The following is a 237,849-nucleotide window of genomic DNA, read 5'->3' as shown; positions in this document are numbered from 1 at the left end:
CACGGGAACCTCCACAAACAAACCACGATCTGCTTCCCCAGCCCGGGGTTTGTTTCCAACGACCAGCAACTGATGCGCAGACCCTGCGTGGCAATGAGGATGAAAGCAGCGCTCTGCATTCCCACCTGCTGCTAAAAGGAGGAGGAGGTCGGGGTGCCACGCACACGTATGGGAGCCCAAAGAGCCGTCTGCCCTAATGGCAGCTCTGCCTGCACCAGCTGGATCTGAGCAGAGTGTGTGTACCTCGGTTAGAGGGAAGAGTTCTGCTCCTTCATCGCTCTGAAGGCTGCAGCATCCCACCCTATGGCCGAAAAATGTGCTTCCCAATGAGCTGGAGGCGAAACCTCAGCACGCCCCGCAGTCATCGGGGTGCACTAAGAGCAGCCCAACACCCGGCCAGTATCCATGGGTCTGGGAGCTTCCACCCACCCATCCTCGTGGGTTTGCTGTGGATGAGAGCGCTGAGGCTGCGGCAGAGGGCAGCAGTGCTCAGAGCCGTCACAGCTTCAAACTCGCATCTCCCAACTTGCTCCTTCTTTTCGGCTGAAGCTTCCTGTTATTTCTCATTTTAATGCTCTGCCTCTGCAGCAGTGCAGAAAATTGGCACTTAATTCCCTCTGCCAGGCGGTGCGGTGGGAGCTTAATTGACCCTTATTGTGCCCCCTCACCACATCGCGGTCAGTGAGCTCAGCTTTGTGCCGCAGTGATTTCCTCACCACTTTGTTCACGCTGCCCCGTTTCAGCTTGGCTTAATTGCTCAACGCACTGAGCAATTCAGCCTTTTATTGCTGTCTGTCTGCGCCCTCCCAGCTCCGCACCCTCAGCTGCTTTGCAGGTTGCTCCAAAACCCCTCACGTTTCTGAGCTGCACCTTTGATCCCGGCTGTTGCAGAGCGATGCAAATCTCAGCGCCTCCCCAAGCCTTGCAAATCAGTCGGAAACACAACCCTCCAGTTGCAAACCTGATGTTCCCAGTTGTTTTCTAAGAGGCAGCCCCAAGCACGAGTGGGAAGGACCACAGAGTGTCAGTCAAACCCAGAGCAGTAGGACTGAGTGGCACACTGACAGAAAAGCCTGTAATAAAAGCAGATTTATAGCAATCACCAAATATAATCCCTGCTTAGTTCCAGTTCTCCTATTGCATCGCTTGGGGTAAAGATTGCTCCAGGAGTACCTGAAATAATTGGTATTCAGAGCGCAATAAAACTCCACATGTGGTTCACGATCCAGGCAGAGCTGCATTGTGGCAGATGTCTATCAGGGGAATAAGGTTTTCCAGGTGAGCAGAGGAAATGCATGTCATTCCTGCTGCAGAGTACTCTGAGTACTCTACTATGTTTATTGAGCACTGACGTGAGAGCAGGACCAGCACTGCATGCACAGGGACCCACAGGCCAACAGGGTCATGTTGCCATGAGCACAGCCCAGTTGACCAACCTGGCACCCATGGGTGCAAGTTCTCAGGGCAGCATTAGGGGCAGCACCTTCAGCACTGTGCATCCCGGGTGCTCTATTAAGGAGGAGGGCTTCCTTATTATTCAGTATCTCAGCACTCCATTTGTGTCTGGCCATGGAGTTCTTCCAACAATGAATGAGTATCTGCTGCTTCAGGGTTTGTATCCAGGCTGAGCTTGGAGCCAGCTGGGAGCATGTTGGAACCAGACTGGAGTACAAAGCACAATGGAAGGCAGCATCCACTGCCCGGTGACAGCACTGCATCTGGGGCTGCTCAAAGAGCTCTGATTCTCCACCGAGAGAGGATCACAGCTTCCAGACCCTCCTTTCAACTCTGCGTCTCGTCCCCTCTCTCCCCTTCATCGTGCTTTCAGGCTGCAGGCTCTGCGTGCCAAATGATATCCTGGAGAAGGCGCTGCTGCCTGGATGGGCTCCAGATGCATCACTCAGTCAGCTTGTGTAGCCAGCAGCAGGTGTCCTTCTCCATTGGCCACCAGTGAAATCCAATGGCAATGGCCACCAGCAGTGCCCACCAGCTCCAGCATGGTCGAGAGGGGGCAAACAGTGCCCAATAAAGAACCTGAGTGCAACCACAGGGGCTGCAGCAGCCCAGGAGTGTTGGAGCAGAGCTGTGGCCACAGCCCACACTGCTACCAGCCCCATAGTGCCGAGACACAAAGAGCCATTGCTGCCTTCAGCTGCCCTGGGTGTTTTTTTTCCCTCTTGGATGAATCACCTGCTAAAAATATGACAGATCAATGCAGTGCCCGGACCTTTCACTTCTATGGAAGCAAAAACATTTATTTAACTCAGGCCCTGCCTCTGTTTTAGCAGAGCTTTATGATCAATTTCTGAGGAATGTACCATGCTGTATATTCAAATTACAACTCCTTTTGGCTCACAGGGTAAATATAAAATGTCTTGTTTAAGACCCAACTGTTGTGCTGCCAGAAAAGCATGGTTTCAGCTGCTTTCGTTCCCAATTCTGCCCATGGGGAAGTTATTTTCACCCCAGGTGCATTCCTGTTCCCTTGGCCTGAATGCTATCATAGCATCTCTGCTATACAGGGCAGCTCCTGCTGTTGTGGTTCGGCATCACCGATAGCACTGCTATGGAATGGGATGCTTCATGGTTCAACCATGGGCTGCCCAGACTGAGAGCTCAGTCCTGGGGCAGAGCAGAAGCAGAGCAGTGCAGGTTCTGCTCCTGTGCCCACACGCTGCTGTGTAAACCTCTCCCACCCTCCTTTGGCTTTAGGAAGGAAATGAGAGAATTTGCTTTTTCTCGCTTCAGGGCAGAGAGAATAATGGGATCTTTATTCCCTGATAATTAAGTTGGTTTTTTTTGCGTGGGTTTAATTTACGCTTCCTTCTGAGCAGTGACTCCTGTGGGAGCCGGTGCTGGAGCAGAGCTGGGGGTGCTGTGCTCGCTGGGGAAGGTGCAGGGAGCAGCAGAGATGTGCTGTGTGCACTCAGTTGGGATGCTGCAAAGGGCTGCAGGTGATATCCATCACGCAAGCACAAAGGATGCAAAGACCTAGTGCTGTTTCTGCAGCAGCAAGCAAAAAATGGAAGAGTTGGGGTGCACCACTGGAAGTGATTAATCTGCAGCTTGGGAGTCTGTGTGCATTGATAAGGATGCACCCCAGGAACAGAGCAACTGGCTCCAGCTTGAGGAAGACTCAATGCCAAGCAGAACCAGGGCAGCCAAGCACAACCAGCTCCATCTGTCTGCAAAGGGAGCAGATTTACACACAGCTTAAAACACCCACGTGAAATACCCAGCAAGGAGAAAAAAGGGAAAACTTGTTTTGATCACAGCTTTTTAACAACATAAATACGAGCAGCCACAGCCTGTAGGCAGCACTGGGAGGCACCTGGCTGCAGGCACAGTGCTCCATGTGCTGCAAAGGAAGGTGGCAGAGCAAAGATATGGTTGTGCATGGGAAGGTGCTGTCCCAGCACAGCACGGGGACACAGAGCTGCAGCCCAAAGCACAGCCCTACAACCAGAGCTGCAGCCCAAAGCATAGCCCTACAACCAGAGCTGCAGCCCAAAGCACAGCCCTACAACCAGAGCTGCAGCCCAAAGCACAGCCCTACAACCAAAGCTGCAGCTCAAAGCACAGCCCTACAACCAGAGCTGCAGCCCAAAGCACAGCCCTACAACCAAAGCTGCAGCCCAAAGCACAGCCCTACAACCAGAGCTGCAGCCCAAAGCACAGCCCTACAACCAGAGCTGCAGCCCAAAGCACAGCCCTACAACCAGAGCTGCAGCCCAGCATTGCTCCCCTCTGTCTGCACACTCAGTGCAGGTTCAAAAGTCGCGGGCTGTGGCCCTGCACTGCAGAACACGCTCAGGAAGTTCCTGTCCTCAGCTGAAAGCCTTTGGTGTGGGAGAACCTGGAACGTATTACAAATCGCTTAAGTAACTTTGGCTCACTTGATCTAATTAAGTTGGTTTCCCTGGCTATTCCAGAGGCTTGAAACCACCACCGAACTCCCAGGCTCGCTGTGCGAAATTAATTAAAGCAAATGATAGCTTGGCAAGGAGAAGAAAAGAAAGTCTCTGCAGTGGGGAGCAAACCCAGAGCGAGGGGAGTTTGTGGTGCTCTCAGTGCAGGGATGGACCTCAGCTCATGTGGAGCTGTGTTTGGGTTGAAATGCTTTGCCAAATCTGGGCATAAAAATAAACTGGGAAGTTCAGTGCAGAGGCAAAGCGAAGGCAGGGATCTCTCGGTTTCCATAGGAAGCAGAATTAATAGCTTGGCAAAAGGGGTGCGTTTCCATTTTTATACAAGAATTTCCTCCTTCTCCTGCAGAAATACGGACTTGTGAGAAACACGGATTGGGGCAGCACTCCAGAACTTGGCACTGAGCTCTCAGCGAGGCCACGGGGCCGTCGGGACTTCGGCTTTCCAGCAAATCCAATGGCTCTGTGCAGCTCAGCTCTGTTCCTCGACAGCGCCGCATCCCTCCCGGCCACCGGGCGAACGCTGCTCCCAGCCCGGCGGCCACCGCTAACCCAGCCCGCCTCCCCACGACGAGACACAACGGGCTGCACAGCCGCTGGGTTCGTGTTTCCCCCCCCCCTGGCATCCTTCCCTCCCTGCAGGAGGGGGAGATGTGCTGCTCGGCTGTCTCTGCGTGGGATCGAAAGCACAATTGGCAGCAGAAAGGGGAAAGGCAAGCGGGGGGCTGGAGAGCAGGGCAAAGCACGGGGTGGATGTGCTGCAGGCACCGAGCAGAGCTGGGGAGGGCACATGTCCCCTGTTTGCAGCAAGCAGAAAGAGGAGCGTGGTCTGAGTGTGTGGAGCTGCGTGGCTCCCGAGGTGCCGCACGCCCTGTGAGCTGCGGGGTGATTCATTCATGTGCCTTTCATTAAGGCAAAGCCCCAGCAGCAGAGCCGATAGGGTAAGGACAAGCTCAACCTTCTCCCTCCTTTCCCCAGTGCTATCTGAAACCATAACCTCAGCTGGCTGCAGTCCTCATCCATCTGCAAAAGCACATTAAGGAGGGGAGAGAAAGGTTGGCAGCTGACCACAAACCGATTCCCTGGAGTGGCCCTTACCTGACTCCAACCAGATGCTGTTTATCAGCCCAGCACACACTACATGCCCAATGTGACAGAGACAGAAAAAAAACCACACACAAGAAATGCTTGTTACGCTCTGGGCTTAGGGGGGGTTTTCATCCTAGGACCGGATATACAAGTTCCAGGAGAGGAATATGCGTCCCTGGAGTCCCAGGCTGAATCTGGAATTCATATACTCTGTAAATGTACTTTATTTAATACAGGAATCAAGAGAGGGCTTGGAATTATTGCACAGGAGAGCCTGATTGCGTAGCTACAGCCCAGAATCAGGGGATGGCTGCAGATATGTAATGCAACGTGTCAGCCCTGCGCAAAAAGCAGAGCAGGGCGTTTCGGCTGCTGCCTCTAGGGGAGGTGGAGGAGCAGTGGGATGGGACGGGGATGGCAATGGGCACGTCCCATAGACAGGGACAGCCCCGGGGGTGGGCAGCCAGGCCTGAGCCCTGGAGCAATGTGGAGCTGGAAGACGTGAGAGGAGGCGTTGTGAAATCCAGGGCAGGAGGAACGTGGTAACGCTCCAGCCCAAGTGAAGACAGATGTCTTTCCTGCTAAAACGATGATCAGGCAGTCTTTAAACAAAGTGCTGTGCAAATATATATATGCACATGCACACACACACACAAGCACATCTGTATGTTTACATGCATCTACTTTTTAAAGCATTTAGCTAACCAGCTGTGCTAACCTTCCCTGCACACCCAGAGGGGTTCATGGCACCGTGCACTTCCCACTACAGCCCCCCAGCTCCCACTGCTCCATCCTTCACCAGCTCCTGCTCATGCACAGAGCAGCACAATCTCCCTCTGTTCCTCCAGAAGCAGAACACGTTTTTGGGCTGTTCCAGCAGGGCAGGGCTGTGCAGCCTTAATAGGGTCTCTGGGCACTTCATGGTGCTCTGCCTGCAGAAAGCTTGGTTGCTTTTGGAAAGCAGCCCAGACCCTTTGGCTGAAAGCATTTAGGCAGAGACCATTGGAAAAAGTGATGCTCTCTCCACGCATGTGTGCCACCAGCAGCCATGGTGCAGCAGCGTTAATCACCCTGTCAGAGTGCCAGCAGTTACACAGAGCCAGGGGGAACGTCTTGCTGGAGCACCCTGGTTGTAATGGGGCTCTGCCAGCTCCCAGGCCACATCTCCATCTCTCCTCCTCCACCCACTGCTGGGAGCTGGCAGTGCTCTCCAGGCACCATATCTGCCTTGCATGCAGCCATCATCCCAAATACTCTATGGCTGCATTGCCCTGCTGCTCTGATTGCATTAAGTCCTTATGTTCCCTCTGTGTTTTCCCATTTCCCCCAACAGAGCAGAAAGAAGAGAAGAAAAGCTGCACAAAGCAATCCTGAGCCCTCTAGCTGGGCTTCCTCCTTCACCAGGGGCTTTTATAATCTGGAGTTAACTGATTGCTAATTAATTCAGAGTAATTACGGCTAATCTGGTCACTCCCTGAGCATGTGTTCCTGGCTATGGGGCTGGTAGTGGGAATAGAGCTGGTGACAAATGCCATTTATATGTCCTTGCCTCCCAGCACCGTGGTAGGAAATTATGTTAGAGTTAAAAGTGTGCTGGCAAGGCACAAAGCAGCCTCCACTCTCCAGCCACCGCAGGGGCATTAATCATCCTGAGCACTTAAAACAATGCAAAAACCACAATTTATGGGACACATGGCATTGGACGCTTGTGCTGGGAGTGGGGCCAACTGCCCATACCTTGACTCCTCCAGAGATACACTGCTAGAAAATGCTTTATTTCTGGAGGGCTTTTCTTTCATGGCGTGACAACCCAAGGCACCTGCTGCATGGTAATGGTTCCTTCCTTATGGGGTGCTGCCCAGGGCACTGCCAAGGGTGAGCATTGCAGTGCAGGATTGGGTCACATGGAGCCCAGCATCTCAATGGAGAAAAGATGCCCTTCACTGTGCTGTTCCCTCCCCATAAAGCTGTGAACTCCTTTCAAAAGCTCCATCTTCCTAACTTTTGGATGCCATTAAACTCTGTATTAATTTACTCCAAATGTCTTTGCTCATATTCCAGTGCAGCTAACCCCATCAAAAGGATAAGAGCACAGTGCTTAGACAGCACTTCTCCTCTTCAAAGCCTGTTACTGAGATTAATTGCTTCTCTCAAGTCCTCTGTGAAGGAGGTACATGGGGATAATTGTTATTGGTGCTGGGAGCAAGGTATAGAGCAGGGGTCGGGGTGGAAGCAGGGAGCTGTGTTGGAGAAGGGGTTTGCTGAGGGCTGTGGGGATGCATAAGGGTTAGGGTTAAGGATAGGTTTAGGGTTAGGGTAGGATTAGGGTTTGGATGCTCCTGCAGCTGCTCGCAGTGTGGTGCAGGGCAGAGCTGAGTGCTGGGTGTCAGCCCCCAGCCTCCCTGCAGCCCCTTCCCTTTGAAGCACTATTTGGGCTCCTGCTGCTCTTCTCCCACTGCCACCTCCTGCCAAGAGCAGCGCTCCCTCCTCTTTCCTGATATATCCCATGATGTCACCAGTGCCGGTCCTTCCTGACATCACCATCGATGTCAGGGTCTCAGGAGTGGGTCTGTCCTGTATCTGTGCTGCAAAGGGACAGCACAGTGCTGAGGCTGCTTGTTCCCATGCTGTACCCTGCAGCAGCAGCCCCAGCTCTGTGCTACGAGGGGGGGCTCTGCAAACCCTATGCAGGAGGAGCTCCTGGCTGTAGCCATGCCCGCGCATCACAGCCAGATGTGCACGATACCACCACTGACACAGTGCATCTGCTCCGAGTTTTGGTTTCCATCGCAGTGTTTACCACATCCACCCCAGCCGGCTGGGAGAAGAGGAATAACGCATATGGAAGCAATTGCAGCTGTCACGCTTCAAGGAGATGCTTGCACCGCAGAGAAGTGAGCACGGTGCCGTTCCTCAGCAGCTCCACGAAGCCGGCGCTGCTGCCCCATCCCAACCAGATGAGCAGCGCCGGGTCCCGCTGTGCTTTGAGCTCCTCCCCGGATGGCAGCGTGCCCCGGTGTCGCCCATGGACGGCACGGGGAGGGGACACGGGGAAGGGCAGTCCCTCTTCCAAATGGGGGGTGGGATGTGTCCTCACCATCAGTCAGAACGGCCCCAAAAGCTGCACACCCATACAGATGCACACTCCAGAGCCCACAGGTGATGCTCAGTCCTGGCTGCTGGTGGAACAGGGACAGAAGGATGCAGGGGAACCAAATGGAGCACAGGAGCATGCAAACAGCACCCACCGTGCTGGGACTCTGCAGCAATGTGCTGCTGAGCATGTGATGCAAGTCTGGCTCAGCAGCAGCAGCCACCACCCATCGCCTGGCAGTGGGAGTGCTTGGAAGAAGAAGACAAATGGACATGGCACATATAAATAACGAGTGCTCTGGAAACCATGAAGAAATAAAGACCAGATTAAAATAGAAGCTCTATTTTTGGAAGGTCTGGCACAGGACCTGACCCAGATAGTCACCTATGAGCCCAGCCAGCACCACTGCACGTGCTGAGCCCCAGGCAGCTCTGCTCAAGATGTCTGTGCATGGATGGTTGGGGTGCTGGGACCCATTTGGTGCCACCCAGTGTGTCCCAGGGCAGGGCAAGGCACAGTGCCAGACCCACGGCCATGCAGCAGCTTCCCTCCACATCCCAGTCCTGCTCTCCCTTCTCCTGCAGCAGCAGCAATGCTTTTCTCCTAAAACCTTTTCTTTGTCTTGGAAAGTTCTGCAACTGGGAAGTGCTTGGGTTGGGACAGCCAAGTCTCCTTGCAGCTTCTGCACTGCATTTGTTTGGCTCCTCGTGCCAGAGCTCAGCATGGAGCAGCTGCATGACATTGCTCGGCGCTCAGGACAGCACTGCCAGCCCCACTGCCTCTCTCTGGCACCACGTGGGCTTTGGGCTGCTCACATATGGAATGGGTTAAGTTTTTATAACCGTCTTTTTGCAACCCTTTCCTTCTTTCCTTCAGTCCCAATCCTGTTCTGTACCACTCCTCCCTTCTCCTCCAACCTGGAAGCCCACAGAGCGCTGTTCCTCTCCAGGGCAGAGCCCACATCACCCCCTGCAAAGAGGTTCTTTTGCTGATCTATGCAAGTTACTGCATGGAGCAGTGCAAAGAGACCAAGTGCCAACTGCTGGAGCCAGCTGCAGGTCCCTTCCTTGCTTGGATGCACCTTCAGGGCTGTTTGCTGCAAATACAGCCCTCTGCTTTGTTCCTTTGGGCTCAGCACTACAACACCATTGCATTACAACCACATTACATTGCACTACAACCACAGCATTGCAAAGCAGTGCTGGGGCTGAGAGCAGCTTGGTGCAGGTCCCACACAGCAGTGCTGTGGCCTGGAGATGTGGATCTGTGGATGCTGTGAGCTCAGACTGTGCTGCCATAAAAGCAGATAGAGCTTGTGGTGCAGGCAGGGCAAAGGCAGAGTGCGTGTTCTCATTGTAAATAAAATGAAATGATTAATTAAAGTGCAAGCATGCTGCCAGGAGGAAGAATAGGGCTCAGGTGGCTGATTAAACTCAGGCTTCAGCTCTAGCCAGAGAATTCCTGCCCTATGGTCGTGCACACAACATCTGCTCCATTAAGATTGCAAGAGATAAAGGCTGGAGAGTTGTGAGAATTCAGCATTCCAGGAGAGCTACCACCACGGCCGGGGTGCTCAGAGCTCTGCAGGGACCACACTGGGATCGCCTCCTCCCATTGGAAGCAGTGATGCAACCTGGTTCCATGGGCCACTGGGTCACACAGGTGGCACCATGTGGGTCCACAGGAGAGCTGTGACCTCAATGAACTGCTGTGCATGGGGATGGTGCTCCCAGGAGCCCAACCTGTGTTACCCCTGGGCTCATTGGAGCTCCCCAGGAGAGGCTCAACCACTGGAGCCAATTGCACTCAGGTGGTTGTTATTATCAGTAGTTTTCATCATAATTCAGAACTGCTGCCACTTGCCAAGCGCTTTCTGCAGCAGCCCATTATTAATAGCACATTGAAGTACAGCCCTGCGTTGCTTTTCCTGTCAGACAAGTACTTCTGCTGTCAACTGCTCCTTCAGCCCGACATGACTTCGGGGATCTCATGGGGATGGTTGGCAATGGGTGTCCCAGAGTTAAATCCAGGTGGTCAGATCCTGGTGCCCATGTCTTGGAGCCCATATCCTGGTGGCCATATCACCATGGAGGCATCTTGGTGCACTCATGGTTCCTCTTTCACAGAACCCAGGGTGAGGATTTTCACTCCCTGCTTCCACCAGCTTCAATGAAGCTGCAGTTTTCACGCAGAAAGAAAAAAAGAACTTGAAAAAAGCAAACATTTGGCATGTTCTTGAGGCAAAAATCCCCTTTACTCTTGGAAAGCAGGCCAAAGCCAAGCCCATATTTGCTTGGAAATGGGCCTTGTTTGAAAACAGCTCAAATTTTCAATGGAAAATTGGAAAATGGACCCAGATGGGCTCGAAAAGAATGCATGCATTGCAGCAAGACTTTCCATGAAAATGACCTGGTTTTGGAGGTAGCAGGAAAGCATGAGCCCTCGAAAGTGGAATTTGGCTGTGCAACTATAGGGCTGCTGCAGGGCAGGGGGAGGAATGGCACTGAGTGGGGCTGTTGTGTTTCCCAGGTAGGCAGCCCCATAGAAGTTAACTCCCCCTACAACATTTGCTGTGTTAATGGGATTTTGGTATGACACGTTGCCTGATAGGATTTCTATTAAATGTGATCTCCTTCTGCTTATAATTTCATTATCGGAGGCATCTGTGTGATACATCGACCAACAGGTAATATATGGGGAGGGCTGCTGAATTAGGCAGCATGCACGTTTTTTAATGGAGGGTTGCAAATAGACATGAAATAATCAAGACTGGATACAGCTGCCATCATTTACGGGTGTCTGACATGGAGAAATACTTCATCAAAGGGTTATTGCCATTTAACATCTCTCACTTCTCCCATCTCTCCTGAACAAAGTGCCCTCCTGTCCCATCCATCATCACACAGCTCTGTCAGTGCTGTGCTCTGCAGCCTTCCAGCAGCGCTGTAATTCTGATGGATGCTGCAAACATGTGCAGGAAGCACATTGCTCTTATTTATCAGCACTGGAGGTGTTCCATGCGAATCCAGAGGGAGGTACCAGTAGGGAGGAAACAGTCTGGTTCTTCTCCTGCCACATCCATCTCACTCCAGGTTTTCCAAACCTTAAATCCAGTTTTCCTCCCACCTGTGTAGAAAGTGTGGGGTGTGTGGGGAGGGGAGGCAGCTCAGCCCCCTCCCTGCTGCTCTAAACTCATTTGAGGAAAGCTTCAAAATATTCTGCTCCATCCCATCCCATCCCATCCCGTCCCATCCCATCCCATCCCATCCCATCCCATCCCATCCCATCCCATCCCATCCCATCCCATCCCATCCTATCTTATCCTATCCTATCCTATCCTATCCTATCCTATCCTATCCTATCCTATCCTATCCTATCATATCCCTGGATAGGGAGCTAGAAGATATGGTTTAGGGGTTTTTCTGTAGGTATGGTAAAGGGGGAACAGTTGGACTAGATGATCCTATAGGTCCTTTCCATCCTTGTGATCCTATGATCCTATCCTATCCTATCCTATCCTATCCTATCCTATCCTATCCTATCCTATCCTATCCTATCCTATCCTATCCTATCTCTGGATAGGGAGCTAGAAGATATGGTTTAGGGGGTTTTCTGTAGGTATGGTAAAGGGGGAACAGTTGGACTAGATGATCCTATAGGTCCTTTCCAACCTTGTGATCCATTGATCCTATCCTATCCTATCCTATCCTATCCTATCCTATCCTATCCTATCCTATCCTATCCTATCCTACTCTATTCCATTGCATTCCATTCTATCCCATAGCATCCCATCTCGCTCCATCGCACCTCACTCCATCCCATCCCATCCCATCTTGCTCCATCCCATCCCATCCCATCCCATCCCATCTTGCTCCATCCCATCCCATCCCATCTTGCTCCATCCCATCCCATCCCATCCCATCCCATCCCATCCCATCCCATCCCATCCCATCCCATCCCATCCCATCCCATCCCATCCCATCCCATACTATACTATACTATACTATACTATACTATACTATACTATACTATACTATACTATACTATACTATACTATACTATACTATCCTACTCTATTCCATTGCATTCCATTCTACCCCATAGTATTCCACCCCATCCTATCCCATCCCACTCCATTCCACTCAACTCAAAGGCTCTGTTGGATTGCTTCTTCCCTGAGCAAAGCCCTTGGGAGGGAGGAACAAGGCATTTTCTCCCGTGAGCTGTGTGAGTGGGAGATGCCCTGAGAGCAGCACAGCGAGCAGCCCCAGCCCTGGGCCATGTTGGTGTGTCTGAGAGATGCTCACCCGGTGCTGCCACTTAGCATTCGCCCCGCGTCTGCCAAATAAACACCGCATTGTTCTAAGCCCCTCGCTGCAGAAGCAAAAAGCACTTAGGGGCATTCATAAGCTCATCTGCATAATAATGGTGGAGAATTCTTATCTGGAGTGATCTGAGTGTCAAAAACCGCAAGCCAGCCTGAATTACGGGGAGGAAAAGCAGAGAAGAAAATGAGCCGTGCTGCTGTGGAGCTGGGGCTGGGAGGAGGGATGGTGGGAGCTGCTCTCACTCTTCCCCCTTCCACAAAGGTACGGCCCTGCTGGGGAGGGGGTCGGGTTGGGTGAGCCCCCAGCCCCCCAGCTCAGCCCCTCCGCTGGGCTGTGAGCCCGTGGGAACTCGTGCCCCACAACCAGATGGGTGACTGCTGATTTATGGGCCGCATAACCTGCCGGAGCTCGGTGCGGGAGGTGCGTTTGTTCTGCAGAGCTGTGGGGAAGGAGTTGCTGGGAGCCCCACTTTGGCCTTCCTGAGCTTGCAGCCCTTCGGGTGTGAGAGACTGGAGGTGATAACTTATGCAGGCACACATGGCATTACCCAGCCTGCAGAATGCAGCATAAATCGGGAACGCCGGCTTTGCAAGAAAAACAAAACCGGTGAAATGAGGCAGGGCAAATGGAACAAAAGCTCTCTCCTAATTACGATGGTAGCAGAGGGGGAGGCAGCCAGACCCCGGGCAGCGCAGCCTCACTGCTGTGCGGGGCCGTTCTGCAGGAATGTGCTCCAAGCTCCCTTTGGAGTTTGGGTTCTTCTCCTTCTCCAGGCTCGTTTTGGTACCGGTTGCCTTGTGGTTGTGAATGAAGCCCCCCCCCCCGTTTGCTGTAATCCTGTTGTTTTCCCCATTAACTCATGTCTGATCTAACAGCTTCGTGCCACGTTCCCACAGTGCAGATGCATCAGGAGCTTCTCCCAGTGGCACATCCCCCTGCCAAGGGCTGGGCTTGCTCCATGTGCCCACTGATGGCAAGCACCTCAGCCATCCCTGCTCCCAGGTGATGGGTCTCCATCCTGCAGGTCTCTGCTTTACACCCAGGTTGTACACCAGCACCCCGAGCTACTTGCAAGGATGCTCCCCATCCTGTCCTCTACAACTCTCAGACCTACAACAACCAGATCTGTATTGGCCTGAAAGGAAGCTCCTATAAAGCAGAATGGCCTCAGAAAGGTGCACCACTCACCCATGGACTTGGCAGGTGCCCATGGAGCAGGGTATGATGCAGCAGCTGGCAGCACTGCAGTGCAGCTCTCTGAAGCCCAGAGCATCCCCAGCAATGTTCCTGATGTGCTCTGAGCTCTGGCACAGAGCAGACACTGCCAACTTGACATTCCCATTCCCAGGAGGATGCTCAGGGTGCAGCACAATAAAACAAGATCCCATCCCTGCCACATTACATTAGGCTTTACAAGGCATTTCCAAGATGGAAAGCAAACTGGGAGTCCCTGTCAGCATGCATTGCCTGGGGCTGTCACCCTGCAGAGCCACTGCTCAGCCCACAGGGACTGCGATGGTGCAGAGCTGTGAGCAGGCGGGGAATGGAGCACGCAGTCATTGATTTATTCCAGCTGCTTTAACAGATTACTGCAAAGAATTGAGAATGAAATCTGGCATCTCCTGGCTCGACTGGCAGCGCTGCAGCCAAGGCTGGTCCATACCATGTGCACCATGCATGGCACACACACACTGTGTGCACCATTTGCAGCATGTACACAACATGCAACCTATGTACTGTATGTACTTCTGCACCATGGAAGGTGCACATTTGCACCATACACACCCTATGCACTATACACACCGTCTGCACCACTTGCTGTTGCAGCATCCTGAAGGCAGAACACAACCACTTTTTGTTGCCTTCCCCCCCTGCTAAATATTTATCAGCCCAATTTGCATGGCTCCTTTACATAAGCTGTCTCTGCAAAGTGTCTCTCCTCAGGACAATCTGAAGTATTCATCTCCATCATTCTGCAGGCATTCTGACTTCCCAGGGCAGAGCCTTTGTTTTATACCATTGCCAACAAATTCCTGGTCACATGGGTTCATGTTTCCAGCACCAGATTAGTGCACAACAGTCCCCATTGAGAGCAGAGATGGAGAATTTGCCCATTTCCTTCCAACGTGGAGCAGCATGTTGGGAAATCTGGTCCTTGTTTGGGTGTGCAAACAGAACCAGGAGCCAAAAATCCACTCCGTGCAGCAGCGCTCCTGCTGATATCGTTACCAAGCAGGAGACTCCTTTCCTCCTCCTCACAGCTCCATTGAGCAAGAGGAAGTAGGGCTGTTATGCTTTTGATTTCAGACTCTAATTAGGCCTCAGGAAAGGAAATAGTGATGCTTAGGTAATGCTCACTAACAGGTCCCAGCGTTGCTCAGAGCTTTGGCAGTTTTCAGCTGTGCAAAGCCTCCTACCACTGCCCCTATCCCTGTCCCTTCCCTTTTCCTTTCCCCTGCCCCTATCCCTGTCCCTTCCCTTTTCCTTTCCCCTGTCCCTATCCCTGTCCCTTCCCTTTTCCTTTCCCCTGCCCCTATCCCTGTCCCTTCCCTTTTCCTTTCCCCTGCCCCTATCCCTGTCCCTGGATATGAACAAGCCAACATGAAGGTGCCCTGAGTGTTTGCCTGCAACTGCCCCCATCCTGAACAAGGCCATTGATTGAACAATTCTGGAACAGAAACCAAAAATAAAGTACACAGCAACAATCCAATAAGATGTTTCTGCAAATACATCACTGCCCATTAGGGCTCAATGGGCGGCACTGCATGGTAGCTCAGCACGCCAGCTCAGATCGATGCTCCTGCTGTTATAAAGCCACTAATCACCCTGATTTATGGGCAATGTGTCTTGGAAGCACCTGGAGGCCCCCTGCGTTTGTTCCAAAAGAAACCTGGCTGCTTTTTGTGTTTATGGTTGGGAAGAGCTGGTGGCTGCAGGGGGCAGAGAGGTGGGAGTTCAGCATCCCCAAGGGAGATATGGACCCCTGCACCATGCTAGGAGTGGAAGGTGCAAGTGAAAACATGGCTACAGAGAGCAGGAATGTGGCACAGAGCCCCTCCATGGTGCTGGCACAGCCTGATTAGTGCAGCTCCTCCTGCTCCCTGGGAGCTGCAAAGTCTGTGCTAATCAAGGGATCATAAGCACTGCCCTGATTGGGGTGGCTGAGGACCTGCACAGCACATGCTGGGTGCTGGAGAGCTCTTCAATCAGAGCCTGCAGAAGATGGCACAGCAAGAGCCAGGTGTGTACAGAGAGCAGTGATGGCAAGAAGGGGAGCAGGATGCTCTCCAGCTGCTGAATGGCACCAGGGGGGACATGGGGACATGTCCAGCATCATGCCCTGCTATTCTGTGTGCATCCAAAATGCTGGCAGCTGGCACCATCCATTGGAAAAAGCCAGAGCAGAACTTCAGCTTAACAGATCACGTTAACCTCTGCGCTGTTAGCACCTGCTAAAGGCAGCAATTAAACACCTCCACCTCGGTTTATAGGTGGGCTTTGCAGATGCTGGAGCAGCACTGTCCCCGCTGCACTGCAGCCATGCAGGCTGGCTCCCAGTGGCACAATATTGGCTGCTCTGTGGCTCTTGAGGGGCGCTGGGTGGGCTTTTTCCCTCTGATCCCCTTTTCTGTGCCATACCCTTCAAAGTGAGGAGATCTGTGTGGCACTGCCTTACTTGCTTCTCGTAAATAATGCATTCATTTGCACATACAAGGGTCTGAAAACACAGCAAAACTGTTTGTGTTTCTGCCAGGTTTGCTGTTGCTCCCAAAGCGACTCTTCCCAGAGACAGAAGAGCAGCATTCCCCTCCCTTGGGCTCCTTCCTCCCCATGAATTCTGCTTTTTACTCTTAATATCCACTTTCCCATTTAATGAGCCGGTAAATGCCAGGGATGACGCCTCTCTCATAGTGCCCTGTGCATTAGGATGATCCCATTGGGAGCAGCCCAGCTCTGTGTATTATAACTGTGGGTCCTGCAGGAGCCCCCCAGGCAGTGCTGCTCACCCCTTAAGGAACAAACCCCCCCCCAGATCTCTTGCATGGCCCCTGCCCAACACCCACAGTGCAAAACAGCACAGCTTCACCTGGGGAAATGCAGAAGTTCCCAGAACTGTGGGTCACACTCCAGGAAAAACACGGTGGTTTTGGTTTTGCTGCGAGTCAGAAAGCAAGCAGAGAAGGAAAAACAGGTTCTGCTTTTGGAAACGAAGACCTTCCAGCTCATGGAGCTGTACACGTCAGCTCATCAGAGCCCATCTGCCAGAGACACTGCGTGCACCGGAGGTGTTGGAGTGACAGAGAGCGTAATTGCTAAATAATTCATCAGAAGAGGCCAAACAGGAGCAAGGCAGAGAGCAGCTTGATGGAGCAAAAGCATGCAGCCCCCAGAAGGATACAGTGTGGTGTCCTCTGTGCAGTGAGCTGTGCTGGCAAGAGCTGCTCGGAAAACTCTGGGTGGTTCTCTTCCAACAACACACTGCTGGTTTTCCCTCTGTCCCTCCAGTAACTTTTGTGACATCATCTTCCCCTTATTTCTCTCTTTCTCATCCCTATTTTGGACTGTGGTGAGCAGGGGGGGACCCATGGCACAGCTGCACTCTGGGGTCCTTGCATGGTGTAGGGCGCCCATGGAGCCATGAGGGGGCTCTGACCCATCTGCCTGTGTCCCATAGCTCCCATCCAGCCACTGCACAGGGGCACTGCTGGCAGGTTCCTGGCTCCCCTCTCGCAGGTTAAATCTGTCTCAGACCACAAATGAGACGTGTCTGCTGAGATCGTCTGCAATTACAGCACGGAGCAGCCCTTGTAATTAGGAGCTTTGCTCTGGAAGCACAGCCCTGTGATGCTCACCCTGCACATGCTCCTTCCTCCTGGGCATAAACTGGGGCAGGAGGGCCCCATCTTGCCCATGGGCAGCGCAGTGAAGGTTGCAGCCCCATTCTAGCAGCCATAATTCAGTGCAGGATTGCAGCAGACTGATGTGTGCATGGGGCATGTCACTGCCCCACACTGCACCCTCCCCATATGCAGAGGGTTTGCCGGCTCTGTCAGACAGGCACAAGATGCAGCAGGGATTGCCCACACTGTGCCAAGCAGTGCGGGCACATCCCAGCCCCTACAGCCCCTCTCCCTGGCACAGTCCCTCTCCACAGCTGTGCCAGGAATGCACTTGGCTGCCTGTTCCCATATTGCCGGCCCTGCAGCCAAGTGGCTGTTCCCATGTGCCCCAGCAGCAGTAACATCTGCAGAGCTCTGAGCCACGGGAACCTTTGTCCTACAGAGAGAAAACACAGAGCACCCGTGTTTTGTTTGTCCGAAAAACCCTACAGGAGAATGGGAGCTGCTGCCTGCATCCAGCGGGGCACAGCTGTAGGATAGCTAGGGATTCCTGCAGAGAAACACCTGCACAGTCCCCACCTGTGCAATGAGAACCCTGGGGGCTGCACCACTGCTGTCAGCAAACCTGCAGCGAGGAGCCCCGGGATGCTTTCACACGGAGTTGGCCTTTATGTCAAAAACAAAACAGAAGAGAACAAAAATATATCTCTGGATTTTTTTCTTTCTTTCCACTGAAAGCTCCCGTTCTATCCCGCAGATAAAATTTCACTTTCTGTTTTTTTCGTTAAAACCAAAATAACTGAAAAGCATCCCAGCAATGCGTCCCGCAGCCCAACCCCACAAGCCTGAGAGCATCTCCATCATCCCATCAGCACAGCTCTGGATCGCTCCCCCCAACCCCCCAGCACAGCTGTGCTCAGGATGCAATTGTGGTCTCCCATGGCATCATCCCGAGGCACCCGGCCATGGCATTGGGCAGCCGCTTCCTGCCCACCTCGTGTTTCCACAGCATTGCAAATTGAGAGCAAAATTGCTTTTCCCTTCCTGCCCGCGTTGGTTGTGGTGCCGCTTCCAGAGTGTGCCAGCAAAGGATGAGCAGTGCCAATAGTGCAGGAGGGGATGTGTGGGGTCTGTGCATCCCCATAGTTGTGGTGCTATTCCTGGCCTAATTGCAGCTCCCTGATCAGCAATGCACGTACGCTGCAGCTCAGTAATAGCTTTACTGCTGGCGCATGTCACTGGTAATTGCATTAAAGCTCGGCAGCAGCCTTGATCGAGCCTTGACGCTCATGTAGTGCATGGCCCAGGGCAGGGCTGGGCAGGGGGGGCAGCTCCTCCTCCAACCCTTTATTGCATCCCAGCTCCTGTGCAGACCCTTGGGCTGAAGTTCCCCAGTGCAGCACTGTGTGCCCCACTTGGACCAGTGTCCTACAGATCACCCATCACCTCAAAACACCACCTGCAAGGCTGGTAGTTGGTGCATATAAATACCCACACATGTATATAAACACACGCAGCTGACCAGCAGAGCTATTTAAAGCCCAGGCAAGGAGGTGAACCAACGCCAAGCCCCGCTTTTAGGAAATGGGCACGAGTGCACGCCGAGGACACGCACCCATCCTGCTGTCCATGCTGCGGGGTCACGGAGCAGCAAAAATAGGGCTGTAAGTAGGGGTTGGAGCAAGTCTAAATAAACACCGGAGGTGATACCTGCCCTGCAGATGGGCGGCCAGCGTGGCCCCATTGCCCCAGGAGCTCAGTGCCCTGCACAGCCACATGCTGAGCACCTGCTCTGCCCTCACACCTGGGCACAAAGGCGGCACTGTGCCGGGAATCTGACACCGCCAGCTGAGCGCGGCCGCGGGATTTGCGCAATAGAAAGCATTGCCAAAGCCAACAGAGGCTGCTGCCTGCATGGAGAGCAGCACAGAACGGGTGCTTCAAGCCCAAAGCAAACCACCTCCTGCCTGTTCGGATGCAGCGGTTTTGGGGGTTTTTTGCTTCCTCCCCATGGCCGAGTGAGTCAGCCCTTTCCATGGCACAGACAGAGCAAAGCTTCAGCCAGGGGCGCAGCACCAGGGCTCTCCTCAAATCAAAGCAAACCCCATAGAACTGGAGGGACCCAGGCACTTTGCGCCCACAATCCCCACTTCTGGGTCTCCTGTGGTTCTCCTTCCCCAAGACCACCACCCCAGGTGGTGCCAGGTGCCCCCGTGTGACAACACTTTGCATGAGGAGACCTGAAGCCATCCATGCTTCCATCCCTCTGGATGTTCTCTCTGCACAGACAGCCATCACCCCTCCTTGGGGCCAGCCGTCAGGTGACGATGCCGGGGCTTTGTCCCTGCCCTATGATGTTGCCCATGATTTATAGGTCATTTTACAGCAGCTGTAAAGAGGCTGTAAATTATAGGAGGGGCATAAATTAGCCACGGACCCCTTTACTGGCCATAAAGATCTGAGGCCCACCACAGCTGCCTTTGGAGCTGGCACTCGGGAGCATTCCCAAGGACAGCCAGGGGTGCCTTTAGCCAGGCCGTGGGGTTCTTTGGCACGTTGGACATAAATGAGCCCTTTATAGCAGCAGGGCCAGAGGGCTGACTGCGACAGGTGGGGAGGGGCCAGGGGCTCATTCTGAGGCTGGGGCTGCACTGAGACCTCACATCCCCATCCCATAACACCAGCCCCATATCCTTGTGGCCAGTCTCATGCCCAGCTCTGGCTCTGCTGCAACCAGTGCTTTACCTACGTGTGTAGATCACACCAAATTCCTCTGCCATTGGGGCTGCCCCAGCAGCACTTGGTGCCCTCTTGTTCTCCCGTGTGACCCTGCAGCACAAACAGCTTTGCAGCTCCTAGCTGTCCCATTAATTACATTACGCCTAACGAGAAGGATCAGGCGGAAGGGATTAAACTTTGCTTCTGCTTCCGCAGTCCCAGCACACAGGAGAGAAAAGCAGCTTTATCCACTCAAAATGGGAGTCACTTTTCACACTCACTCAAATCCCAGTGCTAATCTCCTTGGTTTCCCCAGCCCTCAGCAGGCAGCTCCTGGGGCTCTTCCCCTCCTCACCCAGGTTGGAGATGGGGACTCTGCAGCCCTTCCCCAGCACTTGGCTGCTGCCCTGGCCCTCCTGCTGGCTTCTCCCCCCTCTGTGCAGCCTCGTGCCTGTCCCAGCCGGACAAAACAGCACATTTGGGGAATTTCTGTGTGTTGCCAGAGGCTCAGCATTTCCTCCCGCCTGGGGCTGCAGCTGCTGACCGCATGGCAGCGAACACTCATTATCTGCCTGGATGCAGCCAGTCCTCAGCTTCGAGCACTTGGTCCACATATGCATGGCACCGTCCTGCAGAGTTGCACGCACAAAAAGGCTCAGGAGCTTTGGTTGCTTTGTTGCACAAGTGGCTGTTTGGGCTGGGAGCTGCTCAGCTCAAAGGTAGGAGCTGTTCTGTCAGTGACACCTGTCAGATGGAGTGCACCCTTCACAGGGCACTTTGCTCCTGGCAAGTGATTTGCATGATGATTCAGCATGAATTTGCCTATATTACAGAGCAGGGCACATCCAGCCGTCACGGTGCTCGGAGAGCTGCAGTGCCACAGAGCTGATGGAGATGGGGTTGGGGAACGCTGCACCGTGGGTCACCACCCGTCTGCCTGCAGGAGGTGCTTTGCATCTTGAGAGGCTGTGATGGAGCCTGCCTCCTTTGCATGCAGCAATCCTCTCACCTCCATTGCCAGCTGCTGGCTCCCAGGGCTGCCCAGATCTGGGAATTCGGCAGGTGTTTCCCAGCAAGGCTGTTGCCCTGGGTTGGGGTCAGGGTTAGGAGCACAGCCCTGCCAGGAGCAAGGGAAGGAGCATCAAGCACCACAGCAAAGCCAAAGGCAGGAGGGATGCTTTGTGCAGGGTGTGAATTGCTCAGCTAGGATAAGGGTCTTGCAGGTCCCCTGGTGGGACAGCAGCCTCTGCAGAGCTGCCCCTGGTAGCTGCAGTGTTGGGGGGCCACGTGCAGCCCCAGCCCCTGGTCTGGGAGCACAGCTGCCGTCCACTGCTCGAGCACGAGACAGCAGCAGTAAATCTGGGCTCATTGCTGGAGACCCCAAGGAGAGCATCTGCAGCTTGTTTTCAGCATGAACTCCTGTAAAAAGGGCACCGTCCCTATAAATCCATCATGGGGAGACTTCCTGCACGCCCAGTCCAGCTCCTGTTCCTCCAATTCCTCATGCACAGACCCTGTTGTCAGGGTGAGCTGGAGGCTCCTGCTCTGAGTGCCTCCCTCCTTGCATCACCCCTAGGCTGCTTAGCAGTGGGGATCAGAGCTGCGAGCTCCCTCCCACCCAGAAACCCCTCCTGGGCCATCTCCGCACCGTGCTGTGCTCTTCTGTCCTTAAGTACTGAGCAGACAGAATGGGCTTAGAGCCTTCTTGGAAATCATCATCCATCAGCCAAGGGAGGGGTAAACACTTTTAAGTCAAGTGTTGGAGTGTGAGCTCACAGAGGATGCTTCCTAGCCCTGTAGATTAAGCCCAGAGGAATTAATCAATAAGAATCTAATTTAAGAAGCTTTTATGCACCTCTGCAGCAATTGCTCTCTCCCATATACCTCAATCACTGCAGGTGCTCTCACCAACTGCTGATAAAGGACTGTGGGGCTCTAGGGGCCACTTTGGCTCTCCCCACCCCTGCAGAGAGCTCTGAGACTCAGAGTCCTCAAGGAACACACTGGCTGCAGGCAGGTGCAGGGCACCCCAGGGCTGGAGCTGTGTCCCAGGGTCTAGAAGCACAGCGTGGCCCTGCAGTCACTGGCTCTGCCCTTCTGCTGTCCCTACCAAGGGGTTAACCTTGCTCCCCTGGGCTTGCATTCCTGTGTCAATGGGAAATGTGAGCTGGGAGCACCGGCCTCATTCTATCTACAGAACCCTGCTGATGACAGCCAGGGCTGCCACCACGCAGTGTTGGTCCTGGTGGTACAGATGGGTCTGGGCAGTGCCAGGTCCCTGCTGTGGCCTGAGAGATGCTCTGCAAGGAGGGATGGAGCTGTTCACTGGGTGCATGCGGGAGCAGGGAAAGGCCAGAGGAGCCCAGTGACCCCACAAGGGAAGGTGAGAGGAGCAGCGTGCAATCTGTTGGGGGTTAGGGAGTTTAGGGTCTGCTTGTGGTTTGCTTGGCCTTCCTCCTCCTCCTCCCCTCTTCCAGCATGTGGGAGGCATCTCCGTTCCAGCCCGGCAGCAGCAGCCTCGTGTGGGTTTGGCACAACAAGCGGGCACAGCTCTGCCCCAGGCTATAAATACAGCAGCTTCCACAGGGCTGTCTAGACAGGAAGGCAGCCTGCGAGCTGGGTTAAAGGGGATGGGGAACACATGGGGAGACACCTCCCAAAAACTCAGATGTGCACAGGGAGCTCCTCTGAAAGGAGCACAGGGAAGCCCCAGGTTTGGTGCTGGGCTGCATGGATGGGGATCCTTCAGGCTGCAAAAATACTCTCCCATTGCCACATCCAGAACAGCAAACACAGCACTTCACCCCAGGTCATGGATCAGGTGCTGGAGGGAGCAGAGGAAGCACCACCACCATGCAGAGGCACCATCCCTTCCTCTCTTCCTGGCTCATCAGAGCCTGGGAAGCAATTCTGCCCAGCCCATAGGGTTGCTCTCCTTCCTTCCAGGCTTGAAAGCTATTTAGATGTTGGAAGCTATATAGATTTATACCTTTGCAGGGGAACATCATCCCATTGTTTGTTGTTGGCTGTGGCTTTTTCCCCACTATAAATATCCGAGTGTTGCTTGAAAGAAAGAAGAAGAAAGAAAAACACCCAACACCAGCACTGTAGGTAGTGGGAGAAAAATCATAGCCCATGGGTAATGACACTTAATTGCAGCCCTTCTCCTGATGAAAGGAGCTGCCACTGGGCTCCTAAATGACAGCGTGCAGCAAACGCTATTATCAGATTATGTGAGCAAAGGAATCTTTGCAGCAACACGAAGGTGAAATGCGGCGCTGCTGGGCTCAGCTCCTGGGACAGCAGTGCTGACACCATCAATGAGAGCAGTGCAGGATGAGCAGAGCATCAGTGCAGCTAATGGAAGTGCTGGCTGCTTCCTGGAACATCTCAGTGAACGTCACAGCCCTGAGCTGTATGACATCCACCCAGCCTGGCTCAGTGTGAAGCAGCGTTAACCAAACATCATTCATTTCCCTCTGCAAATCAATGGGGGACAGAAGTCGCACACACTTTGTGCAGAGGATGCGCAGCACTGAATGCTCCTCTGTGTGCTGCTCAGCTCTGAGCAAACCAAACCTCTGCTGTGGGATGGAGAGGAGCCTGCAGAGCCTTGCAGTGCTTTCTCACCTGCTGAGCATTGGCAAGAGCTGCCCAGGTACAAGACAAGGATGCATGAGACAGACCCAGGTTTCCTGGGCAGACACTTTGGTCCTGCGTGTAGCAGAAGTGTAGCACCAATGAAGCTGCAGCTACACATGCAGAGGGCTTCATGCAGTGCAGAGCCCACAGCACGGGTGGGATGCAGCCCATAGTGCTGCATATAGCCCATATAGCCCATAGAGCGATGGCTCTGGGGAAGCACTGAGAGCTGCCCTGGCTGTAAACACCACCATGCAACAGTCTGCCCCAACTGTTGTCTGCAGGCAGTAAAATAGCATCTGACGTGTTAAATGGGCTCTGTGGAATTTGGCAATTGCAAAGCAGCAGCACATTGCACTGCTGGAGGAGTGCTCCCTGCCTGGGCAGTGCTCACTGGGGATGAGAGGTGCCATGGGGACATGGCCAGCTGGGAACAACATCAGAAGAGGCAGAAAAGCTGTGCTCAGGACCCTTGAATACAAGGCAGGATGGCTTTTGTGTTTTGCTCTCCCTGGCTGTGCTGACTATGGCTCCTGTTCAGCTTCCCAAAGGCCACATCTGTGACCCCCAGAGCCATCCTGTGTGTGCCCTGAGCACCTCTAACCCTCTCCTCTGGCTGGGAGAGCGATGCCTGGGGCCATCTCCCTCCATCACCATCAGACATGCAGCCAAGCGGCGCAGACAGAAGATATTTCAGTGCTGTTAAGATGCAACCAGCAAAGGAAAGAGCTGGTTTAGGTCGATGAAAATAGCAGAGGAACGTCAGAGAGAGGAGAGCACTCTTGCAGTGGCTGAGCTCAGTGCTGCAGCCCTTTAGCCTGGGACAGCAGCATCCTGGAGCCAGCATGGCCAGAGTGGGGCACAGGGAGGTGAAACCCAGCAGTGCTGGCAGCGATGTGGCTGCAGCCAGAGCCTCTAATAACACTTTATTGAGTCAGAGCAGAGAGGGAGAGAGGGGGCTTCCTGTAAAGGCTGTACTCAGCTCCTAAATCATGCCCAGCAGCTAATATTTGTTCCCTGGTGCTGCTGGTTTTCATGAGTCACATTTTCCCTGGGAAACTTGGTGTTCTGCAGGCTGCCAGGTCCACAGTGTCCCTGTGGCTGGTGGCAGGGTGGCCAGGACTGGGTTTGGGGCTGGGTTTCTCCTTCTGATGGTTCACCAGACATAGAGCTGTGCAGCTGGAGAGCCCCAGCCTTGGGAAAGAGTGGCTGAGCTGCTTGTTGTGACTCAGATGTTCCAAGGTTTGCTCAGGTCGGCAGCACACCTGGAAGCTCTTCAGAGCAGTGCGTGGTCCTGCAAAGGCTGCGTGGCAGGAAGAAGCAGAGCAGAGATGATGGGGCTGGTGCAGGCTCCCATTAGAGCATGGTCTGGTTGTCCTGAAGCCCACCCAATGCACACATTGCCCTGGTACAGGTGCATACTCGGTGCACATCCAGCCTCCAGCACACTCATGTATGCGCTGCAAAGAACACAAGTGTGCACACACAGCCCCTCTTGCAGGCAGGCAGACCCACAGCCAGGCAGAACCAGATGTGCTCAGGCCTTTTCAGGGAGGGATGAAGCTGCAGTGTCTTTGTCAGTCGGATCTTTCAGGGAAAGCTCTTTGTTATTCAGCATTTGCTCCTGCCTCCCCCCCCCCTCCAAACCCAAACTGGCTGCATCTGCTTTTGTTTTCTAAATGCAGAAGTAGGGACTGAAAGGAGCCCCTTTGTGGTGGGGAGGAGGGGAGATCTGCGGATCTTTAAGTGGGAAACCGAAGGTCAGGGCAGCCCCTATTCTCCCAGCAGCACCTTCAGTTCTTCCCTTGCTGCCCGAGCACAGCAGCACATGCACACAGATCCTGTGGGCTGTTCTGCCAACGGAGCCTTACGTCCCTTTTATCCTCATGCTGTTCTTGATTAAGAGCAGTTCAACAACAATCCCGGGTTCCTGTGAAATCCCCATCTGCAGCACCTTGAGGCTGCATTGATAACGTGGGACGGAATGGCACATTATGGCCACACATGGAGAACCCCCCCGGGTGGGCAGGGGGCATTGAAGCACCATCCCCAGCCTTGTGCCCACCAATGTCCCAGCAGACTCCATCACTCTCAGTGGCAGAGTTGGGTTTCCTGCTCTTCCAATAGGACCCATTTATGCTCCACTTGTGCCACCAGATGATGATAACTCATGGTCATTCCCACTCTGAGCCCCAGTTTGATGCTGGGGATGTGGATATACCCCTGAGCCTCCTTGGGCAGGGGATGCTTTTCCTATTGTCTGCCAGTTCTTTTGCTCATAAGGGCCCATTTACCAGTGTCTGTTGATGGAATCCAGCAGAAAAACCATCACAAGAGCAAAAGGGACGTGATTCCTCCGCTTGCCTCTGTGCTTCCTGCTCTCAGCAGCCTCAGTTTGCCAAGGGAATAACGCATGGTACCTTCCCCTCCCTCTGTCCACACATCTGTCATCCTGGAAAGAAAGTATTCGTAGGTCTTGGCACAACACTCTGAACAGTTGCCTGAAGCAGCAAGAGGCTGTTCCTGAGATGGATGCCCAGCATTTGGTTCAAATATAGCGATGGTGATTGACAGGGCTAATTCAGCCTGTCCTCTTCCCTGTTATAACTTAATCACTTGCACATTGCCTCGCGCAGATCTTTCCCTGCCAGCCAGGAGATGTCTTCATTCTGGGCTGCCTTGGTGTGAAGCTGACCGGGGGCTGTTGGGCTGAACCCTGGGCCAGCTTTGGGGAGCTCACCCAGAGCTGAGCTCCATCTGTGGGTCAGGCCAGGCTGGGCTTCATGGCACGGCCATACACCTCCATGTCCTCAACTTGAGCATCCAGCACAAATGCTGCCTGTGTATGCAGAGATGTTTTGGGGTGCTGAGCTTTAGAGCAGCACCAGAGCTCAGGGAGAGGTTACCCAAAAGCACAGCACAAACTGCAGTAGTGGTGGTGGCTCCCAGGAAGGTGTTGGGTATGGAAACTCCATACAAACCGGCCCCACGATGTGGGTTAGGGGTAGGGATAAGGGTAGGGTGCCCGGGGTGTCGCAAAGCAGAAGATCTGGGGTACAGGGCTGCCCCACACCTGCTCCCTGTGTGCAGTGTAGGGCACACAATGGGGTGAGTCACAGCCGAGAGCAACGGAGCAACAATCCCGCGATCCCCCCGCTCCACGAGCGGAGTTTTTGGGGACCACCGCCGCCTTCAAACCCCCCCCTGCCCCACTCCCGAGAGTCCGTTCCGGGGCGGCTGCCGGCAGCTCAGCCCCGGGGGCTCCGAGGGGGCGGCCCGGCGGTGACTACAAGCCCCATCAGGCCGCTGAGGAGGAGGAGGAGGAGGAGGGCTGGGAGGAAGGCGGGGGAGGAGCCGGCGGGAGGCGGCGGGGCGCTGCGGGAGCGGCTCAGTCCGGCGGCGGCGACTCGCGGCGGGGACGCGGCGGTGCGGGCAGCGCTGAGCGGCGGCCGTCGGGGCGGACCGCGCCTCCCGGGAGCGCATCCCGCCGCCACCTCGGGGCCGGGGTCCGCCATGGGGCGGCCGCAGTGAACGCGGCGGCGGCGGGGCTGCGCTCTCGCCCCGGCCGGGGCTCCCCTCCATTGTTCCCGGGAGCGGCGGGCACCGCGCCTCCGCCGCCGCCCCGCGGGACTCCGGTGAGTGCGGGGAGAGGGAGCGGGGCCGCGATTTGTGCTTCGTGCGGGGGGGGATCGCTCCGGGATCGCGGCCATCCCCATCCGACCGGGGGGGGCGGCCCGACGGGGCCCCTCTGCGGGCAGCGCGGGGCTGCGGCTTGTGGGTACCGAGGGCGCGGGGCTGCGGTACCGGAGGTTCGGAGGGTTTAGGGACACCGGAGCGGTTCGGTGTGTGTGCGGAGGGGGTTCGGCTCTGAACCCCAGGGCACCCCGGGCAGCCGCCCGGCGGCACTTCGGAGGCGCGGTGGCTCGGTGCCCGGTTCTAGGGTCGGTGCGTTCTGCTCGGTTCGGTGCCGAGCTCCGGGACTCTCCGTGTTGAGGATCCGGTGGGAACCCGGAGCTTCTGCCCGGCCTGCGGCCGCCAAAAGTTACTGGGCGGGAGTCTGGAGGTTTCCAAAAGAAGATGGAGAAGGAGCTGGGATTGTTGCGTTTGGAACTCGAGATGTTGGGGCCTTTTCGGTACAAATCGGCTGCGGAGGCGATGGAAATGAGCCGGGCTGAGATCTTTGTGCGTGTTGGCGTGGGAGGCGAAGGGGATCGGAGCGTCCTTCTTTGCCAGCATCGGGGAACGGCTCCTGCGTGTGCGCAGCGTGGCGGCCGCCTACGCCGCAGCATTGGCGACATCGCGGGGCTGATGCGTGCGGGACCGATGGGCGCGGGGCTCCGCGTGGTGCCGTGGGGTCACAGCGGTTCGGTTCTCGGTTTAAGGCCGGCGGTTGCCGCGGGGAACGAGCGGCGCTGAGTGTCCATTTGAGGCGGATTCCAGCGAGCGGAGCCGAGCGCCGTGTGGATTGTTGGATAACTCGATGGTGCTCCGGGCGTCACGGCTCAACGGCCAGACCTCCAAAGTGCGATTTAGCGAGTGCTTGCGTTAACAAAACTGCGGCTTTGGAGGCTGCTCCCAGGCACAGGGAGATGGAGCTTTGTGCTCGGCCCTGATTTGCGATCATGAGATCCCGGGATGTGCCCGGCCGGGATGCTGCAGGACCCCGCACCTCTCCCTCCGGCCAGCAGCCATTTTCCCCGCACAGGAGCACTTCCTCCCTTAATCTCCACCGTGCCTGGCATGCACCGTTGCCTTCTTGTGTTGCTCAGTGAGGATTAAAACAAATGAGGATCGTCCCTGCCCCGGCAGGAGCAGCGCTGTGCTCTGTGTGCACTGCGCCCACTGGGAAGGAGCCCGAGCTACTTTCAGGTGCAAACGGGATCTCTCTATTTATATACCTGAAAACAAATGAAGTGTATTAGGAGCTGAGGATCTCCAAGCCCCCATTGCTCAGCCGGGCCTGGAGCACAGATGCTTGTCCCAGCAGTTTGACTTATCCCTCATTGGGACCTTCTGCTCCTGGGGATGAAGGCAAATGTGAGCAGCGGGGATACGTCTGCGTGTCCTTCCGCCCGCAGTAGCTTTCCTGGGAGGAGCTGAGTGCAGCAAACCCCATCCCGCTCCCTCCCAGCTGGGTAACTACTCTGCCTCTAACAGGGGGTGGGGGCTGTGTCCCTGTGTCCCATTCTAGAGCAGCTCTGTGCTGGAGCACTCAGCACTACCAGCATGGAGCAGCCTTTGAGGGACCAGCATGCCTGAAAATCAAGCCCCCAGGTGGGCATCCCTTCTTTTAAACCTGATCTGCTTTTACTGAGCCTTGTGCCCCACCAGACCCCCATTCACATCACTGCATGCACGCAGTGTGCTGTAACTCAGTGCTGGAGTCGCTGGTGTGCAACAGGCTGCACCATGTGGCTGCAAAGGGTTAATGCTGAATGCAGCCCGCACAGTTGGATATTTATTTTTCCAAGCATGCGTCTGCTTTAAGCATTACTGATTTTCCCTATAGTTACATCTGCAGTCGTGTTTGCTTTTTATTTCAGCAAATACTTGGTTTTGAGCGGGCGGTTGGGTCAAGGAGTGCAGGGCAAGGAGAAGGTTCCCTGCGCCACCAGGAGCTTTGCCTTTGCTGTGCCCTTCTGCTGCAAGGGCACATGGAGGAGCTTGGAGCCAAATTCATCCTACATCATTGTCAGGGTCTCCCATTTGTGGTCACCATCTCCTGCCCATGGGTGGGAGCATCACCTCAGGGTTCCCATGTGGAGCACACGGAGCCCCTTAGGGATATGTCCTGGTGACCCTCCCAGCCCCATTCCCACCGGGGGTGTCCCGGTGCTGTGGCCCTGCTTGTATCTCCTCACCTTGGACACTTTCCCAGGGATGAGCCATATGCTGGGAAGGGGTTTCCCCACTGTTCTCTGCTCAGCATTGGGCTGTGTATCCTATGTGCAGCTCACTCAGCCCTGACTCACAGCACAGGGCAAAGGTCCGGGGTCGTTTTGAGGACAGCAGGGCTGGCAGGTTGCACCTATGTGGGCAAAGGCTGTGCTGGGGTGGGAGCATGCACAGGTGGGCATAGGGGTGTTCCTGCAGCTCCTAAATAGCCCCGTGGGTGTTGTGGCCATTGTAATTGCAGGTCTCTAAGGGGCCCTTAGCTCTGGTTCCTCGCTTTCTGCTTCCATTTTTAGTCACTTGAATCCACCCCAACCAGCAAATTGCAGCGTGCAGGGACAGTGCTTGCATGGAAGGAGCTGGAAACTCACGCTGGGGCTGGAGCAAGCAGATTCCTTTGGGGACCCATATCTGCACACAGAGCGGAGCTGTGCATTGTGTGCACAGGTTGGAGGGTTCCTGGGCTGCTCTGCCTCGCGTGCATCACCATCCCTGCTGCAATGGAAACTCTCTGCTGTCGGCCCCTGAGTCAGCGCCCGCCCCACTGCAGCTGAGCCCCACTCTGTGCCCTGACTCACTGCTGGGAGCTGCTGTGTGCACCGTGCTGGGGGGGGGGGGGCTGCAGCCACTCCACATTAGGGCATGTTCCGGGGGGTGCTGATAAACAAAACCTCAGAGAGACAGAAAATACTTTCCAGAAATGCCATTGAATTTGTTTCTTTCCATGAAGTGTTCCCACCTCCTCCTTCCAACCGCTGATAAATGGCTCACACTCCATCAGTGTTTTCACCGGCTATAGATAATGCCGGTGTTTGCTGGGTGTTCCTGGCCTTGTGTGAATAGTTTGGGTGCCAAATGCTAAAGAGCTGGTAAGGGAAGAGGCAAAAGCTGCCCCAGGGTTAAATGAGGTCCTTTGGGACAGAGGATGCCCCGTGGTGGGAAAGGGTTCATTGGGAAGCAGGAGCACGATGGCATCCAGGGCTCCAAGAGCACGTGGGGGGATGAGTGGTGGCCCATTACTCACTGCAGTGGTTACTCACCTTGTAGTAATGTGCATTGGAGCCAGATCCCATATGGCAAAGAAGCACTTGTTCACGCGGTGCGATCCACACGGGGCTTTGGGGTGATGTCAGAGCAGCACCAGGTGAGCTCATGTGGCTGCAGCTCCACCTCTGTGCCTTCCCCTTCACACCCTCTGCTCCTGGAGCAGCCATCCATCCCAGGGTTGTGCAAGATGGGGCACGGAGCCCTGTGGGAGCCCAAGGGGGCCATTAGTGACCGCGGGTGTCAGGACCTCGGCTGGAGGCTGATGTGGAGCTGCAGATGTCGCGGAGGGAGGAGTGCAGTGCTTGGATTGCAGCCTAAAGGCTTTGGGGTCTGACCGCTCGAGTCGGGTTTGGCTGCGTTGGAGCACAGAGCAGCACAGCTCAGTGCAGGGAAGGGTGGAAGGCAGAGAGATGTGGAGGGTGAAGGAACATCCTCCTGTTCCAGCTCAGCCAGTGCCACTGTTGCACATACACCAAAGAAGTTACAGCACTGTTCCCACAGCAAAGCAGCTCTGGTACCTCCCATGGGGTCACCCCGACACCCCAAAAGGGCTCCAGGAACCCCCAGCCCAAGTTAACCATATGAGCACCTGCTGCTCTGCCCCCAGGGCCTGTGCTGCTCTCAGTCTGGAGCTGCCTGGGGTGTCTGTAGAGGACGATGTGAAAACAAAGGGGTTCCAGAGCTGAGCAGCAGCACCTCTTCCATCCCACAGAGCCTCAGTCTGGAGCCTTTTCCATTTTGTATCAGAGCAAAGAAAGTTCAAGGAACCCAAAAGCAGCTCCTGCCAAGCCGTGACGATCCAGCTCCTTGCAAACAGTTTGATTTGTATGAGAATTGCCGTTCTCGGTGCCAACTGTGTGAAGGAGGAGGGAAAAGAGGAGAGCAGAAACCTCCTTTCTCTTTAAACAGCAGTTGAGGATTTCTCCCAGCCTTTTGCTGCGCTCGTTTTTGCTTTGCCAGCACTTCTGCTCCCAACACAACAGTGGTTTTGGGGGATGGCTCAGAGCGCAGCCCTCAGCACCACCAGGCAGGGGGGTCCCATAGAGCAAAGCAGCTGTGGGATGCGGGGGGTTCCTATATAGCAAAGGGACACGGGGGCTGCCCTGCACTCTGCCCTGACTTTCTTTCCCCCCTCTGCAGCTCACAGCGGCCGACGGGGCCCCATGGAGGGGCGGTTGAGCGCAGTCGCCGAGCAGTAGCCGCAGCAGTGGGATGTTTACCTGGAGGTGCCTCATCCTTTGGGCTGTGCTGGTCACAGCCACGCTGTCTGCTGCCAGACCGGCCCCCACGCTGCCTGACCAAGGTAAGGCCAGCACAGTTCCTTCTTTGCCTTTTCTCTATGTTGATAAGATAGCCGGGACCTCTCGCCTTGCAGGAGGCAGAGCCTGGGGCCCAGCGTGGGGCGCACTGTGCGTCGTGGTGCAACTCGGCTGCGTTGTCTGCAATGAGCACATTGCACAGGCACACCTCCAGCATTGCCTATGGGTGTCTTAAAGCAGGAGGGAAACTTTGGAAAAGGACATGAGACACCCCTAGTGCATTGCAGGGGGACAGATTGGGATGTGTTCTCCATAGGCAGGCTATGGCACTGCTGAGCTCTGGGCTGGAGACACGCTAAGCTGCCATGCATGGGCCTCCGGGGTCACCGGGCCCCCAGGACAGCTGCACAGAGTGCTGCAGCATTTCAAAGCACGGCCCCTTCCCTTGGTGAGGCAGAGAATAACCAGAGCAGCCAAGGACTGCTGCCGAGCTGCTGCCTTTTGGTTCTAATTACCTGAGAATGTCTGGTCTGAGCTGTACGGTGTTGCTTTTTAAGGCTCACTCCTCCCCTCTTCCTCCCACTGAAAGCCTCATATGCTGGTGAGCCCCACTGGCACCCCATGAAAGCCATGGAGGTACTCAGAGCAAAGGCAGCGTGGGGTCATGGTGAGGTTTTAGAATCCTTAGGGAGCCCTGGAGGGGCTGAGGAGACAGCGGTGATGGTGGAGGGGACAAGGAGAGGTCTGAGCTGGGTGCCCACCAGGCTGGCAGTAACTTCTGGCAATGCCTCCCAGCACTGCTCTCACCAGAACAGCCCAATTAGTGCCACAGCAGGAACCTGGCTGCACAGAGCCTGGCTGCACAGAGCTTGGCTGCACAGATCCCGGCCCTTTGGCTGCTGCTGCTGGGAACAACGCGTCCCCGGCACCAGATGCGCCTTCACACAGGGTGGGACAGAGAATCAGGTCCAGGCCAGGCTGTGGGGGAGGCTCTGGTGCATCAGACCCAGAGCCATGCATCAGTCCCAGAGCCATGTATTGTGTCCTAGAGCCATTTATTGTATCTCAGAGCCATGTATTGTGTCCTAGAGCCATGTATTGTGTCCCAGAGCCATGTATTGTGTCCTAGAGCCATGTATTGTGTCCCAGAGCCATGTATTGTGTCCCAGAGCCATGCATCACATCCCAAGGCTGTGTGTTGTATCCCAGTGCTGGTCCTTTCCGCATCACCCCCATAAGCATCACCCAGGGGCAGCTGCTTTGCTGTCCCTCCTTAGCAAACGCAGCACCAGACTTAGTTCTGGTGTTGGTGGTGTTACACTTTACTGCTGGCATTGAGAAGTGCCTGATCCCCCATATAGGGCAGCCCCACCTCAATGCAGAGGAGGGTTCAGAGCCGCCCCTCCTCGTGGCTGGGGAAGGGGCTGAGGAGCTCAGCCTTTGTCAGGAAACTTATTGAAAGATCTGCTGCAAATAAAATATTAACGGGCACTCGGTGCGTTTTATGGTTCCCTAAATTTGGAGGTGGTTAAAAACAACAACAACAAAAAAAAAAGGAGTTAAGGGGGAAAAGCCAAGAAATTTCCATGAGCAACCTCCCCGTCTCCCAACCTCACAAAGCCTCTCTTTGTCTTCAGGTTAAACAGAAACCTGCAGAAAATTGCGGAGGGGATTTTTTTCCTCCCTCCTTGTCCTCTATTGTCCTCCATGCTGTTCCCACTGCTCTGCCTCTGCCCCATTGCTGCCTGTGGGGGGATGAAACGGCCAGGGGGGCTGCAGCTCTGAGCCCCCTTCCCCTGCTCCATGTCCTGGTGCAGACCCCCATCCCGGTGCTGCAGGGCATGGCCGTGTGCTGTGGGGCACCACGCTGCTCCTTTCCCCTCCCAGCCCGTCTGCAGGCATTGTTTGCCACCTCCCGCCTTTCCACTCGGATGCTGTCACTCCAGCCCTTAATTGAGGAGGAAAAAAAGAAATATGAGGCTTTGGGAGAGGCAGCAGCTCTGTGCTGCAACTGCAGGGCAGCTCTATGGGGCTGCCTGCACAGCTCCCCATGTGCAAACCCATTTTGTACCCCATGTTGGAGAGGAGTAGATCCCCGGGGCACCCTCCTGCTGCAGGGCAAACCCATTGCTTATTGCAGACAGATATGGCCCATGGGTGCTCCTTGCAGTGTGCAGGCCCTGCTGTCCCACACTGCTGCTGTGCACTGAGCTCTGAGCATGGCTGCGTGTCCCAGGGGATGGACGGGTGGTTATCCTGACAGCTTTGCAAACGAGCGACGTGCTGGGTAATTAAATGCTGCTTCATTTCACATGCTGCTCCGAGGAGCAGTGCCTGGGGCAGTGCATCAGTTCCCCCACTCCTGCTGGGACTGCAGGACAGGCAAAGCCCAGCAGAAAGCATTGCATCCTGTGCTTGGCATTGCCCTTCCCTGGGGTTCAGGGCTGTAGGGAGGCAGTGCAGCGTGGTTGCAGTGTGCAGTGGGTGCACTGTAGAAATGCAACAGGATTGCAATGGGATGCGACAGGGTTGTAGTGGAGTGCGACAGGGTTGTAGTGGGGTGCAACAGGGTTGCCGTGGGGTTGCTGTGGGGTAACAAGTGGGTTGCAGTGGGATGCAATGGGATGCAGCAGGGTTGCAGTGGGATGCAATGGGATGCAGCAGGGTTACAGTAGGATGCAATGGGATGCAGCAGCGTTGCAGTGGGATGCAGCAGGGTTTCAGTGGGATGCAATGGGATGCAGCAGGGTTGCAGTGGGATGCAATGGGATGCAGCAGGGTTGCAGTGGGATGCAATGGGATGCAGCAGGGTTACAGTGGGATGCAATGGGATGCAACAGGGTTGCAGTGGGATGCAATGGGATGCAGTGGGGTGCAGCAGGGTTGCAGTGGGATGCAGCAGGGATGCAGTGGGATGCATTGGGGTGCAGCAGGGTTGCAGTGGGATGCAATGGGATGCCGCAGGGTTACAGTGGGATGCAGCAGGGTTGCAGTGGGATGCAGCAGGATTGCTGGGGGCTGCAATGGGATGCAGCAGGGTTGCAGTGGATTGCAGTGGGACACAGCAGGGTTGCAGTGGGGTGCAGCAGTGTCACAGAGGGGGCACTTGGCTGCCTCCCCAGCACTCCCATGGGCAGCTGCGGGGGGGATGGAGCAGGGGGGACAACGGGGAAAGGCACTTTTTAAATAAGAAAGAAGCCAATCCCCACGTCCCGGTAAGCGCTTCCTGTTGGGATTAGCAGAGCTGTGGGGCATGTGTGTGCTTTTTCTTCAGGAAATACCTTCAGTGAGCCCTGGTGGGGTTTCCAGGGCAACCGGCGGCCGGACCCGCTGCTCGCGGCCATTCAGCCCGGGTTGTTGCTGTGCTGCTTTGTTGGCCGCTTTATTGCGCTCGGGCACACACAGCTCGGAGCCGTTTTGTCAGTGCTGAATGCAGAACTGCTCCATTCTGACTGGCAGCTCTGGCATGGGGCCATTTGCATGCAAAGTCCTTTTGGGGGGGAGCGGAGGGAGTGGGGAGAGCAGGGCTGAATGCAGAGGGGGAAAGGTGAAACACTGCTGCTGATATCCCCATCCATTGGGCTCCAGCAGCAGGTACAGGGAGCAGTGGGACTCTCCATCTGCATGGTGCTTTCATTGCAAAACTGGAACTGAGCAATAAAAGCACCGGTGAGTTTTGCCTTCAGACTCACAGCAAAATGGAACAGAATCTCTCCGAGCTGAACGTCTCCATCTCCATCCTTGCTCAGTGCTCCAGGTCCCAAATTCTGCCCTATCCATGCAGTGCTGCCTGCAGGATGGGCTGTGCACTGCTGGGTGCTTGGGGATGCAGCACTCAGCATCTGCTGTGTTAGAGCACCTGCACCGTGCATCTCCCAGACCTCAGCAAGATCAGCACCAACCCCTTGTGCACAACAGTGGGCACAGAGGTCTGGGCATCCCTGTGCCCCACACATTTGGGGCTGGAACAGATGGGCTGCAGACACTTGGCTCCCTGCAGTGCCCCCCCTGCTGCAGGGGAGGAGAGCCAAACGTTTCTCCGGCCCATTGAGCTCCTGCTTGCTCCAGGCACCGTGCTCAGAGCTGCGGCTGCTGTGAGGGGCTGCACCTGCTGGTGTGGGTTAGGTTACAGAAGAGCAGAATAAGTAGAGGAGGCACTCCAGGCTGATGGAGCACAGCGATCCGAGGGGGGGGCCACAATGCATTGGCTGAGCCTCTCCAACCCTGTGTGCACTGTGGTTTTGCAATGGCTGCATTTCCCAGGGCTGTTATGTGGCATTGCCAGCCAGGCCGTCCCGTGGGCTGCTGCTGTCCGGCTGCCAGAGCCGCTGGGAGCCGCATTGTCCCTGCTCTCACCCGGGGGGGGGGGGTAACCTGGACATGCTCATTAGGCTGTGAATTCGTTTTTGGTTCGTTCCCACCATGCCACATTTTCCGCCTTATCCCCGAGTGCCAGAGATGTGCTTTGGGTTACCAAAGGGCAGCATCCTGCCCTGCCCTCTGCCTCCCCGCACTGTGCTGTCCATCACGCTGCTCAGGCTATAAGAGCTGGGTTGGGATATGGGGGAGGTGGTGGGGATGTGGCCTTTGAATGGCACAGAGAGCATCACCATGAGCTGGGATGCCACCCTGGGGCCCAAAGCTGTACCCTTTCCAAAGAGCTTTCATCTCATGGGTACAGACAGAGCTGAGCCCCAGCTGGGAGCTGGAGGGCACCACAACCCTTTGGTTTTGGGTTCTCTCCCTGCTCATCCTGTAGGGGCAGGAGGATGCTGTGGGGCTGTGCCTTGGGTAGGATGTGGCTCCAGCATTGTATGTGCCTGTGACGAATCTTTTTGAAACACAAATGAGAGCTGCAGGGAGCTCTGTCCTGTGTGGCAGCTGGAGAAAAACAAGGGGAAATTGGATGTGCAAAAGATGAGCTCTTCCCCCCCACAACCTGCAGGACTCTGTAACCTCATAGTGGAACTTCCAGCCCTGGTTCTGGCCCTTGTTGCCATCAAGGAGGGTGCTGAGCTCATTGCCACATGCTGTTCTCATGGAGGAGTTCATAGGAACTCACAAGCTGTGGGTGGATGGTGTCCCTCTGAAGATGCTCAGACATGTGAGGGCTGCAGGAGGAGCGAGAAGTGGTAGGGCTACACTTGAGCCTCTGGAGCTGCACACCGGCTCTCCATCACTCCGCTCTGAGCACAGCTGATGGATGTGTGCATGGTTGGGGCTGGAATGCCTTCACTGGATGGTGTGAAGTCCCTTGGAAGCACCGGATTGCAGATGGAAAGGTCCTGGAGGTGACACATGCAGGGAGCTGGCCCTGAGGATTTGCTTTGGGATCTCCACCTGGAAAGTCAACATGATGAGATGGAATGAGCAGAGGAGGCTCAGCCCATGCAGGGCTGCCCTGTGAGGAGCAGGAAGAACACACCCTATGGAGATAGCAGCAGAGGTGTGCGAGCAGAGCTGACACAGGAAGGAGGGCAGACAGTGCACCAGGCTGAGTGTGAGCACTGGGAGGGATTGCTGGGAACCCAGATGGTTGCACCCAGTGCAGGATCCTCATGCAGCACCGTGGGGTGAGGAGAAAACAACACCAATGACCAGGAGAGAACAGTGCTGGGATGGACAGGATCATTGTGCTGATGGAAGGACGTCGCAGGACGGCTACGGGCAGGGAGCACCCGACAGCCCCCAACTGTCTGCAGCCCCCAGGCTGAGCTTCCAGCACTGTCACTGAGCCCTGCTCTCTGCCTGCTGCCCCAGCATAGCCCTGTAACCGCCTGGTGCTGAGCCAGGGGTCCCGGCCTGCTTTGCTGGCTGTCTGCTGCTGGGCAAGGAGACCCTGGGGTCAAGCCATGCAGGGTTTGGTGCTCCTCATCCTGCCCTGCTGCCAGCTCTGCCCAGTGTGCCTCAGGTTGCAAATTCCTCCCCATCTCAACCCCCTTCTGCAGCGCTTGGCAGGAGACTGAAGGCGCTTGCGTAGCTTTGGGCTCCACGGCTGTGCCTTGGGGCTGCTTTGGTTGCTTTCAGTGTGGCTGTGCTCAGGGTCCACCCCTGTCCCTCAGCCAATATCCCGCAGCGCATGTTGCCTGATTAACCCAGCCCTCAGCAGCCTGGTGTCCCGTTGTCTCTATTTCTTTTCTTTTTTTTCTCCTTTTCTTCCTCTCTCCCAAACTCCTCCAGCTCTGCCCAAAGCCAACATCGAGGTGGAATCCCACTCTGCTCACCCTGGCGACCTCCTCCAGCTGCGCTGCCGGCTGCGCGATGACGTGCAGAGCATCAACTGGGTGCGTGATGGAGTTCAGCTGCCCGAGAACAACCGCACGCGCATCACTGGCGAGGAGGTAGAGGTGCGGGATGCAGTGCCCGAGGACTCAGGGCTCTATGCCTGCATGACCAACAGCCCCTCAGGGAGTGAGACCACCTACTTCTCCGTCAACGTCTCAGGTTCGTAGCGGTGCCAGGGGGGCAGCACCGAGGAGCAGAGTGCCTGTGTGCACGCCTTGCATGCTGGCTGCCAAGCTCAGTGGGGTGCAGCCCTGCACGCATGGGATGCGCCACCAACTTTGTGCAATGTGGGGTGGTTGTGCCCTAATGGCTCAGCGTGGGGATGTATCAACACAAAGCACTGCAGCGGGGTCAGCATTGCTGGGTTTTCTGCTCAGAGCTGCACAATTGGTGCCCAGCACCCTCTGCACCCATTGAGTCCATGAGTGTTCTTCCACGGTGGCAATGCATGTGTGGGGACATGTGAGTCTGCATGGAACTGAGCACCGGGTGAGCTGGAGCTGAGGTTTTCTTTGGTGGATCTGAAGCACAGTGGTGAGGAATGAGGGCTGACTGAGGGTCGGGGCTTCCTCTGTTTGCAGGATCCCGGATGGATGGGTGTCCCGATGTGCCTGGCAGCACAGTGTGGGCACTGCTTTCCTGTGCCCAAAGTCAGCCTTGGGGGCAAACTGCTCCCTGGGCTCTGTGCTCCAGCCATGCAGTGTTCTCTCAGGGCCTCATGCCATGTGTCAGCACAGTGCACAGGAGAACAGGAGGGGTCTGTGCACAGTTCTGAGCTGGGGGTCTCTTCTCTTGTAGATGCGCTCCCTTCTGCAGAGGATGATGATGATGAAGACGATTCCTCCTCGGAGGAGAAGGAGGCAGATAACACCAAGCCAAACCGTACGTGTGGGTTGGGTTTGCCTATGGGTGGGGGTGAAGGGAAGCCAGGTGTGCATGTGAGCGGCATCCAGGGGCTGAGAGACAGGAGAGGAGAGGCAGAGTCCTGCTGCAGCCCTGGTAGAGCCTGGTTGGGGTGTGGGGATGTACCAGGGATATGTGCGCCTCACCCCAGTCCTGCCCTATGTTAACCATGAGCAAACATCAGTGCTCCCTGTGGCTGATCCTGCTGCTCTGTGCCCTGCAGAGGCTGTAGCTCCTTATTGGACCTATCCCGAGAAGATGGAGAAGAAGCTGCATGCCGTCCCTGCTGCCAAAACAGTGAAATTCAAGTGCCCATCAGGTGGGACGCCCAACCCCACACTGCGCTGGCTGAAGAATGGCAAGGAGTTCAAACCTGACCACCGCATTGGGGGGTACAAGGTACAGAGTGGTCAATCCATGTGGTCAATGCCTGGGGGTCAATGTGGGAGGAGGGGAAATGAATGGGTTTCAGAGGCCCCGAGCCGCCCATTGGTGCAGCCGCGTGCCTCTGGAAGGGCAGATGGGCCCCCTGACATTCCTGTTGCAAAATAGACCCACGGCAGTGACCTGCTTCTTGGTCATGTTTGCAGCAGCCTTAACCTTTGGGGGAGGGGAGGGGGATGAGCCCAGCCTGGCTGCACTAATCCCAGAGCTGAGCCAGGATGGTTGGGGCAGCCCTGGGAGCACTGCACATCACCCACATCCAGCACTGCACTGTGGGAGAAGGAGAATGAAGGAGTGCTGCTCTGTTTACAGGGCCTTGGTGCAGCCTGGAGCGTTTGGGCTCAATGTGCCCCCCAGGGCAGCAGGGTTTTGGTGCTCCCCATCTGTGTGCAAAACCCTGGTAGAAAATGGGGTGGAAGCTCAAGGCTTTGGGCATTGCCAGCGTGCCATCAGAACATGGATGTGGGTGCTGTTCCCTTTGTGCCACTCAGGGTGGTGCCCCTGGGACAGGTGGGAGCAATTATGGTCCCTCTGTAGGAGAGGGGAAAGGTGACCATGAGAAGATTTATGCTGTGCCAATGGGCTGAGATGCTCTGATGTGCACACATCTCACCCACCATCCCCATCCTCCTGCCCCCAGGTCCGCTATGCCACGTGGAGCATCATCATGGACTCGGTGGTGCCATCAGATAAGGGCAACTACACGTGCATCGTGGAGAACAAATATGGGAGCATCAACCATACCTACCAGCTGGATGTTGTGGGTGAGGATGGTGCTGGGGCTGCTCTGCCTCCCACACAGCAGTGGGTGCTGCGCCCACGAGGTTCACCTCGAACCCTTCTGGGGCTTTTTAATTGTGATGGAAGTAATTTCATAGACCAGACAGAAACTTTTTCTAATCGCCTTATTAGCCATAATTCCCAGCTGGGAAGGCTGGTCTGAGCAGTTCCACATGTGGAGTTGCTCTAAATGCCAGTAAATGAACCATTAAGAATGTGATTTAATTTGATTACACTGAGCAAACTGAAGGGAACAGTCAGCGAGGTGAACAAAGGGGTTTGTTAATGCTGACTCACCACAGTGGCAGCGGCTGGGGCCCTCATTAGGTTTGTTTGACCTCTGGCCCTTGAATAGATAGCAATGTCCCTGTGCTGGGATGTCACCTGGCTCTGTGGGGCTGTGGGATGAGACCCCTTTGGGATGAGACCCCTGTGGGATGAGACCCCTGTGGATGTGGGTTGCTCGTGCTGAGGTCTCCATCCCTCCATCCCTGCAGAGCGCTCCCCGCACCGGCCCATCCTGCAGGCAGGGCTCCCAGCCAACAAAACAGTGGCCCTGGGCAGCAACGTGGAGTTCGTCTGCAAGGTCTACAGTGACCCGCAACCCCACATCCAATGGCTGAAACACATCGAGGTGAACGGCAGCAAGATCGGCCCCGACAACTTGCCCTACGTGCAGATCCTAAAGGTAACGCTGCACACACACCGGGCTGCCTCAGCCCGGGTCTCTATGGGGTCCGTGCTCTCCCTGGGCACAGCTGGGGACATGTAAGGTGGCATCGAGGCATCTGGAGCCCCACCAGCCCTACCTGCTCCGCTCTGGGCTGTCCTGGAGGAGCTGGGTGAGAGGCAGGGGGCAGCAGGCAGCGGTGCACTCGTCCTTTGGATCCCTGAAGGTGTACGCCATGGGCTGGGTGGGTGCTGGGGGCAAACATGGGGCAGGTTGCTCAGTCCAGGCACAAGCAGTGCCCTCAGCCCTTCTGCAAAGCTGGGGTGTGTGAACATCCCCATCCGTAACAAGCTTCCAGGGCACATGGCCATTCCCATCTGTGTCCCCATGCCCAGGGCTCGTGGCCACCCTCAGCCCTAAGGCACACGGCCACCCTCAACCATATGGGGCACATGGCCATCCCCAGCTGTGTCCCCAGGCCCAGGGCTCATGGCCACCCCCAACCATATGGGGTGCATGTCCATCTCCAGCTGTAGCGCACATGGCCATCCACACCCCAAGGTGCACCCACCCCTGATGCACTGTAGCAGGTTTATGGTCCCCTGGCTCACCACAACCCCATGGCCCCCAGCCTTGTGCTGGCACCATCGCTCCGGGCACTGTGGTTTCTGACCCCATCGATGTGACTCCTCTGTTGTTGGTCTGTTCCAGCACTCGGGAATTAATAGCTCTGATGCGGAGGTGCTGACCCTGTATAATGTGACAGAGGCGGAGAGCGGGGAGTATGTTTGTAAGGTTTCCAATTATATTGGCGAGGCCAACCAGTCTGCGTGGCTCACTGTCACCAGACCTCTGGCAAAAGGTAATGGGAAGGACGCCCAGTGGGACGCTTCTGGGACCGCCTTGTCCCCAGTGGTGGAAAACACAACTCTGGGCTCTCTCGTTTCTGCTGTATTTCTGGTGCAAAAAAGCCATGGAAAAATACCCCGTGGGGCCGGCTGGGCTGTGTGTAGTGTCCCCCTATGTGCTGTCCGTGCTGTCCCCTATGTCTCCATCCTTGTGACACCCAGCCGGCCCTTCCCCGAGCTCTATTTTTCCATGTGGCCCATTACCAGCATGCTCCGATGGGCAGGACCGTTGGTGAAGGGTTTATATGGTCTCTTTAGGTCCACCCGGATGAGCGGTCATCCGGAGGGTCTCTGCCAGGGGGTCTCCAAGGTCTCTGTCTGCTCCCATATGAGGCTGCTCCCTCCTCTCTGCCTCTCCCCAGAAGATCTCATGTCGTTTGCTTCTCCCTTTTGCTTCCACTCTCCCCCTCTAGACGGCTGGCGTTAACACGACAGACAAAGAGATGGAAGTCCTTCACTTAAGGAATGTCTCATTTGAGGATGCTGGGGAGTATACATGTTTGGCGGGTAATTCTATTGGGATCTCCCATCACTCTGCATGGTTGACAGTTCTCGAAGGTATATACTCTTCTTCCTGTCCTTATCCTCCCTTGTTTCCACGTGTGTCGGATGCATTGCTGGGGCTGTCGCTTTGCTGTGTGTCGATGTGCTGCTCGGCCATCGATGCTGTGCGGATCCACGCCTGATACAGCAGCCTTGGGGAAGCTTTTGGGGCGCTGCGTGGGCGCCGCTCTGCTGCCAAAAGCTTTGCCCGTAATCAGCCGCTGCTTGGGTGCACTGTGAGGTGGTGCTGCTGGGAACATGAGGTTTCAGCTCTTCCACCTCTCTCTCAGCCTCTGTTCTTTGGGGGGGGGGAGGGTCAGGTTTGGGCTGCTGGGTTTGTGGCTGTGCCATTTATAGCGCTGCCACCCCCCCAGGTCACAAGGTGGGGGCGTGCTGTGGTGCATAAGGATGGGACCCCCCCCACCTCCAGCCCCCATCCTGCAGCACATCACTGCTGCTGCTGTTGCTACAGGTGCTTCTGGCTGCTCAGCTCCACCTCCCAACACCCGTTGGAGCCACACGGCCCCTCCGGGCCACTGTAACCACAGATCCCAATGGCTGTGCAGCTCAGCCCCACAGGGCGGTGGGTGCAGGGGAGCATCCCCACATGGTCCCCATGGTGCCATCCCACATAGAGTGGGAATGGGCACGAACCCCCTGCTTCACAACCTGCAGTTCACCCCTTCCTGCCCCAGGTACCTGGGTGCATCCCAAGGGTATGGGTATGGGTACAATGCTTATCCCAAGGCTGTGGGTGCAGTGCCCACCCCATGGTCTGACCACTCCCTGCTGCATGTGGGAGCATCCCACACCAGCCCTCACCTCTGCTGAGAGGAGCCAGGTTCTGCCCAGCCCCACTCTTGGCTTCCACTGATGCCCTCCCTGTGCCAACCCAGCTATTGAGGACTCACCGGCCATGATGACGTCCCCCCTCTACCTGGAGATCATCATTTACTGCACCGGCGCGTTCCTCATCTCCTGCATGGTGGTGACAGTCATCATCTACAAGATGAAGAGCACCACCAAGAAGACAGACTTCAACAGCCAGCTGGCTGTGCACAAGCTGGCCAAGAGCATCCCACTGCGCAGACAGGTAACAGAAAGTAGAGAGGGGGTTTCTTGGCTCTTACTGCCCCTCCCCAAAGAATTGGCACCATGGCCAACCCTTGTCATGCTTGTGTGCGTGGCCCCATGGCAATGAGGCAGTTAACCGAGTAACTAGGAGGCATTATGGCAATTTAATATTGAGACAAAGAGTGCGTGCTGCACACCAAGGGCCCCCAGGCTGTGTGTTTTGTGGTACCAGCAAGCAACAAATCAATTACAGTTGATACAGTTGTGCTCCAATGGGGAGCAGCAGGGAACCCACAGTGTTCAGGAGTTGGGGGGGTCCCGGTCAGCGTTTCCCCATTGGGAACGGGTGGCCGTGGCCCCAGCACTGCGTGAAGGTAACCCACAGCCCTGCTGCAGGTGTCGGCTGACTCCAGCTCCTCCATGAACTCGGGTGTGATGTTGGTGAGGCCCTCACGGCTCTCCTCCAGTGGAACCCCCATGTTGGCCGGTGTATCTGAGTATGAGCTGCCCGAGGACCCACGCTGGGAGCTGCCAAGGGACAGGTGGGGATGGGATGGAGTGGGGTAGGGTGGGATAAGATGGGATGGGATGGGTTGAGGTGGGGTGTGATGGGATGGGATGGGATGGGTTGAGGTGGGATGGGATGGGATGGGATGAGATGGGTTGAGGTGGGATGGGATGGGATGGGATGGGATGGGCTGGGATGGGGCAAGGTGATGGCACTGAGGTGATGGCACTGAGTGTGGTGGCCGTCCTGCTGTCCCAGCACGGCATTATGTCTGTCTGTCTTCCCACCAGGCTGATCCTGGGCAAGCCATTGGGAGAAGGCTGCTTTGGGCAGGTGGTGCTGGCCGAGGCCATCGGCCTGGACAAGGACAAGCCAAACCGTGTCACCAAAGTGGCTGTAAAGATGCTCAAGTGTAAGAGGGGATGGGATCGGGTCTGTGTGTGTATGGTGTGGGGTTCCAGGCCAGCCTCCCTGACTGCTGCCTTTGCTGCCACAGCCGATGCCACAGAGAAGGACTTGTCTGACCTCATCTCTGAGATGGAGATGATGAAGATGATTGGCAAGCACAAGAACATCATCAACCTGCTGGGGGCCTGCACACAGGACGGTGAGCGGGCGAGGGGGGGCTCCCAGCACTGTGCCCCCCATTGGGGAAGCTGTGGGGTCCCGGCACATGGCTCAACCCCACTATCCCATAGGGCCCCTCTATGTCATCGTGGAGTACGCCAGCAAAGGCAACCTGCGTGAGTACCTGCAGGCACGGCGCCCACCAGGCATGGAGTATTGCTACAACCCCACTCGTGTCCCTGAGGAGCAGCTCTCCTTCAAGGACCTGGTGTCCTGTGCATACCAGGTGGCACGAGGCATGGAGTACCTGGCCTCCAAAAAGGTGTGAACCCCTCACTGTGGGTGTGCAGGGATGGGGATGTGGGGCATCATCTGACAGCCCCATATTCTGCACAGTGCATCCATAGAGACCTGGCAGCCAGGAATGTGCTGGTAACCGAGGACAACGTGATGAAGATCGCTGACTTCGGGCTGGCCCGTGACATCCACCACATCGATTACTACAAGAAGACAACAAATGTGAGTGGTTTGATCCTGTTGTGCCACGCAGCCCCTGGCCGCCCCCGTGGGCAGTGCTGAGCTGATGGGGTTCTCTTGTCACAGGGCCGTTTGCCAGTGAAGTGGATGGCCCCAGAGGCTCTGTTTGACCGAATATACACTCATCAGAGTGATGTGTGAGTACAGGGTGCTGCTCCTGGTGTAGCTGAGCACCCGAGCTCTCTGTGTTGCCCATGGTGGCTCATGCTGTGCCCATATGTCTGCCTGCAGTTGGTCCTTTGGTGTTCTGCTGTGGGAGATCTTCACGCTGGGTGGCTCGCCATACCCCGGTGTGCCCGTGGAGGAGCTTTTTAAGCTGCTGAAGGAGGGACACAGGATGGACAAGCCCAGCAACTGCACCAACGAGCTGTGAGTGCTGGGGGGGCAGTGGGTGATGGCCTATGGTGCCATCCATGCTGAGCTCATGCTCTGTCCTGGGTGCATGAAAGGGGAAGGCAGATGCTCAGAATTACTTTTGCAGCAGTCCCTTTAACTGCAAAACATCAGCTAAATCTATTTGTGATGACCGACATCACATCTCCCTTTGCTGTCGCTCACTCTGGGGGTGAATCCCACAATGACCCCAGGGTTACACCCTCACCCAACAGCCCCACATCCTTCCTTGGGGGGCTGAGCCCCACACGCTGCACACTGCTGAGGGATGCTCTTGGCTCCCCCCACCCCATACAGGTACATGATGATGCGCGACTGCTGGCATGCCGTGCCCTCCCAGCGCCCAACCTTCAAGCAGCTGGTGGAGGACCTGGACAGGATCGTGGCCATGACCTCCAACCAGGTAGGAGAGACCCCCACGCCCCTCTGTGCCCCACAGAGAATCCCCCCCCTTAAGCTTATCCCTTGCAGGAGTACCTGGACCTGTCGGTGCCATTGGATCAGTACTCACCCGGCTTCCCAGCCACACGCAGCTCCACCTGCTCCTCGGGGGAGGACTCAGTGTTCTCCCACGACCCACTGCCCGATGAGCCCTGCCTGCCTCACTGCCCCCCCCACAGCCACGCAGCTCTAAAGCGGCACTGAGGCTCCACACTCAGCTGTGCCCACCCGGCACCTCCGCAGGGAACTCTACCCAAAGGTTTCATTTGCTGTTTGCCTCTTGGTTGGCTCTATTCTTTCTATTATCATCCATTTAAACCTTTCCCATGAGGTCTGTGCTTGGACATCACCACGTGGCGCTGCCCTATGGGGCCTATGCACACTGGGAGCATCGCATCCCAGTGCTGCCCAGCCCCACACATGGAGTGCCCCGTACATCAGTGCTATGCCAGAAGTCCCGTGTACATAGCTAAAATATGTATAAATATGAATATATATTTACATGTCTTTTTAAAAGGGTTGTTACCAGAGCTATACCAGTTTGGTAGGAAGGTACTAGTGGCTGGTAGATATCAGTTGCTATATATTAAAACAAAAAAAAAAAACAAAAAGAAAAAAAGAAAAAAAAAAGAAAAAAAAATCCATATATTTTGCTACATTTGCTGTTTTTATTTTTTTAAATTATGTTCCCGACCCTGTTTCAGTTTTAGATCCCTCGATAAGAATTGCTGCTGCTGCTTCAGTTTTATATGGGGTTGTATTAAACCATAATAATAACGTGTCGATGCCTTTATGGGAGCACGTGGCCACGGTGCCAATGGCCTTTCCCTCCCCCCCCCCCGGGGGGGGCTGCAGTGGGGCAGGGTGCAGCCCCAGCTCCACACCCCGGGGCTGTGCCTTACCCAGACCACCCCATGGGGAGGGGGGGGCCATGGGGTCCGCTGTGTCCTTGCCTTCCCCCCCCCCTCCCCTCCTACCCCTTTCTCCGGTCCCTGGCTCTGGGATCACGGAGTCAGGGCGCTATTACTTGAAAAGTTTATTTTGCCTTTGTATGGAGAAATATTATTTGTTGTAAACTCTTCTGTAATGAATCTGGAATTCTTGTAATTATTAAAGACTTTAACCAAGAGGTGCCTTTTGCCATCCCCATCCATTGTGCTGGGAGATGCTTGGGGTGCTGGGAAGCTGCTGCCCCTTTGCTTCAGGCTTGGGGACGGCTCCTTATAAATACACCCCATCATCCAACAACCAGAAACCCTCAACTTTCACCTCCTGTGCTACCAAAGCAGTCGGTGCACGTGGCTGTGATGCGGGGGTGCTTCCAGATGTGCTGGATGCTGCACACCAATGACCTCGCCAAGGGCTCGGGCTTCCAGCTGGGCTCAGGCTCCAGTGATAGAGATGGGGGATAAGGATCAGGGTTAGGGTCAGGGTTATGTTAACCCTCTCCCTGCTGCTGTACCCCCAAAGGAGCTGAGCCTTGGTCTGGTGGACCCGCAGTGGTTGGGTTCGTCTCTGACCCCTTACCCTAATGGTGCTGTGCCCACATCCGTGGCCATGTGCTGCTTAATGCACCACGGCTCTGGGTCGCAGCTCTGTCTCATCGGCTCTTTTAAAAGCATCTGCTTGTTGCTATTTCCATGTGTAAATTAAATCGATCAGCCGCTCTCCCCCCCAGCCCCCCTCTCCTAAATTAAGTAGGGCTTTTAATCAAGTGATTTATGTCGGATCCGCAGCCCGGGATTAAGCTCACAGCAGCCGCGGGGGGAGCGGGGGGCAGGCCATAAATCAGCGCTCTCTTTGGGAGCGGTTTGGCGGAGGGGAGCTCTGCAGCGCGTGTTTACATCATCAGAAAGTGCTGCTATCACCATCTTCTGCTCATTTCCTGGGGTGAGCAGGAGGGCAATTAAATATGATAATAAGCAGAGCGGCTCCCGCAGCACCGCAAAGCCTTGCAGGGAGATGGGGGGGTCTTGCTGCTTGGCTAAGGGGGCACAAGCAGCCCTGCAGGGGGAGATGCTCTGCTGCCCCTATAGCAAAGACATGGGATGGGTTGCCCCACCTGGCAGCCCCAGCAGCACAGCGCAATGTGCTTTGGGCTCTTGCAGAACCCTTTGTCCTCTCCCTTTCCTCTTTCTCTCCTTTTAAAGCCCTCCGGCTGCACAGGACCCAGCCAACCCCTTGGCCCCTGCCCAGGTTCTGCCTGAGCTCTGCTTTGTATCCCTGCCATGCACTGATGCACCGTGTTTGTAATTCCACCTCCATGCAGCTCCATGCAGGTTGAATGGCTGGCAGTGGGGACCCCCCCAGCCCCAAACCCCCCCCTCCCCTACAGCTGGACCTTGGCCGTGCTCTCAGCTGTACATCACTCCTTGTCAGCCTGCACAGCAGACACTGTCAGACACTTCTGGGCTGTGGTTTGCATCCAAACCAAACGTCACTGCTGCCCCCAGGGCCGGCTGTGATAACTCTGCTCCTGTGTGCAACCCGAGAGCTGCCACCGTGCACAGCGATCCCACAGCCCCACTCCATGGACTGATGATGGGATGTGCCATAATCCCGACCTGTGGGTACATGAAGAACATCCCTGAGTATCCCATAGTCCTCCTGCATCCCAGCGTGAGGATGCACTGAGCTGGGATGGGTCTGGGACAGCCCCAGGACCCCTCTGTCTGCACCCCATAACTCTCCCTTTCCCCTCCCCATGTGGTTTGGCTCTCCAGCCCTTGTTCTACATTATTTTAAGCTGGTGTAAGGCTCGCTCGTCTTTGTTACAAATTTATAACAGAGACAGAAAGCCTGCTAGGAATGTAATGCTCTAATACAGGAGGCTATAAATCTCAGCCTTTGTTGTGCTTGGGCCTCACTAAATCACTGCTTTTCCCTCTGAATATTAATCTGCTCTAAAAGTGCTGAGCGGTGCATCTTTCCCAAATGGTTTTTAGGGGAAGAGGCTGATGTAAGGGCCGTGGCACAGCCCCATAGGATGCGGGGAGAGGGGATTGGTGCTGCAGGGATAGGGGGAGCAAGGCAGGGGGATGAAGGGAGCAGGGATTGGTTATGGGGTGGCTCAGGATGGGGAGCATCACCCAGCAGCACCAGCACGGGGATGCCTGGGGTAGGACAAAAGCCATTAGATGGGTTTCTGGGAGCCAAAGGGAGGACTGAAAGGTGTTTGGCACTGGTGCAGCTGGAAAAGCTCTCCCCAAGCCAAAGCACACACAGCCTTGGAGCTCTGCGCCATTTAATTTGCCCGACGTTGCAGAACAGAATGCAGTTATTTATGGGGCTCTGCTGAGTTTGTTTCCTCCTCACTCTCAGTGCAGCACGGTGCTGCATTTCCCCTGTTTTGCTGCTGCAGCATTGCAGGGCCAGAGCTCCATCCCTCAGTGGGGTCAGAGAGCAGCAGGTCTGGGGTATGATAGAAGGTCTGGGCTCTGCCAAAGGGTTTGTTCTGAGCAATGCAGGGACACAGAGCTGCCCTGGGATCAACCCTGACCAGGACACACCACTCAACAGCACAGAGCAGCACCCACCCAAGGGTGGCAGTGGGTTCAGAGGGCAGGGTGCAGCTGCTCCCATTATCATGTATTAGGTGGGACTGGCTGTTCTCAGCTGTATTTCAAGACTATCAGAGCAGCAGCCTTTCCCAGGAACATCACCCATGTGTGGGAAATTAAGACTATTATCTCAAGTCATTTTCTACCCACTCCTTGTGCTGAAACCCCTGATAATTTGCAGTTCACTTCCTGCACCCTGAAAGCTCTGCTTTGCTTCACCTGTGGGAGCAGCACACCTGGGCAGCATCCCATAGACCCTATGTGTGAGCAGAAGGGCAGCTCTTGTCCTGTGGAGCACTGAGTGCTGCCTGGAGCTGTGCTGGTGAGGAATAACCCATTCTATTTCATCTCATTTTTGCTGTATGGAGCTCTGTCCCAACAGCTCACCTGCTGCTATGGGGTTTCTTTGCACCCATGGGACTCCACTTTGCCTGCAAGAGGTGCAGCATGTGGGTATGTGTGTAGGTCTGTCGGTGCTGCAGGCTCAAGCAGCTTGGATCCCTGCTTTGGGCAGTGCTGTTTGGGCTTTGCAGCTCAGCTGCTGCTGCAGGCAATGGGAAAACAGCATTTAAGGTGTCTGGTTGGTACCGAGAGCACTTCATTATGCTGTTCTAATGAGTAGTTTGTTCTGTGAAGCCACTATGGGCACACTAAGAAGGGGCTTTGCTGGGGGGTGGTGCTGCAGCTTCTAATGCCCCTGGAAATAAAAGCAAGATCCCAACTAAGTTTTGCTATCCTAGAGGCAGCTCCTTGCTGTGTGCAAGAAGTTGGGCTCTCTGTGTGCTGCTCTAGAGCTGCAGACAGAGGGAGTGCATGTCTCCTATGTGTTGCTTTTACATGCAGAGCTGCAGCAGCGCTGGGGGAGCAGGGCAGTGCTTGGTGCTGGGGTGCAGCCAGCACTGCAGCTTTGCAGGGCTGAGCTGTGTGTGCTGGCTGCTGAATGCTGCCTGTATCTGGGGAACTGGAGTCTGGCTTGAAGCAAAAGGGCTGCCTGGATATTTGGAAGCATGAGGTCTTTGCATCTGCTCTTCTGCAGCTTTATGTTTTATGCACAGTGCTGTGGAGCCCATTGGAGCTGCCAGCCCTGCTCTGTGTTGCAGGGTGTAGGAGTTGAATGGTGCTGCAGGCAGGAATAGTGCTGCCCAGGTGCAGCTTGCAATGCAAACACTGCAGCACAAAGACTGCAGTGTGCTGCTGCCTGCTGGCTGGGAGTGGCTGTGCTGCCTCAGAACTGCACCAGCAGATGCTCCGCTGGTTTGTATGGTAGGGAAAATGCTGGCTGAGATTTGTATGTGCATCATGAGCAGTAATTACTGTGTGGCCCTTTCATAGTAGGAAAACACGTCCCCTGATGATAGTAATGTAAACTATTGACTGCTGGCAAAGAGTGGGAGCTGAAGGCAGGGAGCAGAGCTGGAAGGAGTCATCAATAGTAATGGCATTTTTGCATGTATGTGTTATTGTGGGACAGGGATCGATCCCCTCAAATTGCATTACTATCTGCTGAGCTGTTCCTCCTATGGAGGCAGCTCATAGACACAGAGGTCTCTGCTCCCAGCTCTGTGGTTGCAAAGCTGCTCCTGGGAAGTGTATGTGTGTTTTTCTGCCCTCTGAATCAACACAACGAAATACAGACCTTTGGGATTGCACATTGGTTTTATTACCGTGGCAGAGGTGCAGGTACAAAGCTAAGCTTGCAAGGCAGCTATCGTTGTACTGCATTCTGATTCTGTATTGCTAATAAGAGCCCAAAGTCACATGTTTAAAGTGCTGATAATGCCCCGACCTTGAGATGACTGCTTGTTTTCTTTTGTCTGATTGTTCTAAAAGCTGTCTGACCTCTAAAAAAGACATAGCACCAAGTCTAGCTTTAATCTTACAGTCAGTATAAATATCTACAGTCCATAAAATAACTTCTGAATATTTACATCCACCAAAGACTAAAAACTAACAGATGTTAAAAGCAGCAGTTCAATCTCCTCCTGTAGAGTCCACCACAAACCAGCAGCTGACACTGGAGTGTATGAAGAACCACTTATAAAAAGCCTGAGGGTAGTTGCTGTGACGTAGTGCTGAGCTGGATAAGGTTTAACCAAGTCTCAGCTTGTTAAATAGTATGTGGGTCTGCAGGCTGTTACCTCAGGAGACCCAGAGGGATGCTGAATAACGCACAACTCTGTCTCCCATAGCAGTGCCAGGCAGCTGGGCTGCCCTTGCTGCAGCTTTTACTGATGAATGTTGATAGAGTGGAAGCTCCTCTCTTCACTGTTCTGTTCTTGTCCAGCATGTTTTTAAGTAAGTCTTTCAGAAAGACCCAATGCAAGCAATGAGAACACTGTCCTCCTTTCCTCCTTGTCTTCATTTCAACTGCAATATTTAAATGCAGGGTCCACACAGGTCACTTTGTGCATTAGTTGGGGTTAAACCACACTAACTGGATCAGGGCTTGAACCCATCAAGCTGCAGGAGCAGGACAAGATGCGAGTCCTGTATGTGTGGCTGTGCTCCTGCACAGGATTCTAAACTGCAGAACAGGCTGTGCTGGGCTTCCAGACTAGTTCATTCTGCACCCAGACCCATGTGAAAATGAATAGCTGCCTTTCCTAACATTTAGGAGCACAAATAGCTGTTCAGTAAGTAACAGCAGTATAAGTATTAACATATTTACAACATAAGTTAAAATGGTGGGGGTAGGGGTACAGTATAAAGAGAAGCTGGTGCTATCCTGATAGCTGTAGCATTGTCTGCTAGTAAGACTGGGACAAGAGAGGGTCCCTTAGGACTACTGACACCTCTTTGTAAAGCAGCCTGCTGGACAGTCTCTCTTTCCTTTTAAGTAGATGCAGAGATGAAAGCTCTTATCTTCCAGTGTTGGCCATCCTTGCTGGCTTCACACTCCATTGGCACCAGCCTTGCTGCTCTGAGATGCCTCCAGTTTAGTCTGAATGTAAAAGTTGCAGATTTTAGGCAGTAGTAATACAGAGGCTTTTAAAATACAACTGAGATCCAAGTTCTCTGGGGTAAAGAAGCATTTAAAGAAGAATTTTACTGCCAATATAGCTCAACCTGGACACTCAAACTTGCCTGAGGTGGACATCCTACATCTAGATGTAAGCAGCTGTATGGCAATAAATTATTTGCAGAAGGGAAAGAGTAATGGAAAAGGCAAGTTACTGTACATATATATGTATATATGTATACACATACATATATAGATACAGAAAGGCACTTAACACTGCACTGTTTCTGACAGAAGACATGTCTATCCAAGTGTTTTAAAGCAGACTGTTAGGAAAGAGCACAAAGGGAACACTGATAACTCCCTCCAGTTTGCCTGGAGTCTGCCTTGATAACATGGTATGTTGTGTTCAGCAGCCCTCAGTGCAGCTCTGATCCACAATTTCTCCAGTCATGGCTGAGCTTAACATTCAGAACATCTTGTAGCACAGGTTTCCACAGCTGGACTATAAGCTGTGTGATAAACAAGCTCCTTTAGAAAACCTTAACATTCTGAAAAGCTTACCTCTTGTTGGAGTGGCTTAAGTGGGACCTCTGAGGCTGGTAATTTCTCTGTTGGCTGAGGTACAAACTCTTCATTCTTCAAAGAAAAAGATAACTGTAAGTCACAGAACCTTCTTGGAAAGCAAAGCTCTAAATGGACCCCATACAGTCCCATTCCTTGTCAGAACAAGGCTGTTCCCTGCAATGCGTCTTTGTGAAACCTATCCTTTTTCCATCATTTCTCCTAAGCTATTTAGTAAGACTATTGGGAAATAATTCCAGCTGCTGACATTATATCCTCCTTCAGTTTTCTGCTGCTGCTCTTATCAGATGGGACTAATACAAGGAACTCTCCTCAGTGTTGTGTTGAGAGACACAGACTCTGGCTTTGTAACCCTGGATTACCCAGATCTGGAGAACCCAGGCTCTTTTTTGTCCTGGACAGTTCAGCCCATGTTTGCTGGGACAGCTGAAAAGAAGCCATCGTCAACTAAGACAAATGTACCTGGATTGAAGTTCACTTTGTGTTTCTGCTATTTTCTGACCTTTCTTGCCTGTGTGATGGGGGCAGGATCCACCAGGGTCTCCTGATGTTCAGGAATGGATGTCATCACTTCCTCAGTTTCCCCTATCTATGGAAGAATACAGAGCTCAGTACAGGCAGAACTTCAGTTCACTTGAAGGATGGAAAAACAGGATTCATGTTACAGTGCCTCACTTGTATAATGGTTCAACTATTAACCTGAGAGCTTGATTCAAATAACTCACCTTATTCTCTGGAAGAGACTGTGGCTTTACATCTATTAAGTACAAGGCACGTGAGAGCAGGAGCAGAGAAGGTGGAACGTTCTCTTTTAAGTGCAGATCCAGCCACTGTTAGGGACAAGAAAATTGGCTGCAAGTCAGCACACATTTAGCAGTCTTTGTACTTACAAGATCTTAAAGCTATCTTGATTTTAGCATATGAAGTCTTTAAGTTCCCACAATGAGAAGAGAAAGCTCTGAAGACTTCAGAATACCTACAGGATGGACACCAGAGAGAAACTTTCCAGCTACTACTGAGATCAGCATCACTGACATGCAGCCAACAGTGAAAGCTAAGTGTTTTGTACCTACAGCTAATCTGAAACCTGTTTAATGTTTGTAAGAGGCCGGTGTTAGCTCTACTAGAACTTCTGGCTACTTTAAAGCTTAAAACACTTCTTCCCCCTCCATCCCAGTCTTTATTTTGCTTCCAGCCAGCCACCCACAGCTCTTTGCTCTACAAAGTAACATGCATATTTCATGGTTTAGATCTCAGCTATGCTATCCATATTAAAACAAACACTAGTAGGAATTGGAGATACCTCTTTCTATCCTGTATGAGCATTGTGCAGCCTTTTGTCCCAGGAGAAACCTTACTGAATGACTAAAGAGGAGTCGCTCACCTGTCTGAGCTGCTCCTTCAGCTGTTCTTCTGAGAGACCCAATGACCGCATTCCTCTGGCTCTACATGCACTCTGCAGTTCAGCCACACTTAAGCCATTGATTCCTTCCTTGGCAATCATCTGAAATGAAATGTTCCTATCTAGGCATACGGTAAGGCAAAACTTGATAAGCTTGAGGTTAAATAAATGTCTGTTTAGATAAGCGTGCATAAAGTCATAGCAAGGCAGAGACAAGACAGTACTGACATTCTGACTAATGCATTCTGTCCTTGAAAAATGACAGTATCCATCCAGCTACAGAGGATGAGAAACGCTGATCCAGATTCTAAGTACAGTGAATGTCACTTTTCTATGCAATCCTACAGGTGGCCCTGAGATCTGTGAAGACTGCATGCTTTAAAGCTGAACCCACAGTTAGTCAGATACGTGCTTCTGAAGTGGGCATCTCTTCCTAGGAAGAGTCTTTCTACTCCTTCCTCTAAAACCCATATAGTATTAACACCATTCCACATTACAGTTCCTGTACAATCATACGACGTAGGTTAGAATTAGCTTCTGGAGATCCTCAGTCCAACCTCCTATTCAAAGCAGTTAAACTAAATGTTGCTTTACACAGCTTGGATTTTTTCCATCCCTCCAAAGCTGTAATCTGTGCTAATTTCAACTTACTTCATCATCTGTCTTGATAGTCCTGAGCCTCAGCAGAAGCTGAAAGCGGAGCAGATTATTGGTGCCAATGGGCTGCAGCTCAAGCAATTTGCAAAGTGCTACAAGCTGCGGCCGTTCCAAGTGTTCCAGGGTCAGCTCATCCTCAAAGAGCTTGGAGAAGCTCACGATCTCTTGGGTACTGGGTTTGTGGCCAGTGTGACGTATCTTTAATTAAAAAGAAAGAGCCAATTAAAACAGAATCCCACCTTCTGAATCCTTCTGTCCCTCTAAAGAATCCCCTTTTTTACATGCTGGCATTCCGGCCTCTCACTGGAAACAGAATGAATTAAAAGGCACATTTTACCTGGTGCACATAGGAAGAGAACTGTTTTCCTTGTCCTGTATCTGCTTTGTTCCTTTTGGCCATCTCTGCAATGGTCTCTTGCAAGAACTTTGCCAATTCCAGCTTTGCGTTTAATTTCTTTTTCTGCTTTTCTTCCTTTGTTTAAGAAATAGAGCAGAATTAGAACTTCCACTTGGAAATCAAAAGGAAAGAGGGGTTGCAGGATGAAGATGAAATCAACCTCTTTGCGCTGTTGTATTGAGAACAACACAAACCTTTTTGGACTCTGTCTCAAACGTTGAGGGCAGCATTTCAGGAAAGAGTTTCAAGAACACGGGTAATAGAAACTCCATGAAGGGAACAATGATAAACACCAGGAAGGGAACCAGCCGGAAAAGATCCGCACAGGTCCTCAGCAACTGCACAAAGAAGAGCACAGCAGAAGTTATTATTCAGCTGGAGGCAAAGAAAACCAACAAAGAACTGTTCCAAAGAAGCACGGAAACCACGTGGTTAAATGCATTTAGCTTTTAAGCCTCTTAATACACCATCTAAGCAAGTTGTTGTTTGGATGCCCAGCACTCACCCTCCGTCTCTCTCTCCTAGTGAGGACCTGACCGTGCAGCAGCCTCCACACCATCCTGGCAGCGACTTTAGTGTCAATCCAAAGCAAGTGGAACCCGTTGTAATAATGCTTCAATTCACCCACAACTTTTTGATGCCAGGACCTTTTCCCTATGGGTTTCTCTGTGCTTCGTGCTGGTGTTGGGGCAGCTGCAGCACCTCGGCTGGGCACAGGCTGCTCCTGCAGCACACGGGTGGATGTGTGGAATGATCTCAAAGCTTCAGCTGCATTACGAGGCAGGCGGGGATCCAGCTGCGTGCAATGCTGATGTGAAGGCAGTACACAAGTCCTGTTTAAGTGCAGATCCACCAGCTGGACCAAAGCAATGGCTGGAGAGCATGGAGAGATGGAACGCAGGAGCAGCTGGGAGCCTCTGCAAGCAAGAGAGGTGGTTAATGAAAGCATAGTGAGTGTTACAAAGCAATTTGTGCCCTCGGTGCCATAATAAATAACCTCACGGCTGCTCAATGCAGTTATAAAGCTACTCAGCTATATATAAAGCTATACCGAGACCACATCCCCGCGGGGTCCAATGCATAAGGGCCTTACCTGGGCCTGCTTTTGGGCCTGGCCAGCGCCAGCAGCGCGTTCCAGCTCCGCAGCGCCATGATGTGACCGGACCGGTGCCGGTCCTACTTCCCACCGGGCATCCGGCCTCAGTCCGCCATGGCGGACCCATCTCACCCCGCTCCCGACGCTCTAGCCCTGCAAGCGGAGCTCTATGGTTCCCTCCTGCGTCGCGCCGTAGCGTTGCGTCACAGCGTCTACGGCGGGAGCCAATCAAAACGCAGGATACCACAGCGGAAGGGTGGGCGTGACCCGAGGTGATCCTGGAAGCGGCTTCTCATTGGCTGCGGGCGGGGCTTAGCGGGTGACGTCATAGATGTGACGTCACGGCGAGGTGGTGGGGGGAGATATGACGTCAAATGCTGCGGGGCCCGACGGGATTCGGCCTATCCTTGGCCTTGAGTCGCCCTGCAGGTGATGTCACAGCCACACAGAGCACTACGAGTGGGGCCTGTAGGGCCTGTAGGCCTGCAACAGGTAGGAGGCAGCTCTGGGTGCTAAAACAGGTGAATGCTGCTTAAAATAAGTGAGAAATTGGGTGAGAAACACAACAGGGAGCTCCAGAGTTGTAGCAGGGCTCTCATTGCCTCACCGTGACACATTGCTGACAGCATATTGCTTGTGGTGGCTTTCATCCCCTTTAAGTTGTGGGGATAGCACTCTGCTATTAATCCAAGTGCTGTATTACTACCAAAACCGCTTCTTAATGCCGTGTAAATACAGTTTGGATCCTGGTTGTGATATAAACACACTTAAGGTATGTATTTAGGACTGAATGAGGGCCGGGTGCTGCTGGAGTGCTCCCACACTTCGAAGCTCTGTGTGATTTGGGGCTCCTGGAAGCAATGAATTGGCTTTATTTAAAGCAGAAGGTTCTTTAGGGAGAACACGGCACCTCTCTGCTGAAAATCATCATTTTCTCTCTGGATTATTATAAAGCACGGCAGCGTGTGGTACATGAAGATGGTGCTGACGGAGCTGCTGTCGTGTGTTGGTCTGAGCTGCTCAGGAGGAGCAGGAATGAGGTGGATGGGGGGAGGTAAAGCCCATAGAGCCCCTGGGAGAGGAGGGGGAGCAAAGAGCTGGTTCAGAGCATTGTGATGGTAGGAGCTGCTGGGTGCACTCAGTGCTGGCTGATAGGTGATGCTGATAAGCATCAATTACTTGTGAGTGCATGTTCTTAGCTGCAGCTTGTACCTTCCTCGTAGTCCCTGCACGCAGCCTGAGCGATAAATGTGTGCTTAAGCAACAGTTCTGTGTTCACTTTAATAACTTCTTATGCTGGAGGGTGGAGGTCGTCATCTCCTTGCTAACTTTTGCTTTCGCCTCGATTTTAATGAGTTTAAACTCACTTTATGTGTTGCTTCTCATCCATCAGATGATCAGAAAACTGGCAAGAAAAGGAAGAAACGGCGTGAAAGAAGGGAGAAAAACGAAGGAAAACAGGAATTCGTGGCAGTAATAGCGAGCAGCTTGAACTGTGACGTTTAGAGAAGACAGGAGAGAGTCTTTTTTAGGTCACCTCCATTTCTGCTGGCTTCCAGCATTTAAGAAGGAGCAGAATTGCCTTTTAAGTTCCTTTTATTATAGCAATTACCCCCTTCCCCCACCCTCAAGCAGAGAAGAAAAGCACCTCATTACTGTGGGCACTGGGCCTCAGGCTCCGGGCAGCACTGTGAGTTGGGGAATCATCTCTCAGTCTTTGTTCAGTGACTCGTGAAGCTCTTCTCCCTCCACTTTCATCTCCTCCCTCCACTTTCATGTCAGATCATGTCTCTTTTGCTACCTAATGTGTCGTGCTTTACTGGCCGATACTAAGAGGCCGATACCTCTGCTAACAGATGATTGTTCTATCTTTACTTTCTGCTCTCTGGTGCTTTGATTGCTTTCCATTTCTTTTTGCGTGTTATTATTTGTGCTGCAGGGATTTATTGTGCATAGTTTGGTTGTGTGTGTGTGTGTGTGTTCGGGGGGGGGGGGGAAGAAATCGGGAATTAACTGTGAGCATTTCAGTGCTTAATTGTGCAGCCTAATTAGGAGCTGTTGAAGATGATGATGGCTATTTCTTTCTTCATTTAACCCACATGCCAGACATCAGATCAACCCAGAATCATGAAGGTACGCTGGAATCTCCCTAGCAGAGCTGGGTGTTCACAGAATCACAGAATGACCTGGGTTGGAAGGGACCTCAAGGATCATGTAGTTCCAACCCCCTGCCTGGCAGGGCCACCAAACATACACATTTACTAGATCAGGTTGCCCTTGGCCCCGTCCAACCTGGTCTTGAACACCTCCAAGGACGGGGCATCCACAACCTCCCTGGGCAGCCTGTTCCAGGGTCTAACCACTCTCCTAGTGAAGAGCTTCCCCCTAACATCCAACCTAAATCTTCCCTCTTTTAACTTAAAACCATTTCCCCTAGTCCTGCTATTATCAGCCCTTTCCAAGAGTTTACTCCCCTCCTGGGAGTAAGTTCCCTTCAGGTATTGAAAGGCTGCAATGAGGTCACCCCGCAACCTTCTCTTCTCCAGGCTGAACAAACCCAACTCCCTCAGCCTGTCCTCATAGGGGAGGTGCTCCAGCCCCCTGATCATCTTCGTTGCCCTCCTCTGGACCCTTTCCAAAAATCTCCATTTTTTGTTGTTTTATTTCCCCCCCCAAAACCATCATAACAGCATCACGACGGGCTGCTGTGCTTCCAGCAAGCTGCAGGGTTTGCAATAGCAGAGTACAGGCTGCTGCTTGACTGCAGGTGATGCCACAGACTCAAGGCTGCTTGTATTGAACGTGCAGTTTGACTCAGCCCGCTTGTTGACTACAACCCCTATGGTGCTTTGCGGCCAATGGGGCTCATTGGGGCGGTGGCAGCGCTCGCATGCGCGGCGTTACCGTCGGTCGTGGGGCGGGGGGAGGAGGCGGAGGGCGCGGAGCGGGGCCGGGACTCGGGCCCAGCCGCACGGAGCGCCGCCTTCCCCCGCCGCCAGCGGTCGCCCGCGCCCCGCCGAGCGCCTCCCACCGGGAGCCGGCGGTGGGGGGGCGGTGGGGCGGCCTCCTCCCGGGGCGGAGCCCGGCGAGAAGCGGCCGGGGGCGCGGAAATCGAGGCCGGGGCTCCAGTCGGGCCTGCTGTGCGGGAGGAGGCGGGCGGGCCTCCGCCGCCGCCGCCGCCCCCGCCGCCGGGGCCTTTGTCTCCGCTGGGCTCGGAGGACGCGGCGGGGGCAGTTAGAATGGAACAGATTGAAGGTGAGGGCGGCGGGGGGAGGCTGTAAAGTCCGGCCGGGCTTAAAGGGTCCGCGGCCGCCATGTTTGCTGCCGGCGATGCGGAGGTGGGCGGTGGGGCTGGGGAGCGGTGCGGGGCCGACATGGGGCCCGGCAGCACCGCACGCTGCCGCCCCCCTATAGGCCCCGAGTTGGGTTTTGAGGTCGGGGCTCTACCCGTTGAAGCGGGGCCTTGCTCTGCCCTCCTGTACATCCTGGAGCTGTCAGGGCGGTCAGTGCAGCCTGAAGGTCTTCAGCAGAGATCTCAGTGATCACTTCATTCTGTGTTTCCTAAAGCAGAGTGCGGTCACAGCTGTAGGAAAAGGTTATAACCTATCCTGGTGCTTGTCCTGGTCTTCCTCTGTCTGCTTGGGATGCATGGGGAACGTTGTAGTGGTTTGATATGTTGATGTTTTTAAAGAGGTTGCTCCTGCAAGCAATTGAGATGTGCGAGCTCAGTGCAGAGGGTGCTGATCAAGGAGTGCGTGTTTTGGTTCAATACAACTGTTGTGCGTTTCTCAGTTCTGCAGCTTCTCGCTGTACACATGAGATGCATTACAGCTATTACGTTGGCTTTGTTGTGTGACACATGTCACTGTTCTTACAGCCTTTGGAATTGACAAGGGTCTGACTTTGGTTTTGATGTGAACAACAGCTTTTGGGCCTCCCCAAAGAACAAAAGAATTTCCTCCATGTTCTCATTTCAACCCCGAGGGCTCCCAAAACCAAATGAGTGCACTAAACTCAGCTCACTGCTTTTTTGTTTTCGGTACATAGGATTTTTACTGCTGCCCTCCGAGTTGCTTCTTTCCATTTCCTCATGGGAAACTTGTTAAGTGTTGCTTTATCAAAACCATATGACAGAGATGACTGTTTCTTCTGGCACTTAGAAGAGCCCTTAGAAAGGTACATGGGGAAGCGATCAGCCTTACCACAGCTTTAAAACACTGAGACAAGTTTGTCAAGAGGCCTCTGATTCACCATCTAGTCTCTGCTGGCACAGGCCCACTGAAGGCAGGAGGAATTCCCAGGCTGCAGTTCTCTTTGCTAATGAATCTGCTTGCAGCTGAAAGCTGGGCCTCATCCTAATGGATGGGGGTAAAAGTTGACATCTGTGTTTTGTAGGGTGTTTAGGACAAAGCGGACTACAAGTATGGGATGCAGAAATGTGAATAGTCATTTTATTTCGTTATCATTTGAACACTATAGGGAGATGTTTTGAAGGGAAGTGTGGGAATGTGATAGAGTTCATCTTTCATCACTTAAACCCAACGACCCTGGGCCTGTTTCTGCTTAGCTGTGTTTGTAAACACAGCATTGAGCATGTGCTGGGGTGGCTGCTGCGTGGATCAGAGCTTTGAGAGCAGCAGTGGCAGCACAACGCAGATTCAGACACGCACTGGAATGGAACAGTGCAGAAAATGACAGTGAGTGCGTGTGGTGACTCAGGTAATTAAGGGGCGGTAGGACACGAGCAGATCTGAGAGTCTCTCTGCTTCTGTTTGTGCAGAGAGGAGCTGGATTATTGCAGGGTTGGTTGTACAGACAGCCTGGAACTTCTGCTTTCGAGGCTGAGACAGAAAGCACAGCTCAGGCTGACGAGGCAGTGGCACGTAGGGCTGACTCAAAGCGCTGCTTTTGGTTGTGGGTGAGCCAGCAGGACGGCTTCTATTCACAGAGCAGATACCCCACGTCTCTGTGTGCTGCCCCATCTTTAATGCCTCCAATTCAACTTGTATGGCAGGGTTATCCACACGGCGCTTGTCAGCAAAAAGCAGTAACCTTAATTCAAAAAGGATTCATGGAAACTGTTGAAAATATATGGGAGGTAATGTTGATCTGCCTGAGGGTAGGGAGGCCCTTCAGAGGGATCTGGATGGGCTGGATCGCTGGGCTGAGGTGAATGGGATGGGGTTCAACAAGGCCAAGTGCCTCGTCCTGCATTTTGGCCACAATAACCACTATAGGCTTGGGGGTGAGTGGCCGGATGACTGTGAAGAGTAAAGGGACCTGGTGTTGGTTGATGCTCAGCTGATGGTGAGCCAAGAGGTCCAAGGGCTTCCTGGCCTGTATGAGAAATAGGGAGTGGAGTGGTGGAGTTGCCATCCCTGGCAGCGTTAAGAGGCATCTGGATGAGGAGCTATGAGATATGACTTAGTGGCTTGTGGTAGCAGTGGTGATGGGAGGACAGGTGGACTAGATGATCTTGTAGGTCCCTTCCAACCTTGTGATTCTATTTGCATGCTATGCTATTTACTATCAGTGCATGTAGCCCCTGCTTACTGCTGTGGTGTCAGCCAGCCTTGGGTCATCAGGCCTCTTCTGCTCCAAGCTGGGGTCATTAGCAGGTCCCCACTGCCTCGCCTTGGTTTGGTGGCACAGGGAAATGTCCCCATGTCTGATTTGCCTTTGAGACCCCTTCCTTTGGAGATGGAAGATTTAGGTTGGATGTTAGGGGGAAGTTCTTCATAGGAGAGTGGTTAGGCCCTGGAACAGGCTGCCCAGGGAGGTTGTGGATGCCCCGTCCTTGGAGGTGTTCAAGGCCAGGTTGGACGGGGCCATGGGCAACGTGATCTATGGGGTCTCTATGGGGATCTATGGGGTCTCCTGGGCAACCTGATCTAGTAAAGGTGTATGTTTGGTGGCCCTGCCAGGCAGGGGGGTTGGAACTACGTGATCCTTGAGGTCCCTTCCAACCCGGGTCATTCTGTGATTCTGTGGTCCTTCTCAAAGCAGCTTTGGTTGCTGATAAGTAGCAGTGGGACCTTCTGATGCTTGTGAGTTTCCTGTATGTGTGCTGCATACTGACCATACCTATGAGGACTCTCAATGGACGGGCAGTGAAACACACTGTGTTGGTATAAGGAAGTGTATTGTAGGAGCTGTACTAGGCTGACCCACTTCACCTCGTAGTACATATATCCTTTATTTTGTTTACTTTTGTCCTCAGATTCTTTGCATTCTGACCCTCCTGCAGGCAACATGAAAGCACTTACATGTGCAGTGCCTGTGTGTGGTTCCCTTATCAGTGACAGGCCCTGTTTTCCTTTTTGCTCAGATCCCTGAGCAGTGAGAAATGATGCACGGGGGGGATGCTGGGGAGCCAATTCTTGTTCTCTCATTAGGAAATTAAGTTGCAGCGTTGAAGGTATCTTTGTTTCCAAATTCTTTTCCAATACTACTAAAAAGTTTCCACTTCATACTTGAAATAATTACGTTGTATCCTTATCTTTTGGCTCAGTTCCAGTGTCGTATCAGGGCAATATCTATTGCAGGTTGTACTTGGAAGCCCAATGGTTACGTGGGGGCATCTGATAATGTAATAGCTGTGCCAGTGAGAAGAATGTACGCTGTCTGAAATGCTTTGCTGTGAGCTCAATGCATAGCGCTGCAAATTGGGTTCTCTTGTGTTTTTAGGCAGATAAAAGACTGGATATGGCTCCCCTGAGCACGTTGGTGGTGTTCTGTGGACAGTGGCATGTCCTTTGCGTTGGAGCATTTGAGTGACTTGTACTTAGTAATCCTTCCTGAGGTTTGAATTGTGATTGCGATGCACTCAGGATCTGTTGTGTTGTTATCAGCGGCTGCAGGTTTGCTCTGACACTCAAAAAGGGCTTCATTGAGCAGCTCAGAAATGAGCAGGTTGATACAGAGAGCTGGAAAGGAAGAAGGGTGGGAAAAGCTGGGTGTGTTATGGTGGTGACAGCACGGGAGTGGGGAGGAGGAAGCTCTTGGTGTTGTAAGCTCTGCAGGAGGAGAAGAACTGCTTGGGCTTTAAGGCTTGAGAGGAGTTAGCAGCTGTTTTAGCTTCTACAGGCTGCACAGAACGAAGCAGGTGTAGAAATTCTCCCCATTGGGAAACATAGACTGGAGTCAAGGTCTGTTATTATATAGGTGAGCTCCAGAAAAGCAAGAGTTAAAGAAAAAATAGTTTAGATCTATATATTTACTGACTCCTCCTGAATCCTATTTAAGTGGTGTTTTGAAGTTTGCTAACCCACAAGTTTTTTACATAACAAGATAAAGTGCACTGATAGCCTCCCCTGCACACCCCTCCTCTGATTTGTGCCTGCGGAGGCTGGTCACAGCTCTGGGACCTGTTCCAGCACTGGATGTACTGTGAAGGATGATACAGGGGGCTCCTCCCTGCACCATGGGCAGACTTTGACCTGGAGGGCTCTGTGTGCTGGAGATAAGGGCCAGGCACTGCCATGCAGGTTGTCAATTCTTTTAGTGTTGCATTTGGGTCTCATTCCCACCATTGGGGTGAGATGGCTTTGCCAGCATGTCAGTAGGGCGCTTCTGCTTCTCAGTGCAAACTGCACTCATGCTTTTGTATCCTATGTCAGCCCTTCTGAGCAAAAGAAGCTGTCCTGGCAACAGCATTCCTTGGCTGTGTATGGGTCAGGGCTCCTGCTGGCTGTGTTGATCAGGTGTTGCATCACTGCAGAGTTGTGTTGTGGCTGAAATGCTGCACAGCGTGGCTTGGTTTATAGCCCACCATTTAAAGTGGGGAAGGTCTTAAAAGGGAGAGTTGCCAGCGGAATGGAAACAGTTTTCCTATTAACAGATAAGGGGTAGGGCAGCATTGCTGATTTAAAGACAAGAAGGATGGTGAGGTGTTCTGGTGTTGGCCTGGTGAGGATTAGTTGTGCAGGGAGGTGCTTCTTTGTTTTTCCCTCTATACTCCATGACTTATTTGCTGCTTAGTGGAGCTGTGCTGTGTGCTGAGATGAGCAGTGTTCCTTAACATCAGACACTGTAAGGACTTACACCAGGGAAAATGTCTCCTAAAAGCCATGAGACTCTTAAGAGCAGGAAAACACAGAGCATGACTATTGAAGTAGCAGTGACATAAAGCAGGTTGTGCTTTTGGGAAGTACTTCATACTGAACGGTGTCTTGTTTGATATCCAGGTCCTTAGTTCTAAACTCAATGGGTGATTGTAATTTTGGAGTGTTCGGACAGAAGGCAGTGAATTAATTCCTCTATCAAAAACAAAACTTGAGAATTGATGGATTCTAAACTTTCTTAAACCATTCCTGCTTTGTCTCTCTTCATCCTGCAATGGATGTGGCTGCTCACTAAAGCACGGCTGCAGGTTTGTAAGATAAATTGTTGGGTTCTTTTGAAGTATTTAAAAAGAAGGAAATAGATTCTGATTTTGAGTAATGAAAAAAAGGGTGAAATTTCTTCCTAGTGGGAGAAATCTGTTGTTTGCTCTTTGGTTTGGCAGATGTAAAGGAGCAATTAATTTGTAGATAGTACAAACAGTTCCACTTCCTCTTCCTAGAATGGGTGGTGGTGGTTTGAGGCTGGCTGACCCTGATAGGCAGCTCTGCTCACCACGGATGTCCCTCCCATCGGCAGCAGCACTTGTTGGCTTTTGTGGCTGATATGCAGAGAGCAGCCAGGGGAAAAGATGCTCCTACCACCACAAGTAGCTGCAATTAGCAGGTTTTGCTGTATAGCATCGTGCTGTTGGGTTGTTTCCCTATATCACTTAACTGTGGTGACAAGTGTACCCTGGTTGATAGCACTGGACAGCAAAGATGAGCACAAACGTGAGTATCATTCAAGGACAAAGCTGACAAAGCATGTAATATAATTCAGATTCAGTCCTTTTTGCTGTTGTGACTTCAGGATATTGAGGTGCATTGTGAGGGTATGAATTTAATGTGGGGGTGAGGGGCATATTCGGGTTGTAATGATAAGCGGGTTGTGTTAGTGCCATTTCAAACCCTAACCAGAAGGGCATAGTAACCCTCCTTTGTGCCTGCAAAGGGGTAGAATAAATAACTCAGAGTTGTATTTGCTTTGGAAGGGCTAAACTGACCTTGCGAACTTGTATTTGTTTGCTGTAGTTTGGGTCACTGTACATTTCTCCTTGCACGTTGAGATTATGAAAACAAAAACCAGTCTTTAAATGCATGAATGGAGGGGGGGAAATTGATCATTAGATTTGCTATACCTCAGTGTTTTAATTAGCTCGGTTATCATCTTTTTACACTGACTGAACTCCCTTTTTCCCCTGACTCTAGGCCCTATGAGAAAAAGGGAAAGCTAAGGATGCTGGAGCAGAACAATGGATTTCTCTTTCTCTTTCATGCAAGGGATCATGGGAAACACAATTCAGCAACCACCTCAGCTCATTGACTCAGCCAACATCCGCCAAGAGGATGCCTTTGATGCCAGCAGTGACATTGCTGAAGATGGTGGACAGACACCATATGAAGCTGCCCTACAGCAAGGCTTTCAGTACCCGACACCCACGGCAGAGGATCTGCCCCCCATTGCTAATGGCTACCCGGCCGCCATCAATATGTATGAACCTCAAGCCAAATTCCAGACGTACAGTCAATATCCCAATGGTTCAGCCAATGGTTTTGGTACAGTTAGAAACTTTAGTCCCCCAGAGTATTATCACATGGAAAACTCGAATGCGAGGCCACATGAAGTTCTGGAAAAACCTTCCCCTCCACAGCCACCCCCACCACCACCTGCAGTGTCACAGACGGTGATTCCAAAGAAGACTGGCTCACCAGAAATCAAACTAAAAATAACCAAAACTATCCAGAACGGCAGGGAATTGTTTGAGTCCTCTCTTTGTGGGGACCTTTTAAATGAAGTCCAAGCGAGTGAGTATGCAAAGGCAAAACATGAAGGGAGGAAAGAGAAAAGGAAAAAAAGTAGCAAGCACGACTCTTCCCGATCGGAAGAGCGCAAGTCACACAAAATCCCCAAATTAGAACCAGAGGAACAAAATGTAAGTGTGATAATAGCTTCAACCATCTGTATGCCTGATATTGTTGGTAGAGGATGCTTCTTCAGCGGTGTTTTTTTCCTCGCTTCTGGGTATAGATGTAATTAGCCTTAAGTTTGATGATTTTCCTATTGTATTTTTAACACGATGTTGGTAACGCAGTCTTTGCAAATAACCAACATGCAGATTTGTCTCATTATTGTGGATATCCTTCATCAGTCCTTCCCTGCTTCTTTGAGACTGCATTAATTAAGGTGGAAGGTTATTTGGATATACTGTCTGAATGTTTTCCTATTGCTTGTTACAGTACAATGTTGTTCTGTGTAGGGGTGGGGAGGGTATATTCTGGATTGTGGTGCTACTTTGAAGTTGAAATAAGGAACTATCACACTTGCTTTGGGGGCTTGTGGTTGCTTTTCTCTTTGCTACATATATCTTCTGTTTGCTTTCTTTAGTGCGCTGCTTTTGGTTTTACTGTCCCCTTATGCTGTTTGTGTTTGTTTTCCTTTCTTCCTTTTCATTGTTACCCATTTCCTAGAGACCAAATGAGAGGCTTAGCATGCTGTCAGAAAGGCCAAGAGAAGATGCACTGTTGGAGGAAGCCCCGGTTAGTACCTGCACTGATCAACACTTTCTGGTGTTTCGCTGTTTTGGTACCATTTATGACTTCTTTATTTGTCAGATAAATGAGCCACCATTTCTTTTGAAATGCTTCTTAGTCACTGTTGTGTCACAGTGTCTCTTTTGCTATAAGCACTGTCTTATTTTCTCCTAAACACAATCAACTTCTTCATCAACTTATGAAGGAGCAATTTATTTTTGGTTTTTGTTGTGGTTTGTTGTTGTTTTGTTTAGGATTGTTGGTGCTTTTTTCACTGTTGCTTGTCTTGTTTAGTCGGTGACTGTTGTGTGTAGATCTGAGCTGTTAAGCTTGTGTTGTTCTCTCTAGGTGCAGCAGTTCTTGCCTTCTCTTCCAACACAAGTGAGCCATGACATCAAGTTTCAGGTTGGCGATCTGGTTTGGTCCAAGGTGGGAACGTATCCGTGGTGGCCTTGCATGGTTTCATGTGATCCACAGCTTGATGTTCATACCAAAATTAATACACGAGGTAAGGGAGGAAGGTCACTGCCACAATACATCAGGTGTCTCTGGTTGTTTCTACATTAACACAAATCTCATCTTTGAACTTCCTTTGTGGGTTGGGGTTCCTGGTCTGTGTGCTAAACAGGACAGTTACTGTAATGCATAAAAGTAGTGCTTTTTAAATTGCCTCCACAAATGAGCCTATGCAAACTAGGCTTGAGCACTTTTCTGAAGTCATCATGCTTATGAGAAGACATCTGATAAGTCTGAGGACATCCAGTGTGGGCAAGGTGTACTCATCTTCCCATCCTGAGCTACTCTGAGTCTAGGCCTGTCCCATTTCTGAACTCTATAAACTAACCTTGGTGTTTCCAACTGCAGCGATTGAGCGGTGTGGAGGAGGAAAGTGTAAACTAAACCAGAGAAGCAGCGTTCATAAAACTGCTTACTAGAATTTTTCAATTTCAGGTGCCCGTGAATATCATGTTCAGTTTTTTAGCAACCAGCCAGAACGGGCGTGGGTGCACGAGAAGCGAGTTCGGGAGTACAAAGGACACAAACAATACGAGCAGCTATTGGCAGAGGCTGCTAAGCAAGCCAGCAACCATTCTGAGAAACAGAAGGTATGATGAGCACTGGTTGTGTAGAGGGCTATCTGCAGTGCCTGTGAAAGTGAAACTCGTGGGGGCAGTTCTGCAACAGCAGTGCTTTATTGTGTAAAGGGTTGTTTGCATTTCACTGGCAGAAGTGTTACTCACAAAGGTAACTCAAATGTTAGGGTGCTACTCCTTTTCCACTGAAGAGCTTGATGGCTTAACTTCTTCCTTGTGATAGCTGTCATCCTGGGCACAGGAGATGACTTCACATCTTTGTCAGAATATTAAATAAAAGTAATATCTGTGTGTTCACTTTTAACCACTTTTCTACGTAGACAGAGAACTGAAGTCATTATTTATGCTAATCAAAATGCTGTTGTGGAAGGAGAAGGATTTATATGGGAAAAATATGGGGGATTTAAAATGTAGATAAATGAAGTTTCATCTCATAGCAGACTCATAGACTTTGAATGCTGTCTGCTCTTGTCTTTCCTGAGTTTATAGTTCAGGACAGGCACTTTCAGTGGTGATGGTCATTCAGGCCAACTAGTGTCTGCTCGTATTCCGAGCATGGTGTTCGCTGTGCACCTTTCAAACATGTCCTGTAAATGGAAAGCAAACTTATATCTGTTGCCTTTGAGGTGTAGGGACCCTCAGGATGCTTCAGTGTAATTAGCCGCTTGTCTTTGTTCCTTAAGATTCGCAAACCAAGGCCACAAAGAGAGCGTGCTCAGTGGGATATTGGTATTGCCCATGCTGAGAAAGCATTGAAAATGACTCGGGAAGAAAGGATAGAACAATACACCTTCATTTATATAGACAAAGAGCCAGAGGAGGTTATGTCAAAAGCCAAAAAGACCACTGCTTCTAAATCAGAGAGCAAGAAGAACCGGCGTCCAAAGCCAGCATTGAACACCCAGCCAGAGCACGCCAATGTGGTAACAGGATCACCTTCCAGTGCAGAGCTGCGAAGGCAGAGCCAACGGAGGCACTCGAGTGCAGAAGAGGAAGAGCCACCACCTGTGAAAATTGCATGGAAAACAGCTGCAGCTAGAAAATCCTTACCAGCTTCAATAACCATGCACAACTTGGATCTTCAGAAATGTAACATGTCTCCAGTTGTTAAAATTGAACAGGTTTTTGCTCTTCAAAATGCTGCTGGGGATGGAAAACTCATCGATCAGTTTGTTTATTCCACTAAGGTATGTACTTAGTGTAGTGACTCCTCTTTAAGTTATTCCAAGTTTATCTTGTTGCGGAGCTTAAACCAGCATCCATCGTGCTTCCACAGTGCATGTTTCTTTCATTGCAGAGATTAAGTTTAACAAAAGACAGGATCCTCCAACAATCTTCTGTTGTGTTAAACTCTTAATTTCAGTGCATCCCAAAGCCTCTAGCAGTGACTGTATTGATTGTTGGCCAAGGAGCTCCCTGCAGATGGTCACACATTTGCTGATGAGTTGTTCAAAATGCTGAAGCTGTTTAAGTTCCAGCTTCTAATTGAAATAATGGAATTCTCTGAAAGTCTTAAAAATCAGTTTACTTGTGGAAAACAGATGAAATAACAAAAGTGTTAATAAAGTATTGAAAACTAATAACTCCATTTTGCATAACAGACTTCTAAAATGAGTTCTGCCTCCTAGCTTCCTTCAGGTGCACAGCAGCTTCTCGCAGTCAGTGTAAGGAAAAGGTTTAGGACTATTTCTCTGCCTCCTTCTTCTGCCTCTCTACCTGGAGAGTATTTATTTCATCCTAAGCATTATAGAGAAGGTAATGTTTAGAAAAGTCACTGGATTGTTATTGTTTTTTTTTTCCTTTATATAAGGGGAGATGGAGAGGGATGGAAAGTTTTGCAAAGAAGCAGTTCAGTAATATAGATCACATATATGTGTTGCATTGGAGGTTTCTGTTCAGTCTGAAGATAGATTAATATGCCTGGAAGCCATAATACATTTAAGTAGGCTGACAAAATCTTTTTGTATTGTGTTGTTGGTTTGTTTGTTTTTTTTAAGGGAGTTGGTAACAAAGCAGAAATAAGCGTCAAAGGGCAGGAGAAGCTTAATTCTTCATCCAGTCAGAGGAATGAAAAAGCAACGTGCAATGTGCAAAATGCATCCTCTCCTGAAACTACTTCTGGATCAGCAGGTAGGCAGAGTGCAGGGGCGCTTTGGACAGTCTGCTGTTTAAATTGATGTGTGAAAAATGGCATTTTCTTGTTAAATAAAAATGATTTTGAACGTCTTTTCATTTACATAGCAGCCCTACCAAACATGGCTAATATGGCACATGATGAGCCCAGATGTTTGAGGAGCGCGGGGTGTCTAACTGATGTATTTTAGCTGGTTAAGCCTCAGAGCTTTCAGTGCTTGCAACTTGCAGTATCCAAATCAAACTATCAGAAGGATAGATGCCTTGTGGGCAGCAGATGGCAAGGCAGGACAGCATAGTAGGCATGTGTTAGCAGAGTACTGTGATGGATTTGGCACTGAGTATACAATATGACAGTGGAGATCAAAGGAAGAGAATCTGGAAGTGACACAGTTTAGTAAGGAATGGTTTTGAATTGCGATGGGTGCTTTACCAAACTTTGTCAATGAATTCCTATATGACCTTTGTAGAGGGCAGTGATTTTTTTTTTCCTGCTTCAGCTCACTCCATCAGCAGAATGATGCAATGCTTGGTTCTGATGGTGGTTTTTAGGGGCCCCCATCATAAAACAACGATATTTTTGAAGTATTGTCTGAGGAGAATCACTGAAGCAGATAATGGAGCTTGAGACTGGAAAGGGAAAGCCTGGGACAAGCTATTTGAAGCTTAATTCATAGTACAGAAGTAGAGAAGAATGAGAGAAAAACGGATTGAGTGCTCCTTGATTTAGATCAGAATACCAATGGGGTTTTTTGTGTTTTGATTCTGAGGAATAGCTAATGGGAATTGGTCCAAATGGGTTTTACCTTCTGCCCACCAGCAGGAATTTCACTCAGCAGTGAGTTCTCTCAGCATCATCAAAAGGAGACATGTATCCCACTGGGGAGGAGGTAGAGATGTCTGAAGGGATGTAGTTCAGGTCTTCCTAAATCAATAGATTTTCAGGTTCCTCCAGTCCCTGTCATGTCTTCTGTTTTTCATGTATTTTGTACAGTCCATCAGCTGTTGCTTGTTTGCTAATGTGCTGGTAGAAATGACTTTGGTATGGTCTCAAATTGTTTTATGTTAGGTGTGTAGAAGTAAATTTTAGGTTGCAGAAGAGCACATTGAGTTGCTGTCATAGCAGGATGAGCTATGACATGACCAAAAAAAACACCCTAAAAAAAGCAGCACATTCGTTACAGTTAAAACACACAAAAAAGACCTGACCACAAAACCAGCTGGGAAAATCTTGTGGAGTTACTTGGTGTCACTTCTGCTTTGACTGTTTGTTATTACTCCCTTTCTGGACATAAATGAAACTCCAGGTCAGATGTCTCAGTGGTCAGCATGGGTGGGAACAATTTCCTCTGCATACTTACTACACTTTCTGTACTTTGTTAGCTTTTAGGTAAGCTTACTTAATGTATACTATGTTCTGGGCTGTGTAGGGCTTTACAATACAGGCTGAGCAGACTGAATGTTCTGTTTCAAGTGGGGTTTCCCAGTACAAGAAGGATTTCCTCTGCTGGTCTTGGCAGTGGCTCTTCTAATTTTAATTGCTACAGTTGCTTCAGCTTTTTGAAACAGTTGTTACATTAATTGCCTTGTAGCTGCAGAGGTGTTTTCTGCTTTGTTTTCCTTACCTGGAACTAAAAGCTTCACCTTCACAATGGCTCTTCAGATGTAGAGGGGTGAGAATTCTGAGTCTCTCTTGTCTTTTTTTTCCACTTCCGTAGGTTTTTTGGATACGTAAAACTCCACCTGATAACACCTGTTACAGTGCATGGGGCTTTCCTTCAGTACACACTGAAGTATGCAGTCACATTCAAAGCTGTTCCCAAAGTCCAGGCAGTTGTTGGTCCCTTCTCATGGAACGTAACTACAAAGTCCTTTTTTCAAACTTAAGGTCATTGGAGCTTCAGGATGCCTTTATATTAAATATTTTACACAACCACTCTGGGAATCCTTAATAATAACCTGCAGTTAGATATACAGAGTTCCGTAGTGCTGGGAGAATAATTCTGTGACCTGAAAGCTGGTAATAAGAAAGCAACTATGAGAATTCCTAATGCCTCCGCTTTCCACATACAGCTGGAACAGGATTGATCTGACCTTGTCAGGGTGAGGTAGAGTGATGGTCTGAAACCTGTCCTGAAACTCTGGATCAAAATGCACATGCAGATGGGATAGGAGCATTGTGGAGGTGATGTGCTGCATCCTTGGAGAGCAGGGATGGGAAAAAGTGCCTGTTGCTTTGATTGATAGTGTGTATAATATTGGCTGAAGGCAATAACTTGAGGGTTTCTTCTCTCATACAGGGCTCTGTGATCTCTGTGATCGCTGCTTCTGTGCTTTCTGTTGAGCATTTAGATTCCATAGTGATAGCACACGTAACAGAGAGGTTCTTGCTTTACTGTTTTTTGGTAGCCCGAGTCCTGGGTGAAGTCTCACACCCCTGTAGGACCCACAGCTGTCTGTAGGAGTGAAAACTTGGAATCTGGTTTTTGTGTCTTCCATTTTTGGCTTGTTTTAGTTGAAGAAATTGATTGTGGATGCCTTCCATAAATACCAAATATGGACTATTTGGTTAAAAATTAACCAGAGCAAGGACTGAGAGGTGTGTCTTGCAAATCCATTTGCCTGGCCTGGATTCCAGCTTGTTCTGTACTGTTACCAGTGCCTTTATCTGAAGTGACTCTTTCTTTCTATGAGAACCATAGCACCAGTTGGCAAATAGCTTGGAACTGAGTAGAAAAATAAAACAATCAAAAGGACAAAGTCTTGGCTTCGTTAATTCAGCTGTCGATTTGATGCTGAACATGATGCTGTAGCTCAGAATTACAAGTATAATAGAAACCTTTTTCCATCTTCAGGTTCTGTAGAAAAGAAGCAACAGAGAAGATCGATTCGAACCCGCTCCGAGTCTGAGAAATCCACTGAAGTTGTGCCAAAGAAGAAGATCAAAAAGGAGCAGGTTGGCTTCCTCCATGTAGAGAGTTAAAATATATTGTATTCATAAATGTTGTGGCTTATATTAGTGCCTTTTTATTTTTTCTCCATTTTTTTTCCCCATCGGGTTTCGTTTTGGACTATCCTTCATGAAATCCCCTTGTCAATACCATTGCTGTGACTCTGCTACTGGCATCTTCACAGTATCAGTCAGGCTATGGAAAATGGGAACTCAATGATGCAAGACTCCTAACGAACCTGCCATGTTTTCTTTGAGATTTCTGTTATGAGCAAAATGATTTTGTTTCAGTAACTTCTATTTGATGGAATTACCACCAAGTTCCTTCCTTTTGCTCTTGATTTAGCTGCTGGTTTGTATTGAGGTTTTGTTTTTCAGATGAAGTTAGACTGATTAATCTGACCACTTTTGAAAATGGACTCTGGGAATGATCTAATAGTCAGACTTCTGTGTTGGCAGATGTCACCAAAACAGCTCTTCTGGGATATACATTTTTTTCCCCCCTTAACTAGATCTAACGTGTACAGGGCATTCCTTTAATCTGGATGTCAGACAGACAAATGTTGTTGCTTTAAAACAAACAAAATTTCTGCGTGAAAATGAATAGGAAAGTTCAGCGAATGGACATAATTTAATGTTAAAAACTGAATATGCTTTTTTAACAAGTTTGTCAAAGTTGTTGGTTCTTTTCCTTACGTGGTCGATTTTCACTCTCCGCTTTCCTTTTGAAACCAGAGGATTTTATGTGAAATATTTCATAGGATAGTTTTTTCCAATGAGGATTTTATAAAAGGGGCAATTGGGCTCCAGATTTTATATGGGAAGGGGAACATTTTGGGGTTTTCTTTTTTTAGCTCTTTTTATTCTAATTTATTCTTTGCCCTTTACACTTTATTTTGCACTTCATTCATTCAGAGGTTGAAGGTAGACCCGGACCCAGTTGCTTTTTTTCCACGTTATTCTTTTGATGTCACAGCATTTACATCTGTGCTCAGCAGCAGAGTGTTCTAACTCTGGAAAACTGCAGAAACTTGAAAGCAACTTAAATATTGGGGTGTGAAGCACCCCACGTTCCTTTCAGCCTCTTGTCTGGGGGTGTTGCAGCCTCCGTGTCTTCAAATGTTATTTTATGTTCCTAAATATTTCTTAATTTAACAAAGGTATAAGAACCAACAATATGAGTTTCATGGACCCCAGTTAGCTTTGCTTGCTTCTATTATCCAGCTAACTAAGATAATGAACGTTAAAGTGCTTTTCTCAGGAAAAGTGTATAACTAAAAATTAAACACAGATGCACTGTAATGCGCGTAACCTTGAATGTATTAAGTTATATTAAAAGAAAAAAAAATTACTTATTACAATTATGCAACAATATTTGTTACCCAAAGTCAAGTTTTCTTGCAACTGATTCCCAAATTAGTCTGCATCGACTTGGTATAAAGTTATAACTGGAACGAGTACAATTAATGGGAAAAACAAAATGTTAATGCTACTGTTACAGTGACTAGTGGAGAAATAAAAGTGATTGTTTAGATTTTATATTTGTATTCTGAAATGTATCCTATACAAATCCTTCTATTGTATGTTTTTACCTATTGTACAACAAAATAAAATATTTTTTAAAAAAATATAGAATAATCCTTAAATATTTACTAAATGTGTTTCTACGTGCATATGTAACCACGTTGTAAAAGAAGTAACTTGTAACCCTTAACCTTAAAACCAGGACTTAAGGCAACAACTTTCCTCTCTAATTATTATCCCTTCACCAAATTGTCATGTTTCATGTACGTTGGCAGAGCAGATTGTAAACGTGCCCTACTGATAGAGGATCGAGAGCCTGAAGTGCTTTTGCAAGACTGTAAACTTGTCTGCTTAGGTGTGTACTGACATTGAGTTTCCAGCTGTATAGAGCTCTGCAATGCTCTGTGCCAAGTCCACGCCCCCATCCCCGTGGCCTTGCAGCACTCTATACAGAGAAGGTCTGTGTTCCCAGGAGCTTGGAGTGCATGCTTGGTGGATGTGCCTTAAATGGCGATACGTTAAGTGTCTCACTAACCTGAGTGTCATGCCTGTTAAGGTCAACTTGTGCTTACGCAGGTGTGGGGTTATACAGAGGCATCAGGGTTGGCTGCCACACTGAACCCTGCTCCTGCCTGCTGGACACGGCTGAAGTTTTCTGTCGTCTTCATGCAGAAAGGGAGTGACTGGAAAGGACCTTGCTAGTGAACGCATGGCTGCCTTGTCTCCTGGTACTCAGCATAGGCAGCTAGGATTAAATCCAACAGGACAAGAAGGCTCGCACTGAGGAGGGGATGACAGTCTGCACATGAGTTCAGAGATGCTAATCGCTTAAACTTTAATGTTTTCTTTTTAATACTAGGGGAAAACAATTCCTTTGTTTTTAACTATGGATTTTCCTATTCAAACAGGTTGAAATGGTTCCACTGACAGCAGTGAAGACAGGCCTGCAGAAAGGTGAGTCACACACCTGAACTTCATTGAAAATTCCTGGCTCTTCATCACACTTTGGCAGTGGTTTTCATCCTTTGTGAGCTACAGAGGTCTTGAAGCTTTCTAGTGGTGAACATGGCTTGGTTTGGTCAATTGCTTTGTTTGGTTTTGCATCGCTAGTTGGAAGGATTGTTATGTTGCTCATGTGCTGTAGGCACTTAATACGATTATAAGATGATGCTTTTGCTTAGCCATATTTTAAAGATGAATGATGAGGAGGTAATCTCCTGAGGGCTTATCCTCTGTTGCACACAACTTAGTAGCTTCTTCTGCTATGTCAGTGTATTCAGAAGATTGTCACAAGGACTTCCTATACTGATTCCCAGTTAATTAAGTCTTTACAGAGGATTAAGCTAGTATCAAAGTTGCAAGCTGAAAACTAAAATTAGCAAATAAAGTCCATTTTCAGGCTGCCTCATCTTCATTTTCCTTTATTCATTTTAAGGAAAAAAGAAAAGGAAAAACACGTATGTTAAGACTAATTTTAGCATGTTGTGTTAAGGTGCCAGCGAGATTTCAGATTCCTGTAAACCTTTAAAGAAGAGGAGTCGAGCCTCAACTGATGTAGAACTGACAAGCTCAGCTTACAGAGATGCATCTGACTCTGATTCAAGAGGACTCAATGATTTACAGGTAAAGGAATATTGTTTCTCACAGATGTGTCTAATTAATTGATATATTAGTCTCTTCGGTTGCTTGTTGCTAAGTATGAGTATGGTGTTTCCTTCTATCTTGGTCTTTTGTTGTCTAAGAAGTAAATCATAAGCTTTCTTTAATTACTGTTTAGTTCTAATCCTGCACATTACATCATCTTGCAAACCAAATTGATCACTGACTCATTTTGCTCTTGGAGAAGTTGTTAGACATTTTTTTGCTCATCTAGGTAAAAGATATGTCAAAAAGGCAACATTTCTTGTGTCGTAGTGAAGTCCGACAACTTTTCAAGGGTATTTGAACCTCTTGATATGCTGAATAATCTTTTAATCAGTGATGATGTAAAATATTGTTTTTCACAGTGTGATTGTCCTTTGAAAGTGTCTTGTTTGAGTGCTTTGGACTTTCCCTCTTTGTAGGGTAGTTTTGGAAAGCGTTCAGACAGCCCGTCGGCTGCAGTCGATGCTGATGCTTCTGATGTGCAGTCAGTGGACTCCAGCTTATCCAGGAGAGGAACTGGAACAAATAAAAAAGACACTGTTTGTCAGGTAAATGATGGCACCGTTAAAGGAACCGTAAAGATGTTTTGACTGTTCCTGTTAGTTTGAGGCAATAGACTTAGCAAATCATACTAGTGATTTGTGTTGATATCTTAGAGTATCAAGGCTTTCAGGACTCCATGATCTCTCCTAAGAGAGCTTAAGAATTAGGAATACTAAGGAGAAGCTTGTCTTTCTATCTAGGTGTGAGAGAACTAGGATGTCAGGTGGATCTTGTAGAGCCTCTCTTCTCTTTCCATTTTGGAGAGACTCATGCTGTTACAAGAGAAAGCTGCCATAAATTCTGGGATTGTTTTCAGCCCATAGATTTTGTCAAGTCTACTTTGGGATGTAAGGCAATTCTCCTAATTTATTGTGACTCTGTTTAAGATCTGTGAGAGCTCTGGTGAGTCACTGGTGTCCTGCGAGGGTGAGTGCTGCAGCACCTTTCATATGGAGTGTCTGGGCCTGAAGGCAATGCCAGAGGAGAAGTTCTTCTGCACAGAGTGTAAAAATGGTGAGTGTGTTCCCATGGTTGAGAAATGGGCAAGGATTTGCTGCTCTGCCACAATAGGATCAGAACAAGCCAAGGTTTACTTACAGGACCTTATAATGTTTCAGTTTGGTTTATTCTCTTTTAACCTCTGAGACCAGATTTTCACTCTCCTCATAGTAAGCATCTGGTAAAGGTGTAACAAACCAAGAGTACTCTCAGCATAAAGCAGCTCAGGCTAAAAGTAATTCAATAGTGCCTGTGAGTTATAATAACTAACAAACACCTGTGTTGGTCAGAGCAGCAAAGTTCTGTTCATTTCAGGATGTTTTTTTCAACAGCATCTGCATCTCAAAGTACTGACAGCTACACTCAGGCTTCTCTATTTCCTTTTTTTTACAAGGAGAACACACGTGCTTTTCTTGCAAACTTCCTGGCAAGGATGTGAAGCGCTGCTCTGTCAGTGCATGCGGTAAATTCTACCACGAGGCGTGTGTGCGCAAGTTTGCCACAGCTCTGTTTGAGTCACGAGGATTTCGGTGCCCACAACATTGTTGTTCTGCCTGCTCCGTGGATAAGGACATCCATAAAGCAAGCAAAGGTGAGAGCAGTGCTGACACTGAACAGCAGGAGGAAGGTCAAATGCATCACCACAATGAGTCTGACTGCCAGTAATGCAGCAAGAAGGGTTTTGTTCTTAATGGAGCTGTTAAATCTGTTGTGGGTGGGGAAGCAGCTAGCAGCCTGAGACCATTGGTCTGAGCACGCAATGCTGAAGTTGTCTTCTGTTGCTGAGTTTAATGTAAGCCAAGGGTTAGCAGCACAAGGCTGAGGAGTTCACTTTATCTCAGGACAGTTGGAAGTGACTATTAAAACAGGGAAAAAAAGAATCTGTTTAGGTATGAACTAAAATAATTAAGCCTTAAAGCAGACACTGGAACATTTAAACCATGTGTTTTTTCCTAACAGAGTTCTGAAGTGAAAGCTAACTTTTGTGAAACATTTTTCAAGGTGTAAATGTCTATAATCTAGCACTCCGAGTGGAATAAAAGTCAGTCTTGCGTCTGTCTGTGGTATCTTGTACCATATCTTGACTCCAGGGTGACACGGTGCGTTTTTCTGCATTTATATTGAACAGGTCGCATGGTGAGATGTTTCAGATGTCCCATTGCCTATCACTCAGGAGATGGCTGTATTGCTGCAGGAAGCTTATTTGTGTCATCCCACATTCTCATCTGTAGTAACCATTCCAAAAGGAATCACTCCTCATCAGCTGTAAATGTAGGCTTTTGTTTCGTTTGTGCAAGAGGTGAGCACAACTGTTTTTTTCCTCCCTCTGTTTTATAGTTCTTCTATTGTCACTTGTGCAGTTTAATGATAAAAATGACGTGAAAGAAAACATCTCTTAGGGCTGTGAGGGATTTTAATGCTTTGTGTTTTGGTTTTGGTTTGTTTTTTTTTGGTGTAGTCAGCAGTTCATGTTAAGCTTCCACTTGCTATTTTGGTCCCTCACGTTCAGTATTCAGAAGGAATGCTTCTGCTGCCAATAGAAAAGAATAGATCCTGAGCCCCCAGTTCCAGCCATTGCAATCTGAGAATGAACATTGTGTTATCATTCACTGTTTGTTAAGCAGAAGGGGGATTCTTCACCACTCACAAATAGAAGCAATTGAAATGTTTAAGGCTGGGAGTGAGGGCTTACTCATGAGCTAGAAAAAAAGCCATTTTAAGGTTGACTTACCGTCATGTTTGAGAACTTTGCAAAGAAAGCATTTTCAATACCATGTATACAAGTTCCATGCTAGGATTTTCCATGTGTCCATTTTTTTTTTCCTTTTCTTTTTCTTTCCACTTTTTACTTTTATGGCTCTCCAGTCATTTGACTTGTTCCAAATAGCAAGCTGAAAAGTTTCAGCTCACCAGTTACTCAAGCAATGCAAAAACATTGTTTTCTCTGGTGAAAGAATGAGTGAGGCTACATGAGCAAACATGCTGGATGGGTTGCATTGAGTTCTCCCTAGTCATACGTGGTCAACATAGGGCCATAAGGTAAGGACAGCATCTGTTGGAAAGGAAGTGCTCAGAGGGAAATGGGGAGCTGAACAGTCTAGAAATACTTGGGCATCTACGTGTGAGAACAGTTACCTGGTTAGTTTTAGTTGATGTTAGAAGGAGATACTCTGTGTTCAGATGCAAAACATGAGTGAGGTGGGAAAATGCAATACCCAATCCTTACAACTTGTTCATCGTGAGATACTTAAAGCATTTAAGACTTCTTATTCACCTTCCTGAAATATCCTTCATTGAAACACTTCATAGTTCATTGTAACTGCATGCGTGTAGGTCATCCTTGCTTTAGGAGTTGTTCTGTGCTTGGCAGGCAGGCAGACACCATTCTGTTCTCATCAGTTCTTTAGGTACCATAACTCCAAAACTTCTTTTCAGCACTCAGCTCTGTGCCCCTCTCTCAGGGGAATGAGTTGGTGGCTATCTTTGGTGCCTCATCCTCCATGCTTCCTCAGGTCTCAGCTGTAACACTGTTCCCAGAATTATTGGCCAAATGCTTCTGATCTGTAGCTCTGGCTTTCTGACCCACGCTGTTCGACTTGGAGCAGTGTGAGTAAACTCTTCTCAGTAGAGAAAGACAGAAAAAAGCATACAGGCATCATTTGAAATAAAGGCACTTAGCAGAACAGAGTGCTTGACTGCTCCAGAATGTCTGACGTGGCAGCTGTGGGGAGGCTGTTAGTGCAGATCTTACCTAAACACAAAGGATGTAGGGCAGAATTTCCATCCATTCTTTAACCTCTGCTACTTGCAGAGCCACCCAGCCTTCCTGTTACTTTATTTATTCTAAAGCAATTATAAAAGCAAAATGCTTTTGTAGCTAAGATCTTGGGTTTCTAGGAAGTGGGGTGGTGAGTTCCGCAGCTGTGGGGCCATGTGGAGGACTTCTGTTCTTCCAGTCTGTAGCCCCAACTGCTGGTATTGCCTTGGAAGTGGCTGTCATCACCCAGCTCTTCATTGCTTTTACTCATTTGGGAGGGTGGTTTGCACACGATGACAATGGGTTGCTTTTCTTGTGCTTTCCTGTAATTGCACAAATGTAAAAGCACTATTGAAGTTCCACTTAGGAGAAGCTTTATTCCCTGCAGGTTTTTCCAGTTACAATTGAATTTAGTCTCTCTGACATATAACCTCTTTCTTAGCGAAGAAACTTTGTCCGACTTTTCTTTTTCTTCATTTTATCTTTTTTTTTTTCCATTTACACATATGTGCATTATAGGTGTTCATTTGCTTTATTTTATTTTCTCCTTTACGGAATCATGGGTAGTTTCATTGCAACTCATCTCTTTCTGTTTGTTTCGTATAGGGCTGGTAGTGCAGGATCATTCAGACCCCCTGTTCAGTTCATATGCCTATAAATCCCACTACCTACTGAATGAATCAAATCGTGCTGAGTTGATGAAATTACCTATGATTCCTCCTCCTTCGTCAGCTTCCAAAAAGAAATGTGAGAAAGGTAACCAAAATAGTTTCTTTCTCTTTAATTTACTTTTGCTTTTTCTATTATTTCTCTATCTTTAAGTCAAACAAGATATGTCTGCTTGTCAAGCATCACTTACTGCTTTTCAGTAAATTTCACTCATTGATTATCGTGAGCGTGTGTTCATGTCGTTGGCAATTTTATTATTATTTTTATTATTATTATAAAAGGGCTTAAAATAATTGCTGTCACTAAATTCTCCTTGGAAGAGGCGAAATCATTTTGTATCTGGCCTAGATTACTCCACCATCAGGAAGCTGTTCACACAGCAATAGGAAGAAGAGGCAAATAGAGCTCGGTACCATTGCAGTTCAGTGCTTACCTCGATGGTGTACAGACCAACAACTTCTTAAACTGGTTTTATATACAGAAGAAGAGGGGAAGCCTGTTTCAGATCTTGTAGGTAGGCTAAGCTAAGCCCAAGGGAATGGAGGATTTTTCAGGTGGAACATCAGTGGGTGCTGTTGCCATTCCAGAGGAGATGCAGAGGGAAGGTGATGAGGTTGTGCTGTGTATGTGTGTCTTGCAGTCCTTGGGCTGATCCTCTCCTGCTGCTTTGCTGGGCAGGAGGGGCTGCACCTCCAGCAGAGGGGTTTTGTCCTATGGAGAAAACAGGACTGAGGGTTTATTCCCAGGAGAGGGAGCTCACTTCATGCTGGTGTGGGTAGAGCTGGAGCATCTCAGAATGCCTTGTGGGAAGATGCGTGTTGTTTCTCTAAAATACTCAGAGGCTATTTTATTCCCCACAGAAATGGTGCCCAATTAACCATTCCAAAGTTAGGTTATTATCAGTGTTGCTAGACTGATGGCTTTCAGTAGTTTCTGTATGTCCTGAAAACAAGAATTATTTTGAGCCCTCTGCTTAGCTTGAGCAGTATCTTACTAATGCATCCTGAGAGCGATTTTCTTTCTTGCTTAGCATTGAGAGATTTGTTTGATTTTGCTTGAGTTTTTTTTGTTTTGTTTTTTTTTTACATCTTCTGGCATTTTACCATGTTGGATAATGCTGTGATAATTTACACCGGGTCTGTATTTCCTCTGAGATAATAATTGCAAAAATTACTTGAAAAGTTAAAGTTTGACTGTGTTTGGGGAACTTTGGAAAGCCCACGTGGTTGGATAATGCTGTCTGTAGCAGAGGAAATACAGTATTGATTGCGTGATGTGTTTGTTTAAGGAATGCTTATTGCAACATTCAACAATCAATTAATGTAATGACATACTGGGAAGTCTATAGGTGGACAAGATTTTCTGGTCTATGTTTGAAAGTTACCATTCATGCTTCTTTTCCATACTATGACTGAAAATTCTTTGGAACAATCTTAAGTATCTCCCAGATTTTTGGTCCCTGGGACACAAACATTCAATAACTATTTTTTTTCCCTGCTCTTTAAATGCATATATATCCATGTGTGTATATACATATGTATATATATATTCATATAAAATACTGCAATATGTGTGATTTACTGGGACTTAATGTGTGAGCTGCTCTGGTTGCTTAGGATGGCTTAGAGGTGAGCTGTGGCTCTCCATGTGTAATCCATCTGCCAACACTTGTGCAGGTGCTGTTGGCCACGCTGCACTGATTTCCTTTGTAAAGGAACTTTTGGGATGGGGACAACTTCTGTGGTGCCACTGCGTTATGTTGAATTATATTGAATTCATGTTACTCCTACCCATAATATTTCCCTTTTCTGAGATGAACAGATTGATAATGAGAACTCTTTCTATGATGCCATTACTACAGAAAAGCATTGATCGACCTATAGGCTGTGGGTTTGGGTTTTTGTAATGCATACTAACTGATTGCTAAGGGATTCAGTCATCACAATGTTGATTGAAAAAGTATATCTTTAGAATTTGGTTATTTGTCACCATTAAAGTTTTGACCATCACCAAAGACATTAAAGTTAATGGCTCTGCTTCCATCTGTAGTGCTTCCTTCGAGTGCTTCTATTGCCAACGTTGCTCACCTTGAAAAGGCATTTGTTATTTAGTACGTGGCTGATGCAATTAAGAGCCACAATTTGCACATTGAAGAAGTGCACTGCAGCCTTTAGTTTTAATTCAACATTGTAAGTTTGACTTCATCCCTTTCTTCTGGCATATTTTCACTGTGAGGCAAGCAGAGGTTAAGAACTAAAACTTGATATCAATTGCTGTGCACAAGAAGAGGCAAATCCTTACTTCTATAAACCAGACAGGGTTTCTTTGTTTAAAGGTGGAAAACTGTTGTGCTGTGAATCCTGCCCAGCTTCCTTTCACCCTGAGTGTCTCAACATAGACATGCCTGAAGGATGTTGGAATTGCAATGACTGTAAAGCTGGCAAGAAGCTACGTTACAAGCAGATTGTTTGGGTCAAGCTTGGAAATTACAGGCATGTTTACTATTTTGTTCTCTTCTTGTTGTTTTGTTTTAATGTCCAGTGCAATCACAGGAGGATAATTCAAAGTAGCTCAGTCTTAGTAAACAAGAACTTGAAATATAATCATTGATTTATTTCATTTCAGCCATCAATGTTGCCCTTCAAATTGAGCTCTCCTGCTTTTTCCAGACACTGAAGGATACTCGATTTCACTTGCATTGGCTCTGTAGAGTGCAATAGCAATGTGGAAAACCAGGGACTTCCTTACACAGCTTGTCTTTGCTCTGTGTCAGCTGCAAGAATAAAAGCGTTTGTAGGTGGTCTTAAAAATCCATTCTTATGTCATGTTCTCACAAGACACTTCCAAAGTTTGGAGCAAAAGCTTTAAGAATGAAGGGCTCCTGCTGTTTTGTGTGGCACTTGGCAATGCTGCCAGAAAGAGCCTTGGTTTAGTAAGGGAGGAGTTCATCTCTTTGGGAAAGGAAAAGTGGCTTTTATTTCTCCATTGAGAGAAGTAAGCTTGGAGGCTTAGGTTGTGGTTCCCAGAACTTACAAGTGTCCTTTCTTTGTGCTTTCAGGTGGTGGCCAGCAGAGATCTGCAATCCCAGGTCTGTGCCTCTCAACATACAGGGCCTCAAACATGATATCGGGGACTTCCCAGTATTTTTCTTTGGTTCACATGACTACTATTGGGTACACCAGGGCAGAGTTTTCCCTTATGTTGAAGGAGATAAAAGCTTTGCTGAGGGGCAAACTAGTATTAACAAGACCTTCAAGAAAGGTAAAATCAAACAAAGTTTATAGTGGTTTATGACAAAAATTCCACGTGTTTGTGTCTCCATCACCACTTAACCTGCATGGGAGTATTATGTGACTGGTGTTCTGTGTTCACATAAAGCTGCAAACATTGTGTAGATCCCTTAACTGTAGATAAAAAAGTATTTTCAGTGCCTGCTCATTGTGTATTGTTGTGGGCAGATTCACTTCTTCCACAGTCTGGAAAATGTGAAGATGGTGCATGGGATCATTGTTCAATATCTCAGTTTCTGCTGAGAAGTATCTGATAAAGTTAGATTCATGATGTAGTGCAATAACTCATTTTTAACTTTCTGGATTTTTTTGTGTATATAGTTCTATTCCTAGTTTAAAGAAAAAAAAGTGTGATTAACATCAGCTGATGTTAATTGCTTCCTATTTTGAACTCCCTCTCTTGAACAGCACTTGAAGAAGCAGCAAAGCGCTTCCAGGAGCTGAAAGCACAAAGAGAAAGCAAAGAAGCATTAGAAATTGAAAGGAACTCAAGGAAACCTCCACCATATAAACACATTAAAGTGAGTTGGCTTCTTTCTTTTTTTCTGTTTATGAGTAAGCTAATTGCACGCTTGCAACAATTTCAGCTTAAGGAGATGCACATGAATCATTTTGCTGTTCTTTTCAAGGGTCTTTTGTTATTTTATGTTACCAAAAAGCATTCCTTTAGTAGTCCAAGTTAACAGTTGAAGATCAGCTCGACCTAAGGTAGAACTTTGCTGCTTGCAAGCTGCTCTCATCCCTCTTTAGTTACATGCTGGCTGAGTGGTCAAAAAGGTTATAACAGCCTGCTTAAAAGCTGTGGAGTCTAATCCTTTCCAGCAGCTTTGGATGTGTAGGGCTTCATATTTTTCATATGAAGTTCTTTATTGTGTAAAGAAATCCTGTACTCGATAAAGTTGTTCAGAATCTTTGTGCATTGTCCTCAGCTTTTATTCTTTTTGTCCTCTGTTCCACAGTCCAACAAGGTGATAGGGAAGGTTCAGATTCAGGTGGCTGATCTGTCAGAAATCCCCCGCTGTAACTGCAAGCCATCTGATGAGAACCCCTGTGGTCTGGAGTCAGAGTGTCTGAACAGGATGCTGCAGTATGAGTGCCACCCCCAGGTGTGCCCAGCGGGAGAGCGGTGTCAGAACCAATGCTTCACCAAAAGGCTCTACCCCGATGCTGAAATCATCAAAACCGAGCGGCGTGGATGGGGGCTCAGGACAAAAAGGAACATTAAAAAGGTAGAATTCAAGTGAACAGATGCTGTGGTAGCCATCAGTATGGTTTTATTTGAAAGTCCTGTGACCGTGTGTACCTTAAGGAAATACACACACAATTTCACTACTCCTAAGTAAAATATATTGTGTTTAAGGTGCATAACTTGTGTAAGTGCAGTGTTAATGGTGAAATCTGTTCAGCTGTTCTGACAGCGTTGTCATAACCTTGATATTTACTCACAGAACAAAAGTGAGTTTCAGGTGACTGAGTTCAGACTCCATGGGTGGAGGGGATGAGGTGGCTGTCTCATGTTTCTAGGAGGAATGAACCTGTGTATGTTTTCTCATCTGGGCAAAAGGGGAGAGCTCAGTGTGGAGGGGCAGTCTGAATGATGATTTCTTTCTGTAAATAACACCAGTGAAGGTGATGAAGTCGTAGAGATTTGGCACAGTAGGTCACCTTACGTGTGGCTTTATGTTTGGTTTCTTTTACTTTTCAGGGTGAATTTGTGAATGAATATGTTGGTGAGCTAATTGATGAAGAAGAGTGCAGACTGCGAATTAAACGTGCCCATGAAAACAGCGTCACCAATTTTTATATGTTAACAGTTACAAAGGTAAATACTGCAGTTCCATTCAATAGAAATGGTTGAAACAATCTCAATTTCATAAGCCCTTTTTTGTAGGACTAACTTTGGAAAACTTCCCTGTTCTTACTAATGTAAATTAGTATGTTTTTTTTCCCTTCTTAGCCTTTAAGTAGTTACTTGTCAGCAGGAAACTTTATTGTTATAAGTACTAAATGCAGTCTGTGATATTTCTTTGCCTTTTCATCTGAAGGATCGGATAATAGACGCTGGCCCAAAGGGGAATTACTCTCGCTTTATGAACCACAGTTGCAATCCAAACTGTGAAACACAGAAATGGACAGTGAATGGTGACATCAGAGTTGGGCTGTTTGCTCTTTGTGACATTCCTGCAGGTAAGAGGAGATAGCTCTATTGTGTGCATGTGTTTCTGTTCAAATCCAAAGTTCCTAACTTTTACCCAGTAAAACTGTTTAATCCAAGTGAGTTTTAATCTGTTTAATTTTTTAAACATCAGAACTTGGTCATGTGTTGAGGAAGAAATGTTGTTGTTTCAAGCCTGTTTTCCTCAGTGTCAGCGTGGACAAATTGTTCTTCTTTACATTTTTAGGTATGGAGTTAACATTTAATTATAACTTGGATTGCCTTGGGAATGGTAGGACTGAGTGTCATTGTGGAGCAGAAAACTGCAGTGGTTTCCTAGGAGTGCGTCCAAAGGTACGTGGGTGAAAATTGGATCTGTTTTCCTCCCTTGAAAGTCTCCAGTTATGAACTGTAGTACTGCCATCTCCAGGTTAAAGTTAATTTACTAATCAATTACTTCACGTGGGTGTGCCTTCCTGACTTCCATAGCTTAAAAGCTTTTTTTTATTTTGAGCAAATTTAATGTAAGCGTAATTCATGCAAATGACAACCAAAGTGTATTAAATTGATTGTAATGTGAGGGATTTTTAAAGTGACTGCTGTTATCTTGGTAATTGCTAGACAGCATTTGCAACAGCAAATGAAGAGAAGGTGAAGAATGCAAAATTAAAGCAGAAGAAGAGGAAAATAAAAACAGAACAGAAGCAGATGCATGAAGACAACTGTTTCCAGTGCGGAGATGGGGGAGAACTTGTCATGTGTGATAAAAAGGACTGTCCCAAAGCTTACCACCTCCTATGCCTTAACCTGACTCAACCACCTTTTGGTAAGAGCATGCCTGTCGCTTCCTTTTCCTTCCTGCAGTAAGACAACATTGGAGCTGAATTGTAGCATCTGTTTACATGAAGCTTAGCATAATTGTTTTTGCTATATCATCTGATTATAGAAATCTATCTGGTAGTGGTGTCCCTTATAATGAGAACCTGTGGAGAGAAGCATTGTAATGGTTTTCTAACTCAATGCTTCTGTTCCTTGGATCAATTTTCCTTTCCTTTTAGTTCGAGTACAACCACCACATTGTTACACCAAGGTCACCACCCACAAATCGTGTGATATATCATGTGTTATGTGCTTCTTTGTTATTAAAAGAATATAAGCTTTCCTCAAAATAGTTTATTTGCTGGAGGAAGAAGTTACAGTGTCTTAGCACCAACAGCAACTTGAACTTGTGTTTTCAGGGCTTTTCTTTATGTCTCATTGAAGCTCAGCCTCCTGTCTCTCTTTTTTCTCCCTTACCCTTCTATCTTCAGGAAAGTGGGAATGTCCATGGCATCAGTGTGACATCTGTAGCAATCCTGCAGTTTCGTTCTGTGAGTTCTGCCCTCATTCGTTCTGTAAGGATCACGAGAAAGGAGCCCTGGTGGTATCGGCGCTGGACGGCCGTCTCTGCTGCTCCACACATGACCCCAAATCTCCTGTGGCACCTGAGTACTGGAACAAGATAAAATGCAAATTGGAACCTCAGAATCCTGTAGAAGAAGCAAAGGAGTGAATTTTGTTTAAAAAAAACAGACAATAAACAACAAGGGAGGGAAGAAGAAGAAGAGGGGAAAATAGGCGATGAACTTGAAGAGACTGCTATGACACATTCAGTGTGTATCATCGGCGCTGTCTTGTGTGAACTGGGAGTGGGACCACTTACCATTACCAAGCAGAAGCAGGCAGTGGTGTTTGTTTGTTCTTTTTTTTATTGTTTGGTCTTTTACCCTTGAATGTGCTACAGCAGCTCTTACTGTTGGGAAACAAACGTCTCAGCCTTCGAAAGCAAACAGTCGACATTTTGCCAGTGAAAAAGAATATTCTGTTTAAAGATGTTCAAGTGTAGAAAACGAAACATAGCAGCATATTTATTTATTTAATTTTTAAAGGATGTTGAAGATCTGGTTTGGATCAGTCAGCGTGTCTTTAAAAACAAACAGTGAAGCCAACATAACTCCTACGTCTAGTTTACAACAAGAACAAACCCTCCCTGCGCTGTGTAACATTCAGGTATCGTGGAGACAAATGTGGGTTTCAGACCAGGTGACTGAAAATGCCTCCATTCCGTACTTATTTTTAAAGGCAGGTTGTATATCATGTTAACTTGTGAATATTGCTGTAAAGCTTTTCCTGTGAGAAATAATGTGTATGGCTCTTTGGGAGTGCTTGTAACACAAGTGCTAACGCTTTAAGAAGGAAGGAAGGATTTGCTTGCTGGAGAGCTGTAATTGGTGGTGTTTGCAGACAGGTGGAAATTCAGAAGGAGCTGAATTGCACAATGGTCATTTCTTTACTAGGAAAACCTTCCTAGTTAGGAGAGCTCCTGGCCTTGGTCGCACTGCAGCACACAGAAATGAGGTCAGCTTGCTGCCCTGGGAGCGCTACCTCTGACTTCTTTTGGTGGAGGATTGTTGTGTGTGTGGATTCATCATCTGCCAAGTTCTGCACTTGTTTGGTGGCAATTCTGTTTTTGTGAATCCTGATTGCTTTCTTCTCAGACTCCCATTGGCTTCAGAGGAAATCTGAGTGCACAAGGAATCCAACCCATCTTCATGTTTCTTTTGATTTGAATATTTATGTTTTTTTAGTGAGAAAGATTTTCTGACTTTGTAATGTTCACTGTTAATGGAGCTAAGAAAAGCAAGTTAGTCCCCTGCAGCGCTCCTTCCATAACAGAGTATTTGCTGTGCTGGGTAATGGGATTCACAACAGCCACCCTCAGCCTGGTGGGGTGTTTGTATTTTGCATTTCCTTTGTTATTCTGCAGAGGAACAGAGGCTGCTTCTGTGAGGCTCCTGAGGTGGCTTAGGTAGGCTCCTGCTCCAGATTTGCTTCTGCAAACCTATCCTATCCTGCAATCCTCAAGCAAGGAGCTTAGAGGGATTAGTTTCCCCAGGCTGAAGTTGGTCTTTGGTGAATCTCCTCCCTTAGCCTGCAACCTTTCCAAGCGCTGCAGTCAGCGTGCTTTGGCTGTGTGCTGGTGCTAGCTTTTTGCTAACGGCTCTTGGAGGTAACACTGAATGAAAGGATTTAATATTAAGTGTTGCTGGCATCTGGCTAAATCGAGCCTTTGAATTAATTCTCAAGAACCCTCTGGGAAACTGCTGACATAAACCTGCAGGAATGTGGTGACTTCTCAGCCTAAGACAGGCAAGGAAGGCACCCAGGGGATTTTGGAGCTTGTCTGGCTGCTGTCCTTCTCACTCTCAAACTTATGTATGGAGGAGGAAAAACAGTCTGTGCACTTGTGAAGTTACAGAATACACTACAGCCCCTTGGAGCAGCCATGGTGCCAAGCAGCTGATCTGTCAGTGCACCCCTGAGCATGCTGAGCCTTCCTGCAGCCTGCGTGTGTTTGGGGGCACAGCAGTGCCAATACCGCTTGGTTCAGCCGATGACACAGGGGGTTGGTGGGAATATAAAGCACTTGTTGTGGTCCATGCTACAGTGAATGTCTCAAACACTAATCTTGCTTGAATTATTTTTTACAGAAATATTTACGGGAAGAATTTTATTTTTTTCTGAATGTTTTGTGTGTTAAATGTCTTCTTTTTAAGCTCTTTGCCAGGGGTGTTTCACCTCCTAGAGATTCCAAACGCAGTGTCTGTGTAAGGCCTGATATGTTTACTTTACTTTATTTATTAGTCTTGGTAGTGTTGAAATGATTTTCTCCTGGGAAGTCAGAGCATTCCAATGATTACAGATGTGTTGTAGTGTCAGTGCACCTCACTCTGTGTCCAAATGAGGGTGTGCTGATGCCAGAAGCCTTCACAGCTGTTGGAATGGCAGTGAGCAGGACGCAGCTGGTGAGCATTCATTGCCATCTGAAACCTGTTGCTGTGCTGTACTGCTGGGCTGGATAGCACAGAAAGCGAAGGGTTGCAAAAGGCTTTAAGAACTTGTGAAATGCTGTGAATTGGGGCCTGCTGCTATTCTGTGCCACTTGATTCCTGGTTAACTTCTTTCTCAAACTTCTTACAGGTGCTCCTTTTATTTTCCACCAAAAAAAAGTAATAATGATAGCCAGCAGCTGAGCTTGGATTCAAAAGCAGGAAATTGGTTTGTAAGCTTGTGCAGCTCGTGAACAAAAGTCAGAACTGGATGTCACACTACTAAAGAGAAGGTGAATCTTTGTGTAATCATAAAGGCTGATATGAGAAAGTACCTGATTCAGAATAGCTTGATAGTTGTGCTGAGTTGGTTCTGCGTGCCAAATGCAGAGCTTTAAAATATGCCTTTTCAACCACATCCTGGTAAATGGAGAGGAACAAAAGAGCAGTTCCTTTGTATGGAGAGAGAGAGAGGAAAAGATGGGACAGATCTGTGTTTTGATTAACTGGCATCAGCTGCTGAATTCCATCTGTGTGGTCTCAGGATTGAGGAGCAGAGCTGGGCAGCTTGGCCATGTGTGCAAAAGCCTGGAGGAAATGCCCAGAGCTGCTGCTGCAATCACTGAGATGTGCAACCTTCTGTTTTTCAGCTGGGACATGCAGTCATGTTTCCTTTTGTCTTCATTTTTGGAGGCAGCACTGTGCTTCAGGTGCACAGCTGCTAACTGAGCTGCTCTGCTAAGTGAGCAGGACTTTGGTGTTTACTGGACTCTGTGCTCTGCAGCACACACCTTTGTGCAGTGCAGGTGCTCTGCAGATCGCAACCCAATGGTGCAATGGTCAATTAGTGCAGTTTGCTGCACACGTGGCACAAGCAGTAGTTATTGTAGCTTTCAGATTCAGCTGACTCGACTGTAGGGATCAAAGGCATTATTTGCAGCTCAGGAAGGATGGCACGATGATGATTTTGTGGTCAAATTCCCTTCTCTGGTCACCACCACGGTCTGAAAAGAGTTTCTTACAATGGAGTAATGGGGCTGGAATGTAGAATTTTGGCCTTTCTTCTAAAACCTTGTTATCTTCGTTTCGGGATAGAAGGAGAGACACAATTACTAGATGTAATTAACAATGAGCATAGAATCTGTATATATTGAGACTTTACAGAACTATGGGGTGGGTGGGAGGAGGGCGGGAGGGGGACGTCCAGCGCTGGTACGAAGTGGTCACTTTAACATGAAACCTCTGCCTCATTGAATTCAGGGTTTAATGTACTTGAAGCTCTGCATTCCTTATCCAGCTTTCTTTTTGTTTTATTTATACATCCCTTGTTTTGTATACGGCATTGAAGATGTGTTTCACCTCCCTGCTGCCAGCTCTGCTCCTGTGGCACGTGGAGCTCCATGGTGCCACCTGAGCAGTGATGGCTGTTTTGTGTTTGGTCTCAGCTTTTCCCCCGCATTACCTTCATGTAGCAAAATGGTTTGCACTTCTGATACACTCCCATCCTTCGGATGTACTCACAATGTTGTTCTAAGGAGGAGAAAAGAAGCTGTTTCCTATCGTGTCGTGTTGCTGAGCGGCGGATTCGGGTCCTTGTGCTCCAGTGAGGGGCTCTCACTGCTGGAGAAGGGGAACAGAGTGGAGATCTGAGCTTTGCATGGGAGATTAATGGGAGTGAATGGGAATTAATCTCCTTTGCACAGGTAATTAATGTGAAAACAAAAGGGCGCATAGCGTGCACAACTCCATGCCAGCTGTGAGCTCTTGGTCCCTTCTCTGGGTAAAGCTGGGAGCCCCTCATTCATTGCTATGTGTCTATTTGGTGCCACTTCTCCTTCCTCACAAAGCAGAGGGGATGATGGCAACGACTGCCTGCGGGGCTCCGTGGGGCCGCAACCCCGACCTTCACAGCATCGTTAGTTCTGTCCACTTTGTTCCTCTGTACCTAACTTTGTAGGTTCTGTGAGATGTTCTTTCAACAACAAAATCACTTTTTTTGAGTCTTTACCTGCAAAATACATCAAGCAATCACCGAAGTCACTCTATATATAGAGCTGGGAAGCCAACCTGGAGCTCCGGGTGCTGTTCTGTTGGGGTGTTACCATACGATGATGGTTGGTGTTACTATATGATGGTTGGTGATGCCATACAATGATGGTTGGTGTTAATATGATGGTTGGTGTTACTATATGATGGTTGGTGTTACCATATGACGATGGTTGGTGTTGCCATACGATGATGGTGTTACCATACGACGATGGTGTTACTATACAATGATGGCTGGTGTTACCATACGACGATGGTGGGTGTTACCATACAGCGATGGTTGGTGTTACTATATGATGACGATGGTTGGTGTTACCATACGACGATGATGGTGTTACCATACGACGATGGTTGGTGTTACCATACGACGATGATGGTGTTACCATATGACGATGGTTGGTGTTACCATATGACGATGGTTGGTGTTACCATACGACGATGGTTGGTGTTACCATATGACGATGGTTGGTGTTACCATACGACGATGGTTGGTGTTACCATATGATGATGGTGTTACCATATGACGATGGTTGGTGTTACCATACGACGATGGCTGGTGTTGCCTGGTGTTGGCTTTGAGAAATACCATATTTTGGGGGTTGTGTCGTTCGGCCTACGTTCTCTTGCATAGTGTGAAGCCTGTAAAGCTCGGTTACCCTGTACATAGGTAGCTTATTGTCAGCCGGTTCTAGCGTACTTTAGCCTTGCCTGTAATATTTTAGCTTCTTACTGAATGTGTGTGATGGTAGAACATATAATTTTTGTACATTATATTTACTGAGATGTTGCCTTTTTTTATTTTACAAATACTTTGGAATTCAGATGTGTTTTTGCTTCCGTGAGGATTCATTTGGAAAGGTTTTTAAAAACGACATTCCACCGATTTGAACTTTTTGCTTGAGGTTGACTTCAATAAATCGTTCTGAATGTTCCAACCCAGATCTCCTCCCCCCTTTTTCTTCCGGGGCTGGGATTCGAACTCGTGTTGACTCACTCCGGTCACGTGTTGGTCGCCATGCGGAGGGTGGTGGAGGTGTTGGTGCGGGTGGTGCTGGCGGTGGCTTGCGGGTGAGTGCAGGGCTGCAGAGGTTCCATTCCCCATCTCGCATATACCCGCATCTTTATGTTCTTTCTGCAGGGTGATGGAGCTGCTGCCGCCCTTCCAGCGCGTGGTGCAGCCGGAGGAGATGTGGCTGTATCGCAACCCTTACGTGGAAGCAGATCGCGTTCCCACAGCGCTGATGTTTGTAAGTGCAGCGGGGTTTCTGCCTTTTGTTTGTCAGCTGTTGCTTCAAAGCAAAGCTGTGAGCACAAAGCGTTGCAGTTCTCGGCTGTGGTCACTGCGAGCGCAGCGCTGTTGCAGCAACACAGCGTTTACAACCGCTTTATGTAGCCCTTAGCATCCAGGGTTGCCCTTTGGGTTTGAACTGAGCTCATTTGGGTTGCTCATTTCTGCTCTGCTAACGCTGAACCCTTTTTTTTTCCCTCCCTTGGCTGCAGTTCATTGCATTCCTGTCTCCGGTGCTGCTCATCATCCTGGCCCGGCTGTTCCTGGGTGCTGATCAGGAGGACACAAGGGAGGCTTGTCTGGGTGAGCAGCTCCGGGACCAGCAAGGCAGCCTGGGGGAGTGGGGGGAGCCCTGAGGGGTCTCATAGGTGAGACCTGACCCAGGACACAGACATTGTGCTGGGCTGTTAAAGCTGAGCACTGTGGCTCCAACTTATCCACCTCACTGTTACACAGGATGCTCTTATTGAGCATTTAGGCACAGAATGTTGTAAGCTGAGCACCATTAGCTCAGGCAGCCTGTGAGGGGCTGACGTGAGCTCTCTGCTCTCTCCCAGCTGCCAGCCTTGCTCTCGTCCTCAACGGGGTCTTCACCAATGCCCTGAAGCTCATGGTGGGCAGGTGAGGAGCTCTGGGCTGTGCCGGGTGGGAGGTGCAGTGCTGGAGCTAGAGGAGGAGGAGGAAGGGCTGGATGCTGGAATTTGGATGTGCTCAGCCTGGAACTAACAGGTTTCTGTAGTTGTAAAGATGCTGTAGTATCAGAGCAGTGCTGTCCTCCAGGCATCATTTAGATGGGCACTGTATCAGGGAGGAGCACATATAATAAGGTGCCTGCTTCCCCTGGTCAGGGATGGCAAAGCATCACCCCATCATCACTGTGCAGTGGTGAGCCCAAGGCTGGTGAGGGGACATAGCAGCTCCAGGTGTCCCACAGAGCACAGGGCTGCCTACTCTGCTCCTCTGCCCCAGGCCACGGCCGGACTTCTTCTATCGCTGCTTCCCAGATGGACGAGTGAACACAGAGCTGACCTGCACGGGTGACCCCAGCGTGGTGGCTGAGGGACGCAAAAGCTTTCCCAGTGGGCACTCCTCATGTAAGTTCTGGCTGCTCAGACTGTGGCAAGCAGGAGCACATGGGGATGGCAATGTGGCTTTGCTGTCACACAAACCATTCTGTGACCTTCCTTCCAGTCGCCTTTGCTGGCCTTGCCTTCTGTGCCTTCTACCTGGCTGGGAAGCTGCATTGCTTTGCTCCTGGCCGGCGAGGCTCAGCACTGCAGCTCTGTGCTTTCCTCCTCCCCCTGTTCATTGCCACACTTATTGCTGTATCCCGCACCTGTGACTACAAGCACCACTGGCAAGGTGGGTCAGCTGCAGTGCCCAGGGCTGGAGCAGCCTGCTGCTCTCTGGGGCTGTGAGGGTGGAGGAAGGTAACTCTCCTGGCCTTGCTTGCAGATGTGCTGGTTGGCTCAGCAATGGGCTTTGTGCTGGCATACCTCTGCTACAGGCAGTACTACCCTCCTCTGATGGACTCCGTGTGCCACAAACCATTGCTGTCTATATCTAAACAACTGCCAGCACACCAAGAAAAACCTGCAGCTTCCAGCTTTCACCTGGACATTTAGTGATGATCTGTGTCCTGCTGGCACCACAAGTATCAGGACAGGGGAAGGCTGGCTGTGACCCACAAGGATGGTAAGCTGTCCTGCTCAGTGGGTGTGTGTGGCTTCATTTCAATGAGTTTTATAGGTGTCCCTTCCTTTGGACCTGCTGGAAAGTGAGCTGTGCTTCAGTGAGCCTGCAGGACAGCCCAGCTTCAGAAGGTCCTGAACTGATGTATTGTGCCATGGCTGTGGGTATCCTGGGTCAGGTCCACAACAAAACACAGTCAGAGGTTTCCCTTCAGTGCAGCTGAGCTGCCCCATCCCTTCCCTTAGGATTCATGTGTCAAAGTGAAGGGCAGGACCTGTTGTGCCGGTGTTTAATGCATCTCATCAGTCAGAGATGAAGTAATTTGGAGTAACGAGTACAAAGCTACAGCCTTTCCCTATGGATTGAGCAGGGCAGACAGAAGATGCAACTGGCATGATTGTTATTTGTGTTATTGTGTTGGCTCTTTTTTCTTCTTAATTTGGCAAATAAAGGAGTTACAACAGTAACTCATGTGCCATCAGTTTGGGCCCCATCAGCCCCACATAACCCTGAATTCTTAGTAGAACTTACAGACATTGCTTCTCCTTTCCCTCTCCTCCAAAACACATCACAGGCATCTGTTGACTTGTTTTGACTTTTACTGGAAAAGACATTAAATAACATTTAAAACATTATTTTTTTTTTGCTGTTGTTGTTAACAAAGTGCATAACTTAAAAGCTGGTCACGAGTGTCCCATGTTAAGACTGTTCCTTTTCTTGCTCCTTTAGGAGGCATTTAGCAAACTCAGGCTCTGAAAGAGCAGCACGTCTGTTTCTGTAGTCAAGTAAATTGAACAGCTTCAGTTCCTTTGGGATGGGAGGAGGTCGGAGGCTGCAAACGACACCTTTTGAATAGTGCAAATAACCAAGTACAACAGAGGATCAACAAATGGATGCTATGGAAACAAGGCTTGTTACCCCATGCAGGGCAAAAGTCAGCGGGAGGGAGGTGGCTCTTTCCAAAGGTTGCAGTGGCTTTACATGCCACGTTTCCCCTGCCCGCTTTGAGGCTCCAGCTGCAGTCTGGGAGTGGTTTGGGTCACAGGGAACCGATAACCCAGGGTTCTCTGTTGCCTTTGGAGGAGAGCTAACACGAAGCAGCAAGTTGCAGGCTGTGCTGCCTGCCAAACTACTTGAATCTTTATAGTGGATTCACAGACAGTGCCCAGAGCCAACAGACCCAACACTGGCAGCATTTGGTGTATTTGCCAACAAAACCACTGGGCTGAAGCCTGATGGGCATGAGATCCCTGCAGCCACTTTGAACTCAGCACTGCTGTGTGCTTCTGCAGAGCAGAGGAGGGCTGTCCCTGCAGGGCCCGGTGCTGGGAGCAGCTGCTTTCCCCAAGTTTGGATCTGGAGGTAAAGCTTTCCTGGGGGTGCTGTGCACGTGGCCATGAGCAACGGTGTGTGCAGATGCCTGCGCCTCCTTACCTGCACCTCCCAAAGGCTGCAACACTCCAACCCGGTGCTACAGCAGGAGAGCGGCGCCTCATCCTTCTCCCAAGAGAAGTCAGCATCTCCTTTGCTCAAGGCTGCTATTGCTCTCTCCATGCTGTGTGTTTAAGGCTTTTATTTCTCAAGGTCCCAAGCTAAGAGTATCCTTGCTAAGCCCACAGCAGGGTTCAGGCCCTTGTATTGCATTTCCTAGCCCAGGCAGCTGTCTGCATCAGTACTGCAAAGCCCGTGTGATAACCTACAAGGTGGGCAGACAAGTTCAGGGCTGACAGCACGTGTTGCCACGGGGAGTCACAGTGTAAGTGCTGTGTGTGTGTTTGCAGGAGTGGGGTTGGTTTGGTTGGTTGTTTTTCCTACCCAAAATGGAGGAAAACCATCTTTATCTCCAGGCAGCAGCAAATACTGGGGAGTCAGCATGCGGGGCACAGCAGCACAGGAGAGAGGAAGGCAGAGAAGAGTCTGAATTTTCCTGGTGAGTACTCAATTGAATTGTATCTAAGAAAGCAAAGGGAGAACACTGGAGTAAATCTTGTGTCTGATGTGCTTTTGTGCACCATAAAGAGGAAGGAAGCCCCGTGTGCTGACAGGCCAAAGGAAAGCCCAACCAGCGCTGTGAATAAGGAACATTATTCCCTCAAATGGACTCTATGTCCTCTGGGGTCTCCTAGGAAATTTGGAAGTGTGGACTTACAAGTGGTTGAACAGCACGGGGTGGTCATTGGCTTCCTGGCAAAGGTTGGTCCAATGTAACACCTATTGTCTGGTAGATCTCCTTCAGAACCAGCAGAACGGTGTCCTCTGACTCCCTGGAGGTGGGGACATGGACATGAGCAGGCAATGCTTCTCATCACCTTGGTGATAAGTATGGCAGCATTCTGCCTATAGAAGACACAGATCTGAAGCCTGATGACAGGCAGGAGCTTACCAATAGCAGAGATGCCCTTGAAGTGCGAATAAATACTCATTAAAGCTCTCAATGGGCTTCTCCTGGAGCACATAGTCGATACGATTCCCCCCGTTCAGCTTCCCCACGTTAATGAGGGAGGGATCCTCCTTGGATGGTGCCGGGGCCTCCTCTGGCTTTGGATCTGGAGGAGGCAATAACAGTTGGTCTCAGCAGCAGCACACAGCAAAGCACTGCTTGGTGTCCCCCCAGCCCTATGCTCACTGACCTGGCTGCTTCTCTGCACTCGCCTCCGTCTCTGCCTCCCCCTCACTGCTTGCTCCCTCCACAGCTGCCAATGGGGCGCGGGTAAAGGACTGCCAGGCCACCCTCAGGGATCCCAGCAGGTTGTTCTTCAGATCCACACTCATACGTGTCAGCCCTTCTTTCAGCTCTGCAAGGCAAGGGCTGTGTTAAAGCAGGGGGCTGAAACTGCGGTCAGGGCGAAGAGCAGCTGTGCCCCCTTACCGAGGTGCATCCTCTTCCTGCCCTTGTGGTGTGGGAGCAGCATGGGCTCAAATTCCAGATCTGGGATGATCATGGGCTCAATCCTATATGCAACCGGGTCAAACTGTGCGGGGAGAGCAGTGAGTGTGAGCTGAGTGCGGTGCCTCGTGTGGGGCAGCTCTGGCTCTTATACCTACGGGGTGGAAGATGTTGAAGAAGCCCTTGCAGGTGGGCAGGCTGTAGTCTGGGTTGATCCGCTTCACTCCTCGCACCGTGAGGAACATCCCAATGGGAGACCCAAAAGCGAAGAAGATGGTGGGCTTGTAGAGCAGCTGAGGGTAGTTGGCTGAGACCTACAGAGAGAGGCAGGGTTTGTTTCATGAGACACCTCCTGTGCTGCTGTGCTTCCATTGCTCCCAGCTCAGCTCTTACCTGCCCCAGGCTGACGTCGGGGTATGGACTATCCCTGCTGCTGTGCTGCCCTGCAGCGCTCAGTTCTTTGGTGTCCTGCAGAACACAAAAGGATTCCCAGTGAGGGCAAGTCCTGTATAACAGTGGAACCAGGCACTGGGCTGCATGGGGACCCCAAATGAGTCTGAGCTGAGTGATGTGGCTGGGAGGAAGGAGTATGAGCCATGCAGAAGCCATACCTGCATCTCCTTCCTGGAGCTGATGTAATGGAGGAGCTTCATTCGTGGTCCTAAGGGAATTCCCATTTCTTCGAGGTTTTTCTCTCTGCATAAGAACTAGAAAGCGATGCAGATATTAGCACACACCGCTCTGCTCCTACACAGACAGACCTCTGTTCTTTGTCCTGTTCCTGCTGTGCTTTTAGGTGTGCAGGTGATTCAGTGCCAGGAAGATGCACCAGAGAGAAAGGACTGGAAAGAAAAACAACAGAGCTGCTCACCAGCGCTTCCCCATCTATTTTCTCCTTCTCGAAAGCAGGACAGTACTCAGACAGATCCAACTTCTTCAGGATTTCACTGACTTCCTCAGCACCCCTGATGCTTGAAGCCACCTCAGTCCCCTGCAAACACAGCCCCCAGGGATTGTGCTTTTTGCTCATTTCTCTTTATGTATTCCAGCTTTTCTCCTTCCCCACTGCAGCACAGCTGCCATGCAGGTGCATGGGGAAAAGCCGTGCTCAGCTGCAGAGCTCATACCTCCCTGCTGTGCTCATCCTCAGGAGCAGCCTTCTGGTTTGTCAGGAGATCAAACAAAATGAGGGACCCTAGAAACCAGGGCAGAGCATCAGTGGTTCATTAGGGAAAAACCTGAGGTGCTTCCTTTATGGGCTGGAAGGACCAGGACTTACCCAAGCTGTGACCTGCAATGGAAACTCCTCCTTTAAAGTCCGGGTTTCTCTGCAGGAAGAGCAGATAGAGGCGATTCATTTCCGAGGCCACCGTGTCCACGATGGTCTGGCAATAGGTGGAGCTGTTGTAGAAGAAAGCATCCAGGATGGTGTCATTGATGAAGTGACGCAAGCGGCTGATGCTGGGCAAAGTGATTCGCTCCAGGTCCCTGCAGGGGGTGAAAAAGAGGAGAGGAAACTGCAGAGGTGAGCCCTACCACATCTCTAAGGCTTGAGATGAGAGGAGGGCTGCTACCATTCTGATGCTGTAACCCAGATTCTTCATTAGAGACCAGAGCACCCAGGAGCCCTCATACAGGAGCATAAGAGCCCTTCCCTCCCAATGGCAGCAAATAGAAGGCAGCAGCCCCCCAGGGCTGTGGGCACTTACACGTCCACCCCGGTGGAGTGCAGGGAGCTGTGCCAATTGACAGGCAGGAATTCAACCCGGCCGATCTGCTCCTGCTCCTGTGCCTTCTTGAAGTGTGTTTGCAGCATGCTCAGGGAAACACTCCTGAAGTCGTTGACTGGAAATAAGGCATGAGCTCTTAGCAAAGCAGCAGGGCTGCAGGGCAAGGCTTCTGCATCAACAACGCTTAATAAGATAAAAGAAAAGATCATTAACGGGGGAAATCCCAGCAGGGTCTTTAATCTGCTGCTGCCACCCTAAGACCTTGAATCTTTAACTACAAGCTCAAGGGAAGCTCCATGTCCTTACATGTGTGTTTACTGGATTTTGCTGCCCCATCTGTGACAAGCCTCCTGCCCCACATGCAGGGCAAGAAAAGCACTCTTAGGAGCTTAAAGGAACAAACAAATGTTGTGAAGGTGCCTGTTTTAGAAGGGGCAGCCTAAGAGAGATCACTCTGTATCGAGAAGGGAGAGAGATTGATCTCCATGATTTCAATTGGGCAGCCTTGAAAACAGGAGTGCTGGATGGAAGAGCAGACTGCATCAAAGCAGACGTAATCAGTTCCTGAGTTGTAGCTTAGCAGGTTTAGACAGCTGGAAAATCCACCCCCAGTTTGGGAAACCCTGTGTTGAGCAGCAGCAGATTGCAGTGATGAAAAGGGGTTGCCCAAACCTTTCCAAACAGTGGGATTTAAGGGGTTAGCGAGCATTTATTCACACTGCAGTCAGCAAATCCAACCATGCAGCCTGCCCAGATGAGCACCAGCATGGTCTGAATGTGCTCTGACAGCGTTTCTCATTGTCCACACTCTGAGCTGCTAAAAGCAACGTATGGATGGCAGGAGCAGCCCTGCCTGGCTCCCACCTACCGCACTGCACGATGCTCCTGAAGCGGATGTCACACGCCGGCCCGATCCCATGTACCACAAAAACCAGGTGGTCAATCTGCAGAGGTTCCCCTATGGATAGAAAGAGTTATAAGATATGGATAGAAGAGTTCAGGCCTCGCTTGGTAAGGAGCTGACCCAGTGACCTGACAGGCACCAGGTGGGGCAACATTCTGTTCTTTACTTCCCACACGCTTTGGTTTGCGTAACTACTTTCCCAAGTGGAAAATGAAGGGGTTAGATGGGAAGAAATGCCTGTCCTCACTGCTGGGACAGCTCACACAGTGCTGGGACACAACTGCAGAGCACGGAAAGGGAGAGCAGCAGGTAGATTCCAGCATGGAGCTGTGCTCCCTTCATGCTTTGGATGGCTGTAAGGGGGGCAGAGGCACGCTCACCATTGGGGATCTCAGCAGCAATGTTCTCTACTCCTCTCTTCACAGTCCGAGGTCGCCCTTGTTCTGTAGGAGTTGAGCCCCAGTCGTCAGAGGTGGCAACGGGTTGGTAGTGCACCATGAGCTGTGAGCAAGGAGAGCCCATCAACTGTGCTGCACTGTGTGCTGGAGCTGAGAACATCACCGGGCTCCCAGGAGGGCCAGTGGGAAGCATTGATGGCCAAAGGATGTCCCTGCCCAGCCAGCAGGCTCTGCTCACCTTGGGGTTGTGTAAGATGATGACTTCCCTGTTTGGGGATTCCAGCTTCTTCTTCCACTCATCCAGGGTTACAGCAACCATGTACGCTTCCTGAGGGAAAGAACGTCCTCTCTGAGTCAGCTGAGGGTATTCCTATGGATATTCAACTGCTTGGAGACAGTATAAGCGCTGCTTTGTGAAAGAGGCATAGAAATCATCCAGGAGAGGCCACAGGATTGTCTCCATATTGCATGCTAAAGTATTCCCTGTTGGAATAGCAGCAGAAAGCTTCCCCACTACTTGTGTATTTTAATACAGATGACTGTAAATAAGCTTGTATATCTCAGCAAAGAAAGCCCCCAGCCTTTACAGCAGATACCAGCAAACATTCTATGGGCCCCTGCAGCAGTAAGAACTATTTCTTGCATTAACAAAGTGAGGATGACTGTCCTATGGCCATAAGAACCGAAACACAGCAGTACCAGGCAGGGCTTGGGGAAAACACAGAACAAAGACAGCAGGGAGAGGCTGCAGGATGGGCCGGAGCTGCATGGCTGGTGGAGAACAAACAGGCATTGAGCAGAGTGCTCCATGATGGGGCGGAAGGGGAGGCAGAGCAGTATTTAGTTGTGTTAATCAGCCGTGAAAATGCCGTGCCAAAGCATGCCAAAGCCTACACTGAGTTCATGTCCTCAGGTGCAACGGCAGCACCAATGGCCCCATATGGAGTTTGGGATGGCAGGGTGGTGTTTGGCAATGAGAAGCAGAGGGTGGTGGTGAGCTGTGTGCTCCAAGGGGGTGTTTTTACCTCCAACTCCTCGCTGAAGCTCTCTGAATAGGGGACGTATTTATTGTCCTTGTCCCCTTTATAGAACCAGGTGCAGCGTCGCACCTCGGACACCTCCTCCTCCCAGAACACTGCCAGGCACTGCCTCTGCTTCAGGTGCACGTCGTACCTCCCACCCGACGTCGGGACGACCACATCTGCTTTATCCTTCCCTGGGGAAGCAGAATGAATCGTGTGAGGGGCCCAAAAGGTGAATTACCAGGATGCTGAACCACATAGAGGAGACTGCAGCAGCAACCAGCAGTGCTGTCTGTATGCACAGAGACCTGAGCTGGAGAGATGCCTGAAGCCAGACATCCCCAGTGGCAGCAGGTGAGAGGGAAGCACTGAGCTGCAAGCACTGAGCTGCAAGCAGTCCCCTCCCTTCTAGCTTAGGGCACGGCCTTTCAGGGGCTCTCCCTGCTTGCATTGAGGTGGCAACGTGTGAAATCACTGCCCTGGGACCCTGCATTGGTGCAGATCTCCACCTTCAAAGCGTTCCCATCCAGAACTGAGAGCTCTGCTCACATCCCAGCACAGTCCCCACTGCCTGTGCTGTCAGTATGAAGCACAGCAGTGTCCCCCCAGGCAGATCTGCCCTCCTGCTCAGGCTTCTGTCCCCCCTATAAAGGTGCTTTCCAACACGATGTATAATATAATATACAGCATGTGCCATATTAACAAGGCCAGACCTTATACTACCTCCTCCATCCTCACTGTCCATGCACTTACAGCTCCAGCACTGCCACCAAACACAAGCCTCAATTACAGCTTCCAAAGGGGGGAATGTTGCAACCCAAGCAGGAGCTTTGGGCTTTCCCTTTGCTGCTTGCAGCATGCATCACCACCCTGCTTCCCTTGGGCACACGCCTGATGCTTCCATTGACCTCACCAGGCCGGTTCCCCATCACACACGCAGGGGATGAGGTGTTTAAAAGACCTTTAAAGGCCATTGAAGCACAGCGCTGACGGGCTGAAGGCGCAGCACCATCCCGTATCCGATCGCATTGGCCGCACGCAGGGTGTGATGGAAGCAGTTCGGACCGATCTCCTACCTGCACTATGAGCCTCTTCCAGCCTCTCCGAGTCCTGAACGCTGAACGGCAGCCACCGCTCCCTCCCGCCGGTCACCTTGCAATAAAACCAATGCGGAACGACCGCTTCGTACCCATTCCCCGCGTCCAGCTCCGCAGCTTCGTGGGCAGCCCGGCTGGGCAGCGCCGGCTGCTGCTCCGGGTTAGACATGATGCTCCTGGATAAAGGACAACGACGGTCGGACCCGCGGATCTCTACGCACAGCGCAGAGCACAGAGAGGCCGCGCTCCGCTCCCCGCAGCGCCCTCGCGTCCCTCCGAGCCCACGGACGGAGACATCGCCGCCCGTCGGTGGCCGCTCACGTACGTAGGACGGTTCCGCTGCTCCCCGGCCCGAGGGGCGGCACAGCGGGGCGGCTCAGCGCTGCTCCCCGGCTCCGCTCCCGACCCGGCTCCGTTCCCCGCCCCCGGTGCTGCCTCCGCTCTTTGCTGCGCCTGCTCGGGGCGGGGGGGGCCGGCCGTGGATCGGGGCGGTCCATCCCATCCCCATCCCATCCCATCACCATCACGCGAGTCGATTCCGCGGCCGTTTCACCCCAGCGGGGACCGCACCCGCTCGGCATTGCGGGGTCGGCGCTAATTAAAGGCCGGTGTTCATTAATTACAGCTTTACTCCGGCCTTAAGCCGGATGTGCTGCCGCGGTTCGGGGCGGTGGTTCCCCGGTGCCCGGTGATACCGCCGCCCCCGTCGTGCTATTGAGCAGCCTTTCATCACCCCCCTTTGCCCACCCTCACCCTTCCCTTCCCATAGAGGGGTCTCAGCGCCGGATTCTATTACAAAGCAATGCGTTACCTGGATGGATTTAGCACCAAAACACCCCAAAAGAGCCTCCCCCTCCCCCTCCTCCTTGCCCCTCTCCCCCTCTCCATGCTGTGCCGGCACACTCAGCTCTTCTTCCAAGCAAATACACCAGATATCGTTCCTACCACATCGCTGTTAATGGAAACCTTTGCCCCGGCCCCACGGAACGCTGCCGTTTGATTGCAGCTCTTCTGCTCTGCCCGCCTGCATTGCGGTGTCACCGCTCGGAGATAAGCGGGGCTGCTCTCCACGTGGCTGCCTGCACGGGTAGGACCGACCAACCCCTTTATCAGGCAGCTGACAGCGCAGGGGGGCGAGCATCAGAGCAAAGAGCAGGCAGGGGATGGGGTGGGTTCATTCCCAATGCTGTCTTTGCTGCTGAAACAAGGGTAAGAAAACCTTCCTGCCTTCACAGCCCTGGAAGCAGGGACTGCCCATGGAAGCAGCAGCATCAGCCCTGCGTGGCATTTGGAGCTGCCCAGGTGATGCTCATACAACAAACAGGGGATGCTGCAGGGCTGACTGCAGCCATCTCACATCTGCTCCCCTTGGCTGAAGCGTGGCTCCCATGCAAGAGCAAATTGCAGACCTCCTTGAGATCCTGCCTAAAGGGAATGCGAAGCTTTGTGCCAACAGTGTCTAATAGAAAACAAGTGTTGTAACAGAGGAAGAAATGGGCTTTGGTAATTAATTCCAGCTCCTTCCCACCCCCCAGGGATGCCTCAGTGTTCTGACTGCTGCATGTGATCTCACACACATCCAAAGAGCTGCAAAGGTCAATCCATGCATGTACTCCATGCCCTGAGGGTGGCAGCCAATAGTAAATCCCTTCCAAAGCACGGCCAACAATCCTGCAGTGGGGCTGCAGCACTCACAGCCTGCACTGCCCCCCAGCAGCACCCAATGGGGGGCTGCATGTGTCCATATACCACACTCACCTCTAAGCTCCACCTGCTGCTACAGCCCAGCTGGGCTCTATTATAAGCTCAGCAACCTGGACACAACATCCCCTTAAAAAGAAGAAGAAGAGACTTAAGGACTTAATTACAAAACAACATTTAAAAGTCATCAGGGTTTATTATGATCTCATTACACGCAGCAATGATTCGCTTCGCATGTCGTAACCAGGTTCACCCAGCAGGCGTTACAATTAAAAAGTGGATTTGACCCACGCGACCTGAAAAAGCATTTTCTGCACCTCCCACTGTCCAGGGCTGCACGGCTCTGCCTGCAAATGGCTTTTCCAGGTGAAGAACTCAGAGTTCCAGGCTATGTTCCCACATCCACACGGCATCACAGAACAGCTTCACATCAGCAGAGCTACAGGGAGCGCATTGGAAACAAAAAGAGAACCCCGGGATGACACAAACCAGCTTTTGTGGGTAAGGGATCTGAAGCTGAAAGCACACGCACTGATGGACCTTCATTTATGGTGATGCATGTGACAAGTGCTGCAGCTGTGGCTCCACAAGGTACCATGGATTTGGGTGGATTTGGGCCCGGTTTGGGGAACGTTGTGCAGTGATTTTCTTCTTGCTGGATGAAGGACACAGACAACCCAGTGCTAAACACCTTCAGGTGGTGCTGCTTCTTCACATCCCAGAGCAAACAACTCAATTTGCTGCTTTCATCTTCTCTTCATTGGTCCAATGCTGAGCTGTTGGTCGGGGCTGGGCTTTCCTGTGGGTTTAGGGTTGTTTCTTCTTTTCAATCAAGTCTTATTGCTTTCTCATTATCAGTAGTGCTTAGCAGAAAGAGCTGAGATTTGGATTAACTCTTTGGAACCTCCACAACAGGCTGCATTGTGGCTGATTTGCTTTCACAATCCTTTCCTTTCCAGTTTTTCCAGTATGGCCTGAATTCTATGGACAGCTTCTTTCCTGGCCAGTCGAACACCATCCTGCCCACCAGTCTCAATGGAATCCAGTTCTAACAGCAGCTTGGTCAGCATCTCCTCCAGAAGCCTGTAGGATTTATCTGTCTTTTTCCCTACAAATTCATCCACCTCTTGTTCTAACTCTTCAGCCTGCTCTGTGACCTGTAGGATCCTCTGTATCTCTGGCTGGATGGCTGCAGAATTCATTGCAGTGTGATTGCCAGCTTTGCAACCTGCCTCCTGGTTCCCAGCCAGCTGCCTCCGAGTTGCACTGTTGTACATCTGGGGCTGTGCACTGTATTGTACCTTGGGGTTGGAGGGAGATGACTTGGAGTTATGCAGCAGGGAGGGTGGTTTGTGGTCATTCATTGTCCCAGGGTGCTGGTGATTGCTGTCAGAATAGTAGCAGTGTTGGTTTGCACTCGGATCAGGTTTGTCATAAGCAGATTCCTACAATCAGAAGGGGAAAAAAAAGAGTCTACATTACAGAGGCATTAAATGAGATCTGCTCCACTTCAAGACCTGCCTCTCAGGGTCTGCTATTTCCAGTGCTTTCTGCAATGATAGTTGCAGGTGATTTTGCTGGCAGTACTTAGAACCGCTGCTTTGTTTTTGTCTCCTGGAAGCAAACTGTGCTTGGAGAAAGGAGCACTGAGCAGCTGCATGTGTGTATTGGGGGGGAAGGCAGCATGAGCTGAGCTCTGGCTGCAGCCAGAATCTTTGTATCAGAGCCATTAAAGCATCACTGTACCTTTGAGTCCCACGCAGGAGGATGAGCTGCAGTCCTGCTGCCAGTCCAGGGTGGTTGTGATTCAGAGAGGAATGGATTCCCATGTGCTGGAGCTGCAGGCCATGCATACCGTGCCTGCACCCCATAGTGAGGGGGAGCCCACGCCTCCTCCTGAGCCCTGGGCTGTGGGTTGGCCCCGGGGCTGTGGTCTCCATATGGATACTGAGGAACGGGCATCCCTGGGGTCTGTGGGGAGAGGGGGACAGATGTAAGTCCTAAGTCAGCTCCCAATGCCTGTGGCAGAAGGAAGCTCTGAGATGAGCCCCAGCACTGGGATAAGCCCCAGCACTGGGATGAGCCCCAGCACTGGGACTGCTGCTGCTTTCTGCTCCGAAGCTCGTGACCTCAGAGCTCCCAGCAGAAAGGGGCAACTCCAAGTACTTACAAGATCAAGCAGGGTGAGCTGGGTGGGACATAGAAGCCATTTGGGCCCAATTAGGGTGCACTGTGGGTTCACCCTCTATGGGGTGAGCAGCACAGGAGCTCTCGCTTTGCTGTGCACACCCTAAATGGTTTCTTACCTGCGGTGGGGAATACCCAGCAGCCTTTTGCCTGCGCACTGAGCATCCCTCTGCTGGGCAGTCCTGTGTGCCACAGCCCCAGGGAGGGGCAGGAGGGGGGGGTCGATATGGGGCTGCGCTGTCGGTGCTGTAGGATGGTCCCGAACTGCTGTAGGTTCGTGTTTGTGGCAGTGAGGTGTAATGGGGAGGGTATGGGGCGCTGTAGGATCCGTTGGTGTAGGGTGAGTCCATAGTCTGGGGAGGAGAAAAGGGAAAAAGAGAAGGAAAAGGAGCTGAAATGTGTGTTAGGAGATTTAATGGGTTATTTCTGTACTGAGCTGTAGGAAACAAGTGGGGCTTGAAGACCGTTGTATCCTATGGCATAGAAATGAAGCACAGCTCGGTCAAAGCCTTAATGGACGGGAGGGCGATGGAAACGGACCCTCATCCCCCCAAACCCAACATACCGAGTCCGCTCCGTCGGTGTAGGCCCCAAAACCGAACGCTGGGCTCCAATAACCGGGGTTGAAGCCGGGGCCTGGTGGCTCCTATAAGGAAAAACCCCATTATATGGAGCAGTGATAACGGGATAACGGGCTGTGCTCGGTTCCCCCCCCCCCTTTACCTGCCCGGTACGACCGCGGTGCTCCATGTTTTCAACCCGGCACGCTGTTGTCCACCCCAAAGCGCGACACAAGGATAAAAGGCCCCCACCGTGCGACCAATAGGATGCGAGGACCCCTGGATGTAACCAATGAAAGGCAGCCCCGCTCGCACTACCGGCGCCGCTTTTAAAGGGACAGTGCATCGCTAAGTACCGCCCAACGTGGGGCGGTTCCGCCACCATGAACTACATGCCGGGCACTGCAAGCCTCATCCAGGACATTGATAGTGAGTGTGAACGAGGTTCTATTCATTCAATAGGGAACCAAGGGGAAAACCGGGACCCGGACGCGGGGGACCCCGGTTTTCCCCTTGGTTCCCATTGGGACCGATGTTCCGTACCCCCGTTTGATCCCTTTCCCCATAGAGAAACACCTGGTTCTGCTGCGGGACGGCCGGACGCTGATCGGATTCCTACGCAGCATCGATCAGTTCGGTACGGATATAATGGGGGGGCATAGGGGGGGCAGCACCGGGAACGACACCGGATCAGGGCTTAATAGAACCCATATAGCTCCGATAGGAACCCAGTTTGTGGTTCCCCCACCCCTTGTTATGTTGGACCCTCACCCCATGTTATATTCCCCCCTTGGGGCAGCACTAAGTTCATCCTTCCCCCCCACCCCCCCCCCATTCACTTGTGCCTATGGCTGAGCCCCCCAGTCTTTACCTCCCTTTACCCCTCTTCTCCCTACCCCCCTCTCCCCCCCCCCATTCACTTGTGCCTATGGCTGAGCCCCCCAGTCTTTACCTCCCTTTACCCCTCTTCTCCCTACCCCCCTTTCCCCCCTTCCCCATTCACTTGTGCCTATAGCTGAGCCCCTCATTCTTTACCCTATAGCACCAGGGATCCCCTTATCAGCTATAGGCAGTGGCTGCTTTGGGGTCCTATAGTGGCTGGGTTTGGGGGATCATGTTGTTTAGGGGATGCTCAGCATATAGGATGTGCTATAATGCAATCCAGCTGCTCCCTATGCTTTAGGCTATGGGTTGTTTCAGGTGAGGTGCTCTGTTTGGTGAAAAATTGGTTGTTTTTGGTAAAAAAACTGGTTAAAAATGGGTTGTTTTTTTCTCTATTCCCACAGCCAACCTGGTGCTGCATCAGACAGTGGAGCGCATTCACGTGGGCAAGAAATATGGGGACATCCCTCGAGGGATCTTCGTTGTGAGAGGGGAGAACGTGGTGCTGCTGGGGGAGATTGTGAGTGAGCCCCGTGCCCTGCAGCCCCTCACCCTGCAGCTCTGCTTAACAACAGCTCTTTGCTTTGCAGGACCTGGAGAAGGAGAGTGACACGTTGCTGCAGCAGGTTTCCATCGAGGAGATCCTGGAGGAGCAAAGGTTGGAGCTGCAAGCCAAGCAGGAGTCGGAGAAGCTGAAGGTGCAGGCGTTGAAGGAGAGAGGCCTGGCGGTGCCCAGGGCTGACACGTTGGATGAGTACTGATGGGATGGCAATGCTACGTGGTGCAGGCACTGAAATCATGGCTTCTGTTCCCCCTTGAGGGGAAAAAAGGAGTGATGGCAATGGGGAACCCTCGGAGGTAACTGGATGCTCCGGGGGGTGCAGCAATTTCTGTTCAGAGATGAAGGTCTCTGTTCCTTTTTGGTTTGTTTCTTTTGGCTCCTCGCCTGGAGCTGAGTGAGAGCTTCCCTTCACCTGTAAATAAACCCCTGATCTCAACAGCAACAACTTGGCTTGTGTCTGGGCTCTGTGTGGTTATGGGCACAATGGGACTCTCCGTGACCTCAGGTGCTGGGCCCAGTTCAGCTCTGTTCACTCAGGTGCAGCTGTTTGCCCCCTAATTAGTTAATTACCTGCTGAGTTGATGGAGCATCACATGTGTGAGGCAGGTAGGTAGGAACTGAGTGGGTTGAGCTGAACTGGGTGCTGCAGACTTCAGCACTTGTAGGCAAGGCAGGAAATAGGAGAGTTTGGGGTCTTTCATTACCATGTGTTCTCTGATATTATGGGGCTCCTACTGGTGTCAGTTCCTGCCTTACAGCCTGGACAGTGCCTGTGTTATCTTATTGCCTGCCCCCTGTTTTGTGTGTGTGTGTGTGGGGGGGGGGCTGTGGGTTTATCTCTGCTCTCCAAATAGCATCAAAGCAGCCTTGGGGCATTGGGGGAGGCTGGGGGCACCCTGAGGTCCCTACACATGGAGGGGACATGGCTTCAGCCCCCCCCTGCTGGGGCCTCTCCTGGGCTCAGGGCACTGTGAGCAATAGCAGTGCATTGGGAGGGCTGAATGTCAAAGGGGGTGTGAGGTCCCTGGGTGAGTAAGGAGGGTGTGCAGTGAGGCTGGTAGGGCTGGGACCCCCCCTTTCTTGCAGCCCCTGGGCATGGTGGTGGTGTGGGACACCTGAGGAGGTGCTGATGTGACGCTGTGGAACCAATGAGGGACACCTCAGTTTTATAGGTGTCCTGAAGTTCTGCTGTGTCCCTGGAACTGGGGCGCCCTGGAGCTGAAGGGGTGGTTCTGTCAGGGATCAGTTCAGTTCTTCTCACAAACAAGTGCATGTCCTTGCTCCGAGGCCGTGTGTTTTGGGGCAGCTGCTCCATTGGCATAACAGCATTGCAGAGCTGGAGATCTCTGTGCTGGGAAGAGCCTGTGGTGCTGCATTACCAAGGCAGCAATCTGGGAAGGAGTTGCTCAGCTGTTGTCTACCTGTAGACAACATAGTTGTCTATGTAGTTCCTTCAAACCCCATCCCATTGCATGTGAGATGTGCTGTGCTGCACTTGGTCTGACTGGAGAGGATCCATCCTGCAGGTATGGGCAGGAGCAGTGCAGCCATTCCTGGGCACAGGTAGAGCTGAGCACCACAGGGCTGTGCTGCAGCTCCCCATGCACCCTCTGCACCTCAATGAGTGGATGACCTCCCCCCCTTCCAAGCTTTTGCGACAGCAAAGAGGAGCAAGGTCAGCATCCCCGCAGCAGAGAGCAGGAGCTGACGTCAAAGGAAGCAGCTGTGATTCACAGCTTTTGGGGCTCGCTCGGTGCTGGGGCTGTAACTCATCCCACAGATGTCATTTCAGCCTTGAGCCTTATCGCTGCTATTGCTCCACCCCTGGGGAGATGTGGGGGTGCCCCCTCAGTGCAGCAGTGTGGGACCCCTGCAGCCCTGCCCACAGCTAAAGCTTTATGCAAGCGGTCCATGAGATGCTCTCAGCCTCATAATGTGCACAAAGCATCCACGTGCAGCAGCAGAGGGGGACAGCAGAGTTTGCCCCACGTCTCTGGGCAGCAGCAGCTGCATAAGGATGTGCGCATGTGCTGCTGCTGACACCCACAGTGACCCACAGCCCCCAGCAGATGCATGGGGAGATGGGGCCGCCCTTGGCCCCTGGGGCACTGCCGTAAGTGATGGCCCTTATCTCGGTGCTGACAAGCCAGCATCCTTCAGCTGGTGGATTTAAGGCCGAGCTCCAGGGCTGAGGCACAGCAACGTTTGCAGCAGTCACCAGAACTGAGCTCCACTGCCCTGCAGAGATGCTGCCCGCCACCTTCAAGCTGTGTGCTGCCATCTCCTACCAACACCTGCGCAATGTGACTGGTGAGAGGCCTGTGCCATGTTTTGCTTTGCTGTCTGCACAACTCCTTTCTGCTGTATTTCTGGGCTGGGGGATGGAGGCTGTGGGCTGTTCTGCAGTTCTGGGGTGGGTGGTCGCTCCTCAGCTGCACTCAGGCTGTTGTCTGCCCCCTTTGCTTGGAGCAAAGCCTGAGCAGCACAAATCCTCTCCCATCCTCCAGTATTGCAATGGGAGGAAGCTTCTGTCAGTGGGACTTAAGCAGCGGGGTTGGGTGCAAGCAAACAAGCGATGCTTTTCAAACCTGATGCTACACAGTGGTGTTGTGATGTGCTCTCTGCCCACAGGGCTACGCAGACAAGCTGCAGTGGCCATCAGCCAGGAGCTCAGCAAGTTGTCGTGCCGCAGCGCGGGGCCCAGCACGTGGATCAGCCAGGTCCGCAGGCGAAGCTCCCTGCTCAGTAAGTGCTGCATTGCTGGGATCTGCCCCCTCCAGGTCAGTGCTGGGGAGGAAAATCTGCTCGTGGTGCTGTGAGATTTGATTGAGCAAATGGAAACATGGAGGGTGGTGGGATCTGAGCTCCCACCCTAGTCATGGGCATGGAGAGGTGTATCTGATGGAGGTGGAGTTGTTGTGATGTGTTGTGTTCTTACTGCTGTTCCTGCCCTCTTCTTTTCAGGCTCCAGGCTGGAGGAGAAACCCTTCAGCGAGATGGAGATGTCGTACATCAAACAAGGAGAGGAAGCCCTGCAGAAATCACTCAGCATCCTCGGAGACCAGGAGGGCTGGAAGACGGAGACGGTGGCGGTGAGCCCCCCTGCGGCCGCGCAGTGATGTGGTGATGGTCTTCATGTGAGTATCCGCGGCTCTGATCTGCCTTTCCCTACCAGGACAATGGAGATAAAGTGTTAAGCAAAGTGCTGCCTGATGTGGGCAAAGTGTTCCGCCTGGAGGTGGTGGTGGATCAGCCCCTGGATGCGGTGTACAATGAGCTGGTGGACAACATGGAGCAGATGGGAGACTGGAATCCCAGCGTCAAAGAGGTGAAGGTAGGAGGCAATGGGCGCTCAATGGGGGGACAGCAGAATCCTGTTTGCCCTGCCACGCTGTTTGATTCACCTTCACATTACATTGCTCAGATCCTGCAGAAGATTGGGAAGGACACACTGATCACTCACGAGACGGCGGCTGCTGTGCCTGGGAACATCATTGGGCCAAGGGACTTTGTGAGCGTGCGCTGCTCCCGGCGTCGTGGCTCCACCTGTGTGTTGGCAGGGATGTCCACCACGCACGGAGCCATGCCAGAACAGCAGGGATTTATCAGGTAATTAATTACCTCCTGGGGTGTTTGATGAACCTGGCGCTGTGATGATGTTTGTTTCAAGAGCTCCCAGTTTATGCTTTGGGAAGGGAGAGGTTGTGAAGGAGCTCCAAGTGCTTCAGCTCTTGTCTAAGATGTGCACTCCTATCCTCACACAGAGCTGAGAACGGCCCCACATGTATGGTGCTGCGCCCGCTGGCCGGCAGTCCCTCGCAGACCAAGTTAACGTGGCTTCTTAGCATTGACCTGAAGGTAAGTCCTGCATTAAACTACTTTAGGCACAACTGCTGTCTTTACTCTGAGGCAGACACACTGATGGGCTCCTCTGCTTGATCCCCTGCAGGGTTGGCTGCCAAAGACCATCATTAACCAGGTCCTGTCTCAGACCCAGGTGGATTTTGCCAAGCACCTCCGGCAGCGCATGGTGCAGGCAGCGGGCTGCTGAGTGCACTGAGTGCTTTGTTCAGGGCTAACAGTAGGGATGTTGTCCTTAGGTAAGTCAGATGCAATTCAGTTCTGGCCTGTGCTAACAAGACAGGCCTTTTATAGTAGGCAGTACTAATAAAGCTTAACTAATTAGCCAGGAGCCTGATTCAGAAGGCAGCCACCAGCAGCTGCTGGGTGTGCAAGTAAATGCCATACCTGAAGGGGCAGGTTGCTGGGACCTCCCAGCTAATTACTTGAAGCTTTATTAGCTACAATAAAAAGGCCTTGGCTCATTAGTTATTAGGGAAGAGTCCCAGGAGCCTCGTTCAGGGCCAGCCAGTGCTGCTCCGTGTGCAGAACAAAGGACTTCACCTCAAATGCATTCCCATCCTTTCCCCTTAGCAAAGCAGCTCTAAGTTATTTGATATAATGTAGCATGTCTGTACAGGAAGATTATTTATTCCAAGTTCTGTGCTGATTATCATTAGCAGGAATCCCTGTGAAACCTGTCATTGCTTTTATAGACACTGTTCGCTTCAGGTTTAAAGTAGGTACTATTAAGTTTGCAAGTTACCAAGGGAAGTAGGATACCTAAAAACAAAGTAAGAGTTTAAAAGAAGAGTTTATTTTTCAACTGACTGCCAGTTTGTGGGGGGGGGGCAGGGGGGAAATATATATATATATATACAGTTTGGGCAGGAGCCCAGATTTCAGTCTTACATGCAGTAGTCTTGTTCCAACACAACCCTTCTGGATGGAAGCTGTTCACAGTTAGCCAAGCACAGCTGAGCAGGAGTGCCAGTGTTGTTTCTACAGGTATAGATCCAGCAGGTGGGTCCAAGCACACACCTGTTCCCACTGAGCAATGACTGTTATGAGCCCAAAATGTCAGATGGGAAGTTACCTCAATGCAATCATTGCTTCTTCAGCTACCTGCACTGTAAGTTGCTGAAGACTCCAAGAGATGCTCACAAATAGCACAATACACACTAGAACTGCATTTGCTTGGACTCAGCACAGTGGTAGTGCATGGATCTCCAGCAGGGACCATACATACACTGCACCTGCTGCCAGGAGCTGCATTGGCTTCATTGTGTTTGTTCTGAGTGATGCACGTTCCTCCAGAATAAAATCCACCTGATTGGACTCACTGTGTTGTTGCCTTATTATGCTGCACTTGTTTCTTCATGGCTCCCAGGGAGGGCTTCTTCTTCCATCCACTTCTGTCTCAACATGATACAGGACGTCTGCCAGCGTGTGTTCCACAACAGCCCCCCAGCCCATGTCACTCATCTACAAAGGGAGGAGAAGGCAGGCAGGGAGCTCAGTGCACAGCACACACATCTCAAAGGGGGGAGCAGCCCAGCTGGGCAATTATTGCTCAAGGATTGTGTCCCTCAAAAAAACAGAGGAGATAGAAAAGATGTTTCCTTAAACAGTAAGTCAGGTCTAACCAAGTCAGCACAGGCAGGGGGGAAAAAGAAGTTGTCATCACTGTTCTGCTTTCTTAATGCTATTCCCTTCTTCTGGATTTTTAAATGCATCCCTTTCAGCTGCACCATTGAGCTGTGAGTACCAGAACTGACAATGACAGGTGCAGCCCTGCTGTAAATCTCCCCTCCCAATGGTAAATTCCCAGTCCCCTTCTCTTTAAGTATCGTGCTGTGAGGTGAGGGAGATGGGTGCTGTTACTTACGGGGCGGTACGTGATATCTCTGGGGGGATACTTGAAATATGGCCCAAAGTTGATAGAAACCTACAAGGAACATAAATTAGTACAAAGCTGGACAATTTTGCTCCCTTTTTTTCCCCCCTTTCTTCAGCCCTGACCCTCTTACACTCCCATATTTACATTTACATGCACAAACACCTGTAAATACACATCCCTGCATTCAAAGACAGCATTAATTAGGAGCTTGATAAAGTTAAAAGACACAGGCAAACAAATGATCCACCACAACTCCTCTCTGCTCAGTTCACTGGGCTTGCTTGACCTATTCCCAGCATACAGCATACACACACTCTGCATGACCAGAACTATGGCTGGACTTAAGCATTATCTTTGGAAGTATGTTATTACCGTGCAGCCTTTGTACAAAGAAATAGCAGGAAAATAAACTCCTTCAAAGATGTCTTTAAAAGCGACTCCTTGGCTGGCACCGTTCTTGAAGAAGATTATCTGAAAGGTAAAATGAGAAGCTTATCACTTGGTTCTTTCGCCATGTTCCTTGTGGTTTACAAGGTGATGTCAAAAGGCAGCTTATCAACAAGGAGAATATGGAATTGATTAATAAATGGGAAGTGAAAGCAGTCTCGGTAGGTTCTCCTCCCATGACTGAGTGCTGCATCTTCCCACCCCACTGCCCAGTGCTCACCTGGCTTCCTGGTGCTTGCTTCAGGCTCTTCTCTGCTTTGTCCACAAAGTCCTTCTCTTCAAAGTACAGATAGCTTTTAAATTTGATCAAAGCCTGAAACAGCAGGAAACAATCACTTCAGAACTAGAGATATATCACAGAATGGCAAACTTACTGCCCTGCCTTGGGAAAGGTGAGCCTGATGGGTGACAGTGGCCCAGAGTGATTCACCTTATCTTTGTAAGTGTCAGGCAGCGATCTGGCAGTCTCAGTATCTTCTGGAAGGCTGATGTAAAACCCCAGAACGTCCCCTTGTCCGTAGCCAGATGAATAATGCTTCCCTATGGACTGGTGAAACTTTGTTCCCTTTTTGCTGCGCCAGGAGTAACTGAATTTGTCATATCCCAGAGGTGCCTGGAGGTTCCCTGCAGAAACCAATGTTTTCTCATGAACATACAAAGCATAGAATACCCAGAATGTGTCCCTTCAGGTGCTGGGCTGATGGTTACATACAGTTATTAAACACAACTATCGTTAGCACTAAAGTGTTAAGCAAAGCCAAGCACATAACAGCATAAAGGACCTGCCAGTACTGAAGTTCTGCACAGTTTAGAGAACCTATAAAAAGAGTTTATCCTAGGTAAGGGGCGAGCCAGCCATCACTACATTGTCTAGGTTTTAATTACTAAAGGAAATAAAAGGACCAACTAGTTAGAACCCAAGGCCTGCTAAAAATATTTGGTACAGTTATTTACCCAGTGGCTGTGACCAGCCTAATCTGGCAGCTGTGTCTGGAGGCATCTCATCCATGGAGATCTCAAAGTACCAGGCTCCCTTCCTCACTCCATGCGAGGCTCGTACCATGGAATAGCCCTTCTCCCCAACAACAGTCAGCCTGTCATCTGAGATCTTCAGCTGAGGAGCTGCGTGAGAGAAGAGGATACACAACACAGCTTGTTTGTGACTCCTAACAGGGAATGACATCAGAAGGAAGTGAAGGTAAGGAAGTGGGTTTCACATTTTCACCTCTTTCACATTTCACCTCACCAATGTTTGCAAGCTAAGTGGGGTTAGAGCAGACAGCTCCCCCAGGAAGGGCTGGCAGCACAACCTGCACACGATGAGCAAGTTCTGTACCTCGGTCATGCAGTGCCAGGAGGACCCGTTCGTACAGGCAGGCTCTGTAGAGGTCCCCAGGAATTGGTTTTCCTGCCCAGCAGTCCAGCTCCAGCTTCTCTGGGTCAGGTGCATGGGGGTCAGGCTCAGCCAAGATGTAGCGATAGCCGTCCTTATTGAACGGGTGCTCCAAGGGGTAACCATGGGGTGGTAAGCGCTGCGCAGAAAACAACGGGTCACTGTGAAACACAAAAGCTACAGGTTGGCATCTCACCGTGGCTACAGTTCATTCACAACCCAAATGAGTCACCGTGCTGCTCCATCCTTCCTCACCTTCGGGTTTTCTTGGCTGTTCCAGTGGTTGATCCGTCCTGCTGTTTGCGTTTTGCTCCCCTCCCCTTCCCGCTGCCTCCTGCAGCAATTCCTCCTTCCAAGAGAAACAACAGCTCGTTAAGCAGCTGCTGATCAGGGACAGCCTGTGGGCGTGGAATCTCCACAAACAGAAAGGGCAGAAAAAGCCACGCTCCCATCAGGTCTCCTACATGGTTATCACTGAAAAGGACTTCAGGGAGGATGAGCACAGCAACACCCCAACAGCAGCACCGTTATTTGCTTTCATGGAGATTCCAGTCACACAGCTCAGATTATTTCTGCCAAAGCAGCAGAAAACCCACAGCACAGCACAACACCGCCTGATGTGAAGCAGAAGTGTCATCCCAGTGCCATGCTGTGCTGCAGAAACACTGACACTGACGTCACGTTTCAATCTGTAAAATGAAATATGCCTAAGTTGGGTAAAAAAGAAAAGCAGTGCAGGTGTTTCTCTTCAGTATGGTCCAAATTGGTACCTTGTCATTTCATACTGCAGCATCTGACATAGATATGTGTCAAATTCCATCAAGCTAATTCTGCTATTAATGTTTTCATGTGTGACATGGCATTTAATCGTGCCACTATTTAATTAAAAAACCTCTTGATTTACAAGGAGAACTATGGGATTTGTATGTACTGCAGATAAACACCTATAAGGACCACATAATGTGCTGTAACTACAGCAAGCTTTTGTATTATCAGCATCACCCCTGTGCTGTGAGGGATTCAGACCTCGAAGGGATGCCATATTCTGCACACACGTGACATGATCTAAGCTGTACTTACTGGCTTTAGCATAAATATTTAAGGCTTTCCAGTTTCACATCACTTCTTTATGCAAGCAATCCAAACATCACACCAGCTTACAGCCCTCATATCCAGGTGTTACAATTTAAAATGACAAGAACATCAGGTCAAATCTTACAGAGTAAAAGACTGACATAACTGAAAGCAAAACCTTAAGCCAGTCGAGTGGGGCAGAATATGATGCACTAAAAGCTTCTAACTGTTAAACATTAAGAAGTGAAGTGGTTGGTTTGCTTTATTCTTGCAGTCACACGCTTCTGATCTTTCACTCAATTTAGCTTTTAAGAGAACTGAGCACAAAAGCTTTCCAAAACACAGCAATACTTAAGGTTTTAGAAGCTGAAAGGTAAACATTCACCTCCCAGAGAGGCTCCATCTGTAAGGACAGAAGTGGCAGCACATATGTGACAAGCTTCCAGTAATGAAAGAAAACAACAAGCAGTGCATGAAATGGAGACAACACAGCTTAAACCCTATTGTTAAAAGCCCCAGCCACCTCCTGCTGGCTACTGTTCAATAGGCTTCAAGCTGAATGGCACAGCCTTGTGCACAAAGAAACCTCACCAGCTTTTAATTTTCCTATAGTATGATTACTAAGATTGTTCATTAATGATCAAGGCAAAGTTCTGAGCACAGCTGTCATTCCATAAAAAGGAACAGCAGCAAAATGCAAGCAGTGAGTTTAAGGAAATGTATTACACATACTTTGCCTTGCTCCTTGCAAACCTCAGAGTGAGAAGAGCAGCAAAGGGACGATGAGACTGGCTGGGTATGTTTGCAAAGTACCACACAGAACCTCAGTTCACAGTGAGTTTAATTGCTGCACCCTCACTGACAGAGCTGCACACCTGGCTATAGGACTGGGGAAGTGCAGCTCTGCCCCAAAGACAGAGAGGAAAAAAATAAAGAGCCTCATGAAAGAACTTGCCATTTAAATTCCCACTTGTGGATACGGCGTTGTTCTGCTTCTGGTTATCATATGCAGGACCGATATTGGCAAGATCCTGAAAAAGGAAAGAAACAAAACTAAACAGATTCAGACAAACTTAACACAAAGCCCAGACAGCACTTCCACTTGCTGCAGCCCTCCAGCACACCAATGACTCATAGGCTCATGTTATCTTGGATACATTATTTCACTAAGCATCAGATACCAGCAAAACCAGCCTCCCTCTCCCCCATCAGTGTGTTCTCCTTCCATCTCCCATCACACACTTGGTCCAGAAGTCCAAACTTCGGGTAGTCTTCTTCAGGATCCTTACTCCCCGGGTCTGGATGCTCCTTCACTAAGAACACATCTCTTTCTTTACACTGAAACAGAGAACAGAATAGGACTGTACCAAATATGTTAACAAATCCTCCCCATTTCGCTTTCCTTGAGTGTCACGCAGCAGTTATCACTCACATAAAACCCTCCATGAGCCCCAGATACGTACCATAGTTTTGACAATATTATTAGGCCAAGTCATCTTCCCTGGTCTCTGTCTTGTCGTCATACACTCCCAGTATTTATCAATGAATGGGATAATATCCTGTTAAAAAAAACAACCACAAATCCAATCTTAGCAAATCTGGAAAGCCACACTGCCAACATCTGGCTGGAATTGCTCTTCAGTGAAAGCACAGCTGACTTTAACACGTGCTGACTGTTATGACAGCTGTACCTTATCTTTGGAGAACATGGTTTTTGGATGCTCATCTTGTGTCCTTGACTGCCATGTTAAGTTGGCCAGAGCACTAAGGCACATTTCCTTGAGATCTTGAAAACAAAGATAGGCCAAAGCTCGAGTCGCATTCCATGGGGAAGATCAGCACACAAACACAAGCACAGCAATCACTGAACACACAGCACCACACCAAGCCTGGCCCTATCACCCCACACCAAACACAGCATTTCCATACCTTATGAAGTCAGCAGCAAAGCAGCAATGTTTCAGACAAACCCTCCCACTAACATCAGGTAACATTACCCTTGTGCAGGGTTTCCATGAGCGAGCAATTATACTTACTTGCTTGTTTTCTTAAGAAATACGTGTTCCCACTGTGGTGGCAAACGTTGCAGTGGAAACTGTAGTTGGTCATGAAAGGCAAACAAGAGCTGGAAAAGAGCAGAGTGGTCTGTAAGCTCTCAACAGGGCAAGTTCTCCCAATAGGGCACCCCATGGCCACTAACTGCCACCAATGGGGCACCCAAAGGCCACTACAGGGCCGCTAATGGGGCACCCCATGGCCACTACAGGGCCGCCAACGGGGCACCCAAAGGCCACTAAAGGGCTGCCAGTGGGGCACCCAAAGGCCACTAAGGGGCTGCCAATGGGGCACCCAAAGGCCACTAAAGGGCCACCAATGGGGCACCCCATGGCCACTACAGGGCTGCCAATGGGGCGCCTCATGGCCACTACAGGGCCGCCAATGGAGCACCCCAAAGGCCACTAAAGAGCTACCAATGGGGCACTCCAAAGGCCACTACAGGGCCACCAATGCGGCACCCCAGGGCCACTAAAGGGCCACCAATACGGCACCCCATGGCCACTACAGGGCTGCCAATGGGGCGCCTCATGGCCACTAAAGGGCCACCAATGATTCACCCCATGGCCACTAAAGGGCCGCCAATGGAGCACCCCAAAGGCCACTAAAGGGCCACCAATGGAGCACCAAATGGCCACTAAAGGCCACCAATGGAGCACCCCAAAGGCCACTAAAGTGCCGCCAATGGGGCACCCAAAGGCCACTAAAGTGCCGCCAATATGGCCCCCAAAGGCCACCCAAGCACATACGTGGTGTCGATGCCGAATGTGTCCGCCGTGAACCACTTGGTGCAGATGCCACACTGCAGTTCGATCTCTCCCAGTTGCCTTCCATTCTCTTCATCCACAGACCCGGCCTGTGTATCCATGGCCTCGGCTCCATCCGTTGCTGCCTCCTGCGGGCAGCACATCGCCGTTAATCGCCGTTAGATCCCGTTCATCCCTCACCCCCCCCCGTCCATTCACCCCACGTACCATCGGGTCCTTCCCACTCGCGGTCTCGGTCTCCACAGTAGCAGCAGCGTCTCCAGGCGCGGCCTCCACCCTGTAAGGCCACAAACGACGCCTCAGCGCGGCTCAACCCCAAACCTCGGCCTCCCAGCCCTATGTTCGATCCCTGCCCTACCCGCTCTCGGTGTCGGCTGAGCTCGGTTCGGGCTGAGCGGCCGGTTCGGCTGCCGGTGGTTCCGGGGCCGACTCTGTGCTTTCCCCTGAGGGAGCCGCCATCGCTGCACCCGCCGCCGCCGCCGCCGCCGCCATTGCTATGGAAGCTCTCGCGAGAGTATGGCCCCCAAACGTTGCTCTCGCGAGATTCCCGGCTTTAAAGTTAAGGTCTTCAGAGTGAAGCAGCGCCCCCTACCGGCGGGAGGTCTGATGTGACGTCACTACGGGGGGTGTGACGTCATCCTGCTCGGCCGTTACGTCACGGAGCCGCCATCCCTATAACGGGCAGAGAAATGGGACTCAGAGCCAAAAGCATATTAAAGTGGCTGAGGATGGAAAGGAACCCAGGGCCAAACAGACTGCTTAGGAAGGACACCTACAGCGTGCTGTCCTGCACTGTTTCCATTTACAACAGATAAAAACATCAGCCCAAAAGGAGCTGGAAAAGCAAACGATGTGTTGGAGATGATGAGGGAATTAATAGAGAATGTCACACTGTCTGAGAGTCTTACGTGGAATCTGCAGGTTCTTATGGTCCCCCGCAGCCCCAATAGGGATTATTTGGGGGTAGGGAGGGGATGTGCATCCATAAAACTGGTCTGTGGGTGAATGGATGGGATGGATCATCCCCTGGGAGGAATGAATGGAAGCTCTTGTGAGCCCCCCGGGCTCCTTCCAGCCCCGGTGTTGAGTGCAGGGGAAAAGCTGAGCAGATGAACTGTGCCAAAGAACATTTGGCTGCTTAACGCTGGTCTCAATCCTAGGAAAGACTGAGCAAAATGCAGAGGAAAGATGTGTTGGGGTTGGTAAAAGTGGAGAAGATGAGCCAGGCAGGGGGTCTGCTCGGAAATAAATAAGTAAATAAGTACTACTAATGATAATTAACGAATTATTGAGCCCTTGGGCGCTGGGGGATCCCGGGAGGGACGGGAGAGGGACTGGAGAGAGGGGAGGGGTGGAAAGGAAGAAGGATGGGGGGTGGATAGGAACGGGAGAAAGAGGGGAGGGGGCTCTCGGGGCGGCGCTCGGGTCCGAGCTACAAATAGCGAGCGGTGCTCGTCCCGGTGCAGCCATGCGGACCCCAATGCTCCCCGTGCTGCTGCTGCTTCTGCTGTGCGGATCCGTCCTGCTGCGCTCCGCACCCCCCCGTTGTCCCCCGCTGATGCTGCAGCTGCTCCGTTCGCCCCCCGCACCTCTCCGCGCCGCCGCCGCCACCGCTCTCAGCATCGCCCCGCACGGTGAGTGGGACCGGGACCGGCGCTGTCCCCGCAGTCCCTCTGCACCGGGACAGCGCTGTGCCCACATACCCCTGTCCCGGGACTGGCATCGTTCCTCATCCCTGAGCATCTCTTTCCCCGAGCTCCCCGAGCCCGGGATCAGCGCTATCCGTGAGCATCCCCATTCCTGAGCATCCCTGTCCCGGGACAGGCGCTGTCTCTGCACATCTCTCTCCATAGGGACAGCACCGTCCCCATGCATTCCTGTCTCAGGACAGGCATTAACCCCGAGCATCCCCATCCCCAGCATCCCCATCCCCGAGCATCCCCATCCCGACTGTCCCCGTCCCAGCCCCATGAATGCTTACCGTCCTCACTTGCCTTCCAGGCTCCCTGCAGAACGGCTCCCGCTGGGCGTTCTCCTTTGACATGACATCCCTGTCTGGCAGCCAGGAGGTGAGCCTGGCTGAGCTGCGCATCCGCCCGCACTCTCTGTCCTTGTCCCCGTCCCACAACGTCACCATGGATATCTATCACAGCCCCCGGCCGCCGTGCCAAGGCACCAAGGAGCTCTTCCTGGGCACCGTGGCTGGTGGCCCTTCATCCAACCAGGCTGGTTGGGCAGTGTTCAACATCACCAGCATGCTCAGGGCATGGCTGCACCAGGACGCAGCTCCTGTTCCTGCAGCCACCCCTGTCACTGTCCCAGCGGACCCCCAGGAGACAGCAGAGCCCCGGGAGCTTACGGACAGTGTCCTGCTGCTCGTCTTCTCCAAGGATAAAGCACCCGGAGAGCACAGCCTGCTCAGGGCAGTGGAGAGCTCCAAGCACGTCATGCGTGATGGGGGTCCCAGGGATGTCGGTACCCGCCGGCACCGTCGCACCAGGAAGGAGAAACAGAGGCTCAGGGTGAACGATGCTCCTGCTGCCAGCACGGGGGATGAGGCCAGGTCCCTATGCAGGAGGGTGGACATGACGGTGGACTTTGAGCAGACGGGATGGGGCAGCTGGATCGTCTACCCTAAAAAGTACAATGCCTACCGCTGCGAGGGGCTGTGCCCATCACCTGTAGATGAGAGCTTCAAGCCCACCAATCACGCATACATGCAGGTAAGAGTGTCTTGCTTCCCTTTGCTCCCACCTCCCCTGTGCCCCACAGGGATGGGAGCTGATGCTTTGTCCCCATGTGTCCCGCAGAGCCTGCTGCAGCTCTACAAGCCCAGCCAGGTGCCGTGCCCTGCCTGCTCACCCATCAGGATGAGCCCCCTCTCCATGCTTTACTACGAGAAAGGTGAGATCGTCGTCCGCCACCACGAGGATATGATCATCGAGGAGTGTGGCTGCAACTGAAGGGGCTCCATCCCCACTGCACTGAGCCCACAGATCCTTTGCATCCCACATGCCTGCAGGTCTGGCTGTGCTGGGACAGGAGTGGGGATGCAGCAGGGAATGTCCCCTGCAGCAGCAGTGCTGCAGGGCACAGACAGATCCAGGTGACACATGGGGAGGTCACTGGGGCAGTGCTCTGCAGGAGAAGCCTGAGCTCCCTCCTGTCTGGTTAGTGCTGTGCAGGGCTCTGTGTGTTGCACACTATGAGCACCTCCTGGTGCTGGAGGATCTCTGAGGGACACCTGCAGCACTGATACCCATCCACGCTCAGCATCCAAAGAACTGAGATTTGGAGCATTCCTCAGGGCTTGGGGCATTTTCCTCCATGTTTTGTATTGTAATTCTAATAAAGTTCTATCAGATTTGTATTAAAGGTTTCCAGTAAGAGCCCAGGTGAACTGGGTGCCCCTGGAAGCAGCATATCCGAGCCCCCCCCCTCACTCCTGCCTGTCCATTGCTTCTCCCTATCCATTGCTTCTCCCATCTGCCCTGGGCTCACACTTTCCCAGCCCCTCGCTGGATCGGGTGGTAGAGAAAGGGCTGTGTTTGTACAATCCCTCAATAAATTATGTATTTAAGCAATACTCGCTCAATCTGTGTCTCTTCCCATCTTCCCACCCACCCCTCTCTTTGCTGCCGGGTGGTCTCTGGGATGCACCCCCGAGCTCTGGTGCGAGCAGCTGGGCAGCAAATGGGTGTCCAGACCTCCCAGGAGCAATGCACAACCTCATACCCCCCCCCCCCAGTGCTCCGCCACGAGGCACAGCCTCACCCCTACCCCAGCAGGAACGGGAGGTCTGGGGGCTCCCTGTGTGCAGCACACGAAGGGTTTTGTAGAACAAAGGGACCCCCCCCCCCAAACGATACGGGAATAGATATCCCCCTGCTTCAGGAACGGGAAATCGAGGATGATGAAGGAGGTGTTCCCACCCTGATTGCGGGTTGCTCAACAGCAAACGGAGAAGCACCTGCAGCCTTTGAAGGGAAAAGGACGGCTGAGTGGATTTTCCGTTTATTTACCCCTCGGAGATAAGGGGAGGGCTTAGCTCTCGAGCTGCGGTAACCTCGAGAGGGAAGGGGGCGGGGGGGAATGGGGCTGAACCGCTGCCCCGTCGGACCCCCTGGCCCGATTCCACATCTCCAATCCACATCGCGGCGGCGGGGAAACAAAGCGTGTCTGTGTCCCCTCTCCATCATTAGAGGGTCATTTGCGGGAGCTGTTAAGCGCTGGGAGAGGGCGGCCGTGCTGCTAACCCCCGGCGGGGGGCACACACCCGTGGTCTGGGCTCTGAGCTCCGCCTGAGATGGGCCCCACGTTATTTCTCCATTCTTTTGCATTCTAGGAATGTGCTTTTAAATAGTGTTGCGGTGAGAGGGCCGGCATCTCCCTCCCTCGCCTGCCGGCTCCCTGCCCTCTGCCCCTCGCAGCCCCTCATGGCCCCCAGACCCTCTGCAGGAGCCCTATCTCAGACATCTCACCCCTCCATCACCTCTGTCTGAAAGCAGCCACGGGTTCAAAAGTTATCGTGGGCAGACGGCCCCATGAGAGAGGGGGGGGAACACAGTCTGGGATTGTGGCTGTTGGGGACATCAAAGCTGTGCTGTGGCAGGTATCAGTGCTGGGGATGGGGACAGATCTGTGAGCTGCTCTGCCCAATACACATCAACTGCTGGACAGTCAATCTATAGGGGCAGCTGCAGCTTTTAGAGCTGTTTGCTGTGGGGTCCTGTGTTCCTGGGGGGCACGGCCAGGCTGTGCTTATGGGGCACAACACCAACTCTAACCTCAAACACAGCCCTATCCCACTGCCAACCCTTCTGCCCTCTGTCAGGGGCAGCGCATGGCAGGGATGGGTGGAGGGGATGCAGGATCCCAATGGCTCCAATCCCACCACAGCCCTCCCATGGGCACAGCTCTCTGTGGCACCATCTCCTGCCCTACGTTTTGTACCCAGAGCCCAAGGGTGCGTGCGACCCAGGAGGTGATGATAAGCCCAGTTTATTTTGGACGCATAAGGAAAGAAGGAGTGAGAACAAACAGATGGAAGGGCTTATCAAAGGCACAGGGCAATATTTGCTCAGTGGGTTGATTAAGGCACTGTTCAAGTTGGGCAGGCAGCACCAGTCCCATGACTGGGACGTGGAGCAGGACAGAGGCTCTCTGCTCTGCTTTGCTGCAGACAAAAGGGACAGGGAGGGAAAATGCAGTGAGAAAAGCAACACTTGTCCCCTTATACCTCCCTGGAGCATCCCAGCTGGGCCATGCAGCCACCCACAGCCACTTCACCTCCCACTGTGCACACAGCAGTGCCAACACTGCTGCCTGTCCCTGCTCCAAGTGCAAAGCGGTGAGTGAGGAGCAAATGCTGACCCAGAAGGGACCTTCCTGGGAGGACCAAGCTGCTCTCTGCTAGAGAGCAGACAGGAGATGAACCCCAAAAGCCTGCCCTGAAGGATGTGGCACTGCAAAGGGGTGCTGAGGATGCATGGCCTCACACCACCACCAACCTCCCACAGCTGTGCGTGCAGCACTGAAGGCACTGATGTGTCCATGGCCCCAGGGCCCAACCTGCAGGAATCCCAACCTGCACAGACCCCGTTTCACACCTGGCCAGGTGCTCCTCCTTCTACCCCACATCACTGTGGTGAGCAGCAGGGGCTTTGATGCTCCCCTAGATCTACATATTCACACAGACACCGATGCATAACTATCTCAAGCACGGACAAAATACTTAGCACCTAAATCCACACTGCTGCATACTGTGACCCCCTGAGTATGGGTGAATGTACCAGGGTTTAGAGGAATTACTTGCAATAGCTGTCACTTGCTCAAAAACCCCTCAGAGCTGCTTTTGTGCTGATATAAAAACGCACCGTGTTGCACAGTCACATCAGCAGGCAGCACCCAAAGGGACGAGCACGTGGCAGGGCTCTGCCCCTCTCTGTACCTTACAGATAACTGAGTACATCTGTTCTGGGTGGTGCACCTTAAGATAGGGGAAAAGTCCCTCTTTCTACCACGCCTGATCTCAACAGTTATACAACTGCTTTAACTGTAAAGTCGGGCTTGTGATGAATGACAAACGTTTTGGTTAGGGCACAGCAGGAAAGCAAGCTCCAGCACCAAATGCATGCACCTCATTGCTGCAAATATCATCCCATGAGCCTGTCACAGCTCTTTGGTCCACCCCCAAAGTAACCAGATCAGACAAATTAACACCACGGGGGTGAGGTCTCTTCTAAACTAACCTGCTATCTGCCCCAGAAAGCACAGCTGGAGCTGCTCTGGTTCTGTATAAAGGTTAACTTCGAGCACACGCGAACCTGCAAACACTGCACAGCATTGCATGCAGTTCAGCAGAGCCTATTCCTCTGGATATATTAATTTAGATGTAAAGATGAGTCAGGCCCAGCTGCAGGTCACAGCAAACAGCAAGAGCAGCTGCTCATAACAAAACCCAGCAATTGGTGTGGAGCTGCAAGACTGATAGTGACACTGAAGGCAGTGAGATTGAATGTGTTCCCATTAAGGCTTCAAAAAACAATCTTATCTTAAGAAATGCAAGTTTTATCTGCATCAATTGCTTTGACTGTTTCTTTTGTTACTCATTATTGAAGGCTTGCATATCGTAATGCCACCATTGAGCTTAATTAGCAGATATTTAAGTATTATCGGCTAAGACTGATTTAAAGAGACACTCATTGTGTTTTAGGAAGTCCCAAGTTCAGGCCATGCCCTAATACCCTTTCTTTTCCTTTGAAACACCTCTTCAGGCATCAGCACCATCTCTAAAGCAATGAAACACGTTAGAGACTACTGCATAATTCACATTTGTTAAGGTGCATTGAGACCAGCAATGTAAAAGTCATATTTGGGAGAGCCTAAAATGACTCTAAGCTGAAGTTTCCTTCCTTAAAAATCACACAGATTTACTTCCAGCCTCCCGGTTAAACTCACAAGTCTTAATTCCTTCCCACTATATTATAAGAAGGAGAAGGGGACATAAAAACACATGAGAAGGAAACATGGGAGTTAAGCACTCACATTAAGCTGGAGAAGATGGGCAGTTTTGGAAGGGCAGAGACTGCAGCACAGAGCAATCAGGGCACTCTGTGCACTGCTCAGCTGCAAGTGGCTCCTATTGAACTCAATGAGACACTTCAGCTGTGTCTCAGCTGGGCTCTGCCCTTAGAGGATAAGGTGAAAACCTCAGGGACATCTGCACATCAGCCTGGCAAAAGAAGGATCTGAATGCACACGATGGACAGTTTTTGATCACTGTTTCTTGAACCAGACTCAGAGCACACAGATTTCCTGCAGTGATCAGGTGTTGACCCTAAGCCTGTCTGCAAAACCACCCCACCAATTCTGCAGCAGGCTGCTAGTTCCCATACACTGGAATAAATGCAGGTCAGAAGCAATATTTATTGCATACCAGGAGAGTCAAAATGATTTATTTCTCCCTTATATTGCATTTCTGTAACTTTTACAGTATTAAAATGATTAACAAAAGCATAAAACTGGAAACAAAAACGATCATTGAGACTGTCTCCCCTGGCACCCCACGGCCCATCATCAGCAGGGACTGCACTGTGTATTCACACCCACACGGAGAGGCTGAGATTCAGTCCTTGTAACAGGATATACTCTGTTCTCAGAAGGGAATAAACTGCCTTTCCCAAGAAACAGGAAGGCACTCAAGGCATGGGCTGCTGTAAGCCTGGCTGGTGGGAATCCTCAAACAAGGTCCTGGTTCTTCACTGGAGAAGCACTCTCAGGGCACGTGCTTTAGATGTCCATGTCAAACTGCTCTTCTTCACCTGTTGAGATGGAGCAAACATATGAGAGTCTTAAGAGCTTCAAACCGAACACCAAATATTGGACTGTAGCAACATTCAGGTGTACCCAAGAAACGCATTTGTTTGGACCTAAGGTCTTCATTAAGGAAGCAAATCTGGCATCAAGAACAGCCTGTGTAAGCAGAATACAGGCTCTGTCCTCAGAGTAAACCTTAGACAGACAGTCAGGAGCAAAGGAAATGCCCTTTGTGTAATTTCTACACTTGGATTTCACCGATCCAAACTTCTCTCTCAGAAGAGATTACATTTTATACCTTAGTTATCTGTATAGCTGTCACCCTACCTCATGCAATGTGATAGGGTGCCAATGTGAACAGCAGTACTCTATTCCTGACAACAGAACTTGACAAAAGGCCCAGCCAAGCAAGCACACAGCACACAGCCAGTGCTTCAGTTTGCCAGAGTCCAGTGAGCCACTAAAGGTCATAAGCGTGTAAAAAACCATTAAGCAATACTGACCCTGCAAAGATTTTGCTTAGGGTAAGCAGGGAAGCCAGCTAATGAGTGTTCAGACCTTTATTTTTAGGGACGGGACTATCAATCACACTTGATAGGTTCAAGTTGCTTCAAGAAGGAATCTTGAGAACAACAGTTGTTCTCTCACCATAGAATTATTAATCCCAAGTGCTTAATTAAGTGGTAACAACACAAATTACAGTGAAATGATTAAGAACTTATCGGTGTTATCCATGGTTTACAGGGATGTCCTGGCTCACACAGCATACTCACTTGTCCTTGTGTACCCACCTACATTCGCTTTCTCATCATAGTTCTGGACGTGGTTGTTCTCAATCTTTAACTCCTCCACAATTGGGCTGGTAACACCTGGAATGTCCGGAAGGTCAGAAGGTGGTGTTTTGGCAACCGGAGAATTACGGCACTCCATCAGGAATTTACGATCATAAATAATCCTGGTTCCTGGAAGGAGAAGGCAACAGAGTCAGATTTGAGCATTTCAATGTATGAAAGATCTGTGTCACCCCCCAAGAACCAGCTAATGCTGCAAAGAGGGAACACAGGACTCCAAAACTCCCAGCAATGCTGCATGCAATGGAGCTTATGTCAGCTAGAAGGGTCCAGAGCACAGGAAAACCCATAGAAAATAAAGTGAATGCTTAACCAGAGCACATCCTGCTCCCCCTGAATGAAGCTGAGCAGCTCCAACAGACTACAGCAAGGCTCAAAGAGAGCTGCAGAGCTGAGACTCAGTGTTGTTTTCTAGGAACACCACCAGGATGAACAGCACATTCCTAGAAAAGGAACTGGTGCTGGAAAAGACTCAAAAGCACACACATAGAAAATGGATTCCTCCAAACAGACCACAGCCCTCATCCAAGAATTCCTGACAAACATCCTTTTATTCCCCTAGAAGGAATGCTGCAAACCGCCTTGTTGGATTGCTGCTCTGCTTCCCTCCCAGCACAAGGGAAAAGCAACTGGTTGTAGCTAAAGATTTTCAGGCAAGTACACAAATGTAGCAAAACAAACTCCAATAACATCTGCCCAGCAACATCAAACTCACTCTGTTTTGAAGCACTGTTAAATAAACCCCAAACAACAGTATTTTACGTTTTCAAGGACATCCTGCTAATGAGTTCCCAAAACAATGGAAACCACTTTCCAATAAGATACTTTGAGTTGTTCTGCTTGATCAAGGAGGGGAACTAATCCAATTCAGTACTATAGCACGGCAGCTGGCCTGGATTCGATAAGGACAACTGTCAGCCTGAGCACTAAGTGTTAAATTACAGGGAGGTTGCGAGAGCAAGGACAGCAGTTCCTAGAACTGCAGCTCGTGTACCAAGTATCAGGAGCACAGTCCATAACGGGCAGGCACAGCTCTGCCTCCCATGCATTCATCTGCTGTTTCACGTGCCCAGTGCAAGCGAAAGCTGACACCCACAGCGAGCACAAGCAGACGGGCAGCAGCGAGTGTCAGAGGGGTGCAGGTTTCCAAATGAGGCTTGGAGCAAACAGAGCAGTTCTGCTGCAGCTTGCATGTTGTTCAGGCACACGTGGGCTTGGGGAAAGACAATGTGTGCCCTCAGCAAAGGGCGTGGTGCCAAGGCAAGCATGAAGGGAATACCAAAGAACAGGCTATGCTGAAAGGTCACGTTACCTCTTACACGCTCCTCGTTCCCTTACACTGTGTTTTTTTAAACCCCTGCTGCCCACAGACAGGAAAATCAGCTTTTTTCCTGTGCTCTCAGGGACTCTCCTCACCCAACCATCCCTTTGCTGAGCCTGCAGATCGCCAGAGTGCAGGCACGGAGCTCTGCTTCCACCCCTCAGCCAAGCACTGCCTGCAGCAGGCAAAGGGGGTTACAGAGATGCCAGTGCTCAGTTATTCTCTTATTTGCTACAGCAAACGATCTGCTCCTTCCTCCTGACTTCAGCAACAGCTTTGCAGGATGTCTCATGCTTCCCTCAGCAGACATTTGCTGGCACTCTCCAGGCTGGAGCTGGCTCACATCCAGCACCTTCAGTGCTTCAACACAGGCAGTTTGGTGTGAAAGGGGCTGAAAACCATTCTTTCCTTTGGGACCTGGGCAAGAAAACACTGTGCTGTCACAGGAGAACCCAGAGCTTTGCCAACCTTGCACACCCTCACAGCAAACAGCTCCGTGCTTTCCTTCCACACTCTGGACATTCATTAACTCTGCAGCACAAACAAGCAATAACCCTTGAGGGCTCGTCGTGCTGCACTGCAGCCTTATTATCCATCTCCATTCAGCTACACACAGAGCACGGCTGAGAAGCATTCTGTATCTCCTCTCTTCCATGACATAATGACTGTGAGCGCTATATAAGTGCTTTCAGCTATTTGCTGCCTGCATGGCAAGGAAGACGTGGCAGAAATAATACCAACCCAAAACACACTGCCTGCATCAGCAGCGCCAACTTCCCCTTTTCTCTCTGTATTTTAACCCAAGCAACATCTCAATGCTGTAAAGAGAACCGATGCCTGGAGGGCTCATAGAACACAATGCTGCCTTCGTTAGGTTTGCACTCTTAGAACAGCTTCAAGAATGGTCCCAATCGAGATGAACACCACCCTGTGACCTGAGAACGGGAGGGTCGCCCCAACAACCCAACACGGCCCTATTTAGGCCACGAAGACCCCCATAAAGGTGGAACCCCCCCCAAAGACCCCCATAAAGGAGGTATCCCCCCCCCAAAGACCCCCATAAAGGTGGAACTCCCCCCTCAAAGACCCCCATAAAGGTGGAACCCCCCCTACAAAAGACCCCCATAAAGGTGGAAACCCCCCCTCAAAGGTGGAACCCCCCCCTCAAAGACCCCCATAAAGATGGAACCCCACCTCAAAAACCCCCATAAGGGTGGAACCCCCCCCCAAAGACCCCCATAAAGGTGGAATCCCCCCATAAAGGAGGTATACCCCCCCCAAAGACCCCAACCCACATCGGCCCCCTCAGCTCGACCCCAGGCCCAAAGGCCCACAGTCTCTCACCGCCCGGCGTGGTCCCGAACACGGTTCCCCCCGGCGTGGTGCTGTAGTCCCCGGGTGGTAGCGGTGCTCCGTCGGGCAGGGCCAGGCGCTTGCCGGGACCCGGGATATCGCGGCTCGGCGTCTGTCCCTGGCAGCAGCGGCCCGACATGGCGCCCGGTCACGGGCTGCTGCTGCTACTGCGGCCTACCCGCCGCCAGCCCGTCGCTTCCGGTGTAAGCCACGCCCCCTTCCGGAAAACGAAGGGGGGGGGGGGGGGGGGGGGCGGCTTAGTTAGTGGGCGGGGCTTATGTGAATACGGGCGTGTCCGAATGGGGGCGGGGCTTAGATGGTGGGCGGGGCTTAGCCCATTGTGGGCGGGGCCTATAGAGAGGTGCCGTGATTGCGGTGCCCCTTATCGGTACCTTATGGTGCTGCAGGATGAGAAAGTATATAAAGGTGTTATAAGGATACTGTGCTGCCAGTGCTTCCAGTGACCCCCCCAGTGCTTCCAGTAACCCCCCAGTGCACTCAAGAGCCCCCCAGTCCTCCCAGTCCTCCCAGTTCTCCCAGTGTCCCTGCATGTGCCGGTGCCCAGTTGCTTTCCCTGCTGTCTGCTGCATCAATCACTGTGTTCTGGATAGGAAAACACCATGCCCAGCCTTGCTGGCTGACATCAGCCTTGACCCCCGACTCAACGAGGCTTAATGAAGCCTTGAGGCCATTTCCTTCTGTTCATAGATAATAGACCATTATGGGGTCAAGGAGCTGTGGGGGAAGGTCAGCTGTTGGGGCACATCCTGATTGGGGCCACAGTCCTTTTGTTGTCTGGGTATCATCCCCTGGTGCCTTGTATCCTATGGGGTATCAGGTCATAGGGAGCCCCCAGCCCCAGCAGAGGGACAGGGCACAGCTCTGGGCTGGCAGCAATGTCCATCCTGTGTGTGCTGATAATATCTCTGCAGGGTTGGAGCTGGCACTGAGCAGCCTCAGGAATGCACAGTCCTAACAATGGTCCTTCCTCATCCCTCCCTGCCATTCATTTCTGTCTTGGACTGAAGATAAAAAGGCAGAGAGAAGGGGGAAATGGTACCTGGACCAGGGCAGGGAGCAATACATCAATACATTAATACAGTACAGCAATACATCAGCAGTAGTTCCACTGGAAACACGGTATGTACTTTAGGAGCATCGACTCGTGTTGGCAGTATCCATTGGTGACAATGTGCTCATCTCTGGGGGCATTTTATCTCTTCAAAAGAGCTGGAAAGCCTTTATCATCCTCATATGATAGAAGGTTGTCACCTTATTGCCTTCCTAACTGGGAACAGAACTGCATTTGTAGGTCCCTTCTGCACGCTCCCCAGCAACTGCTGTTTTGGCCACTGGTGGGAATCGTTGCCTTTGGAACAGGAATGGGGTGTTGTGAAAATCTTTCTCCTCTGGCACTCTCCCATTTGAGGCAGCTCCCTGCTATGGTGTGTGGAAAACACACCCCCGTGGGTCATGAAATCTTGGGTATTTCTTCACGGGTGCCCCATGACACCCACCCATCACCAAGGGGAAGGCAGCTGGGGGGGGGTGTTCTGTGCTGCTGACATTTCCACCCCATCCGTGTTTACATTCCTTTCTGATCACCAGTGCAGATAACGCCAAACCCACATCCACTTTGCCCGCCCAAGGGCTGTTTGTGCAGATCAAAGTTGCCCCTGGTAAACAAACCCATCCTGCCCATGGGAAGCGCCTCCGCCCTGTGAAGGGAGAAATCACAGGGATGATGTGTGCAGAGGGTACTTTGCTTCCCTAAGTGAACCCTGGGTGCTTCTTAGCTTGTGCTTTGCAGGGGAATTGGGCATGGCAGGGAATGGCACAGCCATTTTCGTGTTTTCATGTGTCATGTCCCACACTCACAGCTGCTTGCTACCAATACTGGGCTTCAGCCACACATTAGATGCTGGAACATCCCCACTGCCGGCAGCTCTTGCCCACTGCCAAGGTCCAGCAGCACAGCACTCAGGAATGAACCTTCTCCCCATTTGCAGTGCATTTCTGAGAAATGACCCAGAACCAGGAGGAGTGTGGGGTGAAAAATAGCCGTGATGACATGGGAGAGCTGAGTCTGACGTGGCCGCTGCCGTTGCTGCTGTTATTTCCCTGTTCTGCACGTGGAGCAAACAACACAGCAGGGATAGGCATGGGCTGCCATAGAGGAGGATAAAAATGGGTACGGGGATGTGAGTGGGGCTCTGTTGGGGTTTTGGACACCCAAAGGCAAGCAGGATCCATCCCCAGCCTGGAGACACTGCCTGGCATCACCCTGCTGTCACCCAAAGGATCCTTATCCCTCTGTCTGCAAACCCAGCTGCTTTCAGATGTTATTTTTGCTGCTGACTTCTTCTTCTTCTTCTTCTTTTTTATTTTTTTTTAACAGAAGTTTCCACACTACTTTTTCTTTTTGGGTGAAATTCGTGTCACTGTTATTGCAGACACTTCCCCTCCATTTCTGTTTTGCTTTAGCAACAGCTACTGGAAGCAGGAGTGAGGGTGAAGCATTTGTGAACAAGCCTTGGCAGAGCACACAGAGGTGAGCAAATCCTTTTAGCTCCGGGGATGGAAATGCCCTGGAAGCTTTGCCATGTGTTCTATGTTCCATACCTGATCCCACTCCCACCTGAAGCATCCACCCACCCCACAGGGCTGGGCTGGGATGGGATGGGGTGGGATGGGATGGGATGGGATGGGATGGGATGGGATGGGATGGGATGGGATGGGATGGGATGGGATGGATAGGAGCACACCATGCATCCCATGCAGATATGGTGGGTTTGAAGCATTGCCCTGGCCAACTTGATTCTAAAAATGGCAGCTTGCATGGAAGCCAGCAGGAACAACCCATTTTTATTAGTTTTTATTGTTTAGTGCAGGGAATGCTTCACTTCCTGCAGCTGCCTGAGCCCATCCGACAGCCCTCAGGGAGAAGAGTTTATAGAGAGCTCAGAGTTTATGCTGTGCTTCCTCCGGCCTTCCCGGGACAGGCAGTACCGGGGGGTTAAATCTCCTTCACAGCCTGTTTATGTGCTGACAAGGAAACATGCTGACAGATCATCCCAAACAACTTCAAAGAGAGATTTGGGAATTCGATATGGAAACTATTCCCAATGTCTCAGCACGGCGAGCCCCAGACTGATTACCAGTGCAAACATTAAAGGCAGAGAGGGACCTTTGCCAACAGCCATGCCATCACCCAGCCCCTTGCCCACCCCTGGGCTCCATCCCAATGCCACGTCATAGGGTTTGGGGTGAACCCATGCTCCCTAAGCAGCTCCTGTCCTGGTGGTATGGCCACATGGCCCTGGGGATGCGCTGTGCTTTGCAATGCAGCCCTGGCTCTAGCACCCCTCTTGCACCATCCCTTACTGGTGCAAAGCTGAACTGGGTACAGTTCTGCCTCTGCTCTGCTCAACCCTGTGCAGGGCTCTGCTTTTTCCTGTCCTGATGAGGAAGAGGAGCTGGCAGCACCCAGCTTGTGTCCCAGCCTGCAGTGGCAGTGGTGATGCAGCTGTGGCTTGTGCTGCTTTTTATCACTTGCTCTTCAAACAGCAAGCATGCAGACAGTGTTCTGGGGAGAGCAAGAGTTCCCATCTATAAAAAGCTTTTGTTTTATCCTGATGTGGCATCAGCCTGACTCAGGCTTGGCAGGATTCAGTGTGCTGCTTTTAATGATGCTGGGAGGAGAAGCTGGCGTGTGCCCATCACTCCTGTGCTCCCTTCCCTCCTCTCTTTTTCTTCCCTCCCTTCCCCATGCCTTGGAGCCAAGGCATAGCCAGCTCTGTGGGGCTCATGGGTGCAGTTACAAACTGAACATGAGGGGTGGAGCATTAAAGCTCATGGGAGAGCTCCCCTCTACATGCACAGTGCCAGGTATCAGCTTATCTGCTGTATGCCTCTGGGGGTAGAGGGGATTAATAGGACCTGAGCACTCCCTATGAGCACTACACACATCATTAGGGCTTGCTGTGTGCATGCTGCCTGCTTGGCATGGGGAAGGCTGCAGGACAGGGGCTAATCAGTTCTACATCCCCTTAGGCAGCAATGCCAGTGTGTCCAGTTGGGATCAGGTGAGGGCTTCCCCCATCCAAACACACCCATGGATGTTGGGGGCTCCTAGAGCACCGAGCTGTGCTGCTCTGCCTGTTCCCACTGCAGTTCCGCTCTCTCCAAGAAGGGATCTTCTCTAATCCATCCCGTCTCTCTCTAGAAAGATGTATTTTTAAAACATCCATTGTTTATTCTGTAGCAACAGCCAAAGGAGCTGCTCTGATCTGGGGCATAAACATATTTTCCCAGAGTTTTCCAAACAGCCACTTGACCCCATGGGTCCCTATGGCTGGCAGGACTCCTGCTGCTCGGCGATGCACTGGTGGCTGTGCAGGTGGTACATGGCAGAAGTGGCTGCTTGGCCTGGAGGGGGACAGCAGGGAGTCAAAGGGGCAGGAGGAGAAAGGAAGAGAGGGCTGTGCAGGAGCTCTGCTTTGCAAGAGGCATTTCCAACCTCTTTGCTGGTGGGTTCCTGCTCGCTGCTAGAAGCCAAATGCTGTGCTGGGATGTGCTGGTGAAGCAGCCATCTGGGCTTCAGTTTTTCCAGCTGTAGAAGTGGGATGAAGACACTGAACCACACTACTTCCCTTGCATTAATAAAATGACACAGACTCTCCCTTTCCCTCCTCGGGGAAGTGTTAATGCTGGGAATGGAGGGTTCCCAATGATCCCTGGAAGCAGGAGGAAGGATCTCACATAGGTGTCCACTTGGCAGCAGGCAGGTGGTCAGAGCATGCCATGAACATGCAATAAAACAACCAAACGCCTCCATTTTCTGTTATCCATTGCCATTCCCACAGCACTTCTTTATCCTTTCAGACACACTCCCTATGGCTCCATGCGCCAGTATCCACTGGGGCTATATGTGGCATCACATTAAGAAGATCGTGGCTCTCCCTGTGCACATTTTGCTCATGCCATGTGTCGTTTGAGTGCAGTGACACCTCACACTGGAAATAGTAAGCCCAGGGCTCAGCCTGTGCCAGCAATTAGAGCCAGAGCTGGAGCTGAAGGGGTTGGTTGCATCAAGACCACTTTGAAGAACCCAAACAGTCTCGTAAAGATGAAGCTTGTAAAAAGTGGGCTCTGTTTTGCCAGCTCATGAATGGGAAGAAATGCCAACAGGGTAATTTTTTACACATTTTCTTTCCTTCTTTGTCAGCATTCTCCTTTTTGGCTGAAACTTCAAAATGCCATATTTGGAGAGCGCCCATCTTAGAAGTTCCAGTATTTGTATAAATAGCTGATAGTGAAAAAATTACCCGCCCTGGAGTCTGCTCAGGGGCCTTTGGAAGGAGCAATGCTGGGAACAGTGATGGGCTCGTGGGCAGCATCAGAGACAGGATGGTGCCCCCCAACTCCTTGGGCATCCTTAAGGATGGAGTCTGGGGATCCCAAAATCACCAGCACTGACTCAAACTGAGGGGGTAGCAGTGCATGGCTACAGTTGGGGAGAGGGTTCAGGCATTAACTGTGGGGGTGAAAGAGTGGCTGTTGGATTCTTTCTTTGGGGTGAAGCTGTCATTTTGCCGTCCCTGTGCTGATGGCAGTTGGGTCGGTGTCTTCACTGTGTACCCTGGAATGCGAGGAGCACAGAGCACGGAGCAAAGAGCCGGGATGCAGGGCAGGGTGCACAGTAAGGAACTAAGAGCCGTGTACGTGGAGAATAATTGCTGGTGGGGTGAGGGGCGCACAGTCGGGTCCGGCTGCGCAGTGCTGGGGGTGTCCGGCCCAGGGGGCGGCGGGGAGGCGGTGCTCCCATTCTGCTTTCATTGACCTCCGCAGAGGGGCAGCTCGGGGCCGCCCCGTGCCTTTAAAGGCTCCTCCTCCGAGCAGCGGCCGCGGATAGAGTCCGACGTCGGTGCAGCCTCGACGGCGGTGGCCGCCCCGAGCCCCGCTCCGACCCCGGCAGCCGTGGAGCGCACGTGGGGTAAAGGAGCTCACGGAGCGGGACCGCCCCCCCCGCCGAAGCGATGACCCCGCTTCCAGCAGGCAACGGCACCGCCTGGGGGGCGGCCGTCCCCGGCATCATCCCCAATTGCAGCTGGGCCGCCATCCTGAGCCGGCAGTGGGCGGTGGGAGCCGCTCTGAGCGTCACCATTCTGGTCATTGTGGCCGGCAACCTGCTGGTGATCGTGGCCATCGCCAAGACTCCGCGGCTGCAGACTATGACAAACGTCTTTGTCACCTCGCTGGCTTGTGCCGACCTCATCATGGGCTTGTTGGTGGTGCCACCGGGAGCCACCATCCTGCTGAGTGGCCATTGGCCTTATGGCACGGTGGTGTGTGAGCTGTGGACCTCTCTGGATGTGCTGTGTGTGACGGCGAGCATCGAGACGCTGTGCGCCATCGCCGTGGATCGCTACCTGGCCATCACGGCACCGCTGCAGTACGAGGCGCTGGTGACCAAGGGTAGAGCGTGGGCTGTGGTGTGTATGGTGTGGGCCATCTCTGCCTTCATCTCCTTCCTTCCCATCATGAATCATTGGTGGCGGGACGGGGCGGACGAGCAGGCGGTGCGCTGCTACAATGACCCACGTTGCTGTGACTTTGTCACCAACATGACTTACGCCATCATCTCCTCCACCATCTCCTTCTACATCCCTCTGCTCGTCATGATCTTTGTCTACGTCCGTGTCTTTGCTGTGGCCACACGTCACGTCCAGCTCATAGGCAAGGACAAGGTGAGGTTCCTGCAAGAGACCCCCAGCCTCAGCTCCAGGGGTGGGAGATGGCGGCGGCCCTCCCGCCTGTTGGCCATCAAGGAGCATAAGGCTCTCAAGACCTTGGGCATAATCATGGGCACCTTCACACTCTGTTGGCTGCCCTTCTTCGTGGCCAACATCATCAAGGTGTTCCGCCGGCCGCTGGTGCCTGACCAGCTGTTCCTCTTCTTCAATTGGTTGGGTTATGTCAACTCAGCCTTCAACCCCATCATCTACTGCCGCAGTCCTGACTTTAGGAGTGCTTTCCGCAAGCTGCTGTGCTGCCCACGCCGCGCCGACCGCCGGCTGCACGCCGTCCCTCAGGACCCACAGCACTGCTCCTGTGCCTTCAGCCCCCAGGGGGACCCCATGGAGGACAGCAAGGCTGCGGCCCCTGGGCGGCCTGGGGAAGACAGTGAGGTGCAGGGGAGCAGCAGGAGGGAGGAGAATGCCCCATCCCATGGTGGTGGCCACCAGCAGCGGCCACTGGGAGAGTGCTGGCTGCAGGGCACACAGACCACACTGTGCGAGCAGCTGGATGAGTAAGTACTGTGTGCATGCTTGGGGTGCAGGGTGCTGTTGTGGGGGGCTGCTGGTGATGGGGCTGTGGTCTGATGAATGCAGAGCTGGTGAGCAGGCATTCTCACCGGGCTGGGGTATAGAATGGGATCTGCTTCCCAATGCCTTTGGGGTTCCCTAAACCCTTCTATCAGGCTGCAGGTTCTTAATGCCCTCTTCAGCCCCATCTCACTTTGTCCCTTTCTGGGATTGCCCCAGAATGAGGTTCATTTCCTCTACTGGGACTCCAGGAGTGTGTTTCTGTTCCTGGGATTTCCTCCCTTCTTCCCTCATTCACTCCCAATGACTTCAGGGAGCCCCTGTGCAGTAGGGCAGACAGGAAGGGAAGCCAGGCTGCCAATCTGGGCACTGGGCTTTGTCACTTTAAAGGAGTGTGTGATGAGGAAGGATGAGCCCATACTGTGATGTTGTGCTGTTATGGAGAAGGTGTGGGCTCTTCATGCTCTGTGCTCTCTCATTTAAGGTTTACCAGCAGAGAGATGCCGGTGGGTCCCTCGGTCTGACTGGGAGTGGAGCAGAGCAGGGAGCACTGTAAGTGTTCATTCCCTCTGGGGGTGGTGCCACAGGAGACCCCAATGTGTGGCTGCAGTGAGGCAACCCCTGTCCCTGCAGCAATCCCCTCTGACCAGCTTGGCTGTCCCCTTCCCCAGGGGAGCTCAGCCCTTGGCCAGGTCACAGCCATGTGCCTGCGTTGGGCATGTGGGCTGACGCAGGCATCTGCTGACATGTTTCTGTGCTGCCCAAAGTGCTTAACCCCCTTCAGAGCAGCTTGCTCTGCAGTGTTTGCATGCTGCTGCTGAGGCCAGGACCCCCCCTTTGCACTCTCCCCTTCTGGGGGCTCCGCTCCTGGTTGCTTTGCATCCCCACTGTTGTGATGCTGGGGGGGGGATGCACACCATCAACTCCTGCTGTCTTCTTGCAGATGTTGGGATGGAGATGCTGCGTGGGGAAGGAGGAGTGACACTGAGGATGACGGCGCTGGAAGGACCCTCTGGTGCATGCACCCACATGGAGAGCAAAGGGGCTCCTTTGGTGCTGGAGAGATAAAGGCAGCAGCAAAAAGATCCTGAGCCCCTCACAATGAGGTTCTGTGCAGCAACACAGCTTCTGGGAATGGGGACACACTGCCATGGGACGTGGTGACCAGCAGCTCTGCTTGCCTAAGGACCCCATCTTCCTGGGCTGTGTAGTCGGTAAAGGGAAGGAGGGTCTCCTGCTCGCACGAGACCTCTCCATGATCTGCACTGGGTCTGTAGTGAGCTCTGGGGGCCGGGTGTGATGCTGGGAGCCACAGCTGTACCCTCAGCAAGTGGAAATCACAGGCGAGAGAGGAGCAAGGGAGAAAGTGTGCTGCAAAACCCCAGAGCCCTGCACGCTGCTGCGGGTGCTGGTGATGCCCAGCTCTTGCTTTGAAGCTCCTGTGTGCTGTAGGAACAGGGGAGCAGACAGCAGCACCGAGGGTGCTGTGCGTACACAAATGGTTTGTGACCACATTGCTCCACCTTGCTGGGACTTCGGGGATGATATCGGTTGTAAAATGTGTGTGTTACGGTGACTGTAACGTTTTTTGTGTGAAATAAACCTTGGGAACCACTTGGTAGCTTTCATCTGCATCAGCGTCTTGCCCTTCCGAGGGGTAGGGGGCTGCCCATCCCTATAGCGCCTGGGGGTCCCTTCCGAGGACCGGGCACAGCCCTTGCGCTGCTCGCAGCCCCATAGAGGCTCTGTGCCCCCTCCCGGCCCAGCAAACAGCCACACCATGAGACTCACATTTGGGATCGGGGTGCGGGGACCGAGAGGAGCCACCGCGACCATCCGGAGCCCCAGTGCCACCTCCCGGTGCTGCGGGGAACTCGTAACGTGTAACGGGAATAAAGAGGAAAGCAAATCCGTCGGGGCGGTCCTGCAGCTCCCACCAGCTGTGGCTCTTTGCCATCCCGAGCGGTGTGCGGAGGAGCTCCGGGGATGCAATGACAACACCTGGGAGCCGCTGCACCTGCGCTGCATTGCCGAATTACAGCGCAGCGGGGCTCCCTCTGCTCTTTATTTGCAGCACGGGATGTTCTCATGCTCAGTGCTTTTTCTGGCCAGGTGGGGGCTGTAGGGCAGTGTGTGCGGTTGGGAGGGTGGGGTTGGTTTCCACTGAGACCTTAGTGTGGGAGGAGCCCCCGCTATGGGTTGTGCTGCTGTTTTTAATGTTGACATTGTGGTTTTATTCCTCGCTTAGTGATGCTGTCCTAGCTAAGAAGGCATTGCTCCAGCTGCCTCCAACTCTTGTAGAAAGCAAACTGTGCTGCTGGGAGCTCACTGCGTGCTGCTGCCCTGGCTCTGTACTTTGGGAACCTGCTCTAGGCATTTCCTAAGTCACTTTACTTCCACCTGTTATTAGTGCAGACCAGTTGAAGGCTGCTTTCTCTGGTGCTTGTTCCATAGGAGCTGTTTCCTGGTGCTGTGCAGGATGAGCAGCTCTTCCCTTGCTCTCAGGTCGCTGTCAGAGGACAGGACGGCTGCTGTGCTGTGGGGTGAGCAGCAGCCCCTTAGTGCATTGGTGGGGGGCAACCAGGGATGTTTTCCCCTTTGCTTTCTGCACCCCTGAGATTTGCATGGGAAGAAACTGGTGCATACAGGGACTAAGCTATGTGTCCACAGGCTGTGAGCTGGGTGTGAACAGCCGGAGCTGCATGGTGAAGGAGGATGATGACTTCTTAGAGCACCTGGTCCTGCTGAGGACGGTAAGGTGTGGGGCTTGCTGATGTCACTGTGCTGCCCTGCTATGGGGGCTCTGCTCTGCCATGGGGCTCTGCCAAACCCACAGATCTCCCTGGGGGCCGATGCCAGGGATGAGTTACACGTGGTGGCTGTGGAGTCCAAGAACACCTATGGAGACCACAAACCAGTGCCCATCGCTTCCCTGCGTGTCTCAGTGCTCCCCATGGTAAGCAAAGGGGATGATTTAACCTGGGTTATCTGTGGGCTTTTTCTAGCTCTGGAATTGTCCAGGCTGTGCCTGCAAAGCTCTCTGTCATGGGGGTTGGGACTGAGTGGGTTTGCAAGTGCTCTGAGCTTTGGCTCTTTGCAGATCAGTCTCAAAGGTCTGGAGTTTGTCCCTCCTGTCACCTTCATGCTGCAGTGTGGAACTGGACCGGTCTATCTCAGTGGGCAACACGTTACCTGTGAGTCCTGGCTGGGTTATGGGGGTGGCTGGCAGCAGGGCTGGTCCTGCAGTGGCTTTAGGTCAGTTTCAGCCCTGGGGATGGGGACCCCTGCCCTGCAGGGAGCACCCACAATGAGGGGCTGGGTCTGACTCTGCTCCTCCCTATAGTGGAAGATGTCCCCATGTGCAAAGAGCTGTTGGATACAGATGGAGGTGATGAGGACAGTGCCAGAGCAGAGCAGGATGGAGACTAACTGCAGGTCTGGATGGGATGGATTCTTGCACAAGGACACGATGGGCCTCTGCTTTGGATACATCCTTCTCTCCATTTCAGAAGATCTTGTTCTGAATGTGCTGTTGCTGGGCTGCTGTTGAGCTGTGGGTCTCAGAGCATTCCATTAAGCACCACCACCCCTTCCTTGCAGTGGTACCACATGGATAGTCTTAAAATGAGTGTGTTGTGTCCACCCTGTGCAGCCCTTTGCCAATCAGTCTGAAAACTTCCTTCATAATGATGATTTTGTTCTGGCAGGAATTACTCTGACAATTGCTTGGATAAACAGAGTAAAGTTAAGCTGTAGCCTTCACAGCAGCCCAGGGAAATGCAGCCAAAGTCTGTTCAGAATAAGCAGCCATTGAAATAATCAAATTAAAGCTCCTGATTGAGGAAAATTGCCCAGATCAGTTATTTTGCATGATAGCAGCTGGGAATTTCTCTGCAGTGGAATGAGGAGTGGAGATGGTTACTGAGCTGGTGGCACACTGGGCTTACAGCAATGGGATGGGTTTCCAAAGCTGCCCATTGGGCTCAGCAATGCTTCCCCATTCACTTTCCATGCTCTGGGTTTTAATTCCCCAGCCCAATGTGAGAGCCATCCTTGCTGCTCTAAATAGGCAATTAAAAGGTGAAAATTTCTCCTGCTGTGTGCTGGCAGGAGAAGCAAACAGGTAAAGGGCAATTGGATGGTGATGCAGTGCCTTGTCCTGCAAGAAGCAGCTCTCTGCCCCATGGGTGTGTAGGGACAGAGCTGTTACTCTGCACAAACCATAAGCTTTTAACTGGACTTGGCTGCAAAAGCAGTCTGGTCTTTGTGTGGCTGCAGCTGTGCCCTGTGCTTGGCGGTGCCTTCACCCTTCCTATGGCCATATCATGGCAGCAATACAGAGAGGGCTTTGGCATAACCATGGCAACTGCCAGGTAACTAATAGATGGCACTCAATGCCATGGGAACCAAAGGGGGGTGAGCAGGGTGCTGGGCTCTGCACCTCCATGGTGCCCTGGTGTGAGTTGAGCACAGAGGGTCCTGGTTCCATCTGCCTCACTGTGACACTGGGCACAGGTGAGGGTTGGGGCTGACACCAGTAGTGCAGTCCTTCAATACACAGAACAGACTTCTGAAATCCGTGGAGTGGGTTTTGCTTCACTAAGTCGGACTCAAGAGTGAAACAGCAGCTGATACAGGGAGAAACGGTCAGAGTTGTGAGCTTCTCTGTGGAGGAAGAGTGGGAAGCAATGTATGGAAATAGCTCAGGAAATTAAAGTTTGCCTGCGGTGTGGTTTGAGATGATTCACTGGGGGGGGGAGGGAGCAGGGAGCGGGGCTGTGCTGCACTGGGGATGCGCTCCCTATGGGCAGAGCCGGCGCTGGTGAGTTCCCTCCTTGCCCCCCGCTCCCCTCTCTCCCTTTGCAGCTGATTAAACGAAAGTCCGGCGTGGCTTCGGGGGAGAACAGCGGGGACACTTCAGTGCAACCGCTCGGATCGCAGCAGAGGAGCGGTGCAGCCCCGGCTGATGCCAGCCCTGACGTTTGGAGCGCCTGGCTAATCTCGTTACGGGGACGGATGAGTAGAGTGCAGGCTCGTGGGACTGTTAACAGTGCAAAAGTAGCAGAGCATCCTTATTCGTTTACCCATTAACGTCCTTTGTGATTTCCAGAAGCATTAGGAGCTCCTTTCTGGCACAGCTGTGATTCCCTCCTGCACAAGGGCAGTGCTGTCGGAGCGCTCCGTGTTCTGCTGCTGAGCTCGGGCTGAGGTGAGTGCATCCCTCCCAGCTTGGGGCCAGAGCTCCTCTTTCTCCTTTCTCTTCCCTCCATGGAGCTGTTCCACTTTGTGCTGCCTTCCCTGGGGGGCTGCTTACCAGCATCACCTCTTTTCTGACCCCCGTGCACTATTCCCTTGCCTGCAGGCTGCAGCAGGGAACTCACAGCATGCCCATCAGAGCCACCTGATCCACTGGGTTTTGGGCACCTGGGATATCCCACAGCCACCCCAAAGAGGCCATGGAGCCCGGTGGTGATATTGCCAATGCCAGCACCTATGGGCTGGCCCTGCAGAGCCACCCTAATGGCAGCACGCAGTTCACTGGTGTGCAGCTCATCCAGTCCTTTAAACCTCTCATCATCCCCTGCTATGCTCTGGTGGTCCTGGTCGGCATCTTTGGCAACTACTTGCTGCTCTACGTCATCTGCAAGAGCAAGAAGATGCACAACGTCACCAACTTTTTCATTGGGAACCTGGCCTTCTCGGACATGCTGATGTGTGCCACCTGCGTGCCCTTCACCCTGGCGTACGCCTTCAACCCACAGGGATGGATCTTTGGGAAGTTCCTGTGCTACTTTGTGTTCCTGATGCAGCCCATGACAGTCTATGTCTCTGTGTTCACACTCACGGCTATCGCAGTTGACAGGTAAGGGGGTACAAGGGGGTGGCACAGGGTCCTCACTGTGGGCAGGATGGGTGCTGTCCCCTTAGGCTGCTTGGTGGTGTGGCTTAGGGTGCTCAGAGCTCCTGAATAAAAGTTCCACTGATCCAAAACAGGAGGCTGTGCTGTCCCAGCAGCATCATCGTGCCCAACTCAGTAATGGTGCTGTGACTGCCAAGGGAGCTGATGCCTGTGTCTGCAATGTTCCCATGCCACCAGCTCCATCATAAGCACAGCAGGGATGGGCTCCAGTGGTGCCCCAGTGCAGCCTTCTGCCTCCACCTCAGAGCAGAGAGTTTTTCCTCCTGGGTTTTCATCCTTTGCTGCACCAATTTGCATCAAAATTACATTGTGTTCTGTCACCTGGATGGAGAGTGCTTGTGCTTTCTGAAATGGACACAGGCAGGACCTGATTGAGGGGGGGCAGGGGGGGATAGTATGTATAAAAACTGTTTCCATAGATACATGGCTTCATTAGAGAAGCTGCACAAGCCAGGCAGAGCCCAATCCACTGGTATTGGGGGAGAGAACCCTAGAGCAAAGGGGGAAGGCAGAAGCAGGGGAGGTTGAGGTGGGATAGCTGAGAAGACACTGTGGAGTTGAGCTGGTGGGCTGAGATATCACTGAGGAGTGCTTGCCCTGTTCTTTTGCTCTTTATCAAAGCTACTTTTTTGGGGGTGAAAGTAGAAATTTGAGCTCTTCCCACTGCAGAAGCATCCAGGAAATTATGGTCCTCACCATGAATTGTTGCTGTGCTTCATCTTGTGTGGATTCATGCCAATCCCTTTGGCTGTGGCTAGAGCTCCAGCCCATGCTGTGCCCTGACCACAAGCAGAAGGTTCAGTCTCTCTATCAGTGGGGCACAGCTGTTACTCAGGGCAGAATGGGAAGGAGCCATGTGAAATCCCAGCATTGCCGTGATGATGAGCTGGGGTGAGAAATGTGCTTTAACCCTCCAGCCCCACACTTCAAGGGGTGTTATGGGATGCTCTCCCCCACAGGTATTATGCCACTGTGCACCCGCTGAAGAAGCGCCTGTCACTCACCAGCTGCATCTACGTGGTGGGGGCCATCTGGCTGCTGTCCTGTGCTCTGGTGGCCCCTGCAGTGGCCCACACGTATCACGTGGAGTTCCAGCAGCAGGGCTTTGCCATCTGCGAGGAGTTCTGGATGGAGCAGGAGGAGCAACGCCTGGCCTATGCTTATAGCACATTGATTGTCACCTACATCCTGCCTCTCTCTGCTGTCTCCCTGTCCTACCTGTGCATCTCAGTGAAGCTGCGTAACCGTGTGGTGCCCGGGCACCCCACACAGAGCCAGGCTGAGTCTGACCGTGTGAGGAAGAGGAAGATCTTCCGCCTCATTGTGCTGGTGGTGGCTGCTTTCGGGGTGTGCTGGCTGCCAATCCACGTCTTCAACATCATCCGTGACATCGACATTGACCTCATCGACAAGCACTACTTCCTGCTCATCCAGCTGCTGTGCCACTGGTTTGCTATGAGCTCTGCCTGCTGCAATCCCTTCCTCTATGCCTGGTTGCATGACCGCTTCCGTGGGGAGCTGCGTAAGATGTTCTCCTGTGAGCCACGCATCCTCCCTGCCAGCCACTGTGCTGCTGCTGTGCTCTGAGCTTGGCACCAACACTGGGATGTCATTGTCTTGGATGAATGAAATAAGGCCCCAGGAGAGCCGGGAGGCGTTTGGTTGGGCTGTTGTTAGATGTCTGTAGTGCTAATTTAATAGTCTGACTTTCATTAAATCTGTGATTGAGTGTTGGGAATGGAATTTCTCATGAGCTGGTCACACCTGGTGTGTCTCCATGTGTTCCAGCAGGATGGCTGTGTGTGCCCTGCGTGCATGGAGCTGTGCCCTTATTGAGTCATAGGGTCATTTGAGCTGGAGGGGACCCTTAAAGGCCAACTGCTCCAACTCCCCTGTCATGAATGGGGGCACCCACAGCTCTATCAGATGCTCAGAACCCCATCCTGCCTGACCTCGCGTGTCTCCAGGTTGCACCTCACCACCCTTCCTATAAACAGCTTTTTCTTTATACTCAGCCTAAATCTCCCTCTTTGAGCTTGAAACCATTTCCCATTGCCCCATCACAACACACCCTGCTGAAGAATCTGTCCCCTTCTTCCTTCCAGCCCCTTTAGATACCAGGAGGTGCACTCAGGTGTCCCAGTAGCTCCGTGTCCCCATGACCCACACACCCCTGGAGCTGTCCCCATTCCATGCAGAGCTGCGGGCAGCAGAAGCCGTGCTGACCCTTCCCTGGCTCATTTGGCTGCTGCCGGGGTGCAATTTGCTGAGGGCTTGAGCCTCAATTTGCACCGCCTGTGATTGCACATTGTGTACCTAATGGAGCTGGCTATTTATAGCTGATGGGCTCTGCAAGGCAGGGATAAAGCTCCGGAACTGCTGCTTTCGTACTTAATTCTGCCTGCTGGAGGGGCTGCTCACAGCCATTGCCCAGAGGGGAGGGCAGAAATGTGGGGCAACCCATGTGAATATGGGGGGTAACATGGATAGTGTGGGGGGGAGAGGGTCCAGTGTGGGGTTCACAGCCCAGGTGGGTCCTGTGTCCTGAGGAAGAGGAGGAAAAAGAGGTCCTGGTGGCAGGGATGGATGAAGAAGGGGTTGGAAACATTCCTGCATACACCTGTGCACAAACATATACCTGTATGGACACACGTACCTATACACACACCCCTATATGTGCACACACACGTACCTGTATGGGCACATGCCTATGCAGACACATGCAACCCTTTACACACACATCTGTATACACACCTGTACAAACATACACCTGTGCACAGACCCGCACACACCAGTACACACATACCTGTACACACACACACCTGTATACACACACACACCTGTATACACACATCTGCACACATACAGCTGTGCACACACCTGCACACCCACTTGCACACCTGCACAGACACACCTGTATGCACACACACACCTGCACTCACACACCTGCACTCAGACCTGCACACACACACCTGCACACACACACCTGTATGCACACACACCTGCACACACACTCACCTGCACACACACACCTGTATGCACACACACCTGCACACACACTCACCTGCACACACACACCTGTATGCACACACCTGCACACACACCTGTACACACACACACCTGCACACACACACCTGTATACACACACCTGTCCTCACACACCTGCACACACCCGTATACAAACACACCTGTATGCACACACCTGCACGCACACACCTGCACACACACACCTGCACTCACACCTGCACACATACACACCTGCACTCACACACACACCTGCACACACACCTGCACTCACACACCTGCATGCACACACACCTCCACACACACACCTGCACACACAAACCTGTACACACCTGTATGAACACACACCTGAATGCACACACCTGTCCTCACACACCTGCACTCACACACCTGCACACACACACACCTGCACTCACACACCTGTACACACACCTATATGCACACACCTGCACACACACCTATATACACACACATCTGCACACACACACACCTGTATACACACACACCTGCACTCACACACACCTGTATACACACACACCTGTACTCACACACCTGCAAACACACCTATATGCACACACCTGTATACACACACCTGCATGCACACACCTGCACACACACCTGCACTCACACACCTGTATGCACACACCTGCACACACCTGTATGTACACACACCTGCACACACACACCTGTATACACACACACCTGCACTCACTCACCTGCACACACCTGTATACAAACACACCTGCACACACACACACCTGCACTCACACACCTATATGCACACACCTGTATGCACACACCTGCACACACACACACCTGCACTCACACACCTATATGCACACACCTGTATGCACACACCTGCACACACACACCTGTATACACACACACACCTGCACACACACACACCTACACTCACACACCTGTATGCACACACCTGCACACACCTGTATGTACACACACCTGCACTCACACACCTGCGCACACACCTGTACTCACACACACCTGCACATACACCTGCACACACACACCTGTATACACACACACCTGTACTCACACACCTGTACACACCTATATACACACACACCTGTACACACCTGTATACACACACACCTGTATACACACACACCTGTACACACCTGTATACACACACACCTGCACGTTGCACACTCAAGCCCCGCCCACCACCCACAAGCCCCGCCCCCTCCCTTAAGCCCCGCCCACACCACACATCTCGCGAGATCTCAACGCGGGGCGCGCACAACCCCGCGCCGGTAGCGCTCGGCTCCTCATCTCCCCTCACCCGCCGCCATGTCGGCCCCGGCCCCGCGCTGGGTGCCCACCCACGTCCAAGTGACGGTGCTCCGAGCCCGAGGGCTGCGATCTAAGGCAGCCGAAGGGCAGGGCGGCAGCGATGCGTACGCCGTGATGGCGGTGGGCCGCGATAAGTTCTCCACGTCTGTAGCGGAGCGTTGTCAGGGTGAGCCGCTGTGGAGGGAGGAGGCCACGTTCGAACTGCCGCCTCCGCCGCGGCCTGTTGTGCTGCGCCTCACCGTGATGCACCGAGCGCTCGTAGGCCTCGATAAGTTCCTGGGACGGGCCGAGGTCGATCTGGCGGCGTTAAGGGAGGACGGAGGGCGGCGACACAGCAGGTGAGGGGATGGAGTGATATGGGGGGTCGTTGGGGGGCTCGAGTGGATCCTGAGGGGCTCGAGTGGATCCTGAGGGGCTCAAGTGGATCCTGAGGGGCTCAAGTGGATCCTGAGGGGCTCAAGTGGATCCTGAGGGGCTTAAATGGATCCTGAGGGGCTTAAGTGGATCCTGAGAGGCTCTTGGAGGGGCTCAAGTGGATGCTGAGGGGCTCTTGGAGGGGCTCGAGTGGATCCTGAGGGGCTCTTGGTGGGGCTCTGAGTGGATCCTGAGGGGCTTAAATGGATCCTGAGGGGCTCTTGGAGGGGCTCAAGTGGATCCTGAGGGGTTTAAGTGGATCCTGAGGGGCTTAAGTGGATTCTGAGGGGCTCTTGGAGGGGCTCTGAGTGGATCCTGAGGGGCTCGAGTGGATCCTGAGGGGCTTAAGTGGATCCTGAGAGGCTCTTGGAGGGGCTCAAGTGGATCCTGAGTGGCTCGAGTGGATCCTGAGGGGCTTAAGTGGATGCTGAGGGGCTTAAGTGGATGCTGAGGGGCTTAAGTGGATCCTGAGGGGCTCTTGGAGGGGCTCAAGTGGATCCTGAGGGGCTCAAGTGGATCCTGAGGGGTTTAAGTGGATCCTGAGGGGCTCTTGGAGGGGCTCTGAGTGGATCCTGAGGGGCTTAAGTGGATCCTGAGGGGCTCTTGGAGGGGCTCAAGTGGATCCTGAGGGGCTCAAGTGGATCCTGAGGGGCTTAAGTGGATCCTGAGGGGCTCTTGGAGGGGCTCTGAGTGGATCCTGAGGGGCTTGAGTGGATCCTGAGGGGCTTAAGTGGATCCTGAGAGGCTCTTGGAGGGGCTCAAGTGGATGCTGAGGGGCTCTGAGTGGATGCTCAGGGGCTCAAGTGGATCCTGAGGGGCTCTTGGAGGGGCTTAAGTGGATCCTGAGGGGTTCGAGTGGATCCTGAGAGGCTCTTGGAGGGGCTTAAGTGGATCCTGAGGGGTTCGAGTGGATCCTGAGGGGCTCTTGGAGGGGCTTAAGTGGATCCTGGGGGGCTCTTGGAGGGGCTCTGAATGGATCCTGGGGGGCTCTGAGTGGATCCTGAGGGGCTTGAGTGGATCCTGAGGGGCTCGTGGAGGGGCTCAAGTGGATCCTGACGGGCTCTGAGTGGATCCTGAGGGGCTCTTGGAGGGGCTTAAGTGGTGCTGGGGGGGCTCAGAGCACTGCTGGGACCTCCTGAAGGAACCCGTCCATCCCATGGGGCTGCAATGAGGACCCAACAACCCAACAGAGCTCAATGGGGCTCTGCTCCCTGCTGCTGGTGATCACAGCGAGGCCTCAGGGCTGTGCTCAGCTTTCCTCTTTAAATATTTCTATGTGAGCGCCAGCAGGTCGCACAGAGAGCAGTGGAGTTATATAGAGGAGCTCTATACTGACAGCACGTTGTTCAGGTAGGGAATGAAGGCACCGTGCTGCCAGCACGCATGGATTTGTCTTAATGAATGTTTAATGGCATGTAAGAGCAGGTAATTCGGTGTTATATGGGCTCATGTCACTGCTGGTGGTGCTGTTAGGTGTCTCCTTTAATAGGCAGTGCAGCTCTGTGTCATACTTACACCTTTGGACATACACTGCGGTGCATTGGAACCCCTGGGGGTGGTTCCTGGAGCTGTGGGGTAGTGGCAGCACTTAGTGATGTGGTTTGAGGCAGCACTGAGTCACCTTCCTCCTGTGCTGTTCACACCGGTTTGGTCAGTGCTGGGTCTGGGTCGTATTTGTTAACAAAGCTTGTGAAGTCCTAATTAGCACATAGCTATCATTAAGTCCTGTGTCAGGCTGTAATGTGTTTACGCACAGAGCCTCGTGCTTACAGGCAGCAGAGGTCAGCAAGTCAGCATGGGGCCCCTTTCTTTGTATTGCTGGTTGTCTGCAGCTGAAATAAAACCTTTTTATTGATTCATTTTTTGCCTATGCAAATACAGGTAGCTCCTGGAAACTACACGATGCAGAATGGAATCTGCCCTGTGCTTCACTGGGATCGAACATGGGCACAGAGGGGTGCCCAGGGTGCTTCCCACAGCCTTCACTCATTCTCTTCTGCTTTGTTTTGTTCTTCAAAGCAAATTGCTTTTTCTTGTCCTCCTCCATTGCTTCCAGTGCACCCTGAAGTGTGAACTCGATGGAGTCCTGCCCATTGGAGGCAATGTCAGTGTTTTCCTTCCTATCACCTCGGTGGAGGGAGGACGTCTGCAGCTCTCTCAATAGACACAAAACAAACAAATACATCAGCATACAGCACTGATAACTTCCATTTGCTGGCATTACTGAGCTTTGAATGTCATTGAGGAGGACGACGTGTGGAGCAGGAACTGAGCAAGTGCAGTGCAGGCAGGTTGTGGGTTTGCAGCTTGGTTCCCATTCTGTGCTGTGTTTCAGAAGGGGATAAGGCTCTGCCTGTAGCAAATCTCCTGGTTTGACCCAGTTGTTCTCTCATAGAGCTCAGTAGAAGTCCCAGACGTTCTGTAACACTTGTTTTGGATCTTGCTATGTTGATTAGGGGGTTCTTTAGCTTAAGAAGCATTACCATAGCTGCTGCAATGGAGCTGGAATGAAAGGTATGAGGGTGTGGGAGGCATGCGTAACCTTTCTGGTACAGTGTCAGCAGCTCCTGTTGCACCCACTTCAAAGCCTTAATCTGAATTTCAGGAAGCCTGAGGAAAAAATGTGGCAGAGCTGACTGACAGTGCATTCCATGTGTTGGTTTTGAACCCAAACAAAATGACAGATTTCACTAATAACTTTCTCTTCACAATCAGAAGTGTTTTCACATGGTTTCTGCAGTCATATGACAGTGATGTCACTGTAAGATTTAAAGGTTTTGCTTTTTTTTTTCCCCCCCTGCACTGTAGGCTTTATGCATTCTTCTAACATCAGCACCCTGTGTGAAGCTATTGGTGTGGCTGGGGAGCTTGTTCAGGAAAGAAATCTCATTGTTTTTTTGCAGGTGGTACAAACTACGCTCCAAACCAGGGAAAAAGGAAAAGGAGAGAGGAGAGATCGAGGTGGACATCCAGTTCATGAGGAGCAACATGACGGCCAGCATGTTTGATCTGTCCATGAAGGACAAGACCCGCTCCCCATTTGGCAAACTGAAGGACAAGCTGAAGGGGAAGCGGAGCAGTGGGCTCTCAGACACAGCCTCAGCCATCGTACCCAGCACAACACACTCCCCAGCTGATAGTGAAGATGAAGCACCTGAGAAGGAAAAGAAGAAATCCAAGTTCAAAACGCTGTTTTCCAAACCTGGCCTGCGGAAGAATTCCCTCTCACAATCCATGTCGGTGCTGCCCACACCTCAGCCTGTGGATGCCGGGGTCAGGCACAGGCCCAAGGATTTCCATCTGGAGTGGGACGATGAGGACTTGGAGACCTCTCCAACCTCAGAACGTGAGTATGCAGCCTGCGTGCATGGGGCTGTACTCAGAGCCATGGAATCACAGAGGCATCTGAGTTGGAAGGGACCTTTAAGGGCCACCTGGTCCAACTGCCCTGCAGTTAACAGGGACACCACAGCTCCATCAGGGTGCTCAGAGCTGCATCCAGCCTGACCTGGAATGTCTGCAGGTACTGAGGATAGCAGATATTCTTAAGCTAAGCTTACCTTTGGCTGTTTTAGAAGCCATAAGCCTAACCTGCACATGGCAGTGGTGTGGTTCCATAGTGGATATCTGGTGGTTGTAGGTGTTGAAAAGCTCAGTGTGCAGAGGGCTGACAGCATTAAGGAACCCAGAGGATGTGGCCAGTCTAGTCACACCCACATTGTTGCTGTGATCAGTTAACGGGTTTATATCAAGCATCAGAGAAATCTTGAATTTCTTCCTATTTTTTTCTTTTTTTCCAGGAACCTTTGAAATTCCTCTAGACGAGGAGTCCTCTCCTTCTGTATTTAAACACATTAAAGCAGCGACTTTAGACATCAGGCAGCTAAACCAACCAACCCCTGGCAACACCAAGAAAGAAGGGCTCTCTTTATTTAGTGGCCTTAGGTCTAAAAACGATCCAGTTTCCAAGTCCAGTTTGTGTATCAATGGCAGTCATGTTTATATGGAAGAGAAGGACAGCACTCCAGCTTCTTCCCCCTCTCCTCGCAACTTCAGGAAGAAGCAGGTCTCTGCTTCAGAAGAAAACCTCTTTTCCAGGTCTACTAAAGGACCTGAGGAGATGGGAAGAACATCTCCAAGCAATGCTATGTCTGGGTCTGCATCCTTGGAGACCTTTAAAGCTCTGTCTTTACCATCATATAAATTGCTGAGCGGTGAGGAATATGTAGAAACCAGCGTTCCTGTGAGTGTTGAGGTTACCAAAGAGACCAAAAAAACGGACCAGAAAAAGTCTTCCTTGCTTTCCCTGGTCACGGGGAAGAAGGAAGCAGCTAAAACCAGTGATGCTGAAAGTATTCCGGACAGAACTCAGAAGGAAGAGGAGAACAAAGCTGCAGAAGAGAAAAGCGAACAGGAGACCAAAAGTCTCGAACCTCCAACAGATTTAAGCAGAGGAAATCCTTCAGCAGACAGTCAGCCAGAAGCCTTCACAAGTAAGCAGCCACTCAACCCCTTTGAGGAAGAACGGAAGCCTGAAAAAGCAGCAGCACCAGCAAAGACCAAAGCTGTCAAACCCAGGTCAGTGGCTTTTGCTTCAGATGCTGACATAAATAGTGACATGCAGTGGTTGTGGGTTTAGTTAGGGTGCTTCCTAGCACAGAGCAGCACTTCTGAGCTTGATTTGCTGCACACAGCAGCATCGTGCTGTTCAGGGGGAGGGGGATTCCTGAGGGCTTGGAGCCATTGATCACAATCATTTTGGTTATTATTTGGTTATTATTCATATTTTTCAATATGAAACAATAGATTGACATAGGGATATTACCAATAAGTGATGCCAAAATAGCAGCTCACTGAGTGCAAGCAGCTTTTCAGGTTCTGGGGTAAGTTTCTTGCTGGCTCTTTTGCAGAAACTAACATTCTTCTGTCAGAGCTGCGTGGCTTGGAACACATCCAAGGGCTGAAATATCAGTTCTAACACCTCTGCTTCTCCCTTCTATTATTTGCTGTGGTCTTCACAAGAGTTAACCTTGGAGCCCTTCTGCTTTTGACATGGTTCACAGCAACAGCAAGTGTATCTATGGCATTTGTATTCAAGGCTTTTTCGGAAATTCTGCTCCTTCTTATGTCTGGTTGTGCATATGTGACTTCATATATATATCTGTGTATATATGTGTGTGTAAATACGTTTGTCTTACTAATAAGGCTATGTTTTGCCTGCCTCTGACTCTCTGTTTTTAGTGCTTCTTCCTGTTTAAACATCTTGCACATGAGGTGTCTTACTAATGGAAGTGCTTGGGATGCAGGAGTTGAGGTAGCGCTTTAAAAGCAGACGTGGCAGTAATTTGAGTGTGCAAATGGCAGCAGGAGCATTCTGACATCAACCAGGTGTCTGTGAGGAGCGTTTAAGCATATTTACTGGTGTCTGTTAGATAGGCTTTGGCTCTCTTGCTATGTAATTGATCTCCATTGTCAGGCAGTGGTGCAGTCTGGTGCTGAAGCTTGTCTGTTGCTGCTTCAAGTTGCATCCACAGGTGACATGTGAGTTTTTTGTCCCTTTTGCAGACTGGGCCTGTCTTCAGAGGAGGAAACCAAAGCTACTCTTCCTACTCTTGCACCTGATTCCCTTCCTGCTTATCTGTCTTTGCACCACATCAATAGTGACAACAATCCCTTTGTTTCTAAAATGGAACAGAAAGTACCAGACTCTGAGGGCATTACTTCTGCATCTCTTCCTTCTTTCACTGCAGAGCATTTAAGTGGCAAGAACCCCTTTAATCCCAGCTGGGGCAGGGGAGCTCCAGCCCCGGGTACTGACCACGTTGCCATCCCTTCATCCCATCACCTTGCAGCCTCTGCTCCCAAAGGGCAGATCTCTCATAGTGGCAATAATCCTTTTGCTTCTGAATGGGGCCGGGGTCCTGAAGGCTCTGATGCATATGCTTCCACATCTCCTTTGCCTGCGCATTCTCTCCATTCTGGTGGTCATTTTAATGGCAATAATCCATTTATATCCAAGGCTGGATGGGGTGTGGATGTGCCAGGTCTCACAGCTGTCACTGCTTCTTCCCCTGTTGGCCTTCCTGGTGATGGAGACAATTCCTCAGCAGGACTTTCTGCTGATCTGAGCTACTCTGCTGTCACTGCTTCAGGGAGCTCTTTGAGTGTGGCTTCAACTCGTAATGTAAATGCTGTAGCAAACCCTCCTGGCACTCCTGTCGACCCTGGTGTGGCTTCAAAGAATCAGTGTGATTCTGTACAGGTGCAGGTGGGCACTTCTTTAGATAGAAGCAACTTAGTGCTCTTTGCAGAGAACAGTGCTGAGCAGCCACCTTCCTCTGAGAGTGAGCTCAAAGAGAAGCAGGAGGTGTGGAGAGAAAAGAGGAGGGAGGAGCATTCACCCACATTGGATCCCCAGGATGCTCCTCCTGATACAAATGAGCCATCTCCAGTAGGATCTGTGAACCCAGTTCACAGTGCTCACACACAGCCTCATCAGGAAGCTGCTGCAGGGAGAGCTGGCAGGGAGGGGGCTGTCACACCACAGCCTGCACCACGGCTGTCTTTAATGCAGGGATATCCCCCAGTTTCTCAGGCTGGTGAGTTAAGTGTTGGGCATTCAGGGGAGGGTGAGGGCTCTGCATCCGGCCTTGCTTTACAGAATGAGAAATCCCCTGGTGCTTTTGGGTGCCTCCCTCAGAATGGCTCAGTGACAGCTCTTGTCCCACCAGTAAAGCTCAGGGCTGACAGCAGTAGCAGACGTGTGAGAAAGGAAGGGGATGAGGATTTGTTTGATTCTCTTACAAATCTGAAGTCTGCCCTTTCAGTTACTGGAGATCACAACATGAGGCTGGCTGCCCTTCCTGCTATTCCTGAGGCAGGCTCTGATGATGAGCTGCAGGGTGACTGCCAGGAAAACCACGGCGTTGCTGCAGATGATCAGAACATTTCAGAGTCTGTAGGTAGAAAACCTTTGCATGAGAACCAGCAGGAGAGCTCTGATAGCTCTGCTGCAGGCGGAGTAACTCTGTCTGCAGGAGGAGGAAGTGCTGTGCCCGTGCTGCCTGCAGGAGGGCACGGCCATGAAGTCAGTAAGCAGGCACCTGACTCAGGTATGACGTCTCATTCCAGTGAGCACAGTAGTTGTTTTGAGAAGCAAGTAATAGATACTGGTGTTGGGGAGCGTGCAGAGAGTGACTTCTTTGAGCCTTCTGTTTCCTCTTCCTCCCTGTCGTGTTCTTCCCAGCCCTGCTCCTCCTCTCGCTCCCTCTCCTCTGACACCCCAAGTCAGAGAGCAGAGTCTCCGAAAAAGCCAACAGCAGAGGGCTTCGCTGATAAAGCAGGAAATTCTGGCAAGAAGAAGCTTCTTCAGGCATGGGTTTCACCCTCTGAAACGTACCCTAACCAAACTCAGCAGAGTGGTGAAACCATGTCTCCTAAGCACAGGTGAGAGAACATGGGAACTGCATCGAAGGTATCTCGGTGCTGAGAGCCTTGCTTTTGATGTGAGCTTTGTCTTTTCTTGCTCTGTTACAACCAGCACCACGAATCCTGAGCAATTAAAACACCTTTTATGGCACAAAGTCAGATCAGATAAGTTGTACTACCTGTGTGTCCCAGTGTAGCAGAAGCACTTGGTATTTTGCAAGAACCACAAGTATGCTCTCATTAAGAACTTACTGGTGCACCAAAGATGGCAATAACAGCTGGTATTACTGCCTTCTCCTGTGGGCTGACCTTGCTTTTCCTTTGTGATGTTGTTCAGGATATATTTCCCTTGTTACTCCTCTATCTCCAATGCCTTAAGTCAGTAAAGGCAGTAGAAAGAATAGAGTGCACTAAGAGAAGCCTGTAGCTGAGGCAGATATTTCTTATCTTCCCAAAGGCAAATCTTTTATCTCTGGAGTGGGAGGGAGTGCGGAGAAGGACTTTTCCCCAGTTTTTTACTGTATTTGTTTTCACTCTGAAGCTGTAGTGCCAGTATTGTGTGTACTGCATGAATGACATGAGCCCTTTGTAATGTTACAGACTTCATCCTGTGAAGCCAATGAATACCACAGCAAATAAATCCCAAAGCAAAGACCTGAATGTCATCAGCACTATGAATGAGAAGCTGCTTGAGATGAACATAAAGGTAGGGTGGAGAGCAGCACTTCAAACTCAACTCCTGTACTTTGCTTAGGATCATGTCTCTTGTTGTGTATCTCATGTAGAAGGACTGTGCTTGTGCTCAGACCATGGGGACTGTGCAGTTTTCTTTCCTCCTTTCTTGGAGGTGCGGGCATTCTTTATGATTTTCTTGCAACTCATCAATTATAGCATCAGAGCCTCCTGTTTGAGCAGGGGTTTCTGAGTGGAGGGGATGGAGGGCTGCAGCCTGACTGCCTAGAGGTGAGCAGGACATCCAGAGCTGTATCTCTGAGTGACATTGCTGTGCTGCCCTGGTCCTGCTTGTGACATGCAGGAGCTGCATAACTTGGATCAGCAGGAAAGATTGGGCAAATTAATCACTGTTGATATGCAAACATCATTAGTCTGCGAAGCTTCTTTTTGCCCTGAAGTAAATTTGTGGATCTTAAAGATGGGGAAAAGGTATCCTTGGTGTGTCTGCTGCCTTATAATGTGTTGCATTAATATCCTCTGCTTCCTAAAAGCATCGCTGTGCAGCTTGTATAACCACTCAGATTTATAGTGTGGGTTATTTTACTGATAATCTTGGTCTCAGGAGACCTCTAAAGCTAATCCTGTAGTGCCTCCTTCTGGTACAAGTGGAAAAGAAGAAAGTTGTATTTAAATGCTATCGACTGACATGTTAAAATGTTTATCAAATTTAAGAGTTAAAGGCAGAGTTATCAGACAAACTGTGCTGTGTGTTTGTGGTGGTAATCTGAAGAAGACTGAAACGCCTCAGGCCTACGTGAGGGTTTGTGCTGTTTAACCTGAATTTGACCTCCCAGGCTTTCAGCACTTTGGGTCTGTGCAGTCATAAAGCTTTAATGAGCAGCATTCCAAAATGCCATTTAGATTGAATGTACCTCTACAAAGGTGGGAAGCACGGTAATACTTCTGAGGAGCAGCTGTGTGTTGGCAGATGGAAATGTAAAGCAGTTCCTCACTGCCTGAACTCCAAACCATCTCCTAGAGAGCATTCAGTTCTTGTCTGCAGTGCCCTCGTGTGAGGTGACCTTGCTTTTCTTTTGCAGAAATACAGTCCTTCAGATCCTGCCTATGCTTATGCTCAGCTCACACACGATGAGCTGATCCAGCTGGTCCTGAAACAGAAGGATACGATCACCAAGAAGGATCTCCAGGTGCGTGAGCTTGAAGACTACATCGATAACTTGCTTGTCAGAGTCATGGAAGAAACCCCAAACATTCTTCGTGTTTCAACTTCTGGAAACAGAAAAGCTGGAAAGATGTAGGAGCTCTCTGGACATCGAACAAAGGACTGAATTCCTGCCAGCAGAGTTTGATTAATAAGGAGACAATGTGAAGTAGGTGGTACTGCTGTGCTGCCTGCAGACAATGAGCTCTTTTCTCTTTCTGGCTTGAGCAGCCATCAGTTGGAGTAGTGCTTATATCAGCTCTTGGATATGGAGCCCAGAAGTAGAGTCATTTACCATATTTATTTTTTTGGTCTTTTTCCATTATTTGGGAAGATTTGTTCAGGCATTTAATCCAAAGTCTGATTGCGATAGGAAGGATGAAGGGTTTGTTGTTGTTTTGTGTATTTTCCTTGCCAGCAAAGCACTGCTGGTCCTTTGTTGAAGGTTTTTCATCGTCGTTTTTTAGCAGCTTTGATAGATCAGTTACTCGTCTGTCTGCATCCCAAGTTTAGTGCAATATAAAATCACTTACAGTAGAGCTTGAGGATTTGATTGCTTTTGCTTTTATCTTTTGACAACTACACTGGAGGAGTCCAAAGCTGAATGCTTCAGCACAGAGCTGTGTGGGCTGTATTTTAAAAGCAATTAATGTCCTGAAGCAGAATGCAAGTTAAACCTCAGACTGGAAAGGAAGAAGCAAAGTGAAATTAGTGATACAATATAAGCAAAGCAGTTCTCCAAGGGGAAGGTTTACATACAGGGTTTTAATCACATATATCATGGGATGTTTGTCTACCATAGGAATAAGGATTTGGGCTGACGGTACGTTGTTTGGAAGCTGTTCTCCTCTGGACTTAAATTCCTGATTCAAAGGTTGTTTGAACAGGGAAGACAAAGGTACAAACATCTGGATTCTGCCCAGCACTCCTGAATTGGATTTCACTGTATGCATTCATGGCCTGGGGCTCTTGTATGAAAGTTGTGTGACTGTTTTGGTGTCATTCCATTGCAGTTTATTCCATGTAAGTGCCTTGAATTTTGGAGCAGCCTTCAAGGGCGATCAGGCTTAAAACTCATCTCTTTTTCTTATGTTCAGTGTAGAAAAGGAACCAAATTCTGCTCTCCCCCTGAGATGGGAGCAGTGAAGAGCACTCAGATCCAGCTGTGTTCTTTATGACTTGAGCTCAGAAAGGAATGAAGGTTTCACGTTTCTGGCTTTGCAAGACAATCAGACATTCCTTAATCTGTGGCTTCTTTGCAGCTCAGTTGAGACAGATACTTTTCACCATCACCTCAGATAGAGAATAGCAGCACAGGGCTCTGAAGCAGCCACTACAACAGGCTTTCTCCACTGTAAGTTAAACATGCCTCTATTTTTTGTGGTAATCAAAGGTCAACAGGCCGGATTTCTTTGCAGCTCTGAAGTTTACCAGTCTGTGAATGCTTTGGAAGGAAGCTGAAATACCAAATGAGTGTGTAGCAGAGGAACACAGTGAGTGCTCCTGCCTTCCGTGCTTGAGGTAATCTATTAATTAGGTCACTCCTGACGTAGCCTGAAAGGAGTTTCTAACACAATTTTCCTACAGAGAAGCACTTTATTGAGGGATTAATTATTAACCTCTTAGTAGTCTTAATAGTCTTACTATTGTCATAAAACACTGAAAATTACTGGAGACTTCTCAAATGAATACTGTATTTTTGTAGTGAAAAGTAGTTAATATATTATCCTAGATATGTACACGTTGATTGGAAACTCAAAGCTGTTAATCATGTTTCCTTACTGTAATTGGGCTGACTGCTGAAGTCTACCCTGGCAATCAAAGCTCTCCTGCGTGAGAAGCTCAAGTTGAAGCAAAACCTTTTGCTTTAAGTGTCTTTAAGAGTCTCTGAAGACTCCAGGTTGGTACTTGGGGCTCTGAGATGCACAAGTTCTGAGCAGCACCTTTGGGTGGCACTGCTTTGTGTTGCTTGGAATGGATGCTGCTCCCAGTGCCTTGAAATAGCAGCGGGATGGAGGAGTGCTTTGTTTCCTCCCCGCAGATCTCTGGAAAGAAATAGTTCTTTATACCTCATAGATAAACTTGTCTTCTAGGCTTTATTCCATTACTTTATCCTGGTTTAGAGAGTCAGAAAACCAGCAGTGCCTTTGAACACCGTAACCATTCGGAATGACAGATGCTGTTGTTGGTAGTTATCACTGGACATGGGCTGAGAAAGGCCTGATGTGCTTTTATGGATCTCATTTTAGCAGTGAGGGCAATGCTGTGTGTGTATGATGCTGTGCACAGCGCTCTTTGCACTCTGGATCTCTTCAAGTTTTAACATTGCATTCCTTTTGCATCTCAACGTTCTGCACAGGAACAGAATGGCATTGTATGCTAATAACTCCTTAAAGACAGAGCCTTAAACCTTGTACTGTCCTTTGCCATTTACCACTATCACTGAGGCAATACAACCTTAGCACTGTGTGTTATTATCCCCTGTGGTGACAGGTGCTGCAGGCAGCGCTCCTGGATGAGCCACATTTCCATTCCACAGCTGTGAAATCATGGCACAACCCTCACACCTCCATCTACGGTCTATTTAAAGCCTTTCTTTGGTGTAAGGGGTGCTCACCTTGATTTTAAGGGCCTTAAGAATTGCTTGATATTCCTGAATGACCTCAATGTATGTTGATACAGTCTTTTATCGCGGGTACTGTTTGTTTTTAAACACCCTTTGGGTTTTATGGAACACTACAATAAAAAGTACATTCATTCCAATGTCCTCATGGCTGTGTTTTCCCTTTAGCAGAGCTCTGGATGTCATAGCAGAGCTACATTCATTCCAATATCCTCATGGCTGTGTTTTCCCTTTAGCAGAGCTGTGGATGTCATAGCAGAGCTACATTCATTCCAATGTCCTTATGGCTGTGTTTTCCCTTTAGCAGAGCTGTGGATGTCATAGCAGAACTTCATTCATTCCAATATCCTCATGGCTGTGTTTTCCCTTTAGCAGAGCTGTGGGTGTCTGAGTGAGAGCAGGTTTGTGATGGATAACAGCTCCTAATTGAGTTGCTCTATATCAGAGCTCTGCTGCTCCTCGTGGTGCCGGAACGCAGCGCTCTACGAGCTTCTTTCCACCCGGACCATGCTCGGCTTACACCGCCCGGTGCCGTGATAGGCTGTAACCGGTACAACCCCTATTTGGTTCCTAATGGCGGATCGCGGTTTGTGCCCCGAGTGCGGCTCCGCGGCGCTGCTGGAGGACGCTCATTACGCGCAGCAGCAGCTGGTTTGCGCCGCGTGTGGCTGCGTGTTGGCCGAGGGGCTGCTGACCACCACGTACAGCGATGAAGGGCAGCTGCGAGGTGAGGGTTGTGCCGGGGGGGATCCGCTCTACGCGTTGCTGAGCTGGGCTCTGATTTGCTGCTTGTTTGTTTCTTTCAGAGGTGGCTTATTCGCAGAGCACAGGGCAGAAGGAGCAGCTGAACCGATGCGAGCAGAGAGGTAAGGCTGGAAGGCACCACCTTTGGGTAACCAATGGCAGTGCATCACTTGCAAATGGCTCCTTCCTCATATCCAGCCTAAACCTTTCCCTTTGAACCCCCCCTTCCTCATATCCAGCCTAAACCTTTCCATTTGAAACCATCCCCCTTGCCCTGTCACAGCCCCCTTCATCCTTTGTATACCCCTTTGTTCGTTACAGCCCCTTGGATACCATAGGGCTGCTCGCAGGTCTTCCCAAAGCCTTCCCTTCCCCAGCTTTGCAGTCTCCATACCTGGCCTTGCAGAGCAGTGCTCCATCCCTTGGATCATCCCTGCTTTGCTATATGCTAACACATCTCTGAAATGGTGAAAGCTTTCATGAGCTGCCTGTAAAACATGAAAGGAGGAGTTAGTTCTCTATGCAGTAACATCCCTGTGAGGTTACTGCATAAGGATCAGTTCGTGCAGCTCCTTAAGGGCAGTTTCTTTCCTCAGGGATCAGAAGGGTCCAGGATCTCTGTAAGGTTCTTCGGCTCCCGTCGGTGTTTGAAGGCACGGCCGTGTCCTACCTGCAGAGAGCACTGCAGCATCCCTCCTTCCGCCTGCTTAGCCTGGAGAAGAAGGAGCTCCTGGTGGGCTGCTGCGTGCTGGCGACCTGTCGGCAACACAACTGGCCACTGACACTGGGAACAATCTGCTCCCTCCTCTATGCAAAGCAGGAACTGGTCACCAGCATCTACTTAAGCCTTCAGAAGGAGCTCGGGATCTCAGTGCCGGTGCTGAGCCTTATGGATCTGGTGAAGACACACCTTAACAGGTAACAGCCATCCATCGTGGCCCATGTGGTGCTCTGTGCACAACACCTGTTTGTGCTGAAGCTTCCAGAATGCAGTTGCTGTGGGAAGCTGTTTGGAGAGTGGGCAGTGCAGGACTTAAACATGGGGAGCTTAAGGACCTTGCCTTTAAGGACCTTGCCTTTAAGGACCTTGCTGTGACTTTCTCTGTGTTTATTTAGAGGGAGGACTGGCATCAGTGGCTGCCACTATGGTGGAATATAAGTCTGAGCTGTGTTGCTGTAACCAGGTCCTGAAGCTGTTCCTAGTGCTAACAGTGGGTTTTCTCCTCTTCCAGTTTCCAGCTGTTCCAGCACACAGAGGACATCCCTGCCCAGTTTGTGGAGGACAAGGAGGCGATGCTTGCCCGGACCATGCAGGTGGTGGAGCTGGCAAGTGAGACGTGGCTGGTGACAGGCCGCCATCCCATCCCCATCGTCACAGCTGCAGCCTTCCTGTCCTGGCAGTCCCTGCGGCCCTCTGCTCGCCTCACCTGCACGTTCACACAGTTCTGCAAGGCAGCAGGCATTGATCTGCCCCCCCCGGCACGCCTGAGGCTGAAGGAGCTTTATGACATCCTCCTGAGGATGGCAGCTGAGCTTGCTTGGCTGAAGGTGCTTAACTTGGACAAGAAGACGGTGGTCAAATACATTGGGGATCTGCTGCAGCATCGGATCTTCCTGCTGAAAAATGCCTTCTGTGCGGTGGATGTGGAGGAGCAGCAGAGGGCAGCCCAGGCTGAGGACTCCTCTAGCAATACTCCAGCAGCAGCAGGAACAGCACTGGATAAGGGCTGCCCCTCGGAAGGGAAACAGAAGGCTGAGGGCAGCCGGAGGCCCTTACTGCCACCCTGCCTCCTCCATCCAAGGAAGAGACTGCGCACTGCAGCATTGAGTGCTTCGGATGCTGCCATCACTGGAGATGAGCCCATCTCTGACAGTGAAATAGAGCAGTACCTGAGGAGCCCGGAGGAGATCCGGGCATTCAGGAGGGCCAAAGTGTGGCAGTGAAGATGAGCATCACTGGAACAACACCACTGGAGCACCAGAGACTGGAGCCAAAAGCATCAATCCTGATGGTTAAAGAGTCATTCCATGCTGCAGGGACAGTCATCTGTGGATACGTGGTGAGTGGGAGGAGTGGGCAATGGTTTATTTCACTGGACCAAGATAAGTCATTTTAATTAGAAGTAAATAGAATACAGGGGCCAGGAATGGGGTTTCAGCTTGACAGGAGCTGGGAAACCACTGGGGATCTGCAGCAAAGGGACAGCACTGGGGTATGTGAGCACAGACAGCGCTGGAGGATGCAGACACAGCACTGCTGGCTGTTCACTTTGGACACCATGAAGCACTGACCTCTGTCTGCCTAATAGGCTGTTGTATTTGAATGCAAACTCTGCGAGAAATCACAGTTCATTTGGCAGATTTGCAAATCTTTAATATATTAAACAAAACATATCTGCTAGAAAGATTCTATTTATATAAAAATGCAAAAAGACCCCTTTTAAAAGACATTTCTTTGGCATATTTTCCCCTCCCTCCCCTGCGTATATTGCAAGAAGCTTCTCTGTTGATCTGTCATTTGCTTGTAATGTAAACATACAAAAAAAGAAGTGTAATTAATAATACCAAGCTTTTCATATAATACTGTCACAGTGCAGCAAGCATATATAACAACTCAGCATCAGCAAGACTGTGTGGGCTGCAGAATTGATATAAGGATTGGAATTGCATTCAATACCAGGCATGATAAACGTGGTCAGGGAAGTCTGGCAGCCCAGGGACAGCAGAGCTGCAGCAAAGCCAGTGAACTCCAGCCCTGCAGGAATGAGGGGTTCCAAAGGGAGAGGAGCTGGATTCTGAAGGGGAGAAATATCTGCCACTAAGTGCTATTTACTCTGCTGACTCCTTGATCCTTTGGCCATGGTGTAGCAGAGAGGCTGGTCTGAATGCTTCCCAGCACTGCAGTCCTTTGCAGCTCCCTGGGACCCCATGGGAGGTAGGTAAAGAATTAAACCCATTTGTACACATGAGAAAGCTGAGGCTTAAAACAGCATGGATAACACTCCTCTCGTTCTCCTTTAAGCAAGTTGAGACCTGGGAGTGCTCCTAGAGCCTCCTACAGCCTGCAGTGAGTCTGACTTTTTGCCTGCTAGTAAAAAAGGGGGACTTGTTTATAAATGGGGAGAAATAAGTGCTTAGCCAAGTTCCAGCCCTTTGAACATACTGCAGTCCATAGGAAGGGCCCTGACAGCACTGTGGGCATCAACCTCTCACTCTCCAGGAGCAGCCCACTCTGATGGGAGCCCATGCTGGAGGGACAGGAGGTGGCTCAGCACAGCGCTGTTGGTGTTCAGTGCCCACACATGGGTTAAAGACAAGGACCTGATTTGGTGTCTGTGCCCAAATGGGCTCTTTGGTTCCTGGAGGAGATGGACAACCCGTGTTCATCTCAGGCAGAGCAGTGCTGCTGCTCCACCTGTTTGCATAGGTTACACCTGGGAGGGTTTGGGAGCGGTGCTTTTAGTGTCTGACATCCACCAAGTGCAGACAGTATCTCGGAGCAGTGCCTTCTCTTACCTTGTGCTTGCTTGGCTATATGGCTTTTGCTTTGGCAAATGAGTAACCCTGGGGGTTTAATACTGTCCTTTAAGATAACAACGTTTCCATTTCTTAACACTTCATTCGGGGCCACCCGAGCATCTCTGCACGACATGCCAACGTCTTTGGGAGTATTGCAGTCGTGGCTGTGGGAGAACACTGCTGGTAGAGCGGAGGCACTTGCATCAGTCTATACATATATACATTCAACATATAGAAATCTGAAAAATAGACATTTGTTTCCTTTGTATATTATAAAATAGCATTTAGGCTCCAGTCTGAAGCGACGTGGCGCTGCAATTGATGCTGCTGAAGAGCACTGGTTGCCTTTCACCTCCACCTCTCAGTGCTGCAACCTGGGGTGGCTGTGATGCCCGTCCTGCGGGGATGAGGCCCCATGTAGTGCACTTGGCCACGCTCACAGCCCCTCAACTCCGTGAGGGTTATTTGCCTTCTCCATGCAGAACCTCCAGCCAAGGAGGATGTGCTGCAGCACGATGCCCTTCTGCTCCATCCCCATCCCTCACACCGTGGTTTCGCTCTTCCAGAGCCCACTCCTCATCCCAGCCGCGCTGTCAGCACCGGTCAGGTTGACATCATACTTGCTGCCCTTCAGCCCTCCGTTGTGGTTGCCCACATTCAGGGGGTAGGAGCGCCGTTTCGCCTCCCTCTCCACCTGCCTCACGTTGTCTCTGCTCCGTCGCCGAGCTTCCAAAAAGCCGTCGCTGCCCTCGGACTGGCTGGGGGCCATTTCCCCATCCTGGGGTCCCACAGCCCGTGGTGCAGCACAGTTGTTCATGGGGCTGTTCCTGCTGCTGTGGTAGCTCTCGGAGTGGCTGTTGTGCACGCTGCCGCTCTCGCTCTGCTCAGAGGATGGACCCCGCAGCACCTTCAAGCGGTGGTGCTTCCCCTCGCGGTGCTGCTTAGTTCTGCTTTTGTGGTTCCTGCGGTGGTTGTTGGTGTGTCTCCCTGGCCCTGCGCTCCTCCCATCTCCGTGCTCTGGCCCCTCAGCTTGGCTCTGTGCCGCCCGCAGGTTGGTCAGCTTACAGCGGCCGGCGGCTGAGCCTGTGCTGCTGGGCGAGGAGGAGGACGTGGCACTGCGGGCGGCTTCGGGATCACAGCCGATGAACATCTGCGAGCCATCCTCCACTGCTGCCGTACCGGGGTGGCTGTAGGGCTGCATGGGCAGCGCAGAGCGGTAGGAAGGGCAGCAGGAGAACCACGAACCCAGCACGTCCCGGCGGCGGACGCAGTGATGGATGAAGATGAAGAGTCCCAACGCTACTGCTGTCACCCCGTAGAGGCAGCTGAAGACAACGTTGAGGTCTCCACGCTGGGACACGGCCATGGCTCCAAACGTCCATAAGGCCACATACATGGCGTGCACAGCCAGCAGAGCCCAGAGCTGCGCCTGCAGTGAGTACACACCATCCACCTCTGGGCAATGCGTCCCCGAGTGCAGCGTCACTGAGATGGAGCCTGAGTCTGTCAGCAGCTCCCCGTTGGCTCCCAGCCTTGGTGGTGTGCCTGGCAGCTCCGGGGCCTCCTTCCCATGGGGAGTGTGGCACTGCAGGCTGAGCCCAGCACACAGCAGGTACAGCCAGGTGACCAGCAGGATGAAGGCCACTGGCACATAGAAGGCACCCAGGCTGGGCCTCCACACCAGCCAGCAGCTGCAAGGGAGAGAAAAAGATTCAGTCAGCATGGCTTCAGCCTTGGGGTACCTTGGTACATAGGCATGCCCAATGGCCTGTCTCCATGGCTTGTCAATGGAGAGCTCCTGGGATGGATTCCACCTGCATTTCCTTGGATTCCCAGCACTGCTGGCCTCCTTTCCCCTTGCCTAGGCTGAGAAAGGCAGCAGGACACTTACTAAGGGTTGTTGTCATGATAGTTGTGGATGTTGACAGCTGCTGTGATGCCACAGATGATGAGAGGGATCCCACCAGCAATCAGATAGAACCTACAAAGAGAGAGCACACCAAGAGCGTGCCATGGTGCTGGGTCAGAGCACACCAAAATCATACCACGCTGCTGGGTGTATTTCCCATGGGGAGCACCCAGGGAGGAGTCCTGGGCAGGGGATGGCAGTACCGTAGCATGGGCCGAGGGGCTGGTGGTGCTGAATCCCCATCTGGCTGCCGAGGTGCTTTCCAGGTTGCCTCCTTGTAGAGGACACGGGCTTTCACCACCATCCACAGCAGCGTGGACAGGGAGGAGTAGTGCAAAATGATGCCGACCTGTGGGACAAGATGATGTGGTCAGCACAGGGGTGATGCAGCATTGAGTCATTGAGTGAGGTTTGACTTCTCTGCTTGGAGGAGGGCCCCAGCTGGGGTCCCCATTGCAGCAGTGGCACCCACCGCTTGGCAGACGACCAGGTACCCGGTGAGGGTGATGCCTCCTGCAAACACTGCTGATGTCATGGCCATGTGGAAGCAGAGGTTAAGGAGCATGTGCCAGCACTTCCGTGTGATGTGAATGGTGCTGGAGAGAGAAGGGAGCAGTGAGCTGCCCGGCTCGAGTTGTCCCCACCTGGTTACCCTTCCAGCCATACCCACACCCATGGCCAAGGCCACCCCATGATGCTCACCCATGGTGGACAATGTATGTGATGATGGTGGTGAAGAGGCAGAGCAGCAGCACGGCTGTGCAGGTGTACATGGCTGGGTGCAGCACCTCCACCGGACCTCGTGCCTCGCTGGGGAACCCGCTCAGCTCCTGCATGGCACCACACAGCTGATCAGACCCCATCCCATAACCCCACAGCCTGCAGAACCACTCATCCTACACCTCTGCACGGCCCCAGTGCTCACCCCCCTCCTGCTGCCCCATTTACCATGAGCACAGCCACGTTGCTGAGGTGTCGGCAGTGCAGGGAAGTGACGTTGGGCTCACGGGCAGCCAGCTGGCAGCCCTCAGCACTCCAGCCCCCCATTCCTCCCAGCACCTCGAAGTTCCAGTAGGCTGCCACGGGGTCTGCACCCTCCCCAGGGTGTCGCAGTGATACGGCCACCGGCTCCGTCAGGTTCCCTACACTGCAGCCATCTGCAGGGATGGAGAGAGCTGGTGAGCCAGGGGGACCCCCTGAAATAAAACTTTCAGCAGCACAGCCCAAAGAAATGGCTTTGCTCTGCAAAACACCCCCAGGAGCTCTCATCTGTATAGAAAGGCAGCCCTGCTGGCACACAGCCCTTACATGTCCCTGCGTAGATGACTGGTGTGGCCACGCTGCGCCGCTTGCCATCATCTGCTAGACGTGAGGAGTTCCCTGTACTGCAGAAGAGCTTCCCATTGCGGAACACCAGCAGCTGCAGCTTGCAGTCAGCCAGCGGGGTGGGTGGGATGGGGCTGGCAAAGAGGCTGGGTGGCAGCTGGATGGAGGCCAGAGCAATGCTGTTCTGTGGGCACACAGTCACTGGTGAGACCAAACCACACCCTCAAACCCCCCCATCCCCTCATCAGACCCATACCTTGATGTGGAAGCTGCTCAGGGAGATGTTGGGGCGTCCTGTGGTGCAGCGCAGCTGTAGCTGCTGGTCAGGCTGGGGCTCAGCTGCCTGCTCAGCCAGGGCTGTGCGCCCAGCAGGGCCCCCATCGCGGCGCTGGAATGCCACGCAGCTCAGCCCCACGTAGCTCTCAGGCTTTACCACGTATGCCTCGAAGGCGATGTTGCGTGAGTTCTGCCAGGCACAAAGCAGTGAGGGCAAAGACTCCCACCATGTGTATGGATGGACCCCCACCATGTGCATTGACTCACCACTGCCATGTGCTGGGAGTTGCTGCTGAGGGTGTGTGCAGCAATCTTCTCCAGTGAGCGGATGATGCTGGTGCAAGCCTTCTCCTCCTTCTGAGACATCCAGAGGATGTGGTCGTCCACCAGCATGATGTTGCTGGCCATCTCCACGATCACGTCGGTGAGCTGTGAGCAGAGCCGGCTGCAGGTCGCGCTCAGTTCATTCAGCCCCAGTTCATGCTTCCCTCCCAGCACCCACCACGCACTGATGGGTAAAGCAGAGAGCAGCAGCAGCAGCGTTACCTGCTTGATCTGATCCACGTAGCCAATAAACTTCTCGATCATCTGAGCCACATAGAGGACATCAACCATGTCTGAGAAGTTGGCAGCCTCAGCCGTGTAGACGCGCAGCTGGTGAGCCAGTGTCAGTGCATTGGAGGCATTGATGGGCATCTGTAGGGTGGCACAACCACGGGGCACGGTCATAGCTGTGCCTAAGCCCAACCTCAGCAATCAGTGTGGGCTGAGCACCCAACTCACCAGCACGAAGGTGTAGAGCACACGGGTGATGTCGTTGGTGTAGAGGCAGTGGGAGTAGTCGCCCTCCTCCCAGCGCCCTGCACGGTCACAACGTCTGGACGCCTGCTTCTCTGCTGCTGGGCCCCCACTTGCTGGCCCCGATGCAAAGGGGTACTGCAGGCACGACTGGAAGGCGGTGATACCGGCCAGCGTGCGGGGCCACCTGGATGCACACACACACAGTGACCATGGGGCAACGCTCCCCATAAAGCCGCTGTCCCCCCATCCCACATCCTGCTCGACTCAGGGGGGCACCGCTAATCGAAGCCACATTGACTGCAGCAGTAATTTATATTCTGGAACAGCCCTGCCGAGGTTAAGGCAGACGCCCAGAGCCTTTCGTCTTGTGCCAGAGAAATTCCAACACCTCTGCTGCTGGAGCCGGGCTGCGCTGCCGGCACGGGAAGGCCTTCAAAGGCACACAAGCTCCCTGTGGCTGCTAATTGCAACCAGATGATCGGGCACCTGTGGGCCCCCCCCTGCAGGCAGCCCCCTGCCCGGCACGCACCGCGCACGGCCACGTTCCCCTTGGCCACACTGCTACTGGTCTCTACCTGAAGTCCCCACGGTTGTTGGTGACGCGCTCTGCGGGGCAGTAGGATGCAGAGGTCTCCAGCACCACAATCTCCACCTTCTTGCTGACGTTGCCCTGCGAGGTGGAGACGGTGCACTCCCACTCACCGTTAGCAGAGACGTGGATGTTGGAGAGGATGAGCTCGCTGTGGGCAGAGGGGACATGCTGGTATGGAGGGGCAGTCCCTGGAGTGGGGACATGCTCCGAGAAGCAATGCCTACACTTTGCATCCCACCTACAGCACTTGGTACCTGCAAACCTGCAAGCCCTGCACCGTCCCCACCCCCACCTCTATCTCCATCCTCATCCCTATTCCCATCCTCATTCCTGTTAAGTACTATCCATCCTCATCCCCTATCCCATCCCACCCCCATTCCTATCCCTGTTCTCATCTCTATCCCCACCATCCCCATCGCCATCCCAATTCCATCCCACCCCCATTCCTATCCCTGTTCTCATCTCTATCCCCGCCATCCCCATCTCCACCCCAACCCCATCCCGTTCCCACCTGGTGATGAAGGTGCAGTCGTGGATGAGGCTCTCCTCCACAATGACACCTGCCCTCTCATCCTCCTGCACACGCTGCTGGTTGTGGTACCAATGGATCTGGGTGCTGTTGTCCAGGTAGGTGGCAGTGCACTGGAAGGGCAGGCGGTCCCCCTGGAACACCACCTGACGCAGCGACGGGATGAGGTGGTGGGTGTGCAGCTCTGGGGTGCCCGCTGCGGGGGGGACACATGCAGTGTGAGCCCCCCCCGAGCCCCAGAGCACTGCCCACACCCCTCCCCTCCCCTGCTCACCGCATTGCAGCTGGCTCTCCTGTGCACTGCGCAGCGGGGTGGTGTGCAGGTGCCGTGGGTACACACACAGTGTCCGCTCTGAGATCTGAGCTGAGAGGTTGCGGGCCCAGGGCAGCACCCAACGCAGGTTGCAATCACACGTCAGGTATTCGGTGGCAAAGTCCCTGCAAAGGGCAGCAGCTGCATGGTGAGGCTGCAGCTGGAGGTGGCACAGCCGTGCACACCTCAGGGAGGGTCTGTGTTTGGATGTGGTTGTACTCACACGACTTTCAGTGAGGGCAGCTCATCAAAGACACCGGGTGGGAGGCTGGAGAAAATGTTTCCTGACATGTTGCTGCAAGACAGAGAAGGGCAGAGCCATGGAGAAGACCGGGACACACTTGGAAAACCTCAAGTCCTCTCAAGTCCTGGGGTTCCTACTGCTCTGGGCATCCCCATATCCATCCCATACCCAACCCTTTAGGAGTGGAGCAGGAGTCTGAGCCCCGCGACGTATCCCACTTACAGACCCCACCACCCAATGCACAGTGTGTGGGGCATGGTGGCCCTTCTAGGGGAGCCCACGGCACTGCTTACAGTCGGAGGAGGTTGGTGAGCCCCTGGAAGACGCTGGCGCTCAGACAACCAATGCGGTTGTTGGAGAGGTCCCTGCAAGGAAGAGGAGGCGCTGTCAGGATGCTGAGCTGCTCCCAATCCCCACGGGCTGCCCTGCACTCCTTAAACACTTACAGACGCTTCAGTTCGGGGAGCCCAAGGAAGGCACCTGGCTGCACTGTGCTGATCAGGTTATTCTTCAGGTCCCTGTGGGGAGACAGACACAGAGCTCAGGGTTTGCAGCCAACATCCTGCCCCCTCCATCAGCACAGCTCGCAGCGCTCCCAGCCCCACTCCCAGCACACTGCAGCCACACAGAGCCAAGCACCCCAGGGACACCATGTGGCCCCACTCATACTCTGCCCACCATTCCCTCCTGCAAAGCTGTTTCCAGAGCAGCCTTATCCCAGGAGGGCTATTGGGATAAGAGCACACTGCAAATGTCAGCGCAGCCTCACAGCAGCTTTGCAGCCTGGGGGAAGCTTGATTGGGTTATTACACTGATTGCAGGCATATATCTTATCAGAGGCATGCCAGGCACGCAACAGCCACTGCCATAGGGATGTAGGGAGAGCTCTCAGCTGCTGTATCTCTGCTGAGCAAAGGTGTCCCATGGGTACGTGGCACCCATCCAGCTCCCAGGATGCAAAGGTGTGCAGGGCTGTGGGTGTGCGGATGTACACGAGCAGCTCAGGTGAGCACCAGTGCTGAAGGAACAGCTCCACTCCGTGCACACCTGTACTGCAAACACAGCCATCCCACCAACACCCTCCCCATGTACAACACATAACACCCCCAAACCCCCCTGGGACAGCAGCCTGGCCCCACCAGGCAGCACGGACAGACAGACAGACCCCACACCTGCAACACTGACACTGCAGGATCCCCATAACTCTGCACACAGCACTGAAGAGCTGCTCCACATCCCCCTCCCTGCACATCGTGTTGGTGCAGCACATTCATTCCTTTGTGAGGACTTTGTGGATCTTTCCCTGTGCTTTCATGTCCAGGCAGCTCATAGAGGCTCATGTTCCCAGCCCTATCTACAGGGCATGGGATGGACTTAAGAGTTCATCATTATGAGAATGATTTTCTCCCACACCAAAGCCTTTCAGCACAGCGCCCACTACCCAGCTAACAGGAGCCACCATCACTATGGGGCCACCCCAAAACACACAGTCCTGTATGAGGCCATTGAGGGACCCGTCCTGGCCATGTCCCAGCCCCTGAGTGTGGTGGTGGCTGGTGGAGGGCATGGCACTCCCAGTTGGGGCTTTGCTAATGAGGGCGGCCGCATACCGGCTCTGCTCACACTCATTAATCTCATTACGTCGCCACATATCAGTGGTGATGCTGAGCTGCCAGCCCTGAGGGGCAGTGGGCGCAGGGCTCGGGGACCCTGGAAACAGCTCAGCTGTGATGACTGCATCGCTCTGGGACACCAAACCCCCACGGCCCCAAGACCAAAGCGAGGGGCCCCTGAGGTCCTCGTGGTGCCAGAACAGCCCCTCTGTGGGGCATGTCTGTGCTGCAGCCCCGGACCGACCCAATGCACACAATTAGGGCTGCTGTCGGGAGCAATCAGGCGCAGCTCCGTGCTGGCTGGGGGACGGGGGGACGCTGCCCATTGGCTGTGCTATGAGCTGAGCTTCAGTGAAGGCTACCCCATGCTACACACACAGGAACCTCAGGGCATGGGGATGTGCAGACCTCCTGCACCCGGGGGCTGTGGTCCCCTGGGTGTCACCCCTGGCCCAGGCCGCTCCGTGTCCAGGCTCATTAATCCTCTCATTAATGAGAACTCAGTGCCAGGAGCCTGGATGTGATCCCATACTTCAACCACAGCACGGGAGAGATGTGGATCCTCAAAATGACTGCTTCAAATGGAGTCCCAAAACAGCTCTGTAGGTATTTTAATAGCTTCTAAAATCTCATGTCAGTCCCAACTCCGTGCACCAGGCACACAGCCTCAAAGGCAACGCCATGCCCTGCATTGCCTGCCCTGACCCAACACTGTGCAACCATTCCCCATGGAGCAGCTGGTCTCTGCTGGCTGGGGCAGGTGCACAATGCACAACTCAAGCAAGCTTCATATTCATAAACACTTCCTTGTTTGAGCTAATGAGACCCAGGCTATGCTCCTCCCACTGCCCACGGGGAGCAGCAGTGAGACCCCTAAGCAGTGGGGCTGAGACCAATGGATGCTGTAACACCAATGAACAGTCTGGGCCCCATGGAGTGGTCCCTGCACCCCAAAGGATTGAGGACATCCTTGACACTGTGTGCCATGGGATGGTGCGGGCACAGTGCCCTGCAGGGACCATTCTGCAAAGGGATGGGCATCCATGGGCTGCCCCAACAGCTGGAGTCCCCCAGCCCTGATGTCACCACATCCCTGTGGGGCTGAGGAATGCATGAGCCCCTTGAAGGGGAACAAAACACCCTCAGTGTGTCCATCCCCACTCCTACATACCTACAGATCAGATCCATATGGGGGCCATAAATCTCCCCTTATTAACACTCCCACCATAGAGATGCCTTTCATGGAGAGATAAGAAAGTTGACTTTGTTCGGGGGGACAATGTCGCTTTTCATACCAGCCCCCACCGAGTGCACCCCCCCCCCAATGCCTCTGCCCCAACCCAACTCCCAGGGACCCTGGGATGCCTGTGGGTGCTGGTGGCAAACCCAACACCCAGAGGCTCACTGAGTACCCTAACCCACACCACCCCCAGCCTCCATGCACTCACAGCTTCTCCAGTGCCCGCAGCCCGAAGAAGGAGCCGTTCTGCAGCACCGTGATCTTGTTGTTGCTCAGCAGCCTGTGGGGACGAGAGCACAGGGATGGGGGGGGAGAGGAAAGGTGCTGTTATATGGGCTGTGATGGAGATGCCCGAGGATCCATAGGGCTGGGAGAATGGGAATAGCCAGACCCATAGCAAGGTGGCATGGCTGGGGGATGACATGGGACACACAGCATCCTTATGGGGATATTCTTATGGAGGCACCCAGGGTAGTGTCAGTGCTTGGGGCATCACTGCATAGAGCTGCATGTGTAGGCAATAAGAACCCCCAAACCTGCACTGAGCAGCATGGAGGACCCCTCAGCCCCCGCCCCATTGGAGCTCAGTGTAGCACACAGCCCCGACCCCGCAGGAAGCACAGAGGGAAACCGCAGCAGGGAGGGCTCCCCGGGAACCCCGTCCGGGGGCGAGTAGCAGGAAAAAAGGGCTCATTGAGGGCTGTGCCAGGGCTGTTTACACACGGGCCGTCCCTGCAGCTGTGCTGAATGGGAACTGTGTGCTGCAGACAGGACATGATCCGCACCATCCCAGTCCCAGGGGGCGGACGTCGGGTTTCCCTGGCCACGTTCCCACATTGCAGCCAGAACCAGGGAACTCTGGGGGGCTGCAACCTAACCCCAGCAGCAGCTCAGCCCCATCCCATCCCATCCAAACCCCATGGCACTCACATGGCACCCAGTTCCCTCACTACAGACCCAGCCACAGGATGCTGTGCTCTATGGATGTTGCATTCACCACTGTGTCCCCACCACCATATGCTCTCCACAAGGGTGCAGCTTTGGCTGGGGTTACAAGCAGGGCTGCACCCAGCTGGGAACATGGCCCCCAGCCCACCCTGGCCCCCAGGAAGGAGCCCCCACACCAGGAGATGCTTTGTTCTTCTGACCCCTGGGATCATGGGCTGCGCTTCTGCCATAAAAACAAAACTTCCCTCCTTAAAAGGCAAAGCTCAAGCAGTCCAAGATGAAATCAGTATCCTGTGTGATCTGCAGCCAGGCTGGGGGGAGAGCAGGGGTGGGAGAAGGCTCCATCCTGCATCTGTTGGAGCTGGGAACCCCTGAACCAATGTGTACAAGGAACAAAGCTCCCAATGAGTGACCAAAGGATGCTGGTCTTTTTTCCCAGGCAGCTCCACTTGGTTTCAAGGAGCTCCACATGTTAGTGGTGATGGGTCTCTGCTAGCACCACTCACAGCAGGGAATGAAGAAGCATCTGAATGCATGGGGCTGCAGGAGGGGTCCAGGCAAAGCAGTGGGTCTCTGCCACCACGGATGCAGGGGGATGTGGTCCCCATGCCCAGGCTGCCCCCAGAGCTTGGCACACCATGAAAGCACAGTACCATGAGCTGGACATGCCACTGAAATGGGACAGTTCTACAGCACCAAAGAACCCGTTGGCTGATGCTGGGTTCATGAAGCAGTGCTGGATCACTCCCTAAGGGTAATGCAGGGATGACAGAGCACAGCATAGAGGAAACACAAGGAGTGGGAGATGGGTCCCATTGGGTCCCTCCTCCACTCCCCAAACCCATTTCCAATGGCATGGAGCCCATTGGGGCATCAGCGCAGGCGCAGAGATAGAGAAACCCCATCCCCTTCTCTTTTCCCTTCCCCTCATCTCAAAAAGGAGAAGCCAAAAAGTGAAGAAAAAAGAAGAAAAAACAACCCAAAAAAACCAAACAAGCTTGTTTTTTCAAGCGTGTTGGAATCCACTTGGATAAATAACGGCTCCAGAACCCGGGCTGTTGGAACAATAAACTTCCTATGTCCCCAACCAAAAAAGGAGGCAGCGGCCGCGCTCCCTGCAGCCGGCGTGCAGCGGGGAGGAGGACGCGGCCCGGAGGTTAATAGTGGGGCGAGGATGGTGGGGGTGGGGAGCAGAGCTATGCTTTGCTCTCCGAGTGCATTAATTTAAAGCATATGCTCTGTGCAGATAGGGCTGTGCCCTGCGCAGTGCTCGGCCGCCGGCGGGGGATTGTAGGAAGGGCGAAGCGGGGGCCCCTGGTTCTCTCCCCCCTTTACCTCCCCCTCTCCAACCCGGGGCGGTGCCACCGGTTCACGTCACACAGGGCTATTTCGGATGGTGAAAATTATTGTTCCAACCCTCAGCACAGGAAAAAGGAGCCCCGGGGAGAGGGAAAAGTGGTCAGAATGGGGTGTTGCAGGGATGGACCCGGGAGACATCACCTCCCCATCGCCCCATGGCACTGCAGGGTCCCCTATGTGCAAGGATGGAAAGGTGAAAACCCCCAGACCCCTAAGAACTACCCAATTGATATCAAAAGGTTTCCAAAAGAAACCATCTGCAGGGCCCGGGATAAGCAGAAGGGAGTTCAAGTAGAACTGGAAATTGGTCATAAGTCAAAGCCCTCTATTCCCTGCAGACAATCTGTAATTTCGGCGCAATCAAGCTGTGTGCAGAAATGAGGCCTGCATTGGGATTCCACATCTGGAAGAGGTTTGGGCTCCTGCCCGTGTGACAGCAGGGCCAGCGTGGAGATTGGGGCGGGTGGGGACGCAGCACACTTCCATTGGGGTGTGAGCATGGGGGGGGGGGGGGGGCTGCAGCCCCATTAGCAAAGGGCTGCAGAGCCCTGGCAGCAATGTGGACATCCCCAGTCAATGCCCTGAGGTGCTTATGCTCAGCACCAAGGAAACTACGGTCCCAGCAGGATGGATGCAAGCAGCACAACGGGGAGCAAAGCACGAAGGAGTGAGGTGCAGGGAATGCACAGGGTGGGTGGCAGAGAGCACATGCATGTCTGCTTGGGTTGCATGGGGACATTGCATCCCCAAACCTCATGCATGCTCCCGGCCAATACTGCAGCAAAGAATTGCAAAGCTCTGCACAAAACACACCATGTGCCCCACGGCCAAGCTGTCTCTAGGGCACATAAGAGCTGTGGGCTCCCCATAGGGATGTCCCCATGGCCTTAACCACGCCTGGCAGCTCTGGGAGATACTGGTGAACCTGAAGCCTCTGGTTTTGATTGTCCCATCTGGAAAGGGTTTAGCATAAATTATGTTTACTGCGAGAGAGCAGAGCCCAGGGTCACCACAGATTTGTAGGTTTCTGTCTATGCCAGTAGGTTTCGTGTCACGTTGGAGTGGGATTGTGTCACATCCTGATGCTGCCACACAGTCACCCCGAAAAGAAGCTCAAGAGCAGGCAAGGAATGGGATGCTGCTCCCAAATACAACTCTACAAAGCACTCCCAGTCCTTGCATGTGCCTGCAGTGGGCTGACACGTCACAGCACCCCGGGGCAGGGACTGTAAGAGCAGAGCAGCACCAGGAGAGCACTGCTGCAGGGTGCAGCTCCAACACAGCAGCAGGGGATGGGGCCAAGAGCACCAGTGCTGCTGCTTTGGGGCCATTGATGCCTACAATTGGAGCCACCGCATTTCAGAGCTCACAGAGCCACACAGCTCAGATGAGCACTGCAGACATGCTCTGTATTTATGGGTTTTCACCAGGCCAACATCATCACCCTGAAACGAAGCCTCTGCACAGCGAAGGGTGCACTAGGAGCTATGAACAGCCCCCAAGCAGCCACAGGACCTCCACACACGAGTGAATCCATGGCAATGGGGCAGGACTAGGAGCACCCTGTGCCCTGCAGGACCCCAAAACCAGGACAAGGTCCTGGTGGGGTGGGGGAAAGTGCTGTTTCCAGCAGCGCTCGTGCTGTCACTGTCCTTCCAGGCAGCTTTAATTCAAACCTCCCTGCCGCAGTTATAAATAAACACACAGCACTGCCAGCGCCTGCCCAGAGCCCGGAGCTCCCCTGCCCAGGGGCCGAGTGGGCTCGGATGGAGCAAAGCGATGGCTCTGCCCCATCACAGAGCCCAGCACCGCAACACACCAGATCCGTCTGGAGCGAATATTTCCAGTAAAAGCTTTCAAACAAAAACATCCTCCCCCCCCCAGCACTCCGAGCAGCAAACATCGCGGAAGGAAGCACGGGGATGGAGCCCGTTTCCTGCCCTTCCACATCGGGTCCACGCTGCGCACCCACGTTTCCACCCCACGGAGACGGCGCGGTCCCGGAGCGGCTCCACGACGGCAAAACCCCATGGAACAGCGTTACGCAGAGCAGAAAAACCGCTATAAGCGGGGCAGAGCCGCCGACCTCGCGAGCGACCGAAGAGTTTTGCTCTGCGTGGGACTATACTCACAGCGTGGCGGTGCCGTCGGGCAGCAGCCGCGGTTCTGGGGGCTCGGGAAGGGCCGCTCCGCTGCACAGCACCCGGCGCCGGGGCACTGCGGGGCCGCTCGCCTTGTGCCGCTCAGCCGCACACTTACAACCCACGCTCTGCACCGCACAGCTCCTCACCGCAGCCTCGCTCAGTGCCGTCGCCACCGCTAAGAGCAGCGCCGCCGCCGCCCCCCGCATCGCCCCGGCACCGGGAGCTTCGGCTCCCCGAGCCCCGGGGCGGCTCCGGCGGCGCCTCCCCCGCTTGCAGCGCTCCGCCGCCAGCCCTGGCGCCTCCCCCGGACCGCCCCCCACCGTCGCCGCCACCTCCTCCTTCTCCTCCTCCTCCCCCCGGCCCGGCCACCAACCGGCCGGCTCCGAACGGGGACCCCGGGAGGGTAAAGCGGCGCCGGTCCCTGCGCGGGGCTGCGGGATAAAGGGCTCAGTTAGACGGCACGGAGCGGGGCCCAAAGCGCAGAGCTGGAGAAGTGCGCGTCCAGGGGGAGAGATGGAGTGCTGAGCATCCATGGAGAGATGGAGTGCTGAGCATCCAGAGAGCGAGATGGAGTGCTGAGCATTCATGGAGAGATGGAGTGCTGAGCATCCAGAGAGCGAGATGGAGTGCTGAGCATCCAGAGAGCGAGGTGGAGTGCTGAGCATCCATGGAGAGATGGAGTGCTGAGCATCCAGAGAGCGAGACACAGATGGAGTCCTGGGCATCCATGGAGAGATGGAGACGGAGCCCCGAGCATCCATGGAGAGAGATGCAGCTCCGTGTGTCCACGAGGAAAGACGCAGCCCTGCACCTACACAGCTCACATGGTCCATACAGACCATGACATGACCCCGCAGTGACAAGCACTGCGTCCCAGGCAGAGGCACACACAGCCTGCAGCCAACCTCAACACATCAGGACACCACACTGCAACCAATGTACAGGCTTTCACTGTCACTTCACCACTTTGCTCCCTCCTGGCCCCTTCCCTGCAGTCAGCACTCCTCCCTGCTCACTTTTAACTTTGCCTCACTGCTTTTCAGGCTAAGTTCAATATTTTCCTTCCTGCTCCCCCATCCCACATCCCTGCTGCTGCTGTGCTCCCCCAGCCCCTCAGCCCCACACTCATCTCCATGCACACCACTCACTGCAGCTCCAAATCAAAAGCCAATTCAAAGCATGCAACAAAGTCTTTGGGACATCCCCAGGAGGAGAGTGGAAGAAGGTCATGGAAGGGAGGCAGGGAAAAGCAGTTTCTCTCCAGGACCAGCAGTTCCTGAAGGAGGAAGAAATTTACTCCTTACTTTAAATAAACACATCTCACTGTGGTGGTGGGTGTAAGGAGATACTCCTCACACTCCTATCATTATAAGAGCACAAAGCCAGCCCTAAGAGCTCGGTACAAGCTTGCCACCAAGTCACAATCATATCCCACTTCTTTTTATTTGTGAGCAGTATTTCCACTGCAGCAATCACTTCCCAGTGCTCATTGCTGCAGGATGCCAGGCCCGGACCCCACAGCTGCTGTTGGGAGCAACAGGAAACTGCTTGTGTTCAGCATCCGCCCCGAGATCCTGCATGAGCAGGTGATGGCCAATGGAAGGAAGAGGCTCCACTGACCCCCGAAGCAAACACTGAGTCCTGCCTCCACTTCATGCTGTGCAGAAAGCACCAGTGGTGCTCCCTCCTCCTTCTGTAGGTAACACAGCGATGTTCTGCCACTAGATCAAGCCCTAAAAGAACTGCTCATCCCCAACAGCTGCAGTGTTTGCAAAGGATGGACTATTTCTCCTGCAGGAAGCTGCTCACACCACTCCAACCCCAATCCTGGTGCCTCTCTTCTATCTCTTCCTTAGGGCAGTCACTCCATAACGAGGACTGAGAGGGCATTAAACTGAGGGCTCCTCATATATGAACACAAGCAGGACTTGGCACAGCCCTCAGCCCTGGAGTATACTGGTCAGTGCTGCCACCATCTGAGGGTGGTCGGAGCACTGGAGCTGTTTCCACCACACATTGAAGCAATCAAGCCACTGTACGTGGTCTTCAGAATCTCAAACCCCTATAAAATTACCTCCAAGAACAGTCAAAACTTTGTCCAAGCCCATAACAAATGCGAGCTGCCTGGCCCCATCTCCGCTCAGCTCCAGCAGCGCTCCCCACGTGGCTCAGCCCCACGGAGTTCAGGTCCTTTCAAGTGCTTCCAACCCCTCTCCACACTTCCCCAGAGCCCCTCCAGCCTTTTCCAACACCTCCTGCAAGGAGACCACGCAGCATCCCGTCCTGAGCCACATATCAAGGATGTGCAGTGCCAAACCCGGTACCCCTTGCTCTCATTTGGGTGTAACAGTGCTCCTTCTCCACTGCAGGCACAGGGAAAGACAACAAGCATGAGACTCGAAATTCCTTTCACTGGGATCCAATAAAAACCTTGGCAGTTGCTGGCCTTCCTGCCGGAAACCCGATCTCCAAGAAATAAACACTCTTTGCACTTTGAAAGGCTGTGTTGGGCTGTGGGGCTGGGGCAGCTCCTGCCTACCTCGGGCACTTCAAGCAGGTCCAGTGTTGTCCTTTGGGAGCTCTGTGGTCCCATTAGGGATGTGCAGCACCCTGGAGTGACATGCAGAGCAGGTCTGGATGGTGCATCAAGAGCTGTGCAACATAAGCAGGCGGCCTTTGTGTCCCTCCAAATCTCAGCACCCGTTGCATCCCTGCACATACACTACTTGAATCACAGGCACTTCCTGGCAGGGAGGTGAAGCTGCAAACCAGAGACTCTGCAACACAAAAGATATGATCTGATAAAATATTAATCAAGCCTGGCTTTGTGGAAGAGGGAAAACGAGTGGTGCCTGTGCTCTTGGCTAAGAAAGGAGCACAGCAGCTTTAAGTGCCTCTAATAGGGACAGGCTGCAGCTCAGCACTTTCCCAGGACGATCAGTGCACCAAGAGACATGAAAGGAGAAACAGCAGCATGTTGTCCTGCCCTAAGATCATCCCAGCTTTATTCCTTCCAGCCAGCTCCCAGGTGCTCCCTGCAGCAGATGTGCAGCTCTGCAGATGCTGTCGCAGGGGATCCCTGTGCTGCTGGGACCCTTGGGGACATTAACTGGCCTCATATGGGAACACTGAGGTCTGGACATGAGTGTTACCTGGTGGGGCTTATCTGAAACCCACAGCTGTGCACTCACATTCTCACTGGGAGGTGATGGTTCTGTGCCAGCAGCAGGTGCTGAAGTCACAGGGAGGAAGAGTCCCTCTGGCCATGAAACAAACCTTCATCTGCTGGCACTGTTCCTCCAAGGCAAATATTGACAGTGACATCGTCCCTATGAGCAGTGAGTGAGAGCACTGCTGCTTCAACAAAGCAGCAGAGTGCTTTTCATAGATGTAAATAAAGCTTGTGTTGCAGGGGGCCAAAGTGCCTGGGCAGAGGGGTTCATTAAGAGCCCTTTGTCTGCAGTTTGCTGGCTCTGCTCCTCTGTAGGAGGAGCAGAAGGTGCCTGTGGGTGCTGCATTGACTTCAGGGAGGCCCAGACATATGAGGAACACAGCAAAGCTCTCAAAGAGACCAGAAAGCCTGCGGCAAGTGGGACGGGGGAGAGAAGCAGCTGCAGAGCAGCAGCAACACTGCTCTCCTCTCTCCTTAGCACACTGTCACTGCACAGCACTGTGCTGCAGCTGCTGGAGCAGCACCCCAGTCCCGTACCATGGCCACCTGCGCTGGAGCAGAGCCCCATCCCACAGCTGGGAGCTCACAGAATCAAAGCTGGGGGAGCCCTGAATGTCTTTAGCAGACAGATTGGAAAACCAGAAGACCACACACTTCTGTGAGCCTGTCTGCTCCTAAAGAACCGCTGTAGAGTCAGACCTCCAGGGCATGGAAGTCAGGACAAACCCAGCCCTGCACACAACACCCCGCACACTTACCTTAACTGCTTCATTAAGAGTGATGAGGGCTCAGTTTCAACTCAGGAAATAAGTGCAAAACGCCCGAGAGAGGAAAAGTGGGAGGGTAAGGAAGCCATAAAGGCAGACAATTCCCACAGATGTTTAACATCAATCCAGCCCACTCTTCTGTGCTCAGACATTAGAACTGTGACCACGCAGCTTGCTCCAGTTTAGGAAGCTTTACAAGCAGCACTACTTTAGCAAACAAACACTACAGGGACACTGGCGGTCTTTACACATTTCCATCAAACTTAGAGAGAAGAACGTGTGTCCTGAGTTCACTCCGTAAAATAAATAAAGCTTTTAACACGGTGAAGTTTGCAAACAACATCGGTGGCCAGAATGTTTCACCAGTGCAAATTCGGGGACAAAAGAAGAAGGGATGAACCTCAGCCATGGGATGGAGAGATGTTATTTGTGAGCCCCGTTACCTCCTGTCCCCGCAGGGCTGGGGCAGCAGTGCCACCCAGAGGGCTCCTCCAGAACAGCTTTCCCCAGCACACAGCTCAGCAGCCACTGCTCCCCTTCTCATCTCATCTATCTCTACTCTCATTGCTCTCCTTCAGCTGCCCATCGAATCACTGCCCTCCCTCCAACCACAGACAAGCAGATCTCACCAAACAGCAAGCCCAGCTTATAAAAAAATAAAAGCTCCAACAACTCTCGGGGCTAGAACATAAAAATAACATCTTTAATAGCTTTACAGTTGGCACAGATGGCATTCAAATTCACCACTTTTTATTAACAAACTATGAAACAACACATTGTGCAGTTCCAGAGAGGGCAGCTCAGACTGCATGTTGCTTTAAAAACCACGTAGCTACAAACAAGTTGGTGTGTTGGAGTTCACTCTTTTCATTTGCATTCAGCATTTATAGCCAGAAAGTAAAACCAACAGCTAGATTTGATCGCATACACAGAGAAAGCCCAGGAAGGATGTTTCTGCTGGCAACCAATGTCTCCTCTCAGCAGCACACAAAAGCCCAGAGCTATAACATTGCATGAGACTTCCTGCAGCTATTGCCGACCGAACAGCCCGTGAGATGGTGTAGAGCTTCTGATCTTGAAGAAGCAGTTACTACAATGAGAGAACCCTGTTTCCCTCTTGCAAGAGGGCTGAAGGCCAGACCAGCATTTCAAATACATGTAACCAAGCCTGCAACATCCATCAGAAAGAACAAATACAAGCACCAGCTCAAAAGATAGTCCCCCACACTTGCAATCTGCATCCAAAACATTAGGCCATGAGCTCACAACTGTTCTTTACCCATCCTTGTGTGTTTGTTATTCATCCTCTGTTTAAATGGATGCCGTCTCTTCAGCATGGCATGTTACAGTGCCTCTCTGTAAGCACCACTCAACAGCAACTCAGGGCAAAGGAAACACTTACAGGTCTCTCACAGCATGTAACTTGTTTAATGAACAATGTAGCCCTCAATGACAACATAATGACCGACACTGCTGAGGATACATCCTTGTCCAAGAGCAACTTCATCCTGACATTTAGTTTGCTCAACCTACTGATCCAAAAGTCACTGTTCCTGATATGCTCGAAGGAGCCAAGATACTACAGTCATCTTCAACCTTAACTTATCATTTTTGGTTATTGACATTTCCAGTTTCTATGGGTGCTCTCTAATAATCACAATAAATTACGAGGCGTCTCTGGCCTCTGTTCTGTTAATGAGGAATTCCTTCCCCCTGCCATGACTTGGAGCCAGCAAGGATGGAGGTAAGAATGCATAGTGAGGTCTCCTATCATCTGTCCTCTGCTGAGACAACTTATTTTCTCCATCTAATGACCCAGTGCCGTTGAGGCCTCTGTTTTGCCTTTAGTTTCAGCAGGGGCCTTACCACCATCTGCTTTGTTAGAATAATCACGCTCTCCAAAAATAGTGCTTCCAATCCTGACGTTTGTGGATCCAACTTCTATCTATGGAAGGAGACAGAAAGAGGGAATTCAGTGCAGGTGAATGGCTGATCTCAATGCTCCCCACCTCACAGGACAGTTTTCCCTCTAATAGAGAAAGGGTGGCAGAAGGAAATGACTTACTGCGTGTTGGAAATCTGTGGACATGCCCATACTCAGCTCCACCTTCTCAATGGGGAGATTCAGCTTTTCACACACTTCCTTACGCAAAGACAGCAACACCTGGAAGGAAGAAAGAACAGAATAATCACAAATTTGGTGACATTTTGGACACGGTCTCAAGGTTTCAATGATTTCTACCTTTCTTTAAGTCTCCCTAACACAGGAGGTGAAGGTTCCACACTGCTCTTAAGCACTGGGAAGGCACCTGAAGACTTCCCATTACAGGCTACATTGCTAAATGCACACACAAGTCTACACATCCAATCATCATATCATGACAGATAAAGAATGCAGAACCAGTTCCCCTCCCTGCTACAGCCCCGTGCACAGCATAAGAGGCTGATAGAAATATTATCTGAAAGCAGGACCAGAGGATTCAGAACAAAAACTGCTGCAGAAGGTGATCTGTCAACATCCTGGCTACAGCTTTAGAGAAAAGATGGGACAAAAAGTGCATGTGCATCAGGCATTTGCAGAAATGAGCTCATCACTTCATTTAATACTGATACTTCAGAGGTCTGTACTGCTCTGAACCAGGTCTGTGTTTCTATTGGCAATCTACAATCAGATTTATACCCTCGGTGTAATGAAAGGCCAGCCAACAGCTGATATTTTCATACAAATATCTTACCTGGAAGTCAGGATTTGGCCCCTTGCTCAGGTCATGTCCTATGCTGCCAATTGTCATCAGCCCCACAAATTCCAGGCTTGGACACTTGTTGATAATGTGCTCCACTGCAGCTGCCGTGTCTCTGGGAGGCAGGCCATGTTTACCTGCCAAAAAGTGGGTTGATCTGTGGCAAGCCTTGCAAGAGAACTACCCCCAGCAGCCAGGCAGAAGCTGCTGATGATTAAGTATCATCTCAGCAGGGAAAAACTCCTTAAGAGCACAAACCAACACAACATCTCATCCACGTTGTTTCTTCTATCAAATCAGCAGAACATATCTGCACATCATCAGAAAAAGTGCCTGTCACTTACTATCTTCTCCACTGGTGTTAACTTGCACCATGACTTTCAGCTTCTGTGGTGACCCTTTTTTCTGCCATGAGCTGTTGACTTTGTCTGCCAGTTTCACAGAATCCACCGTTTCCAACATGAACAGGTTAGGGACAGCTAGGGAGAAAACACAGAGGCTTCATGCTGCCTGTGTAACACAAGAACAAAGTAATTTACAGCTGTGCACAGCTAGCAGCAGACTATGGCAAGAGATAGCAAAGTGAATCAGGACATGCAGGGCAGCATCAAGTTCTTTTGTTTGCTAATAGGCATTCTTGCAATCATCAGTACTAATAGGTGACAAAGATGGTTATTAATTAAACAGTGGAAGAATACTGCCCATGGGTCACCACAAATAAGCAGAGCTTACCGATCAACTTGTTGACATTACTTTTCTGCAGATGGCCAATAAAATGCCACTTGATCTCTGGACAAGACGACAGAATCTGTAAGCAAAAGGAACAGGCAGGTTTGATGAGAATTCCTCCTCATTTCATGCAGTAATTAGGTCTTGCTTTGCCCACAAACCAAATACAAAACATCCATTCTTGTTGTGTTTACTCTGAATAACACAACTGAGACAGCACTTGTGTGCACTGAGATTGCTTCACAGTCTGGAGAGATGCTGGGTTGCGGCAGCAGAATGTTCAGTGTAAGGTAGGTTGGATGTTAGGGGAAGTTCTTTACTAAGAGAGTAGTGAGGTCTTGGAACAGGCTGCCCAGGGAGGTTGTGGATGCCCCGTCCTTGGAGGTGTTCAAGGCCAGGTTGGACGGGGCCCTGGGCAACATGATCTAGTAATTGTGGAAGTTTGGTGGCCCTGCCAGGCAGGGGGGCTGGAACTTCATCATCCTTGTGGTCCCTTCCAACCCAAGTCACCCTATGATTCTAAGGTAAGTGGGAAAGGCTCTTTTGTAAGAGGACAGACACAGAATGAACTGCTTTCCCAAAACAAAGATATCACCACTTTAAAATGAGGCCCACGCCTCTCCTAGGGCAGAGATCATGAGAGACAAAGTGCTGTACAACTAAGGTGCACACATTTATATATTCACAGGATACTCTGGAGCCTGAAAGGCGAACAGGGGGAAGAGAGTAGAGGCACGCAGTTAAGAACAGCATGGAGATTTCAAACGTCAAACAGGCTCCATCAGCACCTCCTTACAAAAAGCCTGGACTTCTGATGGACAGTGAGAATGAATAGCACAAACAAAAAAAGCACGCACTTACTCTGGAATCCGACGCCTTTTCTAGCAACTCTTGAACCTAAGAGCACACAAGAAGGTCTCATTAGGACCCCTCAAACCCAGCACAACGTGTAATCACAGTAAATGATGCTCGAGATCGGCCCGACTCCGGCCTCACTCACGTAGTTCTCCCCGAAGCTGCGCTGCCCGTGGCTGTAGGCGTCCAGCACCATCTCCGCGGGCTTCGTCTTGCTGACGGCCACCAGGCGAGGCTGCACGGCCGGGAGACCCTGCAAGAAGAGCGTTCAGCACCAGGAGCGGCCCTACAGGCCCTATAGGCCCCACTGATATGGCGGTGATCCCATTACCATGGGAACGGGTAGGCCGCCATGGCGATGCGGCCTTGCCTCTAAGTCGAGCAGGCCGATGTCCTCACGTTTCCCCCCATCCCGAGCCCAAATCCCTTCCGTGCTCCAGCATCTCTCACCTGCGGTCTCCGCGCTGCCGCCTGCAGCACCTGCTCGGTGACGGCCCGCAGCGCCGGGCCCAGCCCTTCCCCGGCGGCCATGGCCGCTCTCCACATCCCCGGTCACACAAGACTTCCGCCACACACAAGAGAGACGCTCCGCCCGCTCCTCGTCAACCAATCGAGACGCTCGGTTGATGGCGCCGACCAATAGTAGAGATGGGCGGGAATGCGGTGCGCCATGTTGGGAAGCTCGGCGGCGCCATGTTGGGAGGGTCGGTTTCTTCATGGCGCTGAGCCGAAGGTCGGGGGGGAGCTGGCTTTAGGGGCATCATGGCGGGCTATAGCGAAGGATAGATGCAGGATAGAGGCCTGTGCTGTGCTTCCAGTGTGCTGTTTGCATATACCTTCACACCCACAGATGTTGCCATCCATATCCAGAGCAGCTCCTTTAGGGCACAGCTTTCAGGTAAGCAAATAAACCATAAAACAGGCCCCTCACTCACCCTATAGGCCCTATGTGAGCCCAGGGCTGTGCTATGGAAGCACAACTGCACAGCAATGGGGACTTGGAGCCCCATTGGGGCACACACAGTCAGTTCCACATTCCAGCTGGAAGCTATCAGCCCAAATATATTTAATGCACACAACATCCCCCCCCTTGTTTTGAGCACCAACACTATTTATACAGCTGTTCCAAAGAGCCTGGCAGGGATTTCCTGCTAAATTCACTGCAAAACTGCTGTGACAGTGGCTCTGCAAACTCCATACCCTCCCACAGCCCTGCAAACCGACCCCCTCGTCGTGTTAAAGGCCCATAAGAACCAGACAGCGCTTAAAATTGAAGGCCATTTTATTATCGTAGCAAGTATCAAAATAAAAAGGCTTTGAATTCAGTATACAGATCCACAGCTGCGATGGTAAAGCATCACCAATGCCCCTCTGCCAGCAGTTCCCAAGTATAGCAGTGCCAAACAGCAAACCTGTGTTTCTTTATCACACAGAGCTGCTTTAGCGTTTAGATCTTCCTTCAGAGATTGCAAGATTATGGAGATGACAGAACGACAATGAAAGAGATAAATGGGATAAAGATCGACACCTCCACACTGGAAAATTAAAAGAAATTAATACATAGAATATAGAACTAGAATGAAAAGCAACTATCAACCCTGGCCTGTAAGGACTGGTACAATTTCAGCTTTGTTCTTGCTTACTTTTTGTGTTAATCTGTTAATAGGTTAATTAAACGACTTGGTTTGCAGTAGTGCAGAACCACAAAGGTTCCCAAAATGCTTTAAAAATGCAAGTTTGAAGTCAATAATACTGGCTGATCCTTCTATTCTTCCCCTTCCTCTGAGAAATACTTCAGCACTAACGTTTTCAATTGAAAATCCATAAGACCTATTTCTTCCAAGCTATTGTTTTACAGTGAACTCATACGATAACATCCTTTATAATACCACTTGGTTTATCTGGGTCCATCAGTGAAAACACATTCATCAAAAGGAGGTTTTAGTTTACTAATGGAAAACCTTAACATGAATGCAGAACAATGCTAAAGCAAATGAGATCACCCTGAAAGGTTTAGATACTGTGACCTCACTCCTGCATTTCTGCTGGTCTCTGTTCAACATCTTCTTGCACAGACCTATTTAGAGTGAGCAATATTACAGCCTACCCCCCAATGTGGTCTTTATGACCACTGTGTTGTCAGTCTGTGGATGGAATTTTCCTTAGCTTAAGATTTTCCAACAAATATAAAGATGACATCAAGGAGATGGGATTTTTCTCCAGCAGAAACTGACAATCTCTTATATTCTGTGTTTTCAAGTATCAACTGTAATTCTTCTGACAGGGAAAATAAAACTGAAATGAAAAATACTGGAACAAGCAGCAGAAATTAATGAGATTTCTTAGTGTAAATTACTTCTTTAAAATGATTAATGCATCTTTAAAACACTGAAATGTGAAACCAAGCTTAGTAAAGCAGCAAGCGTTTGGGGTATAAGATCATAAATTCAACAGGTTGGTCCTGACCAACGTAGTGCTTATGCTTTCATCATCTTATAAGGGATGCATTGGCTGCAAATTATAACAGCAATTAATAAGCAGGCTCTCCTGCCAAGTGGCAGATGGATTTGGGGGAGAGGGAAAAGAAATTCTCTAGCCCTGAACTTTTGCTTTTAATACCCCCTCAAGTTTTGTACGTGTAAAACAAGAGACCTATTACCAATTTGCATCTGAGCAATGAAAAATTAATCCATTGTCTGAAATGAAAGGTACATCACATCTCACTGTTCTGACCAAAGAAGGAATGTTTCTCTTTGAACAGCCCAGAGACAAGAGGTGGTCATATTTGCCCTGTGATTTTCCCCCCCCCCACCAAGATTTGAGTCTTTTGCTCTTAGGAGATCTCAAGGTCTGTTGTGGATAAAACCACCCAGGTACAATGTTCCATTCATTTCAGCTTCTCTGAACATCCTCTTCCTAATATAATACTGCAAACACTGAAATCCCATTGGTCTTGCAGAACAGCAGAAGTACTGCAGTGACTGTGGGATGAATCACTCAAGCAGTTTCTCACTAGCAAGGCTTTTTGCAAGGGTCCCTGAGACAAAAACTGCATTCTCTCTACTTCTTTTCTGTCTATGACATCTGCAACAAGTACCGTGCTTGCAGCCTGGTTGCACCAGAAGTTAAGTCCAATTAGCCACTGGCAGGCACTGCCTCCACCAGCACATCTAAGCCCCTCAGCCAAGCAGATGAACACAAACTCTCCTCTGCCCTCCTCAAGTATGACAAATGGAAAAGAAACCAGTGTTAAAAATGCAAAAAATGAGTAGTTTGGGCCACTACCTGTGTGACACGCAGTCTAAGGCTTACAACTCTCCCAGGGTAACAGCTGAAGTGCTGTACCTCACTGTGCATGCGGTCTCAACTGCACTACTGAGGCAAAACACGTTTGCTCAGACCTCAGTAAATGCTGGTTTCATGTATTTGCTACACCTTGAAGGGAGGATGGGCCTGGGGTTACCCACGGGCTGTTAGTCCCAGTGCTCCCAGGCAATGACCCATCATCTGAGCAATGCCTTCAAGCAGACATGGGTAGTGTACAAAAAGTCTAGCACCTTTTATGTTTTCTTCTCAAAGGGATTTGAATTAAGTACTAGAAATTTCCAACTAGGAAAAAAAAAAAAAAGGTCATAGCAGCAATCCCCCCCTCCTGCCAAAATCTCAAAGCTTCCAACTGCTACCAACAACCTCAGTTCAAAACTCATTAACCATCTAAGCTGGCTGCAGAACAGATAGCCTAGCTAGCTTAGCCTCTCTGGAATCACTGGGTTTATAGCCCACTAGAAGGGAGAGGTGCATCTAGCAGACATATCTGGAGCAGATTACTTAGCAGTTACCAGAAACAACATTCCATAAATACCAAAGTTCACTGTGTCTAATTGTCATACAAAAGATTGAGAGGATTAAATTTTTCTTTTATCTCTTTCAGTACAGGAAAAGGGAACAACAAAAAGGAACTTCCCAGTTCGTGTTTCTTTTGATATAAAACAAATATAAATGTTTCTTTTTCAGTTGGTTTTATGAAGCACTTTTGTGTCTTCACTGGGTCCTGCCCCATCTTCTTCATGGATTCCTTCTGCAAGTCCCTCTGCAAATTTACTCTGGCTACCTGCATAGTCCATGAACATATTGGGAATATCTTTGCCAAAATAGATCTTGCTGTTTGCTGCAATAGCCTTGTATTTCATCAGCTGCAAGTACTCGGGAGTTAACTTCAGCTGCACGAAAAGAAAACAGATCACCAACAGCTCAGACTCATGCAAAAGCAAATTCCTACCATAAGCACAGGAGGCATCTACCTTTCAAGAACACAAGTGGGTATGCTCATCCTCTCTCCAGCTGAAAAGATGGAGTACCTCAAAGAATCCTCTCTTTCAGCCTGTCTAAGCAAAGCTAAGTCCAGGTAACTGAATGGTAAAATAAGGAAGTAATGGAAGTAGGTGGGGAAACATTCAGTCCAAACATAACACAGAGATGGAGATGCTCTGAACTCTAACTGGAACAGAACTTGTACACAACCATCTCAGACCTTCTGTCCATTTCTACTGACCCTTACAACACAGGAATTCTTCCTGCTGGCATGTCCTGCGATCCTGATGTAGACAGTAACAAGTTTCATCCATGTGATTTCTGTCCCTAGGGTTCTGTTTTTTTGCAGGAACAAGGCTTTGCCAGGCTAATTACTTTGGTGAACAGAAACAACTTTATTTGTTCTGTACCTGAACACTTGTTTACTTTAAGCCTGTCTGTCACTCAGCAGATCTCCTTGCCTTGGTTACTTGCTAGCTTGCAGACTGAAATGGATCAACATGTCTCATTACAGCAGCATGAAAGGGCAACACTGAAAGTGATATTCTTTCTACAGTGGGAGTCATGGCCCCATTAGCATCCAACAGATCTGTCTCCAGACATAAACCAGATATTTCACGTACCCTGACACAAATTCATCTGTTCACAGCAGAAGGTGAATTTGCAAGTAAGGATATAATTATTGTTTCAGTCTCAAAGATAACTTCTCTGTCTTTGTTTGGCTTTTTGACCGAAACAAGACAGAACTCAGCTCTCCTGCTGAGTTCTATACAGAGTAATGTAAAGAGCTCTGCTACAAGGCACAGCATAAGGAAGAAATACCTTGTTAGCCTCGGCTATTTTCATAGCAGTATAGCATTCAGCATCAGCTCTTGCCTTCTCTCTTGCAAGAAACGCAGCATCTGGAAGAAAACAAATGCTCCCATGTTCAGATTTTCATTTCCAGTCACGTCAGCACCATTTACAGCTGGAAGATTTTTAAAGCAGCAAGTACCACATCTAAACTGTAAGGGATACAACGAGGCGAAGAGGGAACAAAACTGGGAACCCAGAAATGGGATCTGCCTTTATCATCCTGTTGCATTTTAGATGTATTACTAAATACATTGTATCTGCAACTGAAGACCTCAAAGCATTTTATAAACATAAGGTTTTTATTACTGTCCTGTCACACAGGCAGAGAATGCTCTTTCTTCTCTAGCCAGCCACTAATTCTTGTGCTGCAAACGAAACAACCGTTGGGCTGCAAAAGTGATGTTTACCCACAACATTTGCACAGGACTCCAAGAACTGCACAGCAGTCTGTTCTGCAGATGAAGTGCGTAGCTGTTAATGCAATTCCCCAGATGGGATTCTGTCTGGGATACTGAGGTTAAAGCTCTGGCACGCAGGGGCAGGCAGCTTTAACCTTTATAGGCTCTGCCCCATGGACAGATGTTGGCAGAGCTGTTCTGCTGCAGTATGAGTGTCTGTGTCAAGGGCCTGATCCCAAAGGACACTGAACTTTCCTGCTCCTAACAACGACATTTAAGGAAAGAAACATTTCCCTTTTCTGTACTGCATTCCTCTTTTTGGCTTCTGACTTTTTATCTGTCAGATGACACCGACGTGATGCCAAGCCATCATGTTAAGGCTAAGATGAATTTCATCTGGCTGGTTTGATGTGATCTGTTGAGATTCTTTCTCTAAAAGGAACCCACACATTTGTAATATATGCTAGTTTGGATTGCACAGCTGGATAACCCTGTTTGTTTACCTACATTAGTGGGGAGCCCTGTGAGCCACGACATTTAAAAACAGGAGGGCTTTCATAAGACTTCCTCTTTAGACTACTATAATAGTCAGGGACACTAAAAAGAATGAAGACCTGAATCCTCCACAGGCACAGAGCTGAGCTAAAGGCCTGACACACATTTATAAGAAATAAAACCTATTGTGCTTCCACAAATAACTTCATAATGAGAAGTTACTGATCTGTAAAACTCTTAATTGGCTCCTCAGTGGACCTCTGCAAAGGCTGACAGGACCTACAATGAATGGAAGCGAAAATAAGGCTTCACTACTCTGAGCTGGAAATGCAGACCTCTTCACGTCCTGGAATTTGCTTGGTAAAGCATTGTATTGGATGAGATGTCTTCTTAATTTAACAGTACAGCCTCCTAGAGAGATCACCCTTGCAAAAAAGCTTTAAGAAGCATAGTCTGTAAAGAAACATTCCTGTTCCCACATCTGGTCAAGTCTATTTGCTGAAGAAAAAGGGCAAAAAAGCAAAATGCAAACTAAACAGAACCAGGAACAACTTAGATCTAAAGATTCTTCAGATTAAGTCACTGCAGAACATTCTCTTATTGGAAAGTCTTTCACTCACCTTCAATCTCTGAAATCCGTTTCTCTGTTTCTTTTTCCATCACTTTCTGTCCATAAGTTATTTCAGCAACTTGTGCAATTTTTTCTGCCTCTGAAATTAAAAGAGAACATGTCCACATTGTTACACCACAGTCCTCCTATTGCCAAAAGCAACTGCACCCATGGAAGTCCTTCCCACCCTCTCCTGGTGGCAGTCACTGGCAACAACTTTCAGCCTTCAGAACATACCAGCCCACATTTATGGGCTAAGCTGAAGCCAACTTGAGCTTCTCTGGAAGAGTATCAGATCAGCAGCAAAAATATGCAGCAGAGAAATCATCCAACAGTGAACCAGGTGCATAAATCCCTTTATTCCCAGCTTGGTTCCTGTTTGCTGCCTACCCCACCATACACCAATATCTACTGCCTTCAAACAAAGCCATACAGACCAATGAGAGCCTTCTTCCTTTCCGTCTCCGCTTCCTTCTCCACCACCTTTTGCTTCTGTGCTGCAATCAGCAGCTTTGTCTTCTCGCTCTCCCTAGAGTGTCAGAAAAGTCAGTTATAAAACTTGAGTTCATGAAATAGCTTGGCCAACCACACCACAAAGATGAGCTGTTGGCTTAAACCTCCTTCAAGTATGTGTTGAGGGCCACAAAAAGTGAGAGCGTGCACCTTCAGAGCTTTTTCTTAAACCAAACTCTCATGTGACAGCTTATTTTCCTCCAGTATGATGCACACAGCTTTGAAATCACCATTCAGTCAAATGGGCGCATGCATTTTACATGCTGAAGTCTTTTCCATCTTATTGCTTAGGGCACATAAAGTGTGTATGTACACATACTGAAAAGTATATGAATAGTCTGCTCCTGCTCCCAATCAGGGAAGAGACTGAAGCCAAGAGCAAATCTTTCTCAACTGGACTTATGGCAAGAGATAAGAACACGCCGATTGAGGATTCTAATGTGATCTTACTGCACATGACTTACCACGACAGCAAAAGGTCAAGCAGAATGGAAGAGAGGAAACTGATTCTAGCCTGTGCAGACTCTGCTGGCAGAGTGCTCGGAGAACATAAGCATTTCTGAATAATTGAGTGCAAGAAAAGGCAGCTGGCTCACAGCACTGAAAAGGGATCAGTATGTCAAGTGCTTTTCAAGAAAGTTATTCCAAAGCTTTGCAAGGCTTCAGCCTGTTGAATCAACAGTTTCTCCATCCTAGTCAAACAGCAGGATTAGTGGTGGAATCTATCCACCTGCCACTCACTCAAATGCTCTGTGAGGCCTTTTTAGAATAGAGTCAGTGTCAAGGGGAAGGAGCCCTTGGGCAAATAACTGCGCTCAAGTGCTCAAGATGGAGTAATACCCTCAGCAGTGACCTGCAGCCACTTACAGACACACGGCTTGTCTGGTGCAGCCTCACTAGAGCTTTTCTGAATGGCAGCAAGGCAGCACGAGGCAGAGCACAGGCCTGGCAGAGGGCACTCTGATCAGTGCATGCTGTGAAAACACATTAATCTGGATGACCGACTCCTTTTGGTAACACAAAGGTGCAAGTCTCAGGCACTTACATGAGCTCATAATTCCTCCGAATTGTTTCAGGGATGTTTGGCTTTGTAACTCGAACTGCCTGGAAAGAGAGACAGAAGAAAACATAGGCAAGCAGCCAACAATCAAAAGGCAAACAGCCCTGAGGCTGCAGAGGGTGGGGGAGCTCACACTTGTGGTGAGCTCTGCCAGACAAAGCTTTTACATGCTCTGCAGAGCAAGCTGGACTGAATGATCTCCTGACAGGAGAACAACCTGCATCAGCTAGGATGGAGGGTATCACTTAAAGAAAGCCAACAAGGCAAAGCTAACGGGGGACAGGAAGGACACTTCTCATTCCTCATGTACAAAGTCTGTACTTTCAGGGAATTTTCTAAGAGTTACATCTTGCTATTTCCCTCTTAGCCTTTACCCCTCGTGATCTATGCATCCCCAAACAGAACCCTGATTACCTGTATAATTAATCCAGGGGCCATTGTGGTTAGGTCTTGCTGCAATGCCAGTTTAAGGTTTTCATCAATTTGATCTGATGGGAGGAAAGAAAGCAAGTAAGAAATGTAAGCTTGAGATTGAAATGCTGGACTGAGAAAGACCATCCCTGACCTCAGGGGACGTTCACACCTTTTTCAGCATGTCAAGCAATGGTGACCAATGACAAGAACTTGGGAAAGACTAAAGAAATGTGGCAAGCATAAAGTTCTCTTCACTTTTCAATAACCTACAGTTTGGATTTTCTTTAAGCCAAAAGTAGCATTTTTATGGCAAAGAATCTGTGCTTTAACTCACTTCCCTGTTGATACCTTCCCAACTAGGTTCTGGAGCAGATCTGATCCAGCTAAATCTTGAATGATTAGGAACTATATCTGTGCCAGCAGCAAAGAGAACGGAAAGGCAGAAATGTAAAGAGGCTGTATGACTTATTTTAATAGGCTGCAACAATTTCATTGGTAAAGCCTGTTTGGCTGAATGGATAATGGTTTATTCCAGCATAGCTAAGAAATTTCAAAAGGAAGCACAAAACAAAACCCTCCTTCAGTGAAGAGCTCTAAGGATAGCAGTGTTTCCAGTTGGGGCCTGCTGAGAAATTCAAAGGGAAAATAAAAATGAAATAGCCTTGAAAGTGATCACATTGCACTCCTTGATTATTTGCTTTGGTCCCAGTTTAGCGAGCTGGAACTCACACTCATAATGAAGTTCAGCCAGGAGTTTAGGAAACAGCTGTTATCAGTTTCCTGCACCTGCTTGCAGATGTGGGGGCAGAGAATGACATAAGTCTGCTTGAAATGGGCTGTGCCCCATTTCAGAACTCCAGAGCCAGAAAACTTTCAGCTCAGACTGAAAGAGTTACACAGGGGCTTATACAAGTTCCTTCTGTGCAAATTGGTTGTCTTGAGTCCATTTCAAGCAGTTGTCATCAGCAGCTGCCGACATCTGGAGCCTCCATTGACAAAGAACCAGCACATTCACCACAACCCCATAAAGGAACAGGAGGCAAACTGAGCCCTAGTTCTGTATTTTGTGCATAGGCCCCATCAGAAAGGGGATAGGGCTTTCCAAGAAGCTTGGCTATTTAAACAGAGAAGTGGTTTGCAAACACCTCGTGCTCTTTCAGGCACTTGGCACTGAAATCTCAGCCACTAATCCTGTACAGTTTGGGTCCAAACCGTTCACAGCAACACTTCATCCGCAGCCAGCACTGTTGTACTGCCAGATGCTGGAAGGGATTTCTTCTCACTCTAAAGCCATAATGAAAACACTCAGCACTGGCAGAGACTGGACAATTTCTACCAAGAAACCACCACTTTTCTTCAAGCTGTCTCTTGTAATGCACTCCTAGTGTTTGTGCTGCCTGATTTCCCACTGGTCTGCAGAGAAAAAGGGAAGGTTAGCAGGCCCTTAACACACAGCTCTGGTTTGCAGCACACACTCACCGTGCCCAGGAACCACAGCAATGCGCATGATACAAAAAACTATTAAACTAATGAGACAGGGAACACACACCCTTGTTCTTCTCCTTCTTCTTTTAAACAGCTAAGAACAAAAGACCGCCTTTTCCATCTGGAATAGCAAATATTGCAACTGACTCAACCAGCTGTATTTGCTAAACACATATAGTACAGCAGAATTCCTACCCCCTTCTCTAGCCCCTGTGCTACTTCTGACAGGTTTGGGTTTGTTTTTTCTTCCATATAATACAGTGAAGCACTGCAGAAAGATAAAAGGAAGTAAATATAACTGGTTAACAGTTGCGATTCCAAACAGAACAGACACAAGATGAATATACAACAAGCTCCCCAGCTGGAACTAGAGACTTCTGTACCAGCAGACAATGCAAATAGCTTGCAGAGATGTCATCCAAGGAGCCATCAACCTGATAGTGAAAGGTCAGAGAGGCAGCTCACCAAACAGCTCGATGTAGACCTCCTGGAGCGTGTGGACGCTGCAGAACTGGTTAAGCTCATGGTGAATCTTGTTGAAGATGAGAGCTTTGTCATAGTCAGCAGTGTAGTTCTTCACTATGTCGTATACTGCAAAAGAAGTGCAATTGACATTAAGAGCTGGGACAGAGGGACACCACAGGGCAGGCTGAGTGCTGGCAGTCAAATGTTTATGGCCTGGTCAGTGCAGCAAGAAATGTAGTGCTGGACTGCAATGAGGAAAGCAGCCAAAAGAGAAGAGGCTGCACCACAATCACTTTCATCAGAGGAATTTTAATTACTGCTAATATTTCATCACACCCTAATCAATATTCAGCCACACGCCTTATAAAACACAACAACATCTCAGTAATAGCAACCTTCTCTTGATTATCTTGTGAATCACTCTCCAGCAAATGCATGGGGTGTGTCTGAGTTGCAGAATGCAGACTGAATGAAGGTCCTGCTCCTTCTGTGTCACATTCCAACCTGCTGCTCTCTGCCTCCAGTGCAAGCTGCACATCTCGTTAATCAAATCATAAGTCCTTCACTGAAGCATAAAGCCCATAATAATAAATAAAAGAAGCAATGGATGGCGTTCAGCTACTGGTGAAGCAATCAGCAGCACAGAACAAGTATGTGCAAGAAGGATTAAACAAAGTGTCTGGGAGAGCTGGTTTAAGGTTCAAACTCCACAAGGCACACAGGGGAATGACTGCAGTACAGCTCTAAATTAACAGACAAAAGCTGTTCACCTCACCTGGCACTAGCAGAATAACCACCATTGTGGATGGCAGGATTCGCAGGGTCACAGAAACAGAACTCACCTGCGCTCTGGATCAGGAAATTCACCACCTCGATTCTGTCAAAGTAAATCATCACTCCTCCACTGTGAAAGGAAGGGGAAAAGAAAGAAGGGGGGGAAGTTTGTAGGAGGAGGAAAGCTCTGCCCTGCAGCAGAGCAGCCTCTAAGCAGAGCACACCCCCCTCTAGCGGGCTGAGCACAGCATTCACATCCTTCAACGCACCGCTGCGACAAACCCCAGCACAACCCCACACCAGAACCCTGATTTATCCCCATTAAATGTGAGCTCAGGCTTCGTGACCACCAAGAATCACATTCCCAATTCCCAATGCATGGAATAGCCTGCAATAGCTCCATATGTGGAAGCTCAGGGGATACAAGCAGTGCAAGGACACTGATATGGGCTGCATAGAAACATTCTCAGTGGGACTACGCATTAAGGAGCCTTTTGGTGTAGGAGGATGGTGGGAAACCCAACCCATGGAGCTCAAAGTATGGGAGTTAAAGCAATGAGAACAAGGAGAAGGGAGGGAAAGGGAAGGATGAGGCTCCCACCAATACAGGCAATGAGAGCCGAGCACCTCACCTCGTACCACAGGGAACGTTTTTCACCTCATCGGTCTGCAGCGTGGTCTGAAAACGATGGAAGAAACGCTCCTTTAAGGGGCAGCTCCTCACCTCACCAACACTCGGTGTGGGCCCATATCCCACCCCAACCCACCCCACAAAGCCAGCCCGGCCCCACAGCACCTGCACTGACTTGTAGGACGTGATGAAGGGCAGCATGAGGTGGAAGCCCGGCCCGCTGGTGGAGGTCAGCAACGCGCCGCCGCTATGGGAAGAACAGAGGCCGTGAGAGGAGGCCCGGCCCGGGGAGGCCGAGGGGAGGCCCAGGGAGGCCGGGGGGAGGCCGCAGCCGCCTCTTACCGATAGTAGACACCGATATGACCCTCCTCGATCTTATGGATGGCGGACAAGAAGGCGGCAGCAAGGAAACTGAGGACGAGAGCGGCGATGGCACCCAGCTGGGCCATGCCCGGCCTCGGCACGACGCGGCGCAGCGCTGCGCCCGCCCGCCTTACAACGGCGCGTCTGTGACGTTAACAAAGCGCGACGCCGCTGTGAGCCGCCAGGGGGCGATAGAGAGACGAAGGACTGAAGATCACAGGTTCGAATCCCGCCTGCTCCACCCGCAGCTCATTGCACGCTCCGGATCGAGGTGCTGGTGGAGGACACGGGGTTTTATTCCATTCCTTTTGAATCTCATCTCTATGGAGTCACTTTGCATGAGGTTCTCCCATGAACTGACCTGTTGCTCACACACAGGATCCCCAATTCCCCAATTTATTTATTTATTTATTACCCAATATGCTGGGGAAGGGCATAGATGAGTTCCAAAGTCACCCCAATGGGTTTACACCCCACTATCAGCTCACACTGCCCCTTCTACCCCAGCAAACAGCACTCTGCTCTCATTATAGGGACTCCCAGCCATCCAGAGTGCAGAAATGACCTCATTGCAGCCTTTCAATACCTGAAGGGAACTTACTCCCAGGAGGGGAGTAAACTCTTGGAAAGGGCTGACAATAGCAGGACACGGGGAAATGGTTTTAAGTTAAAAGAAGGAAGATTTAGGTTGGATGTTAGGGGGAAGTTCTTTACTAGGAGAGTGGTTAGGCCCTGGAACAGGCTGCCCAGGGAGGTTGTGGATGCCCCGTCCTTGGAGGTGTTCAAGGCCAGGTTGGATGGGGCCCTGGGCAACCTGATCTATGGGGTCTCTATGGGGATCTATGGAGTCTCTATGGGGTCTATGGTGTCTCTATGAGGATCTATGGGGTCTCCTGGGCAACCTGATCTAGTAAATGTGTATGTTTGGTGGCCCTGCTAGGCAGAGGGGTTGGAACTACATGATCCTTGAGGTCCCTGCCAACCCGGGTCATTCTGTGATTCTGTGATTCTGTGAAATGCATCACATTCCCACCCCTGTAATTGTTGAAGTTGGGCTTGAAAACATAGAGGGACCATAAAATGCCAATAAATAGCACAATGTCATTCTTCTATTGATAGATCTCCCTGGGTTGTGTATCACAAAGCTGTCAGGAATAGGTGCTGTTCACAAATAGGGAGTGAAGGATCTGCTCTGTCTGTCCAAATGTTACAGCTCTTAAATAAGCGCAAAAAGGCGCCCGAGATGAAATACTCTCTCCATAAGACTTTTAAGAAATGCTTGCCCAGATTTAAGGCCCTGATAAAATGTATTAAATCTTTAAAGGTTTTAATGAATCTCGTATGTGTTTCATAAATCATGAGCCTCTGCTCAGCCCCGCTCAGTTTAATAAGAGTAAACTAGGAAATTGCTCTGAGCTGAAGCAAAATGCGCTCATATAATATTGCAAAGTAATAGATGTTTAAATGTGGGGTGTTCTGGCTCGCAGGAGAGGCTTTGCTGCATAACATGGGCTCTATATCATTGCCCAGAATAGGAAACCAGCTGTGGCCACGTGTTTAACAGCATCAAGATGTGAGAGAGCACAAAGGTAAATATTATTTGTAATAATCCTGAAAAATAAAATAAAGCCAAAAGAAATCATTACTCCTCCACCTCAGGCCAGGAACATTCAGTGGTGTCTGCCCCAACAGCACAGACTCTTTTACACTGCACCCACACTCAAAGCCTTTTCAGCTCTGCCCATTCCTCCTCATCCCATAGAAGTGAAAATCTATTGGGGGGTTTATTGCAAAAATTGAAGGTCTTTGAGATGCTCCTGTCAGCATCGTCACCATCAGCCACTGCCACCTGCTGCCTTGCACCAGGACAAGATGGAATGGGACAGGGCAGGGCAGGACAGCACAGGACAGGGCAGCCAGGATGGTCCCAGTGCTGGCGGCAGCAGCCCAGCAGGAGAGAGGCTGAGACCCACAGTGAGTGCTGTGTAAAAGTCTGTCCAACCTCATTAACTGTCACAAGTAACAATACCAAGCTGGCAATAAAGGCAATTTCGAGCCTGTTGGCCATTAATCACTGGCTGACAGTTGTGAATAGAGGTGGAAAAACTCTGTCCCCGTGGTTCCTGCTTCAGCGTTTAAAGTTACCTCATGTGCAGCCATGTGGGGAGCAGCAGGGTGGAATGATCACAATTGCTCAGTCCCCATTCCTGTCCCCGTCCTCCATTCCCACCCCCATCCCATCCCATCCCATCCCATCCCATCCCATCCCATCCCATCCCATCCCATCCCATTCCCACCTCCATTCTCACCTCTATCCTCACCTCCATCCCATTCCATCCCATTCCATTCCATTCCATTCCATTCCGTTCCGTTCCATCCCATCCCATTCTCACCTCCATTCCCACCTCTATCCCCATTCCCCTCTCATCCCATCCCATTCCCACCTCCATTCTCACCTCTATCCTCACCTCCATCCCATTCCATCCCATCCCATCCCATTCTCACCTCCATTCCCACCTCTATGCCCATCCCATCTCCATTCCCCTCTCATCCCATCCCATTCCCACCTCCATTCTTGCCTCTATCCCCATCCCATCCCATTCCCACCTTCATTCTCACCTCTATCCCCATCCCCATCTCATCTCATCTCATCTCATCTCATCTCATCTCATCTCATCTCATCTCATCTCATCTCATCTCATCTCATCTCATCTCATCTCATCTCATCTCATCTCATCCCACCCCACCCCACCCCATCCCATCCCATCCCATCCCATCCCATCCCATCCCATCCCATCCCATCCCCATTCGCACACCTTGCCACCCCTGCAGGGCTATGGGATGGTGTGGGGCCCTCCATCCACTTCATGGTGTTTTGAAAGGAAAAGAAGGTGGGGAGAGGGAGGATGTGGGGAGGGAGGAGGGGGGAGAATACTTAACAAATTAAGTCTATCGAACGTTATTTGCAGATTACGGTGCAGAATTGTGTTAAAGTATGTCCAGGCTCGTTACATGTCAGTGCTAACAATACAGCAGTTGGCAATCAAGGCAGCTCTCTGGCGTTGGCCATTAATCATCCCCTGACAGTCCTGAGTTGGAAATGAAGGAAACTGCTCACATGTGCTCGATGCACCTATTTACACACGCTGCAATCACGTCAGGAAAAGTTTTCTTTGACTCACTGCCTGCTTCTGGATGGTGGGCACGGGGGTCCTTGTTCCATATGACACCATCAGAGGGGCACGGGGAGACTGGGCTCTGCATCCCAGCCCAGAGGATCGTCCGCCCCATTCCATGTGCTGCAATTCAAGGCTGGCCCAGGGGGGGCTGTGCTGGGGGCAGAGCTCGCCCCACAGACGCCAGTGCTGTGGCTGGGTGCCAGAGTGCCAGGTCACCCTTCCAGAGCATAAAGGAGCCATGTGTCCAGCCCCCCCAGTGCTGGTTTCTAAAGGGAAATGATGAATGGTGCTTGGAAACCACAGCTCAGCCAGGGAGAGAAAGGAGATTTAGCGTGAACATGCGTGAGAATGGCACATGGATCGTCCCTGCAACTGCAGCAGCAGAGAGTGTTGTGGGGAGGAGAGGGTGATCCCTGCTGCAGGACCCCAAAAAGGGGCAGAGAGGCCCCTGTTTGGGTGTAGGCATTGCTAATGGGGCCCAAAGTGCTCATTCCACAAAGCCCCTGAGTTAGTAGGGAGGGTGTTTGCACCAAAACCCCAGCAGATACCCTGCCTGCAAATGCAATTGCTTAAGAAAAAGCCCAAAACAACAACAGTTTTTGGCACGGGGAACAGTTTCATCCTGCCCAGGGGGACCACTGGGAGGATACTGGGGTGGGTACTGGAGTAGCACTACGGACATTGTGGTGGCACTGAGGGACACTGGGTTGGAACTGGGGAACACTGAGAGGTGTGGATCCACAGCCCCATCCTGGGGATGGAAGCAGGATTGGCTCTGGATCGAGCAGAGCCACACACAGCCCTGTCCCAGCCAGCAGAGGTGCTCAGGAAGGGCTCCAGGACACTGATTTATTTGTGGGATTCCAGGAAGGACTGGGGAAGCCTCGGCGAGGTGCTGAAGCCCAGGTCAGGAGTCAGCAGAGTCTTAGTGATATATTTAGAGTGGGAGAAGGCGAGTGACAGGAGGAAAAAAATAATGCTCCATGGAGGAGGTGCAGATCCATTCCCTTGGCCAGGAGTCACTGGATGATCTGAGCCAGGGAACAGATAGTTGGATTTCCCTGGTTTCTCCCTTCAAATAAATCACAGCTCCAGAGCCCTTTAAACCCTGCAATATGATCTGTTCCAATAAGGAAGGGAATGAAAGGCTGCGTCTCTCTGGAAGCCTCCAGAGCCATAAATCTCCTATGTACAAACACATACCAGATTTCCAAGTGCATTTATTTTATTGTATTGTTTTAACAGAAAAATCAAACTGCAATAAACTCAGTCCCTCATTAGCTGTCTCTGTGTCCCAGCCAAATGCTGCTCACGAATCAAATCAGGACAAAGGAATGTGGCTGGAGGTCAGCAGTCCGGCTGGGTGCTGACCCCCTAAAAGCAGTGGGGGGATAAGGGGGAGACATGGGGGGACAGCTCCTGCCCTGCACACCCCTCCTCTGGATGGGTTCTATAGGGGCTTTATGGGGGTCCCCACTTTGGGCTGAGCGTGCTGTGCTTTGCAAGGCTGAGCGTGCATGCATGAACTTGCAAAGCATGCACGAAGCATGGGGCACACGCTTCTGGTAGGGGCAGCCCTGGGGACTGTTGGTCATTAATCATTTGCTGACAGTTCTGCAGGGTCCAGCTGCATGAGTGTGGTCCACCAGGGGTGCAGGGATCAGTGCTGGGTTCACCTGAGAGGGGATCCCCTACCCCATGGCATTGCAATGAACTCTGCCAGCACTTTGGGTCTGCATGAGCTTGTGGGAATGGGGGGCATCCCACACCCTTTGTGCCATGGCAACAAGAGCCATTTTGGGGTAAAAACCCATAAAAGAAGCAGGGCTGCAGGGCAGGGGACGGGGACATGGGAACAGAGGCAGCGCTTTGCTCTGATCCTGGAAAAAAAAAAGCAAAAAGGAGAAGGAAAGAGGAGGCTGTCCCCAGATTTATGGCCCAGAGCCCCCCCAGCGCCCGAGCCTCAACCCACAGAGAAATTCTTTACTTATTGAATCACATTTGTCATCTCTAAATACATATGCAGGCCCGTGTTTCTGAATCCATAAACATCTTTAACTAACTCCGCTCGGCTAGGCCTCTTTCAGCAGTCATTTATATTTAACTTTTTCCATATGCTGGCCCTGTCGTGTTGGTGTCATTTCCGGGAGAGCCGATGGGGTGTGTGTGTGTGTGTGTGTATGTATATGGGGGGGGGATGGTGGGGTTGGGGCTGCTGGAGCAGCGCGGCTGCTGGCACGGCGCGAGCAACCCGCCCTGCAGAGCCAGCACTCATTAATCATTGGAACTCCTCAACTGCCAGCTCCTTTCAAGATCTTTCAAGAAGTGTTTTCACCCAAAATAGAGTTGAAAACGCGCCGGGTCCTACTTTCAGAGTCTCATCCATCTGGCCATTATGGGGAGTGTCAGGCGGTTCTGACAGACAAGGCTGCTCTGTTCGAGGGGCCCCGGCTCCCGCAACCTGTCGTACCGCGGTGCTGACGGCTCCATTGGTACCTACAGAAGAGATAAAAGCACAGCAGGAAGGGGAGAGGGATGAGCACGGGATCCCCGGGTGGGATGTGGGATGTTGATGGCACCCATAGGACTGAGCTCCATGAAATCTGTGCCTCTGCCCCCCCTGACGAATCACTGCGCTGCACTGGGTGCAATGGAAGGGCAACAGTGTGCAATGTGAGCTGTGAACATGGGGGATCCTGAACCCCTTCATGCTGAGCATCCCTATATACTGAGCACCCCTGTAAATGGATCCCAGGCTCCGTCCCCCCCCCCCAGTTCTCTCCACACCCCCCAGTGAGAGCACTTCTCACTGCATGCAAACCCCAAATCGTTCCAGCAGCGTGAGTCAGAGCCCAGAAATAACACACTGAGTCCGAGTGCTATGGGAGCTTCCCCTGTAGCACGAAGGGCTGCGAGCTTTCCTCCTGCACAGGGTAAAGCAACGTGATGCTGGGGCTCCAAGGGACCCTGGGCTCTTCTTGTAGCTCTTCCTAGGGACAGTGCTGCTGAACACAGACCACGTTTGCTCCTTGCTCTCCAGGCACACAGCAGGGCTGCTCCGTTTGAAGGTTTGGGAGCCACAACACAGCAGCTCAATGCCTCGGAGCGAGCGCTTTGCTTCATGTCAGAGACATTTTCCACACAACATGACTTGTTCCACCTTGGAAGCCGGGCCTGGCTGCTGTCCTGCTGTCCCTCTGCACCCACAGACGTCACTGGGGTTGTGTTGAGCTGGAACAGAAACCCGTGGAGGTAACAATTGCTCCAGCAGAAACAATTCATCACTTCTACAGGAGTGCTGCCCAGCAGAGCTCCCAGGTGCTGGGTTGGCAGCCAGCTCTTCATCAACACAAGGATATGGGATGGCTGAGTGTCCCCACATTCGGTGGCAGAGTCCTGTCTCCATTCTCTGCTATGGGAAGGCAGGAATGGAGCACAGCAGCTCCGTCTCGCAGCGAGCAAACACAGCATGAAAGAACAGAGCAGCAAATCTCACACACTCCCATCTCCTTTCTTCTCTTCCCAAAGGAAAGGAGCACAGAGAAGGCTGAAACTCATCCAGAGAGCATCCCAACTTGTTTTCATCCCCCTTTCCTTCTTGCTGTGCTCCAGCATCTCCTGCAGCGTGGGGTCCAGGAGGGTTCCATGGAGTTGCTGGGTCTGCAAATAGAATACTGAGCCAATTGGGTTCCCTGGGTGCCCACGGTCACATCTGCCCATCCACACCAAGGTTGCATTCCGCCATCACATGGGGTGAAGTCATGGCACACGGCTTCCATAAACAGCGCATTGGAAAACATTATGGTCTGTGGAAATCTGTTTGTTATTGCGAATGGAGCTGAAGGAATACACTCTGTAAACGAAGCTGTCAGCCCAGCGTCTCTCCCCCAGCGTTCTCCAGCGAGCGTTTAGCTGAAACATTTGTGTATACAGAATTACGACTCTTCAGTTATTCATCATGATAATAAACAGAGAGATAACTATTAACCATGCATCACCGTAACGAAGAGCATCACCAGCACAGCCCGGAGCGGATGCAGGGCAATGGATGTAGGACTGCACGGCCGTGCTGGGTGCTGCAGGGAGGAGCAGCAGCTTCATGCTGTGCCCCCATCGCTGCGATGAGGAGCCTCTATCCTGCTAATAGGGAAGGTGCTGGTGTGCCCATTGCATGCAGATATTGACATGGAAAGCCACTCAAAGCCTTCAGCTCTCCATGCTGCGGACACCCACCACAAGCTCTGGACACCTTTGGGTTTTCCAAGCCTTCTCCTGCCCACACACCTCACCGTGCTGCTATCAGCCCTGCTGGGGACAAACCACAGCCGCCTTCCTGAGCCCTCCTCCCTGCTCTCCACCCCCAGCACCCCTGGAGCGGAGCCGCGGGCACCGAGTACAGAGCCTGTATTCTCCGGGGCGTCCACCGGGGGAAAGAAAAGCCGCTTTGTGCAGCTGAGAAGCTTCTCATCCACCCACCGCCGCTCCGCAGCCCGACCCGAGCTCTGAGCTGCAGCTCGCCGGGACTTTGTGCTGGATTCGTGTCCGAACCGACCCAGCTCACGTTCTGCTGGGTGCAAGGATGGCTCGTACCGCTGGGATACCGACAAGGAGCTCAGTATGGCTGAGTGCAGCGCATGTCCCACCCCGGCACAAGGTACAGAGCTGCCTTTGTTTGCTTGGGGCAGAGCCCGCACCCTGCAAAGAGGAACCCGCGTGCATCCCGCACTGCGCGGAGTGTCCGACTGCTTCCATACACTGCGGCCTCAGCAACCGCTGCAATAAATCAATAGGAAAATAGAGGCTGCCAGTTAGACTAAACAAGTGCATTTGCAAGGATTGCTAACCCTCATTAATCACTCTGACAGTCCTAAAAACACATTTCCCCTTTAATGACTGTATTTGGATAATCAGTGCTTTTTCCTTCCCCGGTCGGAGCCGGGCTAACTGACAGCTGGTGTTATTAGAGCCGGCCGCGGGGATCGGGGTCACCTGAGAGTCAACCGCTGGAGGTCTCCTGCAATTCAGGGCTGGCTAGAAAAGTTGTTGTTATGCAACGCCGAGCTCCGCTCGCTGCCAGCACAGCTTCCAACACACCCTTCCGTGGCCCAACACCCACCTGCATTGCCCCAGCCCGGCTCTGAAAGGCTCTTTTTGGTCCCTGTTCCCTCCAGGTGAAGTTGGAAACCTGGTGCCTTTTCTTTCCTCTAAATGATGCAACACATTCATGCTCGGCACGTGATGAAAATGGTAATTCAAAGGCCCATACAACTCTAAATTAAGCCATACATTACCCGACCCACTCAGCCATATATTTTTGCAGAAAGACAGGATTGAATCAAATCAAACCGAAACTGCGGAGTGCGGGTTGTTAGACAGAATGATTAATAAAGTGCATCCCAGCACTCTTGATTATCAAATGAATTCTGCAGTACCTGGGCAGGCGATAGGTGGGGAGTTATTTAATATATCAGCAACGCACTCATTTCCCTGCAGATAGAGCCCTGAGTGTCGATTGCTATCAGATGATACTTGGCAGTGTTTACACATGCCTGCCCCGGTGCTGCAGTCTTTAGGGAGGGGAAAAGCAGTTCCCCGAGGAGCCGTCAGCATTATGGGATGCACTGAAGCAGCATCGAATCTGATGGGGGGGGCAGAGAAGGCATGGGCTCAGATTTGGAGCTGGGAAGGGGGGTTTGGGGAGAAATGGGAAGCAGAGACCCTTCTGTAGAGTGGGGTTAAGCAGATCTGGCATGGAGAACCCTGACAGCCACCACACATCCCATGCACATCCCACACACTGTGGGCACAGCAGCCGTGGTGCACAGAGCACACACAGCGAGGACACCTCAAAGCAAAGGGGAGCAAGACACCCACAGGGCTGCACCAGATGTGGGATTTCAGAGCTGCAGTGATTTATGATTTATACCACAACTGCCCACTGCCCTGCAATGCCCACAGGGGTGGCAATCAGTGAGGATGTGGGGATGGCTGTCAGCGGGGCCTGGCAGCTCAAGCAGAGCAAGAAGCAAACCCTGTCCTGCAGCACACAGGCCTTCAATGCTACCAACACCAACCAGACCTGGGCTACATCTACCACAGACCCCAAAACTGGGGTCTGACAGCCATGGGGCAGCTGGACCCCCACCTGCCCTACATGCAGTGGGGGAGCCCCAGCCATCACCCAGCCCCTGGCTGCTCTCTGGAAGGCAAAATGAAAATCCTATTGGCCAAACAAGTCTCTGTTTTAAACGTATTATTTTCCAGCTCGAAAGACACAAAGGAATTTAAACGCGGGGCAAAAGGCAATATAGAGCAGGCAATTAACTGGGATTAATTGCATGACTCATCCAAAAAAATGCAACAGGAGCAAAGCACTCAACAGCAGGGGAAAAAAAGGAAAAGCCATGTGGGGCAATGGGAGCTGCGGGGCTCTGCGGGGAGCAGCTTTGGGTACAGGTGTTGGTTGGGGTGGGCTCAGCAGAGCAGCCCCCGGCCCCATAGAGGTGGGTGGGACTGACACGAAACCGGGGAGGGGCGCGGGGACGGTGGTGGGGAGGGGGGTCCCCAAGCCTTAATTCCTATGGGGTGCAGCTTCGGGGGGGGATCTGGCCGCGGGGGGATCCTCGCAACAACTCTCGAACCTTCTCTTTCGCCTCCACGCACGGACAAACCCAGGACCCCCCTCTCTCTTCCCCCTTCCGCAACACATCCACGCGCGATCCCGCACCGGACCCCGCACATCCCGCATCCCCGCACCGCTAGATGGAGCCCGCATCCCGCATCGCATCCCCGCACCGCCGGGCGAAAAGGGACAAAAGCCGCGGGGTCGCTGGGAATAGAGACCACACCAGAGGGTGAATATAACCAAGTATTCATTTATTAACAAAATAAGACTTACCAAGCCGTAGCTCTTAAGTCACCCGCAATGCTCGCAGCCCTCCCGGTCGGGCGGCCCCGCGCCCGCCGCCGCTCCGTCCGTGGGGCCGCTCCGTCCGTGGGGCCGCCGCCGCCGTCGGGGTGGGCGCCCGTAGCCCCGGGGGGAGAAGGAGGAGGAGGAGGGTGATGGGAATGGAGGGGGGGGGGGTTCATCCCCGCGGAGGGGCCGGGCTGGAGCCGCGGGGCGGGGGCTGCTCCATCCGCAGCCCCAAAACACATCGCAAAAAAAACCAAAACCCCAAAACAACCCCCCGCAAAAAAAAACACAATTAAAAATTAAAATAATAATAATAATAATAAAAATTACATCTGTTAAGTTCACAAAAGGGAGAGAAACTGAATCCCAACGAGGAATAAAGGGGGGGGTGGGGGGGAGGAGGAAGAAACGTGGTTGAATCTGGGTCTCTTTTTGTTCCTCCCCGTCTGTGTTGGGAGCCATGCAAGAAATTCTTAAGGAAGGGGGAGAAAAAAAACGAAGGAGGGGGAGAAAAAAGAAAATCAATGCAAAGAAATAGTGGGGGAAAAAAAAAACCCAACCAAAAACCCAACAAAAATCAACCAAAGCCCCAAAAACCTGTAAAGAAAAAGGTGGTTTTTTTGTTTTTTTTTTTTCTTATTTTTTTCTTTTTTTTTTGGACACAGACTTATTATTATTATTTTTTTTTTTTGCATACCATCGATTCATTGGTGTATTAATGCACTTATATTCCCAGCTTTAAGCTAACATACAGTAAATAAATACACAGTTCCAAGGAGGGAGATGTTGGGGGGGGGCTCAGCGAGGGGCTGCCGTGGTTACTGATATCCCAGTGCAGAAGCTGAAGTCAGTCTTTGGCCATAGAGAGCATAGGGGGAGTAGTAAGGTCCAGCAGCCGGCAAGGACGGCACGGGGAGAGCTCCGGCTGCAGGCAAATGGCTCTTGCCATAAGGGTGGTACCTGTTGAGTCCCAAAGTGTGTGGGCTCCTCAAGGACAGGGAGGCCGGTAACGTGCTGGGGCTGCCGGGGGCGGCGGGTGGGAGATGGAGGTGGCAGGAAGCGGCCGAACCCAACCCCGACGTGGGGTAACCGGCCAAGAGTTTCTCCGCTCCCGGCAGCGCCGTGTGGGTCCGTAGGTGGGTGAGCAGCTCCTCCGAGGTGGCAAACCTCTTATCGCAGGGTCCGCTTGCAGATACCCAGTTGCATATGTGGGGCAGGGGATCGTTCTGCAGCATGAAGCCGTAGGTGTAGAGGGGGTGGCCGGGCAGGCTGGGGGTGCCGCCGGATGAGAGCGTGGTGTGCACGGAGTGCAGGGGGTGAGCTGGGTACACCAGGGGGTATCCGCTCTTCAGGCTGCCGGCATCGTGCACGCAGCTGGAGCAATTGCCGGAGCCCAGGTGAGAGGCGCTGTGATAGCTCAGGCAATACGGGTCCCGGCATAATCCCTGCATGAAGGAGGGCGGCGAGGCCCCGGTCAACGGGCTGGAGCTGGGCGGCTTCCCCGGCAGCCCCAGCGCCCCGGGCAGTTGGCTGCCCACCAGCCCCGCTTTGCTGGGGTCCAAGCCGGGCACGAACTGCGAGGGATACCCGGCGTAGGCGCCCACGATGGAGCCGTGGTAACCGATGCTGGAAGGCGGCAGAGGGAAGACGGAGTGGCCCGGCTTGTAGGGAGACACTGGGGCCACATGGCCGGCGGCGGGCGGCAGCGCGGGGGGCTCCGATTTGCGGCCCGATGCGGGGGATTCGCCGTGAGCCCCGGGCTCCGCCGCCGCCCCGCGCCCCAAAGCCCCGCTCGCCCCGTCGGGGCCGGGTTTGCCCGCTTCGGGCTCCTTCTTGTCGTCGGCGCCCTTGGGCTCGGCGTGTTGCGGGGACGCGCCGCGGGAGCCGCCCGGGGATGCGGCGCTGTGCGGGGGGAACGGCGGGCAGGCGGCGCTGGGTACGCGGAAACCGGCCTTGTCCGGGCCCTCCTTGCGCTGCTCCCCGCCCTTGGAGTAGGGTTTGAAGCTGGACTTGTCCTCGGGCGGAGAGTCCCCGCTGCCGCCCGGTGGTTTGAGCGCGGCGGGGCGGGCGGAGGGCTCCTTGTCGGCGGCGGGCAGCCCGGCGGAGGCGACGGCGTTCAGCTTGGAGGAGGGCGGAGGGTCGGGTTTGCCGATCTGCGAGCAGGTCTGGGCCAGCAGCGCCAGAGGGCTCTTCTTGGCGTCCAGCTGCGGGCGGAGCGGAACGCGGCGCCGGTCAGGGGGGGACCCGACGGCACCCCCCGGCCCGGCCCTCCCCCCCACCATCCCAACCCCATCCCACGTCCCACCCCGGGGCTGACGGGCGGCGAGCCAGAGCGTGGGGACGGGAAGGGAAAAAGGAACGGGGAGGGAAAGGGGAGCGGGGGGGAGCACTGACCTCGATGGGGCTGACGGGCGTGGAGGAGAGCGGCTGGAGGTACTCGGGGTGCAGGAGGTGGCCGCTGTGGGCGCTGAGCATCTTCAGGACGCGGATGGGCAGCCGGCTGGCCTGGCGCAGCGGGTCGGCGGGGGGCGGCCGGGGCGACGGGGCGCCCGCGGCTCCTCGGCTCGGCGGGGTCCTCGGCCGGGGTCCGCCGGGGGCACCGCTCATTTGGGGCGGGCGGCGGCGGCGGGCGGCGCGCCGGGCTCCGCGGGGCCGGGCCGGGCCGGGCGGGCGGCGGAGCGGCGGCGGCTGCGGCCCCGGCGAGACAAAACCCTTCCCCTTCCCGACCGACACGTCAAATAGCCCCGATGGCGGCCGCGCTCCGAGGGGGCCGGCGCCGCGCACCAATCCGAGCCCGGCCGGGCCCCCGGGGCGGGGAGAGCGCCGGTGGGGGGGGAGCGAAGCGCCGCTGCCGCGCCGCCGCGTGGGGGAGAGCGGCCGCCGGCGCAGCGCAACGCAGCGCAGGGGAGCACGGATCGGCTCAGCATCGCACGGATTAGTGTGGCACAGCATGGCCTGGCAAGGCATGGCAGAGCTCGGCTGGCAGGGCATGGCTGGCACAGCTCGGTGTGGCTCGGCTTGGCTCGCAGGGCTTAGCACGGCGCTGCTGGCACAGCTCAGAATGGCATGGCATGGGCACTATGGCATGGCGTGGTATAACTTGGCTGTCACAGCCCAGCACAGCTTGCCATGGCACCCTGTCCCCGCAGGATGACCCTTCTGGCACCCCGACTGGGTGCACACCCAGCACACGGTGTGAAGCTGCTGCCAGGTCAGCAGTGTTGCCCAAACCTGACTTGCCAACACGGTTTGCATGTGTACATATTTATTTTGCACGTAATGTAATCACCGGCGTTAAAATTCCTTTTATCAGCAGCAGCACTTGGCTTTGGCAAAGTGTTTTCTGCTGTTGCAGGAATGGGCACGTGGGCACTGAATGTTGTGTGCCATCACCTGCTCTTGGGGAGCACCTGTGGTGGGGAACCAACCCCACAGAATGTGCCATTTCCTTACACTGCAGCCCACAACACTCATTGCTTTCAGTGGATTTCCATTCTGCTTGGTTTATACTCCCAGTATCACTTCAGTCTCCCATGGACTACATCTGGAAGAGAGGAGTTGGGGGGTGACCCAGTTCACATTGCATGGAGGTGATGCTGGAGCACAGAACCACCTCTGGTTTCAGGGTCCGCACTGCAGGAAGAAAGACAGAGAGATGCAATGAGACACATCACCCACTGGCTGATGCTTTATGTTCCAACAGTGCTGCCATTACTGAACCCAAAGGGCCATCCCTCACAGAGCTGTGTGCTCCAGGCTCTGGGAAGAGGCTCTGCTGGGTCTACCAGCACCAGCATGGCCATGGCACGGCCCAACGCTGCTTCTCCTCTGCTATCAGTCACACTGCCTGCTGGGCTGTCAATGTCCCCTCTTCTTGGGCTTTTCTTCTTTTCCCTTCGAAGCTGACCTCAAGACTTGATTCAATCCAGTCAGTGCTGATGCAGGAGGAGAGGTTGCTGTTCAAACGAGCCATTCAAGTCTGAAAGAAAGAGGGAAAAAAGTCTGTCCTCAAACTAATTCAAGTTGTGTGCCAACAACAACAGCACAGCATTAACAAAAGAAAGTAATGCTCCTATAACAGGAAGAGCACAAAACATAGACCATGGTCAACATGTTGTATAGCCCTTGGTGCTTTTATACTCTTATTTTTGTTGGGTTTTGTTCCGATATCAGTAAGAGCACAAAACATTGTCCACGGTCAATGCATTGCATAGCCTTCAGTGCTCTTATTCCCCATGTTTGGTCCTTTGGTACTCCTGTACCAGTAAGAGCATAAAGCATAGACCATGGCCAATGTGTTGCATAGCCCTTGGTGCTCTTATTCTCTGTTTTTGGTCTCTAGGTTTTCTGTTGTACCAATAAGAGCATAAAATGTACTCCATGGTCAACACATTCATAGCCCTTGGTGCTTTCATTCTTTATTTTTGGTCTTTTGGGTTTTTTCTTGTGCAACAGGAGCAAAAATGTAGTCCACCACCAATGTGTTGTGTAGCCCTTGGTGCTTTTCTCTATTTGTGGTCTATTGGTTTTCTTCTGTACCAGTCAGAGCAGCAAGCATAGACCATGGCCAACATGTTACATAGCCCTTGATGCTCTTCTTCTTCATCTTTGGTCTTTGGGTTTTCTCCTGTACCATTAAGAGCACAAAATGTAGACCATGGTTGGTGTGTTGCATCAATGCTCTTATTCCCTATGTTTGGTCCTTTGATACTCCTGTACCAGTAAGAGCACAAAGCATAGACCATGGCCAATGTGTTGCGTAGCCCTTGATGCTCTTATTCTTTATTTTGATCTTTTTTCAGCTCTACCAGTAGGAGCACCAAGCACAGATAATGGCTAGTTCAATTACATAGCCCTTGGTGCTCTTAATATCTAGTTTTGGTCTTTCACTTTTCTCCTGTACCAGCAAGAGCACAGAATATATTCCACAACCAACACAACTGCGTGGCCTTTGGTGCTTTTATTCCCTATTTTCAGTCTTTTGGGTTTGCCAGGTCCCTTTGTGGCCCCAGGGAAGCAATGCCAACAGCCACACTCTACCCATGGCCCTATGGCTGCTACCCGGCTCCGTGCTGTGCCGATCGCTGCAGAACAAATGCATAAAAATGATCTTATTTATTACAGGAGACATGTTTTAAAACAACTGACAAAACTGCAAGATGTAAAACGACAAGCGAGCGCTTTTTCTTTTTTTAAACCCCATATAGACTTCTGGCAATGATAAAAATAGTGTTTTCCTTTTTAAAGTTGGAATTAATCTTTCTTTCGAAAGCAATCACGGAGCGGGAGAGGCAGGAAGACTCTCAGATATTAACTGGTGCTTGCTGGGTGATGGTTACTGATGGGAGGGCTGGTGGCCGCTTTCCTCTGCAGAGCGATTCACATTAAAGCACGGCGCGAACATTAAAGGGAAAAGGTGAGATTTCTTTTCCCCCTCCCCTGCTCCCTTGATGTGTGACTAACAGCTGTTTTTCCCTGTGACAAATCAGTGGGGTCTTCCTGTTGTTGATGTAATGAAGCTGTTTCCTGGTGTGAAATTCTGCAGGATGAATGGCGCGAAGGGGAGGAGAGCGTCACCCACTTATCAAAGCTCTGCTGTGCTCGGGGATGGGCAGCAGATCAAAACACACAGCGTGGCTGACACTGGGGCACCGTGACATCACTTCAGACTTCTTTCCCTTCTTGTCTTCCCAGTGCAGAGCCATGCAGAGCTGCTGTGTCAGCCTGGCTTGACCTGGCCTCTCTTTGCACTGCAGAGGTTGAGCGGTGCCATCTCGTGCCTCAGTTTCCCCATCTATGAAATGAGAAACAAGCAGAGCTCCCATAGCATTCAGCATCACAGCCCATAGGGGGTGATGGACCCCTCCCCATGGGGCCTTCTCTGTGGGTGCGTCCAGCCCTCAGCATCACCCACACCTCTGCTTTTAGTTCTTTGCCAGTGTCAGTTAATTAAACTATGCAAATTAAAACAACTTAATTTATATAATATCAGTGCCGGAGCCTCAAACCATTTGGTGTAGCTCATCTGGCACGTACGTTACATAAAATGTTTGGAGCGGCTCTAATAAAAATGAAAAAGGCTGTAAATCAAGTTTAATTTATTCATTTTCTGTACGGTATTAAAGCATGCCAAAATCAGATTATTTATGAGCCCTTCATAACAATAGGCATTTTTATTGGTTGCAAATGACAAAAGGGTTTCTCAGAGGGATTTTTTTCTTCCTTTACATTTTTTTTTTTGAATGCCTTTTCAGAAACATTTATTTTTTTGGACGTTGTGATCTCAAAGAAAAAATATTTAATCATTGATACAGTAAAAATAATTTATATTTAGATGCTGAAAAACGTGCTGGGCTTTCAAACATAAATACACACAGCTAATCCAGCCCAAAGGCTCCTCACACTGTGGGCCACAGCAAAGAGCTGTGATTGAGACCCTCTTTCTTATATTCCCCCTTTTCTGATTGGGGATCTCCTGTGAGTCCTAAACAACATGTTGGAGGGATGCAGGGCTGGGTTGTTGTCCTGTTAAAGATGAGCTCTGTGCTCCTTTCCTCACCCATCAAATTCTTAATGCTGTGACTGCATCCCATGAGCTCCCCTACCCGCTCAGGTGGAGCAGCTGTGATGGTGAATGATGGAAGCACAACTTGGCCTCTGCCTCTCCATCACTTTAGCTGGCTTTCATCCTCTATCTGGTACAGGAGGAGCAAGAGCTTAGGATGGGTGAGGGCTCCCTGCAAAGTCCTAAGGGCAATGCATGCACCCTTCATGCACCCCATCCTATTGCCATCCCCATCCCATCATCATTGCCATCTCATCACCATCCCCGTTTCCATCCCCAATTCCATCCTCATTCCCATCCCCACTCTCCCCATTCCCACTTCCATTCCTATTCCATACCCCCTACAAGGGAAGGGCTTTCTCTCTGCCTGGCCTGGCTGATCCTAAGGAAAAAAAAAAAAAAGGAAGAGAAAAAGAGGGAACCCCTCCCCGGGAGAATTAGCATCCAGGCTCTGTCAGTCACAGGGAGCTTTTGGTAAAAGGGGCCCCTTGTCAACCTCTGCCTTTGATGTGACTGGGACGGAGGTGCTCAATTAAAAGCCTATCAGTCTGTAAGTAAATCAACGCCTATCAGGCTTGTCACATCAAACAAACGATTATTGCACGAACCCACCCACCCCATTAATCTGGCTGTTCCTTCTTGACAGCTCAGGGTCAGGGCACTGTAAATCCTGCACTGGATTGCAGCCACCTGGAGCAGGATTAAAGCAGCCCTGCAGCACGTGCTGCTGTGCCCAATTACTGCCCGGCTCCGGGGGTTGTGGGGTGCAGGGTGGGGATCCAAGCTGTGCTGTGATGTGCAGGGTGGAGTGGTGCTGCATTGGCACCAGAGATGCTCTGAGTGTTAGACCAGCAGTGCCAGCACCCATTTGGCTGCTGGGAGCAACCCCAGTGTGTCTCCTGGTGGCTCTGGGAAGGTGTTGTCAGTGAGGATGGTGCACCACAGCCATGAGCTTGTGCACACAGAGGGTCACAGCAGCATCACAGTGGCTGCTATGAAGGACATCAAGCCCATCCCATCCAAAACAGAACAGGTGTCTTCAGCAGACATGCTCATGGAGTGTGCATGGAGCACTGTGCGGGTTGCATGGAGCAGGGGTCCACCTCTTGGTAACTCACACATTGGAAGAACCCAAGGGGCTTTGCCCTTGGTCTGGGTTAGCAGGAGTGATGCTAAGTCAGCCATGGGGGGCTTAAGACCTGGTGTTATCCCAGCTGGGACAGCACTGGGGAGCATCCAGGGCTCTGGAGCAAACAGCTGAGCTGGGCACTGTGCAGAGCTGCAGAGAACAAGTGGCCCATTCAGGGCAGGCAGCAGCACAACTCCATGCACTGCCCCAGGGCAGCTGGAGCTTGTGACTCCCCACATGGAGGCAAGGGCTGTTTTGGGAGAGGAAAAACCTCACATCACATGAGAGCATGGAGTGGGGCAGGCACATGGGAGAGCTCAGCCAGGCTTTCCTGTGTGCTGGAGTTGCCCATGGCTGTAGAACCAGTCCCAAAGGCATGAGCACGAGGTGACGCTGAACAAGAGGCAGACTGCTTTGATATGGGATGTGGCATCTCCTGCTGATAAGTGGTATCACAACCGGTGGGTCCCCATCACCCTCACTGCCACCTGTCAGACCCCAGCACCTCTCCTGTCCCCACATCTGGTGACATCCATGTACCCCACACTGATGATGGCACCCAGCTCTGTCTCAGGGGTGCCCAGGGGAGCCCAGCCCGGGGGGTTGCCTCCCATTCATGATCAATGCTGAGTTTAAGTAAGGTTTATTGGTATCCGTAATTTAACATGACATATTTCTAGCACGAATTACTCTGAGATCATCTTCTGCATAAAATATGACAGGAATCTTTTAAGTGCAAGCATAGCCCTCAGTTAATTTAATAACTGAGATGGAAAATGGAATAGCATTAAATTTAATATTATACATAATGCTCCTACACTTCCTTCACCTGCTGCTGGCATCATTTGTTTTCCCTTCTCCCTCATTTACAGCCCAGCTCTGACCCCACGTGATGGCAGTGGGTCTCCATTTGAAGGCAATGGGGTGCTCCTCCACTCCCCCCACCCCAGTGTGAAGTGGGAGCCATGGGGCTGAGAGGCCACAGCACGAATCCCCACCCTCCCTGCAGCACCCAGCAGTGCTGTGCATGGCGCAGGACCTTATACTGCTGGTGGTCTGCTCAGCTGTGACCGCGCTCTGCTCCTTCCCGTGGGTCTCCCCAGAACGACCTGTTTCATTTGCTGCATGCTGAACAACAGCACGGATGGCCTTCGTGGCTGTGAAACAAAACAGCTCTTTATGAAGAAAAGTGCTCCCCAAGCAGCCTGCAGCCGGCACCTGGCCCTGTGCAAGCCAGCACATCCAGCGCTCCTCTTCCAAACTCTTCCCATTTGTCCACCAGCTCTGTGCAGGCAGCCACCAGCAGCAAGATCCAGCAGCAATAACTTTCTGCTCAGTGCAGCGATAAAACCGGGCCCTGCTGCAGTACAGCGCTGCCTCAAAGGTGAAGGAGCAGTTGCATGAGAAAGATGTGGAATATGATGGTGCGTAACGATGCGCCTGGTGCGTGCAGCCAGCGGCAAACAAGGGGTTAACTCAAATTGCACCAGCTAATTCACCCCTCAGCTCAAAGCTCGGAGCAGAGAGGAGGACAGGAGATAATTGCTGGTTGAGCAGAGCCTACTTGACCCGGCCAGCCCGTCCCTGTTCGTGTCTCGCTCTCGCCCTCTGTGCTCAGCTTCTCTGTTGATCTCTGGGCCGCTGCTCTCCATCAACGTCTGCAGAAAACACTCGTGCTGTAATTAGCCAAATGGCTGCACCTCACCCCCAGCACGCTGCTGGCAGCAACAGAGCTGAGCTGCTTCTGCAGGAAACTGCCCAACAGCTGCACGAGGCAGAGTCCCACCTCCCCATCCCATGTATGTTGGCACCAGCTGTATGCAGTGGGTGTGCACTGGTACTGAGGATGTGCACTGGTGTCCCCACTGGGTATGGGGATATCTTTACCAGGACACTCCACACCAGGTTTTCTGTCCACCGCAGGATTTGGGAGCTTGGCAGGCTCTCTGTGAGTGCCCATGCACTGCAGCAGTGATCGATCCAGCTCTCAGCTTCACCCCTTAGCACCAGCACAGAGCAGTGTGGGAGCTGCTACGGCCAGGGGCTGCAGGCAGGATCCATCCCTGCAGCCCCATCTGCTCCGGTTCAAAGGGCTGAGATGGAGCTCTGTGTTGTGGTGTTGGAGGGATTAGGGCAGGAGGGGCCGGTGCTGCCGGGAGCAGAGTGGGTCTCTTTATCAGAGAGAAGCAGAGCCTGACAACGCTGTAACTCCCTCTTCTTAAAGAGATGAGCTTGCAGTAAAGCAAGGAGCACGTGAGAGGTGAGCAGACAAAATGGCAGAGCCCTGTGAGCCCAGCACCAGCCAGAGCAAAGCTGAACAGAGGGAGCACTCAGCAAAGCCCTGCCTGCTGGAGCGGCACTGCTGCTGCACCGCTGCCAGAACAGTGCTTTACTGTAACTTGGAAAGTTTCGTGCACGGGTTTCAACACCTCACTCTCACACCACATAATGCAAAAGCTAATTCTACTTTCAGGCTGATGTCAACATTCCCCTTTATTGCCACGGCGAAATGTGAAGACTACATTAATTTGCATTTGCTGTGTGCAAGTAACGCGTTCCAGATCATCGTGGTAACTCCTCAAAGGTATAGACAAGAATTTCCTGGATCCGTGTGCTGGATGGAAAAAACTGCTGGGATCCAGGAGAAGGAAACAGCATTGTGTGTTTTCATAACTCCACCTGGAAGTGGTGCAGAGGAGCGGGGGAGCAAAGCGGGGCTCTGCACACTGTTGAGGATGCGGGGTCTGAGTAACAAAGCACCGATAACCATGGGCAGGGGCACAGCTGCACCGCGCAGCCTTTAACACGTCCTTCCTCCATAAGACAAATAACCCGTCGCTAACTGGAAGTCACGCTGTTCTTACTTGGAGCAACGTGCTGAACAGGCGGGCTCTGGGGCTGAGATAATGATGACCCTTTGTGCACGGAGCTGATGGATACACTGCGCCCTGCACAGAGCTCACCTCACACCCACCGTAAATCACCGGCACTGAGCTCAGTGCATCATGTGCACGTGGCCGTGGTGCAGAGTTGGGGTGGGTTTCCCATTGTCCCGAGTGATGGCAGTGATCTCACAACCCAGCACCATAGGAAGGAGTGGGGAATGGGGTCCTGGGGACCCTCACACCTCCATCACCCCAAACCCCAGCCCTATGTGCTGATCCCGCGGTGCTGCATGGGAGCGATGGATTCATTTCCGTTTATGATCTGTGATGATGATACCCCTGAAGGATAAAAGTCTATACATAATAATCTCTCTCTTCAGCTTTGTTAACAACTTCAATTAACAGAGAGCTGCGTAATGCTTCATCAGCCGTTTGGATTACAGATGAAATTAAGCCATCATATTTATGAACTGCACGGAGAGTTCGAGGAGGACTCCACATATTTTACGTTTAATAACTTGCCCTCTCCTTTTATTTATAATGCTAATAATGATTTGGTGGCTGCTTTGGGGGGAAAACATAAATGACAAAGCGAGCAGTCAGGGGTGAGCTGTGCTTTATGGGCTTTGCCTGTTGCCTCACGTTGAGCACAGGGTTGTTGTGCTGCCATTATGCCACACTCAGCTCTTCTCCACCCCATGTGGGGTATCCATGTTTAACCCATGGAACAGCCCCAGTGAAGGGGAACCTCTGGCTTTGGGACCACCCGTGCTTGTTCCATTGGGTGCCGGTTGGAAATCCTTTTGCATGGCCCATTTCTTCCCATCTTGTAGGGTTGCTCACAGCGGTGCTGGTAAATGGGGATGGAGATGGCACAGTGGGGACCACGGGACCTGTTGGTGCCACCCCTATGCTGAATCCTCACCCCACAGCACATCCAAAGCACTGGTATACAGAGGGGCTGGGCATGTTTAATTAATCCAAGCAAAAGCTTTGGAGCAGCACACTGAAAGATGATGGCTGGCAAAAATCATTAGGAACATCTTTCAACACTCCATACGCCGCTATCGATCCCCTTATAGATCATGTTCCTTTCCCCCCTTTTTTTTTTTGCAGGATCTTCTGGATCGATACGGCAAGTGCATCGAGACTGTAGCAACACATTTAAAACCTTATAAAAGGTTATTTAGTTGCTAACGGTGCAGCAGTTTCTGCAAAGCCTGCCAAAAGGTTACAGCTTTTTGGGCATCATAAATTACGGACGACGGGGGAAAAAAAGTAAGTGCGGTTTTCTTTATTGTCTCGGTGATGGATGGGCTCCCGAACAAGACACAAAATACATCATATCACCTTTAATGGGACCACATTTCTGTAGCCATAACTCACCATTTTAAAATAGAAAATGGTGAAATATGGCGTTGTATATTCCACTCCTGACATATTTATGAGTCCTTCCCTTCTTATAAATACAGTGATTGCTATTTCAAAGCAGCATGTCAGGTATGAGCAGAGCACAAACAGCTGCTGCGATTGAAAAATTATAGCCAGAGTTGGACGTTTTCAAAAACTCTCTCTAGCAGCAGTAAATTTACAATGTTTGCACTAACTGTTATTAAAACCAAATCCATATCTTGGCAACAGGAACCCACCGCTCCGACGCAGCTGGCGTGGCAGCACGGGGCCGCTTAGGGAGAACCCTGAGCAACTGCTGCATGGGGTTGAGCCCCACATCCCGCCCCATTGATGTCCCCATGATGGGGTCCCCAGAAGCTCTGTCCCAGCTCAGGCCTGGGCCTGCATTTCCAGGCAATGCCATTCCTGTATTGTTGTTTCCATGCATTCTGCAGGGCGTGCTCCTCTCCAGGAGCTCTCCTGAACATCGCTGGCCCCTGGGAGCACCGGGAACTCTCCGGCCTCATTTAGGCACATAAAAGGCCTCTAATTAGCTTTTTGTTTAGTCCGATTATGAATGGGAGTTTTGACCTTTCAAAGTGATTCGCTTCTTAAGCAAAGGAATTGGCATCGCATCAGTTTCCATGCTGCACCACACTGCTTTAGCCCTTTAGCCCTCCTTTCCCCACTTCAGCCCCATAAGCTGCCCCCATCCCCCCACCCCCAGGTGTGGGACTGAGGCTGTGGGGTCTCCATCCACCTCCCACCCTCTGAGCACTCTTTGTGTCAGCGAAATTCAGAGCCTTTTATCTCTGATTTACATTCCTTTATCAGGGCAAGGCCCTCCAGAGGTGCATTTTATTACCCTGGGTTATTAAACAAAAACTTTTTGATAAAGAGAGGCTGGGAGCTGTGTGCTCACCCCGTTATCGGAGCCATCCCCACACAGCTCCTGCTCTGGGGTCTCTGCTATCTCTGGTTCAGATTAGCCAGCCCCACTGTGAGATGCCCTGTCTCCTGCGTGGTGAATAGGAGATAAATTCTTGCATGGAGTAAACCTTTTTGGAGAACTGCTCCTGAGAGCTGGTGGCTTTGGGGATGAATGGGAAGGGGAGGATCAAAGATATGCAGATAATCACTGCCCTTGTCTTCCCTCTTGGAGAGAAGGAGGCTGCAAGCCCAGAGTGAGATTAGGACAAGGGAAGTACTGCCCCTAAGGCAGTGTCACTCCCATATCTCATCCCATTCCAGCCGAACCCATCCCACTCCATTCCATTCCATTCCATTCCATTCCATTCCATTCCATTCCATTCCATTCCATTCCATTCCATTCCATTCCACTCCATCCTATCCCATTCCCATCCCATCCCATCCCATCCCATCCCATCCCATCCCATCCCATCCCATCCCATCCCATCCCATCCCACTTTGCTTTGTCCCATTCCATTCCATTTCATTCCAAACCTTCCTGTCCCAATATATCCAGTTCCACCTCATCCCACATCACAACATCCCATCCCATCTCACCCTACTTCAACCCACCCCATCCTATTCCAACCCATAGCTGCAGCCCCCAGCCACACCATGAGCCTCTTAAGGAGTCTACAGAGCCCAGCAGTGATTTCTGCACTAAGATCCCCCAGTGCCCCCACCCACTGTGACCCCACATCCCCTGCCTGCAGCCAACCCCCGCCTCCCACAGCCTCCCCCCTCCCCAAAGCAGTGTCTGCAATATTTTCTCCCCTGCACACATGCGAAGACCTTTGAGTTGACTGCTCTGTTTTATAACATTGCTGTTTCCTGGCCTGGCTTTATTACATCTGTTCTTTGGGGTATGGTGTTATAAATTGGGTATGTGATGACGTGTAATCACTAACTGCAAAGCCAATACATTTTCGCTGCAACAGCAGCAAGACAAATAAAGGAGAGAAGGAGAGGCTGGCGAGGCTCTGACAAAGGGAGATATATATGCAGGCACACACTGTTATAATTTAAACATCTGATTGGGGATTGAAAGCAGTGTTATCCTAATGGAGCGGGGCTCTGCTGGTGCTGGGATGGTGCAGCTGAAGGCGGAGCGGGTGGAGCAGCAGAGATCTCTTGTGCAACTGAGCAAATGTGGCTGAGATGGGATGGGAGATAAACGGGAGGGACGGAAGGAGGCGGCTGCTGCAGCTCCAGCTGTGCCTGCATGCTGCTGCACTGCTTTATCATGATAAATGCCACTGGAAAATCAATCCGCTGTGTACTTTTGGGAATTACAACTATCATTTTGGCATGATTTATTCACTGGATAACACGGACAAGGGCTTCTTTGTTCATCATTTGGAAAGTTCGTTTCAAATTGCTTCGAGTTCCCGGGTTTGTGATGCAGCCAATGGGTCTCTGCTTAGAGTGCTGAGGAGAGGGGCTGCCCCACAACTGACCCCACGTGGGAATGTGATTGGGGTCGGTGTTTGCTGGGTGCTGCCAGGCGTTCCCTCATTCCCTTTTTCTCTTTCAAGCCACCCAACCTGTTTGTCCTGCTCTCCTGCTTGCATTGGAAGTGAGCTCTTCCCATGAGCTGCCTGTGGGGCTGAGGGGGGACAGAGCCTGTTTGGGGCAGCAATACACAGTGTTGGCACATGGATGAAGGGAGTAAGCTGACCATGAGAAAGATTTGGGCTGGGAAGAGGTTTTGAGGCCTCTTGGATGGGCACCCACTCTCAGGCTGTGTTCCCAGCACCTAAAAACAGCACTGGCTCTGCACATGTACTTTTTTTTATGGTTGTTTATACCAGGTGTGCGCTCCGGCATCGGGGGCTTTAATTACAAGGAGGAAGAAATGCACTCAGTGGTTTTGCATTACAGACTGGAGCATAAACCTCAAATAAATCACGTGGGAAGCAGTTGACAGTGAGCAGAGGCTGCTGAAGGGAGAAAGCCAGGCCAAGGCAGCTTCCCTGCAGCAGGACTCTGACATGGGTGCAATGCAGGGCCCTCTGCATGGCAGGGCAGTGCAATGTCACACAGTGCTGTGCAATGCCATGCAGTATCATGCAATGCCATGCAGTGCCATGCAGCACCGTGCATTGCCATGCTCCTCTTATATACCAGCACTAACGCTGCTTCCCTTCTGCTTGGGACCCACTGCCCCATGCATGCCTGTGCTTTGCTGCTGCCCTGCCTGTCCCCTGCCCCCAGCCGGGCTCCTGCTGCAGCTCCCTTCTGGTTTTCATTACCCTCCTCTGAGCTGAAAGCGAACAGCCTAATTTGGAATAACAGCCGAGTGAGTGCGAAGGGGAAAAATCCTGCACTCTCTCTTTTCCTCAGTTAATCCCCTGACAAATTCTGCAGGGCCCTGGCTGAGGGCTTGTTCCAGAGATGTCCCTGATTGAAATGGAAATACTCCCCGCTCCTCTCCCTTAAAGGAGAAGCTTCCCTGTGTTTATAAAGCCTTCCGGGGCTTTATGATTTTATTTTCATGGCCGGCCTTCCCCAGGAATGTGGCAGCCAGCTCAAGGGCTGCAGGAAGCACCGCTGCCCATAAACCCCTGCACTCAGCGCTCCCTGGCTGACATTGTCATGAAACAAAAATATTCCTGATGCTTATCAGAGCCCCACATCAAAGGCGCTGGGGCCATAAATCACCCAGGGACAGCTCTGTGCACTCCAAATCAAAGCAGCTCTCTGGGCTGGCAGTGTACCCTACACATAGGGGGGGGGGGTCTGGGGCCCCCAGGATTGGGTTTGTACCAACAGGGTGAGCAAATCAGGCTTGTTTAATCCCCAATCAGGGTTAACCCAACTTAATATCAGGTGTATGTGTGCACGGATGGGCAAAGCACTATGAAAAGTGCACACTGGTGATGGGTGACCCCGACGTCCCCAGGCTGGGCAGGCTGACAGCACTGTGCAGCTCTCCCTGCTTTTGTTGCCAGCTGGAGCCAGGAGCACTCCTGCAGATCATTTTGATTCGGGTAAATCAGCGCTTTCTACTCCCCAAAGGATATTTCCCACCAGTTGGGCTGCAGGGTCACCTCCAGCAGAGAAGACCTTGAGTGATGGATGCTGTGTCTCGCAGGTGAGTTGTTCCAAAAGTTAATTATCTCCCTGCTTGCTCGCTTGGGAATTTAATCAGGCTCTGCTGCACCGACACCCTGATGAACAATTACAGCAGGGCCCAAAGGGGAGCTCCTATCTCACCCTGTAGCTGGATCAGTGCTGGACCCGAGTCCTCCTGCTGCTTGCAGCATATGGGGGATGCTTCCCTTCCCTGCTAGCAGGGCGATGGAGCCATAGCATTGATGAGCAAAGCTGGAGCTACAGGAGAGCCAGGCACTAATGTGACATCTCTCCCAGCACTTGCCATTCCCTCCCTTCCATGGCTTTGATGTTAACTTCTTACAAGCTCTGAGACAGCAGTAGGATTTGATCAGGAAATCATGCATGCTAATAGCAAGTCCCTCTCCTGCTCCTTCGGGATGCTCCGTCCGTGTCTTTGGGGTGATGCAAACCTTCATCTCAATGTGCCACAGGGATGGGCCATGCCCTGCCCAGGGGCCCTTGATGGAAGCTGAGAAGTGTTGGCCACAAGGGCAGCACGTGGTCCTGCTGCTCACATCCTCCTCCCAAAGTAGGTTACGTGGCTATCACTGCTTGTGATGCTCCAGCACTTCTGATATTTAGTCACTGCGCCAGTGTCGGATGGGTCTTAATTATTTATAGCTGTTCTCTCCTGTTTTCTCAAGTCATTTGGGGAGAGGTGACAGGTGACGACTTCTTGCAGCAGATGCTACGAGGCGGTGAGGTGCTGCCGCTCAGATGAGAAGAAAAGAGAAAGTGTCTTCAGCGGGGAGAAGTGACAAAGAGACACAGGAGCTGCCTCATTTAATAATCAAGGAGGAAAAAAAAAACCTCCTTAGGTCTCTGGAAAAGAAATGCATTCCTCCTAAATAGGGGAATGCTCTGGGGAGCAAACCCTCCCCTTTGCCTCTGTACCCCTTCACTTGGGACTTTGCTCTTTTAGGATACATTGTATGGGGATGAGTATGGGGCAAGAACATGGGCCCCATTGTATGGGGCAGGGACGTGGCAGCTGCCCACGGGTTGGCATAGCCATGGCCTCATGCTTTCCCCAACTGAGCACCCTGACCTGCCTTGCTGGGCTTTGCTGATTTCCTGCTTGGCAGCATGAGCAGAGCCCACTGACACCTCTCTGCATGAATCCCAGCTCCCTGCTACCAGGCTGAGCTGCATCCATAGGACATGGACCCCAAAGATCCAGTGAGGAGTGCTGTGGGATGGGGTCAGCGGCTCCATCCAGCTGTCCCCAGCCCTGCAGCACGTGCATGCAATGCACCTCCTCTCACTTCTCACATCTCCTCTTACTTCTTTCCCCAGCGGCTACGAGTGCCAGCTGTGTTCTCGCTGCTAAAAGGAGATGTTCCTTTAGCTCGAGTGCCCGCTGCCTTCTTCACTGTGCTGACAGAGGGTTTAATCCCTGCTGACAGGCACTGTTTGTACAGGGGCCGTGCTTGCAGCCTGGTTCCTGTTGCACAGTGGTTGCATAGCAGAGGAACAAGGCAGAGAGCTGCAGACGCCTCTGTGCGCTTCTGCAGGGTGCGATGGCAGACGAAGATTCTTGCAATAATGTGATAATTGCACAAGCATTAGCAATGTCTGCAGAGGGGATGGGAGAGCAGGGAGGGCTGGGCTATTGCTGAGGGGCTCAACATTGGGCTGGGGACTACTTGTGCCCCCATTGCTCTTTGGTGCCCCCCACCCCATTGTGCCCCCCCAGCTCAGAGCTATGGGCAGCACTGAACTCCAGGTCCCTCCTGGCAGCTACAGCCATGACATATGCACAAAGGCACCTTTTTATAGGTAGGAAATTATAGGTGCCATGACTTCAAAGGCTTTTGCAACAAGAGCTTTCCCTTTGATAAGTGACAGCATCATTAATGGTGATTTATTACATGGGCTATTTCGACAAACAGAAATAACCAGTTTCTTTTCATTTGGTGCGGTGGTTCATTTTGCTCTGGGCTACCCAGACATACAAGGTGGCTGCTAACAGCTGTTTTACTGCTGGTAAGACATCTCATTTATTAACTTGTCATCATGTGTCATAAAGTTTAGCAAAATGCTAGATGATTGTGTACTTAAGCCAGGTAATTACCCCATTATTAAGGCTGCCTTCTTTATTTATTTGCTCTTCTGGTGGTTTGTTCCTACCTTTGCTCTACATACTGCCTTAGTCACAGGGCATGGGGATGCACTGCCTTGTAATTAGTGCTGTGTTGGCCTCTGTGCCACATTAAGGGACATGAAAGGTGCCCTGCTGGCTCATGGGAATGGGAACACAGCATTGGGGTGATGCTGCTTGGAGGGGTTTCATGCCCCCAGGGCTGCCTCCTGCCTTCACCTCTGAGCACCATGAGCACATCCTTAGCAGCAGCTGGAGCTGGGAAAACAGCTGTATTGGATGTGTCCAAGAGCTGGACGCCTGCCCCTAGGGAAGGAAGCACAGGGCAGCATGCTGCCATGGACATGGATGGTGGTCATCGCCTCCACGTAGCTTTTCTTGTGCTGCAATGTGGTGCTGTGCAAAGATTTGTCTTCTTGGGCAATGAGAGACTTGGGTGCTGCCAGGGATTCCAGCATCTCCTTGTCCCAGTGGTTGCTCTGAGCCCATTGGGTGATGCTCCTCTGAGAGCTGCTATGGGTTCCATAGCTACCCATGGTGTACCATGAGAGGCTTTCTGCAGTCTTTCTTAGGGAGCTGGTGCTCTTTTAATACAGCAAAGTGTGTGTTTGGCCATGGCCATGTGGAAGGAAAGATGTGCTCCCAAGGGTCAGAGGCAGTTGGGCAACAACAGCTGCGCACAGGGAAAGCCTCCAACCAGCACTTATTAAAATACCATTTTTAGTACAAAGAGATGTTAGAAGTGAAAATGGGTGAAATACCTCTTACATCCCCCATTGATTTCCTTGGATATTTACAACTGTGGTGTTATTGATCTCCCCAAAGTGCCGGATGTTCTCACTCGTTATGTATGACGTGCACAGTGAGAAAGTATTTTTGGCAAAGAGACCATGAGCATGACACAGACATTGATCCACAAAGATTAGGGCTGTAGCAGCAGCATTGCCCCCAGGTTCCCCACAAAGAAGTGCTGAGCATCACCCAACAGCTGCCCCAGCTCTGCCCCATACAGGAGCACAACAGCAGCAGCAGTGCTTCCCTGCTCACATCTCCTGGAGAGCGCCATGGTCCAAACCCATGTGGCTGCACCTTGGGCTGAGCTTCTCCTTGAACCATAGCAGGAGGGACAAGAGGGCTGTGTGTTCCATTTAAGTTCAAGAGCTCTGCAGAAGCTTCTATCTCAAGTGCTGTGCTCGAGCATCAGCCTGGGGTGGCGTGGGGTGGGGAAATAAGGGCTATGGTTCACTCTGCTTCCCTGAAACTGCCCAAGGATGGCAGAGACAAAGCATCATCCTTATCCCTGAAACGTTCACATCCCCACAACACCCACATCCCTGAGGCAGGACTGGTGCTGGGTACAATCTCCTATCATCTGCAACCTGGGCCAGGTCCTGGCTGCCCTGCACACCAGGGCCCCTCTCTGTGATGGTGTGGGGATGGGGAAGGAGCCTCGAGCTTGTGGTTCCCCACTCAGGGGTGAATTTCCTTAGGAAGACTGCTTTGATGTTGGGTTAATTTGCCCTCCTGGCAAAGGGTACAAGTGGGGTTTTCTCACCATAAGAGCACACCCCTTTGTGCTGACACCACTTTACAGCCTTGCAGCCAGTGGCCGGGGTGAGTTTCCCATTTTCAGACCCAGCAGCTGGAAACTGACCCCAGTTCTGGTGAGTGCAGTCCTGGGCGCTGCCTCCAAGAGCGGTTTCCAGGGAAGAGCCGGAGGGAGCGGAGCGCAGGAAACCGCGTGGTGTAAAGTTTCTGGAGATCCTTTTGCCGCTGTGTCAGCCCCAATTACATCAGTCAAAGCACATTATGTGGCTGGTGGGCTCTAATGGGAAGTGACAGATGTGACGGGATGCGGGCGGGCGCTGGAACCATCACTGTGCTCCCTGGGGATGGGACCCCCCCCCCTTCCCTGGGCTGCATGGAGCTCTCCCAAAGAAAGATCCACCACTGAGATTCAGAGGGGATTCTCACCCTCAATCCATCCTCCCTGACCTTCGAGGTCTGCGGTTATCGACGTTTTGCTCCAACCAAGTCAATATCAACTTCGAGGGCCGATAGACAATAGGAAATAATAAGCAGTGTACAGTTAGTATTGATTTATGATGATTTGGGTCTTTTTTGCACGAGTTTCTCTCATGCAAAGTGGCTCTCAGCCTGCAGGGTTCGCCTGTTTGTTGGCACCGAGAGATGCGGATGAGAGCAAGGATGAATTGCTGCAAGGTTACAAATACCTTGTAAAGAACATGAGGAGTGAGTTACAGCCACCTGGCAGGGGCAGCAACTGCTTGGAGCACTGTGCAGGTCCTAAAAACATGTAAAAAATGTTAAATTAGGTGAAATCCACTGCTTCCCTTCCATCAAGGTGCTTAGAAAGAGTCCCATTGGAGTCCTATTGGAGGTGGGATGATGGTGCACTTCAAATGGGAACCAACTTTGTGGGACATCAACAGAGATCACAAGGGAAATCAGCACAATGGGTGAGAGGCATTTCCTTCCCCTTCTCTGGAGGGGACAGTTTTGTGCTGTGCTGTGGGGTTGGTATGGGGGTGTCCCTGCAGTGGGGCTGCCCATGTCTCCATCATCATCCCAGCCCAGCAGCTCTATGGAGCGGGTATTTAACCCCGTCACCATCAGGATGTTTACAGAGCTCAGGACCAGAACTGAGCCTGGAGATGTTCAGCTGGGGAAGCACTGTGATGATGGGTCCAAGAGGCCATTGGTGTGCATTGCACTCCCAGCAAGGAATGTGAGCTGTCAGAGCCAAAGTGGGTTCCCAAAACCATGGTAACCTCCCCAAATCTGGGAGTCACTCTCAGGGTGCCATTCCCAACATGAGGGTAACGTTCCTAAACCCAGGTTTAACCTTCCTAAACCCACAGTAATGTTCCCAAAACTGGGGTAATGTTCACAAACTGGAGGATAATATTCCCAAACCTGGGAATAACATTCCCAAACTGGTGATAGCCTTTTGCTGAGCCTGGCACCCTCAGCACTGTAGCGGCGTTCCCTGCCTGGCTCCCTTCCTGGCACAGAGGCAGATCTGAGGAGCTGCAGGAAGTACATTTGTTATTGGGAACGCTTTGATATTTCACATGTGAAATGTCTGCATGCTGGAGGAGTTCAGGCATCTGGCAGGAAATTACCATGAATCCTGTTTCTCTCTGCAGTCACACACACGCATGCCGCTCTCCTTCCCTTTCCCTTCTCCTTTCCTCACCCTGTCTATCTACCTTCGCCTCTCCTCACCCAGACCCCAGGGAGCATCCCCAACCCTGTGCCCCAGGGCGACTCTGACCCCAATTCCCCTCCTCAGCCCCGACAAGAAGCATGAGAACAGGTTTTCAAGGAGCAGAGAATGGGCTTTTGGGCAACACTCCGGGCTCTTTGTGCACCTCTCCCTCTGTTCTGTGTGCTTGGAGAACCCTGCAAGCCCCGGGGTGGCTCTTCATGTTGTTTCCTGCCCTCTGCACTATCGCTCCCATCAGGCTACAGTCAGGTGGCTCTGCTCCATATCCCTCAGTGTGGCCCTTGCCAAAAAAAATTATGACAGTATTAAATGATTTTATTACAGTAAACTGCAGATTGCGTAGTGTAAACACAGGTGGTGCAACACACCTTGCTTTCAACTGTATCCATGCCAGCAAAGAAGGGCAGGATCTGGTCCCATGTGAGGTCTCCCTCTGTGCCAGGACCCCCTGAACCTCAGCCCCTCTGGGTTGTGTTTTGGGGCAGGTTTGTGACCCAGTTTGGGAATGGCCCTGGAAGTTGTGGGGTCAGAGCAGAGCGAGGAATTCCTGCTCTCCCTAGAACCAGCAGGGTTGCATTTTGCACAAGGTTTTAAGTTCTGTGGTGTTTGTTCCAGAGGGGTATAAAAATCTGGAGGGGACCGAATGCTTTGGGGTCTGCCATGGAGAACTCAGCACATCATGGGCTTCACTTCACTGGAATAAAGCAAAAAGAGAAAATCCCATTGGATGTTACCAAAAAAGAGCAGCGTGAGGGTGGTGGTAACCCCATAGCTGCATCCAGGGACAGGAGATGGTGGCGTGGGGTTGGTGGCATGGAACTCAACACACAGAGATCGACACACAGAGCTGGTGGCACAGAGCTCAATACATGGAGCCCCTGGATGGACAGGAGCAACATCAGGGCTGAACATGAACAAAGGCCCTTTGAGCACCAGCCCTGACTCATGCAGAACTGCCTGCAGGAAGGACAGCCCCCATCTGCCTTCTCCCTTCTTCACCCAAAGTGCTCTGGAGCACGGGCTGTCTTTTTCCCCCTCTCCTTTTGCTTTTACAGGTTTCATTTTGGCTTTGATTCCAACAAGTTTACTGACAGATTACTTCATTTTAACTCTATGGCTTTCCTGTCTTGTGGGAGGCATATTTCTAAGTATCATATTTATCAAAAGGACTGTGCAAAAACAAGGGCCAGAATTACTCTTTTGATGGTTCCCCCAATAAGTACAACGCAATAAATTTTGGGGGGGGGGAAAGGAAACCTGAGCAGAGACCTTCAGAACTGGGTCTGGATGTGGGGCATGGGCACAGCTCCTCCTGCCCTGGGGGGACGCATTTCCCCTCCCTATGACTTTAAATCAGAGCAGCATTTCCATAAATCACGCCGAACACTTATTTATTGGACATAGTTTTGGGGCTCTTAAAGCATGGAAAATAAATTTAATGGAGCGTTTGGAGCATTTCTCCAATCTTTTGAGGGATTACTTGGGGAATTTGTCAACGGAGCCAAGCACAGCAGCTTGATCCAGAGAGATGGGAAAGAAATTATGGGAGATACTCTACAAAGGCCCAGGTGTACCCTAAATCACATCAAAAAAGATTAATGTCAAAGCATTGCTTGCCAGCAGAGTTGATTGGCAGCGCTGCAGTTTATTTAATAAACTATCATTTTAGCCAGAGGGTGACTTTAATCTGAATTACATTCTCTTGTTTTTGTCGTACGCCACACCAAGCGATTTATTGGAGGCTGTTGCATACCTCTTAACCTCAAACACTGCAAGAAAGAAGACGGGAAGCCTACAGAGCCCCGAGAACCTGGAGACAGCAAACTCTGCTCATTCCCTAGGCTGAGAGTTCTGCACTGTGCCGAATTGAGCCATGCATGTGCACAGCAAAGGGCCCCAAGGCCGTCCTGCCCCTCCACGGTGCTTCTCCCTCTTGAAGCCATGAGGAATTTCACAGACATTTCCAAAGCCTTTAGGGAGATACTATGGAAATGTGCAGCTGGGGGGACCGAAGCGCCCAGGGGCCCCTTAAGTAACGTTTGTGCAAACGGACAAAGAAATCCTAACTAATAATGAGCCCCGTTCCAAGGTTATGATTGAGTTTTTCCCCTGTTCTGCTTGATATTTCTGCCAAAGAAAGAAAAATCCTCGCTGAAGTCTAGCAGGAAATCCAATAAAATTTCTTCAAAAGATGGGTCTGACATTGAAAAATAGCAAAATTATAAAAGTAGGCCTCAGAAAAGAAAAGGGGAGAGTTATTATATCTGGCACCTAGCGAGGGCCCAGAGCTCCCTCTCCAAATGAGCCATCACAGATTGAAAGTGTTTAGCTTCCCGTTGATTAAATACGGTGAAGGACCCGAGGCGTGCCAAGCCTTGGGGATCGAAAGTTTGTTTTCAGTCAGAATGTGTTTTCAGTCAATGGAAAAAATGGTCGGCCTGTGCCGGGGTATGTAACTGAGAAGCCTCAGGTTTGGAGTGAGTAATGGCTGTGATGCAGAAATGCAGGAGGGTTGTTAATCATCCGACCCCGGCCCCCGTAACTCAACTCAGCAACTCCTACGACTTTGGAAGTAGGTTTTTTTTTCCCTTTTGCTCTTTTTAAAGCTGCATATATATGCGTGTGTGTGTGTATGTATGTATTTATATATATATAAAGGTCATTTTCCTCCATTTTACTTTTTTGCACATGTTAGTATTGCCTCCTTTCTCCCAGTAGTCCACCAGACATGGCACTGGGGCTCTGTGCTCCTGCCTGTGAGACGGGAAATGGGATGGGGAATGGAGTGGGGAATGGGACAGGGGGAGAGAGTGACATGGGTAGCATGAGCCAACGCATGAGCCAACGGCACCTTCCAGTGAGACCTGTTGGCAAAGGTTTGGAAATGGCTCTCCTGGAGAGCTCGGTGGGGAACTGCACATCCCTGCAGACAGAAGAGGCCATTGAAAGGAACCATTTCATTGCTAGGTTGTGCTCCTGACTTCGAGCAAAGGCTGTGGCTTGTCCCCGCTGTGAGCTGTGCACCGGGTGATGCTCGGGGCTGGGGACATGCAATGCTCAGCCTGCAGGAGCCAACAGCCCCTTTCATAGGGAAAGTTGTGCAGATGGGAAGGATCAAACAGACCTCCGTGTCCCCTGGGGTGAGAGTGGGGCAGGGCTTGGGTTCAGCGGTAGGTCAACAGGTCACTGCTGCAGGGACACAGGGTGGCTGTGGGGACACGGGGTGGCTCCTGGGATGTGGCTCAAAGGCCACACAACCACACTTGGTGCATAAGAAGCCTGCATATATCAGCAAAAAACAGCCTCCTGCACCAGCTCCCTCCCCAACCTCCCCATCCTCCCCATTCCTTCCATCTGTCCCCATCCATCCCCATCCTCCCCATCCATCCCCATCCCTCTCCAGTTCTCTCCATCCCTCCCCACTCTCCCCATCCTTCTCCTCTTCCCCATCCCTCCCCATCCCTCTCCATCCCTTGGGTCCCATGTTGGCCTTCTCCACACGCTCCTTTCCACCACCTTCCCACTCTCCTCCATTCCTTTCTTACCCTCACATGAGGTGCCTTTATCCATTAACATCGTTCACCAGGCTGCTTCTCATTAGATAGCCAACAAATTCCAGGAAGACAGGACACCCACTGGGCTTAAATGAAATTAGAGAACAGAGCAGTGCTACAAGTGGTTTAATTCAAATTATAGCAAGACGTTATTGCCAACTGCAAGTGCTCAGAACCATGAGTCAGACCCCCACAAGGAATGAGACAGGCTTAAAAAAAACATGACTTGTTAAGTATATAATTAACTTTGGGGTTATTTTTATTTACCTTCCAGTTTTTAGCCTTCAGGAGTCAAATTCCTGAGCTTGAATGAGTGCTGGAAACCACTAAAGATCAAAGAAGGGGGAAGAAGAAGAGAAATCTCCCACACTCCCATGATGCCGGGGACTGAAAACACCACCACGTGTCCTGGGAATGGAGACAGAACCTCTGGAGCTGGGAATGGTGTGGAAATCAAAGCCCAGTGCTCCTCCAAGTCAGGAGTGGTGGGCAATGTCAGTGTAACCCTCAGAGGACCCCTGGAACAAAACAGAGTGCTCTGTTCCAAAGCAAGCTCTGTGCTCTTCATGGAATCAGAAAACCATGGAGGTTAGAACAGACCAGTGAGATCATCCAGTACAACCATCTTGTAGGTATTCTCAGGGGGTTTTGAACAGGGAGCATCGTGAGCTACTTGCTTGAGCCATGCAATAGAGACACGGAGATGCTGCAACAGTGCATGGACCTCATACACCTGCATGGCTCTGCAGAGGGTAAACTAGCAGGAAGAGCTAAACATCCCATCATCTGTGGGTACAGAAATGCCGTGTCTCACAGGAGCAGCCCCATCTTGCACCAAAGCATCCAAACCTGTGCTCTCTGTCCCAGGCCGTGTCTTCACCTGTTTCCATTGAACAGACAGTACCCTGCTATCTTTCATTGAAACATCATGTCCAATTTCTCCCTTGATTAAGCCCATATTTTGCTTGGCTATAAGTCAAATAGAAGAGGGCTGCACTCAAGTGAACTGATCTTGTTTTGCTTGCCAGTAGGTAATTTGATAGACAATTTGGCAGGCATCCACTCCAGAATTAAGCAAACCTGAGCAATAAAGATGTAGAAAAACAAAAGCCGTAATGAGCAGTCTAGTTCCATTCAATAGCAACTTGTTCCACCCTCATCCCTGCTGCCATGCGTGGTGCTGCACCTTGCTGTCCATAGGCTGGGCAGGGAGCTCCTATAGGGATCCTTGGGAGCAATGGGTTATGAGCTCTGGTTGCATCTCAGCTATGGAGGATGTGCTGACCATGAGCTCAGCACCCCAGCAGCACCCATCCTATGGAGATCTATCAGCTCTGCACTGCTTTGGCCACGGTCAGAGCAAAGGGGTTGTCAGCTGCCGCCACGCCGCTCCATTCCTCATAATGACATTATGTATTGCTGGCATTAATCATGCTGCTAGGTAAGCATTATGGCACTTTTATGGTAGCTTTGAAGCTAATCTGTCACTAATGCCTGCTGGATTATCATGATTTCTTACAGTTGTGATTCATTAACTCAGATGCCTAATAGAATTAGTATTAAACATCTCCCATAGACTTCTGCCTCAACACGGTGAGTTCTGAAAGCCCTTTCAGCATTGCTTTGTGTGGCACTAAGTGGCATAGCAGCACATTGTGTGGGGCTGTGAACCAGGCACTGCAGCACCCTGAGGCACAGCAGGGCTGGCACAGAGGGGGTTAACCCAGTCTGGGCACTGCTCAGAAAGAGCAGTGTGATTATCACCTGGCCCTGGAGGAATCCCTTCCCCAGGCACTGCAGTGCTGTTCCTTGTCAGATGATTATTCCTAATAATCAATATTAATTTTCAATGCATTCTCTGAGGCTTAGAATAATTTTCTTGTGTAGGATAAGATTTGGGCTTTGAAGCAGCCTGAAAAGAGGGATTATTAGGATTATTATTATTAGCGTTATCGCTATTATCTTGGGTTTTAAACAAAAATCCTATTTAGATACCATCTCCCCCAGCAGCAGGTCGTGCAGACCTTTATCTGCCTGCTTCCCTCCGCGTGCTGCAGGGAGCAAACTTTGCAGCTGTTATTTGTAATGCAGGGCCAAGAGCAGAACATGGGGCAGCACTGCCTGTTGGGTTCCGTTGGGTTCTTGCAGAGCACGGACCCAGGGCATGGATTTCTGGTCTTTGGTTAAAGCTTCTTCATTGCGTGGCTTGCACCGAGCTTGCATTTAGACACCTTGGTTTGGTTCTGTCCTGGATTTCCTTTATAAAGCCATGATCTTGGCTGGGGAGAATCCAAAGATTCACGGCTCCATGGCTTCTCCCAAATTGGAAATGCCACTTTCCAGTAGAGTGTCCCAGTTCAAAAGGAGGCAAACAGAACGGTCCTGGCACTGGATGAGGGCTCCTCACTGCAGCCTTTGTTTCGGGGAGTGAAAGAAGCGCTCACGGGACGGCAGTTAGGGTAACTGGAAGGCGGGCTTTAACCAACAGCCGCGGGAGGCCGGGTTTGATCTCCTTGTGGGACACAGCGTGTGATGAATGGTGGCCCGTGGGGGGGATGGACACCTGCCCCTCAC

The 237,849-nt window shown here is 51.4% G+C and overlaps 21 protein-coding genes across 56 annotated transcripts; 11 read left to right on the top strand and 10 right to left on the bottom strand.

The window, feature by feature from the left end:
* Positions 1-26,999: 26,999 nt before the first annotated feature.
* Positions 27,000-47,018, top strand: FGFR1 (fibroblast growth factor receptor 1). Of its 8 annotated transcripts, none has more exons than XM_015883164.2 (18): positions 27,000-27,273; positions 31,718-31,880; positions 38,017-38,280; positions 38,920-39,003; positions 39,248-39,423; positions 40,109-40,232; positions 40,746-40,936; positions 42,240-42,384; positions 43,266-43,462; positions 43,840-43,985; positions 44,242-44,363; positions 44,448-44,558; positions 44,650-44,840; positions 44,915-45,037; positions 45,122-45,192; positions 45,287-45,424; positions 45,746-45,851; positions 45,920-47,018. In XM_015883164.2, exons 2-18 carry the CDS (start codon positions 31,790-31,792, stop codon positions 46,091-46,093), a joined length of 2,454 nt encoding a protein of 817 aa, XP_015738650.2. In that variant the 5' UTR covers positions 27,000-27,273; positions 31,718-31,789; the 3' UTR covers positions 46,094-47,018. The 8 variants fall into 8 exon arrangements, with proteins under 8 accessions (XP_015738650.2, XP_085366651.1, XP_032304776.2 ...); XM_085510525.1 differs by having other exon boundaries at positions 43,266-43,469; positions 43,841-43,985; XM_085510526.1 differs by lacking the exon at positions 42,240-42,384 and adding an exon at positions 41,630-41,780 and having other exon boundaries at positions 27,021-27,273.
* A 4,068-nt stretch (positions 47,019-51,086) lies between these two features.
* On the bottom strand, positions 51,087-56,689 carry LETM2 (leucine zipper and EF-hand containing transmembrane protein 2). Of its 2 annotated transcripts, none has more exons than XR_014932370.1 (10): positions 56,543-56,689; positions 55,955-56,366; positions 55,644-55,787; positions 55,390-55,524; positions 55,047-55,250; positions 54,378-54,497; positions 53,719-53,823; positions 53,456-53,582; positions 52,973-53,047; positions 51,087-52,390 (listed from the first exon to the last, which is right to left on the bottom strand). XR_014932370.1 is itself a non-coding variant. In XM_015883174.3 (10 exons), the coding sequence occupies exons 1-10, from the start codon at positions 56,599-56,601 to the stop codon at positions 52,340-52,342; spliced, it is 1,392 nt and encodes a 463-aa protein (XP_015738660.2). In that variant the 5' UTR covers positions 56,602-56,689; the 3' UTR covers positions 51,087-52,339. The 2 variants fall into 2 exon arrangements, 1 of the variants encoding a protein (XP_015738660.2); XM_015883174.3 differs by having other exon boundaries at positions 53,496-53,582.
* A 2,751-nt stretch (positions 56,690-59,440) lies between these two features.
* On the top strand, positions 59,441-93,287 carry NSD3 (nuclear receptor binding SET domain protein 3). 11 transcript variants are annotated; one of them, XR_014932364.1, is made up of 24 exons: positions 59,441-59,800; positions 65,857-66,581; positions 67,117-67,185; positions 67,528-67,687; positions 68,131-68,285; positions 68,957-69,460; positions 70,271-70,403; positions 73,262-73,362; positions 75,789-75,834; positions 76,373-76,503; positions 76,944-77,072; positions 77,454-77,580; positions 77,960-78,157; positions 78,695-78,865; positions 80,930-81,079; positions 83,328-83,484; positions 84,051-84,253; positions 84,691-84,803; positions 85,242-85,511; positions 85,988-86,104; positions 86,328-86,469; positions 86,685-86,791; positions 87,063-87,263; positions 87,748-93,287. XR_014932364.1 is itself a non-coding variant. In XM_015883076.2 (24 exons), exons 2-24 carry the CDS (start codon positions 65,901-65,903, stop codon positions 87,987-87,989), a joined length of 4,311 nt encoding a protein of 1,436 aa, XP_015738562.1. In that variant the 5' UTR covers positions 59,441-59,800; positions 65,857-65,900; the 3' UTR covers positions 87,990-93,287. The 11 variants fall into 11 exon arrangements, 5 of the variants coding, with proteins under 5 accessions (XP_015738562.1, XP_015738565.1, XP_085366640.1 ...); XM_015883076.2 differs by having other exon boundaries at positions 87,059-87,263; XM_015883078.3 differs by lacking the exon at positions 59,441-59,800 and adding an exon at positions 65,197-65,379 and having other exon boundaries at positions 87,059-87,263.
* Positions 88,348-95,967, top strand: PLPP5 (phospholipid phosphatase 5). Of its 3 annotated transcripts, XR_001559331.3 has the most exons (8): positions 93,358-93,420; positions 93,491-93,599; positions 93,853-93,943; positions 94,198-94,261; positions 94,610-94,734; positions 94,832-95,002; positions 95,096-95,492; positions 95,578-95,967. XR_001559331.3 is itself a non-coding variant. In XM_085510523.1 (7 exons), exons 2-7 carry the CDS (start codon positions 93,495-93,497, stop codon positions 95,263-95,265), a joined length of 726 nt encoding a protein of 241 aa, XP_085366649.1. In that variant the 5' UTR covers positions 88,348-88,486; positions 93,491-93,494; the 3' UTR covers positions 95,266-95,967. The 3 variants fall into 3 exon arrangements, 2 of the variants coding, with proteins under 2 accessions (XP_085366649.1, XP_015738576.2); XM_085510523.1 differs by lacking the exon at positions 93,358-93,420 and adding an exon at positions 88,348-88,486 and having other exon boundaries at positions 95,096-95,967; XM_015883090.3 differs by having other exon boundaries at positions 95,096-95,967.
* DDHD2 (DDHD domain containing 2) lies at positions 95,914-105,195 on the bottom strand. Of its 7 annotated transcripts, none has more exons than XM_085510518.1 (18): positions 105,129-105,195; positions 103,350-103,546; positions 102,277-102,467; positions 101,490-101,579; positions 101,234-101,354; positions 100,818-100,907; positions 99,929-100,064; positions 99,499-99,707; positions 99,347-99,414; positions 99,091-99,210; positions 98,831-98,926; positions 98,613-98,687; positions 98,378-98,533; positions 98,202-98,304; positions 97,963-98,127; positions 97,716-97,878; positions 97,482-97,596; positions 95,914-97,285 (listed from the first exon to the last, which is right to left on the bottom strand). In XM_085510518.1, exons 2-17 carry the CDS (start codon positions 103,537-103,539, stop codon positions 97,506-97,508), a joined length of 2,064 nt encoding a protein of 687 aa, XP_085366644.1. In that variant the 5' UTR covers positions 103,540-103,546; positions 105,129-105,195; the 3' UTR covers positions 95,914-97,285; positions 97,482-97,505. The 7 variants fall into 7 exon arrangements, with proteins under 7 accessions (XP_085366644.1, XP_015738571.2, XP_015738570.2 ...); XM_015883085.3 differs by lacking the exon at positions 105,129-105,195 and adding an exon at positions 104,316-104,731; XM_015883084.3 differs by lacking the exon at positions 105,129-105,195 and adding an exon at positions 103,696-103,803.
* A 52-nt stretch (positions 105,196-105,247) lies between these two features.
* On the bottom strand, positions 105,248-108,029 carry BAG4 (BAG cochaperone 4). Its single transcript, XM_015883088.3, has 5 exons — positions 107,982-108,029; positions 107,824-107,904; positions 107,378-107,611; positions 106,818-107,042; positions 105,248-106,516 (listed from the first exon to the last, which is right to left on the bottom strand). Exons 1-5 carry the CDS (start codon positions 108,006-108,008, stop codon positions 106,010-106,012), a joined length of 1,074 nt encoding a protein of 357 aa, XP_015738574.3. The 5' UTR covers positions 108,009-108,029; the 3' UTR covers positions 105,248-106,009.
* A 131-nt stretch (positions 108,030-108,160) lies between these two features.
* LSM1 (LSM1 homolog, mRNA degradation associated) lies at positions 108,161-109,704 on the top strand. Of its 2 annotated transcripts, XM_015883091.2 has the most exons (4): positions 108,161-108,247; positions 108,387-108,455; positions 109,105-109,220; positions 109,291-109,704. In XM_015883091.2, exons 1-4 carry the CDS (start codon positions 108,202-108,204, stop codon positions 109,459-109,461), a joined length of 402 nt encoding a protein of 133 aa, XP_015738577.1. In that variant the 5' UTR covers positions 108,161-108,201; the 3' UTR covers positions 109,462-109,704. The 2 variants fall into 2 exon arrangements, with proteins under 2 accessions (XP_015738577.1, XP_015738578.1); XM_015883092.2 differs by lacking the exon at positions 108,387-108,455.
* Positions 109,705-111,044: 1,340 nt separating this feature from the next.
* STAR (steroidogenic acute regulatory protein) lies at positions 111,045-114,440 on the top strand. Of its 2 annotated transcripts, XM_015883089.2 has the most exons (8): positions 111,045-111,572; positions 111,894-112,007; positions 112,227-112,354; positions 112,438-112,596; positions 112,687-112,871; positions 113,027-113,120; positions 113,212-113,362; positions 114,224-114,440. In XM_015883089.2, exons 1-7 carry the CDS (start codon positions 111,509-111,511, stop codon positions 113,311-113,313), a joined length of 846 nt encoding a protein of 281 aa, XP_015738575.1. In that variant the 5' UTR covers positions 111,045-111,508; the 3' UTR covers positions 113,314-113,362; positions 114,224-114,440. The 2 variants fall into 2 exon arrangements, with proteins under 2 accessions (XP_015738575.1, XP_085366648.1); XM_085510522.1 differs by having other exon boundaries at positions 113,212-114,440.
* Positions 113,898-121,234, bottom strand: ASH2L (ASH2 like, histone lysine methyltransferase complex subunit). 2 transcript variants are annotated; one of them, XM_015883086.3, is made up of 17 exons: positions 121,097-121,234; positions 120,946-121,015; positions 120,721-120,866; positions 119,953-120,041; positions 119,608-119,702; positions 119,380-119,475; positions 119,159-119,254; positions 118,872-118,947; positions 118,302-118,319; positions 117,098-117,191; positions 116,786-117,003; positions 116,404-116,571; positions 115,880-116,073; positions 115,670-115,762; positions 115,375-115,473; positions 114,991-115,050; positions 113,898-114,587 (listed from the first exon to the last, which is right to left on the bottom strand). In XM_015883086.3, the coding sequence occupies exons 1-17, from the start codon at positions 121,228-121,230 to the stop codon at positions 114,480-114,482; spliced, it is 1,854 nt and encodes a 617-aa protein (XP_015738572.2). In that variant the 5' UTR covers positions 121,231-121,234; the 3' UTR covers positions 113,898-114,479. The 2 variants fall into 2 exon arrangements, with proteins under 2 accessions (XP_015738572.2, XP_015738573.2); XM_015883087.3 differs by lacking the exon at positions 118,302-118,319.
* A 628-nt stretch (positions 121,235-121,862) lies between these two features.
* LOC107323728 (nodal homolog) lies at positions 121,863-124,322 on the top strand. 2 transcript variants are annotated; one of them, XM_085510521.1, is made up of 4 exons: positions 121,863-121,991; positions 122,205-122,372; positions 122,740-123,461; positions 123,549-124,322. In XM_085510521.1, exons 2-4 carry the CDS (start codon positions 122,207-122,209, stop codon positions 123,699-123,701), a joined length of 1,041 nt encoding a protein of 346 aa, XP_085366647.1. In that variant the 5' UTR covers positions 121,863-121,991; positions 122,205-122,206; the 3' UTR covers positions 123,702-124,322. The 2 variants fall into 2 exon arrangements, with proteins under 2 accessions (XP_085366647.1, XP_015738559.2); XM_015883073.3 differs by lacking the exon at positions 121,863-121,991 and having other exon boundaries at positions 122,170-122,372.
* A 3,842-nt stretch (positions 124,323-128,164) lies between these two features.
* Positions 128,165-132,286, bottom strand: EIF4EBP1 (eukaryotic translation initiation factor 4E binding protein 1). The gene is made up of 3 exons (XM_015883175.2): positions 132,073-132,286; positions 129,348-129,518; positions 128,165-128,561 (listed from the first exon to the last, which is right to left on the bottom strand). Exons 1-3 carry the CDS (start codon positions 132,218-132,220, stop codon positions 128,530-128,532), a joined length of 351 nt encoding a protein of 116 aa, XP_015738661.1. The 5' UTR covers positions 132,221-132,286; the 3' UTR covers positions 128,165-128,529.
* A 5,428-nt stretch (positions 132,287-137,714) lies between these two features.
* Positions 137,715-141,023, top strand: ADRB3 (adrenoceptor beta 3). Its single transcript, XM_015883180.3, has 3 exons — positions 137,715-139,393; positions 139,894-139,961; positions 140,353-141,023. Exons 1-2 carry the CDS (start codon positions 138,120-138,122, stop codon positions 139,931-139,933), a joined length of 1,314 nt encoding a protein of 437 aa, XP_015738666.2. The 5' UTR covers positions 137,715-138,119; the 3' UTR covers positions 139,934-139,961; positions 140,353-141,023.
* A 321-nt stretch (positions 141,024-141,344) lies between these two features.
* Positions 141,345-143,256, top strand: LOC107323794 (nucleoplasmin-like). Its single transcript, XM_085510513.1, has 5 exons — positions 141,345-141,952; positions 142,080-142,162; positions 142,246-142,365; positions 142,510-142,603; positions 142,753-143,256. Exons 1-5 carry the CDS (start codon positions 141,889-141,891, stop codon positions 142,836-142,838), a joined length of 447 nt encoding a protein of 148 aa, XP_085366639.1. The 5' UTR covers positions 141,345-141,888; the 3' UTR covers positions 142,839-143,256.
* A 109-nt stretch (positions 143,257-143,365) lies between these two features.
* Positions 143,366-147,079, top strand: LOC107323793 (prolactin-releasing peptide receptor-like). Of its 3 annotated transcripts, none has more exons than XM_085510512.1 (3): positions 143,366-144,618; positions 145,172-145,272; positions 146,289-147,079. In XM_085510512.1, exons 2-3 carry the CDS (start codon positions 145,214-145,216, stop codon positions 146,914-146,916), a joined length of 687 nt encoding a protein of 228 aa, XP_085366638.1. In that variant the 5' UTR covers positions 143,366-144,618; positions 145,172-145,213; the 3' UTR covers positions 146,917-147,079. The 3 variants fall into 3 exon arrangements, with proteins under 3 accessions (XP_085366638.1, XP_015738669.2, XP_085366637.1); XM_015883183.3 differs by having other exon boundaries at positions 144,772-145,272; XM_085510511.1 differs by having other exon boundaries at positions 143,366-145,272.
* A 2,497-nt stretch (positions 147,080-149,576) lies between these two features.
* Positions 149,577-162,166, top strand: RAB11FIP1 (RAB11 family interacting protein 1). Of its 2 annotated transcripts, XM_015883116.3 has the most exons (6): positions 149,578-150,002; positions 152,982-153,424; positions 153,879-154,656; positions 155,644-157,524; positions 158,107-158,212; positions 159,282-162,166. In XM_015883116.3, the coding sequence occupies exons 1-6, from the start codon at positions 149,662-149,664 to the stop codon at positions 159,498-159,500; spliced, it is 3,768 nt and encodes a 1,255-aa protein (XP_015738602.2). In that variant the 5' UTR covers positions 149,578-149,661; the 3' UTR covers positions 159,501-162,166. The 2 variants fall into 2 exon arrangements, with proteins under 2 accessions (XP_015738606.2, XP_015738602.2); XM_015883120.3 differs by lacking the exon at positions 155,644-157,524 and having other exon boundaries at positions 149,577-150,002.
* A 425-nt stretch (positions 162,167-162,591) lies between these two features.
* On the top strand, positions 162,592-165,351 carry BRF2 (BRF2 general transcription factor IIIB subunit). The gene is made up of 4 exons (XM_015883122.2): positions 162,592-162,753; positions 162,833-162,892; positions 163,367-163,688; positions 164,003-165,351. Exons 1-4 carry the CDS (start codon positions 162,600-162,602, stop codon positions 164,712-164,714), a joined length of 1,248 nt encoding a protein of 415 aa, XP_015738608.2. The 5' UTR covers positions 162,592-162,599; the 3' UTR covers positions 164,715-165,351.
* Positions 165,119-179,888, bottom strand: ADGRA2 (adhesion G protein-coupled receptor A2). 2 transcript variants are annotated; one of them, XM_015883121.3, is made up of 19 exons: positions 179,572-179,888; positions 175,341-175,412; positions 172,726-172,797; positions 172,573-172,644; positions 172,259-172,330; positions 171,997-172,160; positions 171,705-171,918; positions 171,177-171,341; positions 170,584-170,785; positions 170,347-170,496; positions 170,068-170,229; positions 169,781-169,990; positions 169,507-169,708; positions 169,147-169,355; positions 168,901-169,028; positions 168,671-168,794; positions 168,402-168,547; positions 168,181-168,270; positions 165,119-167,980 (listed from the first exon to the last, which is right to left on the bottom strand). In XM_015883121.3, the coding sequence occupies exons 1-19, from the start codon at positions 179,787-179,789 to the stop codon at positions 166,831-166,833; spliced, it is 3,822 nt and encodes a 1,273-aa protein (XP_015738607.2). In that variant the 5' UTR covers positions 179,790-179,888; the 3' UTR covers positions 165,119-166,830. The 2 variants fall into 2 exon arrangements, with proteins under 2 accessions (XP_015738607.2, XP_085366635.1); XM_085510509.1 differs by lacking the exons at positions 172,259-172,330; positions 172,573-172,644; positions 172,726-172,797; positions 175,341-175,412; positions 179,572-179,888 and having other exon boundaries at positions 171,705-171,868.
* Positions 179,889-184,204: 4,316 nt separating this feature from the next.
* Positions 184,205-188,403, bottom strand: PLPBP (pyridoxal phosphate binding protein). The gene is made up of 8 exons (XM_015883124.2): positions 188,298-188,403; positions 187,993-188,100; positions 187,854-187,889; positions 186,996-187,071; positions 186,608-186,742; positions 186,258-186,400; positions 185,588-185,686; positions 184,205-185,467 (listed from the first exon to the last, which is right to left on the bottom strand). Exons 1-8 carry the CDS (start codon positions 188,391-188,393, stop codon positions 185,330-185,332), a joined length of 831 nt encoding a protein of 276 aa, XP_015738610.1. The 5' UTR covers positions 188,394-188,403; the 3' UTR covers positions 184,205-185,329.
* A 708-nt stretch (positions 188,404-189,111) lies between these two features.
* Positions 189,112-200,369, bottom strand: ERLIN2 (ER lipid raft associated 2). Of its 2 annotated transcripts, none has more exons than XM_015883123.3 (11): positions 200,201-200,369; positions 200,024-200,105; positions 199,860-199,906; positions 199,296-199,357; positions 198,454-198,579; positions 196,504-196,577; positions 196,075-196,133; positions 194,954-195,045; positions 194,527-194,616; positions 192,981-193,060; positions 189,112-192,067 (listed from the first exon to the last, which is right to left on the bottom strand). In XM_015883123.3, the coding sequence occupies exons 1-11, from the start codon at positions 200,305-200,307 to the stop codon at positions 191,858-191,860; spliced, it is 1,029 nt and encodes a 342-aa protein (XP_015738609.1). In that variant the 5' UTR covers positions 200,308-200,369; the 3' UTR covers positions 189,112-191,857. The 2 variants fall into 2 exon arrangements, with proteins under 2 accessions (XP_015738609.1, XP_085366636.1); XM_085510510.1 differs by having other exon boundaries at positions 200,034-200,105.
* A 4,238-nt stretch (positions 200,370-204,607) lies between these two features.
* LOC116654332 (uncharacterized) lies at positions 204,608-210,555 on the bottom strand. The gene is made up of 2 exons (XM_085510507.1): positions 210,299-210,555; positions 204,608-205,896 (listed from the first exon to the last, which is right to left on the bottom strand). The coding sequence occupies exons 1-2, from the start codon at positions 210,553-210,555 to the stop codon at positions 205,806-205,808; spliced, it is 348 nt and encodes a 115-aa protein (XP_085366633.1). The 3' UTR covers positions 204,608-205,805.
* Positions 210,256-213,086, bottom strand: ZNF703 (zinc finger protein 703). The gene is made up of 2 exons (XM_015883176.2): positions 212,708-213,086; positions 210,256-212,517 (listed from the first exon to the last, which is right to left on the bottom strand). Exons 1-2 carry the CDS (start codon positions 212,918-212,920, stop codon positions 211,132-211,134), a joined length of 1,599 nt encoding a protein of 532 aa, XP_015738662.2. The 5' UTR covers positions 212,921-213,086; the 3' UTR covers positions 210,256-211,131.
* Positions 213,087-237,849: the final 24,763 nt, after the last annotated feature.

This window comes from Coturnix japonica, chromosome 10, assembly GCF_054131305.1.
Source record: "Coturnix japonica strain WE chromosome 10, WE-NBRP24, whole genome shotgun sequence".
In the NCBI taxonomy this organism is placed as follows: Eukaryota; Metazoa; Chordata; class Aves; order Galliformes; family Phasianidae; genus Coturnix; species Coturnix japonica.
The sequence above is the reverse complement of the archived record's forward strand: the minus strand, read 5'-3'. Positions and strand labels throughout refer to the sequence as shown.

Excerpts from the sequence above, each read along its gene's own strand:
- FGFR1 (XM_085510524.1), top strand. The coding sequence starts at position 31,790 with ATGTTTACCTGGAGGTGCCTCATCCTTTGGGCTGTGCTGGTCACAGCC. Across the intron at positions 38,281-38,919 it reads CTTCTCCGTCAACGTCTCAG|ATGCGCTCCCTTCTGCAGAG; the intron begins GTTCGTAGCGGT and ends CTTCTCTTGTAG. Across the intron at positions 39,004-39,247 it reads AGATAACACCAAGCCAAACC|AGGCTGTAGCTCCTTATTGG; the intron begins GTACGTGTGGGT and ends TGTGCCCTGCAG.
- LETM2 (XM_015883174.3), bottom strand. The coding sequence starts at position 56,601 with ATGGCGCTGCGGAGCTGGAACGCGCTGCTGGCGCTGGCCAGGCCCAAA. Across the intron at positions 55,788-55,954 it reads CTAGGAGAGAGAGACGGAGG|TTGCTGAGGACCTGTGCGGA; the intron begins GTGAGTGCTGGG and ends TTCTTTGTGCAG. Across the intron at positions 53,824-54,377 it reads TGAAGGAGCAGCTCAGACAG|TGGCTGGATCTGCACTTAAA; the intron begins GTGAGCGACTCC and ends TGTCCCTAACAG.
- NSD3 (XM_015883076.2), top strand. The coding sequence starts at position 65,901 with ATGGATTTCTCTTTCTCTTTCATGCAAGGGATCATGGGAAACACAATT. Across the intron at positions 68,286-68,956 it reads ACCATTCTGAGAAACAGAAG|ATTCGCAAACCAAGGCCACA; the intron begins GTATGATGAGCA and ends TTGTTCCTTAAG. Across the intron at positions 76,504-76,943 it reads GAGGACTCAATGATTTACAG|GGTAGTTTTGGAAAGCGTTC; the intron begins GTAAAGGAATAT and ends CCCTCTTTGTAG.
- PLPP5 (XM_015883090.3), top strand. The coding sequence starts at position 93,368 with ATGCGGAGGGTGGTGGAGGTGTTGGTGCGGGTGGTGCTGGCGGTGGCT. Across the intron at positions 93,421-93,490 it reads GTGCTGGCGGTGGCTTGCGG|GGTGATGGAGCTGCTGCCGC; the intron begins GTGAGTGCAGGG and ends TTCTTTCTGCAG. Across the intron at positions 94,735-94,831 it reads TCCCAGTGGGCACTCCTCAT|TCGCCTTTGCTGGCCTTGCC; the intron begins GTAAGTTCTGGC and ends CCTTCCTTCCAG.
- DDHD2 (XM_085510516.1), bottom strand. The coding sequence starts at position 103,883 with ATGGGATGGGGATGGGATGGACCGCCCCGATCCACGGCCGGCCCCCCC. Across the intron at positions 98,128-98,201 it reads CAGGAAGAGGATGCACCTCG|AGCTGAAAGAAGGGCTGACA; the intron begins GTAAGGGGGCAC and ends CTTGCCTTGCAG. Across the intron at positions 97,597-97,715 it reads CAAGGGCATCTCTGCTATTG|GGAGTCAGAGGACACCGTTC; the intron begins GTAAGCTCCTGC and ends CCCCACCTCCAG.
- BAG4 (XM_015883088.3), bottom strand. The coding sequence starts at position 108,008 with ATGGAGCACCGCGGTCGTACCGGGCAG. Across the intron at positions 107,612-107,823 it reads ACACCGACGGAGCGGACTCG|ACTATGGACTCACCCTACAC; the intron begins GTATGTTGGGTT and ends TCTCCTCCCCAG. Across the intron at positions 107,043-107,377 it reads CTGGGTATTCCCCACCGCAG|ACCCCAGGGATGCCCGTTCC; the intron begins GTAAGAAACCAT and ends CTCTCCCCACAG.
- LSM1 (XM_015883091.2), top strand. The coding sequence starts at position 108,202 with ATGAACTACATGCCGGGCACTGCAAGCCTCATCCAGGACATTGATA. Across the intron at positions 108,248-108,386 it reads CCTCATCCAGGACATTGATA|AGAAACACCTGGTTCTGCTG; the intron begins GTGAGTGTGAAC and ends CTTTCCCCATAG. Across the intron at positions 109,221-109,290 it reads TGGTGCTGCTGGGGGAGATT|GACCTGGAGAAGGAGAGTGA; the intron begins GTGAGTGAGCCC and ends TTTGCTTTGCAG.
- STAR (XM_015883089.2), top strand. The coding sequence starts at position 111,509 with ATGCTGCCCGCCACCTTCAAGCTGTGTGCTGCCATCTCCTACCAACAC. Across the intron at positions 112,008-112,226 it reads CAGGCGAAGCTCCCTGCTCA|GCTCCAGGCTGGAGGAGAAA; the intron begins GTAAGTGCTGCA and ends TCTTCTTTTCAG. Across the intron at positions 112,355-112,437 it reads GGAAGACGGAGACGGTGGCG|GACAATGGAGATAAAGTGTT; the intron begins GTGAGCCCCCCT and ends TTTCCCTACCAG.
- ASH2L (XM_015883086.3), bottom strand. The coding sequence starts at position 121,230 with ATGGCGGCGGCGGCGGCGGCGGCGGGTGCAGCGATGGCGGCTCCCTCA. Across the intron at positions 116,074-116,403 it reads AGGCTGGTCACAGCCACTGG|GGAACCTCCAGGCACCTCTG; the intron begins GTAAATAACTGT and ends TGGTTTCTGCAG. Across the intron at positions 115,474-115,669 it reads AGCAAGCACCAGGAAGCCAG|ATAATCTTCTTCAAGAACGG; the intron begins GTGAGCACTGGG and ends TTTACCTTTCAG.
- LOC107323728 (XM_085510521.1), top strand. The coding sequence starts at position 122,207 with ATGCGGACCCCAATGCTCCCCGTGCTGCTGCTGCTTCTGCTGTGCGGA. Across the intron at positions 122,373-122,739 it reads TCTCAGCATCGCCCCGCACG|GCTCCCTGCAGAACGGCTCC; the intron begins GTGAGTGGGACC and ends CTTGCCTTCCAG. Across the intron at positions 123,462-123,548 it reads CCAATCACGCATACATGCAG|AGCCTGCTGCAGCTCTACAA; the intron begins GTAAGAGTGTCT and ends TGTGTCCCGCAG.
- EIF4EBP1 (XM_015883175.2), bottom strand. The coding sequence starts at position 132,220 with ATGTCGGGCCGCTGCTGCCAGGGACAGACGCCGAGCCGCGATATCCCG. Across the intron at positions 129,519-132,072 it reads GTTCGGGACCACGCCGGGCG|GAACCAGGATTATTTATGAT; the intron begins GTGAGAGACTGT and ends TTCTCCTTCCAG. Across the intron at positions 128,562-129,347 it reads TGATGAGAAAGCGAATGTAG|GTGAAGAAGAGCAGTTTGAC; the intron begins GTGGGTACACAA and ends CCATCTCAACAG.
- ADRB3 (XM_015883180.3), top strand. The coding sequence starts at position 138,120 with ATGACCCCGCTTCCAGCAGGCAACGGCACCGCCTGGGGGGCGGCCGTC. Across the intron at positions 139,394-139,893 it reads CTGTGCGAGCAGCTGGATGA|GTTTACCAGCAGAGAGATGC; the intron begins GTAAGTACTGTG and ends CTCTCATTTAAG.
- LOC107323794 (XM_085510513.1), top strand. The coding sequence starts at position 141,889 with ATGAGCAGCTCTTCCCTTGCTCTCAGGTCGCTGTCAGAGGACAGGACG. Across the intron at positions 142,163-142,245 it reads ACCTGGTCCTGCTGAGGACG|ATCTCCCTGGGGGCCGATGC; the intron begins GTAAGGTGTGGG and ends CCAAACCCACAG. Across the intron at positions 142,366-142,509 it reads GTGTCTCAGTGCTCCCCATG|ATCAGTCTCAAAGGTCTGGA; the intron begins GTAAGCAAAGGG and ends GGCTCTTTGCAG.
- LOC107323793 (XM_015883183.3), top strand. The coding sequence starts at position 144,866 with ATGGAGCCCGGTGGTGATATTGCCAATGCCAGCACCTATGGGCTGGCC. Across the intron at positions 145,273-146,288 it reads ACGGCTATCGCAGTTGACAG|GTATTATGCCACTGTGCACC; the intron begins GTAAGGGGGTAC and ends TCTCCCCCACAG.
- RAB11FIP1 (XM_015883116.3), top strand. The coding sequence starts at position 149,662 with ATGTCGGCCCCGGCCCCGCGCTGGGTGCCCACCCACGTCCAAGTGACG. Across the intron at positions 154,657-155,643 it reads ACCAAAGCTGTCAAACCCAG|ACTGGGCCTGTCTTCAGAGG; the intron begins GTCAGTGGCTTT and ends TCCCTTTTGCAG. Across the intron at positions 157,525-158,106 it reads ACCATGTCTCCTAAGCACAG|ACTTCATCCTGTGAAGCCAA; the intron begins GTGAGAGAACAT and ends GTAATGTTACAG.
- BRF2 (XM_015883122.2), top strand. The coding sequence starts at position 162,600 with ATGGCGGATCGCGGTTTGTGCCCCGAGTGCGGCTCCGCGGCGCTGCTG. Across the intron at positions 162,754-162,832 it reads CGATGAAGGGCAGCTGCGAG|AGGTGGCTTATTCGCAGAGC; the intron begins GTGAGGGTTGTG and ends TGTTTCTTTCAG. Across the intron at positions 163,689-164,002 it reads GTGAAGACACACCTTAACAG|TTTCCAGCTGTTCCAGCACA; the intron begins GTAACAGCCATC and ends CTCCTCTTCCAG.
- ADGRA2 (XM_015883121.3), bottom strand. The coding sequence starts at position 179,789 with ATGCGGGGGGCGGCGGCGGCGCTGCTCTTAGCGGTGGCGACGGCACTG. Across the intron at positions 172,161-172,258 it reads CTGCCCTCACTGAAAGTCGT|GGACTTTGCCACCGAATACC; the intron begins GTGAGTACAACC and ends TGCCCTTTGCAG. Across the intron at positions 171,919-171,996 it reads GGAGAGCCAGCTGCAATGCG|CGGGCACCCCAGAGCTGCAC; the intron begins GTGAGCAGGGGA and ends TCCCCCCCGCAG.
- PLPBP (XM_015883124.2), bottom strand. The coding sequence starts at position 188,393 with ATGTGGAGAGCGGCCATGGCCGCCGGGGAAGGGCTGGGCCCGGCGCTG. Across the intron at positions 188,101-188,297 it reads CGGCAGCGCGGAGACCGCAG|GGTCTCCCGGCCGTGCAGCC; the intron begins GTGAGAGATGCT and ends CTCTTCTTGCAG. Across the intron at positions 187,890-187,992 it reads GCAGCTTCGGGGAGAACTAC|GTTCAAGAGTTGCTAGAAAA; the intron begins GTGAGTGAGGCC and ends GTGTGCTCTTAG.
- ERLIN2 (XM_015883123.3), bottom strand. The coding sequence starts at position 200,307 with ATGGCCCAGCTGGGTGCCATCGCCGCTCTCGTCCTCAGTTTCCTTGCT. Across the intron at positions 196,134-196,503 it reads CCCCTGGATTAATTATACAG|GCAGTTCGAGTTACAAAGCC; the intron begins GTAATCAGGGTT and ends CTCTCTTTCCAG. Across the intron at positions 194,617-194,953 it reads AAGGAAGAAGGCTCTCATTG|AGGCAGAAAAAATTGCACAA; the intron begins GTCTGTATGGCT and ends TTTTAATTTCAG.
- LOC116654332 (XM_085510507.1), bottom strand. The coding sequence starts at position 210,555 with ATGTGTTTTGGGGCTGCGGATGGAGCAGCCCCCGCCCCGCGGCTCCAG. Across the intron at positions 205,897-210,298 it reads GACTTAAGAGCTACGGCTTG|GTACCAATGGAGCCGTCAGC; the intron begins GTAAGTCTTATT and ends TCTCTTCTGTAG.
- ZNF703 (XM_015883176.2), bottom strand. The coding sequence starts at position 212,920 with ATGAGCGGTGCCCCCGGCGGACCCCGGCCGAGGACCCCGCCGAGCCGA. Across the intron at positions 212,518-212,707 it reads CGCCCGTCAGCCCCATCGAG|CTGGACGCCAAGAAGAGCCC; the intron begins GTCAGTGCTCCC and ends CTCCGCCCGCAG.